Source organism: Carassius auratus, chromosome 36, assembly GCF_003368295.1.
Source record: "Carassius auratus strain Wakin chromosome 36, ASM336829v1, whole genome shotgun sequence".
In the NCBI taxonomy this organism is placed as follows: Eukaryota; Metazoa; Chordata; class Actinopteri; order Cypriniformes; family Cyprinidae; genus Carassius; species Carassius auratus.
This window is the reverse complement of record NC_039278.1, coordinates 5,364,394-5,652,751: the sequence shown is the minus strand read 5'-3', so window position 1 is coordinate 5,652,751 and position 288,358 is coordinate 5,364,394. Positions and strand designations below refer to the sequence as shown.

Sequence of the window (288,358 nt, the reverse complement as noted above, 5' to 3'; positions counted from 1 at the left end):
TGTTCATTCATAAAGGTTTTGCATTCTTCAAGAATCTTTCTAAACTGACAAAGGGACACAGTGAAAGAAACAACATGTGAAATGTAAGGAAAATGTTTTTTTTTTTTTGCAAAAGTTCTTCTCCTTCTCCTTCGTGTTCTCCTGAGAAACTTTGCATTTCTTTCGCAAATGTTTCGCATTCCCTTACGAAAGGAAAATATATTTACCAATATATTTCTTAAAATATATTGTGATATATTGTAATATAGTATTTTCCCTTTTTATTTTCTAATATTTTTATATATTTGAATACATTTAATAATATATTGATGATACCTATATTATATAATATATTGCAAAATATACAAATGATTGCCGGTTTCAATATATTGCAATATATTGGAAAAAATAAATATATATAAGAATATATGCCTAATATATTACATGATATTTTGCAATATACTGCAATATATTTTTGTTTCGTAAGGGTTCCTGCGGCATCTCATGGTTTTTGCAAAGAGATCATTTAAGTATAATCTTTCCTCCCTTTTATATTTTTCTGTCACTGCTCCTTTAGGTGGTCTGTGAATTAATATGAGTTTGGAGGTGTAATTTTTGCAGTGTTTTGTCAGCAAACTTTTTCAGTGGATCTCAAATTGAGTGCAATGCAAATTTAGAATTACATTTGTCCTTTACATCTCATGTGTTTTATTTCATTACCATGTCCCTTATTGCATTTTATTTAAGCATATTTGCAGTTCGCTACTTTTATAAGTCATAAATTCCCACAGAGAAAGTAAAAGGCTTACTAAGACTCATTAATGGATTATGTCCTGCATGGCATACTTACAAAAGCACACACATTAATATGTCATTTAAATCAGGATTCTAGCGGAATTGCAGGTACAATGTGATCTTTTAATCCAGAAAAACATTCTCTGAATTTGGGATTAAAAATAGAGCAAGTTAGAGCTTGCTTGGAAGCAGCGCACATGGATCAAATAAATCATGTCATTCAGTATGAAATCCTCATCTTTCTACACCTTATAACCACAGGCACATTCTCTCAGTTATTAACTTGATGAGTCATTTGAAATATAGCAATATACGTGTATTCATGTTTGGTTATCTTTGCACCAATTCTATTTCATTTTTTTCTTAATTTTATTGTATAATGACAACTATACAAAATATAATGTAACCTTCATAATTGTGTTCAAACTAGCAATTACACTGTACATCTTCATGCAACAGCCTTTTCAATGCCACTTAAATAACCGCTGATAGAAACGAACCAGTTGAATTGCATGGTCATGCTTTTCAAAGCAAAGCAAAGCTCTCAGTTTAAAGTTTCTTAAACATAAGAGAATTTTCTGTGATAAAAGTAAAGCCTTCTGGAGTGGTGTATCTGAGTCATGGCTTAAGCTCTCAGAAAAAGACTGTTACGCAAGAATAGAGACACCATGCTAGTACGTCTCCAGATGGCTCTTGCGCAATTTAAAAGTTCACTTTGGAAAATGTTTCTCTCTCTTGCTAATATTGTTTTTTTTTTTGTTTTTTTTTTTCTGCTCATATTTGAAAAGACAAAGGGAGGTCTGTTCTGGGGAAGCTGGCAGCATTCCACGAGCATGAGCCCATTTCACTGTGTGGTTTTAGCTTGCTGTTTATAAGTGTTTATCACATCCAGCACTCCGTCGTCCTGGAAACCCCGCTGGCAGGCGCATGTCATCCTGTCAGCACACATGTTATGAAGCCTGCAACACACACCGTATGGCAGTAACATGAGACCCTATGCAGACATGCATGGGAAAATCAAGTCCTACATATCAAAACAATCACATTCTGTGAATAAACAATGCCTTTCATAAATGCATTCATTTTTTGAAAAATGATGTGCATATGTTCTGGTGTTTCCTGTCTTTTTGCACATATCCCTGGGCTATGGGCTCTCACTCAGCTCATTCCAACAATTCATGTCACTTCACCTGTCAGATCCTCTGCCTCTGGACATATATTGGGTGGAGAAGGAAGTTTTCAATTCATTTTCTCCCCTCACCCCCTCCTCCAACTCTACCTCCACCCACCACTTACCTCATCCCACAAACATATAAAAATAAACCAGCCTCGTCTGTGCACCACATTCCCTCTCCTTCCAGCAAAAAGACTCTCTCCTCTGCAGCCCAGCTATGACGTCCTTCAGCAGCCGTAGTTTTATGTCTTCTGGTGGGGGCTTAGGTGGAAGCATTCGGGGTGCTTCTCTAGGAGGCATGTCTCGGTCATCTGGGATGTTCAGTGGAGCCGGTGGCCGCATAAGCGCCATGCGTTCTGGCAGTGTGTATGGGGGTGCAGGAGGCCATGGGGTCCGTATCTCCACTGCAGCTGGTGGTGGCGGTGGAGCAGGCTTTGGCGTTTTTAGTGCTGGAAGTGGTGGTGGAGCAGGATTTGGCTTTGGTGCTGGCTCTGGAGGAGGCTTCGGAGGAGGCGATATGGATCTCAACGTGACCGTCAATGAAAAAGCAACCATGCAGAACCTGAACGACCGCCTGGCATCTTACCTGGAGAAGGTGCGCTCCCTGGAGAAGGCCAACGCAGATCTCGAGCTGAAGATCAGACAGTTTCTGGAGAGCAAAACCTCACCTTCTGCGAGAGATTACTCTGCCTACCAGGCCACAATCAGCGACCTGCAGGATAAGGTACTGCTACTGTAAAACTTCACATCAATTTGTGCACAAGATATTTTCATAGCTGCAGGATTAAGGGTGTGGTCATATTCTCATTGAGTTTTCTGCACATCAGAACGAAACAAAGCCATGCATTTCTGCCATGTACTGTCATGCATGTCAAGGGTTACCTCCCAAATTTGGTGCAACAGAGAAATTGTGCATTTATATCTTAAAAAGCATTTGCAATTTGCAAAAACATCATTATTTGAATCATCCCATCTCTGACAGATCCAAGATGCCACTCGTGTTAATGGAGGAGTCTACCTGGCCATCGATAATGCAAAATTGGCTGCTGATGACTTCAAGACCAAGTAAATCCACACCTACAGTGTATGAAACCTCATAATTAGGAGAAAAGTTGCTAAAAAGCTGCTCTGTTTTGATTCATTTAGGTATGAGAATGAGTTGGCCATGCGTCAATCTGTGGAAGCAGATATTGCTGGGCTGAAGAGACTCCTTGATGAGTTGACATTGGCAAGATCTGACCTGGAGATGCAGATTGAAGGCTTAAAGGAGGAACTTATCTTCCTCAAGAAGAACCATGAGGAGGTAAACACCTGCCCAACTCAAACATGGCAAGCAAGATCATTTGATCTTGGTAAAACAAAGTTCTTCTGACCATAAAATGCAAGGCAGTGAAATATAATTCTGATAAACACTTAACATTTCAGGGAATTTGCCTAAGGGGTCATACATGATCTCAAATTCTCCCTGTCTTTGTAGGAACTGGCATCCATGCGCAGTCAGATGACTGGTTCAGTGAATGTAGAGGTGGACGCAGCTCCTCAGGAGGATCTGAACCGTGTGATGAGTGAGATCCGTGAGCAGTACGAGGCAGTTGCTGCCAAAAACCGACGTGAACTAGAGACCTGGTTCCAAACCAAGGTAGAAGGCGGCAAATAAATCTGAACGAGCCAAAGCTAGAACAATTCATCCTGCAAGCTTTGGTCTTTGGAGACGCTTAACTAAACTCTGAATGTTATTTATCCGCAGTCAGAGACACTGACTAAGGAGGTCGCGGCCAGTACAGAGACCCTCCAAGTGTCCAAGACTGAAATCACTGACCTCAGACACACCCTTCAAGGCCTGGAGATCGAGTTACAATCTGAACTCAGTAGAGTAAGTCTTTGATACATAACAATATGGTTACTTTATAATAGCTGCTGAAAGAAACATTTTAGGCCATTCTAAGCAGGTTTTAGCTTGTATAAGCTAGTCTACATTGAACTAAATGGTTTCAAAGCTGGTATTCTGCATGTAGGTGCCCAAACCCCTCTGAAACCAATTAATCTTGACCATGTTGGGGACATGACAATTCCATTTTACACTGGATTAAGTTGTTTTTTCAGCATGCTGGTTAAACTTCTACCATTTTTTTACCCAACATATACTTATCATTCCAGTCCACGCTAAGCAATAGCACCTCCAATCTATTCTCTAGAAAGCGGGGCTTGAGGGAACTCTTGCGGACACAGAAGCACGATACTCCATGAAGCTGGGTCAGCTACAGGCTCAGGTTACAAGTCTGGAGGAGCAGATCGTTCAGCTCAGAGCCGACATAGACAGACAATCTCATGAATACAAAATGCTGTTGGACATCAAGACCCGGCTGGAGATGGAGATCGCAGAGTATAGGAGACTGCTGGATGGAGAAGCAAGCAGGTAGGAGGTGTCGGAAGAAGCATAGTGATACTGTAGAATGAGTGTGTGTGTGTGTGTGTTTCTGATTGTGTTTTGCCATTTCTGAAGAACATATATCAACATTTTCTCTTTTTTGTCAGCATTATCACTAGTGGAGGAGGAGGAGGAGTGAGCTCTACCACTACCGTCAAGGTGAAGACCATTGTGAAAGAAACTGTTGATGGGGAAGTGGTGTCAACTATTTCAAAATAAACACCATCCTACATAATACACTGCCCATCTACACCTGTCAGACCAGTCTTAAGGCCTTGTGGTCCACTGTTGTTGAGAATAAAATCAGTGATGCCGCAAAACCATGATTGTGATTTGTCTCATGTTAAATCTGTTCACAGTTTTTAGTCAATATCAAAGCATTGTTTCTTAAAGGATGATGATACAGTACATTCTGAGACTTGTGCTTGCAGTACATCATGTGATTGTCATTTAACAGAGAAAAAGAGAGGTAGAAATCAGACAGGATTGCACAAAAAAAAAAAAAATCACATTCAGACAATCGTGTTTATAATCTACCAAACGTTCAATTGCTTCATTAACTGTGTAAGTGTGCAACACAGAAAACTGGTAAAAGAAGTGATGACACGTTAAAATAGGTGTGTTATTGAGCAGATCAGTCATTTTGCTCATCATCATCCACGCTGCCGCTGCTCTCGCTGCTGTCCACAGTCTTCTCATCCACCGTGCTTTCCATCACTGTGATGGTTTTGGTGACATCTTCTAAAAACACACAATGAGAGACAGTACATAGAAATGCACTACAATGCTTCATAGTGATGTAAAATACTTTATATACAAAACATATATTTTATTGTAAAACAGTCACTTACTGTCGGACTCCCTGTAAAAACAGAGGGAAAGCGAGCCAGTGTTAGTAAAGCATTTAAGAACCCTAAGATTTACTTTTGCACTAACATCAAATTCAAATACATTTAATTTGAGCTATTATTTTTATGAACATCACCTCTCATTTCCATCCAGCAGTCTCTTGTACTCAGCGATCTCATGCTCCAGTCTGTTCTTGACATCCAGCAGCGTTTCATACTCTCGTTTGTTGCTGGCAATGTTGTTATGAAATTGACTTAGCTGGTCCTCTAGGCTGGTGACAGTGGCCTGAAGCCTAGCCAACTGGTCGCCGTAACGAGCCTGCGTTTCCTCCAGTTCACCATCAAGGGCTGACTTCTGTTATATTCATATTACAAAAAAAGATTTACCTAAATAATTATTCAATGATATTCATTTTACTGTGCACACACTGTGGTTGTTTAATGTTATTTGGTGCATTAGGGTTGAATTACATGTTGACAGTGCTAATAATCCACACTGGTGAGACACTTTCTCCTGTTTAAACAGTCATTTGCTTGTTGTGTAAGCAAAATACATCATATTTTCCCTGACTGCTTTTAAAGTCTTAAAGCTGGCAGTGCACTGGTTGTGAAGAAGAATGGGGTGAGACTGAAGCCCATGCTCAGAAAACAGCTTGGCACAACACATGTTCTGGCTACACATATTGCCACAGACTTGGAAATTATAATGCAGTGCCTCTTCCCTATAACCTACAACTCTATGAGGTGCTGAGAGTATAGAAAAGCACATTTTGCAATAAAAATAAAAGTGTTATTGCAAGGGTGTGCAGGTTTACCAAGCTCTGCTGGGTCTGCAGTTCAATCTGTAGTTTCTGTAAGGTGTTTGTCAACTCCTTCAGCTCTATTCTGCTGTTATGAAGCTCTTCATTTTGTGTGACCACCTCCTGTTCCACCGGGGCAGTCTGAAGTAAACAAAATCAAAAACAACTAGAAAATCACATGCATCCCACTATAAAACTATATTTTACCCTGTTAATCAGAGATGAGCAACTGAAAATGCAAATGCACCAAATCAGTTATTTTCAGATGTGTATAGTTTAGTAAAACAGTGCTTATTGTGTCAAAATGTTACTTAGAAGAAAAACAATTATTGCCCAAAACATGAGAAAAAAAGGTTTTCCAAATTAAGTTGTTCAGTATTTAAAATATTAAAGATTAGAATTTAAAAGATTAGAATTATGGTATTTTTTGAAAATAATTAATTTAAAGTCATGATGACCTGCCATATATGTACTTTGCATTTTAAAGTTAAATGAAGTTGTAAATTCTAATGAAGATGCATCAGAAACTTGATTTTTTCTTTGGAGGAAAAGTGCAGGTATGCACAATATAATACTTATAACACAAATAATACTTAAATGTAATACATTCACTCGAGTACAAATGCATTTGTGGTTTTAACTTCACCTTGGTCTCATACCAGGTCTCCAGCTCTTGGCGTTTTTTCTCAGTCACAGTCTCATAGTGTTGTCTGATCTCTGTCATGGCCTTCATCAGGTCCATAGAGGGCGCTGCATCCACACTAACATCCACATGACCTACAGCCTCAGCTCTGGTCACAGACATCTCCTGTGAAAACACACATATTAGAAAATCTGTGATCTAGCACAGAGTCAGAGATGGATCGTATTATGATGCTGACATGGTATTAATCATCTATTCATAGATTTAAGAGGAATAAAAAGAAGGAGTGGTGGGATGAGCCTAGTTTTTTAATCCAAAACATCTCAGGACTGTTTCAGGAGAAAGTTAGGCTTTCCTTGTGAGTTTCTCTTTATTTTAATACACTTTCATCAATTGGAAATTTTCTAAAAGTCTCCTTTAGTGTACGCTAAAGTGTGTTTATGCATGAATGATGGCCTTTCATTGCCCCAGAGGCCCAGCGATATTACTGTTTCGTTTAAAATGATGTAATGGAAGGGGAAATCCCCGCAGAGCAGGCAGCAGAAGAACAAGAGGAAAAAAGAAAAATTGAAGGAAGGAAGGAACAGTCGAAGTGACCCTGTGTTTTTGTTGTGTGGAAACGGTTATCTCTGAAATAGCTGATTATGAGCAGCTACAGTAACCTGTCATTTATCTTTCAATTGTTTTTAAGCAATAAATACCTAAATAAAAGATCTGAACTAAATTTGACCTAATCTCCATTAGATTTGCAATACTGTTCAAAAGTTTGGTATCACTGAATTATTTTCACTATGACATTTTTTTCAGAAAGGATGCATTAAATTGATCAAAAATGCAGTATTTTTTTTTTTAAATAAAAGTATTTCTAGTATAAATAAATGATGTTCTTCAAGGTTTCTATTCATCGGACACTGCATCATGGTTTGTGCACTTTATTAGGTAGCACAACTGTTTTACTTGTGCTAATTAATTAAATGGTAGTGAAGCTACGAGGCTAAGCTGAAAGCAGTATGCAAATATATAGGCTAACCTTTTAGCTTGCAGGTTAACTGAAAGAAATATCAGAAATATGAGTTGCAGTCACATCACCTTACCACATCACCATGGTGATATTTACTGTATACAGTAAGCGTAAATGTTTCCAGGTTACTTGTGCTTGCATAACAGCTTTGTGTAAAACAGGACTCAGTTTGTGGGTGGAATATCTGAATATATGACCAGTCTCCTGGGCAATGCCCTAAATAGAAACTCTGTCATGGTGATATTCCTGCTGTTTACAAGCTAGAATTTGCTCTTTTAGAATATGGAATGATACACTGTTGAACTAAACACCAATTAGAATGTTGTCCAATTGTAATTAAATTAAATAAGTTTCCTTCACAAAGAGATAGAACAAACATACAACCGCATAAAGACTGCTCAGTGAGGCAAAGATGGGAAAATTGTGTCACATATCAAACCTCCTCGTGATATCTGCTCAGTATGATGAGCTCCTCATTCAGATTCTCAATTTTTATCTCCAGGTCCGACCGACTCAAACTAAACTCATCCAGTACTTTCCTCAGTTTTAAGATGTCGGCTTCAATGCTCATGCGCATTTCCAGCTCCTTCTCATACCTGAGGCGATGGTTCACAGAATTAATTTTCTATTAATGCTCAATTAAATCAATGGTAAGACATATATATTCAGGTTCTCACTTTTTCTTGAAGTCGTCTGCGGCCAGTCTGGCATTGTCCACAGACAAGAGCAATGCGCCATTGTCTTGGGAAGCCAAATGAATCTGCCAGTAAAAAAAGAAAGAAAAAAAGGAAAATGTATTGTATTGTGGCAAGCCAAACAGCAGATGCCAGTGAGATGTTATAGAAGGTTACAGAAAATACACCCTCAGAACACTGAATTCCAAATAAGAGGAAAAACATAGATCAGTCTATTGCACAATAAACATTCTGGCACCTGGAGTCATTTTATTTTTAGAGCTGGTTGTCAGTGTCTGTAGAGTTCAGTAGAGCCACAGAATGCGGAACAAAAGCCAACTCTGACAACAAAACTTGTTCAGTCTGTTTCTTAACATATACTTGTCTAGATGCCATCACAGTAGTCAGTCACCGAATATGTATAAACTACGAGCTAAAACGAATAAAAATACCACAAGCCAATTAGTGTTCTGATGTCAGTGTTGCTTCAGTATATAGTATTTATGGTTGCACTTTATTTTACAGTATGTGTACTTCCATGTACTTATATTGTACTCACAGTGTATTTATCTAAGAAAATTCTGGTAATACAAGGTAACTACATGGGGTAGGGTTAGGTTTAGGGGAAGGTTCCGGGTTAGTACCTAGTTATTACATAGTTATTGTAATTCCTACAATAAGTACATAGTATGTACATGGGGAACAGGACTGTAAAATAAAGTGCTACCGTATTTATTAATATTTACATTATTTGTATCTTTTCAGTTTAAATTTTAATTCAAATGCTAGTAATTTCTATTCAGCTTTAGTTTTAGTACTTGACAAGGCAAAGTGTCAGCTGTTTTTTTAAGTTCGAATTTCCTCTAATTGACTGTATATATTTTAGCTTTGCTTTATTTTCATTATTGAAAACTGTATTTAGCTTCACAGAACAGAGACGTGTGTATACTGTATATCATGCCTGTATGTCGTGTTTCAAAGTGCATGTCAAGTCATCCTCTCTGTCCGAAGACCTGTCTGCACACCCCACTCCACTCTGAACGTACCTTGTTCCTCAGGTCCTGGATGGTGTCCTGAAAGATGGTTTGTTTGAAAGTGACATCCACATCAGGGCGACTTTGAATGTGTTCTCTGATCTTCTGCTCCAGCTCAGTGTTGGCGTTCTCCAGTGAGCGCACCTTCTCTAGGTAGGAGGCAAGGCGGCTATTCAAATTCTGCATGATGGTCTTCTCGTCAGCCGACGGATCTAACCCATCAGCTAGGTTGAAGCCCCCTCCTCCATATACACCGGTGTTTCTGGAAGACATTGTGCTGTCCTGGTTAAGGTCTTTAACGTGGAAGTGGGAAACGAAACACAAACGCAGATTCAGAAAAAACCTTTAAATACCTGCCCAGGATGGAGGAGGGGAGAGGACACTTTGCTTTCCAAGGAACAGGTGGGTATGAAAACTTGTGATCTAGAACCCGAACATCAACATTGTTTAATGTCGTTTAAAGTCAAAATGTGGCACTTCTGGTCCTGACCTGAATTATCAAGAATTCTTATCATAACATTTCCGTTAATCCGAAAACGAAAGGCTTTTTTAAAATGAACACACTCAGGTGTAGCATATGGTCAAAGGTCTTGTTGTATGTCAACAAGAAACAGTGAATGACTGCTAAAAACTAAATGGAGGGCAGAACAAATTTTGAGAATCCTTAGTTCAGTGTTGCATAGAATTGGGATGCTTTTTATTCTTCTTATTTTAAAGTTCACAGAAAAAGTTTGCAGAATAAAGCGATCTTCCAACTCCGAAGGAATGCGTTTTCGACAGAGGGGACCCATGATGGAAGGGAAGACCCGTGTATGGTTGAATCCAGTGGGGTCGCTGTGTCCATTTCTTTTACTGTCTATGGGAAAACCATGGAGAGAAAATGATTGTGCTTGTTTGGCCTTGTTTTTTATCATTGACTTGGATTTCTTAGTGAACTCTTTATTAATCCATTCTTCTCTCCAATTCACATATTTTATATGTTACTGTTTGATATTTTCCACTCAGCCGCAGAAATGACGTCGTTATGAGTCATGCCTTTGGCGGTCAGTTGCTAAGTACAGTATCTAGTCGTAACTTTCTAAAACTGTACAGGTCTGACACCACAGAGTGGAGTAAACATCGCAAAAGCATCCTGCATCCTGCTCCGGGTAAAATTACATTTGTGAAATATACCTGAACACTTGATTGTGTGCGCCAACACTACTAGGTTCAAATGGTAAACAAGCATGAGTGTTTTTTTGTCTTTTTAAAGTGTGTGGATGTGGTTTCAGAACAAATTTTCTTCTCATGTATCTGAGCTCATTGGTTTACTCTAATCTCCTTTACTAATGTGTTCCCAAAAGTCTCTAAATGTCCATCTTTCTCTCTATATGTTAGTGTTAATATCTCTTTTCAGTGTAACATTGCTTGTTACCATCCAGCTTACATGCTAAAGGCACAAGCGATGTGACTAATCATACATTTAGAAATAACAATTCATTCTCAACATATCCAAAAAAAAAGAGATAATTTTAGATGAGCGTTATATATCTGGTAAAGCAGCATTCTGGAGTATATCATCTCATCTTGACGTATCTTAAGTTATGAGGCCTCATGCACACTACTATGAAAGAGTAAAGAGATAAGAATTAGATGACTGAAAAGATATGTGGTGGAAACTTTGATGCTTACCTGCTTGATACTGTAAAGCCTATTGCGGAAGTAGATTTCAGAAAATCTGTGTTGTAATGTTCCCCACATTATCCAATGTTGATTTTATCCATGATGAGCTCATAAGAGTGACCACCCATCATCTAAGCAAGAACATTTTAATTTTTCAAGGTCAGCAACACTATTTTTGGCTTTAGGGTTATGCTGAGAAAGGATTTTATAATGAATTGTTGAAATTTAATTTTTTGTTACTCTCAATTAATTCCAAATTCTTGATTCTTTGTCTACTTTACAGTGTTATTTATGTAAAGTGTATAGGGCTATTTGGTATGCAGTCATCTGGGACATAATTTTTCTTACAAGACAGTCCTGACATTGCACATATTGAAATCAATAAGGGAAAAATTTTAGTGAATTAGAACTGAGAGTTAAAATTACTTTTTTTTAACCCAAAAGCTGGGTTCAGCCAGTTGTGTCATTTTATTGGGTTATTTTTTAGTATTGTAACACACAGCCTCTTTATAATTATTGTGAAATTGCTGTTTTATTTTTGCACTTGTGATTACAGGTTAATGCAGGGAGTTCAAATAGCCTTGAAGTGAAAATTAGAAAGTTAGTTAGGCTGGTGCGTTAGTTATCCCAGGAAAGGGATGATGGAGGAAACGTTGTACCTACTTCAGCCAGACCCTGAAGAAAGCAGAGAGAAATTACTGCATTACCTGCCGAGAGCTGTCAGCTGTGGTTTCCCACAATCATAATGTCATCTGTGCAGTGAATACCCATCACTACAATATTTTGCTAATTCAAAACCAAGCAGTTCAACATGTGTTTAAGAGAGAGGTTGGCCTCATTTTTCAACATTATGATTATTTTTTTTAAAGACAGGAAGTCATATGGATTTGAGTAAATAATGACAAAGTAACTTTAGCAGAACTATTCCTTTAAATAGGCATCAGCAGAAGAAAACATGACACATCTAGTTCAATGTGAACAGACAGATCATTGATGATAGACCAGTGTAAACTTGAGGTGTCGAAGTGATTCATCATTAGATTTAAGGTGGATGTGACTCAATGGGTGTGTTTCGACTAAATAAAAAACTTCCTCAGGAAACTATGTACAAACAAATACTCAGACATGAATGAAGAGAATCAAATAAATGAAAGGAACTGAAAGTCGATCACAAATCAGAAGGAGGTGATTGGATACAACACATATGGTGTAAAATGTGTGTGAAATGGAGTGGGTTCATGGCAGTGGTCTTATATCTGATGCCACAGTAGAGGTGTTTAGCCACCAGGTGATGCTATGTGACTATCATTCATTTCGTGTCCTTTTTTTAGCAGGCAAAATAGTGCTGCAAAATCCATTTTCCATTATTGTCAGAATACTTTGCAAATGGTCATCAATGAAGAGAGAGGCTTTTTGGGTTCAGATGGTATGGTAGTAATGCCTTTACTAGCTAGGGCCACCTGGAACACGCTGAGCAGCATAACATGGGTTCCTTAGAACCAAATAATTATTTTACTGCAGAGCATTGACAAACCATCTACAGCCGTGGCCAAAAGTTTTGAGAATTACATAAATATTAGTTTTCAAAAAGTTTGCTGCTAAACTGCTTTTAGATTGTTGTTTCAGTTGTTTCTATGATGTACTGAAATATAATTACAAGCACTTAATACGTTTTAAAGGCTTTTATCATCAATTACATGATATTTATGCAAAGAGTCAGTATTTGCAGTATTGGCCCTTCTTTTTCAGGACCTCTGCAATTCGACTGGGCATGCTCTCAATCAACTTCTGGGCCAAATCCTGACTGATAGCAACCCATTCTTTCATAATCACTTCTTGGAGTTTGTCAGAATTAGTGGGTTTTTGTTTGTCCACCCGCCTCTTGAGGATTGACCACAAGTTCTCAATGGCATTAAGATCTGGGGAGTTTCCAGGCCATGGACCCAAAATTTCAACATTCTGGTCCCCGAGCCACTTAGTTATCACTTTTGCCTTATGGCACGGTGCTCCATCATGCTGGAAAATGCATTGTTCTTCACCAAACTGTTGTTGGATTGTTGGAAGAAGTTGCTGTTGGAGGGTGTTTTGGTACCATTCTTTATTCATGGCTGTGTTTTTGGGCAGAATTGTGAGTGAGCCCACTCCCTTGGATGAGAAGCAACCCCACACATGAATGGAGTCAGGATGCTTTACTGTTGGCATGACACAGGACTGATGGTAGCGCTCACCTTTTCTTCTCCGGACAAGCCTTTTCCAGATGCCCCAAACAATCGGAAAGGGGCTTCATCGGAGAATATGACTTTCCCCCAGTCCTCAGCAGTCCATTCACTATACTTTCTGCAGAAGATCAATCTGTCCCTGATGTTTTTTTTTTTGGAGAGAAGTGGCTTCCTTGTTGCCCTTCTTGACACCAGGCCATCTTCCAAAAGTCTTGGCCTCACTGTGCGTGCAGATGCGCTACCACCTGCCTGCTGAACAAACTCCGATCCCGCAGCTGAATCCTCTTTAGGAGACGATCCTGGCGCTTGCTGGACTTTCTTGGACGCCCTGAAGCCTTCTTTACAAGAATTGAACCTCTTTCCTTGAAGTTCTTGATGATCCTATAAATTGTTGATTTAGGTGCAATCTTAGTAGCCACAATGTCCTTGCCTGTGAAGCCATTTTTATGCAACGCAATGATGCCTGCACGCGTTTCTTTGCAGGTCACCATGGTTAACAATGGAAGAACAATGAATTCAAGCATCACCCTCCTTTTAACATGTCAAGTCTGCCATTCTAACCCAATCAGCCAGACATAATGATCTCCAGCCTTGTGCTCGTCAACATTCTCACCCGAGTTAACAAGACGATTACTGAAATGATCTCAGCAGGGCCATTAATGATAGCAATGAAATGCAGTGGAAAGTTTTTTTGGGGATTAAGATCATTTTCATGGCAAAGAAGGACTATGCAATTCATCTGATCACTCTTCATAACATTCTGGAGCATATGCAAATTGCTATTATAAAACTTAAGAAGCAACTTTTCCAATTTCCAATATTTATGTAATTCTCAAAACTTTTGGCCACGACTGTACATCAGCTGGCCTTATCAGCTTCAGGTGGTAAAGTTGATTGCTTGAATATTGCGAGATGTCAACCAGCTTACAGTAACACTTTATTTTGACAGTCCACTTTAGATATTCTACTAATTATAATGAACTTTGCAAATACATGTTAGACATGACAGTCACCCAGCACACATTCTACTGACTGTAAGTAACTTTGAAAGTATGTCAACTTATTTTACTAACCCTAACCGTCTAACAGTCTACTAATACGAGTAAGTTGACATTGCAAATGAATGAAAGTTAGTTGACGTAGTTTCAAAGGTTACTTCTAGTTTAGAATGCTGAATTGGACTATCGAAATAAAAGTGCAACCCATTCCAAAACACAACCACTAGTTTAGGCTTGATATTCTGGTAGAGGAATCTATTGTGCTATTATACTGTATATAGAAAGACACACACCCTAGGGGTTACAATTTCCTTTATATAATGGCAGCAGCTGCTGGTTTTACACACAATTAAATAAGGAAGGGCTCTAATTAAAATACATCTGTAGTTATGCACTGTGCCTGTAGCATAAACTATAGTAAATTAAAGCACATGACATGAACCTGTTGATACTGACAAGGGTGGAGGACATGCATTGCTAAGATTTTCACTATCAGACAGTATAATCTCTAAATTGTTATATATATATATATATATATATATATATATATATATATATATATATATATATATATATATATATATATATATATATTAATAGAGATGTTTTGAAATGCTGTTCTTTTGAATTTTCTATAATCCTACATAAAATAATCCTTAAAACATGCGTCACAGTTTCAGCAACAAATTAAACAGCACAACTGTTTTAACACAGATAATGTATTAGAATATTAGAATTTTTTGATTTTTTTATCAGATAAATGCAGCATTGGCTACATGTTTTTAAAGTCATGTTTCTAAATTCTGCTCCAGAAAAGCCACAAATCAACCTCAATAACTGCTGCCAAAATGGAGAGACACTATAGAGAAGGGATCCTCAAATCTGGCCCACGAGATCCACTTTCCTGCTGACTTCAGCTCTAACCCTAATCAAACACCTGAGCATGCTAATCAATGTCTTCAGGATCATTTAGAAAATTACAGGTAGGTGAGTTTGATCAGGGTTGGAGCTAAACTCTGCAGCGCATTGGCCCTTCAGGACAAGTTTGAGGATCCCTGCTAAAGCAAACGTCTGTCTCCCTAGGGATTTTATTATAAAAAGTCTCTTGATAAAACCCTGCAGGTTTATTCACAGCACGTGCATGTTACATTTGAATCCATTTTTCACAGTGAAAGCTGACAGCTAGAGAACAAGACCCTTCTTTGTCTATTCACATCACACTCCCATCAGTAGTCACACCTTTCACAACAGGTGATAACATGGTTACAGGGGAAAGTCATCGGATGTTTTTCATTGTGAGAACAGTACATAGTATCTGTCTGTATACCAGGTATCCCTGATACAATATACAGTAACTTATGATAGAAACCTGTAAAACCAGGAACCTGACTGTCCTGAATAAAGCAATAATGGGGGTATTGTTGCATAAAAGACAGACACAGACATAGGGAAATCGGCGGGTACACACCTAGCAAAACATCCACTAGCAAATGCTTACCTTGGCATTAGTACATGAATGGGTGATGATTACATAGACATGTTCAAGCTGCTCTCTCTGATGACAGCATGGGTGTTATCATTCACTACATGATCATTCAGGTGATGCTTGCACAGGCATTGTAGGGCGTTACACAGTGAGATCATGTTAATAGAGGGAGTTATCTGAATATTTTACACTGTAGAAAAGCAAAGTAATTTGAGCCATTGGGTAAGTTGAGTCACTCAACTATTTCAGGAGCTGTGCAGATTTCTGTTATAAAAGTTCTGCCATGACAACTATCAGAAACTTTAGCTTGGTAAAATACAAAGCCTGCAGAGCCAGAGTCAGTACAGAGACTGCCAGAGTACTGCCAAAACATCCAAAGAAAGCTACTGTGAGCATGTAAGAAATATGTGTAAGAAACGTAAGAAATGTTGCTGCACATATAACATACAACATAACCTCACTATACTGTATGTGAAATACTCCGTAGCAGATCTATACAGGTGGAGCTGGGGAAGGTGAGGGGTTTCTGGAGCAAGTATTAGCCAAGTATTTGAATGTTGAGCAGCAAGGTAATTGGCTGCTGATGCAAATAAAACAAATCAGCTATGCCTATTGAATAATGATGTGATTATCAGATTGCGTCATGACAGAATTTTGTATATTTCCCGTCATATACCTGTCTTTCTGTGATTGTAAGCACAAGTAGTTTTTTGTGCCTTTTGCATGTCAAAATAAATTTTCTGTTTTGAATAAAGTTATTCATGTCAGTTGTCATTACATCAGTTTATTTAAATCAAAACATATGCATATATACTTAAGTACACAAACTAGCAATAGTGATTCAATTTAACTCTACATTATTTGAATTCTCTGCCATTCACATCATTTTCATGAAGTACTTCAGAACTAATTCTATACAAACAAGAACAACATTAAATTCATCAACAAAATTATTTGCAAAAAATTAAATCTTCCCATATTAAGAAATCCACTTTTTGTTTTTAAGGAAAATTATTTTTCATGATCCACACTTCATGTCCCTGTCACACTCTCACTTAGTTTGGACTTCGTTTCAGTTTGCACATTTTCCCTGTTGTGATGGTTGTCATGATTATTCATGTGCCATTAATTATCCTCACATTACATGTTGCGTAGTGCATGCTAATTTCGCCCTTTTTCTTTTTTTTGGCTTTTTCACCATGGACAATCCTTCTTTTTTGTTAATCGGCCTTAAACAAGGGAATCGCTCTCTCAAGGATCACTTTGAGGATTTTCTCTTTCAGGCCAACCGATTTAGCTTGCTGGAGGACTGCCTCTGCTCATTTCTAAATGCCAGCCTGAACATCACCACCAAGGAGCAGTTTTCCGGGGAAGGCCCTCAAGGGAGCTTTAGTGAATTTGTGGAGTGGGTGCTGGCATCCTGAGGATTGTCACTCACCGTTGGACCTGTCGATGACGACACCAGTCCCACTATTAACCCAGTGCCCAGTCCAGTACCACCCCACTGCGAGGAGTGACAGCATGAGCCCACCGCAAATGGAAAGAGCACCTAAGCCGTGATGTTAGAGTCCACTCCTGGAAGAGCGATTGAGCCTGGCATCACATCAGAGCCTAAGGGGAATCTGTTTTACCAGGTGTGTGAGCCGGCTGTACCATCCATCGTGGTGGGAGTCCTGGTGGACTATGAGGGGTTGGAGGCGAGCCTCACCCACCCTACCTCCACTGAGAGAGAGTACCAGCTGGATATAATGAACAGTTTAAGTGTGTGTGGATAGATGAATACCCTGTGTCCCTTCATTATGCCCAGATGTGATTCTTTTTCTCCAGTCATGCTATCTGTGCACTAGATAACATCTGTCCTTCCTTGCTCAAGGTCAGCAATTGGATCACTCCACCTTCACCTTGTGTGGCCCTCTCCCATTTCTTCTTCCTCCATCCATCTGTCAGCGTGAGGTCGTGCTTTCCGGAAGGGAGCTGTTTCAGTTTGCACATTTTCCCTTTTGTGTTGGTTGTCATGGTTATTGATCTGATTTTGTTCTTTAGTTAAGGTGTGTGTCGTTAATAATCCTACCTAATACTTAAGTTACTTCATCTCTCTTCTAGGGGTTTTGAAGCTGTATGAGGATTACCTGCCTGTGGATTTGTTAAAGATTGCCTTTCACCTTCATCATATCATGTTCGTGTTGCAACACAGCTAATGTGATAGAACCAGAGAGGATTTTATTTTTCCCCAAAAATTGTAGTTAATGATGTTATCGCTTTGGACTAAAACCTTGATAAATATTGTTATGCTATATTATTACCAAATATAGTATTACATTTTGATTGATTATATTATATGATTGATTAAAGGCCTTATTAATCTTAGTTAACGGACCTCAGCTTTTGGGTGAAAAAGCATTATTTGTGTATTATTTGGCCAATGTTCAAACAAAAAACGGAGGTCCTTAAGCTCAGATCAATAAGACCTATAATCAGTCATTTCCAATGCAAAATCTATGCTTATTAAAAAGAATGCAGCTGACAAAAATGTTTTATCAAAAAATTTGTGAGAATAGAGCATAATGTGAGATTTACTAGCAATTCTTGACTGGGTATATCAAGTATTGCAAAGAATTTTCAGCACAGCACAAAGGCTAAAAAGATGAGGTAGCAGAAATGAGGGAGTAACGAATCATATTTCCTGACATTCATTGCTGCTTTGTGTTGTTGATTGTTCAGGCCAGTTGTAGATCTTTTGTATCTTTGTTCTTTAATAAATATCAATAGATGTACTTGACTGTGTTTGATTTTTATTCACCTTCCACCACTTACACTGATATAGAAAATACACAAAATTAGAATAGATACAGCTAAAAGCACTAATTTAGGGGAAATGCATTACGAACTCATAAATTGCATGATTCTAAGTTATATAGACAACAGATTTACACTTTTCACACAATGCACATGTTGAATTTGTAATCTTATGGCTTTGAACAATCTGACCAAAAATGTAAAGGCGCAAGCATAACACAGAGATAAATCAAACTTTGATATGAATGTTCTCATGGGCTACCAGAAATAAATACCTAAACTATACATACTGTAATCTGCTGTAGATGTAAAACTGTTATTAAAAGGGATTTAAGGCTTGTCCGTCTAAAACTTACCTGCCTATTAAACAGGGGAAGGCAAACAATAAGGAGACGGAGTGCCTTCTGACATACTAATGGTGATGAGCAGAATCAGGCATGTACAGTTATGGAGACATTATTCCTTGTAAAGCTGCATGTCTAGACTGCCACATCATCAAGCATTGTCAAAGGCCGATTCAGTCTAAAGGATCCCCGGAAAGCATCCTTCGTTTTGTGCCCTTCATTTGCCTCATTTTGAAGAATGCATCAAGTGTATCCTTCATGTCCTCCAATCACCCAATAATCCTTTGCATACTACTGTACATGAAAAGAAATGGCAGACAATGAATTAGCACTTTCAATATGAAATGCAAGATAAAAAAAAAAAAAAAAAAAAATATATATATATATATATATATATATATATATATATATATATATATATATATATATATATATATTGCAAATTATTCACATAATGCTAAATTGTCCATAATGTAAACCACTGGGAGACCACAGATAGTTCATGTTCACTGTATAACATTTATAGAAAGGAAGTTCATATTTTTAGTATATTTTTGTGCTGTGACCGTGGGGCTAGATGCATGAATGGTGTGGTCTGGACCATCTCATTCTATTGTTTAATGCTGGATTGGATTGGACTAGGAAGGACACAGTCTCTCTAGAATGTGGCCTTCCAATTGAGAATCACCCAAGGTAACAGTCATGTACCGAATACCTTTAACTTGGAATGAATGTAAACAAAAATAACATGGATTTTTGTGTGTGTGTCATTGCATCTGCATAACATAATTAAAAAGATATAGTTGGAAATATTATAATGCATTTCTGGATTTAGCCAACACCATAATAATAATAATAATAAATACATAATTCCAAATCCAGATAAGCGACTTATCTGAAATCACTGTTGCCTTAAGTGCTTCTGAAAAGCTGTCATTAAAATAAAAAAAATTAACACATAAGATTTTTAACAGTTTTATTGTTTTTTATATTTTGTATCTTACATTAATTTGTATATAAGTCAGAGAGTCTGCGAGAGTAAGGGTGGAAGAAGGCTCATCGGCTGACATTACAATGGAGATTCACCCTTCAACTTGGAAAGAGGTGGAAAGTGTAGTCTACAATGCAAGATCAGCATCAGCCCCAAGGCCAAATGGAGTCCCATACAAGGTGTACAAGAATGACCAGATGTCCTGAGCTTTCTCTAGAGGCTCATGAGGATAGAGTGCCAGGAGAAGATTATACCCAAAGTGTGTTGTATGGAAGGGGGTTGTTCTCAAAGTATAAGGAATTATCAGACAGTTTCAACCAATATCCCTGCTAAATGTAGAGGGTAAAGTCTTTTTTTTTTAGAATCATGGCCAAGAGTTTGTCTGGAAACCTGAAAAGAAATAACTGCATTCATACAGTGGTACAGAAGACAGTGATATCAGGGTGTTCTGGGTGTTTACAACATTCCAGTAAGATATGGCACAAGATCCAGATTGCAAAATGTTGGGAAAAAGGACCTCCATGTTGTCTTCCTAGACCTTGATAATATTTCCATGGGTAGGTGCCCTGTAATCTCCTGTTGGGCTGCTTTCAACTTCTTTTACATTCTGGACATCATTACAACTTGTGAAATCATATTTCCAAGATCTGCAGTTTTGCTTTACCACTTCTGAGGTTACCAACTAGTGGAAAGTCTTGGAAATTGACATTATAGCAGGATCACCCTTGGGTTTAATATGGCTATGGAGGTCCTCATTCAAGACTCAAGGTGGGTGGTAGATGAACAGCAGCTGAATTGGGACTTGTGACTTTCTCCCTTCAGAGCCTATACTGATGACATTACTACTCCGATCACGACGGTGCCCTGCACCAGAAGACAACTCAGGAAACTAGAGGAGAATGTTAGATGGGCAGAATTAAAATAAGATTTCCAAATATCATTTGTCAAGATAAAGAAAAAGTCTAGCATTTTAAAAGGGAGTACTCAGTGACGTCAAGTTCTTCATTGGAAATGATTGTTCTAAAAGTATCTGAGCAGCCTGTGAAAAGCCTGGGTATGATGCAATTCTGAAAGACAAAGAACAGGTACAACAACTGCGGAAGGAGATCAGTAGTGGACTACAGGCCATAAACAATACTCAATTACCTGGAAGACTGAGGGCCTGGTGTTTGCAGTTTTGCCTTTTACAGTGTGTACTGGTGTCCCTTACAGTTTGTAAAGTTCCAATCTCAACAGTAGAGAAACTGGAAAGAGCAATCACAGTTTACATTTTACTCTTTTACACAGTTTGGGGCGGCAGTGGCTCAGTGGTTCATGTAGGTTGTCTACAAACCGAAAGGTTGGTGGTTCGATCCCCGGCTCCACCTGACCAAGTGTCGAGGTGTCCTTGAGCAAGACACCTAACCCCAGCTGCTCCCGACGAGCTGGATGGCGCCTTGCATGGCTGACACTGCAGTCGGTGTATGAATGAGTGTGTGAATGGGTGAATGTGAGGCAACTTGTAAAGCGCTTTGGATGGCCATGTGGTCTGTTGAAAGCGCTATATAAATGCAGTCCATTTACCATTTACATCAAGAAAGGGCTCAGAGTTACATGGTGTCTTGCCAACATAGGCCTTTGTGTAAGTTCTTTCCTAAAACTGCCCTTCACTAGTCTCGCAGAAGAGTTCAAGTGCACTAAAGTGAGACTTTAGATTACTCTGAATGAATCTAAAGACATAGTGTGGTGCAATGCACCAACCTCAGTAGCAGGCCACAAATGGGGACCAGCTAGTGCAATGGAGGAGGTGATAACAGCAATTAAACATGCAGGGGCATGTTCAGCACGAAAGAGGAAGCCTTGGGTTAACAACGAGACGTCCAGAGTGGAACAAAGCCACAGCACAAGGGAGGAGGAAGATGGTGGTATGCAAACAGGAGGAAGCAGCAAGGTGGGCTAAGGCAGTCTCCCCCGGTAAACAAGTACAGTGGACACAAGTGGTGTAGAGTGGAGAAGAGGAGGATCAGCTGGAAGGACCTGTGGAGCATGGAAGTGAATCAGCTCGGCTTTATCATCAGAACTACTTATGACATTGTTTAAACAAAAATTAATCTCAATCAGAGGTTGGGTGAAGATCCTGGATGTGCTTTCTGCTCCAGCCCAGCTTCCCTCAAGCACATACTGACAGGGCGTGAAGTCAGCCTCACCCAGGGTATGTTTGTGTTGCATCACATCCAAGTCTCTAAGAGCCTTGCCTCCACCCTTGAGGAAAAACGTATCACCACCAATTCTTTACCACCAGTGAGCAACCTCCTTGCAAGCCATCTTTGTCCATTATGGGGCAAAAGTAACCAGGAACAGGCATACTTCACTGAAGCATAAACAGCTTTGGATAACCTGTGAATGGAAGAAGCAGGTGGATATTGGTTGGCAGCTTGCTTTTCATCCAGGGATCACAACCACTACCCTCAAGCCTGATATAGTTCTCTGGTTCCCCTTTGTGGTTGGGGATGTACCTGGTATCACTGTTGAGCCCTCTTAGGATGTTGTGGGATCATCAATGAAACATCAGTAAAAGAGGGAGACCACCTGATGACCCCGATGACATACCATCCAACATTTGATGACATACCTCCCATAACTTAAATCGCATCCAGCATCATCAAAGTACCTGCAAATGTCAATGCTCGCATACATATCATTTTTTATAATTTTATATTTTTAATAAAGCAATCAGGTTGTGGCTTTCAATTCGACAGAGTTGAAATTTGCACAACACCTGGTTTTCCAGGGTATTAGAGTGTTTAACACATTCACATAAGCAAGACAAGCCACACTTGTAGCAGTAATACCAGCATATTGGCAAAACAGATTTGGTGAATGTTCCAGTGCATCATTATGATTACACTCTGGAGAGTGTGAAAGGTTTCTGTTTAAGAAGTCTTTTTGCAGCTTTGAACAATTTAGCCAATCAGAAATATCTGTTGAATTCTTGAAATCAACAGCTAATCAGAGGCATTTAAGTAATGCATTATTGTATACAGACTTAAGTTTCTTGTTTCCAAGGACACTGGCAGTTAGATTTTTGTTTACACATTTTCCCTTGGTTGAATCATGGTTTCTTCATGCACACACATCTGCATGACAAGAATGAGGTAATACTTTACCTGACATGTCTGTGCCTCATTGCCAGTGTTGAGGGTAACACCTTACAAGTAATGCAAGTTAAATGATCAGATTACTTTTTCCAGTAACTAGTAAATTAACCCATTATTTTTTTATTTACAAGACAATATCTGAGTTACTTTTTCAAATAAGTAACATTGTAGTAAAATTCAAACGATCAAAGAGGAAGGAGACCGGGGTCGGCGTTCTGAGGCTCATGGGTATTTATTGATAATAACAATTAAACAGAGAAATAAATTCGCGCCACCTGCGCACATGTTCAAACGTTTTCAATACACTGCACTGCTCTTCGGTTTACGATATCTCCGTGCCCGTCGGCGGCTCTTTCTCCCCATGAGTCCTCAGCTCTCTCGTCCTTCTCAGGATGTCGTGCAGCTTAAATACCGGTTCCCCACGCCAGTCACTGCAACGAGATCCAGCTGTTACTTGTCTCTCACCTGAACCACTTACCACCGCTCGTCTCTTCATTCACTCTCCCGTTGCAGACTTCGCTAAACCACGCCTCCCCGCCACATACCCCCACCGCCCGACTCAGGCAGGGGAGCCATCCAGCCTGCAGCCCCCCCCCCCCCCCCCATTCCTGGAGAGGAAGTCGGCCACAGCCATCTGCGCCCCCGGCCTGTGAATCACCTTGAACTTAAATGGAATGAGCTTTCAACAAATGTACAGCACCGGGCGGTCGTCCCCCTCCACCTACTGGGACAAGACCGCGCCCAGCCCCCTGTCTGATGCGTCCGTCTGCAAGAAAAAGGGGAGAGAAAAATTAGGAGAGTTTAGGAGCGGCCCGCAACACAGGGCAGCCTAAACTCGGGTAAAGGCCTGTTGGCACTGCTCCGTCCACTGGACCGTATCCGGTACCTCCTTTTTAGTGTGGTCAGTCAACGGGCAGATTGCGGGTCGTCCGGGATCCGGACCAGTGTCCCCACCTCCATGACCGGGCACCTATCCACAAAGTGGCCCAAGTGGGTCAGGGGATTGGCGTGGGGAAGCAGCAGAGGGCTCCTCAGTCCCCCCTCGTTGGGGTGCGGCCATTCCCCATGCAGGGCCTCATGCCCCAGCTGCGGGCTCCATCCCCATCCAACGGGACCTAGGAAGAGGGACAGATTTCGGGTGTGGGGGAGGGGTAGACAGGGGAAGAGAGAGAGAGAGAGAGAGAGACTGAAGGAAGGGGCTCGCTGACCCCGGAGCACGCCGCCAGTTGGATGGCCAGATCCAACGACGCCGGGCGGTGGCACTGGACCCACTGGGCGGTCTTCTTTGGGAGGCGGGAGATGAACTGCTCCAGCACCAACGCGTTGATGATGGTCTCGGTGTTGCTGCCTTCGGCCAACAGCCATTTGCGACATGAGTCCCGGAGCTACTCTGCCAATACAAAGGGCCGGCCCGCTTCGCTCAGCTCCAGCAACCGGAAACGCTGCCTGTGTTGTTCGTGGCTGAGGCCGACCCTCTGGAGGATGGCTCTTCTCGGCTCGGCATAGACCAGGAGGTTCGGGACGGGCAGTTGTTGTGCCGCCTTCTGGGCCTCCCCCAACAGCAGTGGGATCACCCGGACGGGCCAGCTGTCCCTCAGCCACCCACATGCCCATTCGACCCTCTCCGGAACAGCTTGCGGTCCTCCTGTTGGACCTGCATCATAGCCTAGAACCGATGTTCATGGTCGGCTCGCAGATCCAGCAGGGCCTTGTGATGTTCCTGGTGCAAGCCCGCGAGCGATGTTATAATGTCTGCAAATGGCGTAGGCGATGGTCCTGACAGAGACTGCATGACGGAAGTGTTCTCCTTTCTCCCTGGTTTAGGCACCAGTGTAGTAAAGTTCAAATGATCAAAGAGGAAGGAGACCGGGGTTGGCGTTCTGAGGCTCGTGGGTATTTTTTTATAAAAAAATAAAACAGAGAAATAAATTCTAACCACTTACCACCGCTCGTCTCTTCATTCGCTCTCCCGTTGCAGACTTCGTTAAACCATGCCTCCCCCGCCACAAACGTGTTACTATATTTTCCCATTTATTGACCGACAGCTCTCTGGATCCCATGTTGAGAGAAATTGGGAATAAGTGCAGCGGTGTTGTGTGTGCTGTGTAAACTTGATTCGTACTGTAGTTCTAGGCTAAATGTGAACATGAATTTACTGATGTCACTTGCACAAAAACAGATTCAGAATTTCTCAAAAAGAATAAAAACAGTAAACTGCAAACTCACAACATGTCGCAAACCTGCAATAATAAAATGTTAAATATCCTTTGTGCATGTAATCTCATTTTATTAACCAGCGTCTTTGTTGCTGACCTTCGATGATCCAATTCAACCATAAGCAAAAATTACTTTAGATAAGCATAAGATTTGTGTTTTTTTATTGCTGAAGAGTGATGAACTCTTTTCTCCGGCATTCTATTCTTCATGCAATCCAGAATGGAAGCACAGTTGAAAGGTTTGTTTGAGCATGAATTTACATTACCTTCAGTCTGAGAAAATGAAAGGGGTTTAACATTTTTGACAAATTGAACTTTTTTATATTAAAAACAAATAAGCAAGAACAAGCCAGATGAGAAAAAGTAACACAAAAGTAACCTATTACTTTCCGTAAAGAAGAAAGCTAATACAATTAGCTAGAATAAAGGATTCTTTATCTACATCTATCTCTAACTTTTATATATCTTTAGCTTTATTATTTTATCTACAGCAGGCCATTTCATTGCCTGAATTAACAGTGTTGATCCACTATGTGGAGCAGCTATTTTTATTATTTTTATAGCTAGTGTTCATTATAACAACTGTACAGTTAGTAAAAGCGTTTGCAGTAGCTTTTGTGTGCAGTTTATTTATTTTTTTTTTTATTTTTTTTTTTTTTAAGCAAACTATAACTCAACACAGACAGTATATAACACTGAAAATCCCATATAACTCTTTAGTCTGAAGTCAGTGGCATCACAGTACATTTGAAATTTTACCATAATAGCCCTCTAATTTACTCTAATTAGCACTTATCTAAACTTTCACTTATTAAAGGTAAATAAAACAAAAGCTTAACCAAAATTTTAAATAAAATTAGAATAGATAAAATAGGTGATGATAATCATCTCTATATATCCGGGGGCAGCAGAGCATTACCATACCCGTGTTAAAGCTGGTGCTCGTCTGGACAGAACACCCAATTGTTATTCATTTTCATGAGTAATATCAGTTATCTACTCTCCCATGAGCTCTTTGAGGACACCTCATACAACAGAGAGAGAGAGAGGTGGGGTGGAGCTCTGTTTATACAGTGAGTCATGATGAATGAGAGTTATCCAGACTAATGCCTTCACAGCAGAGACAGACTTAAGAAAAAAAAAAAGAGAAAAAAGAACAGATTTATCACTTCTGGAGTCATGAAGGTGCATTGTAATTGTAAAATCCATCTAAATAAAATCTTAATATCAGTAATATTGTTTTTAAAAGGCTACAAAATTACAGAATTACAAAAATGTACAGGCTGCACAACAGCCTGGCAACCGCAACATAATAGTATCGTGACAGAAAGTTGTGAGCACATGGCAAATAAGCTTGACCTGATATTTACCCAAAGGACATGTATTTTACTATTAAAAGAAACAATATTGAATGTTAAGCTAAGAATTGTCAGAAATTCATGTAAATATTACAGTATGAGAATCAGTGACATGATGGTCACTGTTTATCTGGATGTATTAATATTCAAAAATACGTTACATATAAATTCATGCATGCAACAACTTGAATAATGCTCTTTTATGATGAGCATAAAATAATTTATTAATCAAAATTAATTTAAATAATTTTTAGGGAAGCATCAAGTAAAAACTTACACATGTGTCCTGATATTATCATGAAGAAAAAAATACTAATCAAAAAGAATAAAATTCTTTAAACAAAAAGCTTATGCATATTTTTTCTTTATAATTTCTTAGGGGAAAATATTAATATTTTTATATTTGCATATTATATTCATATTTAAATGGGTTACAGTTTAAATGGCTTTTGTCCACAAAATGAAAGTCAAGAGCGACCAACAGAGTAATGTGTGATAAATATGCCAGTTGAAAAAAAAGAAAAAAAAGAAATAAATAAATATATATGTGTTATATATATAACGGTATGCAACAAACATGAATGGATTTAACTTGGCACGTGCATTTTAAAATTGATTTCTTAAAGATTTTTTTTCTTCATAGACACTGTTATTTGTCACTAAACCATGTGTCTTTATGTGTCATCATCATACAGCACAAGTGTTTTTATGGTTTTAGATGATGACTTTCCCTCTCACATCTGCAGACTGAGAACAAACATTTGAAGTCTGAAACTCTGACTTTTAGTTGCTGCCAGGTTTATATTCTCTTAATGCTTGATCAAAAATGGTGAATTTAAAATGATTTGGCATTCTCTCATTACTGGTGGAGTGGAACTTTGTTCTGTTTCAAACTGACAAAGAGAGGAAATAGGGCACATGTGTGTGTGTGTGTGTGTGTGTGCCCATAACTCTGTTGCACTCCCTTCATTGAAATCTCAAGGGTGAGGACATTGCAGTAGTTCAAACAGACACAGATACATTCCTTTGCAGTATCCTCACTAGGGTGGAAACTGAATACTGGTCCTTGAGTCTCAACTGGAGGTTGCAGAAGGGTCTGGCACACACCCTCCTTCCCCCCTCCCGGCCAGAAAATGCAGTTCCCGCCCTCAGGCTTCATCTTATAAGAAGAAAAAGCTGGGCTTGAAGACACCAATCCTCTTCAGGACAACTCCTGGCAGTTACCTGCAGTGTCCTCTCTGCGTTCTTCTCATCTCAGCATCCATCCACCATGTCGCTCTCTGTTCGTACGACAACCTCCACAGTTCCCAGGACTGTGACCTCCAAGTCCATTATCACCAAGACTCGGAGCAGTTCGGCGGCCTTTCCGCAAAAAGCCCACAGCGTGTATGGGGGTAGTCTAGGAGGCAGCACCCGCATCTCTACTTACAGAGTTGGAGGTGGTGGAGGATATGGTGGAGGATACGGTTTTGGTGGAGGATACGGAGGAGGATACGGCGGAGGACATGGTGGAGGATTCAGCTCTGGAATCATGGTTGGAGGAGACAGTGACTTGATCCAGCTGAATGAGAAGGCCACCATGCAGAACCTGAACGACCGTCTGGCGTCCTACCTGGAGAAGGTGCGGTCGCTGGAGGCTGCCAATGCCACTTTGGAGAGGCAGATCCGTGAGTACTATGAGAAGAAAGGGCCAATTGCACAGAGGGACTACAGCAACTACTGGAACACCATCAAGGACCTGAAGGACAAGGTACAGTGATGCCTGAAAGAATTTGCAACGTTATAAAGACTAGCAAATTCTAGTGCACTAATCTAGTTGCTAAATAATAAATTGCAGATTATAGAGAATCCTTGCAACACACTACTGCATACTGTTCTCATACAAACGACTGCATAGTTGCAAAGTCTGACATATTTGGCATGCAACCAGGTGACATTTTGCCCCAAATTTATGTTCTAAACTGATGTATTAAAAACTGCATATCAATGTTTTTAATTTCAGATTAAAAATGCTACCATCAACAACGCCAACATCCTCCTGCAGATTGACAACTCTAAACTGGCTGCTGATGACTTCAGGATAAAGTAAATCCTCTTAAAAAAACATTCCTCTGTAACCGTGATAGCTTTAGAGTTTATTCCTCATCCTGCTTCTCCACCAATCAGATATGAGCATGAGGTGGTGATGCGGCAGTCTGTGGAGGCTGACATCGCTAACCTGCGCCGCTTGCTGGACCAGACGACCCTGACAAAGGCTGACCTGGAGATGCAGATCGAGGGTCTGCAGGATGAGCTGGCATTTATGAAGAAGAACCACCAGGAGGTATGTAGTAACTTCCCCTTTTTACATTTTTAAACTTTTGAAATTGTGCAGCTAATTAGAGACCTGATGCCTAATCCTTGTGGGTTTACAGGACTTGGCTGCACTGAGGGCACAGCTGACAGGCACAGTGAACGTAGAGGTCGATGCTGCTCCTCAGCAAGATCTGAACAAGGTTCTGGAGGAGATTCGTTCTCATTACGAGACCATCATTCAGAAACACCGCAGGGAACAGGAAGACTGGTTTAAAAACAAGGTAAGACATCTTCTGTACTCATGAATCAGTGAAGACCCCTGATTTCACTCAATCAACCACATATCAGTTTATGATGTACAGTACTTGAATTTATATTGTGTGTGTTCCTGTCTCTCTTAGACGGCAGGTTTGAACAAAGAAGTGGCCATCAGCACAGAAACCATACAAACCACTAAGACACAGGTCACAGATCTACGACGCACCTTGCAGGGTCTGGAGATCGAACTACAGTCTCAACTCAGCATGGTGAGAAACAAGGGGCATTCAGGAAGTATAGGGGGAGAGCAAGAGATTACATTATCTGAGCTCAAGTTCAGCCAAATATTACTTAGCTTAGGGAAGCAAGCCAAGAAAAGATCCTGAAACAGATGGAAAAGAGGGCAGTGTGAGACATGTCAAAAATGTTTTTTTTTTTTTATGAAGTCCTCCAAATCCCAGGAAGTAGGTGAGGTACAATGAAAGGAATGAGAGAAGATATATATAACTCTTGAGATCTGAAGGGTTCATTTGTGGACTTTCTTCTTGGTGGTGTTTTTCTGTGACATTTTTCATATAGCAGCACTTTATTGTGACCTATTTTTGCATGTTCCCATTACTTGCACAGAAATCGGCACTGGAAAACTCACTGGCAGACACAGAAGCTAGGTACAGCGCTATGCTAGCAGGCTACCAGAACCAAATCAACATGCTGGAAGCCGAGCTAAGTCAAGTGCGGGCTAGCATTGAGCAACAGGGACGAGAATACGCCTTGTTGTTGGACATCAAGACTCGTCTGGAGCAGGAGATCGCCACCTACAGGAGCCTCCTGGAAAATCAAGACATTAAGTAAGTTCATTTATTTTATTTGTCAATTGTGTGTCAAAAGTGGTGCATGGATTATGTTAAGTCATTCAGTCCTGAAATTGCTTCACTAATGCATCTTTTTTTTTTTTTCAGGACTCAAGTACCAGGTAATTCCTTCTTTGCGTAATGAAGTGGGATGGTCGGTTTCAGACAGCTACTACAGTGAATGTATAAAATTTTGCAATATTGACTCTCTCTCTCTGCCTTTAGGTTCAACTGTCACCGTCACCACAAGTGGAACAACAACAATCCAGAAGACACAGCATAACTTCTAAATGCAGAATGCACACTGCTTTATGAGACAACATCTGGACACACACATATATTTGGTTTTGAAAGTTTACTGAAGTAATATTGAGAAAAAGTGCTACAAAAAAAAAAAAAAAATGATGATGATACTCATATTTGTGTGTGATAAAACCTAAAGTCTCTGAAAATAAAACTGCTGTCATGAAATTACATTTTGCATTGTTTTTCTTTATCTGAACACAATAGTCTTTCTTTTTCATAAAATAGTACAAATGCAAAATAAAATGGAAATTCACATTCCTGACATAATATTTAGACTGTAGAGTGGTGACACAGTGTACCATTACATGAAAACACCCATTTACAGTAATCATTATAAACAAGAATGAGGGAAATAAACAGAGTCTCTGTCTTCCCAATGTTTTTCATGGGTTCCTTCCATAAGAGCCTCACAACAATAGTGTATATGTTGCCTGGCAACAGATCCACCACAAAAGCGGTGATGGGAAGGTCATAAAAGCTGGTTGGCCATTGACGTCCCTTTATCAGTAAAAACCTTTGGCCCTCATAAACAATTGCAATTGTGTAACTGGATAAAGGAACATTTATATATAGAGGAAAATATGTTCAGAAGAGAAAGAGACTCAAAGAAAGAGATGAACGAATAAAAATGCTATGTGGCTAGTACTTTCATGTATCTTGGCTTTATTTGTTAAGATTAAAGTCAAATATGTTCTACACCTACAGTTATGCGATTTGCAGGAGGCAACAAGTCATGTAATGACCAGTAATCTTCAAATAGAGACAGAAGAGTTAGTGAAATGTGGAGGGAAAATAGTATAAAATAATTTTCAACTTTGTCTCTACATGAAAGCGGGCTCATAAATGTGGTATTATTTTTGCACAGATTCTGAATGAGATTTTACTGTTTGATTAGTTCCAGTTCTGACTTTGAGGAATGCAATGAATCAGAATTAAAATTGTTACTGTAAAAACAAGTTGCTGCAATCAGACTAAGAGGTTATTGACTGGGTGTGGTATGGCACTTTCACTAAAACAGTGTTTTACTACTCAATGTGCTCTGGGATATTATGCAATCATTAAGTGATTTCCTACAGAAAACTTAACTGTATACACCAAAATTCAAAAGATACATCTAACAATGGTTTTCACTAACTTTGTTTCTGTTCCCTTTTAGTTTTGACATACAGTTCTTTTGCTTGTTTGCAAGAAGGGTTATAATACCTGGAAAGAGCTATCTGTTTCATTTATCTCAATGGAATTGTATGTTTACACTGGCTCAGTGGCATAATGCATGTACACTGGAATCAAAGTCACTAGAAACAATGTATCACACTAGATTGTTGAATTTCATGTTGAAATGGCAGGGAATCTCCAATCGACAATGGATTTTATAGACTGCAGGTTTTAAACTTTTAAAAGACAGTAATAAAGTGTCTCAGTAGAGTGCTAAAATGCAGTCTAAAGCTAAATATGTCATGAACCGGGTATCCTCCTCTGTCTCTCTTTCTCCCTCTTCTGGTTACTCTCCTTCACAAACTCTTCCAATCATCTCATTATCACTCACAGCTGTTTCTCATTCCCCCTGCTCTTCTCTGTCTTCTCTCCACAACTGTACCTGCTTTGATTAGACTGTCTATTTCTCTAGCGTTCTTTCCCCTTTGTTCTCCGCCAGATTATTATCTCATGTTCACATACCTACCTGAGCCTGGCTCCCTCCCCTATAATTTGTAAAATAATTTGTAACAGGTTACACAAAAACATTTAAGTGATGTTTTTAAATGTTTTAAGTTGACATAGAATAAAAATGACATTTACAGTTGCCTTAAATTATCTCACTGTCATCTTATAAATATTGATATTACTCAACTTGATCCCATCCCATCCCACTCATCCCAATGATAATCCTACAACTTACTTCCTTTAACAGCATATTCATTAAGATCTTCATAGTTCAGTGTCAGTTAGCAACAGCACACTGGTATGTACTAGCATCACTGTAAAATCAAACAGTGAAAATTATAAAAAAAAGTTCAAGTTAATTTCACTCAAATAATAATGAAGTTCGTTGGACTTAATTGAAATAAGTTCTGTAAAGTCAAAATGCTATTGTAGTAAGGTAAACTTAAAATAATTGCGTTTTCTAGTTTACAGCCTGCTTTGCATCAGCCAGGAACAAGGAAAATAACTTATCAAAAAGACTCACAATACTTGCTTATAAATATTCAAACATCATGCAGTATAATATAACCTTTTAAGTTTTGCTTTCCATCCTCAACCTAACCACAGGCTCTACTCTTCACCACAATGGTAACACTACAAAACCAGCATAACAGAAACATATGTAAATCCTAATATTACACAACATTTAAGTACTAATTTATGTCTCTTGTTAATGTTAATGTTATGTTAATCTTGTCTAAAAACACAAAATGACACTAATTTTCTACATTTATTTTCCTTGTTGGCTGATGCAAAGCATTTTAGGAACTAGAAATCGCAATAATTTTAAGTTCACCTTAATTCAACAGCATTTTGAGTTTACAGAACTTATTTCAATTAAGTCTAATGAACTTCATTATTACTTGATTGAAATTTACTTAATTTATTTAATTAATTTTCACTATTCAGTTTTACAGTGTAGCCAAGCTTCTATAAATACCTCTTTTTGATTCTTCATCACATTATTCACATTTTAATACAACTGGGAGACACTATGACCATAGTGCGAACTACGGGGGAGCTAGGGTGAGCTCGGCTCCCCTTAATAAGACATGGGCTCCCCTGAAAACGAGAAATCTGAAATTTTGGGGGGTCTCAAAAAATACTGACAATGTGAATATTTTTAAGTGCAATTTCAGTTTTGTAATGTGATTATGATGGCAAAAATATTATTAATTCATGCATGACGGCGATTAAAACCTAATTAACTTCAATAAAGATTAAAGACGTCACAGCATCAAGGTGTGGGGGTGCTGCGCTGCAAATTCCATGTTAGTATGTCATAGGTTCGTAGAAAAAAATAAACGTTGGAGGCCATTTATCGTGCGCAAAGTCCTTCCATTATGCAGTTATAGCATCATAGCCAGGGCAAAAAGAAAACAAGGTAGTTCAATTAATTTTGGTATTATTAAGAAATTGTGTAGTGATAACGCACGACTGATTCGCCTGCTGCAAGCACTGGTAAACCTCAAGCCAAGCCCACTGTGAAAACGCATGAAGCTGAAGAAAAATAATCTCTGGGATCCTAACCCCTCTTGCTTCGAGTCCTCTCTCGCGTTAAACTGGAACAGCCAGCAGTGGAGAGACTGGAAGAGCCAATATACATGGCTGTGTGTTAAGGATGGAAGCTTGGGGTGCATCACTTTGTAACGCGTTGTGTCAGGAGGGGGAAAAAATATGGATAGCTCACAAAGTTATTAGGCCAGACAAAACTCACGGAGGCGATTGACATTTAACAACGACTCGTTTTATTTCTCCAATCGAACTCGGGCAATTGTCTGTCCATGTTCCACCGTCCACAGCGTAACCAAAACAAAACAAACAAGATTAAAACAAAATGATTTCCAAACAGAGATTACCCGCATACATGAGGGATTCGAGTCGCGCGTGTATACATTATTATACAGAGTGCATACCGTTTTACAGGAAGCGCGCAGCTCTTAAAGGGGCCACATTTTTTCCCACTCGTTACAACTTGTAAGGACGCAAAAAGCCTTCTTCTTTCTGAAAAGGTACATGGCACGCACTTGTCTGAGGAGTGGATTAATGATTAATGCTCAGAACCAGTCGCGAAAAATTATATATAAATACAGGGACAGCATTGCACACAAGATGGCCATTGAAGTGGCATTGACTAAGCAAAAGGCGATTCTGGCAAATAAAGTAATTGAGGTGAATTCTAAATTAACGGAGGAGAGCGCAACATCATTCAAGGCTGTCTTCCTGACCTATCAATTTGTGTCGATAAAGTATAATAGTGCATATTGTAGCTGTTATGTATCTTTGTAAGTCATTATATGTCCTTTTTTGAGGCACTCGTGTCGATAATGTATAATAGTGCATACACTTGTAGCTGTTGTAAGTCCTTATTTGAGGCATGCGCATGTGCACGACCTCTAACCCCCCCCCCCCCCCAAAAAAAAAAGTGGGCTCCCCCAAAGGACACGGTATAGTTCGAACACTGACTATGACCATAAACGCTTCCTTGGGAATCAAACCCATGACTAAGGATAGGTATCGTGAAGGTTTTATCAGTATTATACTCTTACCTATACTGCTTATCGATTTGGTACTTTAATGGTATTCTTATCTAGATTTTTAGTTTTATAAATATATATATATATATATGTGTGTGTGTGTGTGTGTGTGTGTGTGTGTGTGTGTGTGTGAGAGAGAGAGAGAGAGAGAGATTAAGATCTGAATTAACATGGCTTTATATTCTGAAATGTAAAATAAATATTTAATAACATAAATAAAACATCAGATGGTAAATGCACCAGTGTGCAGACATTTTTTGTGTGTTTTATACATAAGAAAAGTTACAGTAAGAACACGAACAAAGAAACAAAGTAAAACAAACTGAAAAAAACAATAAATCAAATATACAAGTGAAATTAAATAAACTGTGCTTTTTTTTTTCCGTGAAGATCTACTAACTGTTCAGGTAATAGCCTGCAAAATAAATCTAAAGGTAATAAAATGTAAATGAACACTGCATTTTCACTGTATATATTGATAGAGTAATGCTTATTAAAGCTATACATTTATTCAGATTCAGAGCTTTGAGTGATTTTGTCTTTGTATTTTGTTGTTTGATTAACATTGAGCGCCAGTCTGTCACTTTAAGACAAAATATTCACTATACAGGGATGGGTATCATTAAGGTTTTAATGGTATTTTTTAAATGGTTATTACCGTGGTGTTTTTAGCCCCATGTACTTATGTTTGAGCTACTGAGTTTATTAAAAACAACACAGTATTTTTATTTAACACGCAAAAGTCTGGGTCTCGCTCAGGCTGCACTGCAGTGTCTATTCACAGGAGCGATCCCACTACTGATCGACACGGGGCCTTTGACCTGCTCAATTTCTGACCTGGGCCAGTTCACCCCTCCTTAGACGACCTGGTGGTCTCGAGCCCCCCCAGGAGCACCATATCGATACCGACCTTAGTGCAGACACCTGATCAACAAAGTCCACTGCAGCCCAGAACCCCTGAACTCAAGCGATCCGCCAGCCTCAGTCTCCCAGCAGCTTGGATTACAGGCGCGCGCCACTGCACCCGACGAGAGCTGCAGCATCAGCGCTGATACTCAATCTAGAGATCACTGACACCTCGAGTACAGCACAGCAGAACAAGCATCTCTGTCTCTCTCAAATAAAAATGTAGACTCGAGAACCTTTATTATTAAGGAAGCTTAAAAATAATAGTTGATTTACTCCTCAAAGTACAATACAAATAAGCCCAAGCAAGTTTCGACATTTAATGCACGTTTTATAACAAAATTGCACACATATATAGTTTTAAAACAAAGAAGGTTTAATTTTTAGTTTTAATGAAAATAATGTTTAATTCATCCAATTAAAAAAAATAGGGTAATGATTCACATATATATATATTTTTACTTTAACCCCTTAGGGCAAGTTGTTTATTTTTCACTGACTCAAGTAAAAAAAAATATACATACAGACGGTTGGTCTGGGAACGTCCCCTGGAACGCCCGTCACGTGATGTGGGGGAAAACATTATCTTGGCGCCAATTAAATTACACGGGACAATCAGGCTGAAGAGTTGCTCTGTCATTCCCTTCTCGAGGTGGTAACTCAACATTACGTCAGATAAGATGTATATGGGAACAGCTGGCCAATTGACTCGAAGCATGCAAAAACTGACAGGTCAGTGGGCAGTATAAAATGCATGGGTGCGAAAATTATGTCAGAATCTATTTCTTCACAGGAGAAGTCTTATCTAAGTCATAGTGGAAGTTGCAATAGAGGACTTCTCACCCTGTTTTTCCTCTCCACATCCGGTGGCTGCTACTGCTAGACTCGAACCTTCACCAGTTCTGTGTGACCTGCCTGCACCTCACACGGACCACGCGTGCGACCACTGCGCCGAGCTGCAAGTGCACACCCTCAGAGCCTGAGTTGCTTTTACAACAGCGGGAATGAGGCCCACTACCGCCAGCGAGCGAGCCGCTGGTGGGCCCTCCCCCACCTGAAGACGAGTTCAACGTCAGCTTGGTGGACGATAGCTTCCACCCCGCGTACTTCGTCCTCTTCGGAGCTGACGAGGAAGACGACTCCATGACGCTTTCAGCGTCAGTAAAGGGTTTGGCCGTCTCAGTCGGACCGCCCCGACCAAGAGGGCCCTGCAGACCTCCAGGAGGAGCCCGTCAGGGTCATCGGCAAGGCAGTCATGGAGCTGGGTCTCGCTTGCAACTCACCTGACAAGCCTGTGAAAAAAGCTGGACTCGTGGCTCCTCCAGTCGTGCCGCTGCCAGATGGCATTGAGGCATGCAAGAGCTCGTGGTGAAGTCGCGCACCCACTCTGCAATGCAGGCCATGTTCACGCACTTGGACAGGGTGGAAACCTACCCCCCCCACACCCCGTTGAGGAGACTGCTTGGCGCACCTGTGCCCGTCTCCCTCTGCATTGGGTTTGGATTATAACCCTTAATTATAATGGCCTCTCGAGGGCGCAAGAGTGCTACACCATACAATGGCCACTATGAACCGCCCTCCTGCCAGTGCTTCTAACCTCACGGGGGCAGGGCCCTGGTCAAAACAAGCCATCGGGGGCCGAAGAGCCCACCTCTCTCTAGAACAATTTCATTGACTCTGTGCTGTTTTAGACTGGGCAGGTTGTTTTCACTGAGGTAATTTCAGAGGCTTCTGGAACTGATTCATTTGGAATTGGAAGCGGTGACCTTAGCCCTGCAAGCCTCTCAGTCGAAATTGGAGTGGCAACATGTACTGATTCAAACCAACAACACGTCTGTGGTCTCATACATAAATCACCAGGGCGGAGTACGCTCCAGAGCTCTATTCAAACAGGTAGCGAGTCTCCTGTTGTGGCCAGACTGACACTTTCTCTCCATAAGAGCGGCACACATCCCCGGTATTCTGAACTGTGGAGTGAACATGCTTTAGAGGAACAGGATTCCTCAAGGAGATGGAGCCTTCACCCAGGATCAGATCAAATTATTTGGGATTGATTCGGGAGGGCGGAAGTGGATTTGTTTGCCACAAGCGAGAACACGCACTGTAAGAGGTTCTCCTCGCTATCTCACTGCCCGCTGCCAGGAGTGGCTCTGACAGCGCATTGGCCAGAAGCCAATGTTGTGCAAATGTTGTTTGGTGTTGTGCAAAATCAGGGAGGAGAGAGCATCAGTTATACTCGTGGCCCCAAACTGGCCGAATCAGACCTGGTTCGCTGACCTGAGAGAGTTAGCAATGGCTCCCCCATGGCAAATCCCCCTCAGGAAAGACCTGCTGTCTCAGGCGAACAGCACGATATGACACCCCAGCCCTGAGCTGTGGAACCTTCATGTGTGGCTGCTGTGGGCACCCTGATGAGCGGGACGCTCTGCACTCATGAGTGCTGAACACACTTACGGAGACACAAGCACCTTCTACCAAGTGCTATTACGCTCTGAAGTGGGAAGTTTTCACAAAATGGTGCGAGGACATTTATACTGACCCGAGGACCTGTTCCGTGTCAGTTGTTTTGCGCTTTCTACAGCACAGTATGGGTAGCTGGAGTTTGCCATCCACGCTGAAGGTGTATGTGACAGCTATTTGCCTGGTTGTCCCCTGAACATCAGAGCCTATTCTGCGAGGACAATATAAATGCTTCCTCATGGGCCTGGTCTAGAGGTATGTCTATCCAGTTTTGCTGCTGGCTGGTCTTCCAAGAACATATTCGCCAGGTTTTACAAGCTGGATGTACCCTCTGTAGCGTCACATGTACTTTCGGTGAGTTAAGTTTTATTCATGTGTTGTAAACTGTTAACCAGCTATACAGTAGTTACCATGGCTGCTAACTCTGTGTTATGGTTTATATGGTTTATGGAGTTGTCACCGCAAACGCCGTTGACTCTGTGTTTAACTCTCATGCTTGAGAGCTTATTGCGTTGTGTCTGCCCTGTTTAATGCAGCCTTTGAGTTATTGCTTGAATATATCTCATTGGTCTAGTTCCGCCTATATGATGTGAACGCTCATTGACACGGCCATTGGCTAGAACTGTCTTGCTTACCTGTGGGGGTGATTGATTCCCTTCAGGGCTTATCTTCACTGCTCTCATGGTGAGATTTTATACAGTTCCCATATACGTCTTAGCTGACGTAATGTTAAGTTACTGCCTCGAGAAGGGAACGTCTCCGGTAACTATCGTAACCTTGGTTCCCTTAGAGGCGGGAAAGAGACATTACGTTAGCCGCCGTGGTCACTGTTTGATCAGCTGTGCTAGTGTTCAGTCATGATTCTGACATAATTTTTCACTCCCCTGCATTTTATACTGCCCACTGACCTGTCAGTATTTGCATGGTTCATGTCAATTGGCCAGCTGTCGCCAATAAACGAACAAATTATGAATTTAAGTTCTACATCCTTCCTAATAAACATACAGAACCTGAAAGGAGGACAAAATGGCTACAAGCAATAAGGCTTGATGATGATCAAGGGAAGTTGTGGAATCCCAAGACTAAGCATGTATATATGTGCAGTCGGCATTTCATCACAGGCAGGCTACGTTAACATTGTTTTCATTATTAACATTATCAAAACTGTGTAAGGTTGTTTCAGAAAGTGTCATGCAAGGACTTCGCTGTCCTTAAATGCAGAGAAAAGCGCCTTTAAATAAAATGTATTATTATTATTATAATTTTTATGCATATATAATTAGCCTTATCATTCTACCTTAAGTAAAACCATTTAGCCTAGTGTCAAACCTAAACACGTCTGCTAAGAGGTTTAGTCTACGTGGTACGCCGATATACGCCGTATACCCACTAGAAAAGGCCAAGGATTTCTGTTTACCTACTTAAAAAAACGTTTGGATACGTAACAACTTCGTTTTGTGTCAGCCCGTCTGTGTTTGAGAAGCGACATGGATCGAATTGCAGAATCCAGTCTAAGATGGAACTTGCTATATAAAGCACAACGTCATGGAATTTGGCTATTTTTGAATCAATAAATCTAAAGTAGGGCTGTACAATACAATGTTCTCCACTAAACACACACACACACACACACACACACGCACACTGAATATGTCTGGAGATGACACCTCTGGCCATTTGGTTGGGTCATTGACCCAGTTTTTAATTAAATAAGGGCAAAAGCATAAGCTATTGCAGATAATTTTGCAATGTACTGTTGCTGGTCGGCAAGCGTCAATGACTGGCAATACGACATTTTTGTCATTCAAATTTCCCCCAATCCATCTTCCACCCTCGCCAAGCCAGACCACGCCCCCAACTATGACTAGATGCCGACTGTATGTACAGGTGTGAATCATTACCCTGTGGAAATTGCTGAAATTTGGAATAGAAAACTTCTCACTTTGAGCACACAAATGTGTGTCATTTATTTTTCAAGAAAAAAAACTAACACCCAGAACAATGGCGCTGACCAGCATATCAGAAAAACCCAACAGTCAACGGGGAGGTGGGCGTATCAACCAGCCACAGTGGCTGTGCCGTACTGGATGTCGAGGAGATCCCACTGCAGTCCGTATACCGTCATTACACGGTGGAGGAGCATGGGTGTGGGAGGCTTGGGTGGGATGGGAGCACGGGGTGTGGGCAGAGCAGGAGGCCGTCCACATTGTGGGGGATGGGCCACGTCCAAATTAGCCGGTTTAAGGCGGTCAATGGAGAGTCGCTCCGGTTTACCACCTCTGTCCACCACAAAGTATTTGTCCCCTTGTCTTCAGAACCCAGAATGGGCCCTCGTAGGTCGGGTGTAGTGGTCCCCTGTGGGCATCATGGTGAATGAAACATAATTGGCTGTTTGGAGCCCAGTGGGGATGTGCAATTGAGGCAGGCCTGTGACAGGAAGTAGGGACAGGTGCATAAAGCCTCGCATTATCAAGTAGAATAGACCGCTGAAGAGTAGCAGACCAGGGAACTGTGGTGCTAGGGACAAAATCCCCTTGCACTCGCAGCGGCTGTCCACAAACAAGTTCCGCGGATGAAGGTCCTCCTTTGGTGCAGTCCTGATTCCCAGCATAACCCACAGAAGCTTGTCGATCCAGTTGCTGTCTTTGAGGCTGGCATGCAGGGCAGCCTTCATCGATCTATGAAAATGTTCACAGAGTCCGTTTGCCTGTGGGTAAATGCAGTCGTGCGGTGGAGTCTCACTCCGAGGCTCTGTGCGACAGCATCCCAAAGCTCGGACGTGAACTGCGTGCCTTGTTCAGAGGAAATGTCTGAAGGGGTGACAAAACGAGCATTCCAGGTGACAATAAATGCCCATGTCATCTTATCAGATCAGAAAAGGCCAAGGATTTCTATTTACCCACTTAAAAAAACGTTAGGATACGTAACAACTTCGTTTTGTGTCAGCCCGTCTGTGTTTGAGAAGCGACACAGATCGAATTGCAGAATCCAGTCTAAGATGGAACTTGCTATATAAAGCACAACGTCATGGAATTTGGCTATTTTTGAATCAATAAATCTAAAGTAGGGCTGTACAATACAATGTTCTCAACTACACACACACACATACACACACACACTGAATATGTCTGGAAATGACACCTCTGGCCATTTGGTTGGGTAATTGATCCAGTTTTTAATTAAATAAGGGCAATCATAAGCTATTGCAGTTAATTTTGCAATGTACTGTTGCCGGTCTGCAAGCGTCAATGACTGGCAATATGACATTTTTGTCATTCAAATACATACGATGTTTACTGTGTTTTCCCCCAAGCCACTTTCCACCCTCGCCAAGCCAGACCACGCCCCCAACTATGACTAGATGCCGACTGTATGTATAGGTGTTAATCATTACCCTGTGGAAATTGCTGAAATTTGGAATAGAAAACTTCTCACTGTGAGCACACAAATGTGTGTCATTTATTTTTCAAGAAAAAAAAAAAACTAACACCCAGAACAATGGCGCTGACCAGCGTTCCAAGTCATCATCATGCAATCCGAACATTTAAAGGGACCGCGGTCACTGAACAGTTATGCAAAAACACAGTGTACAGAACTACACTTAATAACAAAGGTGAATTATGTCTGTCACATTCACTACACGCGTCCCCCCAGAATTCACCATATCAGAAAAACCCAACAGTCAACGGGAGGTGGGCGTGTCAACCGGCCACAGTGGCTGTGCTGTACTGGAGATCGAGGAGATCCCACTGCAGTCGGTGTACCGTCATTACACGGTTGAGGAGCATGGGTGTGGGAGGCTTGGGTGGGATGGGAGCATGGGGTGTGGGCAGAGCAGGAGGCCGTCCACATTGTGGGGGATGGGCCACGTCCAAATTAGCTGGTTTAAAGCGGTCAATGGAGAGTCACTCCAGTTTGCCACCTCTGTCCACCACAAATTACTTTTCCCCTGTCTCCAGAACCCAGAATGGGCCCTCGTAGGTCGGGCATTGTGGTCCCCTGTGTGCATCATGGTGAATGAAACATAATTGGCTGTTTGAAGCCAAGTGGGGATGTGCAATTGAGGGAGGCCCGTGACAGGAAGTAGGGACAGGTGCATAAAGCCTCGCATTATCCAGTAGAATAGACCGCAGAAGAGTAGCAGACCAGGGAACTGTGGTGCTAGGGACAAAATCCCCTTGCACTCGCAGCGCTGTCCATAAACAAGTTCCACGGATGAAGGTCCTTCTTTGGTGCAGTCCTGATTCCCAGCATTACCCACAGAAGCTTGTCAACCCAGTTGCTGTCTTTGAGGCTGGCATGCAGGGCAGCCTTCATCGATCTATGAAAACGTTCACAGAGTCTGTTTGCCTGTGGGTAAATGCAGTGGTGGAGTCTCACTCCGACAGCATCCCAAAGCAAAACGAGCAATCCAGGTGACAATAAATGCCCATATCATCTTATCAGATGCCACCGATGTCAGTGGCACAGCCTCAGGCATGGTTAACAGATATGTGAAACCTTGAGAGGAGGGCAGAGGACCAACCAGGTCTATGTTTACGTAGTCAAAACGCCTCTTAGGAACCGGGAATGATTCTAACGGGGCTTTTGTGTGACGGTGTACTTTGGCCCGTTGACACTCAATAGAGGTGTTAGTCCAGTCCCTAATGTCCAGATTACATCCGAATGGCTCAATCTCAAACTGTTTTTAAATCTTCTCTTAAAACCTACTTTTTTCTTTAGCTTTTTATTCATTGTGATATCATGTCATGAAAGTGTTTTTTTTATTATTATTATCTTGTGTATTGTTCAGCACTTTGGTCAGCCCTGCTTGCTGTTTTTAAATGTGCTATATGAATAAATACAAACTTGAAACTTCTTGAGGCTTGGCGTCCGAGGTGATGGCAATGGGGGCTGTAGAAGAATGATGCCCTAACATGGTGGCATTCACTAAAGCCCCTTTCACACGGCCATTCCGGCAAATACAGGGGTAAAGTGTTCCTGCAATTGTTCCCTGGTCGCTAGATTTGGCACTTTCACACTGCCAGTGATGACCCGGTATATGTGCGTGCTTTCACACACAACCCTTGAAGATCCCGTAACGGCACGTGACATCAGCTCATGACGTGTAATGTACGAGTCGACAACGCTAGGCACGTTATACTTTTACTGAAGCAAGCAAACGATCTCGGCGTCAGCGCGGAAAGTGAGGAACTAACTGATCTCTGCTTCATTACAGTTTGCACATATGTTTTAGTTGCGAATGTTGATCTTCCTTCAAAACAGCTGGTAAAAGAGTCGCGCGATAACGAACGTCATCACTTCGATACCGAATTAGATCTGGCTTTTGTTCACACAGCGCTTGTCCCGCGTCGAACCCTGCAATGTTACTAGGTCCCCGACCCGGTTTCAATTCGGTAATCAATTCCGGGACGTGGTTGCTTTCACACAGAAGGCGACCCGGCAATGTTCCGGAAATATTGCAGGTCCGACATGCAGTGTGAAAGGGGCTTAGTGGTGCTTTAATGGCATCAAAAGCCTTAACTCTGCTCTCAGTCCAGTCCACAGCGTGTTTGGGTCTCCCTTTCAAGGCCTCGTGCAATGGCCCCATGAGCTCAGTGGATCGTGGGATGAAGCGGTGATAAAAAATTCACTATGTCAAGGAACTCCTGCTGGGATTTTACAGTGAGTGGGGGACGTGGGAACTGTATGACTGCCTCCACCTTTGATGGGAGAGGAACTGCCCCGTACTTAGTGATCTAGGAAGTCGATGGTGGAGAGACCAAGCTGGCACTTGGCAGTACTGTGCCCAGGCATTCCATGTTTGCAGACTCAGCCTTTGCAACAGCAAGCTTGGTCAGGTCGAGGTGCTGAGCACGGGCATAGACAGGTGGACCAGTAGTGGCGAGATGGTGCTCCACACCATGCTTCACAGTAGATGCAGAGAAAGTTGCCTGAGTGAGGGCTGGGAAACTGGCCAGTAGACGTTGGAAATCATCAGAAGCTGAGAGTCGTATGGAGGCTGCCTTTCTGAGCATGCACATATAAGAACAAAATGTGACAGCATCAATCAGATGGTGGTTCTTTACATCCACCAACAGTCCATGTGCACACAAAAAAATCAGCACTGAGGTGGGGAACGGCAAACTTTGCAGTAACAAAGTACCAACCGAAATACTGTCCTCCAAAAACAAAATTCGAAATACCTCATTCCATATGTGTAGATGGGGCTACCATTGGCAGCTTCCATAGTGGGGCCGTGGCTGTAGGTTACCATGCCCAAATGGGATGCAGGGAGGGCACTCCTTTGTGCTCCAGTGTCGCTCAGAAAATGGCATCCGGAGATGCTATCGCGGATGAAAAGCAGCCTGCCTAAGCGGCCGACACACATGGCCACTACTGAGTGCTGGCCCTGGCATTCCCTGGAACACTGAAACTGCATAGTGGACAGCATTTGTTAGCCTTGGTTCCAAACTTTGCATGATAGAAACACAAGACAGATGCCGATGAGAAGTGGTCACAGCAATGAATGTGGAGTCATCCTGCATCACAAACATATGTGCGCGGAAAAAAAGTATGGATGCACAATGTCCCTGGCTCACCAGGAAATATTTATCAGTCTCTTCAGCTAGGTGTTGGCTAATGCAGCTCTCACTTGGGAAGGCAGCTGATGCAGGAAAAGCTGGATGAAAAGAAAATCAAGTTTGTGTTCACCCACAAGATCCAGCATGCGGTCCATGAGCTCGGATGGTTTGCTGTCACCCAGTCCTTGAAGTGAGAAAACCCTGCTGGCCCCTCTCAGCATCCAACAGTTCAAACGTTTTCAACAGGTGAGCTTTAAGTGGTGTATACTTCATATTTTCGGGAGGATTTGTAAGAAGGCTCCCCACTCTGGATGCTGTTGAATATCCGAGAGCAGACACAACGTAATAATATTTTGTTACTTTGGAGGAACAAAAGGTGTTTGAGTGTGACCGCATTCATGGTCACGATCGTGTCATGTCTCTGGATACGTCCAGCTGACTAATGTTGGGGACACCAGTGTGGAAACTGCAGTAATTTGCAATAGACAACTTCTCACTTTGAGCACACGAATGCGGGTCATTTATTTTTCAAGGAGAAAAAAACGTGCACACAGAACAATGACGCTGACCAGCATTCCACGTCATCACGCATTCCAAACATTTAAAGGGACTGCGATCCCTGATTGGTGATGCAGAAACACAGTGTACAGAACTACACTTAATAACAGAGGTAAATTATGTCTGTAACATTCACTACAACCCGACATATTTTTTAATTGGATTAATTTATTTTTTGTCAGTGAAGAAAGCTTTACTTTTTCTTTATGTTTTGACTACATGCTAAATAAATATTAAAATATTGAACATATGAAACACACACAATAAAATTTGATAAAAATAAAAAGGAACTGGGCACACAAGTAATCAAGTTGGTCTGTGTGACCTGTAAAAGGGTGGTGAAACTGCCACGGATGATCTCACATCACCTCAGGGAGCTACCTGTCTGCCAAATCCTTCTTAATTGTGTTTAAAATGATGAGTTTATAAATTTATAAAGCCCGCATGACCAGCTCATCCTCCTTTTTCTGTATCTAACTGTCAATGAGATTTCCTCAAGTGGTACAAAACACTTGCAAATGTTAATAAACACACACACACACACACACACACAAACACACAGCTTCTATACACACAGTGTGTTGAAATCTTAATTGTCTTAATGCACTCCCTCCATTGTAGTCTTGAGGATGAGTACATCTCATGTACATACAGTTAACACATACATTCCTTTGCAGCTTCCTCATTAGGGTGGACCCTAAAAACCAGTCTTTAAGTTTCAACTCTGCTGGTGGTGAAAGCTGGGACTGGCACACATACACTCTCCCACACACACCCTTCCTCCTTCACTCCCCCACAAAGTCCAGGAGCCGCCCTGGAGATGCATCTCTATAAGAGATCACAGCTGGCCTCAAAGGTGCCATCCTCGTCTGGACAACTCTAAGAGTTTCCTACAGTGTCCTCTCTGGGTTCATCTCATCTCTGTATCCATCCGTCATGTCGCTCTCTGTTCGCACGACATCCTCCAAAGTTCCCAGGACTGTGACCTCAAAGTCCATTATCACCAAGAGTCAGGGTGGTGTCTTTCCACAGAAAGCCCATAGCGTGTATGGAGGTAGTCTAGGAGGTGGCACCCGCATCTCCTCCACCTCACTGCAGTCCAGAATTGGAGGATTTGGTGGAGGATACGGTGCAGGATATGGTGGAGGATACGGTGGAGGATATGGTGGAGGTTATGGTGGAGGATTTGTAGCAGGTATAATGCCTGGAGGCTGTGTTGTAAACTACTTTCAGCTGAATGAGAAGGCCACCATGCAGAACCTGAACGACCGTCTAGCGTCCTACCTGGAGAAGGTGCGCTCACTGGAGGCTGCCAATGCCATCCTGGAGAGGCAGATCCGGGAGTACTATGAGAAGAAAGGGCCGATCGCACAGAGGGACTACAGCAACTACTGGAACACCATCAAGGACCTGAAGGACAAGGTACAGTGATGCCTGAAATAATATGAAACATTACTAGCAAGCTCTATTACAATTATACCTTTGCATATAGCAGCAGAAAAAGAGATCACAAATCATCACTTGCTTTCTCAGAGTTTGATGATATGCCCATAGAAAGCAAGTATCCATATTAATATATTTTCCTATGTATTATATATTCTACATTTCAGATTAAAAATGCTACCATCAACAACGCCAACATCCTCCTGCAGATCGACAACTCTAAACTGGCTGCTGATGACTTCAGGCTGAAGTAAGTCACACAACTGTTTCAGCACAACAGCAAATCAGCAGATTAGAATGATTTCTGAAGGATCATGTGACACTGAAAACAAATCAGTTTGACATCACGTAAATAAAATTACATTTTAAAACATATTACAATAGAAAAGAGTTTTAAAAATGTCAGTATAACAGGTTTGCTGTATTTTTGTTCAAATACATTCAAGCTTGGTGAGCATAAGAGACTTCTTTTAAAAATGCTTAAAAAAAAACTAGCAAGTGTGTATTTTAAGACATTGGTTGTGTTTAAACAATGAATGGTGTTTATATTTCCTATGTCACCTTTCCACCAATCAGATATGAGCATGAGGTGGTGATGCGGCAGTCTGTGGAGGCTGACATCGCTAACCTGCGCCGCTTGCTGGACCACACAGCCCTGACAAAGACTGACCTGGAGATGCAGATCAAGGGTCTGGAAGAAGAGCTGCTATTTATGAAGAAGAACCACCAGGAGGTTTACAGCAGTTTTCTGATAGATCATCTATGTGTAACTGATCCTAAATGTTTGGACTATTATTTTATATTATAATACATGATTCTGTGGTATTACAGGAGCTGGCTGCACTGAGGGCACAGCTGACAGGCACAGTGAACGTAGAGGTCGATGCTGCTCCTCAGCAAGATCTGAACAAGGTTCTGGAGGAGATTCGTTCTCATTACGAAAACATCATTCAGAAACACCGCAGGGAACAGGAAGACTGGTTTAAAAACAAGGTAAGACATCCTCTGTTGGTTGTGAATTCTACTTTGCCATCAAACATACTGCAAGACTCCTGACTTCACTGAATAATAAACCACATATTCCAGAACGTCACCTGAAGTAGTGTCTGAATTGTGATCTGTTGTTTTTATCTTTTGTTTAGACGGCAGGATTGAACAAAGAGGTGATCCACAGCACAGAGATCATACAGACGTCCAAGTCACAGGTCACAGAGCTGCGAAACACCTTACAGAGTCTGGAGATCGAGCTACAGTCTCAGCTCAGCATGGTGAGACACAAGGGGAATGAAGAGTGAGAGAGATTAGATACATTATCTGAAACAAAGGAAGGAAAACATTACATAAGAGAAACTATGCTTTATTCTCATGCTATTCTCATGTCCTCAAACAGAAAGCAGCACTGGAAAACTCACTGGCAGACACAGAAGCTAGGTACAGTGCTTTGCTAGCAGGCTACCAGAACCAAATTAACATGCTGGAAGCCGAGTTGGCTCAGTTGAAAGCTAGCATTGAGCAACAGGGACGAGAATACGCCTTGTTGCTGGACATCAAGACTCGTCTGGAGCAGGAGATCGCCACCTACAGGAGCCTCCTGGAAAATCAAGACATTAAGTAAGTTTATACCTTTATAAAGTTAATGTAAGTTAAAATCAGTGGAGCATGGATTATGCTTTATTATCTTGCCCAGGAACATCTTAACTAATTCATTTTTTCTTTCTCCTACTCTTCCAGAACTCAAATTCCAGGTAACTGAAATCTCTCTTTGTATATTTTGGTATAATTGTCAATTTTAGGCAGTGTATGTTGTATATTACATATTAATGACTCTTTCTCTCTTGTCCTTTAGGTGGATTCATCTCAGGTGGATCTCAGTCCTCTGGTGGGTCCCACATTATCACATCTGGTGGATCTCAGTCCTCTGGTGGGTCCCACATAATCACATCTGGTGGATCTCAGTCCTCTGGTGGGTCCCACATAATCACATCTGGTGGATCTCAGTCCTCTGGTGGTACCAAGATTATCAAAACTGGAGGACCAACAATCCAAATAAAGCAAACCACCTCCACTTCACACCGTACTTACTAAAGGCACAGCATGTCGTTTAGTGAGACAGTATTCAAACACATACAGACATTTCATATTAAATGAGTGTTAATACACAGATTGTTACAAATAACATCGAAAGACACTCACTGTTGTGTTTTTGTATGTGAGAAAAACCTGTCTTTGAAAATAAAAGTGCTGTCAAGAAAAAAAAAAAAAAAAAATTCACCTACAGTTTTTTACAATCATTTTTCACTCATTTCTAGAACCTTGGAGTCATTTCTCAAAACTCTAAACACAAAACATTATTTGTAACAGACTGTCCTGTGTTCATGTTTCATGTTGAGTTCATATCTTTAAAGAAGCCTTGCATTTGCAGAAGCATTGGTTCAAATAATTCATTTATCATGAAATACCATAGGAACATTACTTTAGATCACCCAAACACAACATACCCATATTAACTGTTTAGTTGTTACATTCATTAAATATATTTGTACAAAATGTGTGATGCAGCTTTCATTGTGGTTCTACACATTCATACATCATTGTAAAAGACGAGAAAGAAAAGTACAGACACTGGAATCATTGAACAAAATCTTAAAAATATTGATGAAATCAACTCACAACATGGATTTTAAAACGTTTAGTCCAGAAAAATTTAGATAAGAAAAAATATATAGTACATTAAAAAGTCTTCTAGAGTTTTTCTCGCTGCACTTCTATGTTTTCATCAACCTTGTCTTGTGGATTTGGCCACAGGTTCTCATCTTCATTACAATAAATGTTTTCATTAGCTAAACTCTTGGGAAAAATATTCTGGCCTGACAAATCCAGGCCTGGCACTGGTCTCCTGTGATGTCCCTGTGCATCATCCATGGCCTGGAGAACAGTGACTTGTTTGTAAGGGACACTATTGAGAACCTTCCACCTCCATGTGGAGAACAATTCTTCAGTCGGGTTACAGTAAGGAAAGAAGACTATGGGAGTAAATACAAGGTGGTGAACTGTGGATGGGCCTGAAACCATAATTGCTCTCAGTGCAGTTGCTAAGAGATTTGGGTACTGCACTGATTTTGCTATGGGCCTCCTCAAAATCACATTCAGTGGGGGGTGGTCGGGCCCCCAGTGAACATCTTTCTGGGCCCTTCTCAACTGCTGGGCTCTCAACCTCTCCTCCATGTCTTGGTCAGGTTAAAGAAAGCCTGCTTCACTAAAAATATGATTAAAATAAATAAATATGATGACATCAGCTTCCAGCTCTATCACCCTCTAAAAAGACATTTACAGGTTGAGGATAGTGATCTAGCTCATTCTCTCTTGGACAAAAGTGCAAGAGTTCTGGAATAAAATTCATGAACATATTTGCTTTGTTTTACAGTTTCATATTTCACTTTGTCCTAGACTGTATATATCAGTTGGTCAGACAACAACATAAGATACACAAACACAAAATCCTGGGTCCAAACCAGTTTGCTGATTGCCAGCAGGGGCGGACTGACCATCTGTGTGATCTGGAGAATCACAGAACGGCCGGTACTCCAGGACGGCCGGCGGGCCGGCCCACCACCCGCCACGCATGCAGTCATTACCTGTTTTTTTCCCCCCACTAAGGAATTTAAACACAGTGGAACCCGCTCGTGTCAACTAGCGTTTCGGCGGTGTAACTGCAGAGCAAAACAGACATACGCAAAAGTATAAATGCTCACGACGATGTCGCCTACGTGCGTAGCCCACAACGTACACCACGGCGTATATTTGACGCAGAAGTATAAATCGGCCTTAATCTGTTTCACACTCCAGTACTGTAGGTGGCAGCAATGCACCTTTAAGTTGGATGCCAGCTGCACTGGCCGTGGCCGCCAAGTAAAGAGAAGAAGAATTGGAAGAGTAGGAAGAAACGAACAGCAAAGACGTTAATCCAAGTATGGAACATGAGAGGAGAAAGAGTTACTTGCTAGGGATGATGTTTGGAAGTGATATTCAGGTTGCTACATTTTTTATAATTACAGTAGTTAAAACAGCTAAACTTCAACATTTTAGCTGTGAAATGTAACATGCAGTAGCTAACATTAAGAAATATGTTGTACTTTTACTTTTAAAAATGTTGGTAACATTGCAGTTAATACTTACAAACTTTGATGATTTTGAATACAGAAGTTACATTTGTAATGGTGTATTTTCATTTAGATGTGCTATTATTATCTGTGCAGTAAGATGAATTATTGCATAAATTAAGATTATTAAGTAATAAATTCATTTTAAGGCAGCATGGAATAGATTGTATAATAAGCTGTTATAAAAGCATATTATATAATCTATTCCATGCTATCGTGGAATAAAACTGGATTTTTTTTTTATTCAATCATTTGTTTATTCAGGTTGAGCTTAGACCAAGAGCAGAGAAAGACACCCACTCCAGCTCAACATCTAGTCAACATCAGTGCTATTGCTATAATTTGGATGGTATAGTATCTTGAGCCACAATTAAAGTCTTTTGACACTCATGTCTGGCGTTACTGTTGTTTTTGTCGATTTTATGTGCGCCGATTGCTTTGGGCCGGGCCTAGTCAAAGTCCAGGGCCGTTTTTTTTTTTTTTGTCCTAGTCCATCCCTGATTGCCAGACAAATAATTCTCAGGAGTTGGAAATCAGAGGATGCCCCTTCCTATCAGAAATGGACAGTAGAACTCACTAGAGTGTCTGCATTTAATGACAATGACAATAATGATATAGAATTGCTATTATATATCTTTGACAGACTTCTCGACATGTCACATCTTTTCCAGGTGGATACATTATTAGAAGTGTTACATGTGCCATGTTTTTGCCAAGTTAAAATGAGTTTGACTGTAAAATGTTTTAATCTCTGAGTTTGTCTATTATAAACAGCATCCTAAAAAAAGTCTGTGTCTCGCTTTATCGCTCAGGCTGCACTGCAGTGTCTATTCACAGGTGCGATCCCACTACTGATCGACACGGGGGCTTTGACCTGCTCCGTCTCCGACTTGGGCCGGTTCACCCCTCCTTAGACGACCTGGTGGTCCCGAGCTCCCCCAGGAGCACCATATCGATACCGAACTTAGTGTGGACACCTGATCAACATAGTCCACTGCAGTCCAGAACCCCTGAACTCAAGCGATCCGCCAGCCTCAGTCTCCCAGCAGCTTGGATTACAGGCGCGCGCCACTGCACCCGACGAGAGCTGCAGCATCAGCGCTGATACTCAATCTAGAGATCACCGACACCTCGAGTACAGCACAGCAGAACAGTACACTGACATTAGCTGTGGAGCAGAGTTTTGAATAAATATCTTTGGTATTTTTGTGTAGTAGTACATTTCCAAAGCTTTAATCTCCAAACAGATCATCACAAATAGTTTTCCAAACATCTGAACATAAGTTTAATTCTAAATATTATGTTGCTGATATTTTTATTAATTTTAATACTTCGGACTATTATTTAATCTAAATTAACATACAGGTTAATACATGAATCATTTACTAAAATTTTGGATTTAGTTTAGCTGGTTTATTACCTGTTTTATTTATAATTTGCATGTATATTTATCACATGTACACACAGCTCGTTCAAAAATCGATGAATTAAACACCACTTTTTTCTTGTTCAGTAAGCTGGAAATCACAACAGTTTGTACGTTGTCCAGTTTACTCCATGATGTATGTGGTCAACAAACATGCAAGTAATATTGCCAAATACATATTCTGTTGCCTAAAGCCAAAGCGGCAGATGCTTCCAGGGTTTGGGAGCTTCGCAGGATGTTTCTCTGAGGCACGGAGCGAGAGTGACAGGAACCTCTGGACCATGAGAGGATCTTCTGGGACCACGATGGCCATCACATGGAGCTCTTCCACAAAGCTGAGTGTGACAGGGCATTTTTGGGACTGTAGCTAAACAAGTAACACTGCCTGATGCTTGGCTTGTATAAAAACTAAATCCAATTGTAATAGTCCAATCTTTCTTTCATATTTCTGTAACGAGTATCCTATAAAATTTTTAAAAAGTCAGTAAATCAAAATCCTACACATGACTGAATAATAATAAATGATAATTCAGCGTGCAGACAGTGGGCCTGTCCAGTCAAGAGATATTTAAAATGTTATAGTTTTTCTTTTAGTCAGTCATTTAGTCACTTGTACACAACATAAAATCAATATTTTGAGCATGTTACAGGCATGTGCTCCATTGTGTGGTGCTGTTTGTACGAATTGTTTTGATAAATACACATACTGGTTTACAGATGTTGAGAATGATTCAAGAAATGCACAACTGTAAAGCAACTGAGAAAAAGTCAGTAAAACATCTATGATTTAACGTGTAAAACAGCGTCTCCGGCTGGTGATGGAATGCAGATGTTGAATATGAACAGAAATGTCACATATCTTCCAGAGAGAGGCGATATAGGACCAGTCCTTTGTCACGATATACAGAAGCAAATGCAGCTGCTGAAAATATCTAGTTTAAAAAAGGTTACACATTTGAAAGTGAGACTATGTCAAATCTTTAAATAATCTTAACTGATCCACCTGTAAGTACAAACACAAAAGTCTGAGTCTCGCTATATCGCTCAGGCTGCACTGCAGTGTCTATTCACAGGCGCGATCCCACTACTGATCGACACGGGGGCTTTGACCTGCTCCGTCTCCGACCTGGGCCGGTTCACCCCTCCTTAGACGACCTGGTGGTCCCGAGCTCCCCCAGGAGCACCATATCGATACCGAACTTAGTGTGGACACCTGATCAACATAGTCCACTGCAGCCCAGAACCCCTGAACTCAAGCGATCCGCCAGCCTCAGTCTCCCAGCAGCTTGGATTACAGGCGCGCGCCACTGCACCCGACGAGAGCTGCAGCATCAGCGCTGATACTCAATCTAGAGATCACTGACACCTCGAGTACAGCACAGCAGAACAAGCATCTCTGTCTCTCTCAAATATAAATGTAGAATCGAGAACCAAATTATTAAGGAAGCATAAAAAAAATAGTTGTTTTACTCCTCAAAATACAATACAAATACATAATTTAGTTTCGACATTTAATGCATGCTCTATTACAAAATTGCACACATATATAGGTTTAAAGAAAAAAAAAGGTTTCATTTTTAGTTTTAATGAAAAGATTGTTTAATTCATCCAATTAAAAAAATATATGTTAATGACTTTAACCCCTCAGGGTAAGTTATGTAAGTTAAAAAATATAGATGTGAATTACTACCCTACCATTTTTTTTTAATTGGATGAATGATTTATAAAAAAAATTTCAGTGTAGAAAGCTTTACTTTTTCTTCATGTTTTTGACTATACTAAATAAATATTAAAATATTGCACACATGTAAATAAAATAAAATAAAGTGGTAGAATTGTCAGTGTATGTTGTATATTACACATTAATGACTCTTTTTCTCTTGTCCTTCAGGTGGATTTATCACTGTCTCAGGTGGCTCTCAATCCTCTGGTGGGTCCCACATTATCACATCTGGTGGATCTCAGTCCTCTGGTGGGTCCCACATTATCACATCTGGTGGATCTCAGTCCTCTGGTGGGTCCCACATTATCACATCTGGTGGATCTCAGTCCTCTGGTGATACCATGATTATCAAAACTGGAGGACCAACAATCCTAATAAAGCACCTCCACTTCACACCGTACTTACTGAAGGCACAGCATGTTGTCTAGTGAGACAGTATTCAAACACATGCAGACATTTCATATTAAATATGTGTTAATACACAGATTGTTACAAGGACCAACAAAAGAAACTCACCTTTGTGTTTTTATATGGGAGAAAAACCTGTCTTTGTAAATAAATGTGAATTTCCTGTTTGATTTTTTTTTTTTTTTTTGGTTCACGCACAGTTTTTTACAATCATTTTGTATTGTAAAAGGGACAGTAATAACTGTGTGAGAAATATACTGTTTGTGACAGTGCAAATCTAATGTGTTATTTATTGAATTTATTTATTCATTTTATTTAATGTATTTTATTTATTGAATTTTATTTTGATTATATAATGATGGATGCTTTAACTGTATTTAATGATAGCCAAGTGGTGACCTTAAAGCCGAAGCCTACTTGGTGATTAGTTTGGGTTGGGTTTGTTACCGGAATAAAATGTTGTATTCTTTATTCTATTCTGAAATTTGCCCGAGAATCAATAATTGTTAATCACTAAAATACATTTACTTCAGGAAAAACAAAAACGGATAACAATGATATATCTTGGACAGACTTCTCGACGTTACACATAATTTCCAGATGGATGCATTATTAGAAGTGCTACATTTGCCATGTTTTGCCATGTTAAAATGAGTTTGACTGTAAAATGTTTTCATCTCTGAGTTTGTCTATTATAAACGGTGTCCTAAAAAAAAGTCTGGGTCTCACTGTATCACTCAGGCTGCACTGCAGTGTCTATTCACAAGCGCGATCCCACTACTGATCGACACGGGGGCTTTGACCTGCTCCGTCTCCAACCTGGGCCGGTTCACCCCTCCTTAGACGACCTGGTGGTCCCGAGCTCCCCAAGGAACACCATATCGATACCGAACTTAGTGTGGACACCTGATCAACATAGTCCACTGCAGCCCAGAACCCCTGAACTCAAGCGATCCGCCAGCCTCAGTCTCCCAGCAGCTTGGATTACAGGCACACGCCACTGCACCCGACGAGAGCTGCAGCATCAGCGCTGATACTCAATCTAGAGATCACCGACACCTTGAGTACAGCACAGCAGGACACGCATCTCTGTCTCTCTCAAATATAAATGTAGAATCGAAAACCTTTATTATTAAAGAAGCTTAAAAAAATAGCTGTTTTACTCCTCAAAAAACAAATACATAATTTAGTTTCGACATTTAATGCACGCTCTATAACAAAATTGCACACATATATAGCTTTTAAAGCAAAGAAGGTTTCATTTTTTAGTTTTAATGAAAAGAACGTTTAATTTATCTAATTAAAAACAGTACTGGGCACCTAAATAATCAAGTTGGTCCGTGTGACCTGTAAAAGGGTGGTGAAACTGCCACGGATGATCTCACACCACCTCAGGGAGCTACCTGTCTGCCAAATCCTTCTTAATTGGGTTTAAAATGATGAGTTTATAAATTTATAAACCCTGCATGACCAGCTCAGCCTCCTTTTCCTGTAACTGTCAATGAGATTTCCTCAAGTGGTACCAAATGCTCATAAACACACACACACACACAACTTGTATACACACAGTGTGTTGAAATCTTAATTGTCTTAATGCACTCCCTCCATTGTAGTCTTGAGGATGAGTACATCTCATGTACATACAGTTAACACATACATTCCTTTGCAGTTTCCTCATTAGGGTGGACCCTAAAAACCAGTCTTTAAGTTTCAACTCTGCTGGTGGTGAAAGCTGGGACTGGCACATATACACTCTCCCACACACACCCTTCCTCCTTCACTCCCCCACAAAGTCCAGGAGCCGCCCTGGAGATGCATCTCTATAAGAGATCACAGCTGGCCTCAAAGGTGCCATCCTTGTCTGGACAACTCTAAGAGTTTCCTACAGTGTCCTCTCTGGGTTCATCTCATCTCTGTATCCATCCGTCATGTCGCTCTCTGTTCGCACGACATCCTCCAAAGTTCCCAGGACTGTGACCTCAAAGTCCATTATCACCAAGAGTCAGGGTGGTGTCTTTCCACAGAAAGCCCATAGCGTGTATGGAGGTAGTCTAGGAGGTGGCACTCGCATCTCCTCCACCTCACTACAGTCCAGAATTGGAGGATATGGTGGAGGATACGGTGCAGGATATGGTGGAGGATACGGTGGAGGATATGGTGGAGGATACGGTGCAGGATATGGTGGAGGTTATGGAGGAGGATTTGTAGCAGGTATAATGCCTGGAGGCTGTGTTGTAAACGACTTTCAGCTGAATGAGAAGGCCACCATGCAGAACCTGAACGACCGTCTAGCGTCCTACCTGGAGAAGGTGCGCTCACTGGAGGCTGCCAATGCCATCCTGGAGAGGCAGATCCGCGAGTACTATGAGAAGAAAGGGCCGATCGCACAGAGGGACTACAGCAACTACTGGAACACCATCAAGGACCTGAAGGACAAGGTACAGTGATGCCTGAAATAATATGAAACATTACTAGCAAGCTCTATTTCAATTATACCTTTGCATATAGCAGCAGAAAAAGAGATCACAAATCATCACTTGCTTTCTCAGAGTTTGATGATATGCCCATAGAAAGCAAGTATCCATATTAATATATTTTCCTATGTTTTATATATTCTACATTTCAGATTAAAAATGCTACCATCAACAACGCCAACATCCTCCTGCAGATCGACAACTCTAAACTGGCTGCTGATGACTTCAGGCTGAAGTAAGTCACACAACTGTTCCAGCACAACAGCAAATCAGCAGATTAGAATGATTTCTGAAGGATCATGTGACACTGAAAACAAATCAGCTTTGATACTGCAGAATAAAATGACATTTTAAAACATATTACACTAGAAAACTGTTTTTAAAATGTCAGTATAACAGGTTTGCTTTATTTTGTTCAAATACATTCAAGCTTGGTGAGCATAAGAGACTTCTTTTAAAAATGCAAAAAAAAAAAAAAAAAAACTAGCAAGTGTGTATTTTAAGACATTGGTTGTGTTTAAACAATGAATGGTGTTTATATTTCCTATGTCACCTTTCCACTAATCAGATATGAGCATGAGGTGGTGATGCGGCAGTCTGTGGAGGCTGACATCGCTAACCTGCGCCGCTTGCTGGACCACACAGCCCTGACAAAGACTGACCTGAAGATGCAGATCGAGGGTCTGCAGGATGAGCTGGCATTTATGAAGAAGAACCACCAGGAGGTTTACAGCAGTTTTCTGATAGATCATCTATGTGTAACTGATCCTAAATGTTTGGACTATTATTTTAATATTATAATACATGATTCTGTGGTATTACAGGAGCTGGCTGCACTGAGGGCACAGCTGACAGGCACAGTGAACGTAGAGGTTGATGCTGCTCCTCAGCAAGATCTGAACAAGGTTCTGGAGGAGATTCGTGCTCATTACGAGAACATCATTCAGAAACACCGCAGGGAACAGGAAGACTGGTTTAAAAACAAGGTAAGACATCCTCTGTTGGTTGTGAATTCTACTTTGCTATCAAACATACTGCAAGACTCCTGACTTCACTGAATAATAAACCACATATTCCAGAACGTCACCTGAAGTAGTGTCTGGATTGTGATCTATTGTTTTTATCTTTTGTTTAGACGGCAGGATTGAACAAAGAGGTGATCCACAGCACAGAGATCATACAGACGTCCAAGTCACAGGTCACAGAGCTGCGAAACACCTTACAGAGTCTGGAGATCGAGCTACAGTCTCAGCTCAGCATGGTGAGACACAAGGGGAATGAAGAGTGAGAGAGATTAGATACATTATCTGAAACAAAGGAAGGAAAACATTACATAAGAGAAACTATGCTTTATTCTCATGTTATTCTCATGTTCTCAAACAGAAAGCAGCACTGGAAAACTCACTGGCAGACACAGAGGCTAGGTACAGTGCTATGCTAGCAGGCTACCAGAACCAAATTAACATGCTGGAAGCCGAGTTGGCTCAGTTGAAAGCTAGCATTGAGCAACAGGGACGAGAATACGCCTTGTTGCTGGACATCAAGACTCGTCTGGAGCAGGAGATCGCCACCTACAGGAGCCTCCTGGAAAATCAAGATATTAAGTAAGTTGATACCTTTATAAAAGTTAATGTAAGTTAAAATCAGTGGAGCATGGATTATGCTTTATTATCTTGCCCAGGAACATCTTAACTAATTCATTTTTTCTTTCTCCTACTCTTCCAGAACTCAAATTCCAGGTAACTGAAATCTCCCTTTGTATATTGTGGTAGAATTGTCAATTTTAGGCAGTGTATGTTGTATATTACATATTAATGACTCTTTCTCTCTTGTCCTTTAGGTGGATTCATCTCAGGTGGATCTCAATCCTCTGGTGGGTCCCACATTATCACATCTGGTGGATCTCAGTCCTCCAGTGGGTCCCACATTATCACATCTGGTGGATCTCAGTCCTCTGGTGGTACCAAGATTATCAAAACTGGAGGACCAACAATCCAAATAAAGCAAACCACCTCCACTTCACATCGTACTTACTAAAGGCACAGCATGTCGTTTAGTGAGACAGTATTCAAACACATACAGACATTTCATATTAAATAGGTGTTAATACACAGATTGTTAAACAGAACATCGAAAGATACTCAATGCTGTGTTTTTGTATGTGAGAAAAACCTGTCTTTGAAAATAAAAGTGCTGTCAAGAAAAAAAATTCCTACGTTTTTTTTTTCACCTACAGTTTTTTAGAATCATTTTGTCACCAATTCTTAGAACCTTGGAGTCATTTCTCAAAACTCTAAACACAAAACATTATTTGTAACAGACTGTCCTATGTTCATGTTGCATGTTGAGTTCATATCTTTAAAGAAGCCTTGCATTTGCAGAAGCATTGGTTCAAATAATTCATTTATCATGAAATACCATAGGAACATTACTTTAGATCACCCACACACAACATACCGATATTTAACTGTTTACGTTTTACATTCATTAAATATAGTTGTACAAAATGTGTGATGCAGCTTTCATTGTGGTTCTACACATTCATACATCATTGTAAAAGACGAGAAAGAAAAGTACAGACACTGGAATCATTGAACAAAATCTGAAAATTAGTGATGAAATAATCAACTGACAACATGGATTTTTACAATATTTAGATAAGAAAAATTTAGATAAGAAAAAAAAAATAGTACATTAAAAAGTCTTCTAGAGTTTTTCTCGCTGCACTTCTATGTTTTCATCAACCTTGTCTTGTGGATTTGGCCACAGGTTCTCATCTTCATTACAATAAATATTTTCATTAGCTAAACTCTTGGAAAAAATCTTCTGGCCTGACAAATCCAGGGCTGGCACTGGTCTCCTGTGATGTCCCTGTGCATCATCCATGGCCTGGCGAACAGTGACTTGTTTGTGAGGGAGACTATTGAGAACCTTCCACCTCCATGTGGAGAACAATTCTTCAGTCGGGTTACAGTAAGGAAAGAAGACTATGGGAGTAAATACAAGGTGGTGAACTGTGGATGGGCCTGAAACCATAATTGCTCTCAGTGCCGTTGCTAAGAGATTTGGGTCCACTGCGCTGATTTTGCTATGGGCCTCCTCAAAATCACATTCAGTGGGGGGTGGTCGGGCCCCCAGTGAACATCTTTCTGGGCCCTTCTCAACTGCTGGGCTCTCAACCTCTCCTCCATGTCTTGGTCAGGTTAAAGAAAGCCTGCTTCGCCAAAAATATGAATGGTTTTCATCAGCTTCCAGCTCTATCACCCTCTAAAAAGACATTTACAGGTTGAGGATAGTGATCTAGCTCATTCTCTCTTGGACAAAAGTGCAAGAGTTCTGGAATAAAATTCATGAACATATTTGCTTTGTTTTACAGTTTCATATTTCACTTTGTCCTAGACTGTATATATCAGTTGGTCAGACAACAACATAAGATACACAAACACAAAATCCTGGGTCCAAATCAGTTTGCTGATTGCCAGCAGAGGCGGACTGACCATCTGTGTGATCTGGAGAATCACAGAACGGCCGGTACTCCAGGACGGCCGGCGGGCCGGCCCACCACCCGCCACGCATGCAGTCATTGGCTGTGTCCAAATTCAGGGTCTACATCCTTCGGAGTACTCATTTGAAGGATGTTACGTCACAGCGCCGCGGCGAAGGATGTCCAAATTGAGGATCCTTCAAATGCAGCCCACAAATACGTCCTCCTTTTCCCCGAATTCGAAGGATGGGTGTGATGGATCCTTTCACGTCCTACCTATACCATAATTATTTTCGGCAGAGCGTATGGCGGACGAAGCGAGCGGTAGCGGAGTGGGAGAGGAGTATGCTTTTCGATGTAAGTTTTTTAAAAACTGGCTTTTCAAAAATATATATATTTTTCAGTGGTTGTCTAGTTAGGCATTTAAAAAAAAAAAACCTTATATAAAAATAGGTTATAATGGCTTACCTGGATATGACTGTCTTGTAGTCTGATATAAAAAAAAACTCTCCAACAACGAGCAAAGTAAGTATTTAATTTATTTAATTGCTTTATTTCTTCCAAAATAATTAAAATGAGGAGAATAACTCTTTGTTTGTCCATTTTCCCGCTTCTTGCTTAGCGCTGTCATGGTTGCTAGGCGACAGGATATGAGCAACGGGTAAGGGAGGGAACTGAAAGAAGGGTACGCTGTCTAAATTCACAAACACCGACTTCCGGGTTTTGCGGTCGTCGGAGGACCCCTCCTCCTTCAACCGGGTAGGAAGGATCCTAAGGAGGATGCAGTCCCTGAATTTGGACACAGTCATTACCTGTTATTTTCCCCCCACTAAGGAATTTAAACACAGTGGAACCCGCTCGTGTCAATTAGCGTTTCGGCGGTGTAACTGCAGAACAAAACAGACATACGCAAAAGTATAAATGCTCACGACGGTGTCGCCTACGTGCGTAGCCCACAACGTACACTACGGCATACACTCGATGCAGAAGTATAAATCGGCCTTAATCTGTTTCACAGTCCAGTACTGTAGGTGGCAGCAATGCACCTTTAAGTTGGATGCCAGCTGCACTGGCCGTGGCCGCCAAGTAAAGAGAAGAAGAATTGGAAGAGTAGGAAGAAACGAACAGCAAAGACGTTAACGTTAGATAGAAGAAACATAGAAAAAAAAAAAACAATATGCATAACGCGGCTGCAGGTAAAAAAAAAAACGAAAGGAAAGGGTGGGGCTGAGAAGGCGAGAGAAAAAAAAATGTGGAATTTTGATTGACACTTTGAAGCCGCTTAATGTCCCAGACTAACTGAAAAATTTCCAGGAGCAGCACCTCGCAGTTAAATATTAGCAGCAGTGAAGAAGTGAGCCAGAGAGCTATGCAGCAACATGCCACCAGTGATGATGAGGGACAGAAAGATGAGCTGGTTCCACAGGCAGATCCAGATCCAAGTATGGAACATGAGAGGAGAAAGAGAGTTACTTGCTAGGGATGATGTTAGGAAGTGATATTCAGGTTGCTACATTTTTTATAATTACAGTAGTTAAAACAGCTAAACTTCAACATTTTAGCTGTGAAATGTAACATGCAGTAGCTAACATTAAGAAATATGTTGTGCTTTTACTATTAAAAATGTTGGTAACATTGCAGCTAATACTTACAAACTTTGATGATTTTGAATACAGAAGTTACATTTGTAATGGTGCATTTTCATTTAGATGTGCTATTATTATCTGTGCAGTAAGATGAATTATTGCATAAATTAAGATTATTAAGTAATAAATTCATTTTAAGACAGCATGGAATAGATTGTATAATATGCTGTTATAAAAGTATATTATATAATCTATTCAATGCTATCTTGGAATAAAACTGGATTTTTTATTTTTTATTCCATCATTTGTTTATTCAGGTTTAGCTTAGACCAAGAGTAGAGAAAGACACCCACTCCAGCTCAACATCTAGTCAACATCAGTGCTATTGCTATAATTTGGATGGTATAGTATCATGAGCCACAATTAAAGTCTTTTGACACTCATGTCTGGCGTTACTGTTGTTGTTGTCGATTTTACGTGCGCCGATTGCTTTGGGCCGGGCCTAGTCAAAGTCCAGGGCCGTTTTTTTTTTTTTTGTCCTAGTCCATCCCTGATTGCCAGACAAATAATTCTCAGGAGTTGGAAATCAGAGGATGCCCCTTCCTATCAGAAATGGACAGTAGAACTCACTAGAGTGTCTGCATTTAACAATGACAATGACAATAATGATATAGAATTGCTATTATATATCTTTGACAGACTTCTCGACATTTCACATCTTTTCCAGGTGGATACATTATTAGAAGTGTTACATGTGCCATGTTTTTGCCAAGTTAAAATGAGTTTGACTGTAAAATGTTTTCATCTCTTTATAAACAGTGTCCTAAAAAGGTCTGGGTCTCTCTGTATCGCTCAGGCTGCACTGCAGTGTCTATTCACAGGCACGATCCCACTACTGATCGACACGGGGGCTTTGACCTGCTCCGTCTCCGACCTGGGCCGGTTCACCCCTCCTTAGACGACCTGGTGGTCCCGAGCTCCCCCAGGAGCACCATATCAATACCGAATTTAGTGTGGACACCTGATCAACATAGTCCACTGCAGCCCAGAACCCCTGAACTCAAGCGATCCGCCAGCCTCAGTCTCCCAGCAGCTTGGATTACAGGCGCACGCCACTGCACCCGACGAGAGCTGCAGCATCAGCGCTGATACTCAATCTAGAGATCACTGACACCTCGAGTACAGCACAGCAGAACAAGCATCTCTGTCTCTCTCAAATATAAATGTAGAATCGAGAACCATATTATGAAGGAAGCTTAAAAAAATAGTTGCTTTGCTCCTCAAAATACAATACAAATACATAATTTAGTTTCAACATTTAATGCATGCTCTATTACAAAATTGCACACATATATAGGTTTAAAGCAAAGAAGGTTTCATTTTTAGTTTTAATGAAAAGATTGTTTAATTCATCCATTTTAAAATATATATGGTAATGATTCACATATATATATATATATATATATATATATATATATATATATATATATATATATATATATATATATATATATATATATATATATATATATATATTTAACTTTAACCCCTCAGGACAAGTTTTTATTACCCTACCATTTTTTTTTAACTGGATGAATGATTTATTTATTTTTTTCAGTGTAGAAAGCTTTACTTTTTCTTCATGTTTTTTACTACATACTAAATAAATATTAAAATATTGCACACATGTAAATAAAATAAAATAAAGTGGTAGAATTGTCAGTGTATGTGTCCACTAGTGGTCTCACTTCTCCACCTCACCGCAGGCACTACTATTCCCACAAGCCTTGTCCCTTCATCACAGTAATTGCACTCCTGTTAATTGCACTCAGGCGTCTTCACTTGATAGTCATTACCCTGCCTATATAATCCGGTCTGTTTCCCATTGTCTGGATGGAGTCCTTACTTTCTGTCACCTAGTTTCCTCGCGTTTCCTAGTCCTTGAGTTCCAGTTCTTGTTCCTGTTTGTTTGTTTGTTTGTTTCTGTTTGGATCATGTTGGTTACGACCTTGGTTGGTTTGACCTCGATTTGGATTACCCTTAATAAAACCACACTGCACTTGGATCTTCTGTCTCCTGTGTTCCCGTACGTGACAAGACATTGATGACTCTTTCTCTCTTGTCCTTCAGGTGGTTTTATCACTGTCTCAGGAGGATCTCAGTCCTCCAGTGGGTCCCACATTATCACATCTGGTGGATCTCAGTCCTCTGGTGGGTCCCACATTATCACATCTGGTGGATCTCAGTCCTCTGGTGGTACCAAGATTATCAAAACTGGTGGACCAACAATCCAAATAAAGCAAACCACCTCCACTTCACACCGTACTTACTAAAGGCACAGCATGTCGTTTAGTGAGACAGTATTCAAACACATACAGACATTTCATATTAAAAGAGTGTTAATACACAGATTGGGACAAGGAACAACAAAAGAATCTCACCTTTGTGTTTTTGTATGGGAGAAAAACCTGTCTCTGAAAATAAAAGTGAATTTCCTTTTTTTTTTTTTTTTGGTTAACGCAGTATTTGACAATAATTTTGTCACCAATTTCAGATCCCTGATGTAATTTCTCAAAACTCTAAACACAAAAAAAATATTTGTAACAGACTGTCTTGTGTTCAAAATGTTGCATGTTGAGTTCATATCTTTAAAGAAGCCTTGCATTTGCAGAAGCATTGGTTCAAATAATTCATTTCTCATGAAATAACAGTAACATAACTTCAGATTACCCACACACAACATAACGTTGATGAGCTTGTTCAAGTGTGTTTGATTAGGGTTGAAGCTGAACTCTGCATGACTGCGGCTCTCTAGGACCGAACTTGCCTACCCCTGTTCTAGACTGTTTATATTAGGTGGACAGACAACAACATAAGAGACACAAACACAAAATCCTGGGTCCAAACCAGTTTGCTGTTTGCCAGAAAAATAATTCTCAGGAGTTGGAAATCAGAGGATGCCCCTTCCTATCAGAAATGGACAGTAGAACTCACTAGAGTGTCAGCATTTAAAAACGACAATGACAATAATGATATATAATTGCTATTATATATCTCGGACAGACTTCTCGACATTTCACATCTTTTCCAGATGGATACAATATTAAAATATTATGTTTTTGCCAAGTTAAAATGAGTTTGACTGTAAAATGTTTTCATCTCTTTATAAACAGTGTCCTAAAAAAAAGTCTGGGTCTCACTGTATCGCTCAGGCTGCACTGCAGTGTCTATTCACAGGTGCGATCCCACTACTGATCGACACGGGGGCTTTGACCTGCTCCATCTCTGACCTGGGCCGGTTCACCCCTCCTTAGACGACCTGGTGGTCCCGAGCTCCCCCAGGAGCACCATATCGATACCGAACTTAGTGTGGACACCTGATCAACATAGTCCACTGCAGCCCAGAACCCCTGAACTCAAGCGATCCGCCAGCCTCAGTCTCCCAGCAGCTTGGATTACAGGCGCGCGCCACTGCACCCAACGAGAGCTGCAGCATCAGCGCTGATACTCAATCTAGAGATCACTGACACCTGGAGTACAGCACAGCAGAACACTAGACTGACATTAGCCGTGGAGCAGAGTTTTGAATAAATATCTTTGGTATTTTTGTGTGAACTCAAAGCTTTAATCTCCAAACAGATCATCACAAAAAGTTTTCCAAACATCTGAACATAAGTTTAATTCAAAATATTATGTTGCAGATTTTTTTTATTCATTTTAATACATCAGACTTTTATTTAATCTAAATTAACTTACCGGTTAATACATGAATCATTTACTAAAATTTTGGATTTTTAGCTTGTCCTTTTACGTGTTTTATTTATAATTTGCATGTATGTTTATCACATGTACACACAGCTCATTAATTCTATTGTGGCAAACTTTGCTGTTTATATTCCTGGAAGAATTAAAATAATTAAGAGACTGAAGTGTCAGGTGTGGCACTGGCTGCAGTCCTGACAGGAACCTCTGGAGCACCTGTGACTGAAACTAATGCATGTTCTGCTGATACAACATCAGGAAATTATGAAGCAGCTGTGACAGAAAACTCTCTTTAAACTGGAAGCTCAGGGACTTGACCCTGTGTATTTTCTTAATCCATGTTACTGGTCTTATTGAGAATATTTTTTTAATTTATTTTTGAATTTGAAATCATTACTTATTGTTCCTGGGATATGCTCACTTTTCTCTGCTGTTATGTGAGGCAGCGCTGCAGTCGAGCCCATCATTCAGATCTGCCTCTATTCCACTACACAATGCTCACTTTTCACAAGAAAATCAAAAACTGATGAATTAAACACCACTTTTTTCTTGTTCAGTAAGCTGGAAATCACAACAGTTTGTACGTTGTCCAGTTTGCTCCATGATGTATGTGGTCAACAAACATGCAAGTAATATTACCAAATACATATTCTGCTGCCTAAAGCCAAAGCGGCAGATGCTACCAGGGTTTGGGAGCTTCGCAGGATGTTTCTCTGAGGCACGGAGCGACAGTGACAGGAACCTCTGGACCATGAGAGGATCTTCTCGGACCACTATGGCCATCACATGGAGCTCTTCCACAAAGCTAACTGTGACAGGGCATTTTTGGGACTGTACCTAAAGTAACACTGCCTGATGCTTGGCTTGTGCAAAAACTAAATCCAATTGTATTAGTCCAATCTTTCTTTCCTATTTCTGTAATGTGTAAACAATCTTTAAAAAGTCAGTAAATCAAAATCCTACACATGACTGAATAATAATAAATGATAATTCAGCGTGCTGACAGTGGGCCTGTCCAGTCAAGAGATATTTAAAATGTTACGGTTTTTCTTTTAGTCAGTCATTTAGTCACTTGTGCACATAAAATCAATATTTTGAGCAAGTTACAGGCATGTGCTCCATTGTGTGGTGCTGTTTGTACGAATTGTTTTGATAAATGCACATACTGGTTTACAGATATTGAGAATGATTCAAGAAATGCACTACTGTAAAGCAACTGAGAAAAAGTCAGTAAAACATCTATGATTTAACGTGTAAAACAGCGCCACCGGCTGGTGATGGAATGCAGATGTTGAATATGAACAGAAATGTCACATATCTTCCAGAGAGAGGCGATATAGGACCAGTCATTTGTCACGATATACAGAAGCAAATGCAGCTGCTGAAAATATCTAGTTTAAAAAAGGTTACACATTTGAAAGTGAGACTATGTCAAATCTTTAAATAATCTTAACTGATCCACCTGCAGGTACAAACACAAAAGTCTGGGTCTCGCTGTATCACTCAGGCTGCACTGCAGTGTCTATTCACAGGTGCGATCCCACTACTGATCGACACGGGGGCTTTGACCTGCTCCGTCTCCGACCTGGGCCGGTTCACCCCTCCTTAGACGACCTGGTGGTCCCGAGCTCCCCCAGGAGCACCATATCGATACCGAACTTAGTGTGGACACCTGATCAACATAGTCCACTGCAGTCCAGAACCCCTGAACTCAAGCGATCCGCCAGCCTCAGTCTCCCAGCAGCTTGGATTACAGGCGCGCGCCACTGCACCCGACGAGAGCTGCAGCATCAGCGCTGATACTCAATCTAGAGATCACTGACACCTCGAGTACAGCACAGCAGAACAATAGACTGACATTAGCTGTGGAGCAGAGTGAACTAGTTTTTAAATATGCTTGCCGTATTTTCACAAGTATTACTTTACAAAGCTCCCATCTGTATCCTTTTCAAATTTGAAAATATTATTAACTCAAAATCACAAAGTAGCCTCACCACACCTAATAGCTGCTTCACCCAGACCTTTCATTTGGAGCTGTTCTCTTTTATTTTAATACTTTTTTATTTTCATTATTAACCATCACAAGGTCCTCGTTTCCTGTTTACTCTAAGGGTCTTTAAAAATTGAAAGAGTAATTGTAAAAAAATATAAAAAATTTAAATCATACAAATAATATATCCGTTTATTCATTATAAATGCTGTGTTTTGGGAGATATATGAAGTACTTTTGTACCTGTTTACCACAAAATTCCTCAACTACACCAATAGCTTAAATGTGTATTTATTTTTTAAATGGAAAATCACTTAAATTATTATCTTGATAATTTACTTTAACTTAATTTATTAACTTTAATTATCTTAAATTTAAGCCGTTTCTGGATATTGGTTTAGGAGTAGAATTCTGCCATCTGCTGGTTAGAGAAATACTTCAGTTTTTGAAAGAATAGTGAAGTGATCATAAATATTATATTACTGTTAATATTTTTCAAGTGAACGCTCGAAATATAATCTTTAGGTACTTTTCTTCCAGATTGTGAAACATCTTCAGCATGTGACTATAAGGAGGATGACAAGCAGCAGATATTAAGATCCAAGTTCTGAGGTTGTTTATGCACTGAAAACAGCCATATGCTTGTAAGATAAATAAAAATCATCATGACAAGTGACAACCCTTTGACAGTATTGTGCACTAGGGTGGGAGGGACAGCAGGGATACTGAGATCAATACTAGATTAATAATGATTTGTTTTTTAATTAAACTAACATTTTGTATTATATTTTTTGTCAGAACAGTTATTGTTATGAAGGGTATATTAAGTGTTAGTTGTTCTGAAAGTTATTTAAGAGTAAACTCTTTCGAAAGAATAAAACTCTTATTTAACTAACATGCAAATAACACTGAAGTATTCCTTTGTGTGTGTGTGTGTGTGTGTGTGTGTGTGTGTGTGTGTGTGTGTGTGTGTGTGAAGATGATGAGATGAGAGAGAGAGAGAGAAAGAGAGAAAAGGAAATGAAAGGAAAGGAAAATCCAACAAAACAACAAGAAAGAGACAAAAAAAAAACATAGCAAAGGAGCAAATTATGAATAAAACTAAACAACAAAGCCCAAGATCCAGGGTCATAAAAATAGATCAAAATGTTAAGTAATAAACAAAATAATACAATATAGAAAATAAAAAATTAGATTATTACAGTAATTTAGTTTTTTTTTTTTTTTTTTAATTTCTCTGAGACATCATAATTTCAGGACCGTATGCTGTGACGTGCTCTGTCCGCTGCTGTCCTCCTGACCGACAGAGGGCGCACGTGCGCGTCATAGTGCCATCAGGCCCTGAGCGTCGAGTAGTCAACTCAACACCTGTAACAGCTAATTCAAAACATAACGACGCCAACTCTCCTTTCCCATGGAGTATTTTTGACAATGCACCGGTAACTCAAAACAATTCATATCTGTCAACATATCAGAGGACTTGCGTTAATTACGAATAGTTATTTTGTTTCAGTGTCATAAAAACGACTGGTCTGTTAGCCAGCTAGCTAGCCAAACAGCGCACCTTGTTTTGTGCCAGTTTCAGAAATTAAATATGATTTTAATTTAGGAACTGAGTGTGTTATAGTACATCGTGCTGAGTGAATAATTTTGTAAGGTGTCCTATATTTCAGAAATGATTCAGCTAGCTGCTAACGTTAAGTCTGTTTTTAACAGCGCTGTTCTATTCAAAGTCACGTCATATTTAAACTTATGCTTTCACTTCCGACTGTTTGCTTATGCAACAAAAGCTTTATTTTCTTGGGACGATCCACTTAAGGACTGTCCATGCGCCCTGCGAAGAAGTCTTTATGCTCTGTTCGCTTAAAGTATCTAAAGAACCGGTTTTTTTGCCTTTGGCTCTCTCTCTCCGTGTGCGTGTATGTGAGTGTGTGTGGCTGCTTGAAAATAGCGTCAGAGATATTTTTAACAGTCTGCTGTCCGTCCAGATATGTGACTTGTGTCAAATGCCGTCGTTCCATTGCTATGCAGGGTCTAGATTCAGAATGCCTGACCATAAAGTCACAGAAAACACAGCTCTACAAGTACTGGAGAAAAAAAGCTGTAGAAACAAATATGACTCAGGAATTGCTATAGATACAAACATTTTAATACAAAGAAACATTAAGTAACACATTAAATAAAAAAAAATGACATTTTGAAGTATAATTTTTTTTATTATTATTATTATTATTTTCATTTTTTTCAGTGTAGTCTCGTATCAGGTCCAGGTCCCAGTTGTTGAAAGATCTGAATACGAGTAATCTGGTTTTGGAAATTAAATGTTTTGCTGTTCAGGAACAGGTAATTAAATTTATTTTATTTTCCTGCTTTTTTATTATTATTATTATTTTTTTTTTTTTTTAAGAAAATACCTTATCCAGAAAATACCTTATCCACGTTACTAGTGCTCTAAATTTAGATGTAGATGTGTATATAAACAACAAGCGGTAGAATAATAAACCCAGGGTCACTGTGTTTTTCAGTTTCTTTTAAAGAAAGCTAGGCTTCTTAGAACTGTAAACTGTGAACCCTTATGCTGGGCTGAAAATCATTTACCATGTAAACATCTCATTATGCTGTATGTCACCAAACGGGTTCAATCTTTTTGTCAACTTCTTTTCATTCAATTAGCGCAGGTTTTGTATTTGTTGTTAGAACTGGCCTCATTGATTTCAGCTTTTGCATCTCAGTTTTTGAGTGAAGAAAAAAAAAAACATTATTTGTGGATGATTTTGTTGTTCTCTCAAAAATTAAGGTTCATAAACTCATTACTGCATAAACAATAAGACCTACGATCAATCTGTTCCAAAAAATTAATATTTATTTATTTTTTCTTTCTGGGAAGTTGTTATACACTGTGTGAGTAAAGTTAGTAGGTTTTAATCCAGTGTGATAACATTACCATTTTTGGGGTGGGATCCTCTCCGGGTCAAAAAAACTGGAACACAACATAAAAAAATACATAAATCAAGTGTAAAATATAAATATGAGTATACAACCCCTGTAGCTAATACTAATGTCCATGAACCAATTTAAAGTTTTGTTACATTTTATTCCATCCATGATCCCACCCTTCTGATGCAATCTGGATATTTCAGTTTTTTTGGGATCTAACGTATCTCAACACTTCTGAAATGTTTTGACCAACATTATACAATAGTGAAGGTTTAATTAGTTTTTCAGCATCTTTTTTTCAACCCAGTTCCAAGAGTTGGTCCAATCCAAATCCATTTTCTTTGGAATCTTATGGTCGTGACGACATTGAAAGAATCTCTTTTTGTGATTGCAGGGAGGTTACAGGTGTAGCTGGGGTTTGGCAGCTATGACCATGGTGCTGTGTTGGGGTGGTCTGTTGGTGTTGGTGGCCCTGTCCCGGGCCCTGGGCTCTCTGCAGCTTTCAGAGGATGCTGCTGTGCCAGATGAATGGGTCCTGCTCCATGTCGTGCAAGGCCACATTGGGGCAGGAAACTACAGCTACCTGCGTCTCAACCACGAAGGACGTATTATCCTGTACATGCAGAGCCTTAAGGGAGACGCAGATCTCTACGTCTCTGACAAGACGCTGAGGCCAAACTTTGATACCTACAAGCTTCAGTCTACCACCTGTGGCCAGGACGTGGTGGTCGTCCCAGGGGATTTTGTTAGGCCTGTTGGGATTGGGATCTACGGACATCCATCCTACATGGAGAGTGAGTTTGAGATGAGGGTGTTTTACGACCAGACGGCACTCACAGAAGAGGAAGTGGAGAAAAACTCGTATTCCTCAGATGAGACTCCTGGACAGTCTCAACACTCTCAGGGCCCCGCGGACGGGACGGAAGAAGAGGAATCAATCCTGTGGACTATACTGATTGGGATTCTTAAGATCATACTTGAAATTTTGTTTTGATTTTGATGTCCAAGCTGCCAACATAACACATTTGCCACAGTTATAATTTTTTTTCTTATTTAGATCAAATCGGAAGGTTTTTTTTTCTTCCAGTTTTGGCAAAGAGCCAGAAATGCTTTGCCTGGGGTTTTGTTAAAATCTTGAGTTGCACCATCAACACTCTATAGAGAATATGTAAATATCTTCTGACGTTTTAATACGCAAATTCTGAATTTGTTTGTCAAATTAGATGGCATATCAACACGATTGAAATGTCAAACACGAATTCTCTTATATTTTATTGATGGAGTTAAAAACAATCTGTTGTGTGGTGCATTTGTCTGTCTTTTACTGACCTGGGGATGTGAATTTGAAGTTTTAAACTGCACTATGCAATCACACAAATCACCTTGTTACGAAGGTCATACTGTTGTGCCTATTGTGAAGACAAGAGTCTGTTGACTAATAAGCCGTAAAGACTTTTATGCACCTGTAGTTGTAAGATACAAATAAAACGACTTATTTTTGAAACTTGTTGTGTCCAGCTTCACTTTGTGTTCAGGGTTTTTTTTTTTTTTTTTTTTTGTGCAAATAGCAAATTGTTAAGTGCTTTGATGTTGCTGTGTTTAGTTACTGTGTTAATATACTATGATATTTTATAAATACTTAACTAGATACAGCTGTATTAATATGTATATTAGCTTCTATTTTTTTTCTTTTGTCTAACAATTTAATGAGTGTCAATTTTAGAACTTGTGGGATGGATATTACATTTACAACAATGCACCTTGCTCTATATATGTAAATACAAAAAAAAATGTAATGATAATAAAAACAAAAGTAATATAAATTAAAAAGAATGCAAACGTTGTGAATAATTTTATTTATTTTTAATCGTTGTGCCTGTTTGCATTTTAAAGAGGATCTCTATTTATTCTTTAATTTCATCGAATGTACATTAGGGTTTTTTTTTAATTATCAATCTTTATGTATTTTCACACATAAAAGACCAGCGTGTGATTTCACGTTGATTCTGTGTCGTGCTCTAGTCCTCATTAGGATCCACACCCAGTGCTATTAAAACACCACACATCATAGTAAAGGGCCAGTTATCAGTCATAATAAGAATGCACAAGTAAAGTATAAAAGAAAAATCGTGCACACCCCGATTTCTATTTATTATTAATAATTCAGGAGACAAAACCTACAGTCTATGGGCAAAACACAGCTCAATGCACCTAAAAGTTGTAAGCCATCCGCCATTAAACGCCAAGAAGAAGAAGAAGAAAACACAGCTCACGTCATATGTGAGCGACGGAAGCGCGCGCACTGAGAGAGCACACCATCACGACCTTCTGACAGGGAAACCCAATATTAATGTAAGACGCTGAAATTATAACAGCGGGGCTCCTGCTCATTTTAATTAGCCCGCATCATGTTTCGTGCTACGTTGGCGTTGTGTGGAAGAACGGCTGTTAAAAGGGTAAGTATGCGCATTGATGTTTGTATTGCGGGCAATAACCATGCAATATATTGCGTGTGAATATGATAGTGATGGTCATTCTGGAGCAACATCGAGGAGTCAACTCATGTCATGTGTTTTCTCAAACCAGTTCATCTCATCTGTCTCCGGAGAAAACGTACTTCCATCTAATTTGCGACTTCCATCTAATCTCATTGGAGTCGGGCGACAAAGTAAGCAAAGCTTTCTTATTTAATAAGTAAATATAATGCATTACTCCCCATTATTTCTCTGTCTCCAAACTACTGTAGTTATAAAACTGCTGCCAGAATAAAACTGTGAACTTTCTATTGTGATCTATACATCTCTTCAAACAAATGACAGACGGAGAGCCTCTATCAATTGATAATATTGTTAATATAGTCAAATGATCTCCAGCACAGCAGTGAACTGAAGATGTGTGACTCTTTCTGTAGAGAGGGCCTCTCCGGTGGGCTCTGATCTTCCAGTGGTGCACAGATGCGAGGCTGCTCTCCCAGCTCACCTGGCACCTGTCCACACCTGGCTGGAGTCTCTGGGAAGCTGTGACTGTGACCCTCTCGGTGTGGTTGACCTGCACCCTGATGTCTTCTCCGTTCCTGTCAGGTACCTGTCATTTTATTCTGTGAAGTATTTTTAGGCTGGAGTTAAGTTTCAAACTAATGAATATATGGTTGTTCTCGTTTCTGTTCATAGGCTGGACATTCTTCACGATGTGGAGGTCTGGCAACGTAATTTCAAACGAATAGTAAGTTACTACGTGGTGTACATTTATGCTTTCTGGTGTTAACTTTGCTCTTGTAATGCGCATTAGAGGCATAGTTTCACCCCAAAATGAAAATCCTCCGGTTAGCCAAGATGTAGATGAGTTTGTTTCTTCATTGGAACAGAATTGGAGGAGGTTAGCATGACATCACTTGCTCACCAGTGGATCCTCATTGAATGGGTGCCGTCAGAATGAGTCCAAACAGCTGATAAAAACATCAGAATAATCCACAAGTGATCCACACGACTCCAGTTCATCAGTTAACATCTTGTGAAGTGAAAAGCTTTGTGTTTATATGAAACCAATCCATTGAACAGTGTTGCCAATGGCGCATTTTTCATGCTACTTTAACGCTGTTGCAGGGGGTTGTTTTTCATGTACATTGATTGTAGTGACTCTAATAACATGGTATAAATGATAATTTTACCAGGGGAACCTCACTAAATAAAGTGTTTTTTTTTAAATCCCTTGGAACACCCTCGAAACACGATTTGGCTAGTTTTGAGTAGCAATTGGGTGTTTTTTTTTTTGTGAAGACCTGGCAACCCTGCCGCTGAGACAGTTTAAAATTTAAACCACTGCTTCTGGCTAAAATACAAGTCCTCTATCCATAAAATTGCTGTTTCCAGATAAAGCATTGAAAAAAAAAAAACATTCTAAACAAATATGTTGATGCATTTTAATGTGAGAGGACAACCAGGGATTACCTTTTTCACTGGAAAATGTTATTTTGAATTCTGGGTTTTGGCAAGAGTGCTGGTCTAAAGTTAAAACACTTTAATGATGGATTTGTTTTATACAAACATGCAGCCCATTCACTGCAGATGATTCATTTGTAAGCAAGTGATGTAAAGCTATATTTCCCCAAATCTGTTCCGATGAACAATCTCTTCTACATCTTGGATAACCTGAGGATGAGTAAATTTCCGGCTCATTTTTATTGTTGAGTGAAATGATACTGTCCCAGTCATATTCTATAAATCTATTTTTAAGTTTATCATAACATATGACAGTCATTCATTATTTGACTATGGTAGAGCCATGCAAAAGTCAAATCAAGAGCTGAAGTCAGCGGTGGAGGCAGGAAACCATGGAAGCAGAAAGGAAGCGGCCGAGCACGGCATGGAAGCATTCGTTCTCCGCTGTGGAGAGGAGGTTGATTTGAGCTTCATCTTAAAAACACAGATGTATGAAACTATCACTGCACTCACTGAAGTACTAAACAAATGCTCCTCTTTCTCGTTCAGGAGGAGTAGCTCATGGCCCACGGGGACCGACCAGCTATTATTACATGTTGCCCATGAAGGTGCGGGTGCAAGGACTGAAAATCGCCTTAACTGCCAAACTGGCTCAGGTGAGAGGAAGCACACTCTTAAAGTTTTACTTGGTTTGGAATGTGCTGCAGTATGAATAGTATAATGTACTAATAAAATATTTCTTAATATTTTAATACTTGTTTTATGCTTTTGGTTTTTAATTTTAGTGATGTGCTTGTTATGCATATTTTTGTTGTAGTTTTTCTGTTATTGTTTAGCCTTATTTTTATTTAAGTTTTAGCTCTAGTAATTTTAGGACTTATAATTTGAAATTTTTCATCTTAAGATTTATATATTTTTTTCAGCTTTATTCCAATTAATGGAAATTGTTTTAATAGTTTTAGTTAACAATAACAACACTGATACACTTATATCAGTACTAGCGGCAAAATGGTTTTCTTCATAAAAGTTAGTTGAAATGTGAAAAGTGAACGTCTTTATTTCTCCAGGATTACCTTCATATTGTGGACTCACTGGAGATTCCCACTCCAGACCCCCACTACCTCCTGGAGCTGGTCAAACACAGACAGTGGGGGGATTCAGTCCTCATCGTTGATGTGTAAGCATGCAGATGAGGACGCATATGTCTTTGCCAACCTGATATACATATTTGTGTCCTATAGTGAAATCTTTTTTTTGTTTTTTTTTGCATGCATGAATTTCAGAGGTGATGAATTCCCTCAGAACATTCTTAAGGCGACTGAAGATCTGAAAACAGTGAATATCATTCCAGCCATAGGTAAACATCACCGAAAGATTTGAAAGCTCCCTTAATCAAATATAGAGGAATGAAACCATTGCATCAGAGCTCTTTCATGATCTTAATACTGACGAGTTATGAAGGTAAACTTTGTTGTTTGGTGTTTACAGGTCTAAATGTCCACAGCATGCTGAAACACGAGAGTCTGGTTCTCACTCTGGAGGCTGTCAAATTTCTTGAAAAGAAGCTTCTTTGGCACGATGTGCGTTACACTCCCCTGTATCCCTTCAAACTCCCATACAGCGACCTGCCATGAACACAGCACAGACTTCAAAGTATTAAAAGGTTTATTTCATAAAAACAATGATCTTGAGGTCTCATTTCACATGTACAATGAATAAAAAAAAAGCATTTTAATGAATAAATAATGTTATTAGACATATATGAAAGATAAGGCATAGATCTCCCATCTTAGAGCAGAACGCTTCTTCTCTGTTGGAACCACATAAGTGTTGGGGTAGTACGTCTTCTGAGGTCTCTGCTACAGAGAAAGAAAAAAAAACACTCAGAATAAAGGAATTAGACAATTCTGTAAAAAAAAAAAGTATATGTAACTTACTGGTGGAGGCTGATACGTAAGTTGTTCCTGAGGACAAAAACAAAAGAATATATTTTTTAATAAAAGAAATCAAACTATATTGTGTATATATATGCATCTACTAAAAAAGAAATACATGATTAATGATACCCTAATGACCCAGGTTTTAACATCTCCCAGTCCTGCTTATACTGGAAAAACCTGATAGAGGATCCAAACACATCATGATCAGTCTTGAATCGTTTATTTAGTTTATAAAGATTGTATATTAATATAAAAGTATGCCTTACTTTGCCACTGGATCAGTTTTCTTCAAGTTCCTCATGTGAGGATGATTAAAAACTGGCCGTATAACTGAACTGAATCCGAGTGTAATGCAAACTGACAACCACGAGTCAAAAGAAACTGAAACTAGACATGAAAAGTGGACTTGCATGACTTTGGACGAAGTCGGACATCACTCTCACTGTGGGATCGAGTTTGTTGAATGGACAAATTTAAGATTCAAATTCGAAACCGTTTAGGATTGTTAAGTGTGAAAGTGTTTCTGACCATGCCTCTGATGTATTCTTGGAAAGCATCGGTGGGTTCCTCTGACACAGAGCTGGATCTGGCAGTATAGCTTCTGGTTTCATCAGTCTCTGAGTCATACTGCACACGAAATGCACCAATCCGCATACGTTCCTGACACTCCTCCAGCTCACTAACTGTACCTACAAAACATAAGTATATGATTACACACATGCATAATCTATAATGACTTCTATTTCCAATGACTGCTGTTCCTTTTAACTTTTTATTCATCCAAGAACCTCGAAAAAAGTATATTGGTTCCCAATAAATAAGTAAAAATTAAGAAGCAAAACTGATCATTTAAACATTGTTGATAATGCTAATAAAAATTAAACAAAATAAGCATATTAAAAGGATTTCTGATGGATTATGTGACACCGAAAACTGAAGTAATGGCTGCTGAAAATTCAGCTTTGCCATCACAGGAAATAAAAAAACCCAGTCATTTTAATTGTAATAATATATCACAACATTACTGGTTTATAGAATTTTATGTTGAAAAAATTATCAAATGCAGCCTAATGAAACCTTTCATTTGTGGTGTATACTATGCACATGCAGCTTTTCTGTTTAAATTGAATGTCCTTCAAGATTTGCTCAATGTGTTCTGTAGGAGAAGCGTTGCAATGAGGTCTTGTAACAATAATGACACGTAATACTTTTCTTTTAATGATGTTCTCTGTCATTACTTGTCTCACTACCATCCGAAACTGAGTGAAATATTGTAGAAGGTCCTTCCTCTGTCTCCAGCCTGTTGGGTGCTGTGGAGGGCCGAGTCGGTCTGTGGGCAACTGAGTGCTGTGAATACAAATCATAGTAGTGATTCATACCAGAGTCTCCATGATCATCCTCATTAAACGTGGAGGAGAAAATCTAGATATGGAAAATATGGATAAGTTATTGGTTAAGTGTGCTAAAAAAATGCTTTAACGTCACATGAAAGCATGAAGCAGGAGTGTTCTCTTCCCCCTCTTCTTTAATAAGTGCAGGTGGACTCTTGCCGGAGCTGCTGTGAGATGTTGGAGAAGTCCACTCGCTGGAGCTGTGACTCTGACTTCTCATGACGAATCAGATTTACAACATGACTGCACTACTTCAAGGCAAAACATGTTCTATAATGTGAAAATGAAATGCCCCCAAAAAAAGCACTGACGAGGATGAAATTTCTTCTCTTCTTCCTCAGGCAACTGAAGAAATTTGGTTTGAGCCCACAATCATTATACAGCACATCAGCTGCTATCTAACAGCAATACTTACATCACTGTCAGTTATATACAAGTCAGTCTATATCTCCTGTGCATACTGTGGTTATTGTGTTAAATGTGTGTAAAACGTGAATACTTGTGTTAAATGTGTATATTGTTCATGTTTATATTTATACATATAGCCTACTGTAAATTGTATTTAAATCATGTTGTTTGTACTGCCATCATGGCAGTCTTGTACATAATAGTTTCGCACGATGTATGACAATACAGAGAGATTTGAAACCGTTAACAATATTATCTGACCTCTCTTTGTTTGGGAATATTTCTGTATCCGAGTGAAGCCAACTGCTGATGGCTCTCCTCCTCAGAAAAGTCTAGACTCTCCATATTTTTATTAACAAAATAAACATATTCGATATTAGTTATATAAGTTACTTCGTATTTTCTGAAGAGAAAACATCTATCTGCTGAGTGAAAACAAATCTGAACTTCCTCAATGTAAGCAACATAGTGTAACGTTAGAAATAAGAAGGCTGTTGTGGAAAATTATAAAAAGAGAACATACGGGAAGTTTAAAGCACAATGTTTTTTTTTTCTGTTTTCCTCAGCTTTAAATGCTCATGTTTGATGGCTGTTGTCTTCAGTACCAAAACAACGGCGGCGGTTCCGTTCCAAACACACAGATGGCAGAGGAAGAAAGCGCGTCCATGACTGGGTGAAAGCGCGCTCTCGTGTACGGGAGACCTCTGATGACTTTAACTACACTATATTTTTATTACATATTTAATTACAGATTGATTGATCGATCGATCATTTGCCTTATTATTAAGCGCCTTTTTTTACTGTCCTTTACAAAGTAAATATCAAAATATCTTCCATAACATATTGGATCTCGTACAATTAAAAAAGCTTTCATTTTCACTTGATTTAATTTCTCTTCAGACAACAGCTCGGTAATTCCATGTTTCTATGCATAAAACAGTATTGTAGTTACAATGGAATCTTGGCGGAGACGAGTGTTATCATATTTAAATTTGGTACGAAGTTATACTACCTTTAAAATACTGACAGCCTGGCCAAAAAAAGAAAAGAAAAGCAAGGATGACCCGAGAGTGGTAAGGTATTGTTTACGTGCGGTACCCGGAGACTGGGCCACGCCTATTTTACGCAAACCTTTGAACTCCTGTCCAATCGCCTTCAAGTTCCCAGCACGGCTCATGAATGAAAAAACATGCATTTTTAATACTACATCGCCTGACTGGTAGATGGTGTGGAGGTTTAGTAGAGGAATATTGACAGAAAAGCCGTGAAGCTCAACAAATCTCCTAAAAAGGACTATTTTTTCCCCCTTCGAGTCATCAGAGTGACTATGGCGCGCGCCGGGACCCTCCGCGCGCCTCTACTGCTGATTTCACTGCAGTTAGTCCTGATCATCTCTGCGCAGGTAGGAAACAAGGGCTTTCTTTTGCATTAGAGATGGACTGTTCACATATGCACATTTCGGAACTTTATGTCGTATATTTCTCGTGTTAAGCGATGCCTAGTTTCTTCATTAAATGTGTCTGAATTTCCAAGTATCTCAGAGTCAGAACATGGCTTGACATATGGAAGTTATGTTCAGTAAATTGGTCCAGGTGTGCACAGCTGTTATCACTTTCCCAGGATAAAAGAGAGCCAGTGTGATGACCACAGCATCAGTCGCACCTTCAATGGCTCCATTGTTCTGAAGACTAAACTATTGGGATTTCAGGATAATTTTTTTATGCTTTATTATAATTATTATTTCTATTTTGTATTTTTTTTAATTAGAGGGGGCCAGTTGGTCAAAGAGGGCCACCTGGACCTCCAGGGCCTGCTGGCTTTCCTGGCGTTGATGGCATTGACGTGAGTCGCATATCAATCATTTGATCTCTCAGACACTCTGATTTCTCAGCTTATACACAATTGGTATTTGTTTGTAGCCTCGAATAATGACTTTTCTTTGAGTAATTCAGTTCGTTTTTGTATGACTTAAGGGTGACAGGGGACCTGGCCCTGGCCCAGATGGCCCCCCAGTAAGTATTTTTATTTTTCTCAACAAAAGTGAGTTTTGCATATCTGAAATGATGTGCTGCAATCCATTAATCTGGTGAATTCGACAGGGCCTTGACGGAGACAATGGCAAGGATGGATTAAATGGCGTTCCAGGAAAACCAGGAGCGGATGTGAGTCTTGTTCTATCTGTTTTGTAACAAGATAAAATCAGCCTTTAGTTACACTTGCAGCATCAGAGCCTGCGAGTGTAGTTTGCATTGGAGGGGTCTGACTGAGGGAAAATGTAAAAGCTCCTGGATGGAAAAAAGAACCAGAAGGTGAGAGGAAAGAGAAAGCAAAGAGAGCCTCATACTGGCTTCCTGATGGAGACAGAGGCCTTTTTGTATGATTACAGAGCCACGGGAGCTGATCTGTGTGCTGAGCATTAAACCAAATACACCACCTCCTTTGTGGCTACCCTGAGCTTTATCATTTAACTAGCAATATCATTTATATAAGAATTATCGCAGCAAAAATAATTTTCTGAGTGTTTTTGTCTTGTGTTCATATATGTTTACTTGAGACCCAGAATCTAAGATATCAAGAGACTCCTAGCAGTGACTATATCATGAATTATGTCTATTTTTATTTTATTTTACACCCCTGGTAATTCTATATTTTCTTTAAAGCAGGAATGAAAACAAGGTTTAACATCTTTTTACCTCAGTTGTGCTTCTAATGTAAATGTATCTTGTTTACATTAATAAATATGTATTTATTTTCTAAAATAGAATAACTGATTTTTTTTTTAATTAATTTGCAGAGTAACCTATTATTTAAGCATTACTTTAAACAGTCAGCAATATATAAAGATGTTATATCTTTGGTTGCATTTCTTTGCATTACTTTGTAAACAAAAAAACAAAAAAACAAAAAAAAAACCTTTATAATATCTATATTGCAGATATATATATATATATATATATATATATATATATATATATATATCTTTTTTTTTGCCTTAATGGTTGTATTGTATTATTACTGATGCAAATAATTTATGTTGGTAGCTATCATTTATATAAATAGATATGTTTCCTGTTTTCCTTAAAGTGTTGAATACAGGTACCTGCATCAGTCCACTGTACATATATTAAAGAAAATGTGGGCGGGGTTTGCTACTTAAAGTCAGGGGATTGTTAAATGTGATTTCAGATTGGTTGAAATTAACTATTTTTTTTTAAATGTCTGTGTGTGTAATGCAAATAATTAATTTCATGCAATGTGTTTCATACAATATTATCAAAGTTAAATAATGATAAATAATGAGCTCTGAAATTCTTTACCATAAGCTTTACCATAAGTTCAGCGGTTGTCAAATCAGTGAATAAACTAACAGACATTTGATCTGCAGTGAGTCCATGCTCATAGATGGTTTTGTCTTTTTAAGGGTTTGACTGGGCCCCGTGGTGAACCTGGCCCTGTTGGCCCTCCTGGACAAAAAGTAAGTTTAAACTTCCACATAACAATAAGTGAAAAAAAACACATTAACATTGTGTTTTTAAATTATTAAGTCTTTATTGTGAATGGCTGTAGTTATAGTCACTGATGCATCATTTGAATAAGTGAAAGAATTAACTCGAAATCAATAAAGTTCACTTGAAAAAAACTGTGATTTGACGTTTCCTCTTTACTAGGGCGAACCTGGTGAGCCAGGATCAAGGGGAGCCCCTGTAAGTAAACAATTCAAATTCTTTTATCTTTTATTGAAACTAATTTGACTCTTGTAATATTAGTGTGCTGCTAGAATAATCAGATCTCAATAGGGATGTTTTCGGTTAAGTTTGTTAACATGCATAAATATTCACTTTTCAAAAAGATATATCTATTATAAGATGGCTATACACACTTTTAGCTTTTGCGAGCATTAAGGAATTTGATAAAGTTCAGGCCATTGACCCTCTAGTCCATTCTGTGATGTAATGCTGCAAGGATATACAGTGGGTACAGAAAGTATTCAGACCCCCTTAAATTTTTCACAATTTGCTAAAATCATTCAAGTTCATTTTTTCCCCTCATTAATGCACACAGCACCCCATGTTGACAGAAAAACAGAATTTACATTTTTTGCACATTTATTAAAAAAGAAAAATAATCACATGGTCCTAAGTATTCAGACCCTTTGCTCAGTATTTAGTAGAAGCACCTTTTGATCTAATGCAGCCACGAGTGTTTTTGGGAAAGATGCCACAAGTTTTTCACACCTGGATTTGGGGACCCTCTGCCATTCCTCCTTGCAGATCCTCTCCAGTTCTGTCAGGGTTGGATGTAAACGTTGGTGGGCAGCCATTTCCAGGTCTCCCCAGAGATGCTCAATTGGGTTTAAGTCAGGGCTCTGGCTGGGCCATTCAAGAACAGTCACGGAGTTGTGAAGCCACTCCTTCGTTATTTTAGCTGTGTGCTTAGGGTCATTGTCTTGTTGGAAGGTGAACCTTCGGCCCAGTCTGAGGTCCTGAGCACTCTGGAGAAGGTTTTCGTCCAGGATATCCCTGTACTTGGCTGCATTCATCTTTCCCTCGGTTGCAACCAATCGTCCTGTCCCTGCAGCTGAAAACACCCCCACAGCATGATGCTGCCACCACCATGCTTCGCTGTTGGAACTGTACTGGACAGGTGATGAGCAGTGTCTGGTTTTCTCCACACATACCGCTGAGAATTAAGGCCAAAAAGTTCTATCTTGGTCTCATCAGACCAGAGAATCCTTCAGGTGTTTTTTAGCTTCCTTCAGGCCACTCTGCCATAAAGCCCCGACTGGTGGAGGGCTGCAGTGATGGTTGACTTTCTACAACTTTCTCCCAGCTCCCGACTGCATCTCTGGAGCTCAGCCACAGTGATCTTTGGGTTCTTCTTTACCTCTCTCACCAAGGCTCTTCTCCCCCGATAGCTCAGTTTGGTTGGACGGCCATCTCTAGGAAGGGTTCTGGTCCTCCCAAATGTCTTCCATTTAAGGATTATGGAGGCCACTGTGCTCTTAGGAAGTGCAGCAGAATTTTTTTGTAACCTTGGTCAGATCTGTGTCTTTTCACAATTCTGTCTCTGAGCTCTTCAGGCAGTTCCTTTGACCTCCTGATTCTCATTTGCTCTGACATGCACTGTGAGCTGGAAGGTCTTATATAGACAGGTGTGTGGCTTTCCTAATCAAGTCCAGTCAGTATAATCAAACACAGCTGGACTAAAATGAAGGTGTAGAACCATCTCAAGGATGATCAGAAGGAATGGACACCACCTGAGTTAAATATATGAGTCTCATCAATGGTTCTGAATACTTTGGACCATGTTGTATTTCAGTTTTTCTTTTTTAATAAATGTGCAAAAAAAAAATGTCAACAATTCTGTGTTTTTCTTTCAATATGGGGTGCTGTGTGTACATTAATGAGGAAAAAATGAACTTAAATGATTTAAGCAAATGGCTGCAATATAACAAAGAGTGAAACATTTAAGGGGGTCTGAATACTTTCCGTACCCACCTTATCATTTTGAAAAATTTATAATTTTGTATCATTGCATGTTACTTTGTTAACAGGGTGTTGGAGAGGATGGTGAAGCTGTAAGTGCATAATATTTCATTTGACTGTTATTTAGTTTTTATTAGGGGAATTAGTTGATACATTGTTCTTATGTTTTTCATTTAGGCTCTCTAATTGTTTTCCTTTTTCACTGAAGGGTGCTGATGGGGAAGATGGATTACCTGGAGAGCTGGGCAAAGTTGGACCTCCTGTATGTAAAGTTATTCCATTATCCAGCCTAAACAATCCAAAAACACATTACAATAAAATAGATGAATCATAAATGTGAGTCTCTGTCTCTGGTTCTGCTGTAAAGGGAAGCCGTGGACCGAGAGGTCCTGCCGGGGCGCCAGGATTGGGAGGGCCCAGAGTGAGTATTAATGTTAAGAACTTTATGATCATTCACTAAAATATCCAGCATTCATAAATGGCTCCAAAAGGATATTCCCTCTATCCACAGGGCCCTCCTGGAGTCTGGGATGGTAAGGAGCTGGTACGTATCTTCAAGTCTTAAATGTGGTTACCTTTGCAATGCGGGTCTTCAAAAGGTCTTCATATCTAAAACATGCGTTTCATTTTATTTTTATGAATTCAAATACATTTGACTTTTAGTTAACCTGCTGTTACACACAACTTATGTGTTCTCAAAAGTAAAAGTGAAAAATATGGCCATCAGCCAACTGACCTGTCTGTGTTGTTTTTCAGTGTCCAAATGCCTGTACTTCTGGCCTGACTGGTTACTCAGGTCTTCCAGGCATGAAGGTAACTTTTAAATTAGATTGAATTTAATTAATTCACATTTTCTGGATCCTCCAACAAGTATTGTTCATTCTGGTGTTCATCTTTAGGGCCACAAATGAGTCAAAGGTGAATCAGGTGAACCAGGAAGACAAGGACATAAGGTTATAGAGTCATAAGTTTGGTGTGATTCCGGTTCTTCCCTTTGACAAATATTTTTCGGACTATAAGTCGCACCTGAGTATAAGTCACATCAGTCCAAAAATACGTAATGATGAGGAAAGAAACATATGATTCGCACTGGACTATAAGTCGCATTTACTTAGTAACAAGAACCAAAAGAAAACATTACCATCTTAAACCGCGAGAGGGCGCTCTATATTTTCAGGAAGAGGCTACAGGAGCAGTGCGCAGCATAGAGCGCCATCTCGTGGCTGGAGACGGTAATGATTTCTCTTGGTTCATTTCTCTCGGTTCATGTCAAATTAATTTTTATAAATAAGTCGCACATGACTATAAGTCGCAGGACCAGCTAAACTATGAAAAACGTGCGACGTATAGTCTGGAAAATATGGTAATTAGCACAATGTTTAATAATTGTTGTATGTTTACTAATCATTTCAAAAATAATTGCTAAGGTACAAAGATCCTGTCTGGTGTGGAATTTTGTTTCCTTTCTTTTACATCTTACAGGGTGAAGAAGGAGACCAGGGAGCACCTGGAGAGTCAGGAGCACAAGGAACTCCTGTAAAAAAAGACATTACTTATCTATTGTTCTTTATGTCAGATGTTAGTGTACTGTTACTCAACATCGCTTTGTTTGCTTGTTTTGTTTTTATAGGGTCCACAGGGTCTCCGAGGAATCACAGGGATGATGGGCCCTAAAGGGGACAGGGTGAGGGTCAAAAGGTCTTCATATCTAAAACAATAACAACGATATCTTTTGAAATGACCAAATGTAATTTCTTCTCCGTTAGGGAGCTCGTGGGAATGTTGGCGACCTGGGCTCTCAGGGGATTCAGGGCGCTCCTGTAAGTGGCGAAATCAAAATGACTGAATGTTACAATAGAAGCCACCACAAAGTTTTGTTCTTTAACCTCATTTTGAAATATGCATATTTGATATACATTTATATTCATGTTAATTTGAACTTAATAGGCCCTTTTCATATTTCAAAAGTTGTTTGTTGATTTGCTTTTGTTAAGGAACACATTAAATAAAAACTGTTTTAATATGGAATTAAATTTTTAAAGGGTGATCGGGGTCAGAGAGGAAAAGTAGGCGAGACTGGACCAAAAGGAGCTCAGGTGAGTTGTCATACAACAACTAAACAACACACGCATTGTGTTTATCATGACATATCAACAGTTCAAGGAGACTCAGCAAGCTTGACTCCTTTTGTTATATTTTTTTACTTCTTTCTAGGGACCTCGTGGGTTGCAGGGACTTACGGGTTTACCTGGACCAAAAGGAGAGACTGTAAGTTAACTGAGTTGCAGTGTTATTGATGTTTTTTCCATATTGTGTTATCCTAAAGTGATTATAGCATAAAATTGTATAATTTTGGTAACTTGTAACTTGTGGTGTAGGGTTTGCCTGGGGTGGATGCTCGAGACGGTATTCCAGGACTGCCTGGAGTGAAGGTAATAACTTTAATTTGTGTATATAGAGAAAAATAATTTACGTCACTGATCGTCTCTTTCTGTAGTGAAGTTTATCTGCGTATTGTTTTAGGGTCTTCCTGGGAAAGTTGGCTCTCCCGGTGAGGCTGGACTTCAGGGATTTCCTGTGCGTTTGACCTTTGACCCCCTGTTCCATATGCAATTAGTATTCATTGATATCTACTTGTGAGACGACTGAGAATGGTTTGTATTTTTGATCATTTCTTCTTCTTCAGGGTTTGCCAGGAATTCCAGGAGCTAAAGGCCACATGGGTGCAAAAGTAGGTAATTCAGGTGTGAATTGTTAAGAGTGCATCTTTGTCAAAGTTCTCTTTTTATTGATTTGGTTTAAAGAGTTTTCTGTTTTAAATGTGTGCTGAGATACACTATCATTTAAAAGATTGGGGTCAATAAGATCTTCAGTAAGAAGATATATATATATCATATTTTTTTTTTGAGTATAAGTCGCATCAGTCCAAAAATACGTCAAAATGAGAAAAAAAACATATATAAGTCGCACTGGACTATAAGTCGCATTTATTTAGACCCAAGAACCAAGAGAAAACATTACCGTCTCCAGCCGCGAGAGGGCGCTCTATGTTTTCAGTGTAGACTACAGGAGCACTGAGCAGCATAGAGCGCCCTCTCGTGGCTGGAGACGGTGATGTTTTCTCTTAGTTCATGTCTCTTAGTTCATTTCTCTCGGTTCATGTCAAATTAATTTTGATAAATAAGTCGCACCTGACTATAAGTCGCAGGACCAGCCAAACTATGAAAAAAAGTGCGACTTATAGTCTGGAAAATACGGTATATATATTCTGAAGAAAATGTATCATGTGCTTCACAAAAATATAAAGGAGCACAATACTAAGCATTTTTTTATATGAATAATAATAACCAAGAAATCAGCATATTAGAATGATTCTCTTACTGATTATTTGCTCTATTATCATTTGAATTTAGATTTAGTAACCACTGCATTGTGATCACGATCCAAAGATGCTACATACATACAGCACAAGCAGTTATTTTTTATTGCAGTTGGATTACATAATTTCAAAATTTAAAGCAAAACACATATAAACACTACTTTAATTGGCATTATATGGAGGTAAGATGAAAAGAAAATGTAAATTGAAACTTTTGTGGACCCTCAAGTCCAATTCAATTTTATATTTATATTTATATTTTTCTTCCAATATTTCAAGAATCACAAACAGTGAGCTTGATCTGTCTGGTACAGTATTTTCACATTTCTCCTCTTTGTGTCCATCTTCAGCATGTCCTGTTTCTGGCCACTGTTAACATCGCTTTTACAGACTTTGTAATATATCGACACTTTGCAAAATGATTGCAATGTGTTCTGTGTACAAGACTGGAACATAGAAAGGATGAAAATAAAAGGTTGCAAATTGCATGTAACAAAAACCGACTGCTCTGTGCATCTCTGGTGTCCATTAGCTGGATAACCTTTATTTCTGTCTTTGCTCCAGGGAAATACTGGTGGTCCAGGTGTGGCAGGTCTGATTGGAAATAATGGAAAAACAGTGAGTCACGCTTATCCGTTTGTTCCCCACAGCTTACAGGCCTATGGATGAGTGAACATCTTCTGATGTTTTGATTTCAGGGTGAACGTGGGGAGCAGGGAGAGGTGGGACCAGTCGGACCAAGAGGTGGGCCAGTGAGTATATTTCCCCTTGTATCTTATAGTGCCATGTAAAGAAATGCATCAAGTCTATAGTGTTTTCTCTTCCTCCGCAGGGGGAGAGAGGAGTGAGGGGTCCTGATGGGTCTGCAGGCATTCCAGGTGCAAGGGTGAGTTATCAGAAACCACAATTCAGTGTTATTATTAGAAACCCTCCATTATATTACCTTAAAAGATGCTATAGGACACATTTAGACACTAATAACACTCCTGGGTAAAGCTTCATAGGCATTGGAGCTACAAAGGACAGAGAAAAATGCTGAAAGAGATGAAGGACAGTTGAAAGAAGGTAACATCCTTTAAACTCTCAAAGGGCCTGTCCCAAAAAATTGTTTGCGATATGCCAGTGCTACTGAAGTTCAGACTTGAAATAAGAAATCAAAAGATAATTTTAGATAATGGCTTTTGAAGATATGTATTAGAATTGAAATCTGCAGATGCCAATAGATAAAGTGCAGCAAAATAAAGACTTAAAATCATATTTTGGATGTCTTCTTTCCACTACTCTTGAACCACACGGTATGAAAAGTAGCCCAAAATTTCATAACTGACCAGTACATGAAAAAAAGAATGGTTTTGCTTGTAGCGTCTTACATTAAAAAATACCAAAAAGGGAAGAATATTGGGACCCAGTGACTCACTCATACTTCTAGAATTGCACGGTTGTATTACAACACTGTCTAGAAGTTCCACACCAAATTGAACACAACCAGAAACATGTTTCACTTGGTCTTTGTTCTCGGAGTCCTGTCCTGTGTGCTCACTCTTATGCTGAGGAGCTTAATAGTGCTCCAAACTGAAATGCAATCTCTTTAGAAAGCTGTGCTGAGCTTTAGTAATCTGCTGGTAGGGGCATGAATAGTATGTTGTTACTGAGGCCTAGAAGCTGGGGGTGTTTTCTTTAGTAAAGGGAAATTGAGAGCAGGACGGGGTTGAATGAGCCCTCTGTCTTGCAGGAATTCCTTCAAGCAGCCAGTGAAAGGTATCAGGCTTAATCATAGTCCACATTCATCCATACACCTCAGACGTGCCCCGCCAGCACCCTGCTCACAGAACTACAAAAACAGTTTTGTTTTTTAGGGCAGATGTGGTTGTGAAGCAGCTACGGGCACAGGCCAGTGTTCATGAATTTGTGTTTATTTATGTGCGTCTGTGTGCGTATGTATTTTACAGGGGGCTAAAGGAGATCCGGGCCTTCCTGGTCTTCCAGGGCCTGCTGGCTTCATTGGGCAAAAAGGCGACAGGGTAGGATTGTAAAAGCAGAAAGTGCTCTCAAAAAAAAATAAAACTCAGTCTATGATCAGAAAAAGGTACCATTAACACTGTTTACAAACTATTTTACTATATTGTGCAGAGTATGAAAATGTATGCATGCATAGAAATACATTTAAATGACCTCTCAAAATTGCCAGAATGTGCAGTATGCAGTAAATATACTTGGTGTTACATCCTACAATGAAATTTGTCCTTCAATATCATGTGTGTTAAATGATAAGTAATTTTTACACAAAATTAAATAAAAAATTGCTAATTTCCTGTATCCAATCCTGAATTCAATTTAATGTGGGTTAAATATGTTTAATACACCCACTGAATTAAACACGTAAAGTGGTGAGATCATGTGACTTCTGAATTTCAGAAACATTATATTCTTTACTGTGGATCTTTAAAACTAGATCTTCTGTGTAACAATACTTTCAGAAACAAGCTGCCAAATTAAAAATAACTTGAAAAAAGAAAAAATCATTATATTTTACATAGCTATGTTTAAGATTCAAGATTAAAAGCAACTTAACAGCATCTTATTTTTATCATTCTTCAGGGCGCTGTTGGTCTCACTGGTCCAAAAGGAGAGCAAGTAGGCAAACAATTTCTTAATATGTAGAATTTTCGTTTTAAAATATTTAACATAAATAATTTGATCTATATTCTAATGCATGTAATTTAGGGGCCACCTGGTGAAGAGGGAACACCTGGAGAAAAAGGAGATGTTGTAAGTAAAAACAGCACAGATATTTTAATGTCTTTTAAGGTATTCAGGAACAGGTCTTGACCCCCTTGCTGAATCCTAAACTCAATGTTGATTTAATTTCACCAGGGTGATGAGGGAGAACCAAGTTGAGAAAGGATCGGTGAGTTTGCATTGAGAAGTGATGCTGTTGTGGTAAGCTCTAGAACTATCCCATGAATGTCAACACAAAATATATATACATTTTAATAAAAAACTAGCATAGTATATCAAAGATATTACAATAAATCATATATTTCCAAAGTTTGTACTACATAACATGAAAAAGTGCAGAAAATTCAATGCTGGCCACCTTAGAAATGTATGAGTGTTTATCTTTTGTTGCGTTCAGACAGGAAAACCCGGAGAGCCAGGAAATAAAGGGCCAGAGGGTGGGCGTGGCCAACATGGACCAGATGGCCTAGCAGGGGAGCCTGGCCCAAGAGGCATGCAAGGAGACCGAGGGGTACCTGGACTGCCTGGGGCACAGGGACGAGCAGTACGGCGGTTTTAATCATCTTATTACTTAGGCCTTAATTATGTGACACTTCTATGATAGAGAGTTATCCCTTATACGTTGTTGGGGACGTTTTCGTCCACTAGGGGGTAAAGTTGAGTCTTATTTTGGCCACAACTTTCTCTGCGTTTCAGCTAATGGAATGATTTTTGGTGACAAATCTTATTTTGACCCATATTTTGGGAATATGCTTTGAACTTTTTCAAAAACTCAATGGTACACTCTGGGCAAATTCACTACCCTTTTGTTATGTTCGTGGATGAAAAGATCCACTAAATTAAACTGCTGTAAAAATGTATCAGATAAATATTTTTTTCCCATTTTTTTTTTTTTTGCATAAATCTATTAATCAACTTCAGTCCTGATCAAAACTACCAAATGTTTAAAAAAATGCCAAGATTTTAACTCTTTAATTACCAAGTCCATATATTATGTCACTGATTTGGGAAAAAAAACCCCCACAAAATTACATATTTTCAATATAAAAAGTGATTGTGGACTGGATTTTTTTTAACCTTTTATCACAGGATTTGCTTTGATGCATTGTTAGGTTTTGTGCAGCATTAGATTTTAATTTTTTCTCCCTCATTTGTTGTTGGTGGCTGTTTTTGCCCCATTGACTTCCATTATAACAAAATTTTTTGATTGTAAAGCCATGACACCATATAATCATGCATTCTTGATTGTTTGAGGTTTTCCCTTTTGGGAAGAGGTAAAATGTGTTACTTTATATTTAATTCCAACTGGATTTCTCTGTACTAAACTTGGTTGGCAGACCGTCAGGAATTTTACATCAGTGTGATCTAAAGTGATTTTCTAGTGTGTTCTAAATTTAATAAGGAAATATTAATAGTGTCCACATGATTTCCCTCCAGGGCCGAAAACCAACAGATGAACACATCAAGCAGGTCTGCATGAGGGTTTTGCATGGTCAGTATTTTGATATCTAAACAGATATCTACAATTGAAAGCTTGACTCATTGAATGATTTTTGTTTTTCGAATGGTTTTGCCATTTCCATTTTCCTCACAGGACAGCTTGCCCAGTTGGCAGCCAGTCTGACAAGGCCGGAGTCAGGCATCACTGGGTTGCCAGGTCCTCCTGGTCCCCCTGGCCCTCCAGGGCCCACTGGAGACAATGGCTTCAATGGGCATCCTGGAAGCAGAGGACTGCCAGGTCTCAAAGGGCCCCCAGGGCTCATGGGGAGGAAAGGGCCCAAAGGTACGAAATGATAATGTTCGAGACATTGCATTGCATCGTGATGGTGAGAGATTTCCCCGCACAGATTTTGCAAAGGTTTTATTTAGTCAGACAGATTTGCCATGTTTACCAAAAGAAAAGTGGTTGGTTTGAAAGTGACTTCAATGTGAGCTGTGCTTTTCTTGACAATACCCTTGAAAATGGAAGGTGGACCAAAATTTTGATTTTCTTTAATGTCATCCCACTGTAAGCTTAATAATGATTTCATAAATACCATGCTTTTAGTGTAGATGAGTGTTTTGACATTGATGTCAGCCAATCTGTGGCTACTTGGAATACACAAATATATATATATATATATTTTTTTTTTTTTTTGGTTAAAGCTCTCATATATAATGCTCCCACAGCAGAACAGCCTACCTATAAAACACATAATTTAAAATCATTACAATGCTAATATGTTAACCGATTCCAGAGGTGTCCATTCCAAATGCATTCTCTCCACTGGTTGTTGATTGGATGGTAGTAGATCTGAATGGGAGCTTGCAGTCAATTGTAAGAAATTAAATCATTCACCAATGTGCCACAATACTGTGGAAGCATTGGCCATGTGTCATTTGATGTGTCAACTCTGTGTCATGTCTATTTACTCCTACATAGCAAAAAATCACCTACTTCTTACATTTTTTTGTCTTTTTAAGTATATATATAAATATATATATATATATATATATATATATATATATATATATATATATATATATATATATATATATATATATATGCATTCTTAAATCAAGATACATTAAAAGCAATCAAGTTGTAATTTCTTATCATTCTGCTTTTCAAGTATGTTTAGATGCGTGTACTCATAACGAAAAACTTTTTTTTTTTTTTTGCAGTGCATCATAACTAATTTTATGGTTACCTGCAATTTATTATTGGCATTTAGCTTTGTTCTATTTCCTATTCCTAGAACAAATCTGGGATTCGTTTTAGAGATATGAAGCACCAGCTGAGAGCCCTAACTCCTATATAACACTGGAAAACCTTTGCATTCTTCTTATTTTAGGTGACCAAGGTGACAGGGGAGATAGAGGGCCCACAGTGGTGGGATCTAAAGGTATACCGGGACCACCAGGGCTCCCAGGTAAGAGCAAGGCCTACGGCTCGTCTAATATCCATAACTGCACTAAATGTTAAATGGTCTTTAAATCTCTGAATATCATGCCTCTGACTGCTGGCCTGTTTCTCCATCTGTTTGTCTAACTGCTCTCAGGTGAACCTGGGAAACCATCATATGGCAGTAATGGGCGTGATGGTCTGAGAGGACCAGCAGGTGTCCCTGGAATGCCAGGTGTGCCCGGGCCACCTGGTCCCCCTGGACCTAACGGATACTGCGAGTCATCTCAGTGCATACTTCAAGAAGTTGCAGGTCCGATGTCCATCAAAGAGTCCAACATGAAGGGACCAGAAGGTCTATGAGCTGACGACCATCAGCAAGCCACACTTCAGAGCCCAGCATCTCTGGACAGGGAAACTTGAGAGACTAATGGAGTGACTCCCTCTACGAGGAGATATCGGTGTTGATGGTATAATCAGGTGTGATTGTACTTTCAAATACTAGTGTGAAGCTGGATCAATTCATGTTGGGATTCCCAGTTTCATTCAGTCCCTTTTAACAAAGATTATTTTTAGGACATACTTTTGTATAGTTCTAATATTTCTTTTAAGAATCAAAATAAACCTAAATTGCCCCATAAAATGCAATTATAGCTTGCAAATAATAACATTCTCCAATTCAATTTCATTTGAATACACTTTATATTCTTTAGGTCCAGGATGCATACAGTATGCAAAATCATGCCGTCATGAACTGGTCACTTAACAGGACTTTAAATCAGTTTAAATCAGAAGGGGTCCTAAACTTTGTACATTTGTCAATATTGCATTGATAAAAAAAATAATTTGCAAGCATTTTATTAAATCATTTTCAGGTTGTTTTAACCTTAAACATTCTCAGATTTTGTGAAAATGTATGTGGTTCTTTGCAGTGAGGAAGAGGTCTTGATGTTTAATCTATTTAGGAATTTTCTAAATTATTTATTGTAGGAAGGATTGATGTGACACTGACAGTTTTGAAAAGGGAGAAAAATAAAATAATTTTGATAAAGTGCTGCATGTTTTTAATTTAAAAGTTAAAATCAAGCTCGGATGAGGCAATATGTTCCTTATCTTTATTGTACTCGTATTGTAAACTTGTAGCAACTTGTCTTTCACTATACTAAAACACATATCCATTGATATAAATAGGTGCTTTAACAGTACACATAATCAAATACCACACATAAATCAAGTATCGAAATATTAAGTTATTATATCAAATAAAAAGGCATAAAAATACTGTAGACATTGAGGTCCAGTTTTAAGCCAATACACAAACATCACACTATTGACATGGCAGTAATAGGTAAACAAAGTTTGGATAAACAACAAAAACTAGAACCCCGCCCTTCAATATATTTATGTAAAGCGAATTTATTTTCCTCAATTTTTTTTTTCCCTCTCTTCTTGATTTTTTTCTGCAAAAGACATCGATAAACCTCTTTAAAATGCCACTGAGAACTCCTCCACCAGACGGTGTCTTTCTGCTGTAACAAGGCATTTATTTTAGATCTTTTTTGGAGGCAGGCATCGAATACAGATAGGCTGAAATCATCAATAAAAAAATGAAAAAGAAAATGAATGAAACTATTTTTTTAATTGAACCCTTTAGACTATAAAGCATATTATGTGTTTGGCAGAGGTGGGATTTGACCATGTTTCACCAACCAACATAAACACTTTACCTTGCTGAGTCTCCACAGGAAATACATAAAACAAAGAGAAGGAAGAGGGACACTTGTAACCAAATAAGCTTAAAAGGATAGTTCATCCAAAAATGGATATTCTGTCATTTTCGCACCCTTAAGTTATTCAACACCTGTACGAGTTTCTTTTTTCAATTGAATACAAAAGAAGATATTTTGAAGAATACAGGCAACCAAACAGTTCACGGTCCCCACTGATTTCCATAGATTGAGGAAAAACACTATGGAAGTCAATGGGGACCATCAAATTCTCTCTCTCTCTCTCTCTAAAATCTCTTCATTTGTGTTCAACAGAAGAAATAAACTTATACAGGGTTGAAACAACTTATTGATTTACATTTTTGGGCAAACTATCCCTTTCATTATTGCAACGGTATTTTCACAGTTACCAACTAAGAGAGCAAACTACTTATGCTAGATACAAACTCCCATTACACATTTGAGAAAGGCTGTTTTGCAAGCTGTTACTGAATGCAGCAGTTGTTGCGGTGGCCGTTGGAATCCTTGAATCGAAGACGCATTTTGGGACGATATTTTTCCAGATAGAAGAGCTGCTTGCTGTTAAATGCTCCTCTGCGCTTTCTGGAAAAATAGATAAAAAGAAATTAACATTTCACTTTAAGAATGGAGATTGCATGCTGACTATTATTCTTATATTATTTTCATATTTAATACAAAGTTATCTCACTGTCGAATGAACTGAACAGCATCCTCGTATTTCATCCCGCACTCAATCAGGGCCAGAGCGACCAGAACTGGGGCTCTGTTGGAAAGAAAACAAGTAAGATTTCTATGCAAAGCTCAAAACATTTAAGTATATTTTATTAATGATCTTGAATCCTGTAAAATGACCTTCCAAGGCCTGCAACACAATGTACGGCAATACAGCAGCCTGGCTCCTCCCTAAATTTAATCCGAAGAAGATTTAGCCAATCATCAACAATCTGGTTAGGAGGAGGAGCTCCATCGTCAAAGGGCCAATCCTGCACAATGGCAAAAATTTGCATAAAAACATCACCTGAGATAAAAACTGACATTTCTATAAATTTTCATAAAGGTGAAGTGGTTAAAGTGGGCTTACCAGAACTTGAATACCCTCTTTAACGACCAGGTTTGCATCATACGTGGCCTCACACACTCGAACGACTGTTGTCACCCCATATTTCTTCAGTTCCTAATGGATGAATGTCATGTAAGTGATGTTATGAAGTTACTGTAATTATGAGGTTTCTGTAATCATCCAAAACAACACTTTTAGTGTGTACAGACCATTTAAACCAACACTCACCTCAATGAATTTGTGAAGCGTGGCATTAGTGGGATTGTGGGTAATGAGGAATCTCATGTTTTTGTAAGTGATCTCCACTGGGGCAGGTCTATTCATACGAGCCATTTTTGAGTTTTCAAAATAGCTCAAAAATCTCAAAGAAAAATGGGAGAAACTCTCCAATGACAAAAGAAAATCTGTCCAATTAGGAGAAAAAAAGGTATTACCTAGAGGTGGGCGGGATTAATAGTAGAAAAAAAAAAACAATAGAGAAAAAACAAACAAAAACCTTCGAAAACAAGGCTGGTCCTCTGGTGAAAGTGAAGACGCAGGGCCAACGAGGGCAGTGAACTTCAAGAGATTTTTTTTACCCCATCCAGAACCGCTGACTGCTGTGGACGCCTGCTCTCCAAGCCCGATCGCGCCAACGTTAAAACTCTAACACAAGTCTCTCTTCTGATGAGGTAGCAAGGCTAGCCGTTCACTTCTCTGCATAAACGCCGTGCTGAGCCTGGCAGTAGTCGCCGCTGTCCTTCAGAAACTCCATAAATGTGTGACCCAAAACACCACAGAACTGCTGCAAGGACATAAGAACAGAAGCACAATAGGTCAGGGTCCATGACTTCATTTATCTTTTTCGTTCTGATTTAAAGCAGCCATTCTTCCGCTTGTCCAGTTGGGCCAGTAGCTGATTCCTATTGGTCCCAGCCTATATTAAAATATTATAAAAAACTGTTTGTGTGATTTTATATATAATCCAAGTGGATGCTGCAGACTGGTGGTGGATGAAGAGATACCCCCCTGACAATGTAAAGCACTTTCGAGTACTTAGAAAAGCGCTAAATAAATGTAAATATTTAATTATTCGCTAGCAATCTATTTTACACACAGAAGCTTATTTTATGCACAAAATTCCTTGCTAAATAAAGAAAATTAATGCTTAAAAATGCACTACAGAATCGATATTCATATGAGAGAATACAACATCAGTATACTTCAGAATCTATCCGCCCATCTCTACAGGCCAGGGGTCCTCAAATCTAGCCCAAGAGATCCACTTTCCTGCAGAGTTTAGCTCTAACCCTAATCAAACACGCCTGAGCATGCTTAATGTCTTCAGGATCATTAGAAAATCTCAGGTAGGCGAGTTTGATCAATGTTGGAGCTAAACTCTGCAGCGCATTGGCCCTCCAGGACAAGATCTGAGGAACCCTGCATAGAGTAAAGACCTAATTCACAAAGCTCATAAAAGCATGAAAATCAACCATATTTCCCCCCTCACAATGACTCAAAGGTGAGTCAATACGCGGTGTGTGGGTCATTGTTTCAGAGGAAACACTGCTTCGAATGGGAAATCTTCATCCCAGTCCCGTTAGGACACACGCGTGCCCCAGCAGCTCTATGAGATTACCACATACTAACCCTCTTTAGCAAATCGCTTTAAAAAAGACACAACAAACGTCATGTAGTAGTATTAACTTAAATCTACATGTAATTCAAATGAAAGGCACAGATGGTTGGAGGAGTTATTTTTAAGTGTGACTTTATGGAAATCAAGTGTAAGGGCCTCAAATGAGGCCATTAAAATGTCCAAATCCACATTTTATCCGAGAAGCAGGTCACGATTTGAAATGCGGCGAAATTCTACAACCGATTAAATGTTTATACTGCGCAAAAACAGATTTTAATACCCAACACATCAGTATATGCAAATTGATAAAGACTGACACAAAGGCTTCCGCTCGGCTAGTATTAGCAACGGGTTAAAAAGCTCGCGGATTACGTTAATTTTGGACAAAAACGCAACATACACTCTCTTTGCTGGCTACATACTTTAATTCCCTTCTAAATTTAATCGATTAAACTGAAATAAAAGAGCGAAATGTCGTGCCTAGTTCTCTCTGATGGATGCAAGTTAACGTTAGCTGTCAGGCTAACACCGTCGCCAAGCGATTATTTCAACGACATTATAGCTGTAAAATGTACTTTTATTATAACATAAACGTTCTTTTTTTTTTTTTTTTTGTAGATGGTTACGACAAAATAAATTATTGTAACGTATATATAAACTGTAGTCGACAACAAAAGCTGTTTTGCTCTTATGCTAATCAGCTCACAGTTCGAAATTGAGACTAATAAATTAACGTAACGTTACTCAAAAAATATACTCTCAATCCGCGTCATTAAAAAATATATAGTTATATGTTGAATTGTTTGACTTACTGGAATATGCTTACTCATTGAAGATTGTAGCTTAATCATTAAGCCGCTCCGGAGAATATTTGTTGTGGTGTTTGACCATACAGCGCTGCCGTGTGACGAGCGTCTCCGGAAACCGGTTACAGCTGGACTCCAGAAACCGCGCCCTACCGCGCTCTCCATCGACACACATCATATCACATAGACTTGTTATTAATAACAGCAGTTTTATTATTATTATTACTAATATTTTATTAAATAAAACGTGACAAAATCAAGTAACATTAATTTAATTATTAATTAGAATATTCATATTATAAACACATCCTATAATTTAAAATAAAATTAGTATTATAGCCATGATACAAAAAAAATAAATTAAAGAATATAAAATAAACATTATTTTGATTACATTCATATTGTAAACATCCTACATGTTCATAAAATAATGATGATGATAGTAATACTTTTATTAAAAAGATAATTAAATTTGAACATGTAAATAAATGTATATATTAATATATATAATATATAAAAAAAATATATAATAATAATATATATATATATATATATATATAATAAATATATTTTATTATATATATATATATATATATATATATATATATGATGTTTTTATATTCGAAACATCCTAGGATTTTCATAAACTCAATTATTTTCATATATTTGTATTTATGTAGCTGACGCTTTTATCCAGAGTCGCTACAAGGAGGAATAAATACAACCGATTAATCCTGAAGGAGCTAGTAATACTAGCAGTGTCTCAATGCCTAATTTTAAGAATAGTCTTACAAAAAAACACACATAAAAAAACATTTTGTTGTCATCTTTGAAATATGCCTTTTTATTATTTTCTTGGCAACAACAGTGCTTATTCAAAGGCATGTCACTGTGTTCATTTATGTTTCAACTATAAGCAATGGCTTTGGTGACCTTTTAGTCAAACAACTGCATCTTTACTAGAGATTTAATGAATAATGAAAAACAGCTGATGTGCAGAAGCTCACAATAGGAGAGTGGGACAGAACAGACTGGACGGTTCATACATTTGGTTGGGGTGAAAGGGAGCAGACTGCTTTGATTTAGACTCTGTTAGTCAGTTGTGTGAGCAACTTTGATTGGGGCATATGATTACGGGTTTCCAAACAGTCTCATAAAAAACCCTGAGCATTATGCAGGACTCAGAGGAATCCAGAAATATGGTAAATACATTTTTTTATTATTATTATGATTATTATATACCTTTATATATTTATTTATTTTTGAAACATGGTCAAATTGAATTTGTACAGTTAAAGTTATTTTGTATATTGTCTTTAGGATATTTTCAGTACTCCATGATTTTATGTTATTGTGAGTTCATTCTGAAAGGAATCAATTCAAAATTCGTAAGGAAAAAATTCCAGACCAGATGGATGGAGTAAATATGAGTGCAGGAAAGAAGGGTGCAAATCCAAGAGAGAAGCGTCTTTCCTCCTCTACCTGGGACAGAAATGGGACGTCCGTACCCTTAGTGCCATCAAATGTACCAATTCCAGGCACCACAAACGAGCCCATCCTTATTTCCATCGGCCCTGCCCACCATTGTCCCTCTGTTTCTGGTGAGTCCCAGGAGCAGGGTCTCTCGAGAGAAGACAACTACAACAGGCATGGATGGAGAAGGGAAAATATGCAATACTACCAGTCAACTGGTGAGGGTGGCATCCCCAAACAAACAATGGATGAACTGAAAAGTGTGTTGCATGAGAGCTCCCTACGCAGTGCAAAAGAGCAAGATGAAAGAGGGAGCTACCCTCCAGGTCACAGAGTGGACTGTAAGCCAGACCAGATGCCATCTAAGAGTTTCAGTACCTTCAAGCCCCTTTCAGAAGCGAGGAGAGCATCCAGACTAAGAGAAGGAAGTTCTGGCTGGGATTCAGCTGGGTCTTCGATGACCGATGGACCTCCCGGCAGGTCCTCTGGTATGAGTTCACCCACAGATGAGACATCCCATGGGGATGAAGCTGGCACATCACACTCAGGTAAGAAAGATGATTTACGGTTGACTCAATTTAACACATTTACGTTAACCTGCTCATCATTCATCTGTGTGTTTGTTACTGTATATTCCTAACAGAAAAGGAAAGTTCACAGGCACTCTCTTTTGCATCTCAAAGCTTCATTTCTGATGTTGAACACATAAAACAACAAATTGCCCAAGAAAACATAAGCTTTGTTCGCTTTGAGGCCACTGATCTTCATGGCGTGTCCCGATCCAAGACAGTTCCTGCTCGATTTTTTCACGTAAATCTTTTTAAATGCCTCTTATAGATTCTGTACTGTAGCAAAGACTATAGAATACCCAAGACATGTCACTCATATAGTTTTGAATGGGGGGAAATGCAACGCTCAATATGGCTGCTCAATCACAGGAAGCCCCGCCTTCTGAATGAAAGAGCCAATCGCTAATCGGTAAAGTCAGCGGGTCACTGCAGTTGCTATTAGAAATCCCGGTTGCTATAGAAACAGTCAACGCTCTGAGACTGGGCATGCGCACTGGCTGATCTGGCCTGAGAAATAAGCTTTTTATAATGCTATTTTACCAAAAGTAACAACATATGACACATTTGTTGTCAGATTTCTTTGGTAATTTCACATATGAAATTTAATCCTTAATTTAGTGAACAGTTTTGGAGAATTTGATGTTTCCCCATTCAAAGAGATAGGAGCTGCACTTGGATGCCCAAGAGGTGTTTCAAAGATGGCCACCGAGTGACATGACTTGTCTTAAAAAGACTTTGGCTGTAGTCAATATAATGATACAATTTTAAGGTGCTGTATGCAAATATCTTTTATACTGAGATGTATTTGTAGGGTGTGGAGAGAGGGGGTTTGTGGTTGACTCCATGGTTGAGGGTTGGTTTAATCTAGCAAGACATCTAACATTACTTAAAGCAGCTTTAATGTTAGTAATAAGTTGTTGATTGTTCAGTGTCCCTTGAAGTAATTGTAGTATTTTTGAAAATACAGGTAAAATGCAGAAAAACTACTTAACAACATTATTCATTATTGACACTACAGGAAAAAGCGGTATATGGCATCCCTATGCCAAGAAGCTACCTAGAGTTAACCCTAAGCCCCAAAGTCAATGAAGTTGATCATCCAAGTGCAGCCAACTTCAGCAGTGATGTCCTCCTGGTTGCAGATCTCTCTACGTTTCAGATCGTTCCCTGGGCAGACCAGACCGCGCGCCTTATCTGTGATCCCTGCACAATCACAGGAGTGCCATTGCGAACATCAACCCGCCTCATAGCCAAGCAGATGCTGGGCCAACTCCAGAGCATGGGATTCTCTCTCCACTCGTCCTTCACGTACGAGTGCTGCATCTTCGGAGCCCCTGAACGAGTGGGACCTAAAGCTGTGTTCTTCCCAGCCACCACGCTGTTGAGCAACTATGATCAACCCTTCCTGCAGCAACTAGTCAGAGGGATGTACTCCATGGGAGTTGACGTCGAAAGCTTCTCATCTGCAAATGGACCAGGACAGATGGAGATTTGCTTCAAACCGCGGTTTGGAATCGATGCTGCAGACAGTGCCTTCACCTTCCGCACAGGAATCAAAGAGATGGCCAGGAAGTTTGATTACATTGCCACCTTTTTTACAGGTGACAGCATCCACAATTCTGGGTTACTCTCCCATAGCCTTTGGGATGCCAGTGGCAGAAGAAGCCTTTTCCACTCGGGCAATGGGGAACTTTCCGAAATTGGTAGAAAGTGGCTCTCGGGTCTTCTCCAGCACTCAGCTGCTCTGAGCTGCCTCTTGGCTCCAGGGATCGGCTGTCGAAACCAGCTTTCCAAAGGCAAGAATTCCAAGAATCATTTTTACGCAACATGCGGCTGCAATGACAACAGCTCCGCCTTCAACGTGAAGGTTCATGGTGGACGGGAGACTCACATCGATAACAAGCTGGGTTCAGCAATGGCCAACCCTTACATCGTGTTGGCAGCCACAATAGCAGCAGGACTGGACGGTATTAGACGGAATCTGAATGGAGAACACGTTCTAAGCAGAGCTCCAGCTAAGCAAAAACAGTTCCCGATCCCTGTTAAACTGGATGATGCTTTAGTAGCTCTGGCAGAGGACAATGTGATTCGTGGAGCACTGGGGGAGCCTTTTGTGCAGTATTTTATTGCCATGAAGCAAGTAGAGATGGAGACCCAAGAGCAGGATGCCGACAGGAACAAGGGACTTGAGTATTTCATTTAACTTCTAAATTTGCTGAATGATTTAGTGTATTTGAACCCAAGAAAACTTATTCCATGACCTTTTGATTTGGTATTAAAGACAAATAATACCTTCCTTGCAAACAAGATTTAACAATAAAATCATACAACTGACTGATATCTGCTGCATTTCATTTACAGCATTAATTCGCCTAAATAGTGTAAACTTTAAAGTTAACAAACTTTTAAAGTAATAGTAATTTGTTTTTATGAATAATCTACTTTTTTTCATTCTTAAGCTTGGACCTAAAATATCAAGAGGAGACAACTGTTGACTCATGAAGTTGCATACGTCATGCTAGATGTTCCCTAAGTTTTGATTGAATAGCATTACAGCTGAATCAAAATTATTCATAAGAATCTGATCTAGCAGGCCTGTCCTGCAGAGTTCCAACTGCCTCAAACACAATGCCTAGATATTTGTGGGAAGTTGTGGCCTAATGGTTAGAGAGTTGGACTAGTAATCCAAAGGTTGTAAGTTTGCGTCTTGGGTCGGCAGGAATTGTAGGTGAGGCGAGCAAATGTACAGTGCTCTCTCCCCCCTCGATACCACGACTGAGGTACCCTTGAGAAAGGCATTGAATGAGCATGTCTCCTTTATGAAACACACCCAAGGGGAAGTTGTGGCCTAGTGGTTAGAGAGATTGACTCCTAACCCTAGGGTTGTGGGTTTGAGTCTTGGTCCGGCGATACCATGACTTAGGTGCCTTTGAGCAAGGCACTGCTCCCCTGTTGCCACAGCATAAATGGCTGCCAATTGCTCTGGGTGTGTGTTCACAGTTTGTGTGTGTGCACTTTGGATGGGTTAAATGCAGAGCACAAATTCAGAGTATGGGTCATGATACCTGGCTGTATGTCATGTCACAGGTAACCCATAGGTTAGCACAAACTGCTAAATTTGACCTTTATAGTAGCCCTGAACTAAACAGACTACAGTAATTTATAGATTGCCTGTATTATGTAAAACTGAATCAAATGACCTTTTGGGACATAAACAAAGAGACAAAATTCAATTCAGACAACCAAAGATCCACTCCAGAGAGGAGACGGTTGATTTTTATTGGCACCAACAAGCATTTGGGAGGGGTACTGAACAAAAACAGATAAGACAGTGGTGGCCTTTCTGATGATTTTTGACAGGCCCAACAGCACTTCAGCAACTTTCTTATCATTTGGCTGCAAATGCAATACATACAACACAATTTTCCTATTTTTGTTATATATCTTTTTTTTTTTCTATTTCAGAGATGAAAACTGGTACCCTGGAGTCTGATCTTAAGGGACTCTTCCCCGAGATATTTTAGTGTACGTATATTTAACCTTGCAGTTGTACCAGTGACAGATCCTAATTTGTAGACTATTGCAGCAAAAACTAAAACAGATCATCTTCAGTTGATTTGAATTGAAAGACTATACATCAACTCTGTCAATACTAAACGAATCTTCAGATTTTATGGTTAACTAGTTACTTCTTAGTAGGGGTAGGGGATCTCATGGATCTTGGCGGGGTGGGGGATCTCATGGATCTGGGTGGGGTGGGGGATTTAGGCGCTGGAGTTGGAGTGGGTGATTTCACAGAGGGAGGTGGAGTAGGGGTTGGGGACTTAACGGAGGGTGTAGGAGTTTGAGGAGGTTGAGGAGTTTGAGGAGTCGGGGTCTTCGCAGACTGTGGAGCGGGTGTAGCTGGCTTGGGGGTCACGACGGGCTTGGCCATCTGTCCCAGTTTGGGCTCAGGGATGTCTCCGCCTTGTTTGTAGACACTGACTGTGATCTCCACAAATTCACCTCCGTACTTGTTCCGTACATTGATGCTGTACTTTCCAGAATCTTCCACTTGCACATTATTGATAGTGAGGCTGGCGAACTTGCCGCCCTCAAAGGTGATCTTGTAGCGGTCGTCAGACACAACTTCCTGCTCATTCTTAAACCAGGTGACCTCTGGGGTGGGGTCACCCCACACTGTGCAAGTTAGACTCAGGCTCTGTAGATGTGAAAGGTCACAAAGTATGTGCAGATGAACTATGAATCAGTCATCAATATAATATATGAACACTTTCTGACAACACAGTTCACTTGTTAGAAATTTGTTAATAGGAAATACGTAGTGTAGGTCTAGTGAACTTGGGAAAAGAAAAGATATACTACCTTCTTCTCCATAATGGTGACAACGTCTGGCAGGCCACCTACCACTCTACCACGGTCTACAGAGAGCAAATAGTTCATATATCACATCTGGACACTATTTACAACTTAAGTAAAAATCTAAAGAATTAATAGGTTTCTGTATAAAAAATTAAGCTGATTTTATAATAAATAGGTTGCTTCCGTTTGTAATATTGCATTTGAGCAGTGCTCAGAAATACTCACTCTTCTCAGCAAAGGCAGCAGCTCTGATGAAAGAAAGAGAGAAAATATCAGTGTGTGTGGGGTTTTTTACCGAGATCCTTAAGAAGAAAATAAGAGAAAATATGAATAAACTGAAGCAATGGAGATTCTCTTACTTCAGTCTTTGGAATTCTGCATAGGCATCGGTGTATGCTGTTGGAACGGAGGAACACATTGCAAGAAGTAAGTAACATTTTAACATAGCACCTGACAAAAAAGTGTTTCCATGATTAAGAAAATTAGAAATAAGTGAGATGCCATTTTTAACCTATTTAATGTAGATTTTGTGTGCAAAATGCCGAGCTTATAGTGTTCAGCAGTCTAGCTTCCACTTGCCTTGTCCAGAAAGGTCAAAGGTGCGAGTGTGTGATTTCGTCCCATCATGAATCTCAATGGTATATTGACCCTTTTCCTTATCTGTGGGCTCACAGATCTGCATCCAGGCCATTTCAGACGTGCCTCCGATTCTCATCTTCTCCGAGGAGGAGATTTTACTCTCTCTAAAGCCAAAACATCCAAAAGAAAATCACTAACACTGGCTATAACCCACCAAATGCAACATGCATTTCTGTCAAATTCTGTTTTGATCTCAAGCTTATATTATCATATAACACATCATATAATTTCATTAGCACAGTCTGAACATATGGTTCTGTATCTTCATGTGGATGTACCTATGAAACCAGCTAGTTTTCATCTCCTCTGTGTAGTATTTCATGTAGCATTGCAGTCTAATGCCCTCCGGTGTGCACTGAAGAACCAGGTCAGAGGCAGAGGAACCTGCAACAAAACATTCAAACTGTAATAGTCATACTATTCTTAATTGGATTTAATCTAATCATTTCAGCCAGTTCATAAAATCAGAAGAGAGTAACCAACATACCAGCAATACTGGCGATTGCATTGATGATATCCTCAAACACTGACAAAAGAGAATAAAAAAAATCATAATCATGACAAATAGTGTTTACATCTATAAATACACTACTGTTTAAAAGTTTAGGGACACTTAAGCTCACCAAGGTGGCATTTATTTGACCAAAAGTGAGGTAAAAACATTAATATTGTGAAATATTATTTTAAAGAACGGTTTCCTATTGGAATACATTTTAAAATTTAATTTATTCCTGCGATGAAAAAGCTGAATTTTACAGCATCATTACTCCAGTCTTCAGTGTCACATGAAATCAATCTAATATGCTGGTTTGCTGCTCAAGAAACATTATCATCAATGTTGAAAACAGTGGTGCTGCTTAATATTCCTTAATTATAAGTCTTTTGATCAATTTAATGTGTCAATGCTGAATAAAAGTATTAACTGCTTAAAAAAAATCTTCCTGACCCCAATCCTTTAAACAGTAATATGTATGTAACACAGTATACATACAGTAAATATATAATTCAGAGATGAGTACCTTTGCCAGAAATTTCATAGACAGAGGTGTCCTTTCCACGGTCATCACCCAGTACAGCTTTGTAAATTCCCTGGTCTTTCCTGGAAAACTGTTAGAACAAAAAAAACAGTTACAATAAAAACGAAGTAATTACATATTCAGAACAACGAAGGTCTAAACTGTTTTTAGACTCTTTAAAGGATTAGCTGCATTTATGCGCGTGCTTTATAAACTTGATCTCTGGAGCGCTGGTTGTCATACCATGGGGATTGGAAGAGAGCAAGATCCAGACATTGGGTTTGGTGGAACTTCAGCAGTGATTCCTTCATCATCTTTAAACCAGGTAAATGTTGTCTCTTTCTTCACATTGGCCAGCTAGAGAGTAAACATTGGCAAGGATAATGATATGAGACTCTGGTATCAATGTTAAACAGTCCTTATATTGCTGGGTTGCGTTTACCTTGCAGACTAGCATCACTGTGCAGTCATCCGTCACATGGAAAGACAGGTACTCTGAGAAGTGAGGGCCTGGGATCACCCGAATAATGTAACTGATTAATAAATGAACACTGACCCCATACTACAAACAATATGGAGAATATGGGGTACAAGTTTGGCATTTTTGTGGTATTTATGTTGCTTCACAAACCTTGTTTTCTGATGTGCTCTTTTCTCTGGAACTCAGCTTCCTTCAGAGCAACTTTGAATGCTAAGATTAGAAAAATACAAAGAACATGTGCTCACAGAGGCTTTATACTTCTGAACTTCTCCCAAAACTGCACTGTACACGGTTAAGCCCTTACCGTCTCCCACAAGAACCAGTGAGCTTTGGCTCTTGGCCTTGCCATCGTGGATCTGAATGGTGTAAGTGCCTTCATTGGCCTTGGTGAAGTGCTCAACAGTCATCTGGATGATTCCAGTAGAAACATCATGGCTGATTTTGTTACCCTAAACACACATTAAAATCATTTTAAAACAGTTTTATCAAGGCTTTTAACTGTGATTAACATATATTACAATAAACATAATTGTTTTATTTTTTCCTAAATGTAAAAAAAAAATGGTTTTTGGGAAACATTGAGTGATATCATATGAGTGAATTGCTGGTCTGTACCTCAGCACTCGTGATGGCTTTATCATTGACGATGAACCTGTAGTTGACAGAGGAGGACAACTTCATAGCCTGCACCCAGAAACGCACGTGACCCTTCTCCAGAATCTCATAGTTCAGCTCCGTCTTCAGTGGAACAACTGATCAAAAAGTAAAACGTAATGCATTTAAACACTAAATCATTCTTAGATGATCTAGATCCTCATGAAATGGCAACCAAAATCATTCCTGAACAATCCACTGGAGACTCACTGGGATGTTTGATGTTGTAGCTCAGCTCAAGCATTTTCTTGAGCTCTGTGAAAGAAAACAGGCATCATATTTATTGAACTTAAGTAAATAAAGAAAGAGATATTTAAACCCAATATCTGACCTTCGTCATTGACTGAGTAACTGGATGAAACTCCATCTGTATCGGTCACCGCGACAGAGTAGATGCCCAGATCCTCCTTCTCAGCATTTACAAATGTCAGCTTGGAGCTTGACAGAACACATTGCAGCTTGTAAATATATACCACTCTGCTACAGAACTTCAATATGCAATGATACTGTAGTAATATACACAACTTGGTCTCATGATTATTTGTAAGTATTTTTCAATTTGATAAACTGATTGCAATTTCGCATGAATATCGTTTGTGCATTTTTGTTCAATCTGTTGACGCTCCCCTTAGAGTTATATTTAGGGCTGGACCTTGGTGGTGGCTTTTAACCCACAAATGTTTGCATACGAGTCAGATTGTACGAATTCATAAAGAATCTCCAACGTCTATGGTACTTTTACATTTTCATGAGACTGGGTTGAATAAATGACAAAAGCCGCACAGATGAGACATACTGTCTTCCAGAGGAGGTGATAGAGACCCTGCTTGATTCAGTGATTTCTTTGTAGGACTTTGACCATGTGAACTTCGAGGTCTCAGAAACATCACAAGCTTCAAAGTTCAAGAAAATGTCTCCGGTCTCATCATCCACGCCACATACAATTTCCTTTGTACCTTAAAAAAAAAAAGAACATCAAAAGTTGTCTCCACCATAGTCCACTTTTTGTCATACGATGAAAGGTGATCCAATTTGCTTCCACTGTAGGGAAAATAGCAGCATGGAATTCCGGCTAAACATCTTTTGTATTCCAATCAAGAAAGGAATATGATTTGGAACAAAACCTATATGCTGCATGTTAAAGAACGGTTGTTGATGAGTGCTTACAGTTAGTAATAATGCAGTATTGCAGTTACCTGGCAGTGCTTTAGCACATACAGGATCGGACACAACTGAAGCTTTTCCAACACCTTTAGCATTCACTGCCCGCACTCTGAACACATATGAAGTTCCAGTCTCTAGTCCAGACACCTACAGATCAGTGCATGAACTTATGAATATTTATTGCACTTATCATATCCATGTTTTTATCTTAATGTTGCCATTTTTCAGTTTTGAAACATAATGAGGGGTTTTGTGATACCTTTAGGTAACAATGCCCAACTGGCTCCGCATTCACGGCGACAAAATCTGATGAGCCCTTCTTAGCCATGTCCAAAAAGTAGCCAGTGATGGGACCAGCTCCGGCGTACACAGGAGGCTTCCACTGCACCAGGATGGAGGTATCACGCACCTCCCAGAAACTAATGTCATATGCTGGGCCTGATAACAAAGAGAGAAATTATGTATTTAGACAAGATGGTATTTTCCGCCGTGCAACCTCGTGACAGCAGCTATTGATGTTTAACTCAATGCAGTTTTTATATTTTCAGGGTACTGACCAGGTTCAGCCATTGTCCAGGCCTCGCAGGCAAAAGCTTTGCTGGGCTCAGATGGAAGGCCAACTCCAGCCAAGTTAGCAGCCTGAATCTTGAACTCGTAGAAAACTCCAGTGGTCAGATTCTCCACCTGGATCCAATCAGGAAAAAAAACACACAACAACTGTTTAAATTTGGAGTAGTTTTTTATTGTATCTGTAAAAATAATAGATTACACAGCAAATGTTCATATCTAAAGCTCTTGAATATGTACCGTGAAGGTCCTGTGGGCAGCCGGACTGGGGCTAACCTCCTTCCAGTCCACTGATTCCGCCTCGCGCTTGTCCAGGTAGTAAGACGTGATCTTAGAGCCGCCTGTGTTTTTGGGGCGTTTCCAGGCCAGGGTCATGGAGGATCCATCACAGTTCAGCAGACTGATGTCGTATGGGGCAGAGGGAGTAGCTGATCATGTGGGACAGAGCGAAAAAACATTATTCAGCAAGACGGATTAAGGTCCTGACGATCACATACAGTATGAGCAACTGGAGCCACTGTGAATCAAATAATAATTGACTGTGAAATTAGATTCTGTTACACTGATATAGTGATAGGTAACATACATCCTACGCAAATTCACAAGCAGCCAAGACTTTGAATGTGAAGAAAAGAAGTGATGTTATTTGGCTTGTGTGCAAATAACAGGCGTGGATCATGTGCTAAATCACTTTAGAAATGGGAATATATCACATACGTACCATACTCCACTGCCCCAACTGTATAAGATAACACAAGTGTTTATATGGCAACGACTTCACAACATGGAGCTTTATTGAAATGTTGAATGAGATTATATGTTATTTCGGAGTCGTCTAAATCTTTTTTCCATTTAAAATCAGTTTGACACCTACACACAAACACAAAGGTGAACTATGTCCTCTCTATTGATGGATATTTTTTGCATAGTGTTACATCTGCAACTGACAAGGTCTGTTTTTGCATGATAATACATCCACACCAATAGGTGTCAGTATAAACTATAAGACCACTGTTGTATTCAGGCCAGTAAATCACAAAAAAATATTATTGTACCTTTAAAATAATAATATTTTACTATATAATTGACCTTTTATTGGATACATCTGCGTATTTTTGTATCTACAACTGACAATGTTTGATAATACATCCACACCAGTAGGTGTCAGTATAAACTACAAGACCACTGCTATATACAGGCCTATCAAACACACACACACACACACACACACACATTATTTAGTGTGACTTTAAATAAAAAATGAATCACCATTTCTGTTAACTAATTGTCTGATCCTAGCTCCTCTTTCCTTTATAACCTTTGTAATACTGCTACAGGAGTCAGCGAAGTCGTATACGTACAAAGAGCAGCATCAATGAAGAGAGGAGCAGATTCCTGTGATTCTTCACTCAAACCGTAAGCATTCACAGCTTGCACACGGAAGACGTAAGTGTCTCCAGGGACCAAACCATGGACCACAAACCTGACAAATGTAAATCCAGATAGTCAAGCACAACGTAAGCCTACTTCCAGAAACCAGTCAAAATCTTTCAAGCAATTCATAAAACTAAATCTGGACAGTTTTGTGTGCATTTTACCTGGTGTGCTTGTAAGGCCTGTGGTTACAAGGGAACCATTTCTTGGAGCCGACCAGAGATGCATCCACGTAATAACCCATGAGGTTGTTGGCGTGTTTCGGGGGCTCCCACTGCACAAAAGCAGAGGTTTTGGTGTTTCTGGAAGCAATCACCTGTCCTGGGGCAGAGGGGACACCTGCACAAACCAAACACACAATTAAAAAAATGTATTTTCACAGGTTTAGCTGGAAGTGGAAGTCTTCCTTGCTGAAAGTGAACATGTTATGGTGGATAAAGGTGGTCTGAGGTGGGACTAAAATTATAAAAGTGAGCCAAACAACAACGAAGTGTCTTGTGGAGGGGGACAGCTTTTAAGATCGTACTGCTTGAAACTTTTGTTAGCGATCTAAGTGATTACCCTTTTCGCAAAGCAGAAGGCTGTGGTAACAAACATACATACCAATGTTCGAAACAACACCTGCAAAATACAGCATAGAAGAAGCATTTGTAGGATAAAAAAAAAACTGAACAACAGCATTTGGGCTTTTTATTTAACACCGCTGTGCATCTGAGAGTTAAACAACCACAACAGCTGGACTCTTATGTTGCAGTTTGACAGTTTACAGCCTTCTTACCATAAGGGTCCACCTTCTGGATGGCTGCTGTGGGCTCTGACGGCTCACTTGAGCCATACTTGTTGACAGTGATTACACGGAAACGGTAAGATTTCTGGTCCTCCATATCATAAAGAGGGTAACGGGGAGATCGCAGCTGGACTGCAGTGTTGACTCTCTGCCAGATGTGACTGTCACCTACACACTAAGTCATGGAGAGTCACAGATGGCCATTATGAGGAGAGTTTCCCCTTAACAACCCAGGAGTTATGGGGAAAAACAACCTATTTACTAGTACTGTAAAATTACATTACATTAATTGTGTATTACATTTAAATATTACATAAAAATACATTTATTTCTTGACTATTGACGGTTTTAAATCTAACACTGTTTATTTTTTAAACTATTGTGATTAAGAAATGTCTATTATTTATTAGATTTTTAGTATTATATCAGAAAAATAAATTACAGATAAAGAAGTGCACACACACCTTCTCAATGAGGTACCACACAGGCACCCGTCCACGAGGGCTAGGTGGTGTCCAGCTCAGAACAACGTATGTTTTGTTTATTTCTGTAGCATGCACATTGGTGGGTGGGTCTGGTATTGTTACATACACTAAACAGGAATAAATCAGATGTATATTTATACAAAATAATACTTAGGGTTTGAAAAAAAAACACACATTAAAACATAATATCTACATATACACTCTCATTTGCAGTGTGTTAGTATCTTAGCTCGAATGTATTGAGACAACAAAGGGAAATAATGATATAAGACCATAAGTATTGTTTAAGAAACTAAATATTAAAAAATTCATTTTGTCATATTTTGGTAAAGAGAATTTTACATTTTAGACCACACTGCAGGAGTTATAATAATAATAATTATTACTTTATAATAATAATTAAAACTTTATTTACTTGGATTTATTTAATCAAGGTGGATTTAATTAATGTGACAGATTATTTCACCCATTTATTTGCTGGCTAAATTCAATCTGAGGAACAGTTTTGGGTTAAATGTGGTGACGACAGTAAATAGGTCTTGGAAAATTATTGGTTAGTTGATTAGTCAGTATACATTTAATATGAGACTTGAATTATTATCATTGCTACCATTTATTCATTGTTGCTCTTGTTGTCAGACCAGTCTGTGCAGCTGACATTACATACATTTGGGAAGTCATATAAACAACATGTTGATATCTCTTTTCTAATTTATCTGATATGCTGTTTACATGACCTCATATTAATTTGGTGATTACATATTAATATTACATGTAATATCTTTATAATATTTTTATAACACTTTTAAAAATGAATTTGTCACAACAAGTGATTAAAATAACAGGACAGATAGAAGACACTTTCCATTCATTTGAATCCTAACTTAAAATCTTGAAGTTGATGAAAAAACTGTGTGGATATGTCATGGTTTTAAAAACTCAAGGTTTATGTTAAACCTTTGCTAGATGGAGTGAATGAATGAAAAATGTACTGTTAAGTTGTAAGGTATTTTGACAGAAACAACATGCAGGTGGTTGGATTGAAAGGACGGAGAGAGATGATATTAATAGCTCGGTGAAAACTGAAATCGAGTGTACCTCCTTGTAGTTCCTCCTGTCGAATCGCAATGTCATATTTCCCTTCGATTTTAATCACTGTTTCAATACATAAACATAATACTTCATTTTCCCATCAGCTTGGGTGTTTCCACTTGAACATTAAACACCAGTCTGTGTTTAAGACTATCATCACAGATGCCTTTAAGATACTGTGTAGAATATATGAGTTTATTTATGTAGATGTGTGTTATTTGGTTTATAGCAACTTACTGTATGTTTTTCAAATGTGACACTAAATGCATATAATGAATTGCAAATTGCTAAAAAAATTAATTAATAAATATAGAAAGTCACATGATTATGAGATTGTCATTGTAAATTCAGAGCAAATATAACAAGTATAAAGCGTAACGCTGCATGTTGCACACTTATCGTGACTGAAGGTTAATGTGTCTGGAGCTTAAAAAAGCTACCTTTTGCTACTGATGTAAGCTCACTTTTTGCTTACTGTAACTGCTCTTTTAAATGACTGTATGTGGGTTATACTGGTCCTGATTTGGCACAAAGATGTCTTTTTCTGCTGAGTTTGTAGTCCTACCTTCCACATCACTCTCCACTTCTGCAGCGGTCACTCCAGAAGACATCCTGGAGGGCAGACTGATGCCATCTTTGTTCACAGCCCTCACTCTGAAGTGATAGGACGCCCCCTCGGTCAGGCCATGGACTGGCAGCTTACACACTTTGACAGGGGAGTCATTGCACTGGACCCAGTCTTTAGTTCCTGACTTACGTCTGCGAGATGCAAGATGTATGTAAGATCATTTAAAATATATCTGAAATTTCTTTTTTTTTTTTTTGTGCATTAAACTCCTAATTATACATCTAAATAATAAAAATGCTAATCATTTCTATTGAAATATTTATTTAAATTAATACATTTACAATTAAATTATTTAAGAATTCCACTCATGGTGTATAATTTTATTTGTAGTGCAGGTTCACCTGTCCACGAAGTATCCAGTGATGGGAGCCTCATGGGTGGTGTTTGGAGGTTTCCAGGAGACCAGGATGTAATCTGCATTGACATCAAAGACTGCAACATCCATGGGGGCTCCAGGGGCCCCAGCCACTGTGGGAGTGGCATCTGTGCAACAAATACAGTATTTTTAATGGATGTAATAAATAATTGAGAGTTTGCTCACACATTTTTTGAATACACTCTCAGGGCAACATGAACGTTTGTGAGTATGCGAAAGCATTGAAATATATTCCATATATTATTTCCACCACCTTCTGTATTCTCTCACAAAAAGTTCCTTGTGTTACCCTCAAAACTTTTTCGCGCAAGTGTAAAGTTTCTTGGGGAATGCAAAAGGGAGACATGATTATTTGCCATAAAATTCAAAAGCATTTAAATATAAATTTTCTTCTGTCTCATATTTTTTCCATCTTCAGAACTTTTTGAATTCTCACAAGAAAGTTTGGGGTTGCTCACAAAATGTTTGCATTCTCTCACAAGTTTTATGAGGGAACACAAAAGCGAGTGCAAACTTTCTCAGGGGAATGCATAATCTAAACGCAGAAGAGTTTGTGAACAAAGGCAAAGGATCGAAATATAATTTTTTCCTCGCATCTCATATTATTTCATCCCCAGAACTTTTACATTTGCTCCCTAAACTTTTGCATTCTCTTAAAAAAGTTGTCCACAAAGTTTCTGGGTGGACAAATTTTGATATAAATGGTCCTCGTATTTTGCATCCCCTTATTGTAGTGATGGTTAGATAACTCATGCATTTATCACTTCTTGTGTACCTTTAACAAACAGGTAAGCACTGTGTTCTGCAGTTCCATCCTTGGTCCAAATGCGAAGCGTGTAAAGACCCTCATCGTCCTTGTTCAGGTGAGGAAGAGTGAGCTTGGCAACCCCACCACCAACAGTCATCTCAGCCCACCTGGATGGCATTAGCAAAGTATCTAAACACACAAATACAAAGTATTAGTATCAGTTTTTCAATGGTTCTAATCTGAATGAGAAACGCAGCATCTCACCATCTCTGTACCACATGGTCTCGGGTGGCAGGTTTGGCAGATCAGGCACCACCACCATGTTAGCCACCAGACTAACAGACTCTCCTTCGGTACCAAACGTCACCCCGAATGATTCCAGCAGGGTCACCTCGAGCTTACTGAGATGAATGCCGCTGAGCAGAGGAACTACAGGAAACACGACAGAAACTCAAGACCACCTGACGATCAGATATGCACCACAGCAACAAACCAGAACACTTGATATGCTTGTGCAAAACTTGTTTACCTAATGTGTTCGTGAGATATAAATACATATTTATTTATGTGTTCATTATTTTAGCACAATGAATTTCCATGACTGTTTTTCGTGATTATTAGATGTTTTAATTTTAGATACTACACTAAGATAAATTCTAACCTACATGAAATATGTAAAAGCTGCAGAAAATATCCACCATAGATATGTCCATGACTTTTAAATATTTTAAAATATTAGGACGATAAGTAAAATATATTTCAATCTTTTGTATTTGCTAATAAAACTTTCGCGTTGCCCTGAAAAACTTTGCTTTCACTCGTAAGACTTTTGTAGTCCTTCCAAAAAGTGATTATTGGATAGTTTTGCGTTCCCTCAAAAAGTAATTATTGGATAAAGTGATTATTGGATAGTTTTGCGTTCCCTCATAAAGTGATTATTGGATATTTTAATTATAAAGATTGCACTCACAATGATCAGTTCCTGACATATATTAAATATTTGAAAGCTGCAAAAATAAAAACATAAATATTTCCTAAAATTACTATCATCTTATAAATATTTGAAATACTTTGAAATATTTTAAGGTTTTAGTCATTTTTAGTACTATGATTAATCATAATTACAACTCATATTACAAAACGTAATATGTATTTAATATATATTTAATTGTATTTATATTTTGTTTGTTTGTTTATTTTAACATTTATTTATGTTTTTATCAAATAAACATCATTTACTTAAATTGCCAAGAAATAAACTTAATCTCTGTTATTATCAGCCCATTGTCTTCACATGTCATATTGATTACATTTCATCTTAAATTTCACATTACAAAAGCAAGTTGTTCTGTTTATATAATTGTCCACAACTCAGTTCTTCCAGATATTATGAGAATAACAATAACTATGAATGCGTGTTGTTTGTATATTCTGCTCTAGGAGGTGTTTACCACACTGCCTTCTGTTTACAGGGACAAATGAACCCTGGGAAAAAATGTGACATTGTTTCCATGTCTTATCAAGCCTCTCTGCCTGGAACAGAACAGATATTTATGGCTCATGATCTCAAGTAAGGATCTTCAGACCTGGACGTCAGCCAAACACAAGCTCCATCTCACCTTGTCCTGGCAGATGGGAGAGCTCTCCTGCCCCTGGTGGCCCTACATGGAAAGACAAGCAAGGTACATTACTAAAAGGCCACTGAAAGATATGAGAAATGAGAAAAAGACACACTCACTCCTGACACAGACAGTAGCCTTGGAGGTGGCCTTTCCATGTGGATTGGTTGCCACAGCACTGTATATTCCAGAATCAGTAACTGCACATCTGCAATCAAACAACACTATTTCACAATGTGAATAAACGGCCTGAAAGCAAGTGTTATAGCCAGAAATATAAAGACTTATCTTCAGTGCATTTCAAAACATACTGCATATTATAGATTTCATTGGCCATATGGGACATACTCATTAAATATCAGATTAGTTCACCCAAAAATCTGAATTTGACCAAATTTAAAATAATCATAATTTACTCATTTTGTTTCAAATGTATGTCATTGCATGACTTACTTTCTTCCATTGAAAACAAAAGAAAATTGTGATATTTTGAAGAGTGTTCATTTGAAGAACGCTGGCAACCAGACCATTTCGGTGACCGTTGATTTCCATTGTGACGTGAAGACGTCTAAATGGTTTTTAACAGGATTTTCTTTTTGGGGGTGAATTAGCTAGCCACTGAATGAGCAATGTCATTAACAAAAGACACTCACAATTATCATTACAGATTATATTCTATATCAAATAACGTTACAAAATAAAGGTGAATGGAATTTTCTAAATTGGAATGTTCAAATAAACAGCAACGTTTTGAAAACAATACAGAGTCACAGTTTTTTTCACTTTTTGGATTAATTATCTTACAGTTGTCTGTGCATATTATAATGGGAAAGAAGACAAAACGTGTTTCATTGTCCGCTGGTGCTCATATGGGTAGTTAACAGGGTGGAAACATGCTCTCTATGTTCCTCACATTTCTTTCAAAATCCATTTGGTATGAGTGGACAGACTTTGCATCCAGAACTTGATCTCACATGACAGCAGTGTGTTGGTCTCTGTCCTTGAAGGAGTGAGAATAGAGCACCGAAATTTGACCTTCAGTCCCTGAGGACTATTTTAGAGCCACTCCTTTTCCTTTGCAATGCATAAGACATGTTTGCCCTAACCAATACTCCATTTTTTCCCCTGTATTTGCGTTATTCAATGTCTCTCTGAGAGTAGTAAAATATGCAACAAGCTTTCCTGAGAATGAATGAGTGTGACTGCGATGGCCAGTGATCTCTGAGAGGCGCTACTGTAACGGCGGCGTCGGGTCTTCACGCGCGTCAGACATTCCAGGATCAAATGACGCACGGCTAAGTTGAGCTGGACCAACAGCTGAGACTTCTTCAAGATGAACCTCACTATGACTAAATTGGAAAGAGTCGCTCTCACAAGTGCTTCATTCACTTTCCCAGGCCATTACAAACGAAAAAACGGTGAGTTGCCCTCACAAAAAGGACCATAAAAGTAGTCATTGTTTGTAAGCTACATCAATCCATGTAAATGAAATTGAAACAATGTGGCCTTGAAAAATTGCCTTCACAGCTGGGGTCACCATTCATACTCTAATTTAAATTTATGGTAAATCTATTTCAGATATTTGCGGAGAGTCAACCTGTCAGCTGTCATTGACAAAACACCTGAAATAAATGCAATGAAATACCACTGAAGGAATACAATACAAACTAGATAACATAAAAAGCAACCCAAAACACCCTTATGAAAATGGAGTTTCTTTCGTTTAAAAAAGAAAACTATTAGAGGCCTAACTGTAAACTGAGGGTGTGTGAGGTTATACCTGCTAATAATCAGACTGTGAACCCCATACTTGTTCTCAATTTTGTACTTTCCAGGCGCGCTCAAGGGTTCAATGGCAACATTATTCCTATACCTGCCAATACAGAGAAATACAGTTCAGTTCAGCTTAGTTTGAACCACATTAGTGAAAAAGAAAAGAAAAAACACACACAAACGCTGAGAAAAAATATATGCACGTGACAGTTCATTCAAGCATGGCTTTCCAAACAATTTACAATGTATTATGAATAAAGTCTGAAGATCCCAATGCTTTTTGTTTCAAATATTCAAATGATATTACAGGTTACGCTGTTGAAGTTTAAGTCAAGGCAAGAAATCATTACCAAAAGCAGATTCTGTGAAGGTTTTGAATATAAAATTGAATCCAAACCATTTGACAATAGGGTTGGGTTTGCCGGACACAGTGCAGAACAGCTTGACCGGAGTCTTCTCCCACACGGTGTGAGATCTCAGACTGACCAGGAAGTCCGGTGCTGTGGGAACCTCAGCAGGAAAATCCGTCCTCAAAGGCATCATTCCCCTCACCTGTTATAATAGAGGAAAGACGGAGTGAAGTGTCCAAGCTAAGCGCTCTGCTTTTCACTTTCATCGTTCAAAATATCTTCTAAATAAGTCTAGACGAGGGTGAGTAAATGATGACAGAATTTTCGGGTATTTTGGAGAGATGTTTAAGATGATGTTTACCTCCCTAGTGATCTCAATGTTGTCTACTTGCTCCTTTGTGGCCACTTTCATCCTGTGCAGCTCGTGCTGCAGCTGAACCAGATCTCTTCCGAAGTGAGCCGCCATTCTCTGATACTCCTGCATGCCTTCAGGAGCCCTGAGCGTGCACAAATTCAAATGCACATGTCAAACTGCACAGAATTAGTCTCAGGAGTACAGTGACACTATCATTTTTGTCATCTGTAAATATGGAAGCGGGCTTCAGGTTTTCTCTTGCACGCTCTTTAAATAGCCTTCTGAACTGTAATAGATGCAGGAGCCAATAAAATCTCACCTCTCCCTGAAGGTTGGCACTGTGTAGGCTTGCTCCGCCATAGCCTCTGTGGCCTGGACCTGCTCCTTCTTCACTACCTGAGAGCTTGATTTCCTGCCACACACATCAGAACAGCATTTGAGTCATGTTTCGATCATGTGACAGACAGCAGGTGCGAGCAGTTGTACTGTTGTGTGAACGTCCGAATTTTACACTGCATTTATTATAGCAGTAAACAGTATATTGTGCATTTACTAAACAGTACTTAAAGCAAGTACACATTTATAAAATTGTAATACTTTGTAATGATGTCAAATTACAAGTTTACCATTAAAGTACATTTTCATTTATTACGTTTTGATCATCTTTTTTTTGCTTTAAAATATATTTATAGCACTCAATTATAATTTTAGCTGTAGTGTGTCATTTGATGTTACATTTGTAAATGTAAATATAAATGTACTAGATTGCAAATAAAATGTTAAATTAGAAACATTTTTAAATACATGACATACAAGTTTCAATAGAAATTATATTAAGGTATAATTTAGGTTACCATGAATGCTTGTCGGTACATTCAGCTGTACACTTTAACCATATTTAAAAGACACAATTAATTATGAAATTACATATCAAGGTGCCTTAACTAAGCGGGTCCAAAAAAAATAAAAATAAAAAAAATCACTACTTTCCAACTGTATTTGATATCATTTTAAAACTATAACACATTTTAATTTAATAATATTCATTTAAGTGTCAGGAAACATTAAATGAAGTTTGCTTTTACAATAATAATATTCATTTAAAGTATACTATTCCCATAACAGGTCCTCTTTTAAAATGTGTTCATGTGGACAAGTAAGTTCTTTGTTCGTCCTCGTTTGTTAGTCGCTTTGGATAAAAGCATCTGCTGAATCCATAAATGCAGAAGTAAATGAACAGATAACAGGAAATGCTAAATTAATGCAGCATGTTTCATTCCACAGCGCTAGCAATGCTTTACAAAACCTGAAAATAAAATGAGCAGTGACTTTGACTGTGTCTGTCGAAGAAGTTTGATTACAAATATGATTAAAATGGTGAATAATTGACCTTGAATCAGTTTTTTTAAAGTATGCTTACAGGTTGATTTTTGAGGGCCAAATTAATAAGAGCAACAGAATCTGTTCTGTAATCTATAGTAAGATTCGGTAAAAGCTGATTTATTCATGCGTGTTAACTTAAACACAACAGACCCAACATTGAAGCAAATCTGACACTTCGCCCCAAAATGTCAAAACAAACCACTTTTTTTCTTGACAGCCGAAAAGCTTCCATGCGCCATGCTTCATATTTTCCTACTGTATGCACAGCGATCTTTCCCCCTTCCTCACTACTGATGTATGACATAATGTAGAGTCTGTTTACAGCACACACTAGCTTTGCTTTCAAGTCACTTGACCTCTGGGTCTCTTATGAAGCAACAAAGAGAGGCGTATTAGTGTAAGCGATCGCTGCTGTGCGTTTAGGGACAGCTCTTCTGGCCCGCTGAAGCCTCAGAGCCAAACTCACACCAAGGCTCTCCATATGCTCGGCCAATCAAATTCAATTCAGCCACATTCCATACCTTGAATGCTGGACAACATGTTTTGAGCTTTGATGTTGCGTTTGCTCCTGCCGATAAAGTGTAACGGCCCTCGCAGGCATGTCGGGAACACTCTGGAAAAGACCTTTGACCACACCAAAACTCATTGTGCAATCTCAATCACCTCTAAAATGGTTTATACTGGACAAAATCTACAATTAAGAATGGTAATTATGAATATGGCACATCTAGTGCTACTATTGTTGGTATTACGTATTAAGTAATATTGGTTGATCGCGGTAAGCATGATGTAATACACAAATGGTTTGATAAATCAAATGATTTAGACCTATAATACAATAAATTGGCTTATAAACGTACACACACTCCTTGATAAAGACCAAAACTGAATATTGCATGCCGCAAATTAATCAATTTAACTGAGTACATTTGTACTTTAGCTACTGGTTGTTGTAAACTAGCAGCAAAACTGTCTCTCCTCACATTCCAGCCCATCAGCAGCTCCACGAGCTCAAGTGCATCACATTACACGCAGAAAGTGAAAAGCTGACCTCAGAATAACTGGCACAACTGACGGACACAAACACACAAACATCTCAAAAATCTGAGCAAAATCCCTTAAGATTTGACCTTTGACCCATACATAATGTGACTTACTGCGCTGGCGATAAGGTCTTGTGTAGAAACAAACCAACAAATGAAATAATTTGTGCAGTTCAGCATTAAACGAACTCTAAAAAAAAAGTACTTAAGAGTAGAACACAACCTATTAGAAAACTGAGTTTTGGCACCAAAACACCCAAAGCCAAAAGTCTAGAATCACTTCAGCTCTAGACACTAGAATCTTTCAATGTTCAATAATATCTTATGATTAAAATAATCAATTGAAATCATATATGTGGAATGCGCCCACTACGATCAACTGGGAAGTGCATGTCCGTGTCCAAATACATATGTGTTAACAGATTAATAAAATAAAGCTGCACTTACCCCAAGAGAAAAGACGAGCTTTGAGTGTTGGAAGAGCAGCCTGAGAGCAGTTGGAAAGCTCCTGCTGATGGAACAAAAATAATGCACTCACTTAGGGAATGCCTTCACTCAGCCGCCCCATGTAAGGACACTCTTAAGACTATATATAGCATTTACCTCAATTTTCAGACCATTTTACCGGCTGAAAGAGGACAAGACAACACATTTAGTTCAACAGGGGAAAATGTTCCTTTTTTCATTTATTTCATGACTCTTGAGAGACACAAATAGAGTCAAATTGGATTTTACCCGAATCCACAACCTCAGAGGGATCAGCGTTGGGAATCTGTAGCCTTGTTTAAGTTCTCACTGACTTCCAAAAGAGAGAAACACATTTTGTACAACGATGGCAACTTTGGGATTCGGCACAATTTTGAAAGATGCTTCAGTTTGTAAATATTTGAAAAAGCAATGGGTTGATGTCAAGACAAGTATTTTTTAATCATTCTTTTAAATAAAAACGACTTCAAAAAGGATGCTGAAGTCGGCATCTTAGGAGCCCTTTTTAGGGTTTTCATCTACTCTCCCTCCCCTGACCTACAGTTGCCAACATCTATTTTTAACAGGAGATAAAACAGAGAGAGAGAGAGAGAGAGAGAGAGTGTGTAATTGACACCCTGTAGTTACAGTACTGCTGCATAAGTCATTAACTAATCAATACTGTCTGTCAAACCAGGCCCTACAGATGTAGAGCAAGAACAGGACAAATATAAAAGTGAAAATACATTTAATGGATAAATGAATCTCATAAATAAAACTAATAAAATAAATGAAACATGCATAAATGGGATATTTAATGTGTAAAATGTATTTAATAAATTATTTAAATTAAATTAAATAAAAACAACTCATGGATGTAAAATAAAATAAGTAAAAATACAAAGATAAAATAAAAACATAACATAACTAGCATTTTTTTTTTTGGAGGGGGGGTATTAAATAATGCTTTTTGCCAGCCTGGATATGTACTAAACCAGCATCAACACACTAATTAATACTGCAACTAATCAACTAAAACTATAAAATAATAAATATTCATCAACACACAGCAAGGACATATAGTATTAGAAAACATAAATTGTTTTATTGAGCATCTGATGTCAAAACACAGGTAAAGCTGATATGTAATCAAATCAAAGACAACGAAAACAAAAGATTATGAAAAAAAAGAAAAAGAAAACCATTTTTTTATTTTGTCTTTTGAGAAATCTTTTGGGGTTTGCAATATATTACCTTCACATCTTTGGTGCAGACTGAAAAAACGAACAAACAAACAATCAACAGCAACAAGAAAAAGAAAATATATATTTACAAAGCATGTACTAAATCCTTAACTAAAATTGTATAATTTGTGCTTCGATTCAAACAGCTCAATAAAGTGCATCAGATCTCAGTAGTTTGAACGAATTAAGCATTTGACTGCATAGATATCATCTCTTATAATAATTCTGGCATTTAGAAATAAAAAAAGACAAAAAAAAAAAAAACAATATTTAAAATGAAATAATACAGTTTCGGGATCATTCACGATCTGTTAAAATCACATCTTCAAAAAGAAAAGAAAGAAAACGCCAAAAATGTTCATTCTTAAAAGCATCCCAGCCCTCTGCGTAGGTCAATATTCAGTGCTGCTCAAGAAGAGAAAACCCCTGATCCCAAGAGAAGCCAAAGTAACACAGTCAAATCTTTGTAGTACAGTAAGTACCTGTATTCCCCCGATCAAAATATACACAAACATTTAAGACTTTTATAATTTAAACATCAAAAGCCTTAAAATAATTTCACTCCTATTTTATTTTCCGTGACGTCCGTGGCAAAAAACAATAAATAACTTTAGTTTGACCCACTGAAGCAGGAGTTTCTGCTGATGGCACAGAGGAGTGTTTCCAGTAAAAGGCACATTACGGCTACAGTTTCATTCGAGTTGATCCAGCAGAGCCGTTATTCTTCATCATTGATCATACTCGCACTGTCTGTGTCATCAAAGTTGCGCTGGTAACGTACTGTCGAATGGAAGCGATGCTTGTTTTTCTTGTACAAGATGAAGGAGACCATCACGACGATGCAGATCAAGAGAATGATGAAGAAGACCAAAGCCACGGGGCTGCCTGGATCTGCACACGCAATACGCAACATATTATACCATAATGTTACATTTGCATAATTGTACTTTTTCTTCATTTCCAAGAATGTATATTAATAATAAAATATCACATATATAAAAATCTAAAATATTATATATTATAATATGCATGATATTTGATATAAATATAAAAATATAAGTATTATATATACAGTGCTTCATTAGACCACCTGTCATAATAAAGAGAAACAAATATTTTAGAAATCTGTCAAAAATTCTGGTCTAATAATAAGGTTTAAATACAGAAAATTCTAAAACTTTACAAACATATTTCAATATTTACAAAATAATTTGATAATAAAATGATATACATAATATCCATTATATATTTTGTGCATTAGAAAACTTCTGTAACTTTTCATTTAATTGCAAAACGTATTTACTAAATTAAAATATAATTACTTTAATAACTGTATATTATTATATTTTATACTTTACTTTTTTGCATACTACTGTGTGTATATATACATACACATATATACATATTTATATATTACTTGGTAACACTTTACAATAAGGTTAATTGGTTAACTAGTTAACATGCACTTAGAATAGGGCTGCATGATATTGGGAAAAAATGACATTGCAATATTTTAATTTTCTGCGATATATATTGCGATATGAAATCTGACCTAATTTTGTTGTTTGAAGACTGTGAGCATGCAGTCGGGGCTTGCTCGCTCTCTCTCTCTGTCTCTCGCGCACGCTCTCTCTCTCTCTTGCGCGCGCGCACGCTCTCTCTCTCTCTCGCGCTCGCTCTCTCTCTCTCTCTCACTCTCGCTCACTCACTCTCTCTCTCTCTCTCTCTCACTCACTCTCGCGCTCTCTCTCTCACTCTCGCACGTTCTCGCGCTCTCTGTCCTGTTAAACTGACAGGGCTTAAAAACACGTGCAAATGATTAACTTTCACTCTATGATGGTTAAGCTGTGCAATTAATCTGCGAATCACATTCGTCAAGGGCCGGGGAGCAGCTGGTTAACAGTTACAGTTAACTACGACAGCCTACATCGCACATCCTGTGATGTGACTATCATGGATTCGTACATCGCGATATCGAAGCTTAATCGACACATCGTGCAGCCCTAACTTAGAATGAACAATACTTTATACAAATTTAAAAATATTAATTAATGTTAATTTCAACATTTAGTAATGCATTATTAAAATAAAAAATTGTGCTTATTAACATTATTTGATGCTCTGTGAATTAACATGAGCTAACAATGAACGAGTGTGTTTTCATTAGCTAACATTAACAAAGATTAAGAACTGTACATTTATTATACTGTAATAAATGTATTTGTTAAGTGTTTGTTCATGTAGCTAAGGCCTGGTTCACACGGGACGATTTTAAAATTGTCGGCAGATTTTCCAAACCTGAGAGACCCCACACACGGCGATAAAAAATCATGGGTCTAACAGTTTTGGTCGTTCAGTGTGTGGTGTGCAGCCACACGGCAATATCAACACATCACACACGAACCGATTTGACTCCCGAGCATTCCCAGGTCAGACGGGAAATCTCGCAAAATCCCTCGAGATCAAACGTGACTTCAGAGTAAACTTATCATGGCAGATGAAGAGGATGCAGTGGCCATAGTTTGTGATTTGTTTTTAACGGAAAAAAAAACATAAGAAAAACAAGAAAAGGCGATGGTCAAAGAGGTGGAGACAACACGAGCATGGACTATACTTGCTACAACATGATATGGAGGAAAGTTGTTGTTTTATCTCATAGAAATGTTGTTACGTACTACACAGATTAATAACCGTTGAAATAAACGCTCATATATTTGTTTCCATGTACTCTGGTGGACTGCAGTTGTGGATATAGTCATGCCCATCGACTTTATTTGTATTTGTTATATTTGTTATATTATATACGCCGGCTGTTTTGATTTTGTTTCCCGGTACTTCCTCACCGCCTCGTCACCTCGCTTTCTGATTGGCTACACGCCACAGTCCACAGGCTGCGTGATTGTGTGCACCACACACACGAGAAGAAATCGGGCCAAATAAATCCAACATGTTGGATATCCCCGATTTGAGATCGGAGCGGTCCCGACGTTCTTCCGAGCAGAGGAGAGCGGTCTTAACACACCACACGGCAGGAATATTTGATCAGATTATTTTACGATAATCGGAGCATCCTAAGATTGTCGGAAGGGGTGAATTGGGGCTAAAATCGGCTTAATTATCCTGCCGTGTGAACCAGCCTTAATACATTAACTATCATTAATGGAACCTTGTTGTAAAGTGTTACCTATTACTGTATATCTTGTATTTATTTTACATTATTATCAATTAACATTTTTAAGGTGAGGAATGCTGGGGACTCACTGGCAGGTGCTTTGCAGACGATTCGGCTGCGGCTATTCGAGCAGCTTGTGTAAGTCCAGGTGCCGCTGCTGGACACCATGACTGCGCAGACGTGTGACATGTCTTCTGATTGCTTTGATTTAGCATCCCAGCTAGAGAAGTCCAGTTTGCTGCCGTCATTCCAACCTGTGGGCTTACCTTGAGCAGAGATTTACAGAACTGAAATAAGTCTCCTCTCATTTGTAAACATTAGCATTTTTACTCTGTGTAATTTAATGATCCGTGCTGCCATACATCACACATGCATCACACTTTTCAACTTCAACTTAAAAAAGGAAATAGTCTGACGGAAGGCAGATCGAATCATTATTTCACCTTTGCCATTAACGTCGAGTGCCAGCCACACTCGGCTTGTGATGGAAGGGTTTTTATTCACGTAGTCAGAGACAAAATCATTCTCCTCTTTACTCTTGATGGTTAACAGCTTGGAGGATGGATCTGCCAGTTACACGGGAGAAATACAAGATGTTGTTAAACACTTTCTGTTTTTTTTTGGGATGGTTTACACCGTTTGGGTTTGGAGAAACTGGTCCAAAAACAGCTTAGAAATGAAATACAGTAACTATATAAAATGCCACTAAGGTTGCATCACTCACCATCTAATGCTTATTGCCCAAAAAATGACAACATTTTGTGCTAGTATTCTATTATCATGTTAACGTGAATTTCAAATATGCCCTTAAAGGAGCTATGTGGAGTTTTTTACTTTAAAAAATCTTTGAGATAGAGTTTTCATTTGTACATGTATGAGCCAACCATGATGTAAAAAAAAAGAATGACACCTCGACTGTCCACCACGGTTGCCTCTATCAGCCTGTAGGCTCAATTGTGTGTGGAGGAGTTGGGCCCGAATTGGCGCGAAAATTCGTCATTCGCGTTCTCGTCTACTTGGGCTTACAACCATACGGCACGCCAGCCATTATAGTAAGCAGCGGCAATAGTGTTTTCAAATGGACTCTGCGGATGGAAAGAAGCGACCAGCCTCCAGCACAATTCAGACACCCATGGACACTCCTCGAAGTAAAAAAAAAAAAAAAAAAGAGCGTGTTCCTCTGCGCACTGTGAACAAGCATGAGACTGGCTGCAGTTCCTCTAACGGCCAATGGTGTCAGTAACAGTTAGAAATTTCAGAACCTACGGAATGCTCCTTTAAGTGACATATAAAGCAAAACTATTTGTGGTTGGCTGCATGTGTATTATTTCTTCCTATCTAACCTCTAAATTGGATGCGATCCAAGGTGGAGCTTGCAAGACAGCACTACAGGCCGTGTACACTCACCCAGATTCTGACACATGTTCTTGCCGTTCTCCATGTTAGTGACAGAGTAGCTTTCCATGCTGAAAGCATAACAGTGATCTTTAAACAGGACCCAAGAAAAGTGATCATCATTCTTGGGACAACTGCTGCTGGACCGAGAAGAGAGATGTGCACTAGTTTCTGGAAAAAAATAACAATAGAATTGAAGAGAACCCGTTTGAGTCTGATCTTTTCTGAACAGCTGTTGTGTTGCTTCATTGCGAGCTGGTCTTACTCTCATTGATGTGGTTGTAACAGATGGCCCCTTCTAGAGCTGCGTGACAGTTGATGGCCGTCCAGGTGCCTTTGGAGTCCACAAACACACACTTCTCCTCGGTATCTTGGCCGTCATTGACAAATCCATCTGGTGTGAATTTTACCGCACTCCCATCTGACCACTCAAATGGCCATCCGCTTACCTAGAGAAACACCCGACACATTAAATAACAATGCAACAGTTTGAGCTTCCTGCTATTCATTTCTGTTAATTATGATTAATACATCTTGTTTGGAGAGGCCGATCCACAGTGAAAAGCCGTCTCTTTTGGCGATCAGTGCCATGTTGTCGTTAGTGGTTTTGTCAGGAATGCTGGCGAGATTTCCTCCGCTGCTGCCACACTCTCGCTGAGCCTGATACCAGTCCATTCTCTTGGCCACCCGACGGTAACTTATGCCGTCCGGTGTATCAACGTCAACCACACCCTTCATGAATTCCTCTTTGGGACCTGTAAAATATTTTGCAGTTAAAAGGTCACAGGGCATTTGTCTGGTTTGTCAGTTTTCATTCCAAATGCATTTTCCCGGACCAGTACATATTAAACAACTGTAAATTTTAAATGTGTACATCAAAAGTTTAAGCATAAATAAAAAAATAGTTTTGACATACCCTCAAAGATACAAATATTTTGACAAATACATTTTATAATAAATAAACTATATAAAATATTTGCCTTTTCATTAGTAGTTGCATTTTAATTCATTTGAGGTCATAAGAACAACATGCATAATATTGATAAAAAAGAAAATAAGTTATAGAATTAGATTACAGCTTACTAATGTAATTATTACTAATGTAATTACACACATTAATGACTAATGTAATTACAAACGTCTATCATGTCGTATCAATTACTCATTTTACAGTTTAAGACTAAATAACAATATTTTGGTAAAAAAAAAAAAAAAAAAATTGTGGTGGTGTTCTCAGTGGTGTTACTTTACCTTTTTCACTCTTGCACACCACAATACTCCGCTGTCTGAAGGATTTGAAATACCATTGATTTGTTATCATTTGCCACTCTCCGAATAAGTTGAGGCCAACCATGAAGGGCTCGGTGATGTTTGGTCTTTGACCGTTTTTCCAGTTCGAGAACTGCACATTGGTGCCATCTAGCCACTTCAGCTGCTCATCTAAACCAAACACATCACACAGGGCAAGAATGAACTGCTGGTTGATACTGTCTTACTCAATCTTTCCACATAAAGGCTGAAATACACAGCATGATTTTTGCCCCAGTTCTCAGCCTTAAGAAGCTGACGCTGGTTGTCGAAAGTCAGAGCCAATCTGTAGATTTCGGTCAGTTGGAGTTTACATATTTCACAGAAAATCACACTGTGTATTAGATTCAGATCATAACTTTTTTTTTTCAGATTTTAAAAGTCATGTAGTGTATTAGCTTGAACTTGGAAACATCCAAATTAATTGTCATTTGGTGTAAAATTCTGAATGTTTAGTCTGATAATTGGCATTTTAAAGGGAACATATGATGCTTTTTTTAAAGATCATTATTTGGTGTAACAGAATAAGTTGAAATGCTTTAATGTTTAAAAAACACATTTTTCAAATATTGTCCATTATTGTAGGTCCACAATGACACGCCTCTCTCAAACAATTAGTTTTCTACAAAGTCCCTCCTTCTGACAATCGTGGTCTGCTCTGATTGGCCAACTGACCCAGTGCATTGTGATTGGCTGAACATGGCAAACACTCGCCGGGAATGTAATGCCCCTTTCCATAATCACGAGCTTCATCTTTCAAAATAAATGTAAAGACAGTTAATACTGCCCTTAGTTTTACCATCAGTTCAAGTCTGAAAAGCCCCTTCACACTGCACTTTGGTCTCGGAAAATTGCCGGAACATTGCCGGATCGCCTTCTGTGTGAACACAAACACGTCCCGGGATTGATTCTGGGATTGGTCCCGGGTTGGGGACCTAGTAACATTGCCGGGTTCAGTCCCGGAACGAGCTCTGTGTGAATAAATGCCTGAAGGTAAAGTGTGTGTCGAAGTCATGGCGCACGTTATCATGCGACTCTTTTACCAGGTGTTTTGAAGGCAAATCAACGTTCGCGACGAAAAAAATGTGCAAACTGTAAACCGTTTTCGACTTGTACATTACACGTCGGATCCCAATGTCACGTGTCATTATGGGACCTTAACAGGTTGTGTGTGAAGACACTATCACATATCTCTCTCTCTCTCTCTAACACACACACACACACACAAACCCAAAAAACTCATATGAACAGTCAATAGCACATTCTTAAACTAATAACGCAAGATACTTCCAGTAGCTGATTCAGAAGCGCCAGATTGTCGTAACAAGGTCAGAATGACCTCCTCTCCCAGGTTTATGAAACGGTCATCCATAAAATGTGTTGCGGTTCTGTTGTAAATAATCTTAAAGATTACTTAATGTATCTACTCTCGGAAGGCCAAATAAAGTGCTTCTGCTTTTGTCTAAATACACACAGCATCTACCCGACATAACTGCTTCAACACTAACTGTGGTTACTGAAACCACGCCTTCTTTCTTCGTGCGAACATTTGCCCGTCATTATGCAAATATTCCCGTAGACGTGGACGTTTGGGGCTGTTTGAATGAGCCGTTTTAGTGGGCGTGGCAGAGTCTTAACTTTGATAAAGAGTATCTCTTTGGATTTGAGACTTTAGTCTTTGCAACTTTACAGATCTTCTTCATGCACCAAGAGCTTGTAACACTCCAAAGAGAAAGGAAAAACAGAAATCGCATCATATGACCCCTTTAAGACTACACAACTCACAAAGAGTGCACTTTGGGAAATGATCATCTTACCTGTCTTGCTTTTGTTCATTCCCAGCCACACAAACGTCACCAAGTTTTTGAATGGCAGCAACTGCTGTCGGATGAAATCATTCTCTTCCTCATCACGGATAGTCAGGATTTCTCCAGACCCAGCTAAAACACACAGACAAGATTACCTGAAAAGGCTATGTGCAGCTAAATCCAGTTGTCAATTCACCTTTTAATGCTTAATCTTGTTCTGTCTTAGAAGTCGTTAAACATAGGCTTTTATACAACATCTTCGACCGTAGAATTGAAACATTGAAAACAGAGCAGAAAAAGTATCATGGCTGTCCAGTATTTTAAAGGTCCCAGATACGATCCATCCATACCAAGAGTCTTGCAGTTCGGCTGTTCATTGATCTTGTCGTTGCCCCACCTGGAGGCCGCCAGCAGTAACGTGTAGCAGTTGTCCTTAAAGAGGATCCAGTTCTGTCCATTGCTTTTGTGATGACATTTGACCGAATCTCTCTCTGGTATGATGGTCTTATCTAGTATGTGTATATAAATAAAATGCACTTTTAAGCAAAACATATGAACGTATATAATGGAAAGCACAGGTAGCGGTTAGCATCTATGAACTGAATCCTCACAGTGTGGGGTGTGGCAGATCGCTCCTGAAAGCTCTTCAGTAAACTCGGTTGCTTTCCAGAAACCATCAGTGTCCAGATACACACAGGACCCTCTGGTGGGTTCGGAGGTCCAGCGGCTGAACTTAGCGTGGCTGTGGTCTGTCCAGTAGAAGTGCTCCCCTTCCTTGATTACAATAACAATAATCATCAGGAATGGTAATGACATTGAACTGTTCTAGTAAGTAATACACTAACATTTGTAAGTTTTTATAACTTTCTATTCATCAAATAATCCTGAAAAATTACATTTTTTTTTTTTTATTTTTTTTTTTTGTACAGTATATTAAAATAGAAAAGTTATTTTCGATTGTAATAATATTTCAGAATATTCCTGATTTAATTATTTGATTGATCAAATTAAAGCAGTCTTACCAGAAATTTAATATTTTTCTAAAACTTTTGAATAGTAGTATAAGTGTAACATTCTATGCCCTTATTATAATTAATTTTTTACTAATCCATTTTCATTTTGCAGTTCACTTAAACACGATATTTGTCTGGGTTGCTTGCCATGTGATCTTCACTCACGTCTTCACTGAAGAGTCCAATCCAAAGGGGTTGTTGTCTTCGAGAAACCTCAACTGTGAGCAATGCTTGCACATATGCATCAGGTATGCTGACTAAGCTCATACTGTAGTTCTGGCATAACCAATGAGCATCTGCCCATGTTAAATTCTCTTGCTGTATCACCTTAAATGTGTGATTATTAGCCGTGAAATTATCCTTAAGATCAGGTACCTCTGGTTTATCTGGGGAATATGTCAGATGGGTGTTAATCCAAAGAACAATACTACATATAACATACAGATGATTGAGATGATGGCTGGCGGCTCGAACCTGCGTAATACTGGCAGATGCTGAGATTCTGACGGTCGGAGCAAGAGCTGTAGTCCCAGGTGCCAATCATGTCAGAATGAGCATCATTATACATGTAGGCACAGAGCTCCATCACTTCCTGTTCATACGACTGCAATGCAAAAATAGAAACCCTCAGATTAAGTGTATTATGATAACCCTATGGCCAGAACATTTTTAATCGCTTATGAAATTAACAGTAAGGCCATTGAACTCAAGTTATGCCGCATGGGAATTGATAATGCTATATACAGTATTTTTAAAAATGTAATTTATTACAGTAATGCAAATCATGTATACTTATCGAATAAGAGTATTAATTCCTAAGGGCTGAATAATGGCAGAGTTTTTATTTTTGGGCAAACTAGTATAGTGTTTTTGTATTGCTGTTTCTAAGTTATTGTAAACATGTGAGGAACACAATGCCACAAATGCTGCTAAAAATAACCCAGATTCTGATTTACAGTGCACTGGACCAGATCTCTAGATCCTTGTGGTCATTTATAGTACTTTCAAGACTTTTAAAGCAGCTGGACACTTGCATTGAAATATATTTGTCGTGTCTGTCCTTGCACGAGAGGATTGAAGTTCAGATAGTCAAGTGGCATGTTGTCCACCCACTCCATGCTATAAGAATAAATCTTGAGGCCAATCCAGACTTTCTGAGGCTGTCCGGGTATCCCCGGTAAAAGTGTAGTGATGAAATCTAAATGGAGGAACGATGCACAGGACAGAGAGATAAGAGAAAAGGAGAGTCAATAAGAGTACTAAAAGCATGAATAAATATGTTTTACATTAAAATGTGTTCTCGGTGGATTTGAATAGATTATTAATCAAACACACCCTGTTCAACTTGGTCAGATATGGTGAGCATCGTTCCTTTCATTGTCGTGCAAAACTCACTGGCTTTTTTAAAGCTTTGGAAATAAGTGTCAGATAAAACTATGTAGCACTGCAAGACAAATAAACAATTATGTCATTAACATTTAACAAAAAACACGTGTTTAAAGTTCAAGGACTGCGATGTGCATGACAGACCTTGTCTCTGAACTGATGTGAATTTGACCCACACTGGGTGCCGGGTGGGTGCGGTTTTGGGGTTCCTTTCTCCGCAGAAGTGATGTTCAGGGTCTCGCACACAAACGGCTGTCTTTCATCACAGTTGTTTCTGAAATCTACAGAGAAGAAAAGATTCAAGAGGATCATCCGATTAGCTTCATCAATCATAGTTGTTGCGGTCAATTCAGAAGGCCATTTTTCCAACAAGCTATTTCTTTTTTTTTAAATACATGTCTTTGCTATCCTCTATTATAAATGCTTTAAAAATGCTATATTCTCGTTTCTTGTATAAAACAGATCTTATAACCTAAAAAGATAAATACATGAATAAACTTTGTATTAAAAGTGATGTGCAAATTTGAAGTGATTCATGGGTCTTTCAACATTCACAGGAATTTCTTTTGTGCTACAACTAGGAAAGTCATCCGAATGAGTCATGAAACATCTTCAAGCTAAAAATCATGACAAGCTGCTCTAATACAAACTCTGTAAGAGGTACTGTAGGAATCACGATGAGACTCTCGTACCGGATTCAAACCCGGAAGGAGTGATAGAGGGGCACCTGCCCAGAAACGCTGAATAATAGGGATACATGGAGCGGTGCCTGCAAACACACACACACACACACAAAAACACACACACAAAAACACACACACACACACCAAACAAAAGAGACGTTCGTGTCACTAATAATACTTCTTGATGAGGTTTGGGTGAGGTATGAAAAAGCAGAACTAACCTAAAGTGAAAACGAGGATCAGGTATGTCTGCCCACCACTTTTCAGTCTGTTGTTGCGAATGCTACGGATCATTAAAAATAGATTAATTACTGGCTGATTTGACACTCATATTAATAATATCCATTACCCAGCAGACCTCCACTTCATTTTGAATCAAACAATCTCCATTTATGTGCATGGGTGTTGTTTCATACAATACTGCCAGCAGAACATTTAAAAAAAATGAAACAAGTAATTGGTTTAAAAATAGTTGGAAAACAAAGAAGAAGCAATTTTCAATTTGGCAATAATAATAATAATGCATCCACAGCCTTCCACGTGCATCAGATAAAACGGCATGCTCAGTTTCAACTTTGTATTTATGATTAACAAATCTTTATTATATTATTGCAATACTATTTTTTTAAATAAATAAAAGAGACAGTAGCTACATCTGCTTTATCAGTACTCAGTTAATTAAGGATAGGTTTTATCATTCAAACTGAATACATATTTACTACAGTTCAAAAAAGGGGGTTGAGGCCAGTAAGGTTTTTAAAAGTAAAATCTAACACTTTATTCAGCAAGGATTCTTTAAATTGATAAACAGTGCCAGTCATTCTGTTCTTTCCATTTTTTTTTACACCAACTTGAATCAATATGCACAGCTGTCAAATTTTCTCTACACTGTAATCATTATGATCACACTTGTAATAATCACTTTAATGAGCTTCTGTCTGAAATGAATTCATATTGGCTACCTGTAGGATTCTATTACCTTGAAATGTACATTACTTGGACACATTCACTTCTGACAACAGATCAATGAAATATAGACACATGCATTTCCTGTAAAGCTGCTTTGAAACAATGTGCATTGTGAAAAGTATGGAATTACATTTGGTTCAAAAATAATGAATGAATCTTTATAAAACTGAACGTAACTTTTTCTGAAACTATCAAAAATATCAAATTACAAAAGAAGAAAAACACAATGAAAATGAAAAAAAAAAAAATGAACTCAGGTGCACAAATTTAACAGGCTCACAGCGAAATATGTCGCAATGAATTCAGAATCCACGATTAGCGAAAACGAATCCTTGAAAAACATTAACAAAGAATGAAGCATATTTGAAGAGCCTGTTAAATTTGTGCGACTGAGCTGATTTTTTTTCATTTTCATTGTGTTTTTCTTATTTTGTAATGGCATATTTTTTATATTTTCTGAAAAAGTTACGTTCAGTTTTATAAAGTTTCGTTCATTATTGAACCAAATGTATTTCCATTGAAAAGCGCTAAACAAATAAATTTAAACGGAATTGAAATAATTTAAAAAGTTGAACGAATTACCTTTAAATATATTCAAAATTACATTTTAATTAGCAAAGGAAATTCTTAATATTTTTTGAGGGTTACGTTCTGCACTGTCTATGCATGAATAAATCAGCTTTTTATGATTTACCTACTGTATGTTTTATTCATTTACTAAGCTACAGACATCACCAGCATTCTGTTTTGACGTTAGGTGGAGGTGCAGACTTTAACTTAAAGGGTCTGATCTCCTCAAACATCTACCCCTGAACATCTGGTACCTTACGAAGTTCTTTCTGTAGGCTTTGTGTGGCATCAGGGGTGTTGGGTGAGGCGAGTTTGCTGCTGTTGTAGCTGCAGTACAAGCCCGCTTCCTCAAAGGACAACTTTGGCTTTGTTACAAACCAGAACTCCTGGCCATCTATAAACACTGATGTGCTATGTTGCCCCTCTGTTAACAGTGAAACAAAAAACACCTCACTGATTTCCACACAAGTAATCCATTTTGTATTTGGGCACTTGATTTGAAATAAATGCTCTACCTGGGTTGTACCACTCTGGTGTCTTTGGTGTTTGACCTAGAGAAATATACAAAGACCATGAAATCAGCATATTAGCATGTTAGCTAGGCTCATATGGCTCCAAACCTGTATTCTGTTATTTTGCAATGGGACATAAAAGGTGAAATTCTTAACATACTGTACTTATCACTCTTTTGCAGTGCATACAAATACAGTAAAGGGGAATAAACTCTTCAAACTCAACCTACGCTAATTTGTTGTTTGCAAAGTAAATATAGAATCTATGTAAATAATTATTAACAACTATGAAAACCTTGCCAGGAAGTGGTCGTAAAAAAAAAAAAAGTGTTGGGTGTTGTTTACCTCGTGGTATCTGACACACCCATTCAAGTTTGGCATCGCAGTGAAAGGTGCTGGGATAAAAAGTCTCTGGATGGGAGTTTTGAAACAGGTAGTGGAAAAACGACTTTCTTTTCAAAGTCTGATGAAATAACACACACACACACACACACACACACACACAAAACTCTGATATGTATATAATACTGTTTGATGACAATCTATCAATCTAGTCTTTATTTCACAATATTAGGACGTTTAAATGACATTTATTCTTATTTGAGTGTTTTATAGCAATGCTCTATGACAAATAAATACAGTGTGTGTCTGACTCATTGTAATATGAAATTAAAGTGCCCCTATTATGGATTTTTGAAAATGGCCTTTCCTGCAGTGTGCAATGTAACTATATATGAATGTAAACAGTCTGCAAAGCTGTAAAGCTGAAAGTGCATCATAAACACAGTTATTGTCTCTCAAAAGAAAGAGTCAACTCTGAATTGCCGAACTCTTTGTCTGTGTTCGGCTAACTCATATGCCATTATTGTTACCAAGCTGTGTGTCTGGCTCACTAACAACCTTTTCCCCACTGATTCATTATTTTGAGTGGAGAACTATTATTATTAAAATAGAATGTATTATTGATAAGCTGTGTTTCAGTACTGGTGATAGGTGTTCATTTCCAGACATGCTCTGTATGCAGTAAACCCATCTCAACAGACTGGGTCATCAGAACCAAGCAGAGCAGAGTAGCTTCATGCACAGGAGAAGTTTGGAAAGATGAATCTTTAAACTAACCGCTTGAGAGTCATTGAGAAATTTAAATACATATTATAAGAAAATGCAAGTGTTTTTTGACCTTGCATGCATGTGAACCTGTTGTTGTGGACTCCCAAAACCTATTAAACCTATGAAGCTTTCAAATAGCATAATGGGGCACTTTAAATCATAGAAATATTAAAATATCGAGCAGAAATATGTACAGCTATCCAACAATTAAGTGTGTAAGTTGGTAACTTTTTCAAAATAGCATGTGTCATTTCACGTGATGTTTTTATTGAGATAATATTGCACAATAATGCAGATGTCATTCGAGTTCAGGTGTCATGTAATGCAACTAATGTTCTGGGGGTCATGTTCACCTCACCTTAAACGCAATGCAATCCCTGTCATAGGCATCATCTTCATTGAATTCATCAGGAAAGATCATCATGGAGACCTGTTACCAAGCAACAGAAACAAATGACTACACATTTCACACATGAGCTTTACTCAATCAAGCAATAGAGGAGCAAACGATGGCCCTGATCCTAATCCAAATATGTCTTTATTTGGATCAGAAAACCTCAGATGACAGTGACTCACCGGACGCCCGTCACTCCATTCCCAGTTGTTGTTGTTATTTGGATTTCGGCGATTAAGTCCCACCCAGAAAAAACGATCATCGCTGTACAGGGAAACGAACAGCACAAATATCACTCAATACTTTTCACAGCACTTGGTTTGGGGTATATGATAATGATATGTACCTGATAGAGTCTCTCAGGATGGAATCTAACACTAGCATATCTCTAGCCTCAGTGAAGCTTGGCAAATGACCCCCTAGTGCCTGACAGAAACGCTCTGCCTCGTCCCATGAGCGCTTCCTGGTCAAACGCTCCCCGTGAAACACCTGCAGACACGTTTAAACAGATGTCCATTAGATACAACTAGAAAGGTCTTCGTTATCTAGACTCAACTTCTGTTTTAGACGAACACCACCTCAACACACCTTGTAACAGTGTAGCAGGCCTTCCATCGAAACCCATCCGGGTGCACAGGAAGCATTGGGATTGGGCACAATTGGATCCGGGGTGGGTTGGATCATTGATTTAATATGTTTCTTACAGATATTGCCAGCTTTGAACAGAGTGCAGTTCTTCACAACCCACTGGCCCAAAGGATTCCCGGTAGACATCACCACACAGCCCCCAGGGAACGCTGAAACACATATTCACATTCAAACTCAATGCAAAATCTTTTAAATGATGGTATTTAAAAAGTTAGGATACTGTTTTCCCTCCCAGTAATCAGTATTGGTTTTCCATTGAAAAATATACAGAGTAAGCCAGAAAACAAAACACTTTTAAGTCTGCAGTTGTCTAATTGAGAAATGTATTAGGATAGTGAACAGCCACTGTCGATCCCATGATGTGCTTTACCGGGTTCTAGCCTTTTCCAGTTAGTATAGGTGACCGGGACTGATGTCCCATCCTGACCGATCCACTGGTACTCCCTGGAGCCTTTACTGCCCTGTAGCCCCGTCCAGAAATACAACACCTCAGTGCTGATAAGCTCTTTCAGAAGACTGTTAATGAAGGCCTGCTCAAATCTAGAGAGAGGATTACATATCTTCATGTTACTACTCTAGATTAGTTCTATTAATGGCTCACTATTATTATCAATAACACTTGGGATATTTGAACAAAATATTTTTTCTTTTAAAATCAAGATTTAGTGTACTTTTTAAAAAGTCAGTTACAAAAGTGAATGGTGCAAACAGTTACCTGTTATTAATGCTGATGTGGCAGCTGTTTTTATATGACACCAGCTCTCTGTCCACTTTATAGCAAGCGCCGCCATGCCTCTTCCAGTTCTAGAGAGAAGAAAATACATATCTCTGCTTATTCATGAATCAGATTCACATGTGGAATCTAATTGGATGGTAAGAACAACAATATGAAGCACAAACATGATCTAATGTACTTCCATGGAGCTCCAGTGAAATGTTCAATGGTGTCAGTGATGGTCACTCACCCCGTCTGTAGGACAGCCTTCCTCTGAGGTGCTCTCATTCACAGTCCCATTCTTCATACACATGTAAGCCCTCTGCTTTTCACAGTCGGACACAGACCATGTATGATGCTGCAAACGTGCATAGAGAAATTAGCGGTGATAAAATTCAGAAAAGCACTCTTGTTGTGTTATTGCTCAAGTAAAATCTGACATGATGTAAAACACACACACACACCTCTCCTGAATAGTACACGCAGTGGATGGTATTTGGTAGAAGAGGTGGAGGTTGAGCTCTGGCCCAGTATGTGAAAGACACTGGTACATTATCGCCCCAGTTATAAACTGAGGTGGTTCCATTACCCGAAAGACCAATCCATACATCTGCCTTTAGATCTGTCACATATAAAAAGACATATAAACTCAGTACAAATGTATGACACATACAAATATACACACACACAAATACACACACACACACACACACACACACACACATATATATATATATATATATATATATATATATATATACATATATATATATATATATATATATATTTACACATACATATACATACATATAGATGTATAATATTATATACTGTATAATTAATATATACTGTACATACTGTATAATACATAAACCCCACTGACAGATATTTATTTTTGTTTTGAGCATTAATTTGTCAATAAATAATTTAATTTCTCAATATCTCAAAGTAAATCTATCTTGATTTAAGAACGTTTACATTTTTGTATTGGAAAACAAAAATACAGAAAATGCATGCAACATTTTAATGCCATATTTTTTATTCATTTAATACTGTCTGCTCTAAATTTAAGACCTTAAAGGCCTTAAATTATAGAAAGCCAAATTAAGATTAAAATATAACCTTAGTGTATATATTATAGAGGAGCAATACAGCTATAATATTACAAATATAATTTTTTTCTTATGTATTTATTTATATTTACTTATCTTTTTGTATACTTATTTATTTACTAGTTTTCATTATTTTGTTTTCTTCTTTGCTTTGTCATGCTAACAACATAAAAAAACAACATAATTTAGACATTAACGTTAATCACGATCATTTTAATGGATGATCTAGTGGAATATTTTATGTGTTGTTTATATCTGTGTGCATTGTGCGTTTACCTGAGTGAAAATGTGTGTATAGCATTTCAATATCCTCTAAACTGTGGATGCTGGCAAGGTGAGAGTGAGCCATATTACACACATTCTGAGCTTCATGATGCGTTAGATTTGAGTTTGTTCCACTTTCGAGTTGATAACAAAATCCTTTCCATCCAATCCAACCATTGTCACACGCCGTGGGCTTATATACCTCCCTGACTGCTGAAAGGAGAGATAGAGAGAGAGTGAGCTGTCAAACGGAGGAAAAAGAAGAAAAATAAAACAAGTGGGCAGTATCTCACCTGGACTCTCACTGCCGTTATCACTCTTCATGCAGATGAATGGAAGCCGATGTTCACACGTCTCTGCGCCGAAACGCAGCGGCTCCTTCAGAACCCCACAGTCCTCGTCCGACAAAAGGGATCTGATTGGCATGCCTAACAAACATGCCACATGACACACAAATGTCACACTTTACGCAAACAGTTTCGGTAATAATTAATCTAATCAGACATTTTCACTCATACTTTTTCTGGAATCTGATAACATTTTTCATTTGGTGGACATATGCGTTACATTCAGGGTTTCAAAAGTATTATTAGTTTAAAACATAAATTTCGTATCCAAAAACATATTTATTTATTTATTCATTTAGGAGGGAGACTGTACAATAAATAAACGTGAATGCACTGGAATTAGCACATAATTGGGTATTTAAAAGACTGATATTATGATAAATGGCATCATAAATGCTTTTATCATATTTTATTTTTTATTCAAAATACAATAAAATGCTGTTCATTCATACAAAGATTTAAGTGCACCACTTCTATGCATGTCCAAATTTAAATGCATTTCGATATATTCTGGGGGCCACAATAATCTCAGTGAAATGTACATCATTCCTTGAGATCTAAAACAAATCTTAACCTCTCTGAGAACTGAAAGGACAATTTAGCAACTATTATTTTATTGTTGATCTCGTATGAATTGGACAATGGGTTTATTTAAGTTTTAAAAACCAGTAAAATGACAATTAACATGGTTTCTGTTCAGGTAAAGTAACTACTGATGCCGTTACAATCTGAAAAAAAAAAAAAGCTCAAGATTACAGTATTGGATTAAGTTCTCCAACATTGAATGCAAATCATTTGCATAAGCGTTTATAGACACAGTTCAATTCATTGATACCACCCACAAACCGCCCACATCGACACAGCTAACCGTCAGTCAGAGACAAAGCTGCCATCACACACAGAGATTCTGCCGGTTTCTCCTGCATAAAGATGCCATTCACGTCATCAGTTTGTTATTCTAGCAAAACAACTAAGCTTGTAGGCCCATTCACAAACTGCCACATTAACAGCGACAGAAATGTTGTAGCCAGTGGCTGAACAGCAGAGAACATAAAAGATCGGAGGATAAGAGAACTGGTCTTCCTTGATTTGCTAAACCTAAATTACTGTCACGTTGTACAGGATGTAAAGTGAATATGTTTCAAAAGACAAAATGTTTGATTGATTGTCAGATCTCTTCCAGACGTTTCCAGAACATGTGGTTGCATAAATGACTGAATTTTCTCTTTGGGATGAACCATTGCTTTAAGACATAAACATAGAAACAATAATCTACTCTAAGATTCTTTATAATACACGGTCCGGTTGAAATCACCTGTTTCCCAAGGGGCGAAAGATAAAGCGGATCCATCTGACCACTGCCAGCCCTGCATCCAGTCCAGATGGTTCAAGCCGATCCACAGCTTACTTGGCAAGTCTGTCTTATTTCTAACTGCAGGGGAAGGAGATAAATAATGATATTAAATGAAGGAAAAATAAAAACTTACATTGTAGTGTCTGATGGTCACACACTCTGATTTTTTAGCTTCAGACTTTGATCCAGTCAGAAGATTTCAAAGATGTTTCATATTTTGAACTGTTTTTAGAACACATGTTGTTTTCATTTGACTTGTGTCTCCTAGCAACAATTTTCTGTGTGAGTGAGTACTTTAAAATCTGCTAAAATGTGATCCTCGGTAGTATAGTATAGTACTGTATGATGGCCAGTTTTTCTTTTGTGACTATTACAAAGTTGACAAGTGTATGTTGCCCAGTTTCTTTAAAATCTGTTCAGATGTTACAAGTTGTTTTGTGAATGTCAGGCTTTAGCTGTGAAATCAGTGTGAATTAAAGCCGAAATGTGTAATTCTGCAGCAAAAATAATGAGTGTTTTCAAACAGGTTTCTCTCACACTCCCCCCAGCTGCCATTGGTCAGACAAACAGAGGCCCTGAACATATCCTGTTGGTATTTCAAAAACATTTCAGTGCATCCATATTGATAATTATGAGATAATATAGATAGAGATGCATAGCTTGTTTTACTATTCATGTTTTACAATCCCAAATCCAACTGCAGTGACACTGAAGATTAGAGTAATGGCAGATAAACCATCACAGGAATAAGTTACACTTTAAATTATATTGTAAAAATTTGTTTCAATTTAAATATTTCACTGTTTTTACTGTATTTTTGATATATAAGAAAGCAGCCTTGGTGAGCATAAGAGATATCTTTAAAAAAAAAATCTTAGTGACCCTTTTGAGCAGAATACTTAAGCTGCAGATTGGGGGGTCAGCTATAGAGATGGATAAAAATCATAACACTGTAGTGAAAATGAGAAATTATTCTTACAGAACTCAAGCTCTTGAGGACTAGACAGGCTGAGCAAATCTCCTCCTTGATTCTGACAGGCATCCCGTGCCTCGTGCCAGGTCACCACCGCTGTGGAAACGACCTGATAGCAGCGTCCTTTCACTGGGCTTTCATCCCATAAAGAAGAAGAACATCCCTCCACTAAATAAAAGAAAACAGACAGGGGGTTAGTTACAATTCTTTAATTATACAGACCTCCATCTGTTTGTCTCCTGCCCTAGGGCTGTCACTTTTAGTTCGAAAATCGATTGCACAATCGATCGGACCAACCAAAAAAAGTTTCGAAAATGAAAATAGGGAATCGATTTTAACCAAATATGTACACTATTAATTTTAAAATAATTAAACAATTAAAAAATATACATGTAACAAAATTAACAAACAAGCAGAAAAAGAAAATAAAGAATTGCGAAAGTGCAGTATGCCTTGCGAAAGCTAGACAGAAAATACGTCCAAAGTGACCTCTTATGCTGCGTTCACACCAAAAGTGAATAGAGCGTCTGGCGCAAATGATTTCAATGTTAAAAGAAGCGTTTACGCGCGTCTGGAGGTCTCGTGGCGCGGTAGACACGAAATTCGCCTCATTCATGCATCTAGTTACAGGAGATTCTGAGTTATGAAAAGGACCATTGCAAGCTGATAGCGACTGGTAATACCCCCACTTTGCGCAGCGTTACCTGAGTGTCCCTGGGACATCAGTGCGGTCGTAGCACGTCTTCTCAACAGCTGGACATATAGTGAATAAAAAACGCCCTGCTCGTCTGGACCCCGAAAATGTTGATCGACTTTTTCCTGTCCAATAAATTTGTAATGGCCCTAGCCTTTTTGCGCATGCCTGCCTAGTGCCGCCTAGACTAAGTGTCGGTTACATTCAATAAAAAAAACACACATGGCCTGTTCTCAAGTCCATTTAAAGTTAAAATTTTTTGAACAGTTGTTTGAAATGGATTGATCATTATTTAAAATAATTTTGGAGATTTTTGAATTGCCTAAATCATAAATACAGCCGGGTTGAAGCCTGCAGTGATGTTTTTCTTTTGTTATGGCAGCTGTCCCCTCTGTATATATATTTTTTCGAGAATGTTGCATTCCTGTTGCTGGTTGCTATTCTGCACGAAACTTAATGCCAATAAATAAGAAATATTGCTGACTTGTGCATTTCCAGCGCTCTCTTTAGGTTCTTCCGTTATTTGACGTTGAAAAAGGAAACGTATTTTTTTAGACATGGAAAATCGATTTTACAATCGATACAATTAACACTTATGTCTTAAAAATCGAAAATGATTAGTTAGTTACTGTAAAAACCAGCAGGTTAAGCAGGTCAGGCTGGTATTTGTTTGTAGGTAAATATTTGACTAAAGACAGTATCTGTGAAAAGCTCACCACCGACAAACATTTTTGTAATACCACGGAAATACATTTTTACAATACCCCAACTCTTATTTCTTGAAAAATAAATGGAGTATTTTAGATTTATTTGTAGTATTTTTTTAATTGAAAGTTACTGAATTTCTTTCTTTCTTGATAAAAAGACACTAAATTAATAAATACATTTTTTTTCTGCACACATTGGCTTTAATTGGGAAATTAACATTACTGTAGTTACTATTGGATAAAACGGCAACCAATTGTCAAAAGTTTAATTTTGTAAAATAAGTCACATGTACTTTCCAGCTGCTCTCTGGAAAAACCCCAGCAGCTGCAGAGGGATGTGAACCTTACCATACTTCAGACAGTTCCCCCACTTGTTCTCTTGATCATAGTTTGCTGTGGTGGAGCACCAGTCCAGAGTCTTGTCTTCAGTGCCAGGCAGACAGTTGTGGTGCCAGGTCCCATTGTGGTAAAAGGGGAACTCACAGGGCGCCCCATTGGAATTCCCCCCGCTTGTGTGCATCCCTGAGATAAAGGGGAAGAGATTGTGGCTTTATGTAGCTAATCTGCCAAAAAAAGAAATAAAAATATCTGACAAAATCCCCCGTCTGACACATCCTCATGGGAACAAATGAATCATAAATAAAACTTTTGATGATCAGCTGACTTTCTCAGACCACATTCCTAAAACTGTCCAATCCTGCAGATTTGCTTTATTAAAACATCAAGAAGATCAAGCCCTTTCTTTCGAAACATGCTGCACAACTCCTTGTTCAAGCTCTTGTTCTGTCCAGGCTGGAATATTGCAATGCCCTCTTGGCAGGTCTTCCAGCCAATTCTATCAAACCTTTACAATTAATTCAGAACGCAGCAGTAAGATTAATTTTTAATGAGCCAAAAAGAATACACGTCACACCTCTGTTTAGCAATTTGCACTGGCTTCCAATAGCTGCTCGCATAAAATTCAAGGCATTGATGTTTGCCTACAAAACTACCACTGGCTCTGCACCCATTTACCAAAATTTGTTACTTCAGACTTATGTGCCCTCTAGAAGCTTGCGTTCTGCAAGTGAACGTCGCTTGATTGTGCCATCCCAGAGAACCACAAAGTCACTTTTACAGACTTTTAGATTAAATGCTCCCTTCTGGTGGAATGAACTCCCCAACTCAATCCGAGCAGCTGAGTCCTTGGCTATCTTCAAGAATCGACTTAAAACACATCTCTTCCATCTTTATTTGACCCTCTAACTTTAACACTCACTATTCTAATTCTATTCTTTAAAAAATCTAACTACCTTTCTAATCTTTTTGTATTCTGTTTTCTTTTAATTTATTATGCAATTGTATATGTATGCGTGTGTGTGTGTATGTGTAAAGACCTCTAACTAGCTTGCTCTATTCTTTTATTTTTTATTCTGTTTTCTTTTTATTTATTATATTAGTTAAAATCCCATGCTACGTATACTGTGTTAACCTAACTGAGACTTGTTATAGCACTTATATATCATTGCTCTTTTTGTTGTTTTTGATTGCTTCCACTTTCTACATCTGTAAGTCGCTTTTGGATAAAAGCGTCTGCTAAATGAATAAATGTAAATGTAAATGTAAAATCAAATGTTCCTCATAGTTCTGGCAGGGATTGTAGGTGGAATGAGTGAATGTGCAGTGCTCTCTTCCACCTTCAACACGAGGGATGAGGTGAGACCCTTGAGCAACGCATCGAACCCCCAACTGCTCACCTGCTCATGGTCTGATTGGTTTTTGATAGGTTTTGATATGCATTTAGCAGACGCTTTTATCCAAAGCAACTTACATTGCATTCAGGCTAACAATTTTTTCCTTTCATGTGTTCCCCGGGATTCGAATCCCCAACCTTGCACTTGTTAACGCACTTGAGCTACAGGAACACTGTATGGCTGCGCACTGCGCACTGTGTGTGTGTGTGTGTGTGTAGTTCCTGTGGCTCAGTGGTAGAGCACTGCATTAGCAGCACAAAAGGTTGTTGGTTTGATTCCCAGGGAACATGTTAGGTAAAAAAACGCATAGCCTGAAGGCACCGTAAGTTGCTTTGGATAAAAAAAGTCTGCTAATTGCATTAATGTGTGTGTGTGCACTTATTATAGATGGGATAAAAGTAGAGCACAAAGAGTAGGACTGCACGATATTGGGAAAAAATGACATTGCAATATTTTATTTTTCTGCGATATATATTGCGACATAAAATCTAATCAAACTGTTTCTTACAAACAAAAATAGGGTGAGCACACTTACATTCTCATTTAAAATGATTTAAACATCGACACCATCGTGTCAATTGATTAATATGCGCGAGGGAGAGAGAGCAAGACAGCGCTCATGTTGTTTGAAGACGGTGAGCGTGTGGCCGGGGCTGGCTCGCTCGCTCTCTCTCTCTCTCTCTCTCTCTCTCGCGCTCTCTCTCTCTCCCTCTGTCTCTCTCACGCACGCGCTCTCTCTCTCTCTCTCTCTCTCTCTCTCTCTCTCTCTCTGCCCTGTCAAAACTTTCGCTCTATGATGGTTAAGCTTTGCAATTAATCCGTGAATCACATTCGTCGATGCTTAAACGACACATCGTGCAGCCCTAACAAAGAGTATGGGACACTTGGCTACACATCACTTCATTTACACTTTAAAAGAAAGCGACTGTAAAGACAGAATGTTACAGAAAATTAAAAACAGAATAAAATTACTGTCAATTGTAAAAAATATTTTACATTTTTATTTAATTTTTCCCCAGTATTTAGCATTGGCGAGCAAAATGCTTTAAAAAAAAAGTTATGAATGATAACTTCTGAGCTTAGGAATATTTTAGCTAAAAACGGGAACGTATTAAAAGGTCAAAACAAACAGACTGATCAGAAATGACAACCACATTCTGCAGCTGTGAGAATTTAGCCCATGTGACCAAAATAAATAAATTAATTAATATTCCCAACCATGTTTACAATGTTTACCACCTTTGAATGTGCAAATTCATAGAGAAACTAATGTTTTTAAAGAAATGAAACTAAAGAAAGACAGAAAACAGGTCGTTTCCTGCCAGATATGAAGCAATCGTTCTGTTATTAACCATGAGCAGGTGGAGTTTCCCATAAACTCCATTAATGTATTTCTACAGTCACATGAAACAACAGTGGTTGTTTGAGCGAAACTCAAGGCTCCTCCTGCAGAGCAGATCAGCGGAAAGCGGATGAACTGGGTGATCCGAACAACCACAGCAAATCAACCCCCATGCATTTGGTGCAAGCCTATGCAACACAAACTAAACCACACGACAACAAACACAGAAATGTGTGAAAAATGCACCTACGTTCTTCAAGTACCAGTGTAGTGACTTCTTATTTTTGCAGAAAATAATATATATATATATATTCTATTAAAAACATTTACTCCCAGAATTGTGTAGTGTCAGCCAATAAGATTAGAGCTTGCCAGGTCAAGAAAATACTTTTATGAGCAACAGGCATCAACTTTTATCTAAAGAGACTTATTATGAAGACAATAACTCTAGACAACCTTTCTCCAGTGAACCATGGTTAATGCATCACCTCTTCTGGCATTTGAACCTATAACCATTCAGCCACTTGCCCAGAGTGCGATCCATTTGCCTACAGCGTCTCTAAACAATTATGTACAAAAGTGACAGTGTCCTACTTCGATACGGCTGATGACAGATGTTATCCGAGCTCCCTCCTCTTTTCCAAGTGTCCTTTCCGTCGATCTTGGCAGTGACAGAGTCGTTAGTCCCGACGCTGAGTTTCATTTGGTATTCGGTGTAGATGATGTCCTCGTGGCACTTCCAGCGCAGGAGTGCATCGGAGTCGCAGCTGAACATGGTCAACATATTGGTGCGCACCTCTAGACCCAGACACGTGGACGACTGCATGTTAAACAGCCTGTGGGCTGAACCCCACTTCCACAAAACGGCTGGCACTGACGAACAGGCTCCCAACTTCAAGACTCCATCCTGGACCAGGAGGCACTTCCCATTGCTATTGTGCTGGATAGAAAACGTGCCATTTCCTGCATAAATATAAAACAGATTGTTATTTGATGCAGTCACTTCCTGCATGAGATGGTTATCTGCGAGAAGATGAGAGTGGAGAGTAACCGACTCAAAATGTGCTAAACCAAACATTGTTACATGTCTAATTCAAAGTGCTTCTGATAACTGTTTTAACTACATCAACAAAGATCATTTAGATCCAAATAAAGACCTTAGATGCCCTTTTACCAAGACATTTCGGGGACCACATGAGGTATGCAAATTTTTAACCACACGCATGCTTCAAAAAGATACATCAGCTTGTGTAGATGTGCAGAATGTCTCGAGCAATCTTTGTTTATACAGCAGTGTGTTTTTGTTGAAGGTGCAGCCTATGAGTGCATTTAAATCAACACTGGATTAATAACTGGTATTTCTCTCTGGCCAAAGTGAAGTTATTTTCCACAGCGTCTGATACGGTGTCAAAGTTGTGTCATAATAGTTTCTTCTCTGCACTTTGTTGATTAGAGCAACAGGCAGAAAACAAAGGCTTCAGATGAGGCTGGGCCTCGCTGCAGCCACAACAAAACAAACACATCAACATTTCTCCGAAGTTTTCTGTTTGTTTGTTTAATATGAAACATAGGAAAACAAGTGTGTATTTAACCACACACTAATGATTTCTGAAAGCATAAAGCTACAAAAGCAGTGTGAACGTACGAAAAATAAATATTATGCAGTAAATAAGTACATCTAACATATCTCTCTTTCTCTTTCTATATCTCTCTCTCGCTCTCGCTATCTCTCTCTCTCTATATATATATATGTGTGTGTGTGTGTGTGTGTGTGTGTAAAATGTGAATTTTACCAGACGGCTTACAAAACAACATTTAACATGAATGAAATAATAATACAGTAAATATTGCAGATGCATTTAATGCAGATACTGATGTTTTATCATTTGAATCTTAATTTTCAAATATGGCTCTTTCACACACACCCAGATCTGACTGAAATATGAGGAGGTGTTTGTTTAGCAGGAGGTGGATATGAGCCATGATCTACACTGAGGCAATGGCGCAGGTTATTATTTCAGTGCTGTTTTTTTTTTTTTTTAAACTGTGTCTATTGTTTTCCAAACACTGGCCATGAGGACCCTGTCAAACAGACAGCGTGTGAACCCGTCCAGACCACAGACTGTATAAAAACAGGTCCAGACCCACAAACTCACACTTGTAAACTGCTAAGGCTCCATATTTGAGATGTATTAAATGTTTCAGAGCAGCACGCAGACATTATATAACCAACGCAAACAACCTGCTTCCACTTACTAAAGATAATATCACGTTCCCCATCAAACTGGCAGGGCTTGAGTCGTTTTAGTCTTTTAACGTTTTACATTTCTGAATGGTTCGATATTAACTCTATTAAAAGCAGTTAGTGTGACGTGAAACAGAGGTTAGCTATCAGTAACGTTATACACAGGACAGAAAGGACATTCCAACGCTTAACGTGGTCTAACGTACTAATACAGTGATATTAACAGACCAAACTCACTAAACATCATACTAATAAAGAATACTATCTACAAAAAATCAGATGATCCCTGAATATGAATTCAACGCGTTTAATAACACGTTATGCCTTTTCCTCCCATAGAAAACCATCATAAGGCTTAACGTGCCATTATTGCATTCACATTCAGGGCTCATCTAATTTTTTTTGTAGATAGTACACTATGAATTTTAGTGAGTTTGGCACACTTACCGTTGCTTACAGCTGAAACGCAACCTCCTAATCCGGACAGTAGGAATATTATAGTGTAAAACATCTGCTGTGTGCTCCAATCCATGATCAGAGATGTAAACAACACCTCCTGACTGCTGTCATGTATCTTCAGATTAGGTTAAATCTGCTTCTACAGACCGGGTTTGTGCTCTCACGCTGTAAACGGTAGAAAGTCCCCCTCGATTATGACGTTTTCCTGATCAGAGAAACCTTTCTGTTTCTGTTTAGTGCTACACGGACGAGCTATGGTTGGCCAGCTGTAAAGACGTCATAACGCAAAGCCACTGTTCTAACGGAACACCATACCCATCAGAATGGGCTACCATCGGTTAATGCGCAATGAAACTGGTGGAACTGCGCATGCGTTAAATTTAAACATCATTTCAGCACACCTAATATTACAAGCGGTAAACAGCATAGCTCTTTATAAACTGTATTTTTATTAAACCAGGGCCTATACAAAAAAACATATCCCAGAACACCACGCCCTAGAATGTAATGCAGTTGATCGTGACATTTTTTTTTTAGTGTGGAGAGTCAGTAAAGAGAGGTTTAATTAATATTAAACTATTTTATTATTTCATTGAATTTATTATTATTGTTTATTATTTATTTGTTATTATTGAATGCTTGTATCCCCCAATTCTGTACATCTCGTTATTATTATTATTATTATTATTATTATTTAAAAAAAATAGTAGCACTATTATGTAAATTACGCAGTATTGTATTTTGTGTGTGTGTGTGTGTGTGTGTATGAGACTTTATTGTGTTGTTTACTGTTGTTAGCAAATTCCTCAAAATAACAATGTTACATATATGCCTCAAAACTCTTAATTTCAACTTCTTATCATGGTACAGTAGGTTGGGTTTACATGAAATTGTCATTTTGCCTTTTAAAATAGAAGGTACACAATTATTTGATGTTAATTAGGCCGATAATTCAAAGTAAGTGTGTTTGATTACTACATATTTTCTTAGTTCTGTTTTAAAGTCATGGTCAATTTGACTCAAGAAGAGTTTTACAGAGGTTTAATCATTTATTTTAAATCATGGATCAGGTGAAACATATTGAAAATACATTTGGTCACATTAAATTGAGCATTAAATCTTAAAGTGTTCTTTAAAACAAGAGAAAAAAAAAGAAACTCTCAAAAGAGACACGTACAATTTTACCTTATACCGAAAAACAATACTAAAAAGAACAAAATGTAAACTGTGACACACAGTGAAACTATGCAGACCCTTTAAACACAATCACACATATGTCAAAACACACAAATCCACAGTTTTACAGTAGTATAAAAGTTCAGAATGGAAAGTCTGTCCTGTCAAAGCAATGAAGTCTTATTTGTCTTGCCATATACCACAATCACACTCATTACCACAAAAATAAAAAATAAAATACAAAAACACTAAAAATAAAACAAATTTTCCAAGGCGGTTTAGTATGCATGGCTTATTAGGAAGTAGAGAGGGGATTTCTTAAACTTAAATATGCAGTCTTTGTGTGTGTTCTTATTTGCAAACATTTTTGAGAAACACTAGATGATTAAAAACAATGTTCTTTATTTAAAATTTTTGCAAAAGGATAAATTCTTAAATGAAGCAGTAATAATTTCCATTGGACAATGCAAAAAGTCAGAGAAGAAAAACAGAGAAGCAAACACAGCTGAAATGCACAGGAAGTTTTTACATTTAGACATTTATATTTTTACATTTACATTTTTAAAACCACAGAATAAGACTTTATTGCATCTGTGGCCTTAATTACAACAACAACACATCTCTGGTGATCTGGAAGCTGTGCAAAAGTAAGGTACGCGTATAATGCATGAAATCCTAGCCTACACACTTCAGATCAAACCAGTTTCATATTTCAATTGAGCGACAACGATTCTAAAATAAGGTTGTAACACCGATAACACCCCCAACAGTGAAAAGGAAACATTTATTAATGGCCAAGTTGTTCTGCTTTAAAAACAATTCCCCCTGGAAAGATGGATCGTATAGATCCGAATATTGCATTGTTGAATAGCTGCAAAAGTTGAAGAGTAACACTTAAAAGTCAACATGAAATGATACCCACAAGCCCTTCTAATTTTATAATGTGATATGTCTGCTTTATACAAAGCTGTGAATGGCTCTTCCTCTCTTGACACACTGCCAGACAACCACTGGTTAAAATGTAAGCGGCCTTGGTGATGTCATCAGAAAGAAAAATTGTTTAAGAGGTGGAGCAAGTTATTACATTTTTTTTTAAATATATATATTTTTTTACGTGATCAATTGTGCCCAATAACATTAGGAACGCATATGTTTTTGTTTCTTCTCAAAATACTATTATTTCTTTATGTAAACAACTTTTCATGAGGATAAAAATACTGAGTGCACCTTTAAGAAAGTAATTCGGGTCCATTTTGATTTCACGTTGACTTTAAAAGGCCTGTTCACAAAAAAAGACGAAATGTTTGCTGCAAACATGTATGCGATAAACAACTGAAGCAACTTTTTACAGGGAGGAGATCTGATCTCTTTGCCACAGCACTGAAGGGAAACTAGGCAACCAATAAGAGTCACACTTTTACACTTTTGGTTATGTGCCCAAACACGCTGCTGTTGCATAAAATTATGACTTGGTGGCATATTTTGATAACGGCAATAAACAACAGGAGGAACAATCTGGAACTAGCCTCTTTTCTTCTTCATGAGAAGTGGGTGTGAGAAGCACAAAGTTGTTTAGCACCTTCCAGTATTTATGCTTTCCTATAAGAGCAACATACTGCCAAAGAATGAAATTGCAGTGAAATTCAAATGCATTTTCATGGTAAGAATTTGTGTTAATGTGAACAGGCCTTAAGACCTTGACAATATTAAACCATGCTTTTATCAAACAAGCCATTTGGCGCATTTGAACTTTTACACTCAAGAGGAATTCTGTTGTTGTCCTGAATATGAGACGGAAGTGAAAAAAAAAACATTTTTCACTTCATAAAGGATATCCCTTTCATTATGTGTTTAAAAGGTCTGTCTTTATTTGTACGGACAGACAACTCGAAATCTTGGTCGTTTCCTTGGGAACTTGTCCGTCTGTAACAGGCGCTGCCAAACGCTGGAAGCCTTAGGATGCACAGAGAGTTTCTCTTGTAAAGGAGCTAGAATGATCCATTCATGACCAGATCAAGATCAAGATCAAGATCACACCTAGGTGTGGACCTGGAGAGAAAATTACACAGTTGAGTTTCAGTACATGATGAAAGCTTTTAAGTACAGTCCTTCTCAAATATTTCGTAACATGATTTCTTTTCGGTTTTCAAACAACACCTGGCTACCCTCCGTAGTCACTGTAGACAACTTAAAAAGTCAAATGAGTACACACAGTTTTGAGGAACTGACAGAAGTTAGCATTGTGAAAGAGCAGAAAGGGAAAAGCATAAAAAGTTGACACTTCCTCTAAAGTATGATTCACCACATTTTGTTTTGATGCTTGAAAAAAAAAAAAAATTATATTGTAACCTTTCAATGACTCCACTTCGACCTTTTTGATGGCACCTGTAATACGAAGCAAAACATCTGAATGAAAATCTGAGCAACTACACGGCGGAAGTATTAACCGATCAAATGTTGCCCTTAAAACCACAGAAGAAAGTAAGTCATAAGTCACAAGAGTAAGTAAATGATGACCTTTACATCTGTGTAAACTATTCCTCTAACAGATACTTAGTTTTGCAATTTGTTTGAGTCACTGCACAAATGATACTAAACATTTATTGCAACAAAGAAATGTGGCCACTCCAAGGCCAACAATCATTTTCTGGTATTGTTCCTGCAGTAAAGGTCTGTAATGAGCCTCCGTTGGTGGTTTGTGGTCATGAGGTTGAAGATCATGCCTTGTACCTGTTGAGCTTTTGCAGATAAAGCCTCAGTTTCTCAGTTGCAGTCAGCTAACTGCCACACAGCATCTGAAACCCGCACAAGTCACACATGAATCAGCCCTCATGTCACTGGCATCTGGAGCTTTGGAGCTTTTTGTAGCTCTCTGTTACACTAACCAAAGTTAGTGTAACGGAGCGGTGAGCCATCCAGTCGAGTCAAAGCATCAGTCTGGGCTCTGACGAGGTCATGCAAGGACATTCACCTTTTCACTTCAACCACTGTGTGGTCAGTTTTGCTGTGTGTTTTGGGTCATGGTCATATTGGAAGGTAAACCTTCTTCCCATTGACAACTTTCTGGCAGAGGGCAGCAGATTTTCCTAAAGAATTTGACGGTATAGTTTTTGCCTCTTCTGTTTTTCCTTCTATCCTGACAAATGCTCCAGCCCCTGCTGCAGATAAACACCACAATAACAGGATATTACCACCTCCATTCTTTACTGGAGGAATCTGTTATGTGGACGGTGAGCTGTATTGGATCTCCACCAGACATTGTTTCGTGTCATGGCCAAATAATTACATTTTAGTCTCATCGCATCAGAATCTTCGAGGTGCATTTTGGCAAAGCTCAGTCTGACTGCATGTGGCCTTTCTTGAGGGGTGGCTTTTTTTTGCAACCACATTTGTGGAGAATGTGTGATATTGTTGTCACATGCACACAATGACCACTCTTTGTCATAAATTCCTGCAGCTGCTTCAGAGTCGCTGTTGGTCTCTTTATCGGCTGTCTGAGCAGTTTCCTGCTGGCTCTTTCATCCAGTTTGGAGCGACATCCAAGAGAGCGACTACCAAGGACTGAAATGCTCCAGGGAAAGCTCTTTTAATGCTGAACATATCAAAATGACAACAGCTGATCAAATGTCATTGTGGGTCATTGAGAAGGTGATTATCTGCACCTGACTGAGTTTACAAGACATTTTAAGGAGGGGGTGATCATTTTTCCAACTCAGTGATTATGTTTTTTATTAGATTTTTTTTCGGACATGTTGGAGTTTTATCTTTCTCTTGGATGTTATAAGTTTTACTGAGTAAATACAGCTGGATAAAACAAAAACTGTCTCCGTCTTCATTTCAGGCTGCAAAGGAACAAAATGCAATAGTGATTCTATTCTATACCCACTTTACAAAATGTAAAGATACATAAGGAAATTTCATTTTTCACATGAAACTTTAAATAAGTACAATATAAATTAAGTATAAAAATATTATAAATAATATAAATTATGTAAATAATCAAAATTCACACACACATATATATAAACAAATAAAAATGAATAAAATATATAATTTTATATTCATACATATAATTTAATATTTAATTTTAGATAGATTTTTCACATAAAAATAATATAATATTAATACAATCATAAATATACTATAAATAATCAAAATGAATTTAAATGTAAATATTTAAATAGTTTTAGTAAACATGTAAAATGTAGAATGCATATATGTATAAATATTAAATATAAAATAAATAAAATATCTAAACAATTTATACATAATTTTTATATCTCATTTTTCACATACATGTTTAAGTTAATATATTTAAAATTAAGAACATTTTATTTTTTAAGATAAATAACACATATTTATTAATACATTATTTACAATACAAATACATTTATAATATAAATGAATATCAATTACATAATCAATATACTGTCTCTTACTGTATAAAATCCCTAGCCACAGATTCTGAGGGCCCCAGTGATGAGGTGACATCTGGGAGAGGAAATAATCTTGCCAAGTTATAAAAATATAACCGAAGATGATCAAAGCCACCACTAGATGGAGCTCTTGATGCAAAAATATTTAAAGTGCTGTACCGTTCTTTTTACAGTGATTTCTTGCTTCCTCCAGTGTCATCATTAATATAACAGTTTAAAAATAATAGCAGCTCCCACGAAACTTCACCCAGGTCTCAGGACATACCACTTCATTGGAGAAAGCAATGCTTTCTGTGGGAGGACAAACAACATCATTAGTCGGTTTTTAACAATGTACAATTGATCAAATGAATCCAAAGACAAGAGAACAATGGACTCACTTGGAGGAGGTATGTAGCATAACGCTCCTGTTAACAACATGTCACATTCAACATCTTTCCACCGTCCACTAACATGCATGTACACGCAGCCTCCATTTCCCATGGGCCCCTTTCCCAGTAAGTGAAGGAAACCTCACTGCCATCAGACCACTGGTGAGATACCATCCTATGAAGCTAGAGGGCGCTCTTGTTTAATACACAAATATAACACATCAAAATTTACCCAAGTGAGATTTTAAAGCCTCCTTACATCTGTGCTGTACAGATTGATCCAGTGTGGGACTTCAAGCCTGTTGATCAGCACAGTGAGATAGGCCTGCTGAAACGTGTCTGTGATGGTTACAAGTGCAGCACCCTTCTCCAAACATGTTTTCTGGGACTGGTACCAGCTCAAATTGCACTTTTTGTTTGTTTCTCTTTTACGATGAATTTTTACCAGTGTGCCATCGGATCACTCCCAGGCTCCATGAGACCAAGGGTTTCTCTTAGTAAAGCCCACCCAAAACCAACGAACCCTCTGTACTGAAAATATACAAGAAAGAAAAGGAAGGCCAGAGAAAAAGAAATTAATTAATAACTACTATTTCTACTTTCGCATATGGCACAGTAAGGAAACTGCTTGAGTAAAGGTTGTCAATGATCTATTATTTTGTGGTGATTCAGGTATACTTTATCAGTTCTTTTATTACTTGACCTCAGCTCAGCTATTGATACAGTTTGTCATAAGATATTACTCTCTCACCTTGAAGAGGTTGGCATCTCAGGTTCTGCATTATCCTGGTTCTTCTCATATCTCATAGATAGTCAATACTTCATCTCACTGCACAAGTCCAAATCTCTCACTGTCTTACTCAAACAGGGAGTTCCCCAGGGTTCAGTTCTCGGACCATTATTAATCATTAATTAGTCGGTTTTATCTACCACTGTTATTCTGATGACATCTAGATATATACTGCTTGTCAACCAGATTTTATCCAGTCGAAAGCATCCTTATCTTCATCTGTCAGTGAGTCTAAACTTGAGTAAAAGTGAAATTTAAATAATTGGTCCCCCATCTCTAATAAAAAATAAAACTGATGTTTCTAGCTTTGACCTTGATGCTATTTCAATTTTTCCATAGAAACGTAGGTATCATTCTACACCCATCACTGACCTTGGAAGACCACATTAGCAAGCACTCCAAAGCTGCTTTTTTCAACTACGTCGAATTGCGTTTTTCTCGTTATAACGACTTAATTTTCTTGTTATCTCGACATAAAGAAAGTTTTTTTCACATTATAACGACTTAATTTTCTTGTTATCTCGACATAACGAAAGTTGTTTTCTCTTTTTTTTACCAAAAGAAAGACATCAAATAAAACAGCAATATGTCACAACAATATTTCACAATTGCATTTTCCTCAGGAAAGATATCCAGTCGTCACAGTTCATTAGTAAGCAATAAAAAACACTAGATGGAGCCTATTTACTGTTGATTATATATGTATGTTTGAATAAATCTGTCATGAGGGCAAACTACCTTACGTGCAGTTGAGTTGTATACAAGCATTTTGACTTGAGGGTGATTATTATAACTGAAAAAAAAATGCATAGAATATAATAGTGTTATTGTTCATTTTAACCTTTAATGTACCCTGTGTAGTTTGCAGCATTAGTTGGGAGAGATTATCGGTATCGGCAGATATCATTCTGAATAATCGGTGTGGGATGAGAAATTTCATATCATGAAACAATTTATCATGATTTATTGTATAAAATATATTGAAATGGAAAACAGTTATTTGAAAATGTTTTAATATTTTACAGTATTACTGTGTTTTGACCAAATAAATGCAGCTTTGGAGCTTTTTGACAAAAGTCTGATCTTCATAGTGATGGAAACTAGCCAGAGCAGCACCCGAAGCCCAGCAGAAGAACTGAGTCTCAGTCTAGGTGCGATGCATCAGGATCTTCTCAATGTTATACACCTAAACAACAAACATTCAGAACATGATCCAGCAGACTGAATAATAATTAAATATACCGGGTAGAATATTCAGAATTCAACAAGATTATGAGATCATATAGTGACTCTCAATAATTGGTATATGATTATATACTCTCTGTACTTCCTTGTAACAGTGAGACAGGTTTTTGTGGCTCTCCCATCCTGTCAGACTTTGTGCATTCATATCTATGTGCGGCACAGGCATCAGGGTGTCATGGTTAATGCTAACTTCCTGTTTGCACACAGCCAGGGCCTTAAAGGTGGGACAATTTTTCACCTCCCAGTGACCTAAAGCCTGAGCTCCAGACATCACCAATGACTCCAATCACTGCAGACAGAGGGAGAGATGATTCATATGAAGAGCTTTCAGTCTGTTTGTGCCTGCTAGCTCAGGGGACATATGAAAATAGAAAACAGTTATTTTACATTGCAGTGATATTTCAGAATATTACAGTTTTTCCTGTATTTTTAATAGAGAGCACGATAGACTTCTTACTTTTGAAAGGTAGTGTATACTAGGTAATTATATTATTCAGATACCATGATATAGCATTCAATGACCAAACTCTGCTCCTGATCTGTGATTTTATAACAGCAGCTGTCCTTCCTTCTCCAGCCCTGCATACACACTCAACACATATGAAAACTGATGCTGCAAGGCTTTATCTGACATGCAGATACATTATTAATATAAAAGGACAAAGACTTGATAGAACAATAGTACCATGCTGAAATAGATAAAGCAGCTTTTCCTCAAAAAATGTAATTGTAATGGTTTAAAGTGTGTAGTATAGGATTTATATGTCATATTTAGTGTGCCTAAGCAGTGTACAGGAAATAAGTAATTAATATAGTGTTTGTAAATGTTTGTAAACAGTTCATTTTATTTAAGGTTGATTTTTATTTACATTATTTCTGAATGTATTAATAAATACGACTTATCTGTGATTGTTTGAAGTGATTTCTTTCTCTTAGAAAATGCAGTTTTAACACTTAGTGTTAGGTATGATTTATATATTGTCACTCATGAAAACAGTTCATAGTTCATTGTAAAAGCAGGCAATTTGGGATGCAGCTTTAGCTGCAATTCTCTAGAGGCATCTGGCTGTTTTCACACCTGCCCGAAATTAACCCTGAGCTCAATTGCTTTACTTCAATGTCCTTCATATAACCTAGACCAGACTGAAACAAGCATTTTAACAACCACAAACGAACAAAATCAGGCAGCTGATGGCCAACTCTGAACTTTAATTAAGATCGAGAGTAGGTTAAAAGGAAAGTGTAAGCTATTTAAAATCTTCAACATTTTTGCCTTCAGTAGAATATAAAACAATTTCAGCAGAAGTAAACGGTTGTCCTTTGCATACAGTATAAGATGAATAAGTGTGAGTGTCCCACACACATGACCGTGCTCTAGCACGTGTTCATCTATAAAAAGTACACTTGATCTGTTTGGCAATAAACATCACGTTTGTCCTTCTCGCAGATGACTTTAGGAACAGGAACAGAGCGAAAGAACAGATCTGAATCAATCCGTCGTTCTCTGGGCATGACGTGCTCTCACTCTCACTGACGGCCGCTCCATCCTTTCTTTTACTGTCTATGCTTCAGACACATGGCCTGTCTGCCCTCCTCACTCCCACACAAAGCCCATATCAAAGCACAACCCATCAGAAATGCGGAAAAACAGATGACACAAGAGTGCCGGTAATGAGACAGGAAAAAGCAGTTTGGTACTGGAGTTTTATTAAGACCTCCACTGGATCACTGCATTTTATTAATATGTTTCTCACACAATGTATTTTGAATGGTAAATGTGCATCTGCAACTGTAAATATGCAACTTAAATTTGTTGTTCTTGCTGTGCTTTTATTTTGAAATTTGAACTTCAATCATATTAGAGTGGTGATGCTTACTTTATTCTACATAATAGCAGGACACTTTATCAGTTAATCATGCACCAAATAAATAAATAAATATAAACAGGAAAAAATTAATGATGGGTGACAAATAAACCAGCAGATAATGCTGGACAAACTATTCCAAAATAAAAAGAGTTAAGTTTCTGTTTCTGTTTGAATGATTCAGATGAATCACTAACCAACCAATTCAGGTTATTTTTCTTAACCTCTATGTTAAATGAATCACTGAAAAAAAAGGACTCAAAATAATGATTAATTTGAGAATTTACATTAGTTTTATTTTAGTATTATTTATATATCAAAGTGTTTATTAATATTCTGAAATATATATTTATATATTTTGTTATTGTGTTTATAATTAAACATAGACTTAATGTATTATTATTTCAGTTTTTGAGTAATTTTAGAAATTCAACTTAAAGCTATTTATTTTGGTTAGTTTCCAAGGCAACATTTCCAGTTTTTAAATAATGTATTTATATTTTATTTTATTTCATATATCCATATCCATAAATAATTTTTAATAGTTATAGTTTTAGTAAACAATAACACTGAATCAGCTAAAGCCGCATACTTCTCAAACTTAATTGAATCCAATCACTCTAACACTAAGGTCTTGTTTTCTGTCATTCATTCTGTTTTAAACCCATCTGCTAAATTGTCTGTTGCCTCAGATGCTCTATGTGAATACTTCCAGAGATTTTTTATTAACAAAATCACTACATTAAGGACCAGTATCTGCCCTAAATTAATTCTCCCCCCTATTATGCCACGTACTTCCTGTGTTTGGGAGGCTTTTGTTCCCATTAACCTCCAGACACTGAAGGATGTGAAACCTTCATTCTGCCCAAATGATATCATTCATCCCAGATGTTTAAACAGGAGCTGCTGAAACAGTTCTACTCCACCATCATTGAATCCATCCTCTGCACTTCAGTAACTGTCTGGTTCAGCTCAGCTTCTAAATCTGACCTCAGAAGACTACAGAGGGTAGTTCGGACTGCTGAGCGAATCATCGGTACAACCCTCCCTTCTATTCAAGAACTGTACTTATCCAGAGTGAGAAAAAGGGCTGTCAAAATCACTCTGGACCCCTCACATCCAGCGCACTCCCTCTTTGAACTGTTGCCATCTGATCGACGCTACAGAGCACTGAGCACTAGAACGACCAGACACAGGACCAGTTTCTTCCCTCAGGCAATCCATCTTATGAACAGCTGATAATAACTGCGAACACACTACACTATTTATATTTATATACACACACACTTTATTTATCTAACACACATACTTAGTATACACTTACATTTTGCACATAATATACATGTACATACATAACTGCATTTTGTAATATACCTGCCTACAATTGTCATTTGTAAATTGTCATTCACTATCTGTATTTTTTATTCTTTTATTATGTGTTTTATGTTCTGTCGCTGTCATTCTGTTGTACTGCGGAGCTTCTGTCACAAAAACAAATTCCTCGTATGTGTAAACATACCTGGCAATAAAGCTCATTCTGATTCTGATTCTGAAAATTAATCACCAACACGGTGGGTCCTGGTATGGTATCCCTTATTAACAAGTGTCTAAGCACTGGATCTGTTTCCGGCCAATCTTAAAGTGGCTACCGTCACTCCTTTGCTCAAGAAGCCTTCACTGGATCCTTCTGTTTTAAAAAATTACCAGCCCATCTCTGTCCTACCTTTCATTTCCAGGTTATTAGAGAAAATCGTGTTAGATCAGTTCCAACACTTTTTGTCAAATAACTGTATATATGAGGTCTTTACCACTCTGTTAGCTAGACTGGAGACGTGGGTGGGCATAAAAGGCTCTGTCCTGTCATGGTTCCAGTCCTACCTCACTGACAGAAAGTTTTTAGTAAAAATGGGAAACTTTTCCAGCTCCATGGCACCCCTGAGATGTGGTCTTCCAGGGCTCTATTTTGGCTCCCTCTCTATTTTCTCTTTACATGCTACCGCTGGGCACAATTTTTAGGAAACACTGTGTATCTTTTCACTTTTATGCAGACGACACCCAAATGTACATTCCAATCAAGCGCAATAATCCTGCAGCACTAAACTCTCTTCATCTATGCTTAGAGGAGGTGAAGGCATGGCTAGCTCAAAATTTCCTAGGTCATTGTTTTCAGCCCGAGTGAAAGGTCCCAGTGCACATGCCCAGACTTGGGGAGTCTATCTCCCTTTAAATCTACAGGAGTGCGGAACTTAGGTGTTCTTGTTGACCAGTCTTTAAAGTTTGATAAACACATCTCATCTGTAGTCAGTTCTGGTTTTTACCAACTTCGCTTACTATCTAAAATCAAAGGCTTTCTCACTCCAATAACTCTGGAAATGGCGGTTCATGCTTTCATCACGTGTCGACTGGATTATTGCAACTCACTATATTGCGGTATATCAGATTCTCAAATCTCCCGTCTTCAGTTAGTCCAAAATGCGGCGGCCAGACTCATCCATAATTGTCGCAAATATGATCATTTTTATTTTTATATGCTTGTTCTGTAAAGCACTTTGGTCTGTCTAGCTGCTGTTTAAATGTGCTATATAAATAAATGAACTTGAACTTGAACTTGAATCGACATCGATAGCTGATTCTAAACAGCTTACAGAAAATATCAGACACATGAAAACTGAATTATGTGATTGCTGAAGTACACTCTCACCTCTGGACATCCTTCATCCCATTCTCCAGTAGGATGCTGGGGAACAAGCTCTGACACCTCCAGATTGCTGGATGCTGCTCTTCGCAATCCTCAAACTACCATCCACCTTCCTAAAACACAAGGAAGAATGTTCAAAAAAGGTCAGACCTGTTATGTGACCTGTTGGATGCCCAGATTCAAAAGTAAATACTACACTTCAGACTGCTGTTTAAGTTTGAGGTTGTTTAAGATGGCCTCATTTCTTTCCATAAGAACTGGAAAGCTTTATAATTATATTATATTATATTATATTATATTATATTATATTATATTATATTATATTATATTATATTATATTATATTATATTATATTATATTATATTATGGGAGGGCTGGTTTAAACTGAGACAATGTGTAATTTTAACATTTTGTATTTATCTGGTTAAATACCGATGAAAATATTTATTCTTTGATGAATATCGAAAGTTCAGGGAAGGAATTAAAAAAATAAAATAACATTTGTAACATATTAACTGCATTTAATGCCACTTCTGATCAATTTAATGTATCCTAGTTAAACAAAAAAGTGTTTTTTATGAAATTTTGGGAATGAATAAATTAATTTTGCATTTTGTAGTTATATTTTTGTAATAAAATTATTTACTTTGTGACATAGTAACGGAAAAAAGTGTTTGAATGAAAATCCTTAGCATCATGCGAATCGCTCTTGAAGAATTAGTCATTCACATTTCAAAAGGTACTTTGCATCTATGTCCTGCAATAAAAACACCAATAAAAAAAACTGCTGCTGACCAGACCCAATTTAATTATTTTTTTAATCAAAAACTATTAGTTCTATATTTAAAAATATTCATACAAAAACTGGTATTGATTTCAATCAAGCCAACTTTATAGTATCGAGCCAATCTTATAGTCTTCTTATATTGTTGCTGATGGACCAACCCATTTCTATACACACACACACACACACACACATTGTGAGAATCTCTGTGTGTGTGTTTTTAATAATCAGGGCCAGGAGTTCAAACTCTGGATGGGACACAGCTATTGTGCACTGAAGTAAAACTCAAGACATGCCCACATTCTTCTCTTCACAGTCCATGCTGACCCTCATAGAAACAATTAGTCACTAGTCTCTATCTGACAGAGGACTCATTCCTTCAACAATGAGCGCTGGAAAATGACACACGTTTTACGTAATCCTGGCTTTTATATACTGGGGCTGAAGCTTTAACTAGACCAGACTTGAGAAAACCAGCTGAATGGAGAGACCGGGAAAAGTCAGACATGTTAGAGGAAGAGACAAAGAGAATTAGAAAGGGTTGGATGGACGGACAAAATAGCCGGATTAATGAAAGGGAAAAATGAATGACCAGTCAGATCACTCATCTCTTTACCAAGCGGCTCGGCATTCGGGTTGTGTTTGGTGGTTTTCTTACAAATGTAAGGCAAGGCTGACTCACAGGACAGACTCTGCCAGTAACCCTGCGTGGAGCTAAACCCCACACTGCTGGTTCTCCTGCTCCGGCGTGGAGGTCAGATCTGGACAAACAGTGAATAGGGTATTTAAAGGAAATTCATATTCACCCTCACATTTTTCCAAACTTGATTTCTAACTTACAACTTTTTTTTACCTTCAATACCACCCCTTAGGTGCCCTTGAGCAAGGCACTGAACCCCCAACTGCTCCCTGGGCGCCGCAGCATAAATGGCTGCCCACTGCTCCGGGTGTGTGTTCACAGTGTGTGTGTGTGTTCACTGCTGTGTGTGTGTACTTTGGATGGGTTAAAAGCAGAGCACGAATTCTGAGTATGGGTCACCATACTTGGCTGTATGTCACTTTTACTTTCACTTTCACTTTTTTTTTTTATAATATCCCTTTAATAGATAATACTCCAGGTGAGGGTGGAGTACAAGTTAAACTGATAACAGGCCTCCAGCTCTGGATGGCTCTCCCAGAGTTCAATGCAGCCTGACACTGGAGCAAACACACATAGACAGGCTCTGTTTGGCTCTTTTAGTCAGATAGTATGTAGAAGGTGCACAGTCTCATTCACACAAACACTAAACACCATCATGGTAACACATGTGAAACTGAAATAAGGCAATAAACATTCATTTAACAACATAAGGTCTAACATACAACCCTAACATACAAAAATGATAAGAAACATACAGAACTAAGAAGAAACATAGCTAATTCAACAAAAGCAGGGAATTCTGGGAATGTCAATTTACAGTTATTCACTGTAAATTATACAGTCTTTTTCACTTTCAAATAACGGTATATGACTGTAAAATTACATGTAATGTCCGGTACAGTTTTTCACTATATATAGTAGGAGAATTTTCTGATGTCACACAGATGCACTACTGTGTTAAACAAGAGGTTTGAACTGATCAAGCTAAAGCATATTTTCTGGTCGTATCTAATACACTTGGAGATTTCAGGCCTTAGGGTTTTTTGACCAGTGGGAATAGCCTTTCTTTAGGGGTATTATATAGCCATTTACTATCAGAGCCATGGTAGATTATAAATGCAAGTGATATTGGAGATTCGAAGGCATTCAGAGGCACTGGAGTATCAGACAGGTCTGATAATGCAGAAAACAGATAGAAAGATAGAGCTGCTATCTCCAGTTTCACCTTCACAAAATGGGGCTTGATATTTCAGAGTTCTCAGAGCCGACAGGGCTGAGGGTCTTTTGTGGGCATTGGCACGAAAGAGTAATTGAAGATACGGGCCAAAGACAAAGATATTCTCAGCCAGTCGAACACACACACAGAGTATTGTCAAACTTCAAAGGGAAGTTATGCATTATCCTCGCCATTTGTCTAAAAGCAGGAATATGCTTAAAGTATAGAATTTTCTTGTCTGGTGGTGACATTTTTATTTAGCTCATGCTGAGAATGAAAAAAAAATATGTTAAGATGCAGTATCTGGGGTTAATACTAGTAAAGTATGACATTTTACATTTTAAAATGTTGATAAAATGGCTTAATTCCTCACACAGTACCAACTAAAGATCATTACATGCTCTTAAAGTGAAAAAGATTAGACTTTCTTTTTTTATCATTGTAGATTTAGTTTTTCCATGCAATGAAAATCAGTAGGGTCCAGTGTAGTTTTGAAACCAATTGTCTTTAATTGTATGAACAAAAACAGTGGAAACACTCTTTAAAAGAGTTTACTTCTTGAAACCGAAAGTGTTCTATGGCCTCAAATATCTCAGTGACAGATTAATTATTTGCTATGTGAGATCATAAAACCCTCTGGAACTGCATGGCACAACTGGGACATGTAGAGCGTGTAGTTACTGGTCTGAGTGAGGGTGTTGGTGTCTGTTTATGTATGTGCTGACCTCAGCTGACCCTGTTTATAACCAGCTGGGTGACTCACAATGCTGGCTCCCAAATACATACCTAGTCCCAGTGCTAGTCGTGTTGGATGAATGTAAAACATGAATGTAAATATTAATGCACTGGAATGTAGCGAATGAGGCTGTTGGACGGACTTCAGAAACCCACTGTGTCCTTCAGCGGGGGACATACTTGTGACATACTGCTTATTAGAGGAGAAGTCATGCAGCTTTACATCTGCAAGATTTGATCATTTTTAGGCTTTAAGGGAAAATTTGGAAAATATTACCAAAACATTGAACAATTCACTGATTATTCATTATACCAATGTTTTTTTAGCAGTGGTTTTATATATTTTAAATTTATGAATTTAGCAGACGCTATTATCCAAAGCGACTTACAGTACATTCAGGCTGACAATTTTACCTATCATGTGTTCCCGGGGAATCGAACCCACAACCTTGCGCTTGCTTGCTAATGCAATGCTCTACCACTTGAGCTACAGGAACACAAATGTTAAACAAATGATAAAACCCACACTATATTCAGCCAAGGTTACCAATATAATTAAGGTAGATGTTAACTGAAGAGTTGAACTGTTATTTACAAAAGGTTATGTTAAATAATATTGGGGCAAGTAACTTGTTACATCAATTTATCACTATGGTGGTCAAATCAAAAATGTAACCTCTTTGTCTGTTGTTTCCCATCATAGTTCTGAGGTTGGCCGTGTCATAATTGTTTAACCATTTACATTTAGCTGAGAAGGCAGATTTAATTGTATGTCTGTATAAAAAAAAAAAAAAAACTTTACTCAAAATATTTAGTTCCTACGTTTTACAGTTGTTTCCGAACTGTTGTGATGAGCATTGAGCAACCTCCAGTCACTTTGCTTGTGTGGACTACTAAGTCGCTCGCGTGCAGTGTCTGACAAATTGCTTTTTGTGTATTCATGCATTTGGCAAGAACGTAGCATTAAATGTAAGTGTTACATTAAAAAACAGATTATGTTTTTAACTTACTGCACAACAAACTGATTTAAATTCCACGAAAAAATTCATTTACACTGCACGAAGCGTCATATAATGTATGAATTAACATAGGAATTACAGTTGCAAAAATAGTCTCATAAAATTAATATTTTATATATTAAATTATCAACACTGTAGCCTTACCTTGCATTTATAAAGATGCATTTAGCGAAACAATGTTATACTCAACCTTTTTTAATAATGGAAATCCATCAAATATATTACAAAAAAAGAAGTATTGACTTTTTTTTTTTTTTTTTACATTTGATCCAGCAAAATCATAATCATCTCTCATTACAAAAGGCTCAGCCTCAATTAACCAATCACAAACATCTGTCACGAATAACTACAGAAAAACATTAGGATATGCTTAATTTGAAACTCTACATGTAAAACAAGAAGATCCAGTGTTGCCCAGATTTAACAGTATTTAACAGTAAACAGTATTTAACAGTAAATTCACTGCGAGTAATTGACAGTCTTGCCTCCAGCTCTCTCTCACACACACACACACACACAGTGTCTGACTTGTACAGTACAAGAAAATAAGAAATAACAATAATCGCTCCTGGTAAATAGAAGCCTACTTTCTGTGTTTCAACACACAGAATTGATCAGTAGCCCTAAAAAAAAGTCTTCTGCTGTCCTGTGCTTTTGTAGGTCACATTTTTAAATGTTGACGTCGAGCTCCTGAATAAAGGATTCGTGCCCTAGGGATAAAAGATGGACAGAAACACAATTATTTTAAAGTAAATTGGGTCCTTAACACGTTGAAATTAATAGAAAATTCTGTGTAATGCTTTCTTGATAATGTTAGCATACCGACTGCCATTTTGCTTTTGCCTTCTCTGCCTCAAACTTGGCAACCTCTTTCCGGTCATGGACTGAAATAAGAAACTTCCAGATCACAAGGAGCATAATGCCAATAATGAGGACAGACATGCACACGCCCAGAGCGATCAACGGAGCGTTTGGCGGCTCAGGGCAGTCTGTAGGAGAATTATACAAACAGTTACATAAACAATAAAATAAGTTAAACTGTATATGTAAATGTATATATATATATATATATATATATATATATATACAGTATTGTTCAAAATAATAGCAGTACAATGTGACTAACCAGAATAATCAAGGTTTTTAGTATATTTTTTATTGCTACGTGGCAAACAAGTTACCAGTAGGTTCAGTAGATTCTCAGAAAACAAATGAGACCCAGCATTCATGATATGCACGCTCTTAAGGCTGTGCAATTGGGCAATTAGTTGAAAGGGGTGTGTTCAAAAAAATAGCAGTGTCTACCTTTGACTGTACAAACTCAAAACTATTTTGTACAAACATTTTTTTTTTCTGGGATTTAGCAATCCTGTGAATCACTAAACTAATATTTAGTTGTATGACCACAGTTTTTTAAAACTGCTTGACATCTGTGTGGCATGGAGTCAACCAACTTGTGGCACCTCTCAGCTGTTATTCCACTCCATGATTCTTTAACAACATTCCACAATTCATTCACATTTCTTGGTTTTGCTTCAGAAACAGCCTTTTTGATATCACCCCACAAGTTCTCAATTGGATTAAGGTCTGGAGATTGGGCTGGCCACTCCATAACATTAATTTTGTTGGTTTGGAACCAAGACTTTGCCCGTTTACTAGTGTGTTTTGGGTCATTGTCTTGTTGAAACAACCATTTCAAGGGCATGTCCTCTTCAGCATAGGGCAACATGACCTCTTCAAGTATTTTAACATATGCAAACTGATCCATGATCCCTGGTATGCGATAAATAGGCCCAACACCATAGTAGGAGAAACATGCCCATATCATGATGCTTGCACCTCCATGCTTCACTGTCTTCACTGTGTACTGTGGCTTGAATTCAGAGTTTGGGGGTCGTCTCACAAACTGCCTGTGGCCCTTGGACCCAAAAAGAACAATTTTACTCTCATCAGTCCACAAAATGTTCCTCCATTTCTCTTTAGGCCAGTTGATGTGTTCTTTGGCAAATTGTAACCTCTTCTGCACATGCCTTTTTTTTAACAGAGGGACTTTGCGGGGGATTCTTGAAAATAGATTAGCTTCACACAGACGTCTTCTAACTGTCACAGTACTTACAGGTAACTCCAGACTGTCTTTGATCATCCTGGAGGTGATCATTGGCTGAGCCTTTGCCATTCTGGTTATTCTTCTATCCATTTTGATGGTTGTCTTCCGTTTTCTTCCACGTCTCTCTGGTTTTGCTCTCCATTTTAAGGCATTGGAGATCATTTTAGCTGAACAGCCTATCATTTTTTGCACCTCTTTATAGGTTTTTCCCTCTCTAATCAACTTTTTAATCAAAGTACGCTGTTCTTCTGAACAATGTCTTGAACGACCCATTTTCCTCAGCTTTCAAATGCATGTTCAACAAGTGTTGGCTTCATCCTTAAATAGGGGCCACCTGATTCACACCTGTTTCTTCACAAAATTGATGACCTCAGTGATTGAATGCCACACTGCTATTTTTTTGTACACACCCCTTTCAACTAATTCAACTAATTGCCCAATTGCACAGCCTTAAGAGCGTGCATATCATGAATGCTGGGTCTCATTTGTTTTCTGAAAATCTACTGAACCTACTGGTAACTTGTTTGCCACGTAGCAATAAAAAAATATACGAAAAACCTTGATTATTCTGGTTAGTCACATTGTACTGCTATTATTTTGAACAAAACTGTATATATATATATATATATATATATATATATATATATATATATATATATATATATATATAAACCTGTCTTACCGTAAAGCTTGGGGTTGTAAATGATGCTGCCATGATCACGGTCCACCAAGCTGAAAGACAGTAGACAGTGGTCCTCGCTCTGTAAGGTGCACAGTGTCGCCCGACTCTCTTCAAAATCTGACAATAAAAACATAGATTAACATAAAACCAAAACTGATTCTTTTTATTTTCTTTAATAAATGGTCTTGAATTATCAAAAAGAAAATAAATTTTTCTCTGATCAAATAATGAATCTTTAATCCAAAAAAAAAAATTATACAGTAGGTCCGCCTCTAAAACCATTTGATGACATCACCAAGACCTCTTATATTTTAAATATAATAATCCCTTTTTTCACAATCCACTCAACTCTTGATGGGTAAAATCAATTTCCTTACTACATTTTTGTCCTCAAAATTAATGCTAATATTCTCCAAATTGCTTTAAATATATACCATGTCATGCAATTATGATATTACCCCTCTCAAAAATACAAACTCTTTATATCTCTTTCGTTTGTCTGTCTTGTGTCTTTATCAAAGACAGACAGCGTTTTGTGTTTTTTGATCGACTCCCAGTCAGAGAGCGTATAGACACACAGCACCAGTGGCTTGTGATCTCAGGGTTCATATAATAGGCTGATCTTGTATAGACAGTAGACACTCAAGGGTTTTGAAACCCAATGGTCCCCGACAATAGACTCTCCACACAACAAGCTAAGTAGCATGTTTCCTTTGTGAAGTGTCAAGAGGATTTCTGCTTTGTACGTGCATAAAGGAGACAGATATGAGACAGATTTCTTTGGAAGAAATCAACATGAAAGTATATGGAAAGCCGTTTTAACATTTAATCCTTAAAACATAATAGTATCTATTTTCATGTTAATAGTTCTTATTTTGTTAGCTACTATTATCTTTTCTATTAAGTACTTGTACTTACTAGGGGTGTAACGATTCACTCGTTTTCTCGATGCATCGATTACAAACCCTGTCGATTCATATTCATCGATCTTGAAACATGAATCGTGAATCGCCGATCTTGGACAGTAATCGATTCAAAATGCTAAGAATCGAATGAATCGCGATTTCTATAGCGATTCAATGCTTTCAAAATGTATACACATTAAATTACTACACGAATTAATGGAGACCTTGAAGAGTGTTCGTGAATCGTGCCTCCTATCTGTCCTTCACGCGCTCCACTGTTTACCGCCTGAGACTGTCACAGGATTGCGCTCGTGCTCCATTCGTGCCTGACGCAGCTGACGTGTGATCTATAGGACTCGTGGCCAGTAATGCTAACATGAAGAAGTTTTACTTTCCTGTAGTTTGTCAATGGCTCTCTGCATCTTACCGACGCAGTTACTGGAGCCGTCGACAGCTGTATTTATTGCATGAATGGAGCAGAAATGTAAGTGTCTAAATCAAACGCACAGATCCATTGAATGATAAATGTTTTTAAACAATGCGGATGAACCGAATATACGGTGGAAACTGTTAAAATTAACCACAACATTAACAACGACCTTGAAATAAGAGCGCGAGATTTATCTGATAATCAGATGCATCAAAGTAGCGTTTGTTTCATTAGCAGACATCTGGCGCGTTTTCTCTCAGAATCATTCGCTGATGAAGAGGAAAAGTTAAATAGAGATGAAGACGTTTTCACACTGAAAGAGAAGCGATCTCGCTCTCATAAACGTGCCAGGCTATATCTGCAGCTAAACTTAATAAAAGCAGAATGAACTGATGAAACTAAAAAAAAACCACAAACAATTTATGAATGATGCAGTGCTAATTTATTACAGTACAGAAAATATAAAGTATATTTTCTACCTTATTCTGTGCAGAAAATTTAAATAATTGCTAATTAAATGTAGCTTAGTATATAAAACAATCATAAAATTGCCATTAGGAAAAAAATATCGATTACAAATGATTGATTATTGTCCAGCAGTGTATTTGATTTATTAAAGCTAATTAAAAGTAATTAAAAAAGAAGATAATTCCTTGTAAATAATAATAATAATAATTATTATTATAATAATAATAATAATAATAATAATTATTATTATTATATAGGCTACATACATAAAATGATTGTATTTGACATTTCTGTCACTTCTGAAATTACGGCTACGCCCCTGGTGTGACAAAATGTTAGCTTATACTCTTTAAGCTCTTTTTTAAAAACTTGGCTTACATACATTTTTACGTATGCCATGTCGCATCATTAAACTAGCATTTAACAATGGACAAAAGTTTTTGTTTTTTTTAACCTATGGTTCTCTAACCATAAATGCTACTGTAATATGCCCCCTGACTAAGCATTTAAAGAATTTAGTAGAAGCATTTAAATAATCCCGTGAATGCACTTAAAGAATGCAGAATCTAATCATTATAATCAAATCTAATCGAATTTAATTGTGAATTGAATCGTTCTAAATTTGCAAAAATTGTTCTTGAATCGAAAACCTATGAATCGTGAATCGCTGCCTTGCCAAAGATTCACAGCCCTAATACTTACTGTATGTATTTATAAGCTACTTGTGCTTATTCTTTAGATTCTAGTAACTTTTTAAAGATACTAGTACTTATAATTAGATACTAGTAATTATATGTAAGTTGTGACTAGTAGCTATTCTACTGTTACTACTAACATACTATTTCAGATTTTTATCATTTGTACTAGTCACAATTGCAATATATTGCAATATATATACTAGTCAGAACAGAAGAGCTGATTTCTGAATGACAGATCCCTACAGAAGTCAACAGCAACAATTTGAAATGTTGCTAGTAAGAAATAGTTACTAGTCATTATTGAAATAAGCACAAGTATCTAATGAATTGTACCAGTAGCATGAAAATAGAATAAATTAAATTTATGCATTTAGCAGATGCTATTATCCAAAGCGATTTATAGTGCGTTCTGGCTATACATTTTTATCTTTCATGTGTTCCCGGGGAATCAAACCCCCAATCTTGCACGTGATAACGCAATGCTCTACCAATTGAGCCACAGGAACACTATAATAGCACATTTTATAGATTAAATATAATATAATATAATTTTCTATGAGTCAGAAGACTTTGAATATACAGGTTTAGAATTACATGAGGGCAGTAAATAATGCCAAAAAGTTACCTTGTGACCACTGATAAACGGACACTGCAGAGAACAAAACAAAAACTGATTCTGACCTGTGGAATTGCTGACAGTTGCATGTAGGGAGTTGCACTTCAAGGCACACTCGTCCAATGGGTCCTTAGCTTTGAGGTAACACTCCACACAAGTCCTGCGGGACGACCCACAATGATTCAAACCAGGTTGTAGCCAAAACAAATGCCTTTAAAATGCTGCATATTCATTATGGAACTCAGCTTCAGTCACAGATGCACATGGATGTCTTTACCTGGGTAAGCTACAGATATCTCCACAGGTTGAGCACCTTTGGCACCACTCTCCTGAGGCTCCGGGAACGCTACACTCACACTTCCCACACACACACTTGCCCCGTCCGCTGCAGATGGAGCCATCCGGAGACACGCATGAGTTGCTGCTGGTGCTGCAGTTACAGAACTCTCCCATCCAACCGCTGTGACACACACACTCGCCACAGTCACATTCCCCGTGACCTACACAAACACACATACAGGAAATTAACACTTTAATTTAGCAAGGAAGCATTACATAGATCAAAAGTGACAATAAAAACATTTATGATTATATTTACATTTTAAATAAATTCAGAGTTTTGAATATAAAAATTTTTACTGTATCTTTGATCAAATAAATTCAGACATGGTGAGCATGAGATACAGCCTTTGTAAAAAATAATGAGACTTTAAAATGTAAAAAATAAAATATAAAAATGTTTAATTAATAATAAATCAGTTTTGGGAGTTCATTAATTTGTTATTAATTATATAACATATTGATTAATTAATAAAAAAAACAATCAGTGATCAATATTTGCTGAAAACATTTCACTTTTAAAGGGGTGCTATTAGTTAGTCTTTAATGTTGCTGTTTGAGCATAAAAAAAATATATCTGCAAAGTTACAAAGCTCAAAGTCGAATTCAAAAGGAGATATTTTATTTAACAGAAATCACTTTTCAAAAACTACAACAAACGACCCGTTTGGACTACAATGCATATTTTCCGGGATTTGCCATATCACAAAGATCGACGAATAAGACGAGTCCTGGTTGAGCTGCACTAGAGAAGGCAAATGTCGGAGACATGCTAGTGTTCCCAAGACAGATGAGTTTAGAGTTGTTGCAATCATCCGGGTTTAAATCATGCTCAAATTGATTTGATTTTGACGCAATATTTAAACTGAAGCTTGCAGCAGGCAGCTAATGATAAGAGGCAGGACATTTCCAACCAGGCACAGAGCTAACCAATCACAGCACAGACTGACCCAGCTAACCAATCACAGCACAGACTGGCCCAGCTAACCAATCACAGCACAGACTGGCCCAGCTAACCAATCACAGCACAGACTGGCCCAGCTAACCAATCACAGCAAATTTTGTATTCCAGAAGGCGGGCCTTCATTTAATACAGGAACTATTCGAGCCGTTCATGCCACACTGGAGAGAGGTGTTGTAATAATGTAAAATATGTGTAAAATAATGTGTTTTTTGAACAACCTTGAATGAGAGCCTGTTCTAGTACACCCCCAAAACAAAAATCAAGACTTTGTAAAAGAGCATAATAGGACCCTTTTAAGACAAAAGCTTCAAACTTGAATTCTCCATTGGTAAGAAAATTCCTTATTAAAAAAAAATAATAATAAAAAAAAAAAAAAAAGAAATTATCACACTTTAATCACTGTTATGATTATCACGCTATATTGACAGCCCTAAAGTAAATATAAAATCCTCACATTGCACACTAACATCGATATGTAAATAAATACAGACATGGAATGGCCATTTTAAACCCTTTGTCCCATATCCTCCTGAGTACAGCAACTGTTGTGGCAATTATCAGTGTGTTATTCTTTCATTAGCATTCCACAGTGCGGGAGCGGATCAAATATCCCTCCCACTCTGTCAGCACGTTCTTTTCCTCCACTCAAACCTTGAGACAGGGTTACACTGGGTACTGACCTCCGCAAAGCTCTCCTCTGAACCTGAGGCAGGAAAAGTTGTCGCACTCGCAGTACGGCCCGTACACACGACCGAAACTAGACGGGTGACACACACACTGTCCGCAGAAACACTCGCCCAGGCCGCTGCACATCTCCGCACCTTCATGTGCCCTGCCACACACACATTATCATACATTCAAATATGTATGCATGCCTCGCAGGAAACACTCCATGATGCTTGTTCTCACCTGCAGTCACTGATTTGTTCTTGACCCTCTGTGCATTCACACTTTGGCCCCACAAAGCCTGGATCACACACACAGGCGCCACAATCCAGCGCCCCGCGGCCTCGGCTGCAGAAGGCACTGTTCGCTTCAGGGGTTTGATGACAGTCACACACACACTGAGACTCCAGTTCCATCTCCAGAGCATCTTGGAAACCCACAGGCCGCAAGGAAAACCTCCGTGGACCGGCAAGACAGCTTTTTAACTCAACAGTAACATTAAAAGATACCTAAGTGAAAAAAAGATAATTCTTGTTGAGTATGATTTAAATAAAGCTGTTATGTACAGGACAATGAGAGCAACAACCTATAATAACGTTATAATCATTGCATTATATATATCATATTTGCTTGTGACACATTTGTTATTTCATTGAGCAGATACATGACAGATTTATATATATTTTTTGCTTCAGTCCTGTTTTAATCTAACAGGGATGCATTTCTGTGAAGGAAGACTGAATGAAGAACTGACCACATCACCAGCTTTGACATTGGAGCATTTTTTCCCTCCGGGGATGATGGTCCCATCCTGACAGAGTGCTGTGAAGGAAATCTGCAGACCCTCAGTGTTGCCCAGAACCTCCAGATCGATCTCTGATCTCAGTTCCTGTCAATCAAACAACGTACACATAAAAGTCCTGTGTGAAGATTCAGATTTTAAAAATATTTTAAATGTAAAATTTTATTATTGAAAATAAACCATGATGGGGTGATCAGGACCCCTTTGAAGAAGCTGATAATTTTCTACACAAATAAATAAACAAACATAAAACCAGAAGAAGTAAAAAAAAAAAAAAAAACAAACAAGAAACTAAAAAAAAAAAAGATTTAAAAATAAACAAACACAAAAACTAAACAAAACTTAAACAAAATAGAAAAACTAAAAACCGAAAACAGATCAAAGCACAAAATAAAACAAAATAAATAATTTTATTTGTGAGATCAGAGATTGACATGAGAGATATTAAACTAGCACAGCTATGTAGAAAATCATGTTTAGTGGTCATTATATAATGCTGTATTTGATCAGAATCGAGTATTTCACAGAGCTGGGTATTACAGAAAACAAATCATCCAAACCCTGTGTCAGCCAATCAGGATCAAAATGCAACAATGTTATGTAAGTATGTGGTATGCTGTTAGAAAAAGCCCCTGAGCCTGGATGACTCGTGCGGAGTCAGAAATATGAGCACACCGGGTACCAACACGTCCCGAGTGATTTTAGACCATCAGCTTCAAATCAAATAGCTTATTTACTGGGGTTTGTTACAGACTTTACACTTCCAGAATACGGCACCACGGTGGGCCTGTGTCAGGTAGGCCGGGATGTGCAGCCCTCAGGTAGTTTGTGGAGGGGCGTAATGAAAATTAGAGTGAAGGCAGAGGTAAGAGAGAATGGGGGATGGAGAACAGAGATGAAGAGATCAAACAACAGCCATAGAACGAGTGCAGGCATGCTTTGTGAACACGGTGATTCTCAAGAAAATGAGCAGAGGGGGTTAAAGGAAAAGGGGAACAGATGAGAAATCTGCATGAGAAATAATTCTGAGAAAATAATCCTCTCACACTCAATTTGGTAGTTTATTCAATTTATTCATTAATCATTTGGTTTATTCTTTTATTCATTTCCTCAATGATTAACAGTGTGTGTGTGTGTGTGTGTGTGTGTGTGTTGGCCAAATTTTATTTGCAATGATCTTTTTTTCCCCACGCTGTCCTCAATACAATGTTTATTTATATATAAACATATACACACAGATAGAATTCAAACGCTTTTTCTGGAAAATGATGCCAAAGACTGCAAACTATTAACCCATCTCAACTATAGCTTTCTATTACTATATCGCTCAAAACCTCGTCTGTGTCAGTTTGCTAAATAACATTTCCTTAAGTCATTAAAATATGCAAAGCATAAAAATCACGTACATGACCATTAATTTAGACTTCAATATTGCGTGTTGGTTGGTGGATTTTTTATTTTTTCATGCATTGTTGTCTTCTACTGGCAGGGGCGATTCTAGGATTTTTTCAACTGGGGGGCACAAGAGGGGCCACGATTAATACAGAGGGGCCAATCTTGTGTTGTTTGAACTGTATATCCAAATCATTTCAAGAGTTCAGTAACCTTTAAAATCAGTAATAAACAGTGATACCCTATTATATTTTAATAGCAGTTATTCACTGCTCTAAAAAAAAAAAAATCAAATACAATTTGTATTAACTTTTCACTTTACAAAAGTGAAAGAAAAACTGTAATAAATAAAAGAATCCAATGTATGAATAGTGTACAACTCACAAATAATAATAATCAGAATAACATTAATAATTCATAGAAATAAATACACAATTAATTAATTAATATAACTACTATAAATTTTATATAATTTCATAATATGTTTTTGTTTATTATCCACGTCCCATTCAATTTGCATAGCAGCAGTTGCAGTAAATTTGCATTGACGAATAAACAAAATCTACTTATGTCAAGGCTAATTAATCTTGAGCATATTGATTTAAAAATATCATATATCCATACTTTGTTAGAAAGCTACTTGTTCAAAAAGGTAGCTTTAGTTTAACATGTAAAATATGTGGATCCTATAAAACAGCAATCGTGGAGCACCATGGTGATTTAGAACGCCAACTGAATTTATTAGGAATCTACAGACGCAAATAGACTAAAGGTGTAGAAAAATAAAGACCTATATGTGTATTTTGGACTTTTTTTTCACCACAAGTCTGAAAGAAGATATGTTACTGAAGACAAACAGGCCCAAATCTCAAAATTGACCAGTAAAAAAAACGATGTTTTTGCATGTGTCCAGAGGTGGGTAGAGTACCCAAAAACTTTACTCAAGTAAAAGTAAAAGTAATTCTAGAAATATTTACTCAAGTAAAAGTAAAAGTACTAGTCTTGAATAGTTACTTGAGTAAGAGTAAAAGAGTATCGGATAAAAAATCTACTCAAGTAGTTAGTTACTTTGGGTCATATATACGGAGCCTATTTTTATTTAGATATATAGATAAATGTATGTAATGTATGTGTGCGTGTGTAAATGTATATATTTCATCAGCCTTTACTGCAATTTATTATAAAACCCTGTCTGTTTACTTAAGTAACAGATATAGGTTTCATGCCATAACATATTTTTAATACGACTGACTTTATATTAAATGTGAATTTAACATTGAAAGTTAATGTGATATAAATATTGCTACTAATCTTTCATTGTTCAGAAAGAGAGCAAATAACATTTACATTATTAAAGATCATTTTCACTGACAGTCTAGATTGCAATCACTCTCAGAAACTCCCATTAAAATCACTGAAACTGTTAACACTGTGAAATCAATATCTTAATTATAGATTCGTACACACATCTGCACTTTGTTGTTTCTGACGAGAGAATTCGCCAGAAAGAGGTATTCAGTCAGTGAGCGAGTGAGTGAAGGAAGCACCGGCATTTCAGTGATGACTCATCTGAACACCTCTGATTGGCCAATGCATTCAAACGAACCGTCTGTGATTGGTTATAATGCGCAACGCTGTAAAACGCATCTATCTCTGGCTCAGCGCCAGCAAGCGATCACAGATCTGAATTTAACAGCTGATGATATGACTTGCTGAACGTACTCGCACCGGTGTGATTGAATTAAAATTAATACAATCTTAATCGGCTATTTTTTTGTCTTTTGGAAGCTGCATTCAACTTGACTCCCCTCTGTTATAAGCCACACACGTACAACAAACTACTGTCATAGTGGTATCGTGTACTGTAATCGAATTTAGCCCAAGTTATTACCTGTTAAACAGTAGACAGCACACGCGGTGTTCATCTAATAAGGATCTCCATCGCAAGCAAATAATAGCCTTTGCAGATTTGCTTTCAATTCAGTGCAGTTCCATAGTCTCGTTTTCAACGCTGCTCATGTTAAACGTTACAACTCTGAGTGAACCGCTTCAGACGCTCAGTGCGTGAGGCAGGGAACTGAACGAATCATTCAAACTGATTCATGAACCAATTCACTCGTTTGCCAATTGGTTTGATCAAGCCTTTGAACAGAATTGACTCAAAAGAATGAATCATTGGCGAATGGGCATCGCTCATTGCCCAGAGAAAAGTAGACGGCGCGTTTGGAATAAACTGAAGCATTTATAACATTTATTGCATTAAGATAAAGTAACGAGAGGGGCGTCGCTCACAGTAACGAAGTAAAAGTACAGATGAGTTATTTACTAAACTGAAAGATTATAATTTGAATTTGTGAGTGACAGACAAGTAGAAATGTGGGGGCACACTGGGGGGCCAATCAGTTTTCAGGAGGGGCCAGTGCCCCCATGGCCCCTCCCCTGGCTACGCCACTGTCTACTGGTACCCCACAGGGTTGTGTTTTGTCCCCTCTCTTGTTTTCTTTATATACTGATGATTGTCAGAGTGTGTTGAACAGAGACACATTATTAAATTTGCAGATGATTCTGTGATTGTGTCTCCTCATTGAGTCAGATTGAAGTCATGGCCCAGTGGTAGATTATTTTATTCAATGGTGTAATGCTTCCTTTTTAAACATTAATGCTTCTAAATCAAGAGAGATGCTCATTGACTTCCCTAAGAAGAACTTTGTACCTGTGCTGCCTACCATCATTAAGGCACATCAGATAGAAGTGGTCAAAGAATACAAATATTTAGGCACTGTATTTTATGATAAATTAAAATTTGAGGCAGCACTGATATGATTAGAGGGAAAGCGCTTCAACATATGTATTTTCTGAGGAAACTTTGAACTTTTCATGTGGATGCTTCTTATATGAAGATGTTTTATACTTGTTTTATTGAATCTATTTTAAGTTTTTCTATGGCAATCTGAATGTAAAAAACAGGGGTAAGTTAAATAGTATAGTAAAATGTACAGTAAAATAGTGGGGATTGATTTAAGGACTATCACAAATTTATGAATATAAGGTGACTAAGAAGGGCCAGTTAGTACTTTCGGATGTCACCCATCTATTGTGAATGAATTTCAACTGCTTCCTTCTTGCCGGAGATTTAAACTGTTTTTTAAAAGACTTATTATAAATGTGTGTTTTATGTGTGTGGTGTTGCTGTTGTAAGTGCATGTATACTGCTGTCTACATATAGAATTGCCTTTTAAGGACAGTTAAGTTAAATAAGTAACACTTTTCACATAACCCTTATTACACAGAGTCTTGTGAAGACTAAAATGCATTCTTGTACCTTATATGAGTTCATGATGAGTTCCAGAATGTTCCTTGAATCGGATGCCAACACCCCCACAGTAGCACCAGGAATCAGACTTGCATAATTCTATCAAAAAGGCAGAAGGTGGTTAAACATCAACTCCAAACTCCTGGAGAGTAGCCACAGAATTTGAGATGTGGAAGAGCGATAAGGTGTAAGGGAGGAAAGACGAAAGAAAAGGAGAACTCAGAAACCATCAAATATTTGTGTCATGAGAGGTCGGTCTGGGTGATGTGATAAAGCCTGTGTTTGAACATGTTGTAAAGAGAATTGAATACACTAGTGATTCATGCAGTCTATTCACACATTGATATATCTTTCTTCACAGGTCCTCTCAGGTTCCACATACACAGAAAAACACATGCCTTTTTGTTTGCCTCATAAATGAATAAACACGGGAGAGAAAAATCCCTTGCTCTTTTCTCACCTCATAGTTCTGTCTCTGATTTTCAGTCACAGCGAATATGAGGAGGATATTGTTTTCAACCAGTTTGTCGACAAGCTGCCCCAATGTTGGATACTCCTAAATATAGAGGACAAAAGTACCAAAAACATGACATCCAGTCAGACAACAGATTCACAAAAAATACTACAGGAGACAGAATGGAACTACGTTAATTTGTTTTAAAAACCATTACTCAATTAATTTAGGATTTAAAATAAAATAATTAAACAAGAACTACCGTTTTGGACTTTGTAAAGAAATATTCTAGGTTAAATACAACTTAAGTTATATTTATAGCATCTAAATACTCTGAATCATTACTTGACATGTTTTCACAAAATTATAAGCTTTCTTTTCGTTTCTTAAAAAAAAATTCCATTGTAAGAGAACGCGAAGGAGAACTCAAAGTTTGCACATCAGAGAAATAGCTCTTTGTGTGGGCACCAAACACACTGTGTGAACACTCAGTTGAGTTCTTATGCATCTGTTTGAATGCTTTAAAATCCTGTGAATGTTTTAAATGACAAGGCTTAAAATCACATGCAAATGATACGCTTTCGTGACGAAGCGAAGCAGTGGCCCATCAACTGTCCTGAGCGTATTTCATGCTGGTCTCGGGCACTTGCAATTTGTATCAAATTAATCATGTATCAGACTCCACCCTACCAGTTGGGCAGTCATGGAATACTCATTGTTGTCATCCAGGTAACACTCTCCGTCATTGGGGACAACGATGCCGGACATTTTGCTGTCCATCCCAAAATGAGAATCTGCATCACTCACGAACACCAGCAGCTTCATGGAATTGTTCTGCCAGCCAATCCTGTCCTGCGTTGAGAGGGACGTTTCCAGAAGTTGGAACAACAAAGCATCCCTCCATAAAAGCAAAGGATTTCAAGGGAGTCTGTGGAAACCGACTCACCCCGCACACAGCAGCCTGCATGATGGCGTCAAAACCGCCCTCTGGAACGTCGATGTTCGCCGATACCCGCTGCTTTGAGATGATCTCATTAAACTTGTCAGTACTGCTTGTTAATGACAGAAGATGTCTGTATCCAAATGTGGGGAGACATTCATAATCAACACTCCTGCAAAAGAGAAAAGTGATAAAAATGGGGTTCTATTGTCTGAAACGGTTCATCGTTCACTTCTCAATGGAAAATGATGTCATGTGACGGAACTCGATGATCTCAGAGGTCATAAATATGATTGGCTGAAATTAAATCACACTTTCCCCCCACTAATGTCCCATTCATCTTACTTTTGGATTATACCGGCAGACCCTTTAGATCTGGCTAAGGTGGCGTATCATGGGAATCACCTGCAGGGATTGGCCAATTCTTCGTCTGTTATCTTGATGAAAGGCAGAACTGGTTTCTCCACAAAAGAACCGAATCCTAGTCTGAATTTGCTTGTAAGCTTAGCCATCTCTTTGGAGAGCGTCGATCCCAAGTCTTTGATCATTTTCAGATCATCAATCATAGATGCTGAAAGGTCCATGAGGTAATAAATGTCCACCGGATGGTCCTCCGGTTCCTGCACTTGAATTTGAAAGGTCAGCTGACTTCCTGTGGAGGAGAAATGACAAATAAAGCTCAAAATGGTTTACATTAAGATTCCAGTGTGGTACAAATGTTTTCCAGGTCAGAGTGATCTTCGGCACCCACTATAACCTGTAGACATTATGTAGTTCCTCTGTTGTTGTTTTTCTTTCTCTGAATGACTAAATATTTCTAATCTTACCATCGGGGAAGTACCTCACCAGCAGAGGAGCAGCTGTGGGTAGAGAGAGACATTTCTTTGATTTTCAAATCTGTGTCACCCATTTCTATACCTGGCCTAAGCTGGAGGCGCATCTTCTGCGGTGCGATGTATGAAACATTAGTGTGGCTGGCACGCTTTCCTAAGCCTTGATCCTTCAGCACTTTGACATTCGTGACGGGGAACTCCACAAATTCGCCGGAGCATCCCTTCTGAAGAAGAGCCTCTGGTGTGTCGCATCTCTCGTTGATTGAGAAAAAGTCGGTGAAATTCTAGATAAACAATCATGTTAATTATTATTGGTAACACTTTAGAGTGTTGCATAGTGACAGAATTAACTAACACTGTGATCCAAAATAAGCTGATTGACGAACCTCTCTTAAAAATATATTTTGGTGCTCCATGCACCTTCCTGATGGCAATTTTTTAAATAAATTAAAAAAAGGATGTAAAGAATACTTTACTATTATTGTTGCTACATTATATAAAGAGTTTGCTCAATGCATTCCGAAAAATGTTGAAAGCAACATCAGTTGTGTTACCTGTAGTGTGCACCAGGCGCACTGTGGCCCCAGCTGCAGACACTCGTCACAGGAGAGAGCTTTAAATTGAGAACACGTCCCTGTACACACAAAACAGCAGAGCGTGGTTTGTGGATGCGGTTCGCTTTTCTCAATGCTACAAAGTTTCTCACGCAACATCAAAACCATAGAAAGTCAGCTGATATTTTTGCTGTCTGCCAAAAAGTAGTCTGGGCACTAGACTGAAAGTACACTAAAAATGATTCTTAAATCAATGTATTGTTTTTCTTCACTTGCATGTACTGCAGCTTATTCATATTTTACTATTACAACAATAAATGCTGATGTACTTTAAGTGAAACCAATAAACTGCAGTTGAGATGAACTGATACTTTTGTAAGTTCAAATGTGCTTACACTAGAAAAAGAAAATGGGTTTGTGGTTCAGTCCCATTCTTTGTCTTCCCAGCATTCACTGGGGCATGAATGGTAGCATTTATGTTTTTTTTTTTACTGTTTACTAATATTACTAATATATATATATACTAATATACTAATATATATATATATAGTTTTTATGTTAATTTTGTTGTCGTTATTGTCTTGTGATGTTAGGATGAGTTTGTTCCTCTAAATGATAGGTTTTTTGACAGTAACACTTGTGTTTCATGTACCAAGTTTTAAGTCACATTTGAATGTGATTCATATTTTTTGAATTTTCATATAATGGATATTTTTTTTTCATATGTAGGCCTATATGACAGTAAAAAGAACTATTTACATTTCTCGGGGAAACACGACGCGACGCTCACAATATTAAACAATGTAAATGTAAATTTCTTCACAGAACATTTAAATTGACAGATTTAATAAGTGTTGTTATATTGATGCAGATTATCAAAATAACTATTTTTTTTATAACAAATATATTTTAATTAAAATAATGAAGTCAATGGGCTAAATGATTACGTTTAAAGCCTGAATTTAAAGCTGCACGAGGAACGAAACTGCTCGTATGTGTGTGTGTGTGTGATTGATGGAAAAATGTTCCTCAGTCTTACCTCCGACAGTGACGAGCCAGAAGTGAAGGACAAGGTAAAGTGAAACAATCCCCATTAGTCCTCACGGTTTCTGATCACAGGAGAGAAAAACAAAACAAAAAAACACAGTTCATATTCACACACAAACAAACGCGGGATGCGATCATGCAGCGCGAGCAGGTCTGAGCTCACCTGGACAGCCAGACTCAGCGCGTGCGCTTACCTGCCCAACCTTACATGCACTTCCGTACGAGCGAGAACACAACAGGTAAGTCACTATCTCACAACGGCAGGTATCTCTCACAAATTCAGGTGTCACAATACACCCGCCTCTCTAAAGCTCTTGACGTAAGAAATGGTACACTGACTTAAATAAAGCAGCCTACGATTATCAACACACTTTAATGACGTGTCAGTGTGGCACTTATGGTTATGTGGCGTTTTCTAGTCTCACTTCTGGAATTATGGTTGTATTTGACAAGTAAGACATGTTCCTGGTTCAACATCTTTTGTTGATCCTGAATCAACATTACTTTACAAAATTACAGATTGAACCCAATTCCTACCCCTAAACCTAACCCTACCCATAAATTATTCTTAAAATCAGAGGGAAATTAAAATCTATGTTTATGTAGGCTAATAGACAATGTGTAGCCTTAATGAGCGTTCACAGCATCGTGTGAATTATTCAGTGACTTTCAGTGTATTTTTTGAATTGCCCAAATATCTCGTGTTAGCTATAATTTTAAACTTAAAGGCATTTTTATACAATACACAATATTTTTGTGAGTGTTTAGTGTACACTGACTAGCAACCTAACTGTTGTGGTTACTGAAACATTTGAAATTGCTGTGGAAAAGCATGTACTTACATGAATTATGAAAACACAAATACTTGTAAAATATTTTTAACTGTAGTCTAACTATAAGTATTACCTACTTATTTGTTTTTTTTTTTATTCTTTTATTATGTGTTTTTTGTTCTGTCGCTGTCATTCTGTTGCACTGCGGAGCTTCTGTCACTAAAACAAATTCCTTGTATGTGTATGTGTAAACATACTTGGCAATAAAGCTCATTCTGATTCTGATTCTGATTTGCTTTAGGGTGGATTGAGCTTTAATTAGGGGAATCAGGGTCCCGTGAACCCCCATAAATAACACCCTGACTGACACTGAATAATCACTGGAGGCACTGTACTGTTGGTTGCTAGTAGTCATTACTGTTTGACTCTACTGTCACAAGTGCTTCACTGTTTAAATTCCCATTGACAGTTGCCCGTAATATCACATTTGTATGTAAAATATCACCTGTCACTCATGTTTCCAGACTTGCCACCCCTAAAAATGTATGATTTCTGGTCACATTTCTTCTACAAATAGCTGTCTGGGTGAACGACAAATAAATGTTTATCTTTTCTTTCATTGCTTAGTTGATTCATTGCTACAGTATTGCTAAAGCTTTTAAATTATATGAAATTAAATGTTAGCAGTTAATATTTAGTTTTCTGCAGTTCACTCTCATTGAGTGACCTTTTGACTTTGATTTATCCATGCATTGCCAAATATCCATAGATGATGATCTTATTCCTTAACAAAGCCTGTGGGAATCCCCATGGCTTTGAGTAATATTAATATTTGCTGAGTGTGGTTGCATGTGGCACATTCCTCTCTATATGGCTGAAAACAGGTGTGTGTGTGTGTGTGTGTGTGTGTGTGTGTGTGTGTGTGTGTGTGTGTGTGTGTGTGTGTGTGTGTGTGTAAGCCACGCCTGACATTGGCTGTGAGGAGCCATGACTCAGTCTCTGTCTGAAGACCACAGAAGGACATATATAGATAAAACAAAGTCAATGTTTAACTGGTCAGGTTCTATAAAATTAGCAAAGGTTTCGATTTCATTTTTATTTTTAATGACTAAATGTAATGATTAACATCCGATCATAAATTGTTTGGATGGCTACCAGTGTGAACAAGTGGATGAGGCCTCACAATAGATGTCATTGTTGTTGAAACAATAGATTAAATAATGGGTTGTTTTCATTTTTACAATCATAATTCTAGGTCAGCATGGAAATATTGTGCAGATGTTGCTCTTTCATAATCTTAGATTTAATAGACTTTGTTATACAGTATATAATTTCAAAGTATCAGCTCTGTTTCTTCTAAAATTCCTTTGGATCTTGGCAAATCTGAGGACAGTTTGAGACGTGTGTGATTACTGGGGACTTTCCCCCCCCATGTTTTTCCATTTTTAACCATGTACTCTACATTTAATTTAATTTCTACAACTACATTTTCAAAGATTGCATTTTACTTTCCTGAATTGTATATACAGTATGTGACCGGAAGATATACTAGAAAGATCCACTGCCTAATTCAAAAGCAAGCATAACTATGCACTCCTCTCCCAGAAGGGTGTTATTTGGGACGGATTGTATACATTTCTATTTTTATTTAATCATATTATTATTTGTTTAAAATACCTCATCTTTCAGAATAAAGAACAAGGATGTCCACTCAGGATCACATGATCATAAATGGCAATATTCATAACCACTGACCATCATACCCTTCACTAACAGATTTTTGAAAAGGATTTTGATTGATCACTTCCATTTAGAACAATGACATTTGGAATTTGACTTAAATGTAAGAAATGCGTCGTGAAGGGGTGGAAAGAGAAAGACAGAGAGACCGTTCAGGCACAGGTCAGCAATTAAGAGCATAAATCTTTTGATATATGTCTTAATTACGCGTCCAGGGCCATATTTTCAATTATTTATCGAGACCAGCTGAAAATACGGTCTTGGTCTTGAGGCAGACTTGAGTCTGAGTCTGGATTTGAGTGCTGCAACACTGCTATTATATCTTATCCTTTTGTATTGCATCCTAAATCTCTTCCTATCCCCACCCCATTCTATCAAACACTCTCAGAAATAAAGGTACAAAAGTTTTCACTGGAAAGTACCTTTTCAAAAGGTACATTTTGGCACCTAAAGGGTCCTTTTTGGTATTTTAAAGGTGCATATTAGTACTTAAAGTGTACATATTAGAACTTAATAGGTACAAAATTGTACCTTTTGAAAAGGTACTGCACCAGTGACAGCTTTTGTACCTTTATTTCTGAGAGTTTATCTGATCCTATCTGATCCTATTGTACTTTTTCTTCCCATAACAGCAGATCAAATTTGGACATTCAGGACACCTTGCTCAAAGTAAATTTTGGCTGTATCAGACTGGAGTAACTCACCCCTGAAGGCCTTGGCAGCTAGCATGCTGTCCTCTCTCTCAATACCAAAACCACAGCAGCAAGTGGGATACGGCGGTACTGGAGTATGTGAATGTCCGTCCGGCTGGAAGTGTGTGTCGGAAGCAATAGTACGCTCAAACTATCACAGCGGCTTTATGGAGCATGACGGCTGCCCTCCCTTCCTCACCCCCTTTTCTCACATATACACACACTTTTCTGCCTGAATGACGGCAGCAACTGCAGGACTACACACACACACACACACACACACACACACACAGCGTGAAGCTTCTTCATTAGTGAGAGAGAGACTGACAGGCCAGATGGGCATGTGTGACTGTGGATTTTGTCGAATGTGTGTGCACGCAGCATGTAGGTCAGTAGGGTTTTCTGTTGTCTGTCAGTCAGCGAAACTGATTCTGTGGCAAGCAAAATCCACCATCATTGTCAGGTGCTTTTTTTAGTTTAGTAACAGGTCTTAGCATGCCCAGTGCACGTGCCTTGGGTTTTGCCTACATCGCGCCTTAAAAAAAGATTTCATGTTAAATACAAGCTCTGTTCTGAGAATTTTGTGATTTTTTGTTGATTACCACAAAACATTAATTGTGTATTGTCTTTGGATTACAGTGAGGCACTTCGAATAGAAGTCAAAGGGGCCAATCCGTTAAACTATTTCAGTTGTATAGCCACAAGATGTAAACAATATGCCTGCTATGATTTTAGTGTTAAAAAAAAAGAAGATAAATAAAGATAAATAATATTGTACAGTTTTGTTAACCTTAATGTAACCCTATAACAACTGAAAAAGTGATTTCAACACACTTGCAGCTTAAATAATACACAATTGGCCCATTCACTTCCATTGCAAGTGCCTCACTATACTCTGGATTTTTGCTTAAAAAATTTTTTTTGAACAGAACAGAATAGAGTCAATTACTTTTTTGTTGTAATAAACATTATGCCATCAATTGAGCTTGTGTTTAACCCAGAGTTTTCTTTAATTTAATGCCCTAACAAGGACATTGGGAAAAGCAGCCAAGAAAAAAAGAAAGAAAATTGCTTTCTAAAGATACTAAATTACATTTTAATGTAAATTTTAAAAACACAGAAAGTGTTATGTGAGGGATAAAGAGATAGAAAACTTTCTTAGCTCAGTACAAAAACAATTGAAGTCAGTAGAAATTCCCCACCATATGTGTGTGTGTGTGTGTGTTCGCGCTCGTGTTGGAGGGCTGCAGTCACACTCACCAGAAATGAATGGCATAGATTCACTCCTCATTCTTCCTCACTGAACTATGAATGGAGCGTGGAGAAACGGAGAGAGACAATGAGACACCGAGGGAAAATGTCTCTTTTATATAAAGTCAAAGAGAAATAATGTGGGCAGAAAAACTTTGTGGTTGTACTTTTTCACACATACAAACACAGAGACTTCAGAAGCATTACATTGGTTTCAAATGAAGATAATTATCTTACAGTTGTTCAAAGCAAAACAAGATCTGGCATTTATATGAGCCTTTTCAAAAGAATGCCCTCACAGGTCAGCTTTTTACACATTTCACTACATTGGTGAGGACATTTTCTTACAACAGACTAACAAACCAGCCCCTTAACTAACCCCAATAAGAAAACTTTATTATTTTGTTTAATAAAAAATAAAATAATAAAATGTCTAGCAATTGTTTATAGTGATGTAAAAATGTACTCAACTCTCTAACTCTATACGATTCACAATATTGATTTCATGATATGATTTTCTCACGAGTTTTAAACAAAATTTGATTTAAGATAAATTATAAATGCAAAGGTGTCCCTTTATTATTTCTAAGGCAAAATGCTGCACATTTCTTTGTGAAATTGTAATAAAACAAAATAAAATTTTTAAAACAAATCCCAAATCAAATAAATAAATAAATAATACAAATGAAATGAATCTCTCCATATATACAAACTAATTTTAATCACGTTCCAAACAAAGATACTGCATACACACAGCATGAGCAGTTTTTGATTTGTTGTTTAATTTATTATTAATTTATTATTTAATTTAATGCTGATTTTCCACACTACCAGGGCCAATTTTGGCCCTAGGGTATAGTTACACAAACACACACATATCTCTTACCTGGCTAGTTCAAAATGCCATCCAACACAAATAGCTTATAATACACTTTGGCATTTAAAATGTTTTATTTCTGGAATATGACAGCAAAATCAGTTTTGCTCTTTGACTGTGACAGTCTCTTTCCGTTGGGGGTTCAGGATGTGGGTTCTGATTGACAGGGTGCTGTGGTGGTGATGGCAGTATTTAGACTAAAAAAAGTTTGAGACAGATCTCCTATCTATATAACACACACGCATGTTAAAGCACAGACATGTAGCCTACATCCACACACACACGCTCGCACATACATGCACCTAACCTTCACACTCCCACCAGGACACAGGGTGTGTCCTCTCAGCTGTCTGGGGGGAGGGAAAGAGACAGGTGTGCATGCTATTAAATGTGAACTTGTCATTAATATAGATCAAGAAACTAACGTCTGACAGAAATAATAAGAAACAGGAAAGACAATGAGAAAGAGCGTCTGAGAGAATCATAAAGAGAGAAAAAATGACTACCATAGACACGCTTTCTTAGAATAGAGTTTGAGTTTGTGGTAATTAGATAGCGGAAAACACACTCGCATACTGTGAGAGAATGAGACACATGCAAGGTGCCTGTGAGTCTTAGACATAATCTCCTGGATTTATGATAAAACCCTGCAGGCTGGTATTACAAAGAGCATCGGCATGGGCACTTTCAGCTGAAGAGGGGTAAATCGACCTTCCAAAGAGATGACAGTGACATGTAGATTCTTTGTATAAACAGAAATGTACTTTCAACGAAAGTAAAGTTGAAAAAACAAGGTGAAAGACAAAAATGCTGAAGATATGTGCGTGCTGAGCTGAGATGGCATACTTAGTTTGGTGGCCTTAATTATAACTCCATCTGCTGGTCATGCCATGGCAAATACGCTTTATTTTATTTTATTTTTTACAAATAAATACAATAATAATAATTAATTGTTGAAATATCAACACACAAGAAAATCAGTACAAATACTGCTAGCTAGGGATACGTGCTTGGACCCCACATATCATTACTGTTAGTTTCGGTGTACGCAACATTATTATATGGCGTTGTGAGTGTCTAGATGAAACAAATAGCGTATTAGGTGTATTGAGAAAAGTTTTTTGTGATTTGAGTCATTTAAAATTGTTCAAACATTAAAAAAAAATGTTTTTTGATGATTAAAGATCTGACAATACACCACTTATTTGGTGAAAATAAACCAAATAGTGCTCTGCTCCACAGCTAATGTCAGTGTAGTGTTCTGCTGTGCTGTACTCCAGGTGTCAGTGAGCACTAGATTGAGTATCAGCGCTGATGCTGCAGCTCTCGTCGGGTGCAGTGGCGCGCGCCTGTAATCCAAGCTGCTGGGAGACTGAGGCTGGCGGATCGCTTGAGTTCAGGGGTTCTGGGCTGCAGTGGACTATGTTGATCAGGTGTCCACACTAAGTTCGGTATCGATATGGTGTTCCTGGGGGAGCTCGGGACCACCAGGTCGTCTAAGGAGGGGTGAACCGGCCCAGGTCGGAGACGGAGCAGGTCAAAGCCCCCGTGTCGATCAGTAGTGGGATCGCGCCTGTGAATAGACACTGCAGTGCAGCCTGAGCGATACAGCGAGACTCAGTCTTTTTATGGGGTGTTGGCTGTTTATAATGGACAAAATCGGAGGTGAAAACATTTTACAGTCAAACTCAAAGTCTTGATTTTAACATGGCAAAATGTAGCACTTCTAATACCGCATCTGGAAAAGATGTGAAGTGTGTCCAAGATATATAATAGCATCTCCTGGCCAATAGGCGGCGCACGAGACAAGCAGGCTGGTCAAAAACTGAAATTGTTGAACATATATATATATATATATATATATATATATATATATATATATATATATATATATATAATTTGTTAATTGAACTAAATTCACCAGTTAACATCAAAGTATTACTACTTGAAAATCCATCTGATGCATTGGATCTGATTTGGGTGAGTATTCATTTCATTACAATGATTTAATTATCAATTGCATAAATCTTGATGCATAATTTTTAATGGAAAATGATTAACAATATTACACATTAAGATTTTTAAAGTGAAGCAACTGAGGACTGAGTATGTTCAAGTATGATCAATTGTTTTCCCAAACAAACCCCCAAAATTCTATATAATTTTTATCAGTGTTTATTTTTTCCTACAGTAATTGTATTTTTAGAGGGTGATAGAGCTGGAAGCTGATGAAAACCATTCATATTTTGGGATGAAGCAAGCTTTCTTCAACCTGACCAAGACATGGAGGAGAGGTTGAGAGCCCAGCAGTTGAGAAGGGCCCAGAAAGATGTTCACTGGGGCCAGACCACCCCCCACTGAATGTGATTTTGAGGAGGCCCATAGCAAAATCAGCGCAGTGGTCCCAAAACTCTTAGCAACGGCAGTGAGAGCAATTATGGTTTCAGGCCCATCCACAGTTCACCACCTTGTATTTACTCCCATAGTCTTCTTTCCTTACTGTAACCCGACTGAAGAATTGTTCTCCACATGGAGGTGGAAGGTTCTCAATAGGCTCCCTCACAAACAAGTCACTGTTCTCCAGGCCATGGATGATGCACAGGGACATCACAGGAGACCAGTGCCAGGCCTGGATTTGTCAGGCCAGAAGATTTTTTCCAAGAGTTTAGCTAATGAAAACATTTATTGTAATGAAGATGAGAACCTGTGGCCAAATCCACAAGACAAGGTTGATGAAAACATAGAAGTGCAGCGAGAAAAACTCTAGAACACATTTTACTGTGCTGTATTTATTTCTTATCTAAATTTTTCTTATCTAAATGTTTTAAAAATCCATGTTGTGAGTTGATAATTTCATCAATATTTTTCAGATTTTGTTCAATGATTCCAGTGTCTGTACTTTTCTTTCTAGTCTATTACAATGATGTATGAATGTGTAGAACCACAATGAAAGCTGCATCACACATTTTGTACAACTATATTTAATGAATGTAACAACTAAACAGTGAAATATGGGTATGTTGTGTTTGGGTGATCTAAAGTAATGGTATGTCATGATAAATTAATTATTTGAACCAATGCTTCTGCAAATGCAAGGCTTCCTTAAAGATATGGACTCAACATGAAACATGAACACAGGACAGTCTGTTGCAAATAATGACTGTTCTAAGTTTTGTGTTTGAAAAATGACATCAGGGATCTGAAATTGGTGACAAAATGATCAAAAAAAAAAAAAAAATTTTCTTGACAGCACTATTATTTTCAGAGACAGTTTTTTTCACATACAAAAAAAAAAACACATCAGTGAGTGTCTTTCCTTGTTCACAAACTGTGCATTAACACTCATTTAATATGAAATGTCTCCTGCTCCAGACGAGTCTTGATGTCCAGCAACAAGGCGTATTCTCGTCCCTGTTGCTCAATGCTAGCTTTCAACTGAGCCAACTCGGCTTCCAGCATGTTGATTTGGTTCTGGTAGCCTGCTAGCATAGCGCCGTATCTAGCCTCTGTGTCTGCCAGAGAGTTTTCCAGTGCTGCTTTCTGTTTGAGGACATGAGAATAACATGAGAATAAAGCATAGTTGCTCTTATGTAATGTTTTCCTTTCTTTGTTTCAGATAATGTATCTAATCTCTCTCACTCTTCATTCCCCTTGTGTCTCACCATGCTGAGCTGAGACTGTAGCTCGATCTCCAGACTCTGTAAGGTGTTTCGCAGCTCTGTGACCTGTGACTTGGACGTCTGTATGATCTCTGTGCTGTGGATCACCTCTTTGTTCAATCCTGCCGTCTAAACAAAAGATAAAAACAACAGATCACAATTCAGACACTACTTCAGGTGACATTCTGGAATATGTGGTTTATTATTCAGTGAAGTCAGGAGTCTTGCAGTATGTTTGATAGCAATGTAGAACTCACAACCAACAGAGGATGTCTTACCTTGTTTTTAAACCAGTCTTCCTGTTCCCTGCGGTGTTTCTGAATGATGTTCTCGTAATGAGCACGAATCTCCTCCAGAACCTTGTTCAGATCTTGCTGAGGAGCAGCATCGACCTCTACGTTCACTGTGCCTGTCAGCTGTGCCCTCGGTGCAGCCAGCTCCTGTAATACCACAGAATCATGTATTATAATATAAAATAATAGTCCAAACATTTAGGATCAGTTACACATAGATGATCTATCAGAAAACTGCTGTAAACCTCCTGGTGGTTCTTCTTCATAAATAGCAGCTCTTCTTCCAGACCCTCGATCTGCATCTTCAGGTCAGTCTTTGTCAGGGTCGTCTGGTCCAGCAAGCGGCGCAGGTTAGCGATGTCAGCCTCCACAGACTGCCGCATCACCACCTCATGCTCATATCTGATTAGTGGAAAGGTGACATAGGAAATATAAACACCATTCATTGTTTAAACACAACCAATGTCTTAAAATACACACTTGCTAGTTTTTTTTTTTTTTTTTAGCATTTTTAAAAGAAGTCTCTTATGCTCACCAAGCTTGAATGTATTTGAACAAAATACAGCAAACCTGTTATAATGACATTTTTTAAACTCTTTTCTATTGTAATATGTTTTAAAATGTCTGTTTATTTCTGTGATGTAAAAGCTGATTTGTTTTCAGTGTCACATGATCCTTCAGAAATCATTCTAATCTGCTGATTTGCTGTTGTGCTGAAACAGTTGTGTGACTTACTTCAGCCTGAAGTCATCAGCAGCCAGTTTAGAGTTGTCGATCTGCAGGAGGATGTTGGTTTTGTTGATGGTAGCATTTTTAATCTGAAATGTAAAATATGTAAAACATAGGAAAATTTATTTATGTGGAGACTTTGCTTTCTATGGGCATATCATCAAACTCTGAGAGAGCAAGTGACGGCGAAGTCGTGGCCTAGTGGCCTAGTGGTTAGAGAGTTTGACTCCTAACCATAGGGTTGTGGGTTTGAATCTTGGGCCAGCAATACCATGACTTAGGTGCTCTTGAGCAAGGCATTGAACCCATGGCTTCCCGTGGCACCACAGCATGAATGGCTGCCCACTTTTATTCATCACATACACAATTATATATAGCATATATAACCAGCAGTGGAATGTGAGTATGGGTTAAATGCAGAGCATGAATTATGAGTATGGGTCACCATACTTGGCTGAATGTCACGTCATTTGTCATCTCTTTTTCAGCTGCTATATGCAAAGGTATAATTGAAATAGAGCTTGCTAGTAATGTTTCATATTCTTTCAGGCATCACTGTACCTTGTCCTTCAGGTCCTTGATGGTGTTCTAGTAGTTGCTGTAGTCCCTCTGTGCGATCGGCCCTTTCTTCTCATAGTACTCGCGGATCTGCCTCTCCAGGATGGCATTGGCAGCCTCCAGTGAGCGCACCTTCTCCAGGTAGGACGCCAGACGGTCGTTCAGGTTCTGCATTGTGGCCTTCTCATTCAGCTGAAAGTAGTTTACAACACAGCCTCCAGGCATTATACCTGCTACAAATCCTCCTCCATAACCTCCACCATATCCTCCACTGTATCCTCCACCGTATCCTCCACTGTATCCTCCACCATATCCTCCACCATATCCTCCACCAAATCCTCCAATTCTGGACTGCAGTGAGGTGGAGGAGATGCGGGTGCCACCTCCTAGACTACCTCCATACACGCTATGGGCTTTCTGTGGAAAGACACCACCCTGACTCTTGGTGATAATGGACTTTGAGGTCACAGTCCTGGGAACTTTGGAGGATGTCGTGCGAACAGAGAGCGACATGACGGGTGGATGCAGAGATGAGATGAACCCAGAGAGGACACTGTAGGAAACTCTTAGAGTTGTCCAGACGAGGATGGCACCTTTGAGGCCAGCTGTGGCAACACACTGTGTGTATACAAGTAACATGTCTATACATGCCCAGTACTGTTTTATAAAATTTTATTGTAGGTGGTGCCTGTGTGCAATATTTGTATATTTATTAAGAATGTAGTCAAAAACTTTCTACACTGAAAATTTATATATATTATATATATAATTAAGAAAAATGTAGGTAATGATTCACATCTATATTTTTTTAACTTGAGTCAATGAAAAATAAATAACTTGCCCTGAGGGTTTAAAGTTTAAAATATATCTGTAAATCACTACCCAATTTTTTATCATTAAAACTAAAAATTAAAACCTTCTTTAAAACTATATATATATGTGCAATTTTGTTATAAATTATGTATTTGTATTGTATTTTGAGGAGTAAAATAACTATTTTTATTTAAGCTTCCTTAATAATAAAGGTTTTCGATTTTACTTTTATATTTGAGAGACAGGTGCTTGTTCAGTACTCGAGGTGTCAGTGAGCACTAGATTGAGTATCAGCGCTGATGCTGCAGCTCTCGTCGGGTGCAGTGGCGCGCGCCTGTAATCCAAGCTGCTGGGAGACTGAGGCTGGCGGATCGCTTGAGTTCAGGGGTTCTGGGCTGCAGTGGACTATGTTGATCAGGTGTCCACACTAAGTTCGGTATCGATATGGTGTTCCTGGGGGAGCTCGGGACCACCAGGTCGTTTAAGGAGGGGTGAACCGGCCCAGGTCGGAGACGGAGCAGGTCAAAGCCCCCGTGTCGATCAGTAGTGGGATCGCGCCTGTGAATAGACACTGCAGTGCAGCCTGAGCGATACAGCGAGACCCAGACTTTTTTTTAAGTAACTACCATTTTATTGTGTCCTTTATAACAAAACTACGTATTTGTAATAAGTACTTGTTACTGTACATTACGGAGGTCAGCGTGTAGGTGCTGTACAGGTAAACCTCACTCCCCTGATAGAATGGACAAGCGACTTTAGTCTCCTTGTTCGCGTGCGCGCACGAGACCCACTTTGGAGCAACTGTTACACAGAGTTGTATAGTTCATATCTGGTCTCTTCATTAGGCTATTTTAACTTATTCACTCAAAAAATTCAAGCGCTTCAACATCTCTATTTATTTCTGAAAATGTATTTACTACTTATGTATAATTTATTTTATTTTATCTGTTTGCTCGATTTTATTTTCACATTTCTATATCTTAAATTATTATAGATGCTGCTATATATTAATATTTATTATGTCCTTCCTAATACAACGCCTTGCATATAGTTTGTAGTCCCACTGCTTATGAAAAGCTTAAAGGAATCAGGCTCTGTTTTAATCAATATTATTTTACAAGAGCATTTTACCTGGTTCATTTGGACTTGTATGTCCTCCACAATCAATTTAAATCTCTAATATCTACTATAAATTAATATCTGTGATCTGTTTGCTTGCACAGTAGGTATTGGAGGCTTTTCTTCTCAGCAGAGGGGACTGGAGCAGGTTTAGAAGAGCTGTGAGAAGAGAGGTTATCATTGTAGGAGGACGGAGGAGAGCGTATATTTGTCTTCCTGCTGACTCTTGGTTCTCATTAGTTCCTCTCAGTTTTTAAACCTTTAGAGAGACTGGCTACGTGGCATCAACTATTTACCAATCCACAGATGTGATTTAACCTAGCATCACACTACTGATCCTTGTTATGATATTTGATAAAGAAAAAATTATAGAATATGTAGTGCTGGTTGTGTGTGCTACTTATGGGTTTCACCGGATGAGAAAGCACATTCTCTAGTCTTTTCTGCTTCAGTTCTGTCAGCAATGCTTCACATTTAATGCTTTTCTGTTCCTGCTTACTGCAAAAGAGAGAAAGCAAGAGTGAAATTACCAAGAGGTTCTTTAAAGAGCCACTCAATCCTGCAACTAGCCATTATACCTGACAGCACTACAGTTTTAATAAACTTCTAACCACTGATAATCATCACATTAGCTTTATCACTTTGTGTCATAAAGACATGAGAGTGACTTTGGGATGACACCACAAAGTATCGTTCACTTGCAGAACGCAAGCTTCTGGAGAGAGCGTAGAACTAGTGATTTTAATTATATTGGTGAAGAGCCAGTGGTTGTCTTGTGGGCAAACATCAGTACCTGAATTTGATACACGCAGCTATTGATAGCCAGTGAAAAATGATGAAGAAAGGTGTGACATGGGCTTTCTTTTGCTTGTTGAAGACCACTCTCACTGCTGTATTCTGGATCACTTGCAGAGACTTGAGTACATATCAAAAGGCCTGCCAACAGAGCATTGGATAAGAAGTTGTGTGGCCTACAAAGGTTCTAGAATTCTTAATGTTGTAAAACTACAGTTTGTTTTTTGTTTGCTTTTGTTGTCCCCCTTAGGGAAATCTAGTTTTGCAGCAGAAAGGTACAACACATACAGACAACATTATCTACAGACAACACGGTCACAACAAAACACATCACACCAATCAAATTAAGAATTCATCAAACAATGTAAGCTTACCAAACCAGGCTGCATTACATAAAGAGAACACTAATTAAATAAAAGACTTGTAAAATAAAATTATATTGCCATTGTAGCACTATGGTCTGTGAAGTTTAGCTGACCATCAAACACAACTCCATCGAACTTAGCTCGTTACAGAAGTTGTGATGAAGTGCTGGGCTGGCTGAGAACACATGAAGTTCTGTCATAGCCAGGTTGAGCTGAAAGTGATGATCATTCATCTAGCCAGAAATGTCTGTCAGACAGACTGGAATGTGAACAGCTACCGTCGGATCATCCAGTTGGAATGAGAAGTATTGAGTGTCATCAGAATAGGAGGAAAAGCCAAGTTTCTGAATCACAGATCCTAATGATGACATACAGATGGTGAAGAGAAGAGGTCCAAGCACTGAGCCCTGAGGAACCCCAGTAGCAAAAAGTTGTGACTTAGAAACCTCCGCCCTCCAAGACACCCTTAAGGACCTACATGAGAGGTAATACTTAAACCACTGGAGTGCAGTTCCTGAGAGTCCCATCTACATGAGGGTGGAGAAGAGGATCTGGTGGTGAACCATGTAAAAAGCAGCAGACTGATCCAGCAAGATGAGTACTGAGGACTTAAAAGTTGCTCTTGCCAGTCTCAGGGCATCAGAAACTGAGAGCAGGGCAGTCTCAGTTGAGTGGCTGCTTTTGAAGCCAGATTGGTTGTTGTCCAGGAGGTTGTTCTGTGTGAGAAACAAGAGAGTAGGTTGAACACAACTTGCTCAAATGTCTTAGAAAATGAATGTAAGAAGGCATACCGGTCTGAGGTTTTCTAAAAGTGCTGGATTTAGAGAGGGTTTCTTAAGCAGTGGGGTTACCCAAGCCTGGTTAAATGCTGTGGGAAATGTAAAAGTGTGAAGAGAGGTGCTGATAATGTGATTGAGTACAGGTATAACTGACATAGGATCAAGCGGACAGGTAGGATGATTGGAAAGTATGAGTTTGGAAACACCTGCTTCTAAGAATTGAGAGGAGGAATGAGATTTTGTATTTGTAGTCATGATGTGTTTGTCAGTTTGTGGTGTGGAGAATTGGCTGCTGATGGTTGTTGTTGTTTTATTTATGAAGAATTTTGCAAAGACATGAATTGCTAGAGTGGATGAAGGGGTGGGGGGCAGAAAAGAGAAGGTTTTGAAAAGTGTGCAAGAGTCGAACAATTGTTAATTTTGTTGTGATTCTATGTCATTTTAGCAGTGGAGACATTTGCAGAGAAGGAAGAGAGGAGTGAGTGATACAATTTTTTTATTTGCACCACTTCAGGTGTTGAAAACTGAGAGGGTGGATGAAGTGAGGATGAAACCATATAAGATAGGGGAGATAGAAAGAGTGAGTGTACTGTAGGTTGTGTAAAGTGTAGGGAGTGTAGGCAGTTTGAAAGTGATGAAGAAATGGTCTGAGGTGTTCAATGAAGTAACTAAAGTGTTGTCAGTGGAGCAATAGCGGGTGTAGATATGGTCCAATTAGTTACCTGATTTGTGAGTAGCTATTGTAGACACTCGCTTCATGTTAAATGAGGCGAGCAGAGTGTTGATGTCAGCAGTTTGGGCTTTTTCTAGGTGGATGTTAAAGTCACCAAGTAGTAACAGTGGAGTACAGTCCTCAGGAAAGTTTGAGAATAACCCATCCAACTCCTCCAAGAAGTTATCCAGTTGATATAGGGGACGATAAACAATTGCAAAGTGTATTTTAACCGGGTGGGTAATAGTAATTGTTTGTGACTCAAATTAACTGTTCTCAGTTAGAGATGGTAAAGGATCAAATTTCCATTAATTTGAGAAAAGCAGACCAGTACCTCCTCCCCTCTCAATCAGGCAAGGGGTGTGTAAAAAAGTGAAATCAGTGGTGAGGGCTGCAGGAGTGGCAGTGTCCTGAGTTTTGATCCAGGTCTCAGTTAGGGCCATGATGTTGAGACTTGAAGGAGTAGCAATGGATTAAATAAAGTCTGCTTTGTTTACAGCAGGATGGCAGTTCCAGAGACCAACCTTTTCATCCTAATCATATATAGCTCTCACCCTCTATTTTGGCCATGACGTTTGCATAATCCCTGAGGCTAGATCCATTCACCTTCTGAAGCCGTGAGTGTGGATGCAGTCCTGCATAACATATATTTATTTCAAGTTACTATGGTTCTCATGGAATAGCTATGGGTTTTGAATTCAAATGTACCAAACATGTTTCAGATTGTTTGAATAACTCACCTCTGGCAGCTGACAGGTAGAACCTTGACAGCCTGCAGTTGACTGGAGACTGGGGTCTTCTCACTCACACTACTGTTGTTGTCATGACCGTGCGCCTTACAGATAAAAGGGGATTTAGAGCAAACTTTTATGGGCACAGATCAGCTGTTTGAGAGGGCGTACTAAACATATGAATGCACAGGACCGATGTTCATTGAAAAAAACCTCAATACTATTGCACACTGTCAGAAAGAAATTGCAAAATTGTACCTCTAGGGTTACAATGGCTTGTCAAAAATGTCTTAGAAGAAAACATTAAGTGTGAACGTTGACAAAGAACAATGACACTGACATGATGTGTCAGAGCAAGAGATTTTCAGTCAAGACAGCACAAACTATCTTAAGCCTGATCTGTGAAAATGGGGGCAAGTGTCTTAATATATTGAAATTATATTAAAATATCTAATTCAGTACACACATTATTGATGATGCCTACTATATCTATATATGAAAGCAGATGAGCCTCATAAGATTGAAATGTGCTAAAAGGTCAAACATAGGTGTTTTCTATGCAAAAACACTTATTGTGAAACTGTGCATTGCGTTTAAATTCTGTGTACATCTGCTTGCCTGTACAAAGTGTATACTGAAGTGTATGTCTTAATACAGTACTACTTCATACAAACCTTGAAAAAATAACTGGCGGTCACTGGTCTCATTTTACCCTCGTAGTGACGTGGTTGCTTACCCTGGGCTTCAGATAAATTTATCAATGTATTATGTTTGTGAAGATAAAGGAGTCGGAGTAGTCATGATTTTATTATCTTCTAGGAGATAGGCCTATACTAGATACACATGCTATATGGATATCTATATCATTCTGAGATGGAAAATATTTGCCAGCAAAAGGACAAAACGACTACCAAACATTTTACTTATAGCAAATGGTGCTTATATTTTGTTTGTAAATGAAAGAGATGTTTGAATGGGGGCATGAGACAAATTAGAATATTTAAACCACATGGCATGAGAGAGAGCGACATAATCTGTTGGCTTTATGGATAAAACCCTGCAAGCTGGCATTACAAAGACCTCATCGGCAGAAGCCCTGTCAGCTACAGAATTCAGTTGCACATAAGATTATGACTTAAATCAAGATTTTAAAGTATAAAACGTGTATTAATTATAAAAATATAAACGGATTTGCTGTGATACACACTGGCGAATGCCTTGAATGCAATTTCCCAAGTCTGCCCTGTCAGCTTTCAAATAGTATATAATTATATGATATTATTATTATTATAGGTTTATCAATATGTATTTGGGTAGAGGCGACTGGGTAGAGAGATTCTGATTTAATTATTAATTCTTATTTAATTAATAACATCTAATGGTAACAAATAATAATAACAAATCGATAAAGCTGTTTTTGAGTGCAAAGCTGCTGCAAAATTAAATGGCAAGTATTTTCTTTGTAATGTCTCAAATTCTTAAACTTAAGAATTTCCTACAGAATTTGTAGTTTTAGTACAGAGTTTGTAGAGCATGCAGTCTTATACTGTGAAATTAATTACCCGTTCCGAAAAAAAAAAAAAAAAAACCTTCACAAGATTACAAACCAAACCCCAAAACACAGGTTTGAGCTCTTTTAATTCAAAAATCTTTCCTTTTTACAACAGAAAAAAATCAAGAAATAAAAACAAATTCTGGACGTGCAAGTGTTCAATAAAACAAATTTTTAAAAAAAGTCTGTATTTTAACAACAGTCCTGTGTTTATGTGAATGATTGCCGTTTTCGAGATCTGAAATAAAGACACTGTGTCTCTTCTGATAATGAAACTACGATGTGCTGCTTTTTGACATGTGTTAGTTACTGATAATATTTCACTTTGGTTGTTCAGATTAGGCCTCTAAACATGGAGAGGCTAAAGCAAACCTAAAAAAAATCCAGAGAAGGTAGTTCATGTGGATTTTTGTAAAAATACCAAACAAATGCAGGAATAACATAAGGAAGAAAATGGACAAAAAGAAGAACAAAGAAATTCTCCACGCAATCAAGCTCAAAACGACACAATGCAATGTTAAAAAACAAAAAACAAAATCAAAACAACAACAGAAAGACATACAGATACAAAACACGGATGTTTCATTAAAGAGGAGGACAAATAGACGCTTTAAAGATGAAGTTCTGCATGACACCAGGCTCCAGAGCCGGCGCTTTTACATCTGATTGGACGGGATAGACCTGCAGCCCGACCAATCAGACAACAGATACAACTCTGAGGTAGATCAAAGGCCAAGCTGACCTGGACATCTAAATTCACAATCACACACAGACACACAGAAATCTGCTTAACTAACTGTATGACAGACCGATGAAAGGCTTGTTTACAACCGTGACCAAGTCTTCCTTTCGTCCAACTGCTTAGAGATGTTCATGTGTCCACACTAACGAAAACTAGATTAAAGCTGAGAGCCAAGATTGATAAAAAAAAAAAAAAGAAACAAACTACCACTCAGTTTGATCAAAACCCATTGCAGTAGTCCATACTGTTGTGTTCAACTGTAGGCAGAAAAGGTCTTTGGTGGAAAGGGTCATAGTTGCCTTGAAGTTGCATGTTTGTTTATTTAGTAAAATTGTAAGGACGATTATTTGAATTACATTAGTTAATCAGAAACGTCGTGGTGTTTCTCTTCTGGAACGTATTTTTAAACTGTGCCATCGTATGTCAGGCCTCAAATGTAGGTTTAATTTACAAACTTAATGCCATTCCCAATTATTTCAGTTCAGTTAAATTTGTAGATTTCTTGCTTTCTACTTAAAGAAGCACTTCACTTCTGCCTTTTTTTTTGAGCGTCAAACAAAATCCTGATGTATTGTGTAAAAAAAAAAGAGAAAACAAAGACACAATAAATAAAAATGGCACTGAAAATAAAATTGCAATCATCCTGTGAAAAGAAGGAACAATGTCAGCTTTCCCAAATATCCACAATATCCCTTTTATTAGCCCCACCCACATACCTAATCTAGCTTGACCCCGCCCACTCATACCCCACCTCCCACTAAACTCCGCCCACCCGCATCTCAACATCCACTTCTACATCTACTGAAAGACTTTACGCATGGATTCGATGGAAAGAATCAAACATGTTTGATTCAGAGCAACATTAAAAAAGGAAACAGGAAACCCTTTGATTTGAAAGACAGGAGCAAGGACCAATAGTCAGCAAGCATTGCATCAGTCATTCTAAACCCCACCCACCTTATTTAAAAGGTACATTTCTCAACTACTAAAAAGGCAAAGAGTGGAAGACCAAAAAAGCAACCAGAAACTGCAACCGCAAAAAAAATGGTTTCTTTTGTCTGTTCGAGAAACAGTCAATAAAAACATACTTAAAAAAACGTCATGCATCGAAAGGCGTCATCACCATCATCACCACTCAATGTTACTCACAGACATGGTCTGTGTTTATAGTTCTAGGTAAAAAATAAGCATTTGTCATCCTCTCCTTTCTTTTTCTAGCAAAATAAAACTCTGCTCCCATTCCGTTGTCCACAGTTGGTGTAATATTGCCTTGTCTTGGTTTGTTGGAGAAAATGTCTGTTTTCTGAGGTTCCTTGTTGATTTCTTCGAAGCAGATGATTAGATCATGGACAATTTTTCTGCAACCCGTGCATGAGCGTTATTTCCTCTTTGATGTCACTTCCTCTAAAAGAAAGTAAATGTTGTTACGGTAGTAACACCCAGCAGACTGTGTCTGGTTCTGACGTCAGACGGTAAACCTGTAATAAAAACAGCACTAGTCAAACACTGCAAAAGGTGTCCTGGCATATTAATGGGGATTCACAGATTAAACAGAACACTGAGCCCCACAAGAATACAAATATGATCATTAAATACCATTTTATTGCTTGTTGGGTTGGAAAGGGTACGAAGAAGGATCCGATGAGGACACATCTTGTGGCTGTACACCGCTTTCCTGCTGAAAAGACCACAGACAGAAATGACAAATCTGAGATTCATTGACCAAACATACAAAAATATTTTGTGCAGTTTTCATTTAAATATATCTAAATATACTCAAATCAAGATCAATCTGCTAGAGGCAAAACTGTGTATATAATATAATATAATATAATATAATATAATATAATATAATATAATATAATATAATAGAATAGAATAGAATAGAATAGAATAGAATAGAATAGAATATTTCCAGTATATATTGCCATTTACAAGTTTGGGGTCAGTAAATATTTTTTTAAAGAAATTATAACTTTTATTCAGTGAGAATGTACTAAATTGATCAAAAGAGACAGTAAAGACAATGTGTCATCACAATTATATTTTAAATAAATGCTGTTCTTTCTATTCATCAAAGTATCCTGAAAAACACTGATAAGAAATGTTTCTTTAGCACCAATTAGAAGGATCACTGAAGGATCACGTGACACTGAAGACTAAAAATTTAGCTTTGTTATCTAAGGAATACAATTTGAAATTATATTGACAATGACTTTTTTTTTTTTGGTCTACTTTTGAATTTATAATAAATGTTGCTTCGGGGATAAATTCTCTGAAAACCAGAAAGGCTATTTAAAACAAGAACTGTACCAACATCTAGACAATTCAGAAGACTATAGCAGCCTGTGGTATAGATGTGACTGAAGGCCTAGGTGTGGTACTGACCTCAGGAGGGATGGCAGCGGGCTGAATGTGGGCATATTGAGGGATGTAGGCTCCTGGCATCGCTGTGTTGGCAGGAATAAACTGCAGCAAAGCAGAATGATGAAAGTTTATTAAAAACACAGGTGTTAATATTACTTATTAATTAGCATATACGCTTGTGCCATATATTAGTGCAATCTGTGTGAGAGAATCATACGGTTGCAGTGCCGCCCAGAGAGAGATGGCCCATCTGCTGGGCGAGGGGAGCCAACATAGCGGACGGCTGCAGTGACATGGGATGCTCCATAGATGGCGACAGAACGGCTCCCTGAGTCAAAAAATCAGAGTTCAACAATCATATTTGACAACTGCAGAGAAAGAGGGAGTAATTCAATATACATCTGCACGAAATAACAGAAATTCTGCCCACAATAGGGCAAAATCAAGAAATACTGTGTGTGAACACACACAAGTGGCATTATTTGGAAGGAGTTGTTCATAAAAGGAGGGATACAGAGAGGAGAGAAAAAAGAAAAGAAAAGAAAAAGATTTTAGACTTACTGGGTGTTGCATGATGTAAGGCTGATGTGGCATCCATGAAGGATTCTGTACCTGGAGGCACAATCACAGATGTTAGCAAAGGAAACAGGTGCTGGTCAGAAATACTCAATACATCAACACATCGAGACCGTGAAGACGGAGCAGATGATGAAGAGCACTACCTGGTATGTAGAGATGTATGGTGACACTCCTGGCTGAGTCATTAACCGGTTCCCCATGGCATAAGGAGCAGGGTAGTACCTGTAGTATCAAGACAGGGGGTTTTAAAGGGTTAGTTCACCCAAAACAAAAACTATGTCATTAATAACTCACCCTCATGCCGTTCCAAACCAGTAAGACCTCCGTTCATCTTCGAAACACAGTTTAAGATATTTTAGATTTAGTTCGAGAGCTCTCAGTCCCTCCATTGAAGCTGTGTGTACGGTATACTGTCCATGTCCAGAAAGGTAAGAAAAACATCATCAAAGTAGTCCATTCGACATCAGAGAGTCAGTTAGAATTTGTTGAAGCATTGAAAGTACATGTTGGTCCATGTTGTCTTCTCGTACGGGTCTGTTGTGAGCGCGTTCACAAGACTGCAGTGATGCTGCTGAGGTACGACACTGCTGACATGTTATCTTTGTTATTGGGTGCACCAGAAAACACGTCAACAGCGTCGTGAACGCGCTCACAACAGACCCGGAAGAGAAGACAACATGGACCAACATGTATTTTCAATGCTTCAACAAATTGACATCTAACGGACCCTCTGATGTCACATGGACTACTTTGATGATGCTTTTCTTACCTTTCTGGACATGGACAGTAGACCGTACACACAGCTTCAATAGAGGGACTGAGAGCTCTCAAACTAAATCTAAAATATCTTTAACTGTTCTGAAGATGAACGGAGGTCTTACGGGTTTGGAACAACATGAGGGTGAGTTATTAATAACATAATTAGAATTTTTGGATGAACTAGCCCTTCAAGTGTCTACATGACATGATTTTAATTATTTAATGGCAATTACACAACGGGCAAAAAACATCTAAGCATTGTGTGGAAGGCAATTCTAATGCATTGGAACTAGCTCATTGAATAAAGTTGTCAAGAAATGTTACAAGTACACTTAAATTTAATTCAGTGCCTAAGAGAATCTATTAAAATAGTTCTGTACAATTAACAATGAACCATATTACAAAATATTATTGTGTGTTATGTATATTAGATAAATACTCCATTAGCTTAGCTACATGCTAAGGTCAATTAGTAGGCAGCATATTTCCCTTTAGAATGAAGTATGTTCTCAAAACTTTGTCTTTATTTCAGAGCATTAAATTTTTAGTTTCAGTTCTTGGTTTGGTTTTAATTAAAGGCCAGGATTTAACTAAAATAAGGGAATGGATTAGTATGACATGGGCACTAGTTAACTAAAACTAATGACAGAATTAATGAGTAATGGGAACACATGTTTTAATTTGTGGCCCTGATAATTTTTTCTGCATTTCACATGCAGCACTCCATAGAATATGTTAAACAATATATTAGTGTTAATTTTGTCAGCCATTGTTCACTTTAGTCTTAGTCTTTTAAACGAGTCTTAGTCCTGGGTCAGATGTGCTTTTTAGTTATTATCTTCGGCAATGAAAAGTGAGCGCATGCACATGGTTGCAAAATAAGCAAAATACCAGGCAAAAAATGTCTCCTTTTAACAGAGAAGCTCTTGATTTGCGGATTTGAACCCTAGGTATCTGGCAACCGCACACATAAATGCTCAAGTAGTAGAGGCATGTACAGCAGTCCGCAATAATATTGTGTCTCCTTTTTTTGCTGGAAATTAAATTAATTTTAGTTTTTTTAAGTACATTTCGTCTTTTATCATTAATGATATTGCATGTTGATATCGTTGTTATCGTTATCGTTGTTTGACCTTATTGTGGCCTCATCATCATCTCGTCTTAGTCATTAGGGGAACAAGTTTTCTTAACTTTTCTTAACACGTTCAAACTGTTCTTACCCATTCTGAAGTGCTGTACTGGGGTCATAGGTCAACGTCATTCCGCTCTAAAGAAAGTAAAACAAATGTGGAGCATTTATGGTTTCATATACATCATAAAGGCAGTTTAACTTTACTATTTACAGTTAAAATATGTTCATAGTTAGATTAAATTATAGAACAATGGTTGGAAACCAAACAAAGTGTGACATATGATGTCATGTAGGAATGTCTCATTACACCTCGAGCTGCAAATACACACCCATTCACCTGCCGGCAGCACCACACACACACACACACACACACGCACACACACACACTCAATTATAAACAGGACTTACTAGTCTCACCTCGGCGTCTCGAGTCCAGGTTCGTCCGTTGGGGAAGTATTTAGCCTGACTCTGTCTCTTTTTCTGCCCACCGTCAGCAAACTTACACAGCAAAGGCTCTGATGCACCTGTAACACACACACACACACACACAAATTCCATTCATTCTACGGCACCGACTACAGTCTCTAGCCTACATATAGACTGCATTGTAGAGAATAACACATGAATATTGTGCTGAACACTCACCCAGCATCCCAGAGGAGGACTTAATGAACTTCCCATTGAAGTGAGAGATCACGGCATCGCACTTGTCTGTAGATTCCATCCTTAAAATAGAGCGAGAGAAAGAGAGAGAGTATTTCTCAACACATCCACACACACAAAAAAGACTCTATATCACATGGGAACATAGCCGCACACACATAATGACTACCCAAATCTCACTGACCTGGCAAAGCCCACTCCCCGACTCACTCCGTTAGCGTCGCGGAGGATTCGGGTGGAGACCACCTGTCCAAAAGGTTTGAGGAGGTTCTCCAGCTCCTGCTCATCCATGGACACGGGCAGGTTGGACAGGTACAAGTTAGTAGGGTCCTGCTCCTGTTGCTGTATTCAGAAAAGTTGAAAACATAAAATACATGGCACAGTATTACAGGTATTATAAGCACCCTTCATGTGTCTATTCAGCTGATAAAAGTCACTGTGAGGTCTGACTGAGTCAGTGACATAGCTCGTAAGCTAACATACTGTTTATGTAGCATACTGCAAGCCGATTAGCCTGCTAGCTTAGCATACTGCTGTTCCTGACTTCACTGACTTTATACATCATATTAAAAAAACCTACAAATTTACAAAAGCAACATTTTTCATGTTTTTTCAGTTAGCTTATAAGCAAACGTTTTCATACAGCTAGGCGATTAGCCTGCCTGCTTAACATACTGTTGATATGTAATAAAATTACTTCATATCACATAATAAAGTAGAAATAGTCCAATTAAACATTTGCCATATTATCTCCCCCCCCCCCCCCCCCCCCCCCCAGTTAGCTTAAAAGCTAACATTTGCCTGATTAGCATGCTAGCTTAGGTTAAATGGCAGACCTGCAAGCTTTTCATAGCTATCCATGGCTGATTGGTCCCTTAAAAATAAAAAATAAAGATAGAAAACCACTTTGTGATGTATATATTCCTAGCCATAATTTATTTAAATTACATCATGTATCAAATTACATTTAAATCTGTGCCCTAAAAGATGACAGAAAATCAATGTATTTAAATGTTAACATTGACAATAAGTTAATGTATTTAAATGATGTCAAATGTCACAGTATATTAGTATAACTATAAATGATCAAATTAAGCATTTTTCATTGTTTTTATTCCCTAGTTAGTTACAAGCTATTACAGGGCTAGGCGATTAGCGTCCCTTGGTTTTATTATAGTAAAAGTGTATTAACCATGTAGTTTAAAACTAAAAATGGACTAAAACGGATTGAGCAGATATCACATCCCTCTTCTATAACTGTAAAGCAACACCATCCATTCATTCCTTTTTTTTTCAAAGGGGAGACTTTCAGGTGGTTTATACTTTCTGTCTGTGCTGTAATATGGTGCTTGAGTACTCTGTGAAGCCACAATACAATTGTACTCGTCTCTCAGCTAACAAGGACACATGATATACAACATCTGACGTTTGATTGGCTGAAGGCAGAATCTCAGCTCGATATTCTAGATACCTCAGCAGAAATGAGGACGGGCCAAGATAAGACATCAACATTCCTCAACATGTATACGTCAAACATGTTTGCACAGTACACACACACACACTAGTAATGGGGAAGTGGAAGAGTAAAATGCTGACAGTAGGGGGGAAGAGGAAAAAGAGGGCAGATTAAAAATTGAAGATGCAAGCACAAACGCCCAGCAGAACCTACTGTGGAAGAAGGTCACTGCAGGATTGTTACACACTTTTCTGAGACACAAAGATACACAGGAAACGTGTGTGTGTGTGTGTGCTCTTGTTTTTGTGACATATCAGGACACAACTCTGTATAATGACATGGGTATGACACAGGTAATACAAGGAGAGGGTGACTTCATTTTTCAAAACGCTTATAAATCATACAGAATGAGTTTTTTTTTGAGAAAGTAAAAATGCACAGTTTCCTGTGAGGGTTAGGGTTAGTTTTAGGGTTGGTGAAGGGCGATAGAATATACAGTTTTTACAGTATAAAAACCATTACACCTATAGGATGTCCCCACTTTTCACAAAAACAAACATGTGTGTGTGTGTGTGTGTGTGGCAAGACGAGGGAGAAACTCACATGAAAAGACACCAGAGGCTAACATTTAATAGATCAAAATTCCTGAATCGTCCTAACAGACAGGTCATGAACCAGCTACTTGGGAAAAGGAAGTGATGTCATGAGTGGATGACTCACCTTGGCCATTTGAGCCTGAACTCCATTGGTCTTTAGTGCTGCGACGGCTTTTTGCGCTGACACGGGACTGTCAAAATCCACAAAACCATATCCTACGAAGAAAACACAATGCATTACCACACACACACGATCTAATCTTCACCTAACCACTAGACCAAACACTCATCTTTAAATAACAACCCCCACGTCACACCATCACGTTACCAGGGTCACAATGTGTATCGACGTGATTAGTGATGGTATCGTGATAAAATGATAGTACTTAGACATATACAATACCATCAAATTATTATTATGAAAATTCTTTCAAAAACATTAAAAAATATATACAAATTATATATATATATATATATATATATATATATATATATATATATATATATATATATATATATATATATATATATATATATATATATATATACATATAAATAAATTTAATCAAATACATTTTTATATATGTTTTGATAATGTATTTTGGATTATTGCATTTTTGTATATATGTATAAATGAGAGTTTTAATTAAAGGAATGAAAAGTGTAAGAATAAAATAACATGACAAACCTTTGCATTTGCTTGTAGTCTTGTCAAGAATGGCTTTGGTGGACACGATTTTACCATATCTGCTTGTGGAGAAAAAAAAGAGAGAAGTTAGCACGGGCTCAGCTCACGAGTCAGATGTCAAATGACACAACAGCACAGGAATTCATGAACGGCAGGACATGAAACACAAGATCTAGCATAATCCCTGTGCTGAGAAAAAAATAACAGCACCTAAAAGACCTCTCAAAGTCTGTTTGAGGTGCATTTAATTCAGAAACAAAGAGTCACTTGTGACAGAATCACCAACATACACTTGATGCCGACAGCCCAGGTGCTTTATAGGGTCACAGTGTGACAGACGAGGATTGAGCTGCTTTAATGGAGTGTCCATGAGAAACCTGTTATTATTACAGCTCACAAATCAGCACGGTTCAAAGGAAACGCTCGTCTAGCGAGCACATGTGTGTGTGTTAGAAAAGTAACTCATCATTAATAGTGTGTATTAATGTAATTTATTTTCAGTATCTTCAGTGTCACATGATCCTTCGGAAATCATAAAGGCTGATTCGCTGCTCAAGAAACATTGCTTATTAATTTTGCCAATGTTGAAAACAGTTAGTATCTTTTTGTGGAAACCATGAACCATTTTTTTTTTTTCAGAATTACTTGATGAAAGGAATGTTTAATTGAACAGCATTTACTTTTGTAAAAGTATAATTGCCTTTACTGTCACTGATCTTCCTAACCCCAAACCTTTGATCTGCTACACCACAATGACTGCGTTTCGAGTGCATGTAGACTAAAAAAATAAATGTATTCACATGCCGGCTTAGATTTATAGTGGTCTCTCTCAGGAAGGTTGTGCAGGAAAGAGGCGTGACAGTAGTGCTGACTGGGAAAGGGCTGTTTTTCATTCACCTTCACCGAGGGCTCCTTTTCCAAAGCTGAAATTTTCAATAAGCTTATATATTTTTAATCCTTTCTTGTGTCATTAATACTTTAAAATCTCTGGCTTGAAGATGAATCAATATTTATTCAGTGTGACGTTTAGCAGAGCTGCACAAGCCGACACTAAACAGCATTTTGGGGCATGTCCAGGGCCGTGTCGCAAGGGAGGGAAAAGCAGAGCCAATCCCATTTCACACACAGATCACAAGACTCCACTCGCCAGAGGGCTGCGTGACCTTGCCCTTGACCCATGGGCTCCAGCGGGGAGGCCCCATTTCCTGCCCCCCCCGACAGCACCTCCCAGAGCCATGCTGTTTTCAGCCTGATGCGGATCAAGGCACATCAATCCGCGGCTCAGCCCTGAACAGTCACTCTCCGCGATTAAAACGGCTCCGGAAAGCGAGGTTACGATGTCACCACCACAATACCTCAAAGCCGAACTGACACATTCCTCATGGTTTCGACCAAAATACACGGTTGTGATCCTTAGAGTGGAGTCTGTAGTACTGCATCTAGTTATAATGTACATGTGACCTCAGCTTTTAATCAGGATACAAGCCCCGCCCCCCATCTGACTATTTACAATCAATTTGAAGGATTACCATGACGATGACTGGTCTCCCGGGGGCAGCCAGGGGTAAATGAACCCACAGTGGGAATGTTTGAAAGGAATACACATGGGATCAGGACATCTTTGCACAAACAAGCACTCTCACGTGGATATAAACACACATGCATGCATATATGTTTATACACGAGAGTGTGCATGACAACTCATACGGAGGTCTGTAATAGCATTAGCAAATATTCCATTGTGTTCAGCAGGATGAAGTTAGTAATGCAGTGTTTTAGGGAACTAAGTGACGCACGAATGTTTGGAAATGTAAACCCTGACAACATCTGCAGATCCGATTGACTTTTCCTGCTCCAGTAACTGCTGAATCATAGCTGCTGGCCTACTACTACAGGCCGTGTGTGTGCGTGCGTGTGTGTGTGTGTGTGTTATGAGCTCTAGAGTGAGAGGGAAAAACTTATGTAGAACAAGCAGAAGAGAAAGCCTTGATATGAATACCCGAAACTTAAAAATATTACTCACTCACTCATGGAAGTGTTGAGTTTATAAAGAGAAAATTAACATATACAATCTAATTCTTTTAAAACGGCAACACCTGAAATAAATAAATACAAAATAAAGTCAACATGACATTTCCGAAAGTAAAAATCCTACTAATTTTCTCCAAAGGGGAACTGTTTTTTTTTAATAATAACTTTGTTAGAAAAAAAATGGTAAAACTTGTATAGAGTCCAATTCTCACTATTAAGTAGTCCCTTATTAGTATGCATATTACTAGCATAATGGCTGTTTATTAGCACTTACAAAGCACATATTCTGCATAACCATATTCTACATCCTTAAATCCGACCCCATACCTAAACATAACTACCTCATTAACTATTAATACGCAAATTAGGACTTTATTGTGGTCATAGTTAATAGTTAGTTAAAGTGAGAAGTAGACCTTAAAATAAAGTGTGAAGAAAATGTGTTAAAGACAGACCTACTGTGAGTTTCAAGGTTATTAATCGATGGTATATGCTTTTTTTATGACATTATTTTAACTTATTTTTTAAACAATCGTGTTCGACAGGAGACTTCCTGGTGGAAAAGTACTTTACTCATTACGTAATCGAGTCAGTCTCCCTATACTCTCAAACAACTTATATTTGTATAGATATGCGTATTGTGAAATAAAATATATTATTTTTTCTTTATACATAATCAACATCTTTAAAGCTAGTTTTATATTTCTCCTTGTAGATCAAAGTTTCGAATTAAAGTTTGTAATGTTGTAATTCAAGTCGTAGCTGGTTGGTTTGGTTCATGGCACACAACTTTTAAATGATTCATATTATTCCAAACAAAAATATGTTTGTCTTTGTAATCCTTACTTGATCCGCCTCTGAAGTCCGCCTCCTTTTTCAGTGGATGTCACCAATCCCTCTTATTTTTACCCACCAACATTCTTCATTTGAGTAAGCAGTGCCCACTTCTCAGATTCAATCAACTTACAATGGATGTTAGTTTTTTTTTTAGGCTGAACATCCCGTTTAAGATTGTAGAAGTAAAATAAGTTGTAGGCCGACTTAAAAAAAAAAGAAAAAAGGTAAATCAAATTTTCTATGAAATTTCCATAAGTCTGTTGAGCTAATGAGTATAGAAAGACGTAACTTATTTGGGAAATTCACCAGAAAAGAAATTCAGGCACTGCATTGTGGGATACCATGTCCAGCGCTGGGTACATTTGATCAAATAAAAGTTCTGTGCAACATTTTTCAATTGAATATATATATATATATATATATATATATATATGCAAAGTTGGGGGTTCCCGGGAACACATGATAGGTAAAAATTGATAGCCTGAATGCAGTGTAAGTCGCTTTGGATAATAGTGTTTGCTAAATGCATAAATTTTATTTTAGATTTTATTCAACTTGGTTAATGTATTAGTAACATCGGTTGTGAACAACATTTCATGTTCCCTTCAACCAATTAGATCATGTGACAGGTTGTGGGGAAGTCGTGGCCTAATGGTTGAGAGTTTGACTCCTAACCCTAAGGTTGTCGCCAATAACACGACCGAGGTGCCCTTGAGCAAGGCACCGAACCCAACTGCTCCCCGGGTACCACAGCATAAATGGCTGCCCACTGCTCCGGTCTGTGTTCACGGTTTGTGTGTGTTCAATGCTGTGTGTGAACTTTGGATGGGTTAAATGCAGAGATGAATTCTGAATATGGGTTATTACTCATTATACTTGTCTGTCTGTATGTCATGTCACTTCACTTCAGGTTATGATATCACTGACAGGAGTCAGGTGGTTTAAACTGGTTATAAGTGGTAAAATAATAGTGGATGTTTATGGGGTAAACAGGGGCTCATGAGGATTTATCCCAGAACTTGACCTAATTCTGACCATCACATTCAAGCTGTTAACAGACACCAGCCCAGCTGAGCTGCAGAATCTCACACCAGAACAGAAACCGTGTTTATTTGGTTGAATGTATATCCAAGACTCTAATTGACATCACTGGCGAATCTGTCAATGACACAAGAGCAAATACTCACGGCTGGCAGAGTTTGACCAGGTCGTGATCGGTGGTCCCTGGTGGTAAGCCGCGGATGTAGAGGTTTGTTTTACTGAGCTGCTCCCAGCCGGTTGTGCTGCTGCTGCTGCTGCTGTTGTTGGTGCTCGGGCTGGGCGGGGCCATAGGGAGAGTGGGCGGGACAACAGGAGGCTGTCATGGGAATGGAACAAAGATTTCATTGATCTGACAAATGGAAATGCGTAGAAGATGACATCACATAATGGCTGCACTTAAACCCTTAGGGTAGAAATGAAAATAGCGACTTCCAAAACAGATCACTGACAAACTTCTCTTTCTTCTACAGCACCAAACACTACGAGTTTCTTAAAAAGAAATAGCATGAAATAACATCACTCTTGCCTCAAACACACTGTGGCAGGGTGACTCCATTCGTCATGATGATATCTTTAACTCTATCTGTAGTAAACCGGTGTTATTATTACACCGTCAGCCATCGCCAGTGAGTCTGCCCACATCCACAGCTCCCTACAGTCTAATTCCCATTAAAGCAAAGCACAAACATGCCTACAGGCACAGTCGGCCCTTCAACTCTCATATCAGTCCAATCTACGCATTCTTCCAGAGCTGAATGTGTTAGGATTATTTCACTGGATGAAAGCCCATATAACTCTGGAGAAATTCCTTATGCGGCCTCAGTTCCTTTCAAAGCTTGCCACATGGCAGTGTGCGATGATTAAAGGGTTACTTCACACAAAAATGAAAATCATGGCATCGGTACAAACCCTTATGTTGTTCCAAACCCATATGGCTTTCTTTTTCTGTAGTGGATCACAAAAAGAGATGTTTTGAAGAATGTGCTGGCTGCTCTTTTCCACTCAATTGGGAAGAATGGGGTCGGAAGCTTTCAAGCTTCAAACAACATGGAAAAGTAACACAAAAAGTCCGATTGACTGGTGCTTTGTTTTTAGAGTTCAAACGAGAGCTCTATTTCAGAAACATACTAACATTTTAAACGTAAATCTTAGACATAACTTTACTTGTGCATGAATTGTTTGACAAGATCGGGTCCATCTGTGATATTTCTGAACTGAATCCATTAATTCTAAAGCTTTTCTGACAGGTATCTCTAAGAGATTGAGTTGACCAATGAAATCGGCTGGAAGGAAAGGATTGCACTTGGGGGGGGGGGGGGGGATGGAAATGTGAATCATTCAGGTGAGTTTTTGGAATCGTAATGATTTTTGGGTAAACTATTTTTTTTTAAAATGTGAATGCATCCTAAAGAACAAAAATGTTAGAGATAGTTTAGAATTTAAAGAGAATTTGGTGAGATAGGCAAAGTGAATATGATGTTTTTTTCCGCCTTTGGTGCTCGTTGTGTATTGGTCTGGGGTTTGAACTTGACTCAAGAGTCTCATTACCAAACTCTCCACAGAGGCATGTTCATTCAAATTGCGAGTAGCGTTTTTATCCATAAATCTGCTTTTCCAGAGAGGAAGGAATGTTTTCCAGAGAAAGATCACATGATGTAGGAGCGCTTTGGGATACAGGATGTGTGGGCCTCTCGCCCACCCCGAGCAGCGGCCACCACAGCCCACATCACTGACTCACTTCCTGTTTCTCTTAGTCATTCATTAAAACGACTCTATTTCTCCCAGCTGTCACAAAATGGCTGCCTGTTAAACATCAGCGGGTGATTTTTCACAGAACCCAATCACCACAAAAGTGACGTCAAAACCTCAAAACAACAGATGTGGTTCGATAAGGCAGCGGCTCTAACTAAAACTATGGTTTACATGTAGAAATGGGCATGTGGATGTGTGTATGTGTACACCTGACTGTAACTCTGTTGGGTTAATGGGAGTTCTCCGTTTTTGACACACTGACCCATTTCTCACATGAGCGACTCGCACACTTGTGCGCTGAGGTGAAACTGGACGTGGCCCCATAAGCTTGTTAGCGCCTGTTAATTACTGAGGCAAGAGACCGAGCCACTCTTCCTTCCAGATCACATGCTGAGGCAGATGGATGATTTAGATGTGCGTGAAGCAGAAACTAAGAACTTATTCGAAAACAGCTGAGGAACTCAAGGAGCAAATGACTCGAATGACTGAAGGAACTGATCACGTTCACACATTTTTGTCCATCTTTTCAATTTCATGGTTAATATCGAAAGCGCCTGTATGAAAAGTACTCACAGACTCGGGAACATGTCCAGTTTTATCAATTGGGAAAATAACAAAGTCATGGGAAGGGTAACTAAGACATTGAAAAAGCAATGGTTGAGGGAGAGAGGAGGGGGTCTCATTCAATATCCAAGCCATCTCTCATACGTCGGCGTGTCCCTTGGGTCCTGAGCTATGCGCTGTAGTCATCCTAGACCATATGGTTCCTATAAACTGTGAAATCCTGAAGCCCATTAACTTCTGCCGCCTCTATCGCAGCCATCTCTCTGAGCTCCACCACAAGAGCACCTATGCAAATGACTGTGTAAATGTGTGATTTCACGCAGAGAGTGTGTGTGCGTGTGTGGGTGGGTGTGTGACATCCATAAAGTCTCACATTTACAGATCTGGAATGCATAAACAAGCAATGTTTAAATGGAGTCCAGGCCACACCCTCTGTTGGCCCATCACTTGCTGGAAATCATTGTATTAACTCGTGAACATTAATAAGGCAGAGATTTTTCAGAACACACCCAAGAATCTTCTGACACAAGTTGCCATGGGAGACTTTGACCACAGGCTTCTCTCATCCTCATCTCATTGAGACAGAGTATGCTAATAATCATCTTCTTAAAAAGACAGTAACATTAATGAGGTGTTCCAAGATATCCTTAAACAAGTGCAATATGACATGAGGAATTCACTGAAGAACATATCTCATGCATATAAGTAATGAGTGTTAGCGAAATGAAATGACACTTCATTAGTCTCATTTCTATTTCGGGGCTCACTGTGTGGCATCCCATAGCAGGAAAAAGACACTTCCAGTTCCGTCAACAGAATTTATAAATATTACATTGTGCAAGCGCAGATAAAGTGGTGCTGTGTAATACATAAAATTAACATAAATGTATAAGATTAACATCCAAAAATGCCTAATTACTAAAGAACTCGCACAAAATCGAAAACAGTTGCTGTAAAGGCAACGCTCGCGTTTTAAAACACAACGAGCTGCCTACCTAGAAGGCGTTTTTGTTGCATCACAGATACATGCATAATTTTTGCCCATCATAATCCCGTTCCGATTAAGCAAAGTTTAAAAACGCCGAACGCACCCTAAAATGCTGTCTAGGTAGGCAGCTCGCAAGATGTTGAGACACCGCCGCTGTACGTGTGCGCGCGCGCACGAGCACGAGGATACATTCTGTCCCAGGTAAAGGATCTACTGTGAGTCCATCCCGTCTTGATCATCATTACCTGTGCAGTTTCTCACTTTACCTACCTGCTTTCGATATGACGGAGTTCGCAGTGGGTTGGCCGTATTTGCGAAGATCATCCTGTATTCCCCTGTAATGTCACCCAACGATGAATAAATAAATAAAAATCTACTCCGAAAAACCAGCTGATATTAGGTTAGAGAGCTGTAAATTTTCCACATCGCACACTTCAGTGTTGTCTTCGGAGTGAAGTGATAGTCCGAGTTTGAGCAGATTTCTGCAGAATAAAAACCTCGCTCTTGAACGATGGTTTATTCCCACCTTGGCTCGTCCGACCAGTTTCAGTAAATCGCCTGGTTCATTGATCTCGGTTCTGTTGCCCGCAGCGAAGACCCACCTACTGAGGAGCGATCCATTCAGCAGTCGAGCGGAAGGGGGGTGGCGTATCTAATTAATCACACCTGACTAGTATTTTCAAATACAACTAAGTTATGCGCTAACAGAAAATAGCTAACAGTAAAAACAAACATCATTAAAGCTTTGACAGAAAATCAAACACAACCCGAGTGATATTTCTGTTAGATTCAAACGTTTCCCCCTACATGAGGTTTGGTTCAATCCCGCACGCATGCCTTGCCATCAGATCCCATTTACAATACACAATGCAGACTGTCCCACTATGGCCTGGGTGAGGTCCATGCAGACAGATACACCCTAATTAACACTTTTATTTAAATTTGAATAATTAAATGGTTCATTAATATTTTTTTTTTGCTTATTTAAAAAAAAAAAAAAATTGCACATAAAGAAATGAATAGAACTTCAAGCAGGTCAACCCGTTACGGGCGCTGTCGTTTTGATATTAAGCATTAAAATTGTATGCATTCAGGCAGGTAAACCAAAACATTTGCTAGTATTGATAAATCAACCCTATCCCCCCTCCCAAATTAAAAAAAAAAAAAAAATAAGGATAAAAAAGAGGTGGTAATGACAGTACAAACTAACTTTCTTACTTTGTGAAATTGATAGATCCTGTCCTGTGTGGAATTTAACGGCGGGGGGGGGGGGGGGGGGGGGGGGGGACTAGTTCCCTCTAGCAATAGTAATAAGGCTGAAATAAAATGACACCTCCTAGAGGGTTGCCCAGGGCATGTCTTATCTACTTTTTGTCATAATGTTCCTCTGTAATCACATTTCACAGCTTACTTGCTGATTCAAGGAACACCTAATGTTATTCAATGACAGTTTGCAATTCGGTGCAGGACAGATATTAAATTAAATTAAATGCCACACAAGTAATTGAAAGGGAATGAGAACATGTTTAAACCTTACTCGACAAGTAATATGGATTGCTAAGTTAGTGACTAAGTTGTAATAGCATATATAATTGAGCATCTTTCTCATGCTGCTCTTATTGGAAAAGAGCATGTTTAATAAAAGCTGTTACAGTGATATTGCTTATTATTGGTGGACAAAGACACTGCTGTGGACTGAGAAAGTGATGTGACATACAGCCAAGTATGGTGACACATACTCAGAATCCAAAGTGCACACATAGTGAACATGCACAGGGAGCAGTGGGCAGCCATTTATGCTGTGGCACCCGGGGAGCAGTTGGGGGTTCGGTGCCTTGCTCAAGGGCACCTCAGTCGTGTTATTGCCGGCCCAAGACTCAACCCCACAACCTTAGGGTTAGGAGTCAAACTCTATAACCATTAGGCTACAACTTCCCCACTCATAGCTCATCGCACATCCTCTGAGTGTGATTTCTAGTTCCACTCGCAGTGTGATATGTGTGTGAGAGTTTAGTGAGGCAGAAAGCCACAGTGGATCAGGTTAGAGACCAGAGCTTAAACTGATTACATGCATGTGAAAAGCAAAACATATGAGAAGTGTGATGGAAGGAAGGACCAGAAGTGAATTTTCTGCATTAAATTCTTTCTCTCATAATAAAACACACTCTCTCTACAAATAATGATCCATCATTATATTAAATAAGAATGCAATGCGAAAGAAAGAAGTTGCTTTTATCCAAAGTAACTTGCAAATTGGTAGCATAGTTCTGTTCCTTATAAGTCAAACCCACTATCTATAATAATAATAATAATAATAATAATAATAATAATAATAATAATAATAATAATAATAATAATAATAATAAATTATGTGAATGTTTGATAGAATATTAATTGCATTTTAATAAAAGAAAATATCTATATTATTTAGTCAAAATTATTATTAAATAAAATATTATTTAATAAAGTTTATTGATCAAAATAATAATAACATGCATTTTAATGTTATTATTATTAGTAGTCGTAATCTTGATTAATGTAATATATTACTAAGTTAAAAAAAGTCCAAACATAAAAATGTTACAATATGACTTTTCACCACTGACCACAAAAACAACCAAAAACCACACCAACACACCACAGTCAACTTGACAAACCCTGCTGTTACCATATATACAAACCACAACTCACATGTAAGTAATATATAAATATATATATATAATAAAATAAAATCTAGGAAAAAAAACTTTCAGGAACTGTCTATAAACTTATAACTATATATTACTTACATGTCATCAGTCTTTTTAGCCCGATGTCTCATTGTTGTGTTTAGGACATTGCAGGTGCATTAAACATAGTTTAATATTGACTCTGCAATGCTGAGGTCTGCTGAGTACATCTCAGCGAGTAAGCGTACACTTTATGAGCCATTTTAATAACAATCTGCACATCATACATCATGAGACCAATATGTGTGACCTTTTATAGCATCTCATTTGCTGTCTAAGCAAGAAACATGGTTTAATAATTCCTGTTGTGATTAGTGTCATCTGTCAGGGTGTATTGTGAGTCTAAATCATGCAATTAGGCAGTTCTTTTCACCCCAGTGTCAATTAGGGGACTTGATGTAGACAAGCTCTTTTAAAGTGCCTGAAAAGCCAGCCGTGTTCTGTATTCTCTGTTACGAGTGCCAGAGTTCAGCTCAGAGTGGTGGCTTTTGTTTGGTCTGGTTAGCTCTCCAAAGGACGGATGAAGGGAAATTCATCCTGGGCTTTGTATCTCAGGAGTGAGTGCCTGCACAGCACAGGGTCAGTCACTGAACACCAGAGGTCAAACAGAATGAAGCCCAGTAGTCCATGAAGCTGTAGGGGAAAATTCAATAGGTCAACAAAGATGGGAAAGCAGAGGGAGAGAAACGGAGAGGTAGAAAAAACTCTGATTCAGCATTGCGGGTGGTCATTAAGGAGAATCAGGTAGAACAGCAGATTGTGTCTGGTACAATCTGTTCAGAGTGTAGCCTTTGGCTTTGCAGTAGCTGCTGTATGCAGCAATATGCAGCTATATAGGTGTTTCAATTATTATTATTATATATATATATATATATATATATGTTACTACACTTCCTAAGGAAAATTCAATTGAAATGGTATGATCTGGAGAGACACACAACTCTCAATAAAATTCTAACAGTTGAAAATGCATATTGGAGCAAAAACCATTCCCTGAGCTCCAAAGAACTGCCTGTAGACCTCAGAGACTGGTTTGTGTCAAGAGTTCAGAAACAAATTCTGCTGCATTGCCAAACTGAGTAACTGAGAAGGGCCTTGGTTAGAGTCTAGATCAAGAAGCTGATGGTCACTCTAGTTGAGCTACTAGATCATTTGTGGTGAAACTTACAGAAGTCAAACTTCACTACAATAGTCCACCGATCCGGGCTTTATGATGGTGTGGATGAAAACACCCAAAGGTCCCTCAGACTGAAAGAAGAGAGAAACAAGATTCCTTTGATATTCCTTGGTCTGAAGAACCTGATTTCCAAGCATCATGTATGGAGGAAAGCACTTTGTACACAGTGCCACTCCAGCAGTAGTGTGGTGGTAGCAGTAGGGGCTGTTTTTCAGCAGCAGGGACTTGGACTCATCAGTGTAGAAGAATAACTTAGAGATACTGAATATACAAAATATAAGATACTGATAATGAAAATCTAGCCCAGAGCATTCAGAACTTAGGACTGATGCTCAGAGTTTAAAATAATGTAAGAGTTGGTAATAGACAACTCCGTGAATGTTCTTATAGCCCAGCCAGAGCCTGCATGGGCTTGAACCCAATCAAATATTCAAGAGAAACCTGAAAATGTCTGTCGGCTCAACCTGACAAAGCCTGAAAGGCGAAGAGGAGAGGAGAAGAACTGGCAGAAAACTATTAAATGCAGATGTGCAAAGCTTGTTGCATCATACCCAAAAATACTTGCAGCTGTAAAGGTGCTTCAACTAAGGGTATGAAAACTTATGCAATGCACTTAATCAGGTTTATATATATATATATATATATATATATATATATATATATATATATATATATATATATATATATATATATATATATAAATATATATATATATATATATATATATATATATATATATATATATATATATATATATTTGATAAAGTTTTCACAAATCTGTTTTTGCTTTATAATTAAGGTGCATGGAGTGTAGATTGGTGTGAAAAGGGGTATGAATACTTTCACAAGGCACAAACAAAAAACATAATTGTTTAGAAGAATACTGTTTACATAAAAATACATTTATGTGAACAACATGAATTTTCCTTCATCTAAATAATTTTCCTCTGTGTTCTAGCTTGTATTATTCTAAACAATATCTGAAACTTTATACTTTGTACACCATGTGCATTAGACAAACAACACTTCTTGTTCGCCTCTCTTTTGTGCTAAAATGCATTTTGTATTCCTTATTTGTATGATGAATTAATAAATGTTAATGGTTCTGTACTTAATTTCAGTACTTAACCCTCTGGGGTTCTTCATTTATGAGTCACACTCAGGACCTTCGGGTCAAAAATGACCCAGAGGCCGGGATTCAGGTATACTTTTTTTCAGTAAAATCAATCAAATGTATTTTTGTTCAATAATATTTTTTCTTTCTTTTTTTGTGTTTTGAGAGAATTTTATGATAATAATAATGAATAATGAATTTTTATGCAATAATTATGATCCATTTTTTCCCATTGAATATAATAGAAAATTTATATATATATGTATTTTTATTTTTATTTTTATTAATGCTGTATTTTATTTTAAAGTACAGCCAAGGCCTATAGAAAACAATTTTTGAAATTAGATTGGTGCCATCTGGTGGACAAATTAAGCATTTTTATCATGCAATAGCACATTTTTACCACTAGAGAGAATGTACAGCTCTCTGTAGAAAGGCTTGTGAATTCTAGTGATTTTTGCACATATTTGCCTATTTATTTCAGGTTGTGGATTTTAATATATAATCACAGATTCTCAAAGACTATTTTTGTCAAGTTTTTTTTTTTTTTTGTTTGTTTGGTTGATTTAAATGGTAATTTCAAGTGCCAGTTTTACTTTATAATACAGTCAAACCTGAACATTGCACTAGAAAGAGAACAAATGGAAAGCATTTTGTTACCCATTGTTTTAATTCTAACTTAATAAAAAAAATTACATTATTTAAATCATAACATATTTTTATTTACCTTTTATTATAAACATTTCCATTAAAATTATTTTTTGCAATTCAATGAACAGTAACTCTTCAAAATTGCCAACAGCAATTATGAACAAAAAACAAAAATAACAGCAAACGTATAATAATTTTCAAACAGTACATGTAAATGGAAAATAGAAAAATAAAAAAAGTGTCACGCTGGGCCTGGGTCGCTCGAATAGGCCTGGAGGTTACTAGGGAAGAATTCCATCCTTTGACCTTACTCTGTTTGTGCGTGTGTGCGTGCGTGCGTGCACACGTGCTTGTGTGTGTGTGTTTGTGTGTGTGTGTGTGTGTTCAAGAGAGAGACATGGTGTGTGACTTTTGCATTTTGGATCCAATGTCTCCCCTTTATTTGATTCATTGATTTTATTTCACATATTCTCACATATCTCTGTTACAGTTTCACCAGTCTCATATTTCCCTATGTGTGTGTGTGTGTGTGTGTGTGTGTGTGTGTGAGTGAGTGTGTCTATTTTGCAACCTTGATGGCTTACAGCCTCATGCTTTTATTGCTGTGCACTTTATTTCTTACATTGATGAATAATTTCTTTTATTTCACACATTTCACAAAATTAGCTTTTGCAATGATACTTTCATTTGTGTGTGTTTTTGTGTGTATAAGTGTGTGTGTGTGTGTGTGTGTGTGAATTTTTTTGTCTGTTTTGCACTCTTGATGTTTTAGAGATTCACCCCTTCACTGTTGTATGCTTTTTTTCTGCATCGTGGCTGATTTGTAGATTGTACACACAAAAAAACTCAGTATTTTCATATTTTTGCAAATTTCCCATTCATTTCCTATGTCGGGTCATTTTTGACCCGAAGACCCTGAGTGTGACTATTTTTTTTACGACCACTTAGACTTTTAAAATCCTGTCCCCAATTTTTTGGGGTGTTCATATACCAAGTACCAAAAAAGTCACCAAGTTTCGGACCATTCCGATGAAGCTACGATTTGTAACATTTTTTTAAAAAAAAATTTCGGGTCATAAATGACCGAAGAACCCCAGATTAAAGGGATAGTTCACCAAAAAAAAAAAATTCTGCCTTAATTTTCTCACCCTTGTGTCATCATTTCTTTTGTGGAACATGAATTTTAAAGAATATTGATTGTTACAAACCAAACCATTCTGGTGAAAAACACAAAGACATTACTCAAAATTTGCGGAAGAAAGTAAGTCATACAGACATAAGGGTGAGTAAATTATGACAACATTTTTGGGTGAACTTTTGCTTTAGATGTTTTCCCTAACAGTAATACTCAAGTATACTTACATTGTGACATGAACCGTTTTGCCCAATACCCACACTTGTGGTCTTGGCCACTTGAGAGGATGAGCACATGACAGGAAGTAAGTGCGCAAGGCTGTCACAGGTCTTAAAACACCAAAGCACAGCGCCCTTTATGAACACCAAATCCACACTATCCACAGCGTTATTCGAGGCTTAGTGTATCCCATCGTGCATCCTGTTGTGGAAATAAACTGTGAGACTTTTTGCCGAGATCTCCTTCGAGATCACTGAAACCTTTGCAATGTATGTTAAATATGAATAATAATTAGATTTTACATATAATTTGATAGTAAATCAAAGAGTTGCATGATTTAGTGGTGCAAATGAGTAGTGGTATATATATATATATATATATATATAAGTGTGTCCCATCAGGTAGGCCTAATGAGAAGTTCTACACATTTGTGGTCTTCATGCTGGCTTGAACACTTGGACCAAATACAGGGAATATGTTGTATAAGTAGTCAAATGAAAATACCCCAAGTGTGGGTATTTGGTCCAGGGGTTAGTATACGTACAGCAGATTGCATAGTTTTTAAATGTGTACCCTGTTTTATGCGTGATAACAGGTGCACACTAGAAATATTCTTCTTCATCTAGTGGCTGAACTTTTTCTCTCCAGAAGTTATGAGCAACCCTCTTTTAAACTAGTGTTGAATGATTATTAAATTGGTGCTGTGTTTTTTTTGTTATGTTTTTTGACTATAAAAAACTAAGTATGTCTACGTATAATTTAGGTTTAAGAATGAGCAATAGAGATTTTTTTTTTTATTGTTTCAAACAGATTTCCTAAACGCTATTCTCATCTTTTATTGTTCAGTCAAAAAGAAAGTCCCGCCCCACACTTACATCAATGATTTGGTCAGAACATCAAATAATGTGCTGAAGCACCACAGAGCCAGTGTTCACACTTTTCAGAAAGTCAACCTAAGACCATGCACATAATCATGTGGTTGTTCAATCACTTCCTGTCCAAAAGTCATGGATTTTAACATGCATTCCTCTTCCATTACACACACAGACACACACAGACTTTTCCCCACAGTTGCAATGCTGCAAAACAAAGCAAAAGTGGCCCGTAGTGACTGGGCTGCTGCCGTTGCCATGCAACCATCCAAACGGAGTCAGTAAACAGTGTTGAGTCTGCGTGCAGTGTGAGTCTCGGCTCTTGTGTTTGTGCAATCCCCTGTTGCGTTCACGTCCTTTTCCATAAATTTGCAGGGCTGCACAACAAGCACGCTATGATAACAGAGTTCACTCACAGGTAAACTCACACACCAACATATTCATATATACAGTACATATGGACTCACATACATTGGAGACACTTGACAATGGTGTATTTTAAAGGGCTGGTGGCCCCTCTCAAGGCCGTGGTTTAGAGAGTCAGAAACTTGGCGTATTGCCCAGACACAAATAGAGCAGTTCAGTGAGCACATGTTTTCTTTCTCTCTCTCTTTCTACAACACTCTAATCTCCCATGACACACTCATGAATGGCAGCAGGGGAAAGGTCAAGCGCACAGTAAAGATACACAACTTTACCTGACACTTAAAACTATTTAGATTTTAATTTGCTGCTTGTTGTTTCCATTAAACAGCCAATGGGAAAATTTGAGCATGCTTAAGCCCAAAGAAATAATCTTGTTCCATATGATTAAGTTTAGAAAAGAGTCAAACTCGTCATATTTTACATCTCTGGGAGGTGGATCACTTTATTAAGTGAGAAAGCAAGGTTGAGATTGAAAGTGAACAGCTGTGAAATGTGAAATTTTGTCCAACCAAAAGCAAGTGAGAAACCTATTTAAAACAGTCCTTATTATTGCACTATATAAAGTCCAACAGTCAGGTTCCGGAAGTAAAAATCCATTTCATTTTCTTCACAGTTTTGAACAATAATTTTGAATGATAAACCAATGAAGATTGAGCTATGAGTGTGTTAATCGATGGCATATGCTATTGTTGGTACTGGTATGTTTTTATTTATTTATTTATTTTATTTTTTATAATCATGTTCAACAACTGAATGTCTGGTTGAAAACTACATTACCCATGATTCTGCAGTGAAAGCTCTACTGATCAGAGAATTGAAACAAGATAACTGCACTAAAAGAACACTTCAGCACCCACCCACTACTACCATAAAGTACAGCGAATGAAATATTCAAGTAAGTTTCCTTGCACTCTTTAATTACATATTTCTATATGTCACGATCATCAGCTGGAGTGCCCATGAACTCTTATAGAGGGCACTGCACTCAGGACTCTAGCATTTTGTATTTCCATTTCCAACGCCATTCCCCAGAATCCCATGCTTAGGACTAACCACCACCAGGTGTTCCCCATTACCACTCCCCTATTACCACTCCCCTTTATAAAGTGTTGTTGGAATTCTGTTGTTGGAGTTCTGCATTTCCGAGCATTTTCCTAGTGTTTGTTCCTTCCGTGTTTGACTTTGGATTGTTTATACCGACTGTGATTCTCTGCTGCCTGCCCCGACCTCTGCTTGTTATTGTTATTGATTCTGGATATCCCTTGACACACCTGACACTGTTACCTGAATTCTGCCTGTCTGACCATTCTCTTTAATAAACTACTGCATATGGATCCGAACGGCTCTGACTCCATGCTACACTATATGACCTATATGCATATTTTGCAATAAACATAAATCAAGTTGGGTTTTAAATATCTGTCTTTTTTTATTTTGATTATGTCATTCGGAGTGCTTCATTCTTCCCGTCATTAAAGAGATAGTTCATCAAAAAAAAAAAATTACCCCATGATTTACTCACCCTTACACATGAGGTGAAGTAACTGTGCATATTTCATATAATCTTTTTCATAAATCATAAAATAGCCTTTCACAGTAAATTCTGGTCCTTAGAGAGCAGAGAAAAGCTTTCTGTCAAGAGCCAAAATAACAAACACTCTGGTTGACACACCCAACCACCATCAAAGGTTACAGAACAGAACATTTCCTACAGTACATCATGTGCATCAGTTAAATCTACAGATACGTGTTTCAGGAATGAAGTCCCAAGAATGTCGATCTAGAGATTTAACTAATGCACTGCCTGATATACTGCCTATTTTGTAGACAGATTTATTTTTTATTTTTTTCTGGATTTAGCTTGTTCTCAGATCTAGTTAACAGCTAGAGGTGCTTTATCTCTGATGGGCTGATCATTTTTCATGATGGGGGGTAAATAGCTTATATCCGACCGTGGGGATATTCTTGCATTGCCTCTTTAATTATTCAGTCTTAGAAAACGATCCATTTCCCCAGTCAAATCCTGATATGGAGAGCTGTGCGACCACACGTTGTACATTTATGGCACATCTTTGTTGGCTCGTGTTCAGAGGCTTTGCCTGGAAATGCTGCATCTACTTTTCTCTCTCTTTTTTTGATTTCAAGCAATGTGGTTTGGATTTTCCCCCGAAAGCGACTGATCTAAAGCAATTCTGCTGCATTAAACATGCATGAATTTAATGACTGATCCGAGCCTGGCGAGTATGTAACAGTAAAGCCTGTTTAGGCATATTGAGCCAAGAGAACTGGATGCTTTTACAACCACCATGTTAAAGTCCTAAAGGAAATGATTGTACTCAGCTGAAAGCAATTTTACGTACATCACAGGCCTGACTCATTCGCTTCTCATAAAGGGGAATGGGAACTTGAAATATGTCTTGAAAATGAAGTCTGGATTGTTAAAGACACCAATCATAACAGAAATACTTTGTAGGCATTGCGCCATCAACATACGTTTTTGCTCAGCACGGTATGAAGAATGTGAATCATGCGAAGAGCAGCACAAGTTGTCCCTGGAAAAAGTATTTGTTTTATTTTTATTCAGTTATTTTTTTTTCAATTGTAGAGGTCAGCAAAACGTGAACTGCATCTATTTTAGGAGCAGAAGAACAGGGTATACTTCACAGTAAGCTCTGTGCCCCGTCATCTCAAACCCGTTGCTGAATAATAGATGGGATTTGCTGTTCTCTTGTTCCCGGAGGAGCTTCCTCTTCCCTCAGGCCCACAGCGATCACCTACTGGGAGGTTCCTGAGCACGGTTCACTTACTGGCCAAACAGATCCCAGTCACTGCTGATGTCTCTTTTTACTGCTTCAAAGACCCGGTCAAACCACACAATGTGCTGCGTTGGAAGAAAATGAGCAATCCGGGGTTGTTTGCAGCTTGGGAAAGAGCATAATTAGTTAAAGAAAAAGGAAAAAGACATTCTGCAATGTGCCGTTTTTTCAACTAGGGGCACTTTTTACCTTGTGAAAAAACAGACGCTACTTTTATCTCTATAGTCACACTCTAGTGTATTTAGATTGTCCATATTAAAAATGCATTGCATGTAATGATGTATTGTGTTTAAAGAAAATCCTGTGATGGATATGACAGTGATGGAGTGATGGAAATTGGACTAAAATGCTTTTTAACTTCTTTGTCTTGTCAAATTTCATAGCTAGCATTTTAAATATACTAAATACACAGTTAATAAAATACTTTGTTCACAAGTTATATAAATCTCATGGTTCATCTCAAGTTCTTTAATGACATACATTTGTTTGGTATTGATGGATATTGGTGCAACAACAGTCATAATTTGTTTTTGAAAGTGAATATAAATCCTTTAGACACAATACATTTTAAAATTGTTCATGAAATTGTGTTATCATGCATTTTAAAGTGTGCTAAATATCGTACATATTTTTATATATATTTTTAAAAACTGTACAGTCTGTATAAGTAATAGATTAAATTAATAAAATAATAATGTAATATAATTAATATTAACAAATAATAGCACTTACTAAAATAAAAGTAATTTATAAAGTAGCAAAAATAAGAACAACAATAATACAACCTTGATATAACAAATATGAAATGAAATTGAACTAAAGCATCTTAGTGAATTACCACGGGCTAAAACCAGACAGCAGTTTGATGCCTGTTTCCTCTCAATGTTTTTTTTCCCCTGTGGTTTCCTTCCTGTAATCTGATCTATGAACTTTTACTCTTAGCATTCCAGGAATATCCCCCCCCCCCCCAACCACCACCACCAAAACACACATCCTCCACCGCGCGGTCGAGACGAGATTCTCCACATATTGGCCAAATGACTCACATTCCAATCACTTCCACATTTGTGAACTATATGCTGTTCGGATTCCAAGCAGCTCCATTAGCAAGTGCATGCTGAATACGCCACTGCGTTTCATCCGCCCGAGAGGCCCAGACTCTAATGCAGCAGTAACATAATCGCAGAACGCAAGCTTGCTCGCATATTGAGCCATTTTTGTGTTGATATGGAATCTTTAGTTATAGTCTTAAGTCTTATCTCCAGCTGGCCAGAGGGAAAGGCTGCAACGGGATCCTGTCCTGCAGGAGAAGGGTGGGTAGGTGGGTGGTCAAAGAAGCTAGAGGCATTAATGGCAGAGGTGGCTGAGGGGTCTGATATTCCACCGAATAAACCCCCTTTGCTGGATTGGGAATGGGAGTATGTGTTTGGGAAGGGGGTGGGGGGTCATAGCGCATTACTGACATACCAGTGAAGAGGTCTGGTTTTCACAACCATTTCCCACCTTCACTCGTTCACCCTCCCCCCTTTTTCTCATATTGAATGATATCTACTCTACTCTCCCCTCACCAATGGTTTATGATTGCTTTTAACACATTCCTTGCGTGTGCTAATGTAAGATCACTTTCACATGCTTAAACTCGTAATCTCCAATGGTAACAGAGATGAACCCGTTGGGCGAATGACTAACGCCCGTGATGGAGTCTGTGGTTATGAAAGCGCCGTGGTTCTCACGTTTAATGATACGGATGGTCTCACAACTGTATCGTATCACTTCTTGAGTGCCTAGAGACATGGAGAGAGAAGTTGGAAGAGGAAGTGCTGTTCTAGCCGAAGGCTCCGCTTTGGTGTTTTCACATGCTGTGTATCCCATGTTTCTCTCTGTTCCCTCTCCCTGTTGTGCTGTTTGAGTATCATGAGACAGATTTCCTCATTTTCCATGTTAGTTAGACAACATTTGTGAGCAGCCGTGACTTGTGAGTACAAAATGAGTAGCAGGAGAGTTCTGGTCATGAATAAAACAAATTAGCTCAATGATAACTGAACAATTAATTATGCATGCTTCAACTTCAAAAGAAGGAGGAAATGCTTTGCATATTATTATTATGCGTTCATGTCAAAGGTTGTGTGTGCATTCAACCACTTCTGTATTTTGACACTTCTGTATTGATTTGCTGCTTGATCCTTCATTAGCATAACAGAACTCATGGGTTTGCATGAACATACTGTAATTTGCACTAAATTAATATATAACTGTAAAATACAACAAAGACTACATTAAATGCAGTATGAAATGCATTGATTCAGCAGTAAAAAATTTGGTTGTATTCAGTAAATTATTTTCATTGCATTTAATGTAGTAAATTGTATTATTTTATTTAATAATAATAAAAAATATTTGTAAAATAACAGTTTATTTACTACATAAAATACAATGAGGAAAATCAAGAATGCACAGAAATTTGCATTAGATATAGATAAAAGCATAATAAATTAATATATGTATGAAGAAAACAAAAAGGCTAAATACAACACAGACTAAACTGAAAACAACAAGAAAAAGCATGGTTTAATGCAGTGAAATAACAACAATAAGATCTATGTATTATTATTATTATTATATATGAATAAAAAAAGCATTTTAATACCATGTTGATTTGTCACAGTTCCCAGCAGAACTTAATCTCAGTCCTGAAGCAAAAGCGGTTGAGAACCACTGCGTACTTTCTCTGACTCTGAATGATAAAGAGAGGCTGCCTAGCTTTATTGATAGGTGCTTGTGATAGAGGCCAAGGCTCAGCATATCTGATTCGATTAGCAGAGAAAGATCCTTTTCCACAGGAAGTCATCCTACACCTCTCACTGTACCATTTCCTGTTGGGGGCTACAGCAGAGGAAGCTGCTCAAGTTTCACATCAGAAAGAGTTTCACACAGTAAAATGATATTAATCTAATCTAAAGAAGATTTAAAGGCTACAAGGCTTTAAGTTGTTACATGTCGTGACTAACAGCAACCAAAACAGCATACTCTGCTCTGAATTGGGTGTTGTATCTGTGTCGCGCCCCATATATCTCCACAGGAGGTTTCAGCGGGTGCTGCCACCCTCTGGAGCACATTTAATTTTTGCCGGGACAAGAGGTCTCCTTTGAACTTTGCCCTGGGGTCATGCCTGACTCTCATGAGCGCTTAAGTCCTGTGGGGATAATTACTAAAACAGATGCCTCAGCAGCCGTGGAAACAGTCAGGAGCTCCGCCATGATTGGTAGACAGGCTTGAGTATATCGCTCATACTCTGAACTCTGACCTGAGGAGAATTGTTTTGTGGAACAATTAGTGATGTACTTCTAAAGATGTTGTAAATGGTATTTTCAATTAATTTTTAACTGTCTGAAGAATTGTTATTGTAATGCACCAAATAAAACACTCATACATAATTATTGTAGGGTTTTATTTGAAAGTGGAAATATGTTTAATTACATTTACAAACTGAGAATTATTTTGATGCACTTCATGAATATTAAAATAATACACTTTTATAATAACAACAGGGTCGTAACAGCGTTGAAGAAGATGTCCCGATCTAGAAGTGCTCTTCGTCAACTGTAAGTGCTCGTGATACCAAGTTTTAGGCATTGTTCAAATAAGAGCAAACTAGAAAGAGAAGGAATAAATAAAGAGAAAGAAAAATGTTTTTTATATTAAGGATGAAGTCAAGTAGCATCGAAAGAGATGAGTTTTCAGCTATCACTTGAAAACTGTCAGAGATTCAGCATTCCGGATAGGGGCGGGAAGATCATTCCAACAGCCAGGAATGGTGAACGCGAATGTTCTGAAAAGTGATTTTGAGCCTCCCTGTGAAGGTACCACGAGGCGTCGCTCTCTAGTGGATCTCAGATTTATGGAGGGGATGTAGACTTGCAGTAGTGAGTGGAAGTAAGCAGGTGCTGAGTCTCTGGCTGTTCTATAGGCAAGCATCAATGTCTTGAACTTGATGTGAGCCGCAACTGGTAACCAATGCAAGGAGGTAAGGAAGGTGTAATGGACTCTTTTGGGTTCGTTGAAGACCAGTCGTGCCGCTGCATTCTGAATCATTTGCAGAGGTTTGATGGTGCTTGATGGAAGTCGAGCCAGAAGAGCATTGCAGTAGTCCAGCCTAGAAAAGAAACCTTAGTGACCAGTTGATGTACTTTGGACACCTCCCCTCCCCAGGCTACCATGAAAGACATACCGGTGAGATACGATAGTAACCAGCGAAGTGAAATCCCTGTGATGCCCAGCGATGAGAGGGCAGACAGGAGGATCTGATGATTGACAGTAGATCCAGCAGAATAAGAACTGATGATTTAGAATCAGCTTTTGCAACCCGCAGGGCTTTCGTGAGTGACTGTGGCTCAGTTGAATGGCCACTCCTGAAACCTGACTGCTTAGCGTCCAGTTTGTTGTTCTGTGAAAGTAACAATGCTACCTGGTTGAAAACAGCTCGTTCGAGGGTTTTCGTTAATGAAGGGAAGGAGAGAGACAGGTCTGTAGCCGTCTTTAAGAGAATTGTTTAATGTAGGGCTTTTGAGTAGTGGGGTTACCCGAGCCTGCTTGAATGAGGTGGGGAAGGTGCCTGAGAGGAGAGATGTGTTGATGAGGTGTGAGGGGATTGGGTCTAGAGGGCATGTCGTAAGATGGCTGGAGAGAAGAAGTTTTGATACTTCTGCCTCAGTGAGGGGACAGAAAAATATTCAAAGGTGAAATTCAGTAAACACTTTATTGATGATGTATATTTTGGACAGGCAAGGATATGAACCTAGAATATAAACACAATGTGCAAAGTTTCACATTAAATGTTTTCTCATAGAAAACCATTGTAAGTAAAACACTGAACCATTAAGTGGATTGCGTTCATATTCTGACCTCATCTGCGTGCCAAAACTTTGCATCATTAATATAGTGATTACTGGATTTTTACTGTTGTAAATATATTAATGCACTTAAAGCGCTTTTACAACATTTGTCACACTGTTTAGTGACTGAAATATTCCCGCCGGTTGCTTAATATGGATTGCATATGGACAAAACTTGCACTTTGTTCAGATGCCTTTGTTTTATTCTTTTTATAGGCGATCTAAATATTTGTGGCTGAGAAACAGATGGAAAACTGAACATTTTGTGCTGCAGTTCTATGGATGTTTTGCCCTCCAGGTCTTCGAGCCGGTCACGTGACTGAAAGCTATCAATAGCAGGGCGATTGCTCAAATCGAAACTACAGTTTGCACTTAAGTGCAGGAAGGGAGCAATGCAAAACATGCACCTTCTTAGCCCACTTACCAGTAAGTACAATCAAAAATTCAAACTACAGCGAAAATTCTAAGTAGAAATAGGCAGAAACTAAATATTCCTTCCTAGCAGCAAGTAATAATTTAAACAACAGATCTACAAACAAGTATTATGCAAGACACTCACACACAACCATCAGTCTCTTCTGTTTACTAATGCATATGTGCATTAGTAAACAGGATATGTGCAGGATATGTACTTATTTAACTTTCAACAATGACAAACCATGGTTCACAGCAAAGCTCAGAAGGCTCTGTTAGGCTAAAGAAGATGCTTACTGAATGGGGTAACAAGCCAAAAAACACACTGGCAAAGGAGATCAGAGTAGCTAAGGTGAGGTACTCCAAAAAGCTGAGAAACAAATTTTTGCCAAAGACTGTGCAAAAGTATGGAAACGACTGTAAGACATCACAAACTACAACATACACAAACTTCAGTGTGTTGAATCAACTACTAGCCAACAATTTGAATGAGTTATATTGCATGTTTGAAAAACCTGGTCTCTCTCCATGGATCCATCAAAACCTCCAGCAACCCCCACTTTCCCCACTCCTGTACTTCTGATCAGTGAAGATGGTGTGTCAGGTCTACTGGAAACAGAAGGCAAGAAAAGCAGCAGGCCTAGACGGTGTTAAACAAGCCTGTCTAAAAGCCTTTTCTGACCAGCTAGCCCACATCTTATCACAAATCTTCAACAGATCATTGGAGCTGTGCAATAACCCTTCCTGCTTCAAACGCTCCACCATCATTCCCACAACAACAACAACACAGGACTAAATGACTACAGACCTGATGTTTTAACATCTGTGATCTTGAAATCATTTGAAAGTCTGGTACTGGCCCACCTAAAGACATCATGGGAAATTGGTTGGACACCTTGCAGAGTGCTTACAGGTTTGTGTATGATGCAGTCAACATGAGACGGCATTATATCATACAACATCTGGACAAACCAGGGACTTCTGTGAGAATCTTGTATTTGGACTTCAGCTCGGCTGAATCATCCCAGCACTCCTCCTGTCCAAACTAACCCGGCTTGCTGTGCCCACCTCCATCTGTTAGTAGATCACCAGCTTCCTGACAGATAAGTAGCAGCTAGTGAGGCTCGAAAAATTCTCATCACCCGTATAATCAGCACTGGCACCCCTCAGGGATGTGTGCTCTCCCCACTGCTCTTCTCACACCAATGACTGCACCTCTACTGACTCCTCTGTCAAGCTCCTGAAGCAAATGCACACTACAGTCATCAGCCTCATCCAGGACAGTGATGAGTCTGCATGAAGAAGTGAGGTTGAGCACCTGGCTGTCTAGTGCAGTCTTAACCTGAAACTGAACACTCAAAATAGTGGAGATGATAGTGGATTTCAGGAGAAACCCTCCTGCACTTCCCTCACTCACTATCATGGACAGCACTGTAACAACAGTGGTGCACCACCATCAACACCAACAGTTCCTGGGCACAACAATCTGTCAAGCCCTGAATTGGATTTTGACATAGACTCCATTGTCAAGAAACAGAGATTCGCCTTCCTATGCCTGCTGAGGAAGTTCAACCTGATACACTATTCTCCAGTCACTGAATCTGTCCTCTGCACCTCTGTAACTGTCTGGGTAAACTCAGTTACTAAAACCGACCTCAGAAGACTACAGTGGATAGTCTGGACAGCTGTGCGAACCACTGGTACAACCCTCCCCACTCTCCTTGAACTGTAGTATACAGAGTGGGAAAAGGGCTGGCAAAACCATTCTGGACTCCTCACATCCAGGCCACTTCCTCTTTGAACTGTTGCCATCAGGCATTAGAACGGTTTCTTCACTCAGGCAGTCCTCTCATGAACAGGTAACTTGGCAATAAACTATTTATACATGTATTTATTTTAAACACCATACTTCTTATACATATTTCCTTGCATTTATACATAACACACCTGTACACACAAATACTATCTATTCTCTATTTTGTATATTGTGTTTTTCTTCAGATATTTGATGTATTTTGCTATTTGCTATTACTTATTCTATTTGTATTATCTGTCACTATTTGTGCTGTGGAAGCTTCCGTCACCAAATTCCTTGTATCTGTGAACATACCTGGTAATCAGGGGCGGACTTTACCATTAGGCAAAGGTCGGCAATTGCCTTGGGCCCCGAGCTACCTAGGGGCCCCCAAAATGCCCCATTAACTTGCTTAAAGATTTTTATTTTTTTTTTACTTCGTGCAAAATATATATTTCTAAAACTCCATTTGCGAAAAATGGCATGAAATCATTAGTGTCGCAGACAGGAGCCCCCCCCCCCCCCACCTCACTACATTGGACTATTCCATTATTTCACTTACTGCGCATCTGCGAAAGTGACAAGGCTGTAATGCGCCAAAAAACTGACGAAGAAGAAGTGATTGACAGTGATAGACAGAGTGTACAGAGAGAGAGTGTTGACAGTAAAAATGAAGCGAAGCTACCCAAGCGGTGCTGAAAAAAGGAAGAAACAGGAGGAAAGCAAAAAGTTTTTAGGAAAATTGATGAGTAATGAGTACTAGCAGTCACTAGCCGCATTTCCACTGTCGGCCCAGTGCGAGCCAGGGCTTAAAAGTTTGTTTGTTTGCATGCTTTGTTATATATTCAAATTCAAAATCATCGATGTTTTATCTATATAATTTATTTAATTTATCAGGACTCAAAATTAATCTCACATAAATACACTTATTTCTATTTTATTTATTTATTTTTAACGCTTATGAAAATAGCCTGCTTATTCAGTCGAGTCTGTTTCTGTTTATTGGCCACAGTATAGCCGTCATATTTAGAATTAATGATAATATCTCTATTTTTATAAAAGCTCCCGAACAAAAAACATTATTAGGCTATATTCTTTTATGATAGGCAACGTGAGATAAACTCTCGAGACGAGGCTTGTGAAAGATAATATAAGTTACTTAATACACGATTGTGATAGAGAATAAGAAGCTGACGTCTGATTTCTTCAAGCAGGTCATATTTTACCATGTTTACTATGGTAATATGTTTAGCGTGCATATCTTTTTCATCGCTTGTAAATATTTCTGCCATATGGTCCACATTGGATCAAGTTATTTCAAACACTCGCTGCTGACTGAAAGAGAGTTTTGAGCTCAACTTATTTAAAAAAAAAGTGTTTAATGCTGGTGTTAAAGCTGTTATCTTTCTTAAATGATCCTCGGCGCAGACTCTCTATTTTTATAAAAGCTCCCGAACAAAAATCGTTATTATATTTTGATGATATGCAACGTGGAGCTAAACTCTTGAAACGAGACGACAGATAAAATGTTACTTAATAAATACACAATTGTGAATAAGAAGCTGACGTCTGATTTCTCCAAGCGGTCATATTTAACATGTTTACTGTGTAACGTTAATGTTTATCGAGCATAGTCTTTTACATCGCTTATAAATATTTCTGCCTTGTTTAGTGATTATAATCCACATCGGATCAAGCAAACACTTGCTGCGAACTAAGAGTGAGTTTTGAGCTCAACTTATTTTAAAACGTCGTTAATGCTGCTGTTAAAGTTGTTATCTTTCTGAAATGATCCACGCTGACGCTCTCTAGACACGGAGAAACTCCGCCTTTGTTCATAATCCCTCCTCTAGCCCCAGCTGGCCCGCTTTGGCTCAAGGTTTTCGTCGGGCCAAAAAACCCTGGCCGTTGGCCCCGAGGAAGCCCCGGCGAGGCAAGATCAAGCCCCGGAAGTGACAGTGGAAACGCAACTGGCCCTGGCACGCACTAGCACGCCCGGTCCTAGCTCGGTAGTGGAAACACGGCTATTCTGACCAATGTGTTACACTTGAACTTGAAGATGACCAAGCACTCTGGCCAAAACATCTCACTGACAAAGAACGCTGCTTAATAGTGCAGAGAGGCCCAGTTCAGAGCAAGGATAGAATTTATCCTTTTTATTTTTCTTCTTTTTTTCTTACAGATACAACTCCAGATGTCTATACATCATTGCTGTGTGAAGACTGCTGAAGAGAAGTAACAAGAAGGGCTTTTTTTTTTTAAAATAAGGATTGACAAAAGGAGGGAAACAAGAGATGTAGAGGGCCCCATGTCTGTGTTTGCCTTGGGCCCCAAAATGTCTAAATCCGCCCCTGCTGGTAATAAAGCTCTTTCTGATTCTGACACTTAAACATTTACAGTTTTTAAATGTGTGTGATTTACAGAAGTGTTACAGAGAAATACTAGCTTTTATGTGGACTCCGAGTCTGTAAATAGAGCAATAATTGAGCAAATGGAAACAAATGCACTTATTTACAGCTCAAGTCTTCCATCTAGTGGTTATTAGTTCTCATGACATCACAGGAGAGAGCCCTGTCTGTCCGGAGAGAGCTGTAAGATGATGATAATACATCATATATATATATATATATATATATATATATATATATATATATATATATATATATATATATATTAGTGCTGTCAATCGATTAAAAAAAATTAACTAATTAATCGCACAATTTTTGTTTAAAATTAATCGCGATTAATCGCGATTAATCGCAATTAAAAGACTGAAACTTTTTGGATATGTAAATGTAAAATGTAAATAATTAATGTAAACTCAAGACAAAGAAACTATTTAAATTAAAAATATGATTGTTTATTGGAATTTTTTTTTAACTTGTAACACAGATTTTCTCATGTAAACAACATACCTGCAATAAACCATCAATATCCTTGAAAGCCATATTTATTACAGAAATAAAAACACAGGCATGTAAGTACCATTTGAATTTCAAAACAATCAATGCCAATAAAAAACAAAAATTATTTCCATGTTGAATTCTAAGTGGACTGCAAAAAAATTCCAAAGTATAGTCATTGCCAGTGCTTTAAGTGGGCCGGTACGCACCCGTACTCAGTACCGCCACTTCCAAATATAGCTCTTGAGCGTTTGGACATCTGTTTTAATAGAGGTTTTAATCTTTTACCTGCACTGCCGATTTTCAGAGCGCCCTTCACAATGCAAGCTTCCTAATTCATCCCACCCAGAGCAGAAACTACATTACCCATTCACCCTTAAGTTACACAAGTGAATAGCGCATGTGTCGCTTTTCCCACTGTTAAGTGTCAACAACTCAACGTGGCCGGAGAAGGTGTGTGAAACTCGTTGTGAGTTATACTAAAGCAAAATCTTGAGTATTTATTGTCTGATAAACATTAAAAACTGTCTGCGGAGGTTGAGTCGATCCCCCGCTGGCTGTTCATTGGCTGCAGCATCTTTTTTCTAAGTTCTAAAAAAATACCGTAGACGGCAAGGCACAAATTTAGATATTCATTTATCTAATAAATCTATAGCCTATGCACAAAGAGAATATGATCTTTTTGTCCCCTTTTTGTTTTAAAGCTTGATGAAGAGAGAGAGCGCAAGTTGCTGCTGCTGAGGAGGACAGTGATGCACGCGTGCATGAGTGATTGACAGTTCGCGGCACTGTATACAAAAAATACTCCGCTACACAATTATTTCGTTATTTTCGTTTAAGCTTATTAACGTTAGCGTTACAGAAAGGTCTGATTTACGCACTGTTACAGTCATTGTTTTTTATGTTTTTTAAACAATGACATTTGAGTTCATGATTTTAATGTTGCCGTTTCTTGTGGCAGACTAAATGAAGAGTAATGTTTCTTGTGGCAGACTGAAGAGTAATCTGGCAGAGTTTTATACTGAAACTTTCCGTCTAAAAGTCCTTCCTTGGTCTCTTAACCATATTTCTTTGCACGTTGAACACACATAGGCCACAACTGGAAATAAAAAAAACTGCAACCGCGTTAATTGCGTTATTTTTTTTTAACGCGTTAAATATTTCAAATTATTATTATTAAATATACTGAAATACAGACCATCTAGCTCAAAATTCTCATTATGTTGCATGGACTTTTATTTTGAAAACAAAGTCTCAGTCCTGTATATAAATTAACATATGAGGAATTCATATAACATAAAATAATATACGTCATATTTTAATTTGTATACTGAAATACAGACCATCTAGCTCTAAATTCTCATTATAATTTTTTAAGCGTTGCATGGACTTTTATTCTGAAAACCTAATCGCTGTCCTGTATAACGCTGTAGTGGTGCGCTTCACGGTGGAAATTCTGGCTGATTCATTGTAGTCGGGCTGAAACTGAGCAGGCACTCTGACATTATATCTCTCTCATCACACAGGTAAAGAAATAATACAGGTTTACGTTCATTAAAGAGTTGTTTACGGGGTATTATTCACTGCGAGAGTATGTTTCTGTGATTAAAAATGCTTAGCTGTTGTTGAGTGATGTATTTAACCTCTGTAGCATTGTTAGCCTCTCTTAACAGTTGTTAAGAGATAACTGAAGTTATGAATGAGTAACATCAAGTAATGTTATAGTTATAGTAATGTTTATAGTCTGTTTTGAGTAAAAAAAGTTATTTTCCCCGTTATTTATGTGCTCACAAGCTACATAGGAGTTTGTGTAAATATCACTATGCTAAATAGCTTAGCATGTTAGCATTCTGATGTTTGACAGCGAATTAAAATGTGAATCGTCTGATTTTTGTATTTCACAAAAAAAGCTCTTATTATGTTAATTTTGGGGTGGACAGCGTGGAATATTTTTATTAGTTACAGTTTGAAAATAGTTCATGAGGAAATGTAGGTGTTTTTGAATACATACACACAATATTCATGAATCAGAAACGTCCCCAGGTCTTTTAATATAAAAGAACTGACAGGTTTGTACACTAAAGATCACTGCTTGTTTATATGTGTCCAGATCTTAGGAATGGACCGGCTTTTGAGGCTTGGAGGGGGAATGCCCGGACTCAGCCAGGTAAAGTATATTGAGTTTGTTTAAACATTTAATAAACCTAATGCTTTGTATAGCATCTACTGTGAGAGACAGCAGCCTGCAGTTTAGACAGCTAAAGATTGCATCACACAGCTTATCTACACTGATGTTTAATACATCTGCCATCACACACAGTGAGATATATCCATAGATGGTCTCCATAATGCAGTTTCTCTGACTGTCATGTTATTGGTGTGTGTGTGTTTGTGTGTGTGTGTGTGTGTGTGTGTGTGTGTATATATATATATATATATATATATATATATATATATATATATATATATATATATATATATATAAATAATTAGTAATATAAAAAAATATAAATTCCAATTAAAAGGTGAGTGGTTTTACATAAAGATATATTTTATGTTTTATATTTTATATATTAAAGATATAATATTTAATTCCAAATGTAAGAATAAATCTGGTTAAATTTCATTAAAAAGGCCCTTCAATATGTCCTGCCCAACTTGCTTTCAATAGAAAATACTCTGCTTTACTAATGTTCAAATATGTAGTTGACAGTAATTTTTACTTTAAATTGTTATTATTTTTAAATGTAATACTTATATTCCATAATAATGCAGTAATTTGATAGCGAAGACATTTATGATGTTAAAAATATTTTTATTTAAAATAAATGCTGTTCTTCTGAGCTTTAAATGGATCAAACTATCCTGAAAAAAAGGTCACAGTTTACACAAACATATTAAGTAGCATAAGTATTTTAGGGATTGTCTAAAACCTAAAACCTGGCCAGCCAATAAGACTGCAAACACTTCTGTTAGTAAAACCATTATGCTGAAGAATTTCTATTAACTTTATGTGAGCATAAATGTGTCAGATGTTCAGCAGGCACATAAATAGGGTGCTTTTTTGGGTGGAGGGGGGATGGAGGTATTATGAGAACATCCTCGTGTGGTTTTTCTCAAGGCCTGTGCACATGATGGGTAGAGAGATGTCTCTCAGTTCTCTCTGCCAATTAACACTTCCAGTGACAGGCTGCCACCTGCTGATTCACACCCCACTCCAGCAGTCAGCACAGAAGTGAGCGAGAGGAAAACACACCTTACATTCCTTTGTTTTTCAGTCGTGCGCCTTTCATATTCTCTCATTTCCGTCTACAGCTGCACATGCTTCATGTTTAAAACTAAATAATTCATACAGTATTGACTGACATGAACAGATCTCCTGCCACTTTAAACTTTGATTTGATTCATTCATTTTTCCCCCCAACAATAATTTATTCATTCTTCCACATGATAACTAAAAGTATTTAAGTACTTAAACTATTAGCAGTATATTAAAATGATCAAAGTCATCAAACTGAAAATATGAGTGAAAGAATCCAGATCCTGTGAATAATTAGTTTGGTTTAATTGGTCAAATCAGCTTGCAACGAATGTAAGTATTAAACAGATTTGACTGATCTGGACTGTGTGTTTTCTGCAGGGTCCTCCCACAGATGCCCCCGCTGTGGACACAGCTGAACAGGTGTACATCTCCTCACTCGCCCTGCTGAAGGTCAGGATACACATTATTCTGCTCTCTCACATCTTGCCCTTCACACCTGTTCATGCACCGTGCAAAATATAGTGTAACAGTAATGGTTAATTTCTCCTGGTTTGGTTTGTATCATGGTGTTGTTGTCACTGTTTCAGATTGATTCTGTTAATACATGTTCCATTGCTATTATGGGAGTATGATTTGACTAATTTGAGGCCAAAAATGTGATTGGTCAGTACCAGTCTGAAGTCAGTATTTGAGAGCGTAAGCTTTAAGTTAAATGCCTTCATTGTTTAAGTCATTTTTCATCTCTTTGTCTGTGTGTGCAGATGCTGAAACATGGCCGTGCTGGTGTGCCCATGGAAGTCATGGGTCTGATGCTGGGGGAGTTTGTAGACGATTACACTGTACGCGTGATTGATGTGTTTGCCATGCCACAGTCAGGAACGGTGAGTGAAAATATCCCCATTGACTAAGGGTGTGAGATATTGAAAAAAAGATCTTAGTTTAGTTTGGAGCTCTCTTTGTTGGCAAAACAGAAAAAAAGTCTATTGTTTAGGGCTGTGTGATGAATCAAAATTGTCATAAAATCACGATTTGAGCATGCGTGATTTCTAAATGGCTTTATAGTACGGTTTTCCATGGCCCACGGATAGCATACCGACCTCCCACAGTATGCTATCCGTACCAATCAGAATGCAGCTCGCCTAAATGGAGCGCGAGAACAGGACAGACTGGGCATATGCCTGTGTTACTCCAGGTTCACACACTGTCTGTGATGCGTATTTTTTCCGAGCCCGTGTTAACGGATCAGAGCATTCACACTGCACACGATAAAAGATGCGAAAGATGTGAACAGAAAAGGTTAGAAATAGGAAGGTGCGAAAATAATTAATATCTAGCACATGAGCATAGAGAGAGTTGTGAGTGCACACAACGCAGTTTGAGCGAGAGGAGACATGTTTTAAGAGCGCGCACTCTCTCCGGGCTCTCTCTCTTCTGCGTGCTTTCGTATTACAATAATGCTCTCGCTGCTGCTTCTGCACTGCATACACATAACGTTACTGTATACGCACTTGCAGGCGGAGTACGTGTGAACCTGTATATTGTAGAACAAATATATTTCAACACCTGAGGTACCGCTACAATGAGCTCTATGACCAATTCATCGCAGAAAAGGGGATTTTTATTTATTTTTTGCCATATGTATAGACATTTTGTCCCCCCTTTACTTAGTGATTATTTTGAGTAGTCTGTTCTAGAGACATGTTACAACATTTTAATAAAGCTTTATTTTGTTTTCTTTTGAAAGTTACATTACAAGAGCATTCTACAACTTGCACTTTAAAAGCACTATGTGATCAGCGTTTTATGTTGTCACAGATCCATAAATACAACAATGAATTGCCTGTTGACTGGCAAAAGCAGAATAAATGTCGGTATTTCTTTTCGCTATTATCATCACAAACACTAGCGTGAGTTATTTAACAATACCGTGAGCTTTTCCACAATATCACAATAAATATCGTACCGTGAGGTCAATATCGAAATTGTATCGTACCGTGAGATTTTGATATCGTTACATCCCTAATTCTAATGGGCTTCATCGTGCAGTGAATGCTTTTGTACTCTACAAGGTTGTGTGTGATTGTTTGCCATTTGTATTCATAATATCAGTTTGCACATCATTAAAACAGCAAGTATGATATTATCAAAGATGATAAATATCTCACTACCCTATCAACGACTTGATTTGATAACTAAAGTGTTTTTTTTTCCCTCACTCAATTATTATTGTATTTCAAAAGATGTCCCGTCAAATTTGAATAACTGTATTTAACAGCAAGCTCCAGTGTGTTTTATACTCTACACTGTGTTCACCTGTGCTCCTGTAGTGATTCTGGGTGTTTGTTCTGTTGACAGGGTGTGAGCGTTGAGGCCGTGGACCCTGTTTTTCAAGCCAAGATGTTGGACATGTTAAAACAGACAGGAAGGTGAGAGAATGGGGAAAACTTAACTACTGTTCTGTGATGAAATTGTATGTTGGATTATGAAGGTTTGTGATCTCTGTGTTGCAGGCCTGAGATGGTGGTGGGCTGGTACCACAGTCACCCCGGTTTCGGCTGCTGGTTGTCAGGTGTGGACATTAACACACAGCAGAGTTTTGAGGCGCTGTCAGAACGCGCCGTTGCTGTGGTGGTCGATCCCATACAAAGTGTCAAGGGAAAGGTAAAAGTCCATAAACATAAGCAACAATTTAAAGCAGTAGGTCATCATTTAGAAGTATTTTCGTTTTATAGATGGTAGCACTTCTCACACACACACACACACACACACACACACACACACACACACTATTTAAAAATTCAGAGATCTTTCTTCTGGATATGTGAATGTGTCAGTGTGAGAGTCATGGATGTCTGATTTTTTTGTTTCTTGTCTGTCTGCCGCTGTGAGCTCTATTAGCACCCTCTGAACCACGTGAGAGAGTGTGAGGACTCCATCTCTCCCATCAGCCCCGGGGAGGGGGATGGAGACAGGAAGAGAGATTATTATAGGAAGAGGATAGGGGTATTTAAAATAAAATAAAAAAAGGAAAGAAAAGAGAGAACGCAAATAACATATTGTACAGTATACTCAGTATTTATTAAATGTCTTAACCATTTTGATATTATTTTGATGGTTATGTAAATAATGTTGGAGCCAAAGTATTTACTATTCAAACTTGGGGCTGAATAAGATTTTTTTTAAATAAAGGAAAAAAAAAATCACGCTTTTATTCAGCATGGATGCATTAAATTAATCTAAAGTGACATTGCAGACATTTATAATTATAGAATCACCATCTTTAAAATAATCACATTTTGTTGATTTTCAACCTTAAAATGAAGACGTACATAGTTTTTGTTTTATCCAGCTATATTTACTCAGTCACATCCAAGTGAAAGATAAAACTCCAACATGTCAGAAAAAAATGAGAAAACAGAATCAGGAAAAATGGTCACCCCCTTCTTTCAGTATTTTGTTGAACCATCTTTTGTGTTAATTACAGCCTTTAGTCTGTTGGGATTTGTCTCTGTCTATACTAACTTTGCACATCTAGACTTTGCAATATTTGCCCACTCTTCTTTGCAGAACTGCTCAAGTTCAGTTCAGTTTGATAATGAAAGTTTGTGGACTGCAGTCTTCAAGTCATCCCACAGATTTTCAGTGAGGTTTAAGTCTGGGCTCTGACGAGCTCATGCTAGGACATTCACCTTTTTCTCCTTCAACCACTGTGTGGTCAGTTTTGCTGTGTGCTTCGGGTCATTGGAAGAATCCCATTGACAACTTTCTGGTAGAGAGAACAAAAGCTCCAGTCCCCGCTGCAGATAAACACTCCTATAACAGGATATTACCACCTCCATTCTTTACTGGAGTAATCTGTTATGTTGATGGTTAGCTGTATTGGTTTTCCATCAGACATTGTTTGGTGTTTAGGCCTTAAAATTTATATTAATAATTATTTAATAATAATTTTAATCTCATCTGCCTCAGAATCTTCAAGGTGAGCTTTGGCAAAGCTCAGTCTGACTGCATGTGGCCTTTCTTGAGGGCTGGCTTTTTTCTTACAACCCTCCCATACAAGGCACATTTGTGGAGAATTTGTGATGTTGTTGTCGCATGCACACAATGACCACTCTTTGTCATAAATTCCTGCAGCTGCTTCAGAGTCGTTCAGGTCTCTTGGTCGCCTCTCTGACTCTTTCATCCAGTCTGGAGCGATGTCCTGATCCAGGGTCTGTGCTGTACCAAATTCCTTCTACTTCTTAAAAATAGACTTCACTGAGATTCTAGACATTAATAAAGCCTTTGAAGATTTTTGAATCCATTGTTCCTGTCCACAACTTTATCCTGGAGATCTTTTGACAGAACATTGCCACCCATAGTGGATTGCTTGCTTAACAGGAATAAACTGCATTCTAAAGTATTTTAAGATAGTAAAACAGATGTTTTAAATTGTAATATTTAAAAAAGAATCCTATATTTTCTCTGCCAATGAATCTTTTAGCTGAACTTTTACTTTAGTTGAAGCATTTGACCTGGAAGGTATCATTGCATTGCCTTGCACTTGTTTGTTTTCCATTTTAAAATATTCATATCCCACATCTCCAGAATATCATCGCGTCTCTGTGAACATGGTGCGAGTTTACATGGTTTAAAGAGTGTTGTGAGTTCTTCATGGTGTCAGCACTACACAGTCTCTGTCTTTCTCCTGTGCCTGATGATAATACACCATGTGAGGATCACACACTCACACCGCACATCCTGACAGCGGGAACGTCCCTCAGCACAGATGCGGGACGCTGCAGGATTTTACACCATTTGGTTCAGTCAGGATCTAACGAGTCCCCAGGGTTCAGGAGGCGTTACTTTGTGTATGCGTGTGTGATCAATTCTTTCTGCACAATCCCTCCCCTACTTAACACTCTTTTGTCCAAGGCAAGAACTCCATCAAATATCTCATCACTGTGATTTGCTCCAAGCCTTTTTATTTTTATACTGCCTTTTGTGTTCCTACATATTATTAAAACGTATTATTTAAAATCAGTAGAAAATCTGGTGAAAATAGTCTAATTAAAAATGGTCTCTAAACTGATTACACTTCATGTGATAAAAGGTATGATGTAATGAATCCGTTTTCAAAGTTATAAATGTGAACCGAGCATAGCGGGGAGCAGATCAGTGAACGAGAGGGTCATGATTTTATCATTGATGCCATATTAAAGCACACAAGACAGGAACAACTATAGGTCTGCTACATAGAAATGTCCCGTTGGTGCATTATTTGAGCGTACTTTGCTTTTCATATTAGCTATTTTTGGCCAAAAACTGAAAATGCCTTTTTCAGCCAATAATTTTGGTGCATTCCTACTTAACCAAATGTTTTTTTTTTTTTTTTTTTTTTTTTAATGGTGTAAGACTTTGCACAGTAGTGTATATGAGATGATTGTCATATACACTTTGTAGCTCACATAATGCATTAAAACAATAAAAACATTTATTAAATTAAATATTTAAAAAAATAAAAATTGAATTTATGCATTTAGCAGACGCTTTTATCCAAAAGGACTTACAGTACATTCAGGCTATAAATTTTTACCTATCATATGTTCCCGGGGAATCGAACCCCCAACCTTGTGCTTGATAGCCAATGCTCTACCAATTGAGCTACAGGAACTTATTTATAAGCCATTAATAAGATGCAGTGATGTGAACAGTACTTTTTTTTTTCTTTTCTCTCCAGGTTGTGATTGATGCTTTCAGGCTAATAAATGCCAATATGATGGTCCTGGGTCACGAGCCACGTCAAACCACTTCTAATCTGGGACACCTCAACAAGCCCTCTATTCAGGTTCATTTTATATATGTGTCCCTACCATAAATATATATATTTTAATTAAGTTAAATATTTATTATATATTCCTATTATTTATCAAGGGTTGTTTCTTTTTTCCAGGCTTTGATTCATGGGCTTAACAGACATTATTACTCCATTACCATTAACTACAGGAAGAATGAGTTGGAACAGAAGGTTTGAACTTGTAGATAATGTTTAAACATGCTTTCTGTTGTTGTAACTAGACAGTCATAGTGTTGGTTTGTGTTCAGATGTTGCTGAACCTCCACAAGAAAAGCTGGATGGAGGGTCTGACTCTGCAGGACTACAGTGAACACTGCAAACTGAACGAGAACATCGTCAAGGAGATGCTCGAACTGGCTAAAAACTACAATAAGGTAAGCAAAAGCACAGTGACAAGGGATTCTTGCTCTCAAGTCACAACATTTAATGGTAGAGCTGAAGTGCAGCTTTTCTGTTGGAAAGAGTTTTTTTTTTTTTTTTTTTTACCCAATGACATGTTTTGGTGAAACTGTTCTTGTTTCTCAGGCTGTAGAGGAAGAGGACAAGATGACTCCTGAGCAACTTGCCATTAAGAATGTCGGAAAACAGGTCACTAGTTTCTTCTTGTTCAATGTTTATATTGTTGGTGGTTTGGTACTGTATTTACTGAAAAAAAAAAAAAACTACAGGTGATGACCTTTTGCAGTCTCAAAAAGTTTACAGGACTTCATGAACCTGCTATTCTCTTTCTCTTTGTAGGATCCTAAAAGGCATTTGGAAGAGCATGTGGATGTTCTCATGACATCCAATATTGTGCAGTGCCTCGCAGCGATGTTGGACACCGTTGTGTTCCAGTGATTTCCCTCTGTCTGTGCATAAATGTTCATATTCTACAACTGTTTTGTCTTTTTAAGAAATAAACACAAAATTCCAGTAATCCCATTTTCTTTCCATCATGGACATCAAGGGCAGGTTCACGTGTAAAGACAAGCAACTTTTCAACTATATCAATGTTCCAAAATATATAAAAAGTATGCACTGTAGTTTGTGTAAATCAGTTGTCCTTGGACTCCCCCTTGAAGCTCCGGACTCTGAGAGAGATTTTCACAGAACAACACTGAAACACCTTATTTAAGATGACAGCACAGGACCATGCTGAAGTGAGCATCAGTGTGAAATATTTATTTGCATGCTCTGTACACAGGGTTGTTCCCACCTAAAAGGTTTCACTTGAATTGAGGAATATTTTCACCTCTTTTCAAAATCTCGGAATCTGAGTTTTCAAATCTGTTCCTATCAAAAATGGCATTTTCTAAGAAAATAAGCAAATATAGAAAATATTGCACACTGATTTTTTAATTGTTTTTATTTGAAGATTATTTTATCACTTCCGCAATGCACTAATTAGATTTGGATATGGATTAATTACATTTAAATAAGAATACATTCTGTATTTTATTCTGTCATATGGCATTTTGTACCTCTTACCAGCTCATACATTTTATGAACGTTTTATGCTCACCTAATATGATTAAAATCAGTATTGAACAATCTCAATGTAAACCCCAGCCCACTCCGGTGTTATCAAAAGCGGGGTCACGTCATTTTCCTATATTAAGCTCTGTGTGAACGCGCTCCTGGCACAAGCAGCAATAAGCGTGAACAACCAGCCAAAGCAGCAGCATGTCTGAGGTCTGAACGCAGGTTGAATCCCAGAACTTTCTCGGTGAGTTATGCACCTGCAGCAGCTCCCCTCACCGCCCGCGCTGGCCAACGAACCGGTGAGTGTGGACGATGATTTGACACCCATCACCGCCGCAGGGGACGACCGCGTCTCCTCCTCCCGTGACACCCTGAAGAACGAGTCACCGTTAAAGAAACTCTCCACAGGGATGAGAAACCCCTCAAACACTCGGGATTACGTCTCCGCTGCAGGAGATGAGCCCGAATCAAGTCAAGCGCGGACCGGTTTCGCCTCGTCTTCTGCCATGTTCTCGTACTCGGGGCAGCCGGTAGTTCCCGCGCTCCCGCCACTCTCCAGTCACTACTTGACACCTCATCCGTTCATCAGCAACGGGCCGTGTGAACTGAGCTACGCGTACTCACAGCCGTACGGACAAACTTACCCGAACACCACCGTCTATCCTTTCGCCTCGGTGCCCGGGAAAGCCCAGGTTTACCTCTGTAATCGGGCGCTGTGGTTCAAATTCCACAGACACCAAACAGAAATGATCATTACTAAACAGGGGCGGTAAGTCTACTTTAAAATGTTTTTATTTTAATTGGTTATTTAAAAAAATGGATAAAAGAGAGAATGAATGCCTAAAATTATAATTTAAAGACTGAGATTTTCATTTTATTAGTTAAATATTTTATTAATGTCAGTATAATAATTGTGTAATTAAATTGCCAATTAGGCTATTATAAATTAATTATTTTGGAAAAGTAGGCTACTTTTTCCAGTTTAGATTATTGCAGGCAGTTTTTACAAAATTTCAGTTTTATTTATTTATTTTTTACTGATATTTTACTTTTGGAAAAGTAATTTGTTGTCTCGGTTCGTTTTCCTGCAGCCGGATGTTTCCGTTTCTGAGTGTTAGTGTTGCTGGTCTTGACCCGACGTGTCATTATAATATTGTTGTGGATGTGATTCTGGCGGATCCGAACCACTGGAGGTTCCAGGGCGGGAAATGGATTCCCTGCAGCAAAGCGGACACTAATGTCACGGGTAAAATAATAATCAATCGACTCGAGAGGAATTTATCATAAAGCTTTGCTACGTTTTGCAAAGCGCAAATAACCTCATGAACCGACAATACACCTAGAAAAAATAAATAAATTAAATATTACTAATAACTACACAGTTATAATCATGTTAGTCACTTCCGTTTTAATAGTAACACCCATTCATATACATATATAATTTATTTATTACTATTATTATTATTATTATTATTATTATTATTTTAAGGAAGCAGAGTATACGTGCACCCGGACTCTCCAAACACCGGCGCGCACTGGATGCGTCAGGAGATCTCTTTTGGAAAACTGAAGCTGACGAACAACAAGGGAGCTTACAGCAACTCTACTCAAGTGAATGTCATTTTCTCTTTATGATAAGTATCAGTAGAAGTATTCTTAATGTATTTTCATTTGCCAGCAATCACCATAAGCGGCATTTGATGCACGTTTTGCATGATTTCAGCTTGCACATGAAAAATGACCTTTTTCAAATTACCTTGGGGTACAATCACCAATCACTTTTATGTACTTTTATGGCATTTTTGAAAATTATTCTTATGATTTATAATTAATGTAATGTGTATATATAATATACTCACATATGTATAGAAATTCCTTATACAGTTATGTCTCTTATGGGAATGGGGAAAATAGCATGTTTCTTTTTTTTATGTTGATTCTTTTTCTTTGTCTTTGAAGATGATCGTCCTACAGTCTCTCCAGAAGTATCAGCCAAGGGTGCATGTGATTGAAATAAGCAAGGATGGAGATGAAGATACAAGTGATCCTGATCGAGTACAGACATTTACCTTTCCTGAAACACAATTTATAGCTGTCACAGCTTACCAGAACACAGCTGTAAGAACTAGTCTATCGCTGCATTCATTTACATTACAAAAAAATGCAATATGTAATAAATTATTTAATGAACATGTTTCTTTATCTCCTCAGATAACGCAGCTAAAAATCGATCACAATCCATTTGCTAAAGGATTTCGGGATAATTATGATAAGTAAGTGCATTTCCATGCAAATTAATGCATTGATAATTATTTCACTTACAGGATTTCAGATCTGAATTTTAATTTCGACTTGACTGCAGAAATTAACATGATGTATTTTAAATGTAATTTAAATAAAATTAACTTAATAATAATAATAATAACAATAATTTGATTTTTTTTTCTAACAAAATCTTAAAGCATTTATTTTTGGTAGCACTTTTTGTTACAATATCCATGTTGCACATATTGCATATTGAAAATGAATAAAATTGCAATGCAGTGGATTTCTTTCACTAATAAATGCATGCATTATTTTATATTTTCATTTTAAATTTCATGTGTACACAAATTAATTTGTTCTTAACCTTGTTAGAATGTTTAAACAAGTGACCGCTTGCTTAAGGTTAGTCATTTGCATAAAACATGCCCAAGCCATCTCCATATAAGGGCTTTCCGCACAAACTTTCCTTACAGCCTTTTGTCACTCTCAGCAAACATACAGCGCTCTTTAAAAACATTTACAGCAAGATCCTCGAGTAACGAAGTGTGCCATTCTCAAAACCAGTTCAATCACAAATGAAACATTTTAAAACGAACCCAAATTTCTGGCAGTTCATATGCTGGGTATACCTCTCAGATCAGACCATAACAGCTTTTCTTTCACTGTACAGTATGTATTGAAATATTTTTAAGATGAAATCTAGTTTTCATCTTAACAAGATTATAAGGCCACCCAGAATATGTGGTTTTGTTGTTCCTACATTTTTTTTCAAGTTTATAAAACGTTTTGTATGAAAGTTTTTGCTGAAGCCATGATTTGTTCGTGAAAAGGTTCATAAGCAGATTTTTCCTATGTCTCCAGAAGTTACAGTGGCTCTGACGCCGACCGACTGACCCCTACACCCAGTGACTCTCCACACTCTCAGCTGCTGCCCGGCTCACAGTACGCAATGACAAGCGCTTTATTTCAGGAACAGTTTGTCAACGGTTACACAAAGCCCTGTTTTCCAACTCTTCCCCCTGACGCTGGCACTACTGACCGAACACTCAAGTTTACTAACAGCCTTGTGACCTCAAACCAAACCCAAGAGAGCAGCACAGTGTCCGAGCAGAGCTGGTTTGTGTCATCCGCTGCTGCTCCATCATACCAAACTGATATTAACACAGCGGCTGTGGTCTCTTACGCCACAGCGGGGGTCAAAGGACTGCCTTTCACTGGTGACACTAGTCACAGTTTGGATTACTACACCAGTGCCGCTGGATGGGATTCACGGGGATCGCAAGAGAACGGCAGTAAAACCATCTTAAATCTGCCTGGTTGGTTTCTAGATGTGGATCTTGAAAGATCAGCACAATCGAATTACATGCCTGAGGATGGAGATATGTTGGAAATGGACCCATCAGCTCTTGGAGTTTCTGAGGAGCTGGAAGGGAAAGATGCCACGGATTTGACTTGGACCAGCCAAAACCGATCTTCCATAAAATCTGTCAATTCCAGTGATTTAAGGATTTCGGAAGAGGCTCGACTGAAAAATCATTCCATCGATCCGGTTTCAGATGTTCAGACTGCAAGAGACATGCAGGTCTCACAAAACGGCCAAAAATGAGATTAAAGAATCTGCCTTTTTTCATTTCAATGCTCAGTTTGATGTTATCAATATAGAAAGAACAGTATTATGATGATTTATGTATACAGCATTTATTTATTTTCATGTTACACTGCACCATCGAAGATGGATGAGAACATCTCCAACTGTCTAAACTTGATGTATTTGATGGCTTAGGTGGCTATATTCTTTTTTTTAATTATATTATTATTATTATTTGTGGTGGAAAAAACAAATTAAGACCAACATCGGTAATAATATAATCAATGTAAATACATAATCATTATAATCAGTCTAATTATTATTAGCCCGAAATCACGTTTAATTTGAAAATGTATTGATTGTGACCTATTAAAACAGTATCTTAATTAAAAATAATACGTTTTCTTTTTTTTTCTTTTTTTATTAGATGCTTATTGTGAAATATAAAATGTTAATTTGAATATGACATCATGCTAGTGTCAGAATGTTTGAATGCCCAAATAAAACTGTCAGATGTTGCGTATAGATAAATGCCAACACAAGGTGGCGCCAGAGGAACGTATTTTTTGTCTACTTAGTCTACTGATGATTCACTTTAGAAGGATTACTTCCCTAAACGTTTGATTGTCCCCTGCTGCAAAATTAAAATCAAGCGAAAAGTAATTAAGAAAATGCGGATCCCAGACTAAAGTTGAGCACAGTGAACTTTATTTTTTCTTGTCTACTCAGTCCTTGAAGTCCAGCAGTAAAGCACTGTATGCCTCATGGGAGCATTTTATTTCTCTTACATGTGAGAGGATGAACATTCCTCCAGTTTAGATCAGGAAGAAATATAACTGAAAGCTGTGCATGTTCACTTTTTTTCCCTCTATTTAATACCATGCTGTTATTTATTTACTTTTTCTCCTAAATAGCGTTGTTTGAACTGTTTGTGCTGTAAACGTAATTCCACTGCTGGATATTCTGGTATATAGACATATTTCCACGCTGGATGGATTAATATTGGAAGTCATTTTATAGACACACACAGTGCTATTGGACATTTCAATTGTTACTGGCCAGGAATAATAGATGCATTTGTTTGACAACATGCTCAATAGAATTCGTGACTATTCTGATATCGAAATCTTAGTTTAGGGCACTTATAACTAGTGGTTTAAAAAGCAACATAGCCTAGATTGCAATAGAAAACACATACGTTTTACTTCAAACTGTGAAATATAGCCCAGCTAGCCTATTATTTACAAATATAATTATAATATAATTTTTACTAAATTAAATCCACTTTATGTAAACTAGGCGCAAAACTTAAGAAGTAAATGCTTTTTTCTTCTTCTTTTTTTTTTTAAATAATACTTAATTAATAATCGCTCTATAGCCTACACAATATTCTCACATTTCGTAAACCGTTTGTCTCGGGAGCGTTTCATCGCGTCCCGGTGGTTTCTGTTAACTCGCGTGCTGCCGGTTGCATTTGCGTCACGCGAGCGCAAATGACGCGCTGAAGGAGCGCAAGCGAGGAAAGAGCGAAAAAACCCGACGGTTAATACATCTCTACCGAAACCGCATCAACATACATGCCATTTTCTCTACGTTCCTGACAGTGTCTTAGAGAAAATCCTCCAGAGACGCACAAGACAGAATAAACCAGAATATCAGGAATGGATGTGAAAGATCAAGGAGCGCAGATGGAGCCGCTGCTTCCTGCGGTAAGAACCAGTTTCCTCTTTCATGTGGGATCCGTCGGTGGAGGGGCAATGACATGATGCTGGTGTGCGTCGCGGAAAAGGGCTTTCGGTGGTTCGAGCCGCATTGGGTTGGACCCCTTTATGGCCATCATTCACCCACCGCCACTGGAAGACTGGAAGTGTGTTTTAAATATTAATTGCAGACTGTAATACAGACTCATTTACTGCCAAAATGGCTTCATGTTACATGGACACGGCGTTTGTAGTGTGACACGATTCACACCTGCTTGCGTGGCTTTTAATTACACACGCATATGTCGTACAGTAGCCTACTATATATGGGGTTTAGATGCATGCATGTGCGCTCAGCATTCTCATGAGTTGCATGTCTCGTGTCAAATGTACCCAGCATCGCTGTGGAATTTAATGAGGCCTTCACGTGTGATGATTTCACCTGTTCATCTAATTTACATTTATTCTATTGTTGGGGTGGCCATATATAAAAATGGCTCAGTAGCTCACCTGGTGCAGTATTGAATTTACAATGTGCGATGTGAAGTGCTTGCAAGTCCCGTGAAACACAAATCATTATTTAGCTTAAAGAAGCAACCTTTAAGGTATGGTTACTTCAACAGGTGATTTTTCCACATTTGCATTGGTTTAGGTTTACTGTATATGTTGTATAATTTCAAATGCAGTAGAGCTTTAAACTTTTAGTGCCACTCACCATACATTTTTAATTTGTGGGCCACAACAGCACGTCCTGATTTTGCCAAGTCCGATGTGTTCCTAGGTCAACATATTTTGTTGACCCTGGAACAACATTTTACTCCAAAAATATATTCTTAACCATATCCCTACACCTAAACCTAACCTTAACCATGAGTAATCCCTAAAATCAGAGGAAATGATAGATGAATGACACTGATGTACAAGCACCAAACACTGATTTTAAGCATAAACTTCACAAAATCTATAAACTGGTTCTTCAAATCTGATTGGTTAATCACAATGTTGTTCCAGGGTCAACAACGATGTTGTCCCAGGAACATGTCTCACTTGGTAAAATCAGGTTAGGCGCCACAACAACCATTGTAATAACATTCCCAGATTTACATCTGTTTCAGTTAAAACTAAACATAGTTTAGCACTATTCACTGGACATTACATTTTGAAATTGTAGTTCAATGTTATGCAAAAAGTGTCACTTTGAGAAGTGTTCACTCAAAAATAAAATGCTGTCATCATCATTTACTGATATTATTCTAAACTTGTATGGCTTTCTTTTTTCTAAAGAATATGAAAAAAATAAGATATCTTTAAAAATGTTTTTATGTACAGTATTTTTGTGCATACAGTGAAAGTCAGTGTATAGTTGTTTTTACCTCATTGTCTTTTGATGAACGGACAAAACATGCTAAAACTGTTTTAAAAAAAATAGCTTCTTTTGTGCACAGAAGAAGAAAGAATGTCATACGCTTGAGATCGATTCAGGCTCCAGAATTGGTTGACCACCTATTTGCCCAAATACCTGCATTAATCAAAGCATATTTCATGGCTTTCCCAGCCCGAATTTCATTATCTCTTGATTAAGTGACACCAAAACAACCAGCACTCTCTAGCCTCTTACTGTAATTGCTCTTCATCAAGGAAAAGAAATAAAAATGTAATAATTGATTGAATTAACCTAAAAAAGCAGCTGCAATCTTAAAATTGTCTTAAGAGCCAGGGTCTCTGCTCCTTCTGACAGTTTGGTGCTGAAGTTGAGAAGAATCCACCCACATCCTATTGATTCTGCCATCCATTCATTCCTGAGCAAAGGCACAGAAAGTCACTTGGTTCCTAAGAAGATATTCACACACACTGTGTTTGTGGTTACATTCCTGTCTAATCATTGCATACATGGTTCAGAGGTTTCCAGACATTGCTAAGAGGAGTGTGCACTTACAAAATCCTTAAGTACAGTTTGTGCATGCAGCAGCAAGGCTTTATTAGCCACATCCACCATTTGAACGCCCATATGAACTTTATCCATGTACTAAATACATCAGAAACCCAGACTTTCAGTACAGCGTAGACAAAAAGCAGACACTGAATTACACCAAGAGAGTATATATATATATATATATATATATATATATATATATATATATATATTTTTTTTTTTTTTATTTTTTTTTTTTTCGTTCTTCTTTCTACCCCACAAGATTATATATGGCATGGAAGTTGAAAACCTACCAAGAAGTTTTAATAATAAAAGAAATATAAAAAATATGCTGCTCAAATATAACATTTAAAGATGTTTGTTATAAGAATATGTTTTTTTTTTTTTTTGTGATCATTTGGGTGAGCTGAGAGACAGATTGAACCTATCGTCACTGGCAGAGATCCAGCGGTCGGTTGAATCCACTGGGCTGGTACGTTTCACTGTAACTCTCAATGTGAGCTGAAGCGATGCCAGTGATCTGAGTCCCAGAGGGCCTTTTCTGACCATCATAAGTCACTGCCTACTTTGCTGCAGCTGGTGCCCTGAATGCTGATGTGTGTGTGTGGTAAAACATGTCAAAGAAGAGTGAATAATATTTGTCTATTAGCCTTAACACAGATTTTTTTTTATTCTTCATGTTAGTAAATTTGTTCTGTTGCTTTGTCTGATCTTCTGAATCCTGTGTTCACTTTGTGGTTAATCTAGACCATATAAAATCAAAATGAGAGTTTTGTGGCTTTTAGTGCATGTCTGTTTATGTTGAGACCATTTATATTTTAGTAAAAGATGAAAATGATCCTTCTGCAAATATACATGTGCAGTTATTCTCTTTCGGGACCTAAAATATGGATGTGGTGTGAAAAAAACAAAAAAACAAAAAACAGGATATGATATCATAGAGTGGACCGTGTTAACTATGTGTCAAGGTTAATAAGTCTCCTAAAAGTAATTTGACATCTGACATCAAGGCGAGGATAGTTTAGATTGTAAAATGTTATATGGTACAGCTAACCAAAAACTTGGTATTTAAATGGTATTTCTGAATTAGTAAATTATGATATTTATTAAAAGTGTATTTTATTTTGGAATTATATTCAAATGCATAAACACATATATTGCATATAAATTTTTTTTTTTAAATGATGGTTACACCACATGACATTTAAATGTCAACATTTCATGACAATGGTACAAAAGGAATCAACATAAATACAAAGGTTACATTTCTAAGAACCTGACACATGTGTTATACTACCTTATTAAAAATGTACCTTTACACAATTTGGATTTCCCGGTCCGAAATTAACAGCCTACAAAAAATTGGTCATATATTTATATGCTATATTATTATCAAATATTGAATTCAATCTTTTTGTCAACTTATTTTTGTTCAATTGACATAGGTTTTGTATTTCTTTTTTAAACTGATTGGTTGTCCAATGCAATAATTCAGAATGGCTGGAACACAATATTAAGGTTAAAAATTGTATTTTTTTAATGTTTCATATGCATATGCTTTAAAAAAAACATTGCATGTAGGTTATAAAAGTCCAAGCTCTTTCTCACTGTAATTATGTGTGTCGTGTAAATACTGATGGTGCAAGTGATTTTATTGCCTTTCTTCTCCTCTGCAGGTTCAGAGTCCTGCTAGTGATAACGGGGTGAGTCCTAGTTCTTAATTTCCTGTTATGCTTTTCAAAGCATGATCACAATGCTGTGGATTTAATTACTGTTTTGTTTGCAAGAGTAAGAGAGTGTCTGGTTTTCATGCATCCAAATGATGTGATTCATTGTGACTGATTGGCAGTCAATTTTTAATGTCTCCATGTGAGACTGATGGCGCTTGACTGGACATTTGTAGGCATTCAGTGGAGCCTGTCACTAACCGTTAATTCAAATCTTCATCCACAAGCTTTTGGTTACCAGGAGAGTTTAAGAGATACTGAGACATTTTAAGCATCAATCTTTGTTTAGTCTAGAGTAGCCATGAGTCTAAAGAGAGAGGGAGATGGGACAGCTTTTAGTATTTGTCATATAGTGAGCTGGAGAGGAGCCATTGTGAGCAGACGGCGTGACCAAGGGAAGCATGCTGCTCTGGAGGACATAGAGCTCTCAGACCTGTGGGGAACCTCAGTCTGCTACATGTCTCCATAAGCAGAGATTTATACTAGGACTGCATGCTCGATTCATCACTTTAATAACCAAACACACCCTGCTTAAAAGCCCACAGTGCTTGTTGGAATGTCATCATCCAAGTGATCAAATGATGCACCTGAGAGGTTTTGGGCAAATGTGATGAGTACATATGTTCTGATCATGAATATTATAGTGAACTAAAACGTTAAAAAGCATTGAAATAAACTTGAAATAAAATAAAAGTTAAAAATGAGATTAAAATATACAAAAATGTAAAAAAAAAATTCTAAATAAAAAAACCTAATGAAAATGATAAAACTAAATTACTAAAACTTTAACAAAAATTACTGTGAAAAATAAATAAATTGACAATATTAATAAAAGCAATAATGGTATCTCAGTGAAGCATAAATAGTTCAAGAGTAAATTTGTCTCCCAGACAGTGAGCAGTCTTTCTGGGGACTGTGATAGACTCTGTCCCTGGCTATTCAGTGACTGGCGGCATCTTTCAAGCCAAGGACTTCAAACTTTACGTCGCCTCAGGATTTTCCATAGGATGCTTGGCCCAATGGCAGCCTTCTCCTCTGTGATTCCTCTAGGCCTTCTTCATATGTGGCCTTTTCAATTTTGCCTGACACCTGGGCTGGTTTTACGCCAGGGTGACCCATCGCTGTATTAAATCTGTGGCCCCTTGGACAACTTCTCACCTGTTCCAACCTGGTGTGCAGTTGAGACTGACCTCCAGGAGGAAGGTAGTTGTAGTAATGAAAAATGCCTTCAACACTGGTTGGAGCACTCTGTTAGAGGGCTATCCAGCGTTCAGCTCCTGGTCGATCCATGAGCAGTGCCTCCATATCAAATGCCTCAAGATGATGGTGGTTTTTCTGGCCCTGAAAACCTTCCTGTCAGAGTGGTTCATCTGCTAGGCAGTCTGAACCTTGGCGAATATATGCTGTATAGAGTCAATGTATCTCCGGGAGAATGGACAGTGCATCCTCATATTGTTCAGGAAATCTGATCTGTCTTAGGGAGGGCAGAGGTTGACCTTTTTGACTCAGAAGATAACTCTTACCGCACAACATATTTCTCCATGCAACAAGATGCGCTGGCCTATGATTGGCCCAGGTCTTACCTGTACACCTTCCCCCCGATTGCCCTGCTTCCTCAGGTCATCAGACAGGTTATGGAAGTCACTTGCTCAGTCCTCAGAGTGGCCCCACTTTGGAAGAACCAAACTTGGAGTTAGTGCAGTTGTCAATAGCTGCCCAGTGGCTGATATTGTTATGGAGGGACCTTCTCTCACAGGCGAAGGGAATGCTTTGGCACCCCTGGCCAGAGCTGTGGAGCCTTGTGCAGGTGAATCTTGACTTTCACTTATGAAAATAATGTAGATCAGCTAATGACAAACCAGTTCTCTGAAATACCTCAAAGGTGCATCTCATGAGCCTTCAATTAGGATTGCTACCTGTGTTTGCCTTTCTAATTTTGTATTTTTGCCTTTGTGCCCATATTTCTTTTCTATATCACAATAATGTTGTAAGTTTTTTTTTTTTTGTCAGACCACTAGTAAAATGTAACTGTGAATCCTATCCAGTCTATTTCAGTCATCATCCCACGAACATTAATGTGTACATTTGTACTTTTGAAATGTATATATGGCATTAGAAGTGCAGCCTGTTGCCATAATTTACATTAGGTAATACTAACAGAGTGCACTGTTATATTGACAACTTGACTAAACATTTTGATCTTGTTCGTGAATAATGACACAAGAAACTTTTCATTCTGATGGCACTGATATGTTCATTGACATAATTACTTTTGAAAGATGAACTAAATATTTTGAAGTTGAAAAAAACTGTAAAGAAAAGATCCTCTAATTTTATAAATATCCAGTTTCAATTGGCTCCTAAAAATGAAGCAGCAGTCTGTGTGTCCTAAAACAGCTAACGGTTGAAACTACATTTCCCATCATGCATGAGATGCATTAGAATGTTGATGTTTTAGTTGAAATACTGAGAGGAGGGAGCTCAGAGCTGCACACATTATCCGAAACGCTCACACACAGAGCGTGAATCACTGAGCACACGCGCTCATACAGCTCAGATACCAGTCCACGCAGTCAGTGATGTCGGCACTCTAATCTCCAGTCCGATTGGTGGATGGACGCCTGTCAAACACAGGCTGCACGTCTTGTTCTCAACAGTTGGACAACACAGCCCCGGCGATCAGGGCCACAGCTGTGTCAGAAAGAATAGCGCGGCAAGAGGTGCGCAGAGGAAACTTAGCTGCTCTTTAGTGTGTCCTCACCACACATTTCCTCTCCTTGGGATAAGGAACAGTCGTCTGGACTCGCTGCAGACAGCATGCAGCACAGATCCTCGATGAATACAGGCTTTAACTGTCAGGTAGGAGGATGGAGCGTCCCGAGAGCCGGAGTGTCTCTGGCGTGTCCTTGAGGTTGTTTGCATGCCTCTGTAGAGATGTGGTTGTTTCAGCGTTGAGTTCTGGTTATATAACGCTCAAAAATGTCTTTTTCATCCTGGTTGTTAAAGCTTCATCTTTATCTTCTCCTACACTCTTTCTATCAGCATTTCCTGTTTCTGTGTTCTTGGAGCTATTTTGGTACCTCCTTCCCACGGTTTCTCCGTTTCTCGTCTTTTCCTCTCTCTCCTCATGTCCTTTTCATCTTTCGTCTCTGAGGGTCAGAAGGGATGAATCTGGTTCAATCAGAAGGGAACAGCTTTAGAGGGAATAAAGGAGCAGATGTGAACACAAATGTGTGTCAGTATTTATTCTGGGGACGTAAACAGCATATACTGAGAGGAAAGATAAAGACAGCAAGATCAGAGGAAGAAAATATTGTATCCAAGAGCAGAAAATATTTAGGCTGATGACGAACTAAGCTGTAAATATGCATTTTAATTATGCTAATGAGGCATGGGCTGTTTGTGTGAGGCGTCATGCTAGTGTGCGCCGCTTTCAGCTCTGTGGAAGGATGCTGATGCTGATCCTTCCATTGCCATGGATACCACAGCCGTCTGTCGGGATCACTCCCGCCACTCTCAGCCAATCGAACGGCTCAGATCCCATTCATCCCCCTTCAGCCTCTTCATCCACCCCAAATAATCCTGTCTCTCACCGCTACAGTTGTTACTGCACAATCATGCAGTTTTAAAGACTTACTTGCAGGGAGATCTCTAGGACAGACGAACAGTGAGTGAATAATGTGACTGATAGCTGGTGACACACTGTTTTGTTTCGGCTGTTTAAAGGGTATGGCGTCGTGACCTGGCACTGTGCTGAAGAGTGATCTTCAGTGGAGAAGACTGCATGCAACAAATGCATGCCATCATTTAATAAGGTTTCATAGACAGAACTGGGTCACAAGGTACCGTGACCCAGAAAACGAGCTTTGTGTGCTGAAGAAGATTAACAGGAAGTGATAGCATTTCAGTGTACAAAGTCCTGTTTACGGCAAATCCAGTATGGAAACACAAAATTATAAAATGACTGATATTTTTCACCAGTGCGATTCTTACTGCATCTGTTGAATTGGGTTTATATATATATATATATATATATATATATATATATATATATATATATATATATATATATATATAACTATGGGAAAGAATTTTTATATCTGTGGCTTCCATAATAAATCAGGTTGATCCCAAGTGAACCAATAATGGATCAGTTCAGTATGATGTTAAATAAATAGTCTAGAGATGCATTGTTTTGTTTTAAAATCATGTATTGTTTGCCATAGATTCAGATTTGTAGAGAATATGACTTAAAAGCCCCTTGAAATTCGAAACTATACGCCCTCAACTTCCGGTTTCAAAAGGAAATACGTCAACAGAACACAGAAAACTGCACTCATCAAGCCATTTCATGGGGTCTTCAGCGAAACATTTGTGTGTGTGTCAATGTTAAACTTCCTCTGAATATAATTACTCTGTTCTTTCAAAAGAAAATTGCCAGGCCCTCAGCTACAGCTGACCGGACGTCCCTCCTCAGATAGTGATTTTAGGAGTGGGAATGATTATTCTAGGAGTATCTGATCTTCTTTCATCTCCTGCAGACCCTTCTAGAGTTGCGTTGTGATGAATCTATGGTGTTATACAAGTTCCAGCAAAATTCTAGGCTTGTTCGGTAGTTTGGTGATTACTCTTCACATTATAAGCTTCCTTGATCACCTTGAGTGTAAAGCAATCCAGATTCAATCTCCTAACGTCTTAAAGTCAATCATTACAGGTCACTCATTACAGCAGAAAAGCAACATCTGTCGCACACTATATATATACATGTGACCCTTTTATCCGCTATAAACCATTTACATAAGTCCGTTATGATCTATTGGATCTGCTGTTGACAAAAACAACATCCTTGTGTCCTCATAATGTCTCATTGCATCAATGCAAAAGTTTTGTGTCACTAGCAAAAAATATCTGACTGAGGTCTCCTTAGATGCAGACAGAAGGCTTTGAGAATGCTATCAGGACTGAAGAATGAAGATGTTAGTGTAAAAACAGACTATAATTCTAGTCGGAAGGCTAAGAAGATCCCTTCAGAGTAGGAACTCTTACTATTCAGTCTACTGTCTGATGAGATCCATTGCTCTTCAGGAATGTAAGTGTGAATATACAGGTCCATGCACTTCTGCAGAGTTAATGGATGCTGTTTAGGGAACACAAACAGTTCTGGCTCTGGAATTTCCTGTAAGATGTTCAAACTGCCAGGAGGAAACGACTCTACAAACCACAGGAGTAACATGTATGGAAGCATAATGCATTCACAACAACATTTGTATTTTATTTAGGTTGACTTGTTTGATTCACTGTTGTTTGAACACAGAGGCGATGAAACATGTGGGTAGTATATATCACGGCACCCACATTCAGAATGTCCTGTCTCCAAAAGTGTCGTCTTCCGTCGTTCCTCTTCGGCTTTTAACAGCAGCCTTCTTTGTCATCGTTAAATGGGGCATGAGACGACAGCAAGAGGGTGACACTGGAAAGGATGAAGTGCTGGAGACATTCTCCGGCTGCTGGAGTAAGATAGGCAGCTGTTATCTGCAGGTTCTGGGAGATGTTGGACGGCTAGGTTTTGGACTTGCAATATTTTATTTTATTTTATTTTAGTTAATATAAACATTTCAGGCACAACAACTCAAATATAACATTTCCTCAATATAATTTTATTCCACCAGACTCCAGATATTGAGCCTTTCTCTGATAATTCACGTCTTTATGTCTTTAGATTTATATAGTCGAAAAAAAAAAAACAGTGATGAACAACAGAAAATGTAATTAAGCTTAGAGCTAATTTTATTTCCCTGACCTAACATGGGACTCTGGAAAGAGGGCATTGAATACTGTACAATAATAGAGTCAGGTGGAGAGGGGCTGGAAAGTAATGGAATGTGTATCCTCTTAAATATTTAGATTTTTATATTATTTTATTCAGAATAACATGTAATGATAATTCACAAACAGTGAATTCACAAAAAATAATTCACAAAAATTATATTAAAATGTATTAAAATATGGTAAATCTTGATGCCATTCTGATTTCATGTTGGCTTAAGCAAGATTCATGTCTTTAAGCCTGTGTTTGTTTGTGTTTGTGGAAGACGGTGTAGAATCTGTTTCTTAAGTATAAAATGAGGTCAGGATGTATTTTCTTTTAATATTTAATGGGAAAAAAGCATCCCACTGCTGTTGTGAATCTCTTTTACTTCCCATGAAAGAACATTCACACAGTTATGTTCAGTATTTTTAATTATCTTGATGATTTGTGATTTAGCTACAGCTAATATATATATATATATATATATATATATATATATATATATATATATATATATATATATATATATATACAATAAAAATACACAAATTGTTCATGTAAACCAACTGGTAGTTTTTACATAAACCCTAGTTTTTACATAAAAATAAAATAAATAAAGCTCTACATTGCTCTGCTCTGTATGAAACCAGCATGTGAGAGTGACCCCATTCCTCCCTCACCCCTGTGCTGCATGTGTGCATGTAAATCTGTGTCCACATGTGAGAATCTGCTTCATCATTATTCAACACGAGCAGCCGCGGTCATGTGCTTGTGTGCGCGGCACGCTGCTTGGGCTGAGAGAACAGAAGGACATCGAATGGAATACACAAAGAGGAAATGGATAAAGCAGAAACACAGTGTGAAAGATTAGGGATGATGAATAAGGGGGAGCTCAGATGTAATGTCACACCTCAGCTGCAGACAGGAAGCTGCTTATTAAGAAAAAGAGGATCAGTCCTGCGGGGCACACTGTTAGCTTTCACTAGTGAGCTCTGAACACACAAGGGGGGCGCAAACATATGTGTTTGTGTGTGTGTGTGTTTCCATATGTTTGCAAAAGTGTTATCCCCATCAAACAGCTTCTATGTTTTTTTCCCCTCCATGTCATTGTGTGTCATACTAATGACGTGTGTGTCAGACGTGCTGATGAGTTATCAGAATATCTGTGTGCACGTGTGTCCTTCATCTCTCCTCCAAGAACAAGATGGAGAGTTAGGGCTCATTTTGATGACATCACAGGCAGACTGAATGGAGCTTCCCATGAGCCTTGTGGGCTGTGTTGCCATGGTAATCTACATAGATCACCCTGGATCCCCATTTATGGTTTTTTGCAGGTGTGAGTGTGACCACACACACATGCATCACAGCTCAAGAAAATGACTCACCTTGGCAGTGATGCTCTGAGATTGTTTCTTTTATTGGACAAGCATCACTGTTACTAATGCTGCGCTTTAACACTACAGCATTTGGTGCAGGCCTGAGTCTGCATAGAAACTGCATAGCAATTCACTAAAAATCACTTAACACACCTAACCAATTAAAATCTTGTTCTTGAGGCAGTCACATCAGAACAATTTCAGTTATGATTTGCGGGTGAAGTGGTCCTGTCAATATTGATCAATGCTGCAAATTGGCGTTCAAGTGCACACCATTGAATCTGGTGTGAAAATCATCTGGGGAACGAATCCCATTCGCAGTGTTCCATATCGCACAGTTCCTATAGAGATGCCATGTTTGACCCTCCAAATTCGCACTGCAAATATAACAAAGTGATATAGAAATGTTCTAAAATCCTCACACCACTTTAGCAACTGCATAGTAATGCTCTGACAACCACTAACAACACATTAGCATTTTACCGGCAAGTTGTGCATCCCAAGCGCCGATAGCATTTTTTTTTCTGAGAATGTAAAAATCTAGTTAGTTAATCTAGCTAATCTAGAGTTAATCAGTACCAACCTAGAGAAATGAAGAGTGATGTGTTTCATCCATGTAGAAATCTGTTTAGCAGTTAAAGGAATAGTTCACCTAAAGATGAAAATTTGATGTCAATTTACATAATTCTTAGCTGAAACCATGGTCCTTGGTGATTCATAAAATGCCAGTCAGCTGCTGCGTGTCTTTGAGAATTGGTAAAAAAATGTAAAGGAAAACAAAATTAGTACCAGTGACCCCTGACGATATATTGCAGTCTTATGAAGCAAATCGATTGGTCTGTGCAAGAAACTGAACTTTATTTACAGCATTATTACCTGTAATCCAGAGCCGCAGGCAAACAAGAAAATACTATTTTTTTCCCACAAGCTGGTTCTTTTGAAAAGAGTTTGTTTCTATGAACTGGTCCAAATTACTAGGCCATTTACGTAATCACCCATTGATGTAATAATATACACAATTATATTATCAAAGCACCCAATAATGATGTGAAATAAAGTGAATAAACTTTTCTTCATCAGCTCACATTTTTATACAAACAATGAGAAACCATAAAGACTTTCATTTCGTATGTGCATATCACCGGGTCTTTGGTCTGAGTCGCAATTGTTCACTCAGTTCAGTGACTGTTGGAGTAACTGGAGTGCTGAATAGTTACTAGTTTGAGTAACTTGTAGATCTGTGCTGCTCGAGCTGCAAACTGTTTAAGACGGTTCAGTCCAGTTTGGTAAACTGATTCATCTAGTTCACCAAAAAGGACCAGTTCAAAGGAATGATTTGTTCGTGAACCAGTCATCACTCCGGAGCATTTGCCTGAAGCTCTGGATTATAGGTAATAATATTGTGAATAATGTTCAGTTTGATGTGATAAGCTTGACATGCTTTTTTATTCTCAAACACTGGCAGCCTCTGACTTTCAACTTATGAACTGCCAAGGGCCAGTACTGAGGGTGAGTAAATTAACAGCAAATTTTCATTTTTGGGTGTTCCTTTCACATGGAACAGCATGATTCCTTGTTTCCTCAAATATGAACTGTTATGATCGAGCAAACCAAACCTGCAGCAAATGCTAGCTTCTCCCATGACCCCCTGGGCTCTTTTGGATGCTCATATGTGCAGTGGATACAGAAAAGATTCACCCCCCTTTAAAATAATTAGTGGCTTTGCAGCCTGAAATGAAGATGGACAGTTTTTGTTTTATCCAGCATTTACACAGTGAATCTTATAACATTCAAGTGAAAGATAAAACTCTAACATGTCATAAAGAAAAACAGAAACACTAAGTTGGAAGAAGGATCACTCCCTTCTTTCAGTATTTTGTTGAACCATCTTTTATGTTAATTACAGCCTTCAGTCTGTTGGGATTTGTCTCTGTCTCTACTAACTTTGCACATCTAGACTTTGCATTATTTGCCCACTCTTCTTTGCAGAACTGCTCAAGTTCAGTTCGGTTTGATAATGAATGTTTGTGGACTGCAGTCTTCAAGTCATCCCACAGATTTTCAGTGAGGTTTAAGTCTGGGCTCTGACGAGCTCATGCAAGGACATTCACCTTTTTCTCCTTCAACCACTGTGTGGTCAGTTTTGCTGTGTGTTTTGGGTAATGGTCATATTGGAAGGTAAACCTTCCCATTGACAACTTTCTGGCAAAGGGCAGCAGATTTTCCTAAAAAAATTGACTGTATTTTGCCCCATACATTTTCCCTTCTATCCTAACAAAAGCTCCAGCCCCTGCTGCAGATAAACACCACAATAACAGGATATTACCACCTCCATTCTTTACTGGAGGAATCTGTTACGTGGACGCCAGCTGTATTGGATTTCCGCCAGACATTGTTTGGTGTGGAGGCCAAATAATAAAATTTTAGTCTCATCTGCATCAGAATCTTCGAGGTGCATTTTGGCAAAGCTCAGTCTGACTGCATGTGGCCTTTCTTGAGGGGTGGCTTTTTTCTTGCAACCCTCCCAAACAAAGCCACATTTGTGGAGAATTTGTGATATTGTTGTCACATGCACACAGTGACCACTCTTTGTCATAAATTCCTAGAGTTACTTTTCTATACCCACTGTACATATGAGCATCCATGAGAGCCCAGGGGATCATGGGAGAAGCTAGCATATGTATGTGTAGGATCAGGATGCACATAATTATAATCTCTTCCCATGTGATCCACATATCATTTGGCCTAAATTATCATAGAGAGCCGTGTTTTGCGCTGTGCTCTATCTCGTCCTTCTCTTAATAGGTCCCTTAATATCATCTGTCCACTATCTATGCATTTAAAATGAATTGCTTTGGTTCTGCTGCAGGCTGTAGCCAGACGTTACTCTAAAGATGTGCAGGCGATTATGTGCAAGTGGTTGTTGCTAAATCATATGAATGAATACTCCATCCATCCATGACTATGGCTGGTCTGGATTCGGAGCCACAGGATAGTGAGACTTTGGCTTTACGAGGGACGAAAACAATGTCATTATGTTCTGAGGACAACTAGTGGCAGGCCACGTTAGTTGTCATGGAAACTGTCTGCTAAGGTTAGGCAGAGGGCTGCTAATTTTGGGATGTCTTCCAATGATGGTGTGAGAGGGAATTAAAGGGTCTGTCTGTTATGGTCTCTTGGTAATCTTACCAAAATATGTACATTTTAAATAAAATGAATTTTATTTGCAAGGATGCATTAAATTGATCAAAAGTTGATCAGGGTTTCCACTAATTTATTAAGCAGCCCAAGTGTTTTCAGCGTTTCCTGAAAATCAGTATATCCGAATGATTTCTGAAGGATCATGTGACACTGAAGACTGGAGGAATGATGCTGAATATACAGCTTTGCCGTCTCAGGAATAAATGACATTTACAAATATGTTAATAATATTATTACAGACGCCAGACTTTTGAACAGTACTGTCTGTGTGTTTATTTGTGTAAAGTTCTTTGCCGTATTTCATAGAATGGATTGTTGGATGAGTTACTGTATCTGTTAGTTATGTATGTGTTACTGTCTGCTTAATAACAGTGTTGTGTTTTGCAGAGAAGCGATGAGGAAGCCGTGCTGGACAGAGGTGGGACTCGGTCCATGCTCAAAACGAATTTCGAGAAAGAGGAGCTGGAAGGTAATTGAAGCTTTTTAAACGCACACTCTGACCTTGGAGTCAAAATGTATATTTAAAGATAAAATAAAATGATGCTTAAAAACATTCATTTAAATGTATCATATCATCACAATATATCCCATTTTTTTTATTTGTGTGTGTTGCATATAACTGAAGTCTTAAAGCAGTAGATACTTTCTAAACCTTAGCTAAAATTGCAACAAATTCTTAGAATTAATAAGTGAATTTCTCAGAACTTTCAAGACTGCTGAATAATTATTGCATATGACTATTATATAAAGTACGCTGATTGAGGAATTTGACTTAGAAGAAGGTCTGTTCATTAAATTAAGAGTACAATTTCATTTCTTTTTTCTTTTTTTTTTTTTTTTACAATTTGTGTTATTTTTTGGTAGATTTTGAAAGCTAACGTTATCTAGTCTATAGCAAAGAATTGCTTTCTCTTTTTCTTGTGGTTATAGTTTTAGTCACTATCCCCAGTATTAGTTATTAAAGCTGCATAAAGTTGATTCTAAACATTATTAGCTCCAGAAGCTTCAAGTTCAAACGTTTTGTAGAATAGTGCCCTCATTTTCAGACAACAGAGAAGTAGAGAGGAAATGAACCCACTGTTTGACATTAACTGTTCTGAGTCCTGAGGAAAAATTCCATTTAGAGAAAGATTTCATTCCAGCTCCTTCACACACACACTTGGAGCCTCTCTGTTACATCCTCATCTAGACTTGCTTTAACCTTCTGTGTGACCAAAAATGATGAACCATTTTCACAAATGAGACTGGTAACCATGGATTAACATTGTTTCAGTTCGGAATCAGTTTGGATTTGCCTCAGAGAAGATTATTGTGAGATAAAGTTTCAAATATGAAATAAAGTCAAAATAAAATACATCAACATGCAATTGAGAGATATAAAATCAGTTACTGCATATGCATATGCGTATAAGTGCAAATGCATTTAATGCATATGCATCCTTCCAGTCTTATTCAATTGCCTAATAAGGCAAAATAGAAAGGATTGCAAAATAGAAAAATTACATTCGGTTATAAATTACATGAATCATAAAAATGCCAGCCTATATTTTCAATTCAAAACTGCAAAAGGTGAAAGTTTTGCATCACTGGATATTCCTGTTGGTAGTTTAACAATTCTATATGAAAACATTTGTCAAATATTAAATTACGCTTTAAACAGTAAAGCTCGCCTTCTTTGATTTGATTTGCCATCTTAATCATTTTGACAAGCACTGTTAGTCCACTAAGGCAGGCCTGCCTGAAAATACATCTTTAAAACTTTTTTTCAAATACTGTCAAATATTGAGAGTACAATTTGGCCATTTCTAATTATTATATCTAAGTCCTTGTAACTGCTCTGAATTTAGCGTTAAGAGGACATTCCACTGATGTAAGAGAAAGTCATTCAGCTTTGCATGAACTACCACTTTTCCACACAAACCCTTACCTCAAGGCTGCTGGGGGAAGATATCTGTGAAGGTAATGAGATAAAAGCACACGTGTGTATTTGTCTCGGCCCTGGAGGTCTTTATCACTTATTTAGATGCTAAATTGCATGACTGAGTGAGCCAGTGAAACTAAAGCTCATTAGAGTGTGTATCTCTAAAGAGAGAGACAGTGGTGGTATTAAAAACTAATGAGGTGATTCAGAAGACACAGTCAGAATGGACCTTATTTCTATATGGAGATTGCATTGTCTGCTTTCATCACCATCTGTCTGCCTCACACATTTAAGTCGTGAGGTAAGAACTGTTTTATGGCTCCCGCTTCTCTGTGTCAGTGCCCAGAGCTGGCATCACACAAGCACACATATGTGTTCTCTCTCCACAGACACACACTGTCAGGCTGTCAGGCATCACAGTTCAGAGAGTCTCAGAGAGCTGGAGGGAGAGAGAGAGAGAACAGAAACACAACGTACTGTGCATAACTGCCGAATCTGATTATTTGACTGCAGAGATTGGATCTTGCTCAACAGAACATCCACCAGACACTCTTAAGTCTTAAAGTTTAAGATAGAGGAATAAAGGAAGTGTTTGTCATTAAAGGAACAGTTCACCAAAAAAAAAAAAAAAGTTTTAATGTTTGTTTTTGTGGAAAGTGGGGACATCCCATAGGCGTAATGGTTTTTATACTGTAAAAACTGTATATTCTATCGCCCTTCACCAACCCTAAAACTAACCCTAACCCTCACAGGAACTTTGTGAATTTTTACTTTCTCAAAAAAACTCATTCTGTATGGTTTATAAGCGTTTTGAAAAATGGGGACATGGGTTATGTCATCATTAGTTACCCTCTCCTTGTAATACCTGTGTCATACCCATGTCATTATACAGAGTTGTGTCCTGATATGTCACAAAAACAAGAGCACACACACACACACACACACATATAAAACAATATCACATTAGACCACAGAAATTCCATAATGACATTTCCTTTACGTTCAGCTTCCAAAAGTGCATTCATCTTTGCCATGTTACATTCAATTAGTTGACTACTATGTGCTTAACAAAAACATAAATGCCTTTAGTAAAAGCACTAACACTGACAAGCTACGCAATATCAATGAATGCGATTCATCTAATGGATGCGATATAGCATAGCTTGTCACTGATCTACGGCTATTAATCACAGAACTGGCTTTACTGATGAGATGCGGATGACAGTCACATGCGCTTTATCATGCAGCCCTTGTCTGTTGATCACAAAGTACAAAGTAGATGAGGAAAACTAGGATGCCGGTTTTATTCAAAGTGCCACAATTACTCCCTGGAGTGCATGGAATGGTGCGCTGTGATTGGTTGTTGGGATATATTGCATTCTGCAAAAAAGGAAACTGGTGTTTGTCGTGGTTTGGAAAGAACGGAGATACCTAATACAGTAACTCTGCGAATATCGCATTTTGTATAAATGTATATATATATATATATATATATATATATATATATATATATATATATATATATATATATATATATACACTTTTCAAGTAACACAATATTGATACTGGCGCAAACTCATTTTTTTTTTCGTATATCGCATTTTGGAACCAAACTCTTCATATATATACACACTCACACACAAACACAAACCTACATATATGTAGAATACTGTAGAAGTTTTTCTCACTGTTAGAAAAACTTTTTATTAAATAAAAAAATCATTATTAATTTCATAATTTCTGACTGGTCAATTTTACAGATCTGTTGTGTTTATAATTGCAAACTATTCTAACTCAAATTTTCAACTTGTTAAAAAAAATAACTTTTATACAGTAAGTTGTGCTCATTTGTGAAGATTATCTTGATGAACAACATGTGTAAGGATTATAAACTTCTTTTCATCACTGAGCTCATTTTCTGCAGTAGCCAATATTGACTTTTTGTCGAAGGAATCATTATGGAAGAAAAATAATGACAAATGTCTTTGAAAGCATGTTGAAAACAAGAAAGGTAGTGCAATTCAAGATACTTTTTTGTTTCAAAGACATTGGTCATTATTGGTCTTCCATAAACCAGGGTGATGCGAACCTCTAGATTGCCCTACAAAAATATGTCATCACTGAAGATCTCTGTTGCTATTTTTGTTTAGAATGTTTTGTGATAACTAGCCTCTATATTTCCCTGGCAGGACACCGTACTCTCTACATTGGGGTGCATGTACCTCTGGGTCGGAGGTCACACAGACGGCATCGTCACCATGGACACCGCCACAGTAAGAAGTCACGGGAGAGAGACTCTGGAACCGAGGATGGCAGAGAATCTCCTTCATTCAGTAAGTCTGTCACGCTACCTGGATAAATGAAAACTTGGAGTGAAAAAGTACAGAGATAAAAAATAAAATGTCTCTGTTTCTCTGTAGCAGACACACCGTCTCAGCGTGTACAGTTCCTGCTGGGAATGGAGGATGACGAGGAACACATTCCTCATGCACTCTTCACCGAGCTGGACGAAATCTGCCTGAAAGAAGGAGAAGATGCAGAATGGAAAGAGACGGCCAGGTACAAATACACACACAGAGGATAATATATATATATATATATATATATATATATATATATATATATATATATATATATATATATATATTTTTATATATATATACATATATATATATATAATGTTACAGATTATTAAATGTATTTATTTTATTTTTATTTTATTTTTTATTATACAATTTTCTAAATTATATTGTTATCAAAATGATAGTACAGTATTAGAGTGTAACCTGAAATTATATTAAATTGAACAAAAACTCAACCCAAAAAGACTTTCCTCATTTCAGAAGTCCAACAAAAGCCTCTACAAAGAGGGTTTGATGACCTGTCAGACACAAAGAGTAGAGTGATATTGCTGCAAAATAAAAATGGTTTCAAATCAATATATTGAGAGCACGCCTACGTAAGGGCAACATCTGTGGTTTGGAATAGCAGATATGTGTATATCCATTACAACTAATGCAGTACAAGATTGTGGCACCGGCTTATCTTCTCTCTCCTGTCCCTTATTGTTCTGTAGATGGCTGAAGTTTGAGGAGGATGTAGAAGACGGAGGGGAAAGGTGGAGTAAGCCATATGTGGCAACTCTTTCCCTTCACAGTCTGTTTGAGCTGCGGAGCTGTATCCTCAACGGAATTGTCATGCTGGACATGAGGGCCAACTCACTGGAGGAGATCGCAGGTACAGAGTCTGAAGACATTGTCAGGTCTAAATCTGCCTTTCTTAAGGATCCAAAGCAATCAGCATTTCAGTTACTACGATTAGCTATTTTCTCCTTTCAGTTAGCAATATACAGCAGGCCCATTCAGCATCTGTCTCAGTTTTCCTTCTGTCATCCTAAATAAGCATGTAAGATTAGATCCCAAATGATAGTACATATATGTGCTGTTGATATGCTTTTTAAGTTGATTTCCACAGTCTGTGAATGTTTTTTTTAAACTAATATGCTAATGCATTCCAACAACTCTTAACATAACAGAAGAGGAGTTTGTGATGACTCTTTCAACCCCTTTTTCTTTAAGTTAAAGTAGCAATCAATGACACACCAGTAAGATTTTTGATGTTTTCAAAATGATTGTCTTATGCTTATCAAGGCTGCATTTATTTGATCAAAAATACAGTAAACTAGTAATACAGTAAAATATTATTACAATCCTTCAGAAAACATTTCTAAAATGCTGATTTATTATCATTGTTGGAAACTGCTGTGCTGCTTAATATTTCTTTGGAATCTATGATACTTTTTCAGGACTCTTTGATAAATAAAAAGAACAGCATTTATTCAAAATACAAATCGTTTGTTACAATATACTGTTCAAAAGTTTGGGGTCAGTACTTAAAAAAAAGTAATTAATACTTTTATTCAGCAAGGATATGTTAAATTAATAAAACATGTTAGTGAAGACTTGTATTGCTACAAAAGATTTCTATTTTGAATAAATTGATGATTTGGTGATCAAGAAACATTGATCACCAAATGATTTTTTCATATTTTTTTGAAAATCTTGATATATTTTTTCAGCATTATATGTTGAATAGAATGCTCGTAAGAACAGCATTTGTTTGAGCTAGAAATCTTCTGTAACATTGTGCAAATGTTTTTATTGTCACGTTTGATCAATATAATATGTTCTTGCTGAAAAGTTTTTGGTAGTGTATATCACATATAATTTGCTTTGTTTAATGCTTTTTTTATTTTTTATTTTAAAGATATGGTTTTGGACCAGCACGAGATGTCAGGTTCTTTAGGAGAGGAGGTGAGGAAGAAGGTTCGAAATGCTCTCCTTAAACAGCATCACCATCAGAACCAGAAGAAACTGGCTAACCGGATCCCAATCGTACGCTCTTTCGCAGATATCGGCAGGAAGCAGTCTGAACCTAACTCAATGGATAAGAATGGTACTGCTCCACATACTCCAGCAAATGTATTCTTTTACATTTGCCATGCATCTTTTTTTTTAATTATTTTTTTTGATTGTGTGTTTGTGTCTGTCTGTCTGTGCATCCTAGTTACCATCAAGACCCATTTGCTCCCTAGTCCCCTCTTCTCTCTCTGGCCTAGGTTCAGTAGCAATGTGAGAAACAGACAGGTGCTCCTATGTCCAGCCTGCTCCCTCTGCTGTCCCAAGTGTCTGTCAGCTCCTCATAAACCGCACCCATGTCCTTCTGCCCCTCCTGCCCCAGATACCACCCTCGTCCGACCCAAAACTAACCACATCCCCTTCAGCAAGCAACTAAGCTTGCATTACGGCTACCATCAGGCAAAATGATCATAGATTCGCCTGTACTTATGTGGGGCAGTAACATTATTGCTATTTTAAGAGCAAAAAAGGTTTTCATCTCCATGACTGTAACATCACTGTCTTTCTTCAAAACGATTGAATCTGTTATATGATGGTCTGTTATTTATTCCTCTGTTTGGTATGATTGCTGCACTGCTTCCAGGTCAGACGGTGTCCCCTCAGGCTCAGCCCACCACAACAGAAGGACGTGGGGATGGCAGTCGTGAGAACAGTGCTGTTGACTTCAGCAAAGTAAGAATGACATTACAGACAGTAGTAAATCTTACTCTGGAGCTTAAATATACAATCATACACTACTCTTCAAATGTTTGGGGGCAGTAAGCTTCTTGAGCATCAAGTCATTATATTATGACTTGACCCCCACACCTACATCTCTTGCCAGCACTGAGACTCAAACCTGCGACCTTCAGGTTACAAGTCGAACTCTCCAACCATTAGGCCATTCTGCCATTCTTTTGTGCCTGCAGATAGACCTCCACTTCATGAAGAAGATCCCACCAGGAGCTGAGGCATCCAACATCTTGGTGGGTGAGCTGGAGTTTCTAGAGAAACCTGTGGTGGCCTTCATCCGTTTGTCCCCCGCTGTGCTGCTCAATGGACTAGCAGAGGTCCCCATTACCACCAGGTAAGAGCAGATATATCTGTGCACAAAACTCATTAAACATATTAATGTCTCAGTCGTTCAAATTCATTCTGTGGAGCGGTGTGCCTCAGAGTTCACTACTAAGTCCTTTGTCATTGTGCAGGTTTCTCTTCATTCTGCTTGGGCCCTTGGGGAAAGGGCCTCAGTACCACGAGATTGGCCGCTCTATTGCCACGCTAATGACAGACGAGGTCAGTACTATGGACAACACTGTGTTTATTTCTATACTTTATGATATACTATATGTAGGAGGCTCTTATGTGTGCTAATTTCACCTGAATGTCTCTTCTCCAGGTGTTCCATGATGTGGCTTATAAAGCAAAGGATCGTTCTGACCTTGTGGCAGGAATTGATGAGTTTTTGGACCAGGTGACTGTGCTGCCTCCAGGCGAGTGGGATCCCACCATCAGAATAGAGCCGCCCAAAAGCGTGCCCTCACAGGTGAGCCAGTTCTCAAACTCTATGCACTCATTTATCACGGATTTGGACTTCAGTGATGCACAGAAATTTAAGACTGAAAATATTCATCCAAAAATTATTTTTCAGTTTTGGACAAAACAGTTTTTGAGGGTTGAATTTATTGACTAAATGATCATCTTTTCCTCTTTATTGCTAAATTATATAGCACAATGTAAACATGAATGAACATTAGAAGGTATGTTGAAAGAAATAGTACAACTTACTAAAATATATTATGTCGTGTAATCACTCAAGCAGTTCTTTCAGAAAACAGAAAGAAGCCAATAGAACAGCTTGTAAACAATGTTACATTTACCTCAAGAAAACCATTCAATGTCAGCTTGAGAGTCAGCTAGAAAAATGAACATTAGAGAGGAACATTTTGCTAAATATATGAACTACATTACATATTAATATATACATTCATTCGTTCGTTTTTACTTAACATGTTGTCTTCATTATTCTGTTTAAATAAATCAGTAATTCAATTTTGTTAATGCCACACTAAATTAGAAACATTATTATATATACATATAATTATGTATAAAGTAATCTAAAAACTGAGATCAGTATTAATGTTGGTTTTGTGTTACCATCTTGCAGGAGAAAAGGAAGGTTCCTCCTCTGGCCAATGGAGGGGCTGATCTGGGGGAGGCTGAAGAGCACGGAGGCCACGGAGGACCAGAACTACAGCGCACAGGGAAGTGAGTAATCTGCAAATATGTACTGTCCATATATTTTAGCATTTGTGAATTCGGTAAATCCCCATGGCAGAGATGGACTTGGATCTCAGAAGTGTATTTTGTTTGGATCTTCAGGTTTTTTGGTGGTTTTTTTATGGACATCAAGCGTAAGGCTCCTCACTACCTGTCAGATTACACAGATGCCATCAGTCTGCAGTGTCTCGCCTCCTTCCTTTTCCTGTACTGCGCATGCATGTCTCCTGTAATCACCTTCGGAGGTCTACTAGGAGAAGCCACGGAAGGACGCATAGTAAGAACATATTTATATATGCAAAACGTATATTAAGCAGAGGGGTTGATTATGATGTGACTGATGTTATGTTTTTCCCATTTCAGAGTGCAATAGAGTCTCTGTTTGGAGCCTCTATGACGGGTATAGCGTATTCTTTGTTTGCTGGGCAGCCCCTCACTATCCTGGGCAGCACAGGACCTGTCCTGGTCTTTGAGAAAATCCTCTTCAAATTCTGCAAGTGAGGCACCTTGATTTGCACTAAGCATTTTGAAGTATTTCAATCAACTCAAGGGAATTCTGCACTGATAGCGTTGTTTATTTTCACATGCAATCTGCATTGTTGTAGCACTGTATTTCATAAAAAGGAAATATGCAAATCAGGTAATGATGCAAACCCACTCAATTTTTTTTATAAATCCATAAAAACACTTCAGTTACATGAATTAAATATCAATAGAAAAATGTAAACTTATTTCATTTCATTTAGCTGCCAAAGCAACATTTCTTATTTGCATTTAGTTAAACTTGATGTACTAAAATAACTAAAACTAAATAAAAATTTATAAAAACTATATATACATATTTAAGGGAAAAAAAAAACTACAAGGAATGAAAATGACAAAAAATAAAATTCTAAATATCAATATTTAATTAAAATATAAATTAAAACTATTACAATGTCTCAAATTTAGAAATAAAAACAATATTAGTGACTGGAATTTAAAAAAAAAAAGCTCACATGAGTTTATTCAAAGTATTCGGCCACAGATTAAAATTTAGATTAACATATCAAGTTCCAAATTCATTAATTAATTATAAACAGAAATACCTATTCACAGATTGCAGGTGATTAGTGGATACATTTTTTAAAAAAAATTTAATTCTTATATTAGCTTATATTAGCAAGAAAGGCAACACAATTTAGTTAACTCACCCTCAAAGTGTCTTTTATCATATTACCATAAAACAGACAGAGACTCATCTCTTTTATCTGTGTTTTCTCCTCAGAGAATATGGTTTGTCCTACCTCTCCTTGCGTGTGTGCATCGGTCTGTGGACAGCCTTTTTCTGTCTTCTGCTGGTTGCCACAGACGCCAGCTCGCTGGTGTGTTACATCACACGATTCACGGAGGAAGCCTTCGCTTCCCTCATCTGCATCATCTTTATCTACGAGGCTCTGGAGAAACTCATTCATCTGGGAGAGACGTACCCTTTCAACATGCACAACGACCTCAACCAGCTCACTCAGTACTCGTGAGTACATCTTCCTTAAAGGTGCTGTAGGGAACTTTTGTAAAAAAATATTTTGTACATATTTATTAAACCTGTCATTATGTCCTGACAGTAGAATATGAGACAGATAATCTGTGTAAAAATCAAGCTCCTCTGGCTCCTCCCAGTGGTCCTATTGCCATTTGCAGAAACTCCATCGCTCCCGGTAAAAAACAACCAATCAGAGCTGCGGTCCGTAACTTTGTTTGTGTTCAAAGTATAGAAAAATGTATATAATATAAGCGAGTACACCATGAATCCATTATCCAAACCGTGTTTTTAGCTTGTCCTCAATCACTAGTGTGCACCTATAATAAGTGTTTATATTCGGACTATTTTAGATTGCTTTGGGGGTACCGCGGCGGAGTAACCCAGTACCTTTGTGATACTTCATAGACATAAACAGAGAGAAGTAGCTCCGGCTACGATGTTCTTCCGCAAAACGCAAGCAGTTCTGTTTATTAATCGCTAGAGCGTCAAAAGTTCCCTACCGCAGCTTTAAAGTCACAGCTCTAATTCAGTACGTGTTGATAAAGTTATCAATGTGAAATCATGTGATATATTTATTTGTGTTTTGCAGGTGTGTGTGCACAATGCCCGAAGAACCTAGCAATGCCACACTGAGTTACTGGCAGGACAAAAACATCACTGCTTCTGAAATTGACTGGTTAGGCCTAGATGTAAAGGTAAGTGTGACTATTGGTGCATTCGTATTTACGAGTTGATAATGTTTATAATAAAAAGAAAACAAGTAGTTTATATGGAACAAAGAGTACAAGTGCTAGAAGGTAAAAACAAACAAGTAGCTAGAATAAAAACTGAACAGAGTGTGCAAGTGTTAAAGGGACAAGTGTAGATGGAAGAGATATGTCTACTGGATATATATATCTATATCTAACTATCAATATATATATAGATGGTTATATATGGGTATATAACTGCATTCCCATAGGCTCCATCATAGTCAGTCATCATCCTGCATAATTTTTGTTAGCAATTGCATGCAATGACGTACTATACAGGTCTGGGTGCGTTAAATGCATTAATCATTGAGTGCATTGCATTGTGCCATTATGTGTTCATAAAACCTCAGCTCATTTGAATACTGCACATTTTTACAAATAATAGGTCACCCGTACATACAGAAGATTATAAACCCTCATAGTACTTTATTTTAAAACAGTATGCCACCACCCTTACGAAAGGAAAATATATTTACCAATATATTTCCTAAAATATATTGTGATATATTGTAATATATTATTTTCCCTTTTTATTTCTAATATTTTATATATTTGAATACATTTAATAATATATTGATGACACATATAGTATATAATATATTGCAAAATATACAAATGATTGCCGCTTTCAATATATTGCAATATATTGGAAAAAATAAATATATATAAGAATATATGTCTAATATATTACATGATATTTTCCAATATACTGCAATATATTTTTGTTTCATAAGGGCATATGGGGTAATACATTTCAGTGACTCGTACTTTATAAAAGCAAATCCTCAATTGGTTGACCTCAGTTCCCCTTTATATTTAAACTCCTGCACACACACAAATATACAACACAACACAATCTAATCCACCATAAACAAATCCTTGTGATATTTCCAGTTACACATGACTATATGATTTTATCTTCCTTTTTTCTAGAGTTTGTGTTTATATGTGTTCTTTGGAGCAGATGTGATTATGGTGTCTGCTGTTTCATCTCAGGGCTGTGTGGAGAACAGGGGAGAGTTTGTGGGCCGAGCCTGTGGCCACCACGGTCCGTACATCCCTGACGTCCTCTTCTGGTCTGTCATTCTCTTCTTCTCCACGGTTGTCATGTCCTCCTTCCTCAAGGAGTTCAAAACTAGCCGTTACTTCCCCACCAAGGCAAGAAGCTTCCGTGTGTTTCAGTATAGAATAGTACAATATAATCTAAGAATTATAATTTATCTAGACCCATTATACCTAACAGAGTAAAGAGGCACTGCTAAGCCTTTAGCATTTTGAAGACTCACAGATTTATGTTCATGCTTATTCTAATTCAGTGCTTTTCTAAACAGGTGAGGGCAGTTATCAGTGATTTTGCAGTTTTCATCACCATCATGACCATGGTTCTGATCGACTATGCTCTGGGGGTCCCTTCCCCCAAACTACAGGTTCCCAATGAGTTCAAAGTGAGTCGTTAAGAGAAGTTTTACAGTACATTTCTGCACAAATCTATCCTGTGCGTATGAATATGTCATTAATCAGATGATCTCTCACAGCCAACCAGAGATGACCGTGGCTGGTTCATCAGCCCATTAGGTCCAAACCCATGGTGGACCATTATCGTGAGCTTCATCCCAGCTCTGCTATGCACCATCCTCATCTTCATGGATCAACAAATCACTGCTGTTATTATTAACAGGAAGGAACACAAGCTTAAGGTCCGCTGCTAAGTCCTTCACAATATGCTCCTTTTGGTCAACAGATATTCAACCTGATGTCTTTTGTTATGAATGTGTGCCTCCACAGAAAGGCTGTGGGTATCATCTGGACCTGTTTGTGGTGGGTGTGATGCTGGGCGTGTGCTCTTTGATGGGCCTGCCATGGTTCGTAGCCGCGACGGTGCTGTCAATCAGCCACGTGAACAGCCTGAAGCTGGAGTCCGAATGCTCTGCGCCTGGAGAACAGCCCAAGTTCTTGGGCATCAGAGAGCAGCGCTTCACCGGCCTCATGATATTCGTCCTGATGGGCAGCTCAGTGTTTATGACCTCCATACTGAAGGTCAGTGACCTTTGGCTCAGATTGAGTCAGCCTGCTAACATGATGCTGGCATTAAACTTTTGAGACATTTCATCTTCTTACGTTTTTGTCCTCAGAATATCCCGATGCCTGTGTTATATGGAGTTTTCCTCTATATGGGAGCATCGTCTCTCAGGGGCATACAGGTACTGCAATTACTGAATTCATATATTGTGCATTTGTTTATTCAGCCATTTGTTTGAGTGGCTTATGTTACTTAATATTGTTTATATATTATTATAGTATATATTAATGGTTTGTATTTTTATTTTTTTATTTTAGTTTATGGGTTAGCAATTTTTTGATATGCTTGTAATTTGCATTAGTTTTATAATGTAATTTCGTTGTTGAATAATTTAAATTATTAATAATTATTTATCATTTAAGCATTTACTTAGTTCATTTTTGTTTTGGTTATTTTTTATTACTTCAATTGATTCAAGTCAGCATTTCAAATTTTTTATTTTTTTTAACAATATTAGTATATATATATATATATATATATATATATATATATATATATATATATATACACACATTGCTGCTTAAAAAATTTGTGAACCCTTTAAAATTGTCTATATATCTGCATAAATATAACCCCCCAAAATCATCAGATTTTCATGCAAGTCCTGAAAGTTGAAAAAGAGAACCCAGTCAAACAAATGAGATCGAAATATATACTTTGTCATTTATTTACTCAGGAAGATGATCCAATATTACATATCTGTGAGCGGCAAAATATGTGAATCTCTAGGATTAGCTGATAATTTGAAGGTGAAATTAGAGTCCATCTGATTTATATATCTGACAATGTTAGCTGTTTGCATTTGCTGTTCAGTTCTTTGATCGCCTGAGGCTGTTTTGGATGCCAGCAAAACACCAGCCTGATTTTATCTACCTGAGACACGTCCCGCTGAGAAAAGTTCACCTGTTCACCATCGTCCAGCTCACCTGCTTGGTGCTTCTCTGGGTCATCAAAACCTCCAGAGCTGCCATAGTCTTTCCTATGATGGTAAGATATGTGTGTTTATATATATGTGTGTGTGTATATACATTTATATGTAAGATATCATATGATATCTGTGTGTTTTCTTGCAGGTCTTAGCCCTTGTGTTCATCCGTAAGCTGTTGGATTTTGTCTTTTGTAAGCGGGATCTCAGCTGGCTTGACGACCTCATGCCTGAGAGCAAGAAGAAAAAAATGGAAGATGCACAGCAAGAGGTACCCCCCCCCACCCATTAACCACTGCTATTGGTTCTGGCCTGCGACGATGCTATTGGCCGGTGAAGACCAAGCACTGCTGGCAGTGTTTTAAAAGGACACATCACCATTGTGTTCTTTCTCTCACTTTCAGGAAAACCAGTGTGTCTTGATGGAGGATGAAGGAATTGTACAAGTGCCCTTAGAGGGGCATTGCAAGTAAGTAGCAAAACAATCAGTGTTAAAAATGGGTAGCTTGCTGTTGTTAAAGGGATGGTTCACTTTCACATTAAATTTTGATATGTTTTAGCTTACCTCAAGGGCATCCAAGATGTAGGTGTCTTGGTTTCCACAGTAGTTTCAATTTTGATATTTTTAGGTCAAAACATTCTGGTCTGTGACTGGATATAATGCATGTACAGAGGAGTCCAAATTAAACGATTCCCCATCGTAAGTACACATTGATGACCTAAGACACGAAACGAGCGGTTTGTGTATTTATATCGTTTTTTCCTCTTGTACACAACCACGTCCAACTGATCTGAGGGCGCGAGTGCTTCCTGATGTGACGTGTGCGCGTGCTCCGGCTTAGTCTGCGCAAGAGCGGAAAGCGCCGGAAGTGATCTCTCGCGTGTGTACGTCACTCATTGTTTACTGTCTATGGTTTACACAGAGATTTCGGAAGTTTTACCTTTCACTGTGAAGATCTAAACATATTTAGACATACAGGTAATTGCAATGGAAGACGATTTCAATATATCAACAGACAACGTTAATTTTTTTTCACAACCACATTTATTTGAACCAGAATACACAGATCAAGTATTCAGGAGCGATCCGCTGCAGCAGCACGTCTTCAAGCCTCGGAGATACAGAGATCTCTTCAAAATTGGTGGTATTTTAGTAGCAAGTGTTGTGAGATGCCAACAGAAGTGGAGAGCATATGTTGTCACGAATGAAACACTACAAGACGACGACGAGGACATTGACAGTATCGCATCACACACACCTGCCTGACTGAAGATCCTGAGTTCTCTCCGCTGTTGAGACGCAGCGTTTTGCACGTTGTGTTTAGTTTGCCACATATAAACTGGAGGTGACGTCCAATGCCAGAGGGACCCAATGGCACGCTGTCAATAGAGTGAGTAATGTGTTGTGTTTATTATAATCGCAACGATTATAGGGTGCATTATAAACAAATTAATTAATTACAATTACTGCATTATATTTCAGACAGTGCAGATTGGTGGCGTATCATGTGGTAAACAGTAAACAATGAGTGATGTACACGCACGAGAGATCACTTGCGGCGCTTTCCGCGCTTGCGCAGACTAAGCCAGAGTGCGCGCGCACATCACACATCAGGAAGCACGCGCGCCATCAGATCAATTCGATGTGGTTGTGTACAAGAGATTTGAAGTGGTGACAATAGACCTCCATTATATGAGTCACAGACAAGAACGGTTTGACCTAAAAATATCAAAATGGGAACTACTTGTGGAAACAAAGACACCTACATCTTGGATGTCCTTGAAGTAAGCTAAATCATATCAAAATTTAATTTGAAAGTGAACTATCCCTTTAACACTTTTATCTAATCTAACCCTTAAATCTGATTTTGTAAGAGTATTTATATTAAGTGATGTGATTTAAAAAATATTTGATTGAATAATTACTTTTTTTGAATGAAAAATTGAATAAAAACGTTTGAATACATTTTTTTATTAATTTATTTGTTTGTTATTTCGAACACTGCCATTCAAAAGTTTGAGTCAGTAAGAAACGAATGCTTTTATTCGGGAAATTGCAATAAAAGCAGTTATAATGTAACAAAAGATCAAATAAATGCTGATAAAACTGAGGCAAATAAACTCTGTTATTTTTAACTTATTATTAAAAAGAAAAAAAAATCACAGCTTCCACAGAGATACTAAAAATCAATAAAATTTTTGACACTGATAATAATAAAGGTTTGATGATGATATAATGATTTCTGAAAATATAACAAAATATATATATATATATATATATATATATATATATATATATATATATATATATATATATAAAGATTTTGTAATACAGTTTTTTGTATTTTTTCGTACCAACCCAAATATTTTACATTTAATTTCACTTGTTTCATTTCGAGCCGAATGGCTTGCACTTATTAATTTCAGTTAAAATGTTTAGATGGCCTCATCTCTTCTTGAAAAAAAGATTAATTTCAAAATAGATGAAAAAACAACAACAGTCTGAGATTAAAAATGGCATAAAATCTGTTTGTGTTCATCAAGGGACGATCCTTCCACTGTCAACATTTCAGATGAGATGACAAAGACGACTTTTGGAAACACCTGGAAAGACCTCAGCACTGACAGCACCAACAAAGATCAAAGCTCAAAAAGGTTTGGATTTAACATTCCCTCAGTACATTTTCTCGCACACATGACAATCTTCAAACATGTCACTTTAATCTCACCACACACCTGCAAACATTACATTAGGATAATCAAAATACATAGTATTTTATGCTAATGGGACATGTCAGTTTCTCAATTCAGTAGTGAAGACCTTCACCTCACAGCTCGCTTTACTCCTTAAATGGGACCAAAACTCAGTCCACAACATTTTCATTCTTAGATCCGAGTTTAGTCATATCTGAGCCCTTTGATGAAATCCCCAACAGCCTTTACTTTAAAAATGCTAAATGAATATAGGATTGCTAAAATATCTCTATCCTAATTTGGAATCAATTCCCAGTGAAATTAAATAAGACTCTTACTGGATAAATGAAATTCCTAGATAACTGAATAAAGTCAATTTATCTGTAATCCAATAAGGATCGTTCAGGATCTGCACTTCATTGTGATGAAATTAAATTAGCAGTCTGTTTAGTAAACTCCTCAAACATGCTGTTCTCTTTGAAATGACTGAATTTTTCATCCCTGTCACTCGTAAGCTCCCTCTCCTAATGTCCCAGATGCTGATTTCCGAAAGGTAAGTTGCAACCCATCCCGTCTGTGCACGATCACTGTATATACACTAGTGCTCTTGGTGTCTGGCCTCCATTTTTTTTTTGGTGCTATGGTTATTGTTTATTGTTTCCCAAATGTTCAAACCTTTTCTCCTTTTCTAAAAAAAATTGCATCTTCCTCTTTAGAGTTTAACAACAATGAAGCATTTCCAGGCTTCACAAAGGGCATTTTACTAAAAAAGTGGCATCACAATAAGAGATTCAAGCTTTTTGTTCCAAAGCATTTTAGGGTTTGTGTGCATGTTTGTGTGTATTTGTTTAATGCATGCAAAAGCATGATTTTCTGATAGGTCAAAGGTCAAGCTTTAGCGCATGCAAATTAAACGAATAGTTCACCCAAAAATGAAAATTTGCTGTAAATGTACTCATTCTCAGGCCAACCAAAATGTAGAAGAGTTTGATTCTTAATCAGAACAGGTTTGGAGAAATGTAGGATCACCTCATTTTTTCACCAGTGGATCATCTGTAGTAAATGGGTGCCGTCAGAATGAGAGTCCAAACAGATGATAAAAAACATAATAATCCTCAAGTAATCCACACCACTCCAGTCCATGAAGTGAAAGCTGCATGTTTGTAAGAAACAAATCCATTGTTAAGACTTATTTAACTTCAAACTGTTGCTTCTAGAACAGGGGTGTCAGACTCAATTCAATCCTGCTCCAACACACATACCATGTAGTTTTCAAATAAGCCTGAAGGACTTGATGAGTTGGATGGATCAGGTGTGTTTAATTATTGTTGAATCTAAACTCTGCAGAGCTCCGGCCCTCCAGGAACTGAGTTTGACTCTACTGTCCTAGAATATCATCTCATCTGAATCAGTTCAAAACAGTTCTGAATGAATATGTTGGTGCATTTTGATGCAAGAGAACAAGTGGGGATTTTTCATCGGAGGTGGTATAGGTATGGATTACGGACTTGTCTATTTTGGCCAGATTTTACCGTTAAAAATTAAAACACCTTAATGATGGGTTTTCAAAGCTTTTCACTTCACACAATGTTAATTGATGGACTGGAGTCATGTACTGTAGGTAACTTGTGGATTATTGTGATGTTTTTATCAGCTGTTTGGAGTCTCATTCTGACGGCACCCATTCACTTAGAGGAGAATCCGTTGGTGAGCAAATAATGTAATGCAAAATTTCTCCAAATCTGTTCTGATGTAGAAACAAACTCATCTTCATCTTGGATGGCTTCAGAGCAAATGTTAATTTTTGGGTGAAATATTCCTTTAACTCACTGAGGTCAGACATTCATGTAAAATAGGGCTGTCAAAGTTAACGCATGCAACAAGTTAAATGTACTTCATGCTATTTTTTTGTTTTAACATTGTTATTGAAAATAAAACTGATAACAAAGAGTCCCTAATGGAAAATCTGTATGTAGAATATACCGTAATTCATTTATAAATCAAACCCATATGGTTTGTTTAACATTATTTAACAAATTATTTTGATTTTTTTATTGTGAAATTTATATCTAGAGTAATTATAGAAATTTATATATGTTATACTATGAGAGTCATCAATAAAGTCATTACATATGTATTTAAAAAAAAAAGACTGAAAAAATGAAACAAATGCATTAACAGGCTAATTGTGAAAGTGTTATATATGAATATATAATTCATATATATATATATATATATATATATATATATATATATATATATATATATATATATATAATTATAATTTAGCATTTTATTTGAATTTATATTTGAATTCATATTTAAATTGTTTAAATATGATACATATTTACATTTTTAAATATTAAATTAATAATTAAATAGTTTTCATGAATTATTTATTTTATTATTCATTACTATGAATCATCAGTTGACAGCACTAATAAATCAATAATCTTGCTTTCATGAAGAATGTGTTCACACAAAACAACACACACGCTCAGTTTCTCTTCAGCTTTTCAAGTGTGTTTTTCTTCAGGGTGATGCGTGTTTTTCTGTATTCCGCAGCTCAAAGGTTGAAGTTGCCATTGGACATAAAAGAGGTGATGAAGAGAAGGAGGCAGATCTGGATAGAGAGACGAGTTTGTGAGTTCACGTATTTCGAAACACTCTGTACCGTGCCACACTACGAGCACCACGAAATGCTTCTGTTCTGTAGGTCTGTGTGTGCCAGTCTGTGCTAAGGCACCTTGCTATATTTACATGTTTTTTATGTGCGTGTGTGGGGACATGTTTGTTTCAAGCATCTGAATATATATCAGAATTTGCCGCCCACAAGGAGGATTGTTGGGTTGTGTGTTTATCTAGTCCAACTCTAGTCAAATTGTAGTTTCACATAGAAATTTAAAAAGAAAAATTAAGGTTACTTTTGTTTTCGACCAGGTAGGGTGTATTTTGTATGTTTTATATTTTTTTGAAAGTAGATCCTATTGAAATTCCTTGTCTTATATCCTGAATACATTTACTATATAATAATGCATTCTTTTTTTATTATGCATAAATGATAAATCTTAATTTGCAGGTATAGTTAAAATATTATAATAGTAAAAAGACATTTCTGAGAGAAGATGCAAATGTAGTTGTATCAGCTTTTTTTTAGTGTCTGTGCGTCAAAATGTTCTCTGCATTACTTCATAAGATGCTTGATGTTAACATTTACTAC

The 288,358-nt window shown here is 38.2% G+C and overlaps 17 protein-coding genes, 2 long non-coding RNA genes and 1 pseudogene across 45 annotated transcripts; 11 read left to right on the top strand and 9 right to left on the bottom strand.

The window, feature by feature from the left end:
* The first annotated feature begins 2,104 nt into the window (after positions 1–2,104).
* Positions 2,105–4,702, top strand: krt15 (keratin 15). The gene is made up of 7 exons (XM_026220984.1): positions 2,105–2,672; positions 2,931–3,013; positions 3,095–3,251; positions 3,426–3,587; positions 3,696–3,821; positions 4,144–4,364; positions 4,484–4,702. The coding sequence occupies exons 1-7, from the start codon at positions 2,166–2,168 to the stop codon at positions 4,593–4,595; spliced, it is 1,368 nt and encodes a 455-aa protein (XP_026076769.1). The 5' UTR covers positions 2,105–2,165; the 3' UTR covers positions 4,596–4,702.
* Positions 4,703–4,930: 228 nt separating this feature from the next.
* Positions 4,931–9,833, bottom strand: krt98 (keratin 98). Its single transcript, XM_026220986.1, has 8 exons — positions 9,409–9,833; positions 8,366–8,448; positions 8,128–8,284; positions 6,671–6,832; positions 6,040–6,165; positions 5,362–5,579; positions 5,228–5,238; positions 4,931–5,117 (listed from the first exon to the last, which is right to left on the bottom strand). The coding sequence occupies exons 1-8, from the start codon at positions 9,667–9,669 to the stop codon at positions 5,011–5,013; spliced, it is 1,125 nt and encodes a 374-aa protein (XP_026076771.1). The 5' UTR covers positions 9,670–9,833; the 3' UTR covers positions 4,931–5,010.
* A 17,950-nt stretch (positions 9,834–27,783) lies between these two features.
* Positions 27,784–30,409, top strand: LOC113055041 (keratin, type I cytoskeletal 19-like). The gene is made up of 8 exons (XM_026220983.1): positions 27,784–28,353; positions 28,606–28,688; positions 28,770–28,926; positions 29,018–29,179; positions 29,300–29,425; positions 29,784–30,004; positions 30,116–30,129; positions 30,233–30,409. Exons 1-8 carry the CDS (start codon positions 27,874–27,876, stop codon positions 30,295–30,297), a joined length of 1,308 nt encoding a protein of 435 aa, XP_026076768.1. The 5' UTR covers positions 27,784–27,873; the 3' UTR covers positions 30,298–30,409.
* A 15,325-nt stretch (positions 30,410–45,734) lies between these two features.
* On the top strand, positions 45,735–48,644 carry LOC113055040 (keratin, type I cytoskeletal 19-like). The gene is made up of 8 exons (XM_026220982.1): positions 45,735–46,460; positions 46,649–46,731; positions 47,058–47,214; positions 47,313–47,474; positions 47,624–47,749; positions 47,872–48,092; positions 48,213–48,226; positions 48,328–48,644. The coding sequence occupies exons 1-8, from the start codon at positions 45,975–45,977 to the stop codon at positions 48,564–48,566; spliced, it is 1,488 nt and encodes a 495-aa protein (XP_026076767.1). The 5' UTR covers positions 45,735–45,974; the 3' UTR covers positions 48,567–48,644.
* Positions 48,645–55,390: 6,746 nt separating this feature from the next.
* On the top strand, positions 55,391–64,106 carry LOC113055038 (keratin, type I cytoskeletal 13-like). Of its 2 annotated transcripts, XM_026220981.1 has the most exons (9): positions 55,391–56,636; positions 56,825–56,907; positions 57,241–57,397; positions 57,497–57,658; positions 57,808–57,933; positions 58,056–58,276; positions 58,398–58,411; positions 62,113–62,123; positions 63,947–64,106. In XM_026220981.1, the coding sequence occupies exons 1-9, from the start codon at positions 56,127–56,129 to the stop codon at positions 64,073–64,075; spliced, it is 1,413 nt and encodes a 470-aa protein (XP_026076766.1). In that variant the 5' UTR covers positions 55,391–56,126; the 3' UTR covers positions 64,076–64,106. The 2 variants fall into 2 exon arrangements, with proteins under 2 accessions (XP_026076766.1, XP_026076765.1); XM_026220980.1 differs by lacking the exons at positions 62,113–62,123; positions 63,947–64,106 and adding an exon at positions 58,513–58,824.
* A 4,687-nt stretch (positions 64,107–68,793) lies between these two features.
* c36h6orf120 (chromosome 36 C6orf120 homolog) lies at positions 68,794–71,935 on the top strand. Of its 2 annotated transcripts, XM_026220978.1 has the most exons (3): positions 68,820–68,933; positions 69,743–69,837; positions 70,826–71,935. In XM_026220978.1, the coding sequence occupies exon 3, from the start codon at positions 70,859–70,861 to the stop codon at positions 71,423–71,425; it is 567 nt and encodes a 188-aa protein (XP_026076763.1). In that variant the 5' UTR covers positions 68,820–68,933; positions 69,743–69,837; positions 70,826–70,858; the 3' UTR covers positions 71,426–71,935. The 2 variants fall into 2 exon arrangements, with proteins under 2 accessions (XP_026076764.1, XP_026076763.1); XM_026220979.1 differs by lacking the exon at positions 69,743–69,837 and having other exon boundaries at positions 68,794–68,933.
* Positions 71,936–72,691: 756 nt separating this feature from the next.
* Positions 72,692–76,051, top strand: mrpl4 (mitochondrial ribosomal protein L4). The gene is made up of 9 exons (XM_026220977.1): positions 72,692–72,887; positions 73,018–73,099; positions 73,343–73,511; positions 73,602–73,653; positions 74,709–74,826; positions 74,919–75,025; positions 75,437–75,546; positions 75,653–75,726; positions 75,858–76,051. Exons 1-9 carry the CDS (start codon positions 72,840–72,842, stop codon positions 76,001–76,003), a joined length of 906 nt encoding a protein of 301 aa, XP_026076762.1. The 5' UTR covers positions 72,692–72,839; the 3' UTR covers positions 76,004–76,051.
* Positions 76,017–78,748, bottom strand: LOC113055036 (uncharacterized). Of its 3 annotated transcripts, none has more exons than XR_003277487.1 (6): positions 77,548–78,748; positions 76,838–76,998; positions 76,576–76,751; positions 76,436–76,486; positions 76,307–76,333; positions 76,017–76,228 (listed from the first exon to the last, which is right to left on the bottom strand). It is a non-coding gene; the product is annotated as an uncharacterized LOC113055036 (long non-coding RNA). The 3 variants fall into 3 exon arrangements; XR_003277486.1 differs by having other exon boundaries at positions 76,576–76,998; positions 77,548–77,656; positions 77,795–78,748; XR_003277485.1 differs by having other exon boundaries at positions 76,576–76,998.
* A 687-nt stretch (positions 78,749–79,435) lies between these two features.
* On the top strand, positions 79,436–93,892 carry LOC113055032 (collagen alpha-1(IX) chain-like). The gene is given in 33 exon segments (XM_026220971.1): positions 79,436–79,510; positions 79,876–79,950; positions 80,082–80,120; positions 80,208–80,270; positions 81,530–81,583; positions 81,777–81,812; positions 83,663–83,686; positions 83,803–83,856; positions 83,962–84,015; positions 84,106–84,138; positions 84,351–84,407; positions 84,494–84,547; positions 85,077–85,130; positions 85,225–85,278; positions 85,361–85,414; positions 85,637–85,690; positions 85,809–85,862; positions 85,973–86,026; positions 86,118–86,171; positions 86,281–86,325; positions 87,538–87,591; positions 87,672–87,725; positions 87,806–87,859; positions 88,923–88,994; positions 89,572–89,607; positions 89,698–89,742; positions 89,848–89,868; positions 89,870–89,881; positions 90,110–90,256; positions 91,150–91,204; positions 91,307–91,495; positions 92,547–92,624; positions 92,754–93,892. Coding segments are annotated over 33 exon segments (2,064 nt in total). The 3' UTR covers positions 92,960–93,892.
* Positions 93,698–97,982, bottom strand: ptp4a1 (protein tyrosine phosphatase 4A1). Of its 2 annotated transcripts, XM_026220976.1 has the most exons (7): positions 97,835–97,982; positions 95,901–96,188; positions 95,633–95,808; positions 95,426–95,518; positions 95,197–95,327; positions 95,033–95,107; positions 93,698–94,926 (listed from the first exon to the last, which is right to left on the bottom strand). In XM_026220976.1, exons 3-7 carry the CDS (start codon positions 95,735–95,737, stop codon positions 94,809–94,811), a joined length of 522 nt encoding a protein of 173 aa, XP_026076761.1. In that variant the 5' UTR covers positions 95,738–95,808; positions 95,901–96,188; positions 97,835–97,982; the 3' UTR covers positions 93,698–94,808. The 2 variants fall into 2 exon arrangements, with proteins under 2 accessions (XP_026076761.1, XP_026076760.1); XM_026220975.1 differs by having other exon boundaries at positions 95,633–96,188.
* Positions 97,983–98,790: 808 nt separating this feature from the next.
* LOC113055033 (lengsin-like) lies at positions 98,791–102,207 on the top strand. 2 transcript variants are annotated; one of them, XM_026220972.1, is made up of 4 exons: positions 98,791–99,030; positions 99,222–99,849; positions 99,945–100,111; positions 100,889–102,207. In XM_026220972.1, the coding sequence occupies exons 1-4, from the start codon at positions 99,001–99,003 to the stop codon at positions 102,071–102,073; spliced, it is 2,010 nt and encodes a 669-aa protein (XP_026076757.1). In that variant the 5' UTR covers positions 98,791–99,000; the 3' UTR covers positions 102,074–102,207. The 2 variants fall into 2 exon arrangements, with proteins under 2 accessions (XP_026076757.1, XP_026076758.1); XM_026220973.1 differs by having other exon boundaries at positions 98,793–99,030; positions 99,149–99,849.
* Positions 102,208–103,107: 900 nt separating this feature from the next.
* On the bottom strand, positions 103,108–121,375 carry myom2a (myomesin 2a). 2 transcript variants are annotated; one of them, XM_026220969.1, is made up of 39 exons: positions 121,274–121,375; positions 120,305–120,407; positions 118,720–118,812; positions 118,407–118,542; positions 118,093–118,247; positions 117,703–117,795; positions 116,042–116,130; positions 115,923–115,964; positions 114,568–114,732; positions 114,331–114,492; positions 113,521–113,662; positions 113,117–113,310; positions 112,558–112,614; positions 111,439–111,566; positions 110,966–111,149; positions 110,791–110,808; positions 110,352–110,526; positions 110,115–110,236; positions 109,475–109,492; positions 108,994–109,181; positions 108,744–108,870; positions 108,446–108,624; positions 108,219–108,333; positions 107,819–107,978; positions 107,354–107,460; positions 107,233–107,277; positions 106,984–107,120; positions 106,673–106,817; positions 106,519–106,578; positions 106,330–106,397; positions 106,131–106,244; positions 105,891–105,978; positions 105,359–105,397; positions 105,150–105,255; positions 104,812–104,975; positions 104,592–104,628; positions 104,458–104,480; positions 104,236–104,291; positions 103,556–104,071 (listed from the first exon to the last, which is right to left on the bottom strand). In XM_026220969.1, exons 2-39 carry the CDS (start codon positions 120,382–120,384, stop codon positions 103,556–103,558), a joined length of 4,527 nt encoding a protein of 1,508 aa, XP_026076754.1. In that variant the 5' UTR covers positions 120,385–120,407; positions 121,274–121,375. The 2 variants fall into 2 exon arrangements, with proteins under 2 accessions (XP_026076755.1, XP_026076754.1); XM_026220970.1 differs by lacking the exons at positions 110,791–110,808; positions 110,966–111,149; positions 111,439–111,566; positions 112,558–112,614 and having other exon boundaries at positions 103,108–104,071; positions 121,274–121,374.
* Positions 121,376–122,371: 996 nt separating this feature from the next.
* On the bottom strand, positions 122,372–149,765 carry LOC113055029 (lymphocyte antigen 75-like). Of its 3 annotated transcripts, none has more exons than XM_026220966.1 (35): positions 149,437–149,764; positions 147,339–147,707; positions 144,018–144,191; positions 142,275–142,436; positions 141,257–141,373; positions 139,888–140,022; positions 139,607–139,807; positions 138,683–138,840; positions 138,469–138,576; positions 138,219–138,307; positions 137,874–138,043; positions 137,444–137,652; positions 137,202–137,344; positions 137,038–137,119; positions 136,820–136,891; positions 135,697–135,814; positions 135,355–135,390; positions 135,094–135,263; positions 133,522–133,583; positions 133,310–133,386; positions 132,762–132,898; positions 132,567–132,675; positions 132,266–132,429; positions 131,706–131,835; positions 131,397–131,617; positions 130,830–130,992; positions 130,569–130,727; positions 130,228–130,350; positions 128,354–128,542; positions 127,634–127,857; positions 127,368–127,551; positions 127,115–127,273; positions 126,151–126,273; positions 125,797–125,973; positions 122,372–123,426 (listed from the first exon to the last, which is right to left on the bottom strand). In XM_026220966.1, exons 1-35 carry the CDS (start codon positions 149,519–149,521, stop codon positions 123,254–123,256), a joined length of 5,172 nt encoding a protein of 1,723 aa, XP_026076751.1. In that variant the 5' UTR covers positions 149,522–149,764; the 3' UTR covers positions 122,372–123,253. The 3 variants fall into 3 exon arrangements, with proteins under 3 accessions (XP_026076751.1, XP_026076752.1, XP_026076753.1); XM_026220967.1 differs by having other exon boundaries at positions 123,112–123,426; positions 139,607–139,804; XM_026220968.1 differs by lacking the exon at positions 126,151–126,273 and having other exon boundaries at positions 123,112–123,426; positions 149,437–149,765.
* A 754-nt stretch (positions 149,766–150,519) lies between these two features.
* LOC113055028 (uncharacterized) lies at positions 150,520–162,929 on the bottom strand. Of its 11 annotated transcripts, none has more exons than XR_003277476.1 (8): positions 162,676–162,929; positions 162,033–162,142; positions 155,691–157,755; positions 155,441–155,614; positions 155,064–155,351; positions 153,355–154,466; positions 152,974–153,009; positions 150,520–152,673 (listed from the first exon to the last, which is right to left on the bottom strand). It is a non-coding gene; the product is annotated as an uncharacterized LOC113055028 (long non-coding RNA). The 11 variants fall into 11 exon arrangements; XR_003277483.1 differs by lacking the exon at positions 153,355–154,466 and having other exon boundaries at positions 155,064–155,115; positions 155,220–155,351; positions 162,676–162,928; XR_003277475.1 differs by having other exon boundaries at positions 152,974–154,466.
* Positions 162,930–166,602: 3,673 nt separating this feature from the next.
* On the bottom strand, positions 166,603–187,009 carry itgb6 (integrin, beta 6). 2 transcript variants are annotated; one of them, XM_026220963.1, is made up of 17 exons: positions 186,851–187,009; positions 183,626–183,695; positions 182,587–182,666; positions 182,118–182,316; positions 181,605–181,851; positions 181,206–181,371; positions 180,950–181,111; positions 180,266–180,361; positions 179,815–179,904; positions 175,053–175,187; positions 174,542–174,807; positions 174,313–174,464; positions 172,607–172,829; positions 172,395–172,489; positions 169,213–169,329; positions 167,246–167,412; positions 166,603–167,133 (listed from the first exon to the last, which is right to left on the bottom strand). In XM_026220963.1, the coding sequence occupies exons 2-17, from the start codon at positions 183,678–183,680 to the stop codon at positions 167,047–167,049; spliced, it is 2,337 nt and encodes a 778-aa protein (XP_026076748.1). In that variant the 5' UTR covers positions 183,681–183,695; positions 186,851–187,009; the 3' UTR covers positions 166,603–167,046. The 2 variants fall into 2 exon arrangements, with proteins under 2 accessions (XP_026076748.1, XP_026076749.1); XM_026220964.1 differs by lacking the exon at positions 186,851–187,009 and adding an exon at positions 183,797–183,863.
* A 4,118-nt stretch (positions 187,010–191,127) lies between these two features.
* Positions 191,128–194,857, bottom strand: LOC113055687 (keratin, type I cytoskeletal 47 kDa-like; annotated as a pseudogene).
* Positions 194,858–201,140: 6,283 nt separating this feature from the next.
* Positions 201,141–217,844, bottom strand: LOC113055026 (RNA-binding motif, single-stranded-interacting protein 1-like). 5 transcript variants are annotated; one of them, XM_026220959.1, is made up of 14 exons: positions 217,537–217,844; positions 214,109–214,278; positions 210,054–210,112; positions 209,490–209,581; positions 207,498–207,655; positions 207,296–207,375; positions 207,059–207,174; positions 206,739–206,785; positions 204,903–204,981; positions 204,742–204,792; positions 204,398–204,514; positions 204,202–204,282; positions 203,410–203,488; positions 201,141–203,291 (listed from the first exon to the last, which is right to left on the bottom strand). In XM_026220959.1, exons 1-13 carry the CDS (start codon positions 217,588–217,590, stop codon positions 203,414–203,416), a joined length of 1,179 nt encoding a protein of 392 aa, XP_026076744.1. In that variant the 5' UTR covers positions 217,591–217,844; the 3' UTR covers positions 201,141–203,291; positions 203,410–203,413. The 5 variants fall into 5 exon arrangements, with proteins under 5 accessions (XP_026076744.1, XP_026076746.1, XP_026076743.1 ...); XM_026220961.1 differs by having other exon boundaries at positions 203,410–203,491; positions 207,068–207,174; XM_026220958.1 differs by having other exon boundaries at positions 203,410–203,491; positions 217,537–217,843.
* A 21,960-nt stretch (positions 217,845–239,804) lies between these two features.
* Positions 239,805–248,423, top strand: psmd14 (proteasome 26S subunit, non-ATPase 14). Its single transcript, XM_026220956.1, has 11 exons — positions 239,805–239,935; positions 240,520–240,576; positions 242,050–242,121; positions 242,433–242,552; positions 244,027–244,097; positions 244,182–244,332; positions 247,391–247,498; positions 247,604–247,678; positions 247,756–247,881; positions 248,033–248,095; positions 248,246–248,423. The coding sequence occupies exons 2-11, from the start codon at positions 240,529–240,531 to the stop codon at positions 248,342–248,344; spliced, it is 933 nt and encodes a 310-aa protein (XP_026076741.1). The 5' UTR covers positions 239,805–239,935; positions 240,520–240,528; the 3' UTR covers positions 248,345–248,423.
* A 143-nt stretch (positions 248,424–248,566) lies between these two features.
* Positions 248,567–252,978, top strand: tbr1a (T-box brain transcription factor 1a). The gene is made up of 6 exons (XM_026220955.1): positions 248,567–249,737; positions 250,060–250,214; positions 250,458–250,579; positions 250,928–251,086; positions 251,180–251,241; positions 252,095–252,978. Exons 1-6 carry the CDS (start codon positions 249,220–249,222, stop codon positions 252,837–252,839), a joined length of 1,761 nt encoding a protein of 586 aa, XP_026076740.1. The 5' UTR covers positions 248,567–249,219; the 3' UTR covers positions 252,840–252,978.
* Positions 252,979–254,256: 1,278 nt separating this feature from the next.
* Positions 254,257–287,900, top strand: LOC113055022 (sodium-driven chloride bicarbonate exchanger). Of its 3 annotated transcripts, none has more exons than XM_026220954.1 (27): positions 254,257–254,530; positions 258,131–258,157; positions 268,955–269,036; positions 272,678–272,821; positions 272,909–273,047; positions 273,565–273,725; positions 274,755–274,943; positions 275,055–275,303; positions 275,451–275,578; positions 275,815–275,972; positions 276,094–276,181; positions 276,285–276,431; positions 277,053–277,153; positions 277,268–277,442; positions 277,529–277,662; positions 278,433–278,678; positions 279,277–279,382; positions 280,436–280,597; positions 280,771–280,884; positions 280,975–281,136; positions 281,225–281,476; positions 281,572–281,640; positions 282,333–282,506; positions 282,593–282,715; positions 282,849–282,913; positions 284,989–285,099; positions 287,704–287,900. In XM_026220954.1, exons 1-27 carry the CDS (start codon positions 254,483–254,485, stop codon positions 287,783–287,785), a joined length of 3,636 nt encoding a protein of 1,211 aa, XP_026076739.1. In that variant the 5' UTR covers positions 254,257–254,482; the 3' UTR covers positions 287,786–287,900. The 3 variants fall into 3 exon arrangements, with proteins under 3 accessions (XP_026076739.1, XP_026076737.1, XP_026076738.1); XM_026220952.1 differs by lacking the exon at positions 275,055–275,303 and adding an exon at positions 285,654–285,691 and having other exon boundaries at positions 254,261–254,530; positions 275,490–275,578; XM_026220953.1 differs by lacking the exons at positions 254,257–254,530; positions 275,055–275,303 and adding exons at positions 256,825–256,926; positions 285,654–285,691 and having other exon boundaries at positions 275,490–275,578.
* Positions 287,901–288,358: the final 458 nt, after the last annotated feature.

Bases quoted from the DNA above. Each gene is read 5' to 3' on its own strand.
- krt15 (XM_026220984.1), top strand. From the start codon at position 2,166: ATGACGTCCTTCAGCAGCCGTAGTTTTATGTCTTCTGGTGGGGGCTTA. The intron at 3,588-3,695 runs GTAGAAGGCGGC...ATTTATCCGCAG, and splicing joins AGACCTGGTTCCAAACCAAG to TCAGAGACACTGACTAAGGA. The intron at 4,365-4,483 runs GTAGGAGGTGTC...CTTTTTTGTCAG, and splicing joins CTGGATGGAGAAGCAAGCAG to CATTATCACTAGTGGAGGAG.
- krt98 (XM_026220986.1), bottom strand. From the start codon at position 9,669: ATGTCTTCCAGAAACACCGGTGTATATGGAGGAGGGGGCTTCAACCTA. The intron at 8,449-9,408 runs GTACGTTCAGAG...TTTTACTGGCAG, and splicing joins TCCAGGACCTGAGGAACAAG to ATTCATTTGGCTTCCCAAGA. The intron at 8,285-8,365 runs GTGAGAACCTGA...CCATCGCCTCAG, and splicing joins GCAGACGACTTCAAGAAAAA to GTATGAGAAGGAGCTGGAAA.
- LOC113055041 (XM_026220983.1), top strand. From the start codon at position 27,874: ATGTCGCTCTCTGTTCGTACGACAACCTCCACAGTTCCCAGGACTGTG. The intron at 28,354-28,605 runs GTACAGTGATGC...TTTTAATTTCAG, and splicing joins TCAAGGACCTGAAGGACAAG to ATTAAAAATGCTACCATCAA. The intron at 28,927-29,017 runs GTATGTAGTAAC...GTGGGTTTACAG, and splicing joins TGAAGAAGAACCACCAGGAG to GACTTGGCTGCACTGAGGGC.
- LOC113055040 (XM_026220982.1), top strand. From the start codon at position 45,975: ATGTCGCTCTCTGTTCGCACGACATCCTCCAAAGTTCCCAGGACTGTG. The intron at 46,461-46,648 runs GTACAGTGATGC...TCTACATTTCAG, and splicing joins TCAAGGACCTGAAGGACAAG to ATTAAAAATGCTACCATCAA. The intron at 47,475-47,623 runs GTAAGACATCCT...TCTTTTGTTTAG, and splicing joins AAGACTGGTTTAAAAACAAG to ACGGCAGGATTGAACAAAGA.
- LOC113055038 (XM_026220980.1), top strand. From the start codon at position 56,127: ATGTCGCTCTCTGTTCGCACGACATCCTCCAAAGTTCCCAGGACTGTG. The intron at 56,637-56,824 runs GTACAGTGATGC...TCTACATTTCAG, and splicing joins TCAAGGACCTGAAGGACAAG to ATTAAAAATGCTACCATCAA. The intron at 56,908-57,240 runs GTAAGTCACACA...TCCACTAATCAG, and splicing joins GCTGATGACTTCAGGCTGAA to ATATGAGCATGAGGTGGTGA.
- c36h6orf120 (XM_026220979.1), top strand. From the start codon at position 70,859: ATGACCATGGTGCTGTGTTGGGGTGGTCTGTTGGTGTTGGTGGCCCTG.
- mrpl4 (XM_026220977.1), top strand. From the start codon at position 72,840: ATGTTTCGTGCTACGTTGGCGTTGTGTGGAAGAACGGCTGTTAAAAGG. The intron at 73,100-73,342 runs GTAAGCAAAGCT...CTCTTTCTGTAG, and splicing joins CATTGGAGTCGGGCGACAAA to AGAGGGCCTCTCCGGTGGGC. The intron at 73,654-74,708 runs GTAAGTTACTAC...TGACTATGGTAG, and splicing joins AACGTAATTTCAAACGAATA to AGCCATGCAAAAGTCAAATC.
- ptp4a1 (XM_026220975.1), bottom strand. From the start codon at position 95,737: ATGGCTCGTATGAATAGACCTGCCCCAGTGGAGATCACTTACAAAAAC. The intron at 95,108-95,196 runs GTCATTTTACAG...TCTTTCCAACAG, and splicing joins TGTGTTGCAGGCCTTGGAAG to AGCCCCAGTTCTGGTCGCTC. The intron at 94,927-95,032 runs GTGAGATAACTT...CTATTTTTCCAG, and splicing joins GCTGTTCAGTTCATTCGACA to AAAGCGCAGAGGAGCATTTA.
- LOC113055033 (XM_026220972.1), top strand. From the start codon at position 99,001: ATGCAGGACTCAGAGGAATCCAGAAATATG. The intron at 99,850-99,944 runs GTAAGAAAGATG...TATTCCTAACAG, and splicing joins AGCTGGCACATCACACTCAG to AAAAGGAAAGTTCACAGGCA. The intron at 100,112-100,888 runs GTAAATCTTTTT...TTGACACTACAG, and splicing joins TTCCTGCTCGATTTTTTCAC to GAAAAAGCGGTATATGGCAT.
- myom2a (XM_026220969.1), bottom strand. From the start codon at position 120,384: ATGCCTGCGAGGGCCGTTACACTTTATCGGCAGGAGCAAACGCAACAT. The intron at 114,493-114,567 runs GTGAGATGCTGC...TTGTGTGTTTAG, and splicing joins GACCATGTGGTACAGAGATG to ATACTTTGCTAATGCCATCC. The intron at 110,237-110,351 runs GTAAAATGCACA...TACATTTGTCAG, and splicing joins AGGCCTTACAAGCACACCAG to GTTTGTGGTCCATGGTTTGG.
- LOC113055029 (XM_026220966.1), bottom strand. From the start codon at position 149,521: ATGGATTGGAGCACACAGCAGATGTTTTACACTATAATATTCCTACTG. The intron at 142,437-144,017 runs GTAAGGTTCACA...TCTTTTATTTAG, and splicing joins GGGGAACTGTCTGAAGTATG to TGGAGGGATGTTCTTCTTCT. The intron at 137,345-137,443 runs GTGTGTTGAGGT...ACGTGTCTGCAG, and splicing joins GCCTGCTACACTGTTACAAG to GTGTTTCACGGGGAGCGTTT.
- itgb6 (XM_026220963.1), bottom strand. From the start codon at position 183,680: ATGGGGATTGTTTCACTTTACCTTGTCCTTCACTTCTGGCTCGTCACT. The intron at 182,317-182,586 runs GTAACACAACTG...TTGTTTATCTAG, and splicing joins GCGCCTGGTGCACACTACAG to AATTTCACCGACTTTTTCTC. The intron at 174,808-175,052 runs GTCAGTTCTTCA...TTTTTCACTTAG, and splicing joins ATGTCAAAGCTGGTGATGTG to GTATCTTTTAATGTTACTGT.
- LOC113055026 (XM_026220958.1), bottom strand. From the start codon at position 217,590: ATGATCTTCGCAAATACGGCCAACCCACTGCGAACTCCGTCATATCGA. The intron at 207,656-209,489 runs GTGAGTCATCCA...TTCTGAATACAG, and splicing joins TTCAGGCTCAAATGGCCAAG to CAACAGGAGCAGGACCCTAC. The intron at 204,283-204,397 runs GTATGATTCTCT...GCTTTGCTGCAG, and splicing joins CTCTGGGCGGCACTGCAACC to TTTATTCCTGCCAACACAGC.
- psmd14 (XM_026220956.1), top strand. From the start codon at position 240,529: ATGGACCGGCTTTTGAGGCTTGGAGGGGGAATGCCCGGACTCAGCCAG. The intron at 242,122-242,432 runs GTCAGGATACAC...CTGTGTGTGCAG, and splicing joins CCTCACTCGCCCTGCTGAAG to ATGCTGAAACATGGCCGTGC. The intron at 247,882-248,032 runs GTAAGCAAAAGC...CTTGTTTCTCAG, and splicing joins TGGCTAAAAACTACAATAAG to GCTGTAGAGGAAGAGGACAA.
- tbr1a (XM_026220955.1), top strand. From the start codon at position 249,220: ATGCACCTGCAGCAGCTCCCCTCACCGCCCGCGCTGGCCAACGAACCG. The intron at 250,215-250,457 runs GTAAAATAATAA...TATTATTTTAAG, and splicing joins AGCGGACACTAATGTCACGG to GAAGCAGAGTATACGTGCAC. The intron at 250,580-250,927 runs GTGAATGTCATT...TTGTCTTTGAAG, and splicing joins CTTACAGCAACTCTACTCAA to ATGATCGTCCTACAGTCTCT.
- LOC113055022 (XM_026220954.1), top strand. From the start codon at position 254,483: ATGGATGTGAAAGATCAAGGAGCGCAGATGGAGCCGCTGCTTCCTGCG. The intron at 277,443-277,528 runs GTAAGAACATAT...TTCCCATTTCAG, and splicing joins AAGCCACGGAAGGACGCATA to AGTGCAATAGAGTCTCTGTT. The intron at 277,663-278,432 runs GTGAGGCACCTT...TTTTCTCCTCAG, and splicing joins ATCCTCTTCAAATTCTGCAA to AGAATATGGTTTGTCCTACC.